At 41.0% G+C, this 288,358-nt stretch overlaps 6 protein-coding genes across 6 annotated transcripts; 1 reads left to right on the forward strand and 5 right to left on the reverse strand.

Moving 5' to 3' along the window:
* Positions 1 to 36,229: 36,229 nt before the first annotated feature.
* HIPK3 (homeodomain interacting protein kinase 3) lies at positions 36,230 to 99,005 on the reverse strand. Its single transcript, XM_062494263.1, has 16 exons — positions 98,883 to 99,005; positions 82,643 to 83,738; positions 53,413 to 53,536; positions 50,207 to 50,326; positions 48,425 to 48,511; positions 47,370 to 47,554; positions 46,423 to 46,582; positions 45,910 to 46,033; positions 43,499 to 43,620; positions 43,226 to 43,350; positions 42,956 to 43,117; positions 41,746 to 42,042; positions 40,356 to 40,496; positions 38,675 to 38,910; positions 38,308 to 38,435; positions 36,230 to 36,697 (listed from the first exon to the last, which is right to left on the reverse strand). Exons 2-16 carry the CDS (start codon positions 83,734 to 83,736, stop codon positions 36,230 to 36,232), a joined length of 3,573 nt encoding a protein of 1,190 aa, XP_062350247.1. The 5' UTR covers positions 83,737 to 83,738; positions 98,883 to 99,005.
* Positions 99,006 to 130,859: 31,854 nt separating this feature from the next.
* Positions 130,860 to 178,484, forward strand: CSTF3 (cleavage stimulation factor subunit 3). Its single transcript, XM_062494371.1, has 21 exons — positions 130,860 to 131,021; positions 140,051 to 140,152; positions 140,282 to 140,377; positions 162,458 to 162,490; positions 162,870 to 162,967; positions 164,327 to 164,393; positions 164,490 to 164,524; positions 164,633 to 164,759; positions 167,259 to 167,336; positions 167,540 to 167,702; positions 168,205 to 168,314; positions 168,705 to 168,821; positions 169,928 to 170,002; positions 171,173 to 171,316; positions 171,415 to 171,517; positions 172,987 to 173,056; positions 174,243 to 174,438; positions 175,838 to 175,991; positions 176,382 to 176,476; positions 176,597 to 176,657; positions 177,604 to 178,484. Exons 1-21 carry the CDS (start codon positions 130,992 to 130,994, stop codon positions 177,804 to 177,806), a joined length of 2,157 nt encoding a protein of 718 aa, XP_062350355.1. The 5' UTR covers positions 130,860 to 130,991; the 3' UTR covers positions 177,807 to 178,484.
* A 3,039-nt stretch (positions 178,485 to 181,523) lies between these two features.
* Positions 181,524 to 189,793, reverse strand: TCP11L1 (t-complex 11 like 1). The gene is made up of 9 exons (XM_062494788.1): positions 189,628 to 189,793; positions 187,329 to 187,461; positions 185,979 to 186,099; positions 185,084 to 185,304; positions 183,900 to 184,036; positions 183,274 to 183,467; positions 182,772 to 182,953; positions 181,967 to 182,139; positions 181,524 to 181,759 (listed from the first exon to the last, which is right to left on the reverse strand). Exons 1-9 carry the CDS (start codon positions 189,779 to 189,781, stop codon positions 181,524 to 181,526), a joined length of 1,551 nt encoding a protein of 516 aa, XP_062350772.1. The 5' UTR covers positions 189,782 to 189,793.
* Positions 189,794 to 194,986: 5,193 nt separating this feature from the next.
* On the reverse strand, positions 194,987 to 203,628 carry DEPDC7 (DEP domain containing 7). Its single transcript, XM_062495237.1, has 9 exons — positions 203,556 to 203,628; positions 200,789 to 201,176; positions 199,094 to 199,224; positions 198,034 to 198,223; positions 197,059 to 197,273; positions 195,876 to 196,018; positions 195,556 to 195,681; positions 195,378 to 195,456; positions 194,987 to 195,201 (listed from the first exon to the last, which is right to left on the reverse strand). Exons 1-9 carry the CDS (start codon positions 203,626 to 203,628, stop codon positions 194,987 to 194,989), a joined length of 1,560 nt encoding a protein of 519 aa, XP_062351221.1.
* A 12,382-nt stretch (positions 203,629 to 216,010) lies between these two features.
* QSER1 (glutamine and serine rich 1) lies at positions 216,011 to 239,970 on the reverse strand. The gene is made up of 12 exons (XM_062494798.1): positions 239,888 to 239,970; positions 238,506 to 238,670; positions 231,521 to 235,216; positions 228,359 to 228,654; positions 227,192 to 227,308; positions 226,442 to 226,575; positions 224,945 to 225,156; positions 223,269 to 223,406; positions 221,837 to 221,934; positions 217,951 to 218,103; positions 216,785 to 216,880; positions 216,011 to 216,203 (listed from the first exon to the last, which is right to left on the reverse strand). The coding sequence occupies exons 2-12, from the start codon at positions 238,642 to 238,644 to the stop codon at positions 216,063 to 216,065; spliced, it is 5,220 nt and encodes a 1,739-aa protein (XP_062350782.1). The 5' UTR covers positions 238,645 to 238,670; positions 239,888 to 239,970; the 3' UTR covers positions 216,011 to 216,062.
* Positions 239,971 to 269,378: 29,408 nt separating this feature from the next.
* Positions 269,379 to 275,370, reverse strand: PRRG4 (proline rich and Gla domain 4). Its single transcript, XM_062495307.1, has 5 exons — positions 275,244 to 275,370; positions 272,486 to 272,649; positions 271,180 to 271,228; positions 270,345 to 270,480; positions 269,379 to 269,607 (listed from the first exon to the last, which is right to left on the reverse strand). The coding sequence occupies exons 1-5, from the start codon at positions 275,347 to 275,349 to the stop codon at positions 269,379 to 269,381; spliced, it is 684 nt and encodes a 227-aa protein (XP_062351291.1). The 5' UTR covers positions 275,350 to 275,370.
* Positions 275,371 to 288,358: the final 12,988 nt, after the last annotated feature.

Here is a 288,358-nt window from a genome sequence, read left to right on the forward strand (position 1 = left end):
CCTGTTGAATGCAACAAATATCTCATTTAGCAGAAATATTCATGGTTAAGAGATTATTTCTTTGCAGAAGAAAGTGAGACAAATGGCATATTTTTAGGAAACATTCTTGATTTCCAGAGTGGGTTTTGATATGCCTCTGAATAGCCATATTTCTGGCTTGCCCAAAGTTACAGAAAACAGTGCTTTCCTAGAGGAGTCTGACTTGAAGTGTGTGCTTCATTTTTTATACCACTCAGCCTTAAACCAGGAGGCTGATATCCCTCTCCTCAAAAGATGTGTGCAAGTAATTCTTTCATTTCACTATCACCACAAAAGCTTGTGGTGATACTGTTTGTGCAGCAAACAAGTATAATAATAAGTATAATGCAAGCCAACAGCATATTATTAAATAACTGTTAAATTAAAGGTAGAGCCACCTCTGCTCCACACACTGAAATCAGGAGAGGTAGGATCAAAGCAGGGTCAAGGCTGCTGTATTACTCACTCCCACGGGGTAAAACTAGCCAGATTTGATCTGCCATAAGTCAGTAAATCCACTGATGGTCAAAGTATGCCAAGGAAACACCTATCCACTCCACCACTGTTTCATACTCACTTTAAGAAGTACATATTCTTCATGGAAGCAAGGGCATCTTGTTCTGTTGCAATTATTTAGCCTTTAATGATGCTGTTACTTGGGATTGCCTTACTTGGAAAGCGTTAATTTTAAGAGAAGAATTAATGATTTCTCTTTGGGATTTATTTCAATGCTTAGAAAAGAGCAAAGAGGGATTCCTTTGGAACCAATCCTGACTGTAGCACTGGAGCAGCACTGATGGCATGGCCAGTGAGGTTGTGGTCCCTCTTCTATTCCCAGGGAAGGAGGTTCCCAGGCAGAGGGAGCCTCCCTGAGCCAGGGCAGGCCAGAAGGAGATGGGGAGCATGTGGCTGGTGTGTGCAGGCAGGGAAGGTGTGAGAAAAGAACTGGTGCAGTGGGATCAGAAACTATGCAACCACACATTTTATCCAAATCGTTTCGGAGCACAAGCTGAAGTAACACTTCCTGCATGCTCTGTGACAGGAAAGCCCTAAAACCAATCTCACTGTGTGGACAACAATGAAATAAGAAGAAAGATTTGGACTTAAAATGGCAAGCTGAAAAAGAATTAAGAGTGCTCCCTGACAGTGGATGATAGATTTATTATTAAATGAAAGGATTCAATTGAATGCACCTTTAAGAAGCAGGTGACAGAGCACGTGAGAAAGTCTTAAAAAAAAACTCCTGGTCTTTCTCAGAGGGAAGTAGACATTTCCACAAAATGCACAGACATAATACAATTTAAAAAATAAAACTATTAAAATATTCATTAGAGAAATACAAGCTAAATCAGAACATGAAGAGACTCAAATTTTCCCCTCAGATGAGGGGAAATGAGGAGAGATGAAGATTTTCAGGGCAGCAGCTTGGCTTGCATTTTGATAGTCAGAGCAAGCAGATATTCACCTGGATATTACCAGCTAAAAGTGCACATGCTGCAATTATATTCCACTTCAAAAGGTGTTTTTTATATGTCTTAGAAATTCACTTTCCTGCATCAAAGTCACGGAAGGCTTCAGTACTGCAACAGCCTCTGCAAATATAAAACCTTGCCCTGTTATAGCAGCTCCTTCAAATCTGAGAGTCACAAATCAAAACTCTGATACCTTTTCTCTGAAATACAAACAGGCTTTAATTAAGCATGTGTAGTAGTTAAATCAAGAGATCAAACGTACTTTCATTTTGTGTATCCTGCATACTCAGCACCCAAGGGAATTGCATGAGAGATTCCTGCAAATCTGAAATGGGTTTTGGACTCCAGGGCTCAGCTTTGGACAATAATTCCTTGTGTGAGCCTCTGGACAGAATTTAATCTCTTCATGCTTTTGTGCCCCTACTTGCAGTAGGTGTAAAGAGTGACCATGTGAGAGGCAGTGGTCTCATCTGAATTATTTTAATATTTACAGAAGTTCAATGAAATTCTTGAATACAGGGATGAATATAGAGGTTGCCATACATCCTCATGGCAAACCTGCACCTAAGGTAGAAAGGTGAGGTATTTCAGACCTGAGAGGAGTGGGGTTTTATTAGGAGAGGGATCTGCCAACTAGGCTAAGTGGCTGGTGGATTAGAGACCTCTCCAACCAGGGCTGTGACAGGGAGACAGACACACCAAATGAGAAAGAGGCAAAAAAAGGAAAATCCTAACTCTGTAAAATAATTAGTTTTCAAAGTTACTGTAGAAACACTGATGCATAAAAATGCAGCAGCAGAAAACTCAGGTTGTGAGCTGTGTATTCCAGAAGGTTTCTGTTTACCAGAGTGACCCAGATGATCAGTTATAGAAAACACTTCCATGCAGTTCCCTGGAAAACAGCTCATGGTAATGAATAAGGCACAAAGTAAACACATCTTATAGGAAATTCACTCTCATCACACACAGCTTTAGAGGTGCTGTTGTAAATCCACTGCAAACAGTCAAAGCTTCCAAATCAGCCAAAAAAGAATCTGCCCAAAGCATCTAAAATTTGCAGGAGGTTATAGGAGGTCTGTCCTGATGGGATTAACAGCCTAGGTCTGTGCTCAGAACATTTCTATTGTCAAAAAATGTAAATTTGGTCTTTGAAGTGGTCTTCCTATAATGAACCTTACTGCTTTTTAACCAAAGGGTACAGAAACTGCAACACACAGAAATTGTAAAAATCAGTTTTTAGTTGAACCCTTGATGCTGTGACTGAGGCAACAATACTCCATGCTCTGAATGAAAGAGAGTAATAATTTAGTATTGGAACACACAAAAGGATTCATTTTGCAGCATGCAAGATCCAACCAGCATTGCAATTATTTATTTTATGGTCTTAAACAAATAAATACTGAGTAAGCAAAGGAATAAACCCTTTTATAGATTTCATTTTCAAAGCAACTCTGAAATGGATATTTTGGGGGGGTTGTTGCAATGGAATTTTTACTGGAACTTTTACTGGAACGAGAGTTGCTATTACCAAGAGATGGAGTCAACATCCCTGTCAAGAAGATGCAGATCTTCATGTCTTCTTCCCATGGCTAAAGAAATATTTTTACAGAGTAAGCCATTCCGGGGGAAGAGCTTTGAATTTTCGGCCCTTTCAGCACAAGCCAGCCTTGCAGATGGCAATGAAAAGAAATGAGTCTGGACCCCACCACCCCTAAGATCAGTTGTGCATCAGGATTCTCCTGTTCAGACAGAGAAGGAACCATAATTCACCTGTACTTTCAGCCCTTCTGCCACAACACTTGCAAGGCATTATTTCAAAGTGGTAAGTAAGGAAGCAAAGCCAGTGAATCCTGGTCCATGAATTAATGGAAGTTTTACGACACCGCTGAGCTGGTTTTGGCTGCCTTTCTACTCACAAGGCCTCCCTATTGGGAAATATTGTCTGAAAATTACCAACTGCATGTACATGGTGAAACAATACCACGGCAATAGATAGATCAAATCTGTATTTATCTGTTCTGTGCAGGGAAAAAAAAAAATCTAAAGCAATAGAAGGCATTAAAGGCAAAAAGTTGTGCTAACAGAGACTTTAGTGCTTCCCATGGGCACAGATCAACACCTAGGGTAGCTGGTGAGTGGGAAGTTGCCTAATAGTCAACAGCAAGTGAGTTGGTAGAAGTGTCACTAGAGCTCCATCAGCAGCTGTGCAATGCAAAGATTAGATATTGGTTACATTTTGTCAGTCTCCCCCAAAGGACTTACAGCTCCATTTCTGTCCCCAGGCTAGAACATAATCACCACCCAGCCAGAAATCTGCATTCTGTGGTGCACTGGCATGTTTCCACAGTGGGATGGAGAAGCCTGTTAGTCACAGCATGGAAAATGCATCTGTAAGATGGAAGTAAGCTGTGAAAGGGCTCGGGAGTTAGGAGCAATAAATAAGATGCTTCTTCTGTTACCAAACACTGATTCATTCTTCTAACCTCTCTACATTATCAAAATTACTAATATGGGCAACAGGTGCAGAAGCAGCATTAGGTAATACCCTCTCAAACATAATAATAATAATAATAATAATAATAATAATAATAATAATAATAATAATAATAAAATCTTTCTCATCATATATTGGCAGCAGGAGAAGCTCTGGGGTTTTCGTCCAGAGAACCCAGTGAATTTCTCATGCTGTCCAAACAGAAATGTATCTGCAGCTCTGTGTTTTCCTTTACAGCCCAGATCTTACAGCAGTTCTGTTGGCTCCCTCTCTATTACATACAATTTTATTTTTTTTCTCCACACGCACTATCTGTAATTTTTTCGTGCTGTGCAGTGTCTGCAGGGCTGATTTAACAGGCTCAGACTGTCCCAGTCAGATGCTGCTTCCCAATAACTTCTGAGTTAGCCTCCAGAAGATGCACTGCTCCTGTCAGCTCATGAGGTACGAGAACAGCAAGTGTAGGAGATGGTTCTCCCAATGGCAAAGGATTCTTACTAAAGATAATCCCCCCCAAAAAAAAGGCAGTAGACAGGACACGACAATATTTTTTTCCTAGGTAGACAAGAAGCTTAGGACTCAAAGTGCTTTGAATGGATGCACTGAGTGGCTCCATTGACTGGGACACACTCAGCAGGACCACATGAAAACAAATACGTACCTGTATAAAATAAAACACAAAATAAGGCCAGGAAACTTAACAGCTAAGATATTCCATGGTACAACAAGTATTTAAATTGAACCTACTGAACCTAAAATACTATTATAACACACTGTTCTTATAGTCTGGTTTTGTGGGATTACTAAACACAGCTCAGCTTCATTTTGCAAGCCCAAGTTTCATCCATTTTTCCTGTTCCATTTCCAGCACTGGATTTTTCCAAGTTTCATACACAGCATTTGCAGCACAGAATTTCTTAGGAATTCCTTGCTCTTCCTTCCACAATGACCCTATAATTTATGTGCCATATTTTTCCATTTCTCATTTAAATGCATCAGATTCCCTATTTTACTTTCAATAAAATCTAAAAATAGTTAGCATAAATATATATAAATGTAACTACTAATGGGAAAGGATGTTATGAGTAATATCAAATTACGAGATCAGGATTTCCTTTGTCAGTCAGGAATAACTGCTACATCCTCCAGAAAGCTCTCAGAGTAATTGAGACTGAATCAGACTACAGTGTCTATGGGACATTTCAGAAAAACACAGTAAGAACACTTTTACATACTCTGGAGAAGGAGATTTGAGGTTCTGTACTGATTTACTCCCAGAAGATAACAACCCAAACGCAACTGTGGTGAAAAAAAGCTTTTTCCACCGTAGGCAGAGACAGACAAGTACAGTCAAGGATTTCTCAAGCTCTACAGAACCTACCAAGTGATTGCCCCTCATCCCCTCACTCACACTCAAGTCAGCAAATACTGTGAAATATCATGTGAATCACCTGGGGAAAATATAATTTTGGGCTGCACGAAACAGTCAACAAGTTAGACCAGTCCTTTCAGAGAGCATTTTGTTGAGTGCACCGAAAGTTCCTGTGCTTTTCCACAGCCCTGCCAGCCGAGCTCTCCTGCTGCTCACGGCTCACGTGAGAACACTCGGGTTTGGAACCAGTAAACAGCAAGTGACAGCAGTGGCACGGCCAGCTCTGACTGATACTGGAGCAGCACAGGAGCTAGTGACAGATTGAGGGGGGAAATGGGAGAAAGCAGAGCTACGGTGATGGTCTGAGCTTAGGAGTCCAAGGGACACTGCCAGAGCCAGCAGACTGACTGGTACAGCCAGGTCTGACTCTGTGGCAGCAGAGGAATGTGTTTGGAAGAGACAGAGGATATGGCATGGCATGCACACTGTGCCTGGCTGCAGGGTAACCAGTCCTGGCAGCAATAATGCCATCCCCTCTCACCGGCAAATAGCTGAACTTCATTTCTAACGTGAATTTGCGACCTTTGAGGCGTATACAACGAGAATCCCTGATGAATCAAGGGTATTATGCTGCCTTAGCCACTGCAGAATTATGAGGCCTTTTCAAAGTAAGCCTAGCTGGAGAAGTTCTTGGTGCAGCTTGTAAAGGACATCCTGATTAGGTTGCAGGATTGCACGTGATGGTCAGCATTATCTCATGTATTCTCTGTCATCTGCTGGAGTTCTTCTGCCCATTCGTGTAATTCTGCTCCTGAATACCAACTGATTTGATGTTTCGGTTGATTTAAGAATTACAGATGACATATTTCATCTTGTCAAAAAGCATTTGCCTCATGAAGAAAGTCAAACCAGAAAGCAAGATACCAGAGGGAGGTTCCTTCACTGTCCCTGGAGCTGGGAGACCTGCAGGGTGCAAAACCCTTGACACCACTTGACGTCCAAAGGTCAACAGCAGGACAGAAAGAGATGTGGAATCCAAAAAAAAAAAGGACAATGGAAATGCAGAGCTTCAGTCAGGCCAAGTGTGCTGTATCAGTAAAGATAAGATTTTGATTAAGCAGACCACTGCTTTGTGGAGGAGAGCACCCAGAGCAGGACAGTCTGTGGCACTGACAAACCCTGTGAGCAGGAAACCACGACACAATAAAAAATCCTAAACACGGGCGCTTTACTTGTCAATAAAATCCATCCTATTTCTGTACCTTAAACTGAACCTCTGGAGCCCTTTCAGAGCAGGCTGGAAGGAGCTGTGGGCAGAACCCTGTGAGCAGCATCACTTGTGCCTGTGTTGAGCAGAGCCATTTGCTGCAAGGCAGCAGTAACATCTACTTCCCTCCCTGCTCAGTTTTGCTGATGCTAGTTTTTAATGTGCCACTGGATCATTCTACGTAATGACCCCTGCTGAAATCGTTAGGAAACGGTTCATTAGTGATTGATACAATAAACTGTCTCTTATTTAACTGTTCCATTGTCAGAGCTTATTAATATAACGTATCAGAGTTAAGCAGGTCAGCTCATTTCAGACTTAATTTTTCGCTACCCTTCTTTCTAATGGTCTCAGCCAAATCACACAGGGATACTTCCAGTGTAAATTAGAAACCCTGTGGAATAATTCCTGTATGTGTATGGATGGTGAAAACAAAGCTGCAAGCTGCAATTTTACCTCCATGGAACTGCATAGGAAGCAAGGTGAGTTGAATTAAACCATTAGGAGGTGTGTTGAAGGGATGAATTTGAATGCAAGCACTGATTATGTTTGGAGCTGTACTATAAAACTCAACCTTTCTTTGGTCTAATCACAGATAAAAGCTGGGCCCATAATAATACAATCAGACATGCCCAGTTTCAGGTCTCTGTTTCACTCTAGCAGTTCTAAAAACACACCTCCAACCTGCTCCACATTCAAAATACCTACCATGCTACCCTGGTTTTCAAGCTGAGCTCCTGCACTGATTCTGTGATTTTGAAGTGTTACACCCCCTGTCATTTTGTTTTGTGGGTGACCTCCAATTCTGCAAAGGTTTTCAGGTGTGGTGCTATAAATTTATGTCTGCAATGAGCTGACCCGCTTAATTTAGGATGCCCATAGAGTTTAATGGAATAATTTAGTGCTTCAGGGTTTGTTTTTTTTTTTGTGCCAAAGGCTCCCGATTTCTCACAGCTACAACAGAGACATCTAAACTCAAATGGTAATTTATAATGCTGTTTGTAAAAAATTCTGAACAATCTGGTCACGTCTTCAAAGCCCATTGCCCACAGGCATATCCATTTAGTGGAAACCTTGCTTCTTGTATTTGACTTATATCCTCCTGGAAAATCTTTAGCTCCTCTCCCCCTGCTTTGGGGGGGAAAAAAATGTATTTGGCAATCTCAGATCTTCACAAAAATGTGGACTTGGTTGTGCTGCAGAGCAGCACTGTGGTGGCCAGTGCATCAGCTGGAGAAGGCACAATGCTCACCTGTGCTACACAGGGGCAAGCTCCTGGCAGGGCAGGGGAAAATGAGCAGGTGGTCCATGTTTCTGAACAATCAGTTCAATTCCTCCTTGCTGGCAGATGCAATGTTCTGTAGAGGACAACATCTCAGACAAAAACTTGAGTTATCAACGTGCTAACTACTTCTCCTGCCCCTCCCTTCTGCTACCTGCTGTTCTCCTGAGCCATTTTGAAGCTGTTTCTTCATTATTGCCTTCTTCCAAGCAAGGCAGCAGAAGCCCTGCTGCTGCTGAGATCCTGGCACCATGCAGGGTGTTCGTGGCTGAGACCACCCCTGTTTTACACCATAAAATTTCTCCTTCCTGAAGGGGTTTTGTAAATCATCACCTCGGCCTCTGTGCAACGTTGCAGCACAGAGTTATAGATTGTTGTATATACTTGACCACCCTCACAGCAAAAGAGGTTTTCCTGCCAATGAGAACGGCAGGGTGAGGAAACTGAGGTTATAAACTATTTTTAATGGCGAAATACTACAAAATTCAACAAATTCCTGTGGAACTCTTGAATGACCCTGTAGGAATTCACGGAGTGCTCTCTGCTGAGCTGCAGAGATTTTAAAAGGAAGTCCCATTTCTCTAAAACCCACCAATTACACCCATCTAAAATTCTATGGGCCTATTCTCCTGGGGTTTGTTACCCCAGAAATCCAGGTCAAGAGCCGTGTTCAGCTATCACTCACTCCAAAACTCAGACTAACAGGGCTGGGACTGCACAGCAGGTTCTGCAGCCGGGCAGATGCCTTGATCAGCACCACTGCTACCCCTGCAAGTGGTGCAGGTAACGTTCACATTTTCCTTTCGATAATGAACCAGAACTACCTAATCTGAGCACAGCAAACCACCACTGGAGAGCTCTTCACTATGAGCTAGACATTTTCAAAATAAAATGTCATAAAAGCAATTGCTACTTAACTCTGGCTGCAAGTTAATGGTCATTCAAAAAGGGGCTTTTGATGCAATGGGATGTCCACAAGTGAGGGACAGCCCAAATGGTGCCAACTCCAGTCACTCCTGCCACAAACCCACAAGAGGAGCAAGCAGGGACCCTTCCAAGCAGGAAAGGAAAATGTCTCTGCTCCTCTGTTTATTGCACCAGTGGCCGAGTCACCACAGCCTCAACAGACATTCCTTAATTAGACTTGTTCATTTTATCAATACTGAGGAGCTCTGGAGAAATAGCTGTAAATATTTATTACCACTTCAAGAGCGAAGCAGTTTTGCCACGTTGCATCCAGCCAGGTACCTGCCTTGGCAGCTCCTTTAGGGGGGAATGAGCATTTCCCTCTGAAACCAGAGCTGATGCTGTGAAACCCTCTTCATAAAGCACCACGAATCACAACCCACTGAGGACTTAAAAAGAAGGGAAGGCAAGAAACCCGCCAGTGCTGATGTACTGGACTGGTACATGTGAGCTCAGTTCCCAGACCTCATCTGCAGCTTTGATCGTGGCACTCTGGATGTGACAGGAGGGGCTGTGTCAGAGGCATCCCTGGCAGGGACTCCTGCAGCTGAATTCTTTCCATAATGCCCTATTTTCACTTCTTTCTGCTTTCTAAACTGGAATATTCAAGAGGAGGTTTTATGCAGAGATGATCCTTAAATCAGACCTGGAGATAAAGGGATGTGGGTTTTCAATAAAACAGATTATGGGGGTTTGTTGTTTTTTTTGGTTTGGTTGGCTTTTTTTTTTCTAGAAAAGAAAATTCAGGATGAAATTTGCTATTCTGTCCTCACAGAAATTCCTGCAGCTCTTTCTTTGAGAAATACACACACAGATTCTTCTGAGCAGGAGTGTGAAATACAGAAATGTGTCATTTACTGTCCCTATGATTATCCAGCCAAATCTACTCATTACAAGCCTCTGAAAAATGACAATTCACTCATTCTAAAGACCTGTTAGAATTTGGCAGCATTGTCAAAACTCCCTCTTCTCAACACATATTCTAAATCAGGCCCCAGATTTCTCAAACTAGACACTCAGAAAAAGGGTAAACTCAAATTTGATTTGAGACACTTTGCATTAGCATCATGAACAAACCCTCTTGTGCTCGCTCTGCATTCAAAAGCACCAAGCCCATGGCAGCTGCCTTGTCCCAAGAGCCCTTTCCCTTTCTGCATTTGTTCTCCACAGCAAAAATCATCTTCCAAATCCTACAGCTGAGACAGTGCTCTCACTGATAACAGCCCTTGCTTCACAGCCCTGGTTCGTTCCTAGGTTTTGATCCATTATTTACAGAAATAGATAAAAACTTTCAAGGGCTTGAAAATTAAGTAAGAAAAAAAGACTATGAAAATAAAAACTGTTCTGTAAGTATTCAAAAGCAACATTTCCCTGTTTCCAGACTTCTGTGTTCTCCTTGCAGCATCATTGCTGTGTCAGTGCATTTACTCTGGTTATACACTAATAAATACCAACAGCAACAACAGCTTCCCCTCACCACCAAATGGCTCCCAGGTCTGAGTGTTGCTCATTAAGATTTCCTCCAAGTATATGACCATGAAGGGGCAGGTCATTAACTGATTTTACTCCACAATCTGAAATGCTGTCTGGTAATACTGCCCAAGCAAGAAAAAAGATGATTTATCCAAGCAACTATTAAAAACTCCTTACCTTGGCTATAACTAGTGAGGCTTAGTGTGAACTGTAAATTGTACTGGTTACACTCGCAACTTGAAATCCAGTCACCTCATCACTTAGTTATCAACATATATGGCACAGTAATAGTTCACTTATTTAATTGCTGTAACAGGGAATTCTGCTAATCATGTAAAGGTAAGAGTTCGTAAATCATGATGCACCACTGTAGTGCTAGGACCAAACTGGAGTGCTGTCAACAGCAATTCAACAAAAACAGACAGATGGAGGCTTGCCCCACCCTGATCAGCAATATTCAGCCATTTTCAATAAATTAACAGCAAATGAATTCTGCTTGCAATGCAGAAACTATCCCATAATGAGCACATTTAGCTGGAGAGAAATTGCATGGAAGATGCTTCAGGTGCCTCATTCCACATTCTCCCTCTACTCACTGAGCCCCTTTAGAGGAGAAATGAGCTGAGAGGTTCAAAGAAGACAGTACAAAAACAGGTATCCTGTGTTATGACAAAAAATTACCAGGTGTGAATCAACAGCAGAGTTCTTGATGCAATAAACCATTAGGAATAGGAGCACTGCCAATGTACACCTTGAGGTATTAGTGTAACACTGCTCATAAATGACATTAATAACACAGTAAGTGCACTGCAGGTGAGGAAAATCGACACTGCCACAAAATCACAATATTCATTTAGAAATGAGCCCATTTAAAATGCAGAAAAATTAATGATTAGCCCTACACTACATATGATTTTCCATTTTGACGTGAATGTGAGTTTATTACACTGCACTTTCAGTCCAAATATCTGCCATAGCAATTTGATATAATTGGCTTTTTCTGTTAATTTCATTGAATTACTTTCAGTGCTCTAAGTAATAAAGTGCTGTCTCCTTTTCACTGCAGACTGACAGATTCTGCTGAGTGTACCTTGTTCACTATCAAGATTTAAACTGTGTTCATACGGTTTGAAAACCCTGCAAGCCCTAATCCAGCAGATTTGAGGATAAGAAGCAGCCTGCCTTAACTTCATGTTTTACAATAACCATGTACAATTCAGTGGTTCCACAAGAATTAGAAATGCCAAAAAAAATAGAAGGTAATGGGAGAAGGTTTATGGAAGAGGTTTGATTGGAAAATATTACCTTGGCATAACAGAAGGGATTTTTGGAGGACCTCACTGTACTTCCTCTCCTTTATGTTTGCAAAATGATAATTGGAAAACAACCCTGAGCCACTGAGTTTAGTACCCATTATCCCAATCATGTAATGCAATGTCAACATTTATGGAAAGGATTAATTAGAAAATGCCCCATGTAGCTCCCTGAAGTAAATTGGCTGTACTTTCAGTTAGGAAAGGTGGAAGACAGACATTTTCTCACTTGCAAATGCTTTCATCAGCAAAGAATGCACGTCTAGGGAAAGGGAGCAAAATTTTGGGGTGCCAGAAGATGTTCACATTTCATTCCCAAACACCTGATTGAGGAACTGTGCTGCTTGTATGGGACCAAAGACCCACAGATCATTCGGGAAGTTGAACGGAAGAGGAAACCTACTCCAGATTAATCTCAATGCAGCACAGAAGGCTTTGCCCATCAGCAGAGGGCTGAACAGGACACAGAAGCATTTTATGAGCTGTTGGGGTAAGGTGACCTTAGAGCCTGGTGTTTGTGCAGCAGTTGGTGGTTTAAAGAGAGATGTAGCAAATAAATGCAAATAAATAAAAAGAGCGAGTAGTGAGTCTCTGTTCACTACCTTGATCACTTCCATGAAAGCAAAAAACTCCATTATCTTCTTCAGGCTGAAGAATTTTGATATGCTCCTTCCTCACGAAGCAAAGGCCAAGGATGGCAGTGATGGAGACAGGCAGAGAGCTGGGCAGGCAGGATGAACAGGAGTGTCCATCCACCTCCTGTAACAAACATGTCACAGTCCCCTTTTCCCTGTCACATCAATCCCGCTGCTGGGCACCAGGGAGAGCAGTGACACAGGGAACCACCCTGAAAATGTGCACATCCCTTCTGTGGCCGTGCACAGGTCACAGCACACATGCAGAGCACCTTTGGTGCTGCAGTGCTGCAGCTTATTCCACCAGCTCTGGGTGTGTTTGTGTGTGCAACGTGGGCTGCAGGGAGCAGAGCCCGGAAGGCTTTCCCAGCTCTCCCCAGTTTTCATGACAATTTTGTGGAAGGGCTCCCTGGTGTGATTATTTCCAGCTTTCTGCCCAGTTCTCACTGGGGAGGTGCCTGACGCAGTTGTGCGTGGAGCTAAAGGGGAGTCTGGAGGGAAGACAGGGTCTGCAAAGGCAAAGAAGCAGTGTGAGGTTAAATACCCCAAAAACATGAAGAGATCCTACAGCCTGTCCAGTTTAATGTCCCAGCTCAGTGTCTGGCAGAGGTGTCCCCCTTGTGCTCCTCACTGCAGGGGAAGGCAGAGGTGCACCCACACCCAGGGTGAGGAGGAGACTGCTCTGCTGCAGAGCCCTCCCTGGCTGCACCAACCTGTGTGGAGAGTGTGGCTGGCTCTCCAGTCAAATGCAAATCAGGAGTGAATAGAAATTTGAGGAAATAAATATAGGGAGAGAGCTAGTTTCCATTTCTTTCATATATTCTGAAATTGCAGCGGTTGTTAATTCATTAACATAAATCACAGAGCTGGGCACCCTATATTGGATCAAATATTCATGAAAATAGCAACTCTAAAGATATCACCTTCAGATAAACAGATGCTGGCCTTACAGAAACATGGGGGGGGAAAGCAGGGATTCAGAAAAGCACGTACATACATTTGCATACAAGCCATACATTCACATACAAATACATTTCTTAATATTCCAGTCTAGCACAGCTACCAAAACATTCCTTGCCATAAAAAAAAGAGCATGAAACACATATGGAACACATGTACAGGGCAAAGATTCTTTCACCTTTGAGAAGGCATTTGTGCCTCTTGAGAGCCAGAAGTAACCAGCAGTCTTTGCTCACTGAATAGCCCAAGCACCTTGCATCAGTTCTGCTTAACTGCTGCAAAATTAACGCTGGTGTGTGTGCCAGCTATTTTTAATTCTTTAAGTATTAGCAACACGAAGGGCTGGTGTTCAATATTTAACACCAAAAAGCAAGTAAAGAGACTTTGAGCAGAGTGAAAGCTACTGAAAGAATGACCTGCAGTACATAACCTTGCAAACAAACCAGAGCGGGCAGTGCCTGCACGGATGACAAACAAACACGAAACTAATACAGAGCTTGGAACAATTCATCACAAGAGCCTCAGGGGCAGATTTACAAACGAGGCATGTAAGTGCCTCCTAAGCCTTGCAGGAGCTGCCAGCTAACACCTACTCACTTGAGGAGCCACCAGCCCCTTGGAGAGGTAGTGCAATTAAAAAAAAAAAAAATTAAAAAGTGCCTGAATTCCCCCAGTGATCTTGCAGGCTCCCATCTGCAACTGCAGGCACCTAAACGCCTCTGTAGCTCTCAGCAGCCAGCTCTGCTACCATTGACTCACTGAAAATTACTGAGCTCTGCTGCCTATGGACTACTTATGGCACTTAAAACTGAGCCTTTCAAAACCCCTGGGGGCTTATAATGGCTTGGGGTTTTGTTTTTTTTTTTTTTCCTTTGACAAAAGGGGGGAAGTGACGAGAAATAGGATGCTGTAAAACCTCAGCTCGTGGCTTAGGAAAGCCTCGATGTAAATCTTAGTTGAAATATCACACCCACCAATGAGGAGCAATAGCTCAAACACCGAGTACCAGGACACAGGGAGGAACCAGACAGGTTGCTGCATTAGGTTGTCACATCCAGAGAATCACAGGCAGAGTTCAGCAGACTCCAAATAGGGATGGCTTCCTCCTGGGATCCTCCCTTTTCATTCCTGTAACCATGGGAGCACCTTCACAAGCCCTGACCCAGCTACCAAGGAGTGATGAGCAGGTTTTAGTTTCATTCCAGGAGGCAGCAACAGGGATGAGCAGGGAGAGAGAAGCTTCCAAGAGCCCGACTTGCTATTTACTTCTAAGCATTTTCTGCAAGCTCCAACTGGAACATATTGCTATTTTTGAACCAAAGTTTATGTTAATTTCATCTTGTTTTACCATAAAAGCTTAAATCACACTTTGTGATAATGTAATCACTGATCTGAAAACTCCCCACTGCAGCATGTACCCTTTTTATTCTCTCTGTCTCCAAAGAAATGGCTGAGCACCAGTGATTTGCATCACCTCTTTGTGGAATTACCCAAAAACTTGATACCAGTTAGTTAACAATTTTTGAACAATCTCTCGAAGGAAGAAAAAAAAAATAAAAGGTAAAAGCTTTTATTTTGAGAAATTTGAGTGTTTGACACTTGATGAGTTAAATGCAAGATATCTTGAAAGGCAAAATATAATTCTGTATTTCTGAAATGCGCACTGAGAGAGTTTAGGGTGGTTGGTTGGTTTTGGCTGGGGGCGGGGGGGAATGGTTTGACAATCACACTGTGGGAAACTGCTGAAAAGTTTAAATTACTGCCACAGTGACAAATACAGGACCCAGAGCTGCAAGGGAGCACTCAGCAGGATAATTCTCATGGAGTTAAAGAGGACTATTGCATGTGTACATGTGTTTGTGTAAACAAGACCAAGTGTTGACAGGAGTTTGGTTTCAAATGAGAAAAGCCTGGAGAAATAGGTCAGACCTTTTAAGAAACAATTTGTATTTCTTGGTACCGTGTGCTGGAGGAATGAAACAACAGCTGTGCCAGCAGTGTCTTCTTTCCAGCTGCACCTGTGCTGGTTGGCTCCTGGGAAGTGGAGACAGGGGTGACAAGTCTGTCACCCCTCTCTGCTCCTGCACTCAGAAGTGGCTCCAGGTTCCCCACCCAGCATCATGGCCAAATTCAAATCTGTTTGCCAGTGTCAGAGCACAGGCCAGGGCCCCTCTGCCACCACAAAACAGGAATTGATGGGGAAATTCTTCCCAAGCAGAGGAATCCAGCTGACCCTCAGAAGCCCCCTCCCCTCTTCCTGCCTGTCCCTCTCCATGCCAGCACCCCTACAATGTACCCCAGAGCTCCCAGCCCTCCCCCATGTCCAGGCTCCCTGTCTAACACCTGAGACAGCTGCTCCATCACACACTTGTGCTGGTTGGGAGCATCAGGAAATGGCAGATAACAGCCCAGCACTTGTTATCAGCTCTCCTCCACCTCTGCAGGCAAGGAATGTTATGAAAGCAGGAAGAACCTGAGACAGCAGACAACTCTATCTTTGACAAACTTGATGGAAACTGGCCAAAGGATTAAAAAGTTACTGAGAAAGGTTCTATTTTGCCAATCTTTCAAACAGACCGGGAAGAGAAAGGCAAAATCCGTGGCTTTATTAGCTTTGTTCCCCTAGGAAAGCAACCACAATATTTAAAATGTTACCTCACGTTTCTTGCACTATCAAATGGTATCAAAAATCAATGCATTTGCAAAATCCCAGAGAAGTCAATCGTTTTTGTAAACGATTTCTGCCAGCACCATCAGGCAGGCAGGGAGCTGCCTGAGGAAAGGGAACCGTGTACTCCAGGGCTCCAGGAGGGTTCTGCACTGCATCCCTGATGCTTTGGCTACTCCAAGCTTCAGGGTCAGTGCTCCCACCCTTTCCGTGGGTTCTGTGCCCACCAAAAAGCAGCAGAATCCAAATGTAACTCGAGAACAAAACGCTACATTTGTTTTGATCACATTTAAGTCAGAAGGAGCTATTAAAAGAAGTTGTAGCAGATGACTGGGTCCCAAAGAACCACAGGCAATAAATTCACATGGCAGTTTTGTTTCATAACTTCAGTCCTACTTATTCTTTCTTTGTCTATTCTAATTACTCCTTGATACGGAATTAATGTAGAAACCAAATTAAACGCTCGGGAAAGTGTATGAATCAGCTGGCCTGAAAGAAACAACTATTAAAAATAATTAGATAAAAACATCCATTTCGAAATGCACAGCGCGTTTCTGCCCGAGTCAAAGAACAAACACAAAGACAAAATGGAGAGCTGTGATGCCAGGAAAGGAGCAGCCTCTCGGGGTGTTATGGAGGTGTTTGACATCACCATGCTGGTGGCAGGTTGGTGGCCTGCTGCCTTCAGAGAGCATCAGGGCTGGCAGGTGGCACCGAGGAGAAATGCATTCAGATCTGCATTGCCTCTTTGCTGCAAATCCTCCCAAAACAGTGCTGTCACGCTGGGATGGCAAACACCATAAACTTGGAGCAGGGACGTAGCACTGGGACCACGCAGATTGTCTGATCTGAGTCAACCCAAGCTAACATAAAAAAGTGAAGATGAACGTTTGACGCTCTACGCTGAGATTAACTCAGCAAAAGCAACCACAGATAAGGAAATACGCACAGTAAAATGGATTGGGGCCCTCTCTCTCCTCTGCATTTAGAGAGAGAAACTACCCCACAACGGCTGTTTCCCAAGAAATAAATATTACATTTTATCTTCGGACTCGATTGTTTATGAATTCTTATCTACAGTACAGTGAGTGCTACAGCACTTCTAGCTAACAAGTTAAAAGCAAAAAAATGGACCTGTATCTCGCTCGTTACAAGGTCTTTTAAAGTCCAGTTAAAAGCTAACATCCATATTATTTTTACTTTTGACCCAATGACCAAACACCTGTGACCCGCAGTGTGGCATCCTCTCTCCAATTAAAAAATGCTACCTAAACCCAAGAAGAAGGAGATGGAAAAAAAGCAACGCCCCAAATCCTCCATCTTGTCCCATACTTATTACTATATTCTAAAACCCCAGACTCCAAACCCTTCACCATGTGAAATCACACATTTCTATTCAAACTACACACCCATGACTTTTAACTCCATCACTCAAATTTGGAAGCTTTCTCCAAGGCCTCAAGTCAAAAGCAGTGTTCTCCATGGGGTCAGTGCCAGAAAGCACAGAGAGCTCCAAACTCCCAGGCTTCAGGGTTCCAACACATAAAGAAATGGGGTTTAATACAGCAAGCTCTACGAGTGTGTCACTGACTCTGCACTGGTGATGCTCCTGCAATTCATGACATTTTGGAAGCAAAATGCGCAACAGCGCGGATTGCCGGAGCCTGGGCTCACAGAACGTAAATACCGCTGTCGGCGTGGCGAGCACAGACGCTCATCAGATTATTAATTCTCATTAATTCTCTAGAGCTGATAGCAGGAGTAAGGGTACATAATGTCATCTCTGAGCAGCTCTGCCGGCAGGAGCCGTGCAGAGGAGCCCAGGCAGAGTTTAACCAAAGCCTTTCAGACACTCGCACACCCCAGGGAGGAGCAGAAGTGCTGGACGCACGCCCACGCTGTACTTGAGGAACGCTGAGCTTGGAGTCCACGCAGGAAGCACCTGCTACCCAGAAACCCCACAAAACTAAGAGCACGGCACACGCGGCACAATTTCCCATGTGGAAACCTCACAGAAGAGCTGAAAAACTCCAGGTGAGCCCAAAGATCCCTGTGCCGCAGGCACAGCCTGGTGGGGACTGCAGGATGTGAACCCTCTGTTTCCCCAAGGAGATGGAGAACTTCCCCTGGTTTGCCAGCTGAGAGAATACAAAACAGGAACACAAACTCCTTGCTGGAGCACGCACAGGAGACATTTCCTTAAGTAACTTCACAGTCTCTCCCCTCTTGAACACTACATGTTTTCTCCAGCAAAGACGGCTTATCAAGTGAGCCTAAAAATACTCCTAAGAACAATTTTTAGCACACAATGGGATATGTACAAGTTGGCAAGTATTTAAAAATAATCACAGCAAAAACCTCATCTAAATGCTGCTCTATCAACACTGTCAGCAGACATTTTAGGAATAAAAAATGGATTATTGCATAAAACTCCATTTATTGTAAGTTTCCCAAATCATATTGCCATCTCAGTCATAAGAATCCACTTGTATTAAATAGAAAGCCTTTCTGTGATCCAAACTGAGATTATATTCCCCTTTTAGACATTAAAATTATCAAAGGTGCAATGCTAATAGTCACAAAAAGACATTTCCCTAAGGAGATTGTAGCATCAGCTAAAATAGCAATCCTTCAGTTATTTACAAGAACAAATGCCAATATTATCACTGGGAAAAGTACTGATATAACAAAAGAATTCTAAAGGTTGCTCAGATGGGGCTAAGTCTTACTTCATACAGAAATAAAGAAAAGACATAGCTTTCATTATGTAACTGCTATAATTTTGTATAACTTCTCACACGTTTAAATAGTACTGAAAAGAAGCAGTGACTTACTCTGATATTAAAGTCTAAAATTTATTAGTCTGATATTAAGGTCTTAAAGCACCTTAAAAGACGAAGGTGCTCTGTAACTTTGTTTGCAAAGAGGCACAAAAAAAAAAAAAACAATAACAAAAAACCACAGAAAAAAACACAACAGAAAAAAAGAGGAGTGAGAAGACATGTAAACAGATCATTGTATTTCTTCCTTCTTTCTGGAAAGAGAAATCAACAGTATCAAAATAACATCTGTGCTCCACTCTGAACTGGAATCAAGTTCACAGCATTCCTGGAAATGTCACACTCACACAGAGCAGAGGCAGAGATGTCTCAGCACTAAACCAGTTTAACTAATGCAGGTAACTTCACACTCTGCTGTCTGGTTAACAATTTTATCTCCTGGAAAGACCTGCCCTTTACTGAAGGGGGAAAACCAATTTTAAGAAGGCACAGATAACTCAAATACCACACTGCAGCTATTTATCTTCCAGATAAATCTTTATTTATTGACATTGTCCCAGTCATTGAAGGGCTCAAGAGATGAGCAGTACAGCTTGCTGGGCAACTTAAAATGGCAACTTCAGTTTGTTTAAGCATGCACTTTAGGGGAGCATCAGTGTCATCTTCTACACTTGATGCTCTTCCTACTAGTTCCACCTTTCCCCTGCATCATTATTGTAGAACAAACAAGCAAAACACTGAAAACCCCTGAAAACCTTCTGAAAAACCTCTCCCAGCTGAATCCCTACAAACTTAGTGGAGAAACAGCCCATACTTCAGACCCAGCTTGCTGCTCAGGGACTCAGTCCCCAGCCACTGACGTCCCCAGGAGTCCTCCTGTCCCTTCCCTGACCAGCCCAGACCTCACAGTCAAGATACTCCTGGTTGGACCTGATTAGTAGTGGAAATACCCGAGTACTTTAAGCAGTTCAACATCAATTCAGTGAATTTAGGCTGGCTACAATGTTAAGAATTTTGCTCTGCGTGCACGAGTAGATGGCATTGATTTCAGCAATAATTATCTGGAAAGACAATTTTAGAATCAAATTAGCAGTTAAATAATTGCAGAAATTATACAGAGAGATTTCTTTGATTGGACAGTTGTAATAATAGCTGCAGAAATCTGTCCCACACAGACTCTGCATAATATGCTACATTATTGTAGCCCAAAGTTAATAGTGATGAAAACACACTGCATTCCCAGAACACGCTCCTGTAAGATTATTTCTTTGGGGTGATTTCAATTATCTGCATTAATTATCTGAAAAATATTGGCTATACTGAAATACCTGATAATACTGCGTGGAATATTCAAGGTTTATCTCAGTCCTGCACCCGTTATCTACTACTTTTAATTCACCACTGATTTTTTCCAGACGAGCTGCTGGTTTTCCAGCAGACTCCACAGTGCCCAGGCAGCCCATCCAGCAGGGGTGAGTGCTCTCCAGCATGTCAGAGGGCTGGAGTGCAGTTTCAGATAAGCATTAGACCTGCTTCCCTCCCAGCATTCCGGGGGGGTTTCATTAACATTAACGTTTCATTCATTTGCAGAGGCTGACCTGGGGCCTTTCAGAGGACAAAAAGGAGATTAATATCGAGATGCCATTCCTTCTCCCACCTAGGGCACCGAGGCCCAGGCTGCAAAGCAGGGGAATCCAAAGCTATCACAAAAGGAAGAGTCCTACAGGCAGAGTGAAGCATCACTGACTGGTCTGGAATAGGGGTTTGTTGGTTTGTGGCTTTTTTCCTCAGTTGTTGATTGTCTCATTATTGCTAGTGCTAGGAGACAAATCAAACAAAGAACAGTATTTACTTTTTTTCTACAGTATTGTGACAGTTAAACAGGGTAAATGAGAACTGTCAAATAGAGATTTTTATAGTGATTATGATGATAGACTGAATTAGCAGAGAAAGGATTTGACTGATGACGGAACAAAAAGAGGATGGAATAATTAATGCCCAGGACTGAATTTTTATGGACAATGAGCCACTTTAAATTCATTTTATATTTCTGTCAGACTAAATTTTTGATCTAGTATTCTTACATTTCAGCGAGGCATTTGACTTTGTAGCTCACATTTTGATTAATAAAACATAAAATTGATATGGTGCCTATGCATTAGACTTCTAAATGATTAAACTGGGCAGCAGTGCTTTTAATGGACTCACAAGGGGACTGATTCACAACCTTGCAGCCAACATTTTTGTCAGGAGGAAGTCAAAACTATCTGATAAAAGTTCTCAGATGACAAGTGGGGAGGTGAGGAACAGTGAAGCCCAGCGGATGCAATCAAGCCCCAGACCACACATCTTGAAATAAGGACTGGAGACCAATTTTACAGGGTCAGAGTGTCCATGAGGGCAGCTGAGATGGAGGGTTGTGACTATTGAGCAGCTTCCACAAGTAGGAGAAGCACTTGAGCTGCAGGGTCATTAATCTTGCCTCTCAATTACACCAAAGCCTGCAGAGTAGCCTTGCTCTAAAAAAAAAAAAAAAATAAATAAAGTAAGTCTTGGAAGCAGATATGAATAATCAGATAAATGGACACCACTAGGTAAGTAACCTGAATTCAACTTTTATATTATTGTATAACAGCACCACAACAAAAACTTGCATTACATCTGACCCTGCTGCTGAAGAACACCAGACCAGCTTGGAGGCTGCAGCTCAGAGGGACACCAGACTAAAAACACCTCAAAGAGGAGTCACAAGGATGATGAAAGGTGGGGGAAATACACCTTTGAAGGAACCCTCAGAGAACTCAAAAGCTGCAAAAGCAGCTGTGTCACACGTGCATCAGTCACTAAAACAAAGAGGAAACTTATGGCTCACGTTATTCAGAAGGCAAATTTGACACCAGTGGCTCCTTTGTGACCTAAATATCTGGAAATGTTTTACCAGAAAAAGTGTTCTGTACTCCTTCTTATGGCCAACCAGTACCCTTCTGCAGCTTGCACTTAAGTTATTCTTTTGGATATGGGACTGCTGGAGGAAAAGCTCCATGAGCTCAGGAGTAACCCCAGCTGGTCAACAGCATTTTTGTGCATGGACTCTCAGCAAGACATGAAGGCTTTACTTCACTCAGTACAACCCAAAGAGGTCTTGGTAGGTGATAATCTGGTGAAATTCCTTTTGAAAATAACTCAGTAACTTCATGTTAATTATGTGACAGGAGTTCATACTCTTTTCATAGGTGTTTCAATAGCCTAAAGAAACGCAGAGATAGAAAATAATGGTTCTTCTAACAGCAGGAGAGCCCCAAAGAACACCTCGTAAAATACCTAACCAACACTCCTACTTATTCATTTAGCCAGAGGTCACTGCCAGTTAGACAATTTAGAGGTCAAGTTCTAATAAAGTCAAACATTTGTTTTTAAACAGCAGCACATTTTAGATACCAAACATTGCATAAATTGATAAACATTGATAAATTCAGGAGGCTGCAGCTTTGAAAACATCCCTGTAGTATCCACTATGTGAGTTCTTGTCTGTTTATGGACTGACAGCCATGAGTGGACAGGTTTTTTTGTTTTTCTCCAAGTCTACCTTTATGTGTATCTAATTCAGCAGCTACTCTCAGCGAAAAAAAACAAAATTTTAAAAACACCAACCAAATAAACAAACAAAGAAAACCACACATCAGGGTTTGAGACTTTCAGAACTAGTGAACACCAGGAAACTCAGAGAAACCTGTCAGAGAATACTGGTCAGCTACAACAGCCAAGCCTGTAGCAGTGTTAAAAACATTCAGCCAAGACCACAAGGTCACAGAAGTCCTTTTGAAGTTACAGCATCATGGAGGGCCAGACCAGAATACGCTAAATAAAACCAAAAACATCCATTTTTAAGAAATTTTGAAAACCATCCCTAAAAATTTCAACCTCAAGACCTCTCACTGAATACAATGATAGAAAACTATCCTGATTAGCCATGACCCCTATAAAAATCCTATTTTTCACTACTGACACATTCATCTGCCAAAGCTACTCATCAGATTAAAGGAAAACTACACAAATGAAGAATTTGTCAAGTCTGTAATGGTCCCTTTTAAATCAGTTTTTCAGAGCTTGAGTGACAAATAACATCCCATAAGCGAAATCATTTTCATTATTTTCAAGACGAAGAACAGCTATGTGGTAAGAAACTGCTTCCTCAGATAAACTTCCATATTTCAACTATCTTCTTACCATTTTTACATTGCTTGCCAAAATATTTTGCTGGTGTCAGTTATTGCACTATTTAAGAAATACAACAGAAAACCAATACATCTTTGTTTCCCATTCCTTTGGAATCTGGTTTTTTTTTTTTGGGGGGGGGGGGGGGGGGTGGTGCCTGACATTCTAATACCCATGCATCTGAATTCTTAGCCTTTTTCTTGTCTTAGTACCACTTAAAAAGCAGTCTCTTAGCCTTGTGAATGACACACATTTACGTATCAATCTTGGGTTAGCCCAGCTAGGAACGATACCAGGTTTAATTTACAAAATCCATACCTCTCAAAGGCAGGGCACCAATTTGTTTAAAGACTTTTCCCATCTTTTCAGCCAAAGACACTGCAGTGAGATCATCACATCACTAAGCAGCAGAGTGGTGCAGAATAGTTCTGCTGCTTTTTTTATTACCTGGGATTACAGATGGATTGCAGTTAGCTCCCTCCAGGAAGGTTTTATTCACCCCCCGTCTGCAGGAGCACTGAGGAAAGCACACCCCAGTGGGTATCTCATGCACTAAGGCTTTCCTAGAGAGCAGCCAAAATCCCTGCAGTCCACATAGAGGCTTTCCAGCCATAAGGAAGGAAATGCAGGCATGTGAGGGCAATTCAGGAGAAATTTCAAAAGAAGAGCTACAGCTGCTCCTCTGCTGATACAACAAACCTGGTGATAATACCTGAAAATTGGAGGCCCAGACGTACACTGTGTGTTTACAGTCTTACACAGACTTTGCCCTAATTTCTCCCACTTATTTCTCCCATTCAGAGTCAGTAGGAATCAGCTGGAGCACCTCCCTAAAAAGGCTGCTAACACGTGTTAAAATGACAGGCAAGGTGTTGTAGACAGTTTCATATCTGCAGCAATGCACAGCAGAGAAAATATGGAAATGGGCACTGTCCTGTGAATCTAGATTTGTATTGTTTTCATCCCTGAATGTTCTTTCATTTTTCTTCCTGCTCCCAGAATGCAGAAAAGTAGATCCTGATTTAACCCCCAGTTCAAGTAGAAATGTGTGTTACATTCTGCTATACATTATGTACAGCATGCATATACCTCTTAAAAGTAATCATTACTTAAATATATTATTAATTGTACATTATAAAATATAACATAATAATATATAACAATATATAGTGTCCAACTAATTCTGTGTTCTAGATTAATATCTAGTTAATATCTCTTAACTTCTAATTAAATGCCCTCACTGGGAGCTTTTCTGTGTGCTGTTTGAGCAGAGAAATGCCCTGCCCAAAGCCCCTCAGTGCTATCCCACCTGGCTGGTTTAGCAGTAAAAGGCAGATCAGCTCAGGAAGCGCAGTGGTTCCTCCACTGGACTCAGCAGAAGGGAACGAGAACAGTAAATAACCACCAAAATGCTCATTTATTTTTTAATGAAATGTTGACATGTTTGGACATTGAAGCTTGAATTCAAGTGCAAACGTTATCAGTATTTACTGCAGCAGGAACAACCTTTCCCACATGACTAAGAAAGTAAAACATAAACTGGAAATTACTCACAGCCCCCTTCCTCTTGTTCATTGGCCTGACCTCAAGCAAGTGTGAAAGATTTAAAAAAACAGCCCAGTGAAGACTAGAAGGATGCAATACACTACTGGGTGAGTGAACACATCAGAAAACAAGATTTAAAAGTTCTTTTACCATAGGCCTTAAACAGCCAGTCAGCATTCCCTACAGGAAAAACATGGATACCCCTCAACCTACTGTGAGCTGCTTGCTTGTCTTCATCTACAGAGAACAGCTTCATCAGAATGGTTTCAGTACATATGAATGTAGAGCATTCTCTATCTATATAGATGTTAAAACCAGGTTATTTACTGTCAGCTGATTATTAATTATCAGCTCAGATCCACGAATGCAGTGGAGGGAGGTAACTCATGGCTGGAGGATCTATGCCAAGCATTGCCCATCAAAACCTCAAATCCTGCCAAAGAGGCTCCTTCTTTGTGCTCCTGGTAGCCCATTCTTCGAGCCCTTGCTGCAGATCCCTGTTCTGATTTGACTAAGATGAGGCAGAGGTGGAACTTCCCACTGCTCTTTCACAGGGTGCCTGAGATGCCTGCACACATTCTGCTCAGCTGGGGTGATCAGAACATTGAAAGAGCAACACTGAAACTACCGATCTTCCAGAATGCTGGAATGCAGTTGTGGAGAGCAGCCACAGGAGATACGGAGGGTGCCTCTCCATACGTACATCCTCGTCCCTTTCCGCAGTGCGGAGCTGGGTCTAGAGAGGGACTCTCTCTCACTTTGGCAGTGAGAACACCAACCCGTACACTTCCAGGTGCGCCAGTTCCGGAGCCTTCTGGGGACTTCCAGGAGCTGAGAGGCACCGAGGCAGCGCTCAGGTAGCCGCCATCCACCGGGAGCCGCGGCCTCTGGGAGGCGGCGCTGGCAATTCAGCAGCTGGCACGGAGCACTCTCTGAGTTGTTCAATCAAAGCTCCAGCTGCGAGAAGCAGCCACGGCGCTGGAGGTGTCCTCGCTGTTTGTGAAATCGCTGTTAATTAAGGTGAGAACTCACTGTGCTGGTGTTCAGCCAGCACAGGGAGAAATGGACCTTTCCCTGGCAAGTTTATCATTCAAACAGGCTACGCAAGCAAGCACAAAGGATGATTCAAAACGTGAAAGGCATATTTTATTGTCTCTGGAAACTTTATTTCCGCAGGCCCCCCACTGCGGTCCCTCTGATTTAGCTGATTAATCTCATCAGCAATGTGCCTTTCCCTCCGTTTTACGCAAAAGACAGCGACACAGATATTGTCTGGCTGAGAGATGCTCCACCAACACCACATCAGCTTTCAACAGCTGCCTTTGAAAACTGTGTCTCTCTTCTTCTCCCAGGGGAAATGGCTGCACACAGTCCACACCTCTGGGTCACGAGCGAGTTCCACCTGGTTGGAGCATGGTAGGAGTCAACCCAAACCCTCACATTCCCTCCTTTGATTTCTGATGCTTTACTTTTTTTCTTTCATGACAGATATGCTCAGTTTGGCTTAATCTGTGCACTGACCATTCTATAAACTTGCTTATGGCGGGCAATGTAACTTTGTTTTCAACCTGAACTCCAGCAGTGGTCCTGGGGGTGACGTACTGTGGAAATTAATTATTAACTCTGCATGTCACTGGGCAGCATGGCATGTACCCAGCTAAAGGGGCATAAAATGCTTGTGAAACTTCAAATAAAACATCTTATCTGATATCTGAAACCCGACTGCTCTGTAGTCCATGGTGAGAGTGTCCCAGGGCACTGACCAGCACTGAGGTCCGGCTCTGAGCCCCTAACACAGAGAACCAATCTCTCTGCTCCCAACAGCTGGGAACCCAATGCTCATCCTGCCAGGATCTCTCTCCAAGGAGACTGTTGCCCTCTGTGTTGAATTTTTGTTGAAGTCTAAGGAAATACGGTTGATCTCAGAGATCAGGAAAATTTTGAGCTGTCTTCTGAAGCAGCAGCACCAGAGTAAAACAGGTTCTTCCCTCCATGCTCCTGGTTCCCTGCTTTGTCTTCACACACTGCGATGCCACGTGCTGCCCACAAACCCAAAAGAAGACTGGAGCATTTATCCATGAGTGTGTGCATCTGTACGGATGTAATTTACCCAGAGAGGCAAATATTGCCCAGTGGAGGAAGCTGCAGTAAAAATGGTGCATGACAAGTGCTGTTCCCAGTGTTTGCTCATCCTGCATCACCATTTGGACTCCGTGGCAGTAGATCAGCTCCATTAATCACACACATTCCCGTAGTAATCACCAAAATGAGCAAAAGCACGTTTGCTTAAAAGAAATCCAGACCCAGACTGCTCTTTATAAACACTCTTAGACACAAATTACGTTCATGACTGAAAATCTGGCTCCACCACATCCTGCTGCCGACTCCAACGGGAGGCAGCACTGCATGTGCTCTACGCCTCCGGAAGGCAGAGTTTTAAGGTTAATTGACATCCAATGTATGCACCTCAGCAATCATTTCCAGTGATCAACACGGCGCAGGAGTAGTAAAGTTTTATTTGCAATTTCAGCTGTAAAGCTCAAAGCTATCAAGTACAACAAATTATGTTTACTATCTCCACATAACTACCTAATAATCTAAAATTCCCAGGCAAAGCCTATCAGTGACTGTATTTTCCACTGTGTGGGCTGTGTACACTGCGATTATGTCCTTTGGCTTGGCACTGTTGTTGCTTCTCACCTCTTTCTCTCTTCTCCAAGCTGTTGGCTATGAGATACCCACAAATACGTTTTTTAACTCTATCGGATTTCTTCACTTACAAATGAGATGATAGCTGTGCCATAAATACATGCAGACCACAAAGGAAGAAACAGAATACTAACATTTTTTATCCTACTCTTGAATCTCACCATGGAGCGTGAAAGAGGTGCCTTGTTGCATTGTCAGAAATACCTCAGCTTTGGCAACTGAGCTCCGAGAGCCTGGCTATCTCCAGGTGAAGGAAGACATCTCACAACTCAGGTGTGGTGCGAGAGTTCCTGTGAAATCCAGACTGACTTGACAAGCAAAGGTAAAAAATTAGCCATTCCTCTGATCATGGGTCCATTTGTCTAACAGAGGTAAATCAGACTGTGGTATTTACATGGCCAGCACAAGTAACGCAGTAAGAGGCACTGTTCCACCAACCTACACCCTGCAGACGACAAACCTTATTGTGTTACGGCTGTAAAACTGGGATCAGCTGTATACAATTACTGAATACACATGTTAACAGTTTCAAAAGGTGGACTCACGTCCCATCATCCTTTTTTAAGTCCACAGGAGTAATCTAGCCCTGTATCAATTTTAGCCTCTTTTAGCATAGCTTCAGAATGACATTTGGCATCCCTATCTGGCACCTACAATAACTGCCAGCAACAGTAATAACCATTTCTGCATTGAGGTCACCGAGTATAGCCACTGCTGTGAGAAGTCTGGAGAGCACAGGGCACTGCCCGACTCAAAAAGTCCAGGGAGATAGGAAAAATATTGCCCAGAAATTGCCGGAGCTTTCAGCTGCATTTGAGACGTAGCGCTCAGATCTCAGCAGAGCCTGCCCTCTCCTCACCCCTCCTTATCTTCCCCTCCTCCCCACCGCACACACACACACGGAATCGCTAGAATCGGTCTTCTGGTTTAACAAAAGCCTCTGCCCGTGCCTTTCTCCGCGAGGAGCAGGACCTAACCCAAGTACCCCGTCCCATCGGAAATGCGCCAGCCGGGCAGCCCGCGGGCGACGGCAGCGCCGGCTCTGTCGGGGAAAGGCACAAAACCCGAGCATCCCCGGTCCACAGAGCAGCCTCTGTTCCGCCAGCACTGAAAAGGGACGCGGCAGACAAAGAGAAGCGCCCGGCCGTTCCCCGCTCCCGGCGGTGCCGGGCACCGGGCGGACTCCACGTTCCCGCTGCTCCCCCCCGCCCCCCCCCCCAGGAGAGCGGCTCGGACCCGGCACCGCCGCAGCCTCCGGAGCCCGCGGCCAGGGCGGGGACGGCCCCGCGCCCCCGCGCTGCTGCTTACCCGGCTCGGCGCGGGCACGGCTCGGCAGGACGGCGGCGACGACGAGGGCGAGCAGCAGGACGGCCACGGCCGCGGCCGGGCCCGCTCCGCCGCCCGCGGGCCGAGCGCTGCGCGGGGCCGCGGGGCCGGGCGCTGCCTCGGGGGGCCCCGCGGGGCGCGCCCCGCTCCAGAGCCCGCCCGCCCGCCGCATCCCCGCGCCTCGCACGGCCCCGCCGCGCTCAGCGGGCGGCGCTGCCCATCGCCGGCCGGGCTCTGGAGCGGCGGCTCCGCAGGCGGGCGGCGGCGGAGGGGGCGGAGCGGGGGCCCCGCATGCCGCCCGCGGCTCTGCCCGCACGCCGCGGGAGGACGCGGGGCCGGGGATGCTCGGCGGCCCCTCGGGCTCCGGCCGCGGAACGGAGCTTCGCCCGCCAAGGGCTCTCGGCGCCGCCAGCGCCGGCGCCGGCCCCGCTCCCCGCCCTCCGAGCGCGGATAGGCGGGAGCGGGGGCGGCGCTGCCGGGGCCGCGGGGACCCCCCCGCCGGGGCAGGAGCGGGGAGCGGCCGCGGGGGCTGCGGGCTCCGGGCCCGCCCGCCGGGGCACGTGCGGCGCGGCAGCGGCTCCCGGGGATCTGTCACCTCCCTGGTGCTCCGGAGCCGCTGCGCTCGGCGCTGCCTCTGGGGGTCAAGGGAGGTGCGCCCGCTCTCGGCGGGGCTGCGACCGGGCGAGGCTGAAAGTCGCTCTCTGCTCGCTGTGGGAACCCTTCGTTGCCGGCTGATGTCCCGACCTGGGAGTCGCCGGGCCGGGACATCTCCAAAGGTGTCCCTCGTTATCTCAGGCACCAGCCAGCACCTCCTCTCGGCAAAGCGGCCCGAGCCCTGCCACAGCGCCGATCAGCACTGGCAGCGTTTCTGCAAGTGCAGAAGCGGCTCCGAGAATAAAGAAGCTCGAGTGTACCGCAGGAGGTGACCAAACTGCGTCCGCAGCCACCACAGCAGAGGTCTTCTCTGATCGCCCCTCTCCTGTGCTCGCCCCATCACTCCCTCCCTAGCTGGGATGGGGCTCAGGCACCCGGACTCAAAGCGAAGCTCCGAGACAGAGGTTCCTCTCTGTTTTGCTCCGAGGTACACCGGGAGATGAACGTGAAGCGCATGAATCGTGTTAGGGACAGCGGAGGGGCGAGCCCCGGCCGCTGCCTGGGGCACGGTCACACCCAGCACTGCCCGGTTCGTGTTTCCTCCGAGTCCTGCTCGCAGCAGAGGCAGCGTGCATTCTTTATTCTACTATCGCCTCTTTCCTGAACTGCATCCGTGGATTCTTTCCGTTCCAGACCATGCCTGCGGGCAGCAGGCAGCGATGGTGGGAGGAGGAGCAGCGCAGAGCTGGGTTTGGGGCACACCGCGCTCCAGGACCCCGAGAGCTGATGCTCAAAGGCCGCGCCTCTGCTCCCCTGCAGGAGAGCTCTCCCAGCCTCCCAGCAATTCGGCTCTGCTGGAAGTTGTCGTGCTGAGAAATTCTTAGGTTTGAGAGGGAGCAAGCCTCAGTTTGACACCCTGGTACCCAGCGTCTGGCAGCACCCAAAGCCCTGACAAGCCATAGTTACACATTTATCTGGGTGCTTCAGCACGCTCCCGGCGTCACCGACACAATGACGCCGTCCCATTTCCGCCGTTTTGCTTTTCCCCCAAATCACTAATTCATTCCGTGCAAAGTTAGCTTCCCCTTGATGACTGCTAGCGATGATCCAGAGCAAAGATGGCAGTTTATGATTATTATAGTGAAATGGAGCTGGCTCATCACTGCTTAATCCAGGGCCAGCACGTTTAGCGCAGGGCCCTCTGCTGGCACCGCCAGGGAGCCCTGCAACAATCCTCTTTTCACCATTTTCCTATTTTTCTAGGTTGTGTCATAACTCGGCTTTGTGACAGAGCCATCAATGAGTTAATTTTGTAGCACTTTATTCAGTCTAGCTCTTAAAGATTATGGTTTTCTCTCAACTTTCCATTGCAGTGTGTGTGTGTGTGCACGTACTACGTATAAAATACAAGTAGCAGACAAAGTTGCTGCTTCAAAGGATTTTAAAAATGTGTATTTTCCAGAATGAGGAATGGATCTTTCACAGCTAGTGAAAAAATCACTGGGGATTTAGCAAGCAACTGTAGTTAGCTACTTCCTAAACTTAACTTTCCTAATCCAGTTTGGGTTGGGTTTTTGTGGGTTTTTTGTTTGTGGTTTTTTTGGGTTTTTTGTCCAGATCCAAAATTGCCTTACTTGCAGTAGACTTACAGCAAGCATTCAGAGTCCCGCTTCTTTTTATGAGGGAACCCCTAAGACAAGGACCTCATCCACGAATGAGAAGTGACTGTGGCCAGGCAGTGACTTCTCTGTGAAGGTGGTGGCAGGCCATGGTATCTCTTTGCAACAGAACAGCTGGCATTTTTCATTTTGTTGAACATCAAAATACAAACCCAAATAAAACCACAGGATGGAGTCCAGCCTCCAGGCACCTCTGCCAACCGGGTGTAGATGCTCCTAACTTGCCATTTCAGGGTCTAAGGGGAAGAATCCATTCTGTAATGTGCATTTCAGCATAAAGCTTTGTCGTTCTAACAAAGAATACTCAGCGTTGTTCCCCAAGACAAGGCCAGGTAGAATTATCTGAACCCGCTTAGAGCACAAATCCACCCCTCCCTGAGAGAAAAAATGCAACTTCCTTCCTACAGGTGAAAGGCAGGAAGACATAATTAACATTAATCACTGTCAAACCTTACCCATGACTTAATTAGCCTTCCTGCACAGCAGGACAGTCACAGAGCGGGCAGAGGCAGGAGGGGCTGCAGCCTTTCCCTGACTGATGCTCCCAGAGCTCTGCTCTGCTCCACACACCACGGACCTACAGGGACGTTACTGCCAGATCTGTGGCATGTCACAGCCCCACTGACTCTGGAAGTTTCCCTTGAATGAAGCTGCAGTCTTAACTGCAGTACAAACCTGTCCTTTGCATTTAGTGACAGGGAAAATACCAACTGTTAAACCAGTGTTTGTCATCCTGAAGACAGTTAAAGAGGAAGATGACTTACACATAACTGCCCGTGCTCCTCCACTCCTTCCACAGGATGGGAAAGAACCTAGGGAACAGTTGGACATCATGAGTAATGGAAAGCAAGAACAGAAAGGACTTCACAGGCAGAGTATTCACTTTGAAAAACTCAGGCTGCCTTTCCTTGTTTGTCAGATGTTGCCAGAAGTGAGAGTGTGAAATGCACCAAGCCAGTGGCCCTATTTGCTATGGGAAAAGTGGGATCTGGACACCAATATGCATTTCAAAGTCACCAATACACCAGGCTAGCTGCAAAGAAGGAAGAGGAAGGAGCTTTCAAAGCAACAGGTGTCTGCAGAATTTGGGCAGAGGCGTTTACACGTCACCTGAGGCACAGGGCTGCAGGAAAAGCTTTGCAGACACTGTGACCAATTGCACCGAAGAGAGGGAGCTGTGACAGACCTGCATCAGCAGCACCTTGTATTTAGCAATTTAAAGCTTTCTGTCAACTCTGAAATATTTTGGTATCAAAAATATACTGCACTGTCATTTCAGTCTTTCACATTTCATTTCTGACTGTCCCTTAAACGCAGTGCTAGGCACAGAAACCATCCTCCCCAAAAGCACATGCGTGCACCCACCCACCAGGCTTGCAAGCACTGCAACCCCACGGCAGAGCGAGCACATTTGGCTGACAACAGCACCACCAAATGTGCCTTCCACGGATGCCTGGTCCATACCAGGTGGCCATCTGGAGCCAGTGACCATCACTGGGGCCATCTGTGGCAGCAGGAGCACCTTCCTGCTGGCCGGGCAGCAGTCGCTTGGCACAAACCTCAGCCGGGTTTGGTATCTGCTATCTGGGCCACATCACCTTCCTCTAAGGTTGTACAAGTGGGACATCCAGAACAAAGGGCCTTCAAGGTGTGGCCGCACTAAGGATGGCTTCTCAAGACCCTCTGAAGCAAGCCTTGAAAGCTAATAAAATTTAAAATTTCAGGAAGAAGCTTAGTTGAATGATTACATCAGAATTTTAGAGCCCTCTCGATGAATTTGCATCATCTTTGCCTTCATGTAACACAGCAAAAAATAAAAGCCACCAAAAGTCATCTGCTGCAATATATATTTTAATTCAAAGTGAATCTTGACAGTAATACACCATAAATTCTTATTTTGACACTCACCAAAATAGTCACCTGGAAAACCCGCTTTTTGTGACAAAGTACAGAAGGCTTGGTCACATTTAAATCACTGAGAACTAGAAAGGAATACTATCGCAAACTGTAAGAGACATTACATCCATAAAAAATTTTCCCAGTCCTCATATTGTAATATTGCACAGTGCAATTGCTACATGGTGAACTAGTGTAGCAGAGAAATCCGAAGGAAAAAAAAAAAAAGAAAAAAAAAGCCACAAGTCTACAAATTGTTAAACAGTAACAGTTCAACCTCATTAATCAAGTCTCTATCACTGGGTGTTTCTAGAACAAGTCTTCCTACAGCTTGCAGTGTGATTTAACTTTTACTTAACACAAACCACGTTAATTAGCAGGAAAAACAGAAAAATTAAAAATTAAAACAAACAAAAAAGAAGTTAATACAGTAGCATATTTGACCAATAAAACACCCTGAAGTTAAAAACCGAACACAAGAAATTCATATAAAACCTTGCAAATTAAAGTAAAATGCAGATATGCAATTCCGTAGTCATGCAGTGTTTTATTTAAAAAAGGCATTAAAATGGTATGGTGTGGAAATGCTTCTCAGAGGATGACTTTTTTCACAGAAAAGGCCCTCACCCTGAAAGCTTTTTTTTTTTCTGCAGATGGGCCCCAGACACTTGCAGTGTCAAGAGTCTGTTCTCTCAAGAGTACATTGCGGGAGGAGGGGGAAAAGTCACCTGGTGTGCTGATTTTAAGGAGTGGCAGGATCCCAAATATTTCATTCTTTGAAATGCAGACATTTCTAAGTTTACAATACACAGAAAGAGCAGCAGATCTAATTTGGGGTGCATTTACAACAACCCTTTCCTGCATAGGGTGGGATACTGTGGTGATGCACAGAGAACTGTGTCAATTTAACAAGCACATCAGCTCCAAACCTCAAGCACAGTAAAAAGAAAGTACAGAAAATACATCAGACCCATGATGATCCCTGTGGCCCCACGGAAAAAAAACAAAAGAAAAAAAAAAAAACAAAAGAAAAAAAAAACAGTATTGTTGTTGTTGTTGTTATTACCACAATACAAAAATCTATGTGCTCTGCTTGCATTGGTGGTTCTTGGTGTGTCCATTGCCTGCAATGGAGTGAGCACCAAAAAAAGGGAGTGAACAGAAAACTGCCTGCTGGACCACACAGCACGAGTTTGAAGTGGTAAAGGTGGACATCCAATTTGACTCCCTATGTTTAGGCTTTACATATGTGTTGGTAAGATTTCAAATTCATCAGGATACTCCTAGTTGCTAATGTATACTTTATATATACACACACTTGTACAAAATGCATAGAGTTGATTACTAAAAACATCAAAACTCTTGGGAAAAGTTAGGTTTCTTAATTTTTACTGTGATTAAAAAGGTACTGCTGGTATTTTCTTTTTTTCTTATGATCTAATACTGTTGTTTTTTAGTTACTACTTAAAAAATAAATCAAATGTAGGCACATTTATTTCATTCAGACATTCATTAAATAAAACACTGCTTGTGTTAGTGGAGTAAAGAAAAAGATTACCAGTTATTAGCTTATTGACAGAGTTAAACTCAAATGCTTTGCACTCTTATTCCAGTCAACATTGCAAGGATTGTATTCCAGATTTTGTTTTACAAAAAGTTAAGTCAAGCCTGCAAGATGCAGCTTCTTAAGTGTCTACACAATGCCAATATGAAAACATTAAAAAATTAAGTTACATTAATACATCCACTTATATGCAGTGATGAGCTCAGAGTTAATGGTGATAAAATACTGATGCAAATAACACACCCCAAAAAAACATATGCAATCATCTTCCATCATTTACAGCATAGTAGTTACGACACTTCAAACATGAGAACAAAATAGAAATTAAAAAATAAAATAAAATAAACCAAACCCAAAACCCAGCTTCTATTTCATGTAATTAGACTTGTACAGAAATTAGAAGGCTAAGAAAGAACTAGTTAATCACCTAATTTCACAGCTATCTGAAGTGGCAATCATTATATAGCAGCTTATCTATGATACATTCAAGATAAATGATACAATTTATTACTTGCCCATAAGCTAAAACACAGCCTCAGCTTAATACCTTCCATAAATCCCATCTCTACACTACAGTATACGTGAGGTCTATGAAAAAGTAGCTACCTTTTATAGGAAATGGATGATTAAGTCTTTGGTGCTGCAAAAGCAACTTCATTTGAACAAAACAAACAAACAAACGAAAAAAAAAACAAAACTGAAAGACACACTTCCTAAGGAGAAGAAAAAAATATTATGCAAAAAGCATGTAATTTACGTCCCTGACGGAATGTATTAAATAAGCAAACACCCACAACTGGCTAAAACAAATACTATTCATGTAAAAAGACTAAAATCTCTCCCATGCATAAATGAAAGATTGCACACAAAGAACTCACATCTTTTTCAAGCTTCAACAGTAAATATTCTGCTACTAGTTATTAAATACTGCATGGTTTGCTCAAGCTAAGATGAAACCACATCAAGGATCAATGAGCACTTGGCTTCTCCTTTCATTAGCTAGTCAGTCATGCCTACCTCACCTCTAAACATTTTATTATAACCAATTGGACAAACACTTTAAAAATAAACTACTTAGGTATTGCAGTTCCATTTACCAGTATGAAATACTGTCTTGTGTGTCACTACTCAATAGCTACTGAACCAACTTTCCTTAAGCACTACTAAAGTCCTGTCTTGAAGCTAGATCATTCTGGTGGGGGAGGGGGGGCGGGGGGGGAAAGACAGCAAAATTCAGCTACAGCAAAACATGCTGCCTTCTCAATCAGGAAAATACACCCAATACTAAAATAATACCACACAAAACCCAAAATGAGCATTACGCTACCAAAAAATCAGCAGATCTGAATTTTTAAGTGCTGCAGTCCTCAACATTTATATATAAGTAATAACATTAACAACCTCAAATATTTAAGGCACTATGTGTGGGAACAGTTTACAATGCAGCTGAGATTATTAGGACAACAACATTTAAGAGCAACGTTTAGGCCTTTTCATTGCCCATGCAAAAGACACATGCAATGTGAAGAGCAACAGCTCAACTTTTAGATAAGTGACTCAACATTTAAACACCAAGGTACGCAACACAAACAAGTTACTTCTACACTGTACTGCTGACACATGTGCATCTGTTGCTCTAGTTCTGTACATTGAATGGCTTCCCAAATGTAGACGTGTCTTGCACTAGTTAGAAGGCAATTTTATAAAAAATAGCAGGAGCAAAACCAGATTTCTGCTCCCATAAGTCACCTGTCTAAAGTTACTATATAAGAAGATAACATGACCAAAGACAAGTTATACCAAATGTGCAAAACACATTAAAAGTGAGTTTGTTTTGTTTTTGTTTTTTTTTTTAAAGCTCAGAGTTGTTTAAATTGCACCCAAGTCTACACAATTCAAAAAAATAATTTTCCTGTTGTGCCATGGCTAATACGTAATAAACACCATGTTTCCTCCGGAACCGAAGCGCCGCGTGGCCGAGCTGCCCCGAACAGCGAGCTCTCACATGAAGGGGTACTGGCTGAGCTTCGTGGGGCTCAGCGGAAAGCCGGCGTAGGCGGCGGGCGACGCCGCGACGTACGAGTGGGGCGGGAAGAGGGGTTTGTACTGAGTCTGGTGCACGGTGGGGGAAGGCAGCAGGCGGGGGTTGATGCCCACGGGCACCTGGTGCACCATCCCTCCGGGGCGAGCCAGGCTGTAGCAGTGTGCAGGGTGCTGGAGCAGAGGTCTGGAGGCGCAGGGCGAGGCCAGCAGGTGCGCGACGGGCGCGGGCGACGCGTACGGGAGGACGGCGGGCTGGGCGCCCAGGTGGGAGCTCCCGCCTGGCAGGTGGCTGGGGCTGCCCTGGGGCAGGGAAAACGCGTGGCTGGCCACCGTGGCCGCGAGGAAAGGCTGCTGCTGCTGCTGCTGCTTCCTCCGCGGCGCCAAGTTCCCGTTCCGCTCCTGCGGCCCCGAGCCGGAGTGCTGGACCTGGACACGCAACACAGAAACAGGGCTTGGCGATCCCCGGGGCAAAGAGAGAGGGGAAAAATGGAGGAAAATGCACTAAAACTAGTCAACTTAAAATCGGGAGGAGTATAGAGACAGGGACTATTAAATGCTTCGACGGAACAAAAAAGATGTGTTAGCTATGGAGATAGCGGCACAGACAATAAGAGATGGAAAATGGAACACAAATTATTTTAATGCTCTTGCAAAGGGAAAAAAAAAAATAGGATAAAATGCCATGCTGGGCTGTTTTAACAGAAATACCATGTATCACATGAGCAAGGTGCTTATTCCACTTTACTCAGCACTGGCTTGGCATCAATTGGAAGTGCTGCATTCAGTTTGGGCACCATAATGAGGCACAAAGAGGACAAATAGGAGAGAAATTTTAGAGGAGAGCAGAAAAAATAATAAACGGATTGAAAATATCTGAGACAACTAGGCAAACAGAAGTCTAGGTCTATGATCACAGGAAGATGTGGAAATCATTAACAGTTATAAAGAGAAAAGACTAAAAATCAATTACTCCCATTAAATGATGCAGACTTCAAACTACATAGGGCATCAACCAAAGAAGAAAGGATCAGCATAAATTTTTGCAATGAAAATAACGTTCTACACTTTCTGCCAAGAGGCTGAGGAGCTGTAGACATTGAAGAGATTAAAAATTAATACCATGCTGATCATATTAAGGTTTGCTTAGGATTAATTAAACGAATCCTTTTGCATAATCATGCAGAAGGGGAGACTGTGTCACCCACCCAAATGTTTCTTTCAATCTAAACTATTCAAGTCATTATTGCTAAATCCTCTTATCTACACACAGCACGCTTTCATTTAGCATTTAACTTACAATACTCACAGTTTCTCTGCAAGACTTACACAAACTGCTCTCACAGGTACTGCTCTCACATTAATGTACCTCCAGCTATCTAACCAAAAGCTCAATGCAGCTACAGCTGCAAGATAATTAATTAAAGGGGCTTAAGCTTGATGTCATGTGTCAACTTGAGATCTCAGCCAAGCAGACACATTTACTGCATTGCTGGGCAATGAGAAAAGTAACTCTTAAATTAGCTTTAGCTATCTTCTAACATTGGATGGAACAACAAGCACAGTCTCATCTCCCCTCCATTACTTGGCAGCAAAGGTAAGAAATAGTTGGGCTTGCTGAGCTCTATCTCACCTCTGGATACTCAAACTAAAACATTTTCATGCATGCTACTGACAGAACAACACTGAGATACAGCTGCAGATTTTAACTGCAAACCATGATTATTTTAGCATTTGGACGCAGGAAAAATAAACCCTAACATATTTTTCTTTTGTCTTGTGCTTTGATATTGTCCAGCCATTGACAATTTTCCCAGTGTGGCTTTTTTGTTATTTTTTAAAATAGAGTCAGCTGTTTTAAGACACTTATGACTTGCCCAGCACATTGAAATCTGTTCTTCAATATTTGGACACTTGTTTAATCAAGCTACTGAAAACCTGCAGCTGTCACAAGCAGCAACTGAAACTGTGAGCATTCAGTTTGGAACTCAGCTTCTCCAGCTCCACGTCTGGAGCTTGTCAGATGTGAGTGCATATACCTGACTGAAGTTTCCATGTTGCTGATGGAATGCTGATGCCAGTTTCTGCTGACGGTTTCCTACCACAGAAGACTGGTTTATTCTTCCCAGGACAGACCGACCCTTTCTCAGTGGCTGGCACGTAGCATCTTCCAAGACAGAAATAAATAATGTAATGCTTTTGTTGTCACTATTCTCTTCTGCCAAAAAGTTGGACAAGGTTTCATTTGGTTAAGCATGACAAACCCTAGCACTGTTCACAAGTGGTTGCTACAGATTAGCAGTTGTATGAGTAGGTCAAAATCTTCATAATGTATATATATATAGAGTAAATACTGAAACTTCTATTCTTATCTACTGGCATAGAAAAACACCTGAACTAACTCACCTGTATTCACCATCTGTTCCTCAAGATGTAACCTGTTTTCCAGTCTCATGGGTGGTACCACTACTGTGCAAACAGTTGATTTGGTTTCAGGGTTAACTGAGGCTCTTGCTTCCTTATTTTTATTGTTATTGTCTACAAAGCCATTTTCCACAAAGGGGCTGTCATGTCCTGAGGAGTCTGAGCTTGGGGAACCATCCACTGTATCACATCCACTTTCCTGTTCGTCATCAGACATACTGCCAAAAAAAACCAAAGGAATTGAAATGAAGCAAAGAGATTTTCATGATGGAGGAACTTTTTCTTAAATTAACACATTAAATGTATAGAAGTGAAATTACTCAAAGGTGGATAAAAAAGATGCATTGTAATCAGACAAGCACATCCATTCAAACTCACCCTGCCCACAAATTGCAAGACTCAGAGAAAAGAGGTAACTTCTTTATATTAAAAATTGATGGAATACATGCTTAGCTTACAGCACATCAAGAAACAGCAGTGAATTCACTAATGCCTAAACAGATGATCAAGTCCTTTAGTGATTTTACAGCTCATGTAACGTCCTTATTGTGTGTTGCTTAAAATAGGACAATACAAATAAAAACACTTATGAAAATTAACTTCCTGTGAAAAGCACTCTGGCACTGGGCCAGCACAAAAGTCTGAAGATCTAACCAACAGAATCAGGTAATTCAGAGCAGTTCTTTCAAGTAACAAATAGTGATAATAGTGACAACCACTGAGCAATTAATTGTAGTTCTGAATTAACAACTTTTGATTCGAGTTGCTAATTATATGACTTAATATAAGTAGAATGCTACTGAAACCAGAATCCAACACACTCCTCTGCTATTGACATACAGTAGAATTACAAAAGGCAATTAAATTACAGGTCAGTTCCTTACAATTCAAAGAAAACACCACAAAATCAAGCAGATCTTTCTTTACAAAAACTTATCTGAATTTTGAAATGTTATTAAAAAATATCAAAGGACTGACAATGTTAACTACCAACCAGTAAGACTACCTGATGCAGACTTGGAGTTTCACCTCCTTGTCAATACATGCTCTGATAGAATCTTTAATTATTTTAAACAAACAAACAAAAAAAACTTTAAACTTTTTTGGTTAGGACCTTAGTTAGAATTCACTTAGCACAATGAAACTGCTGAAGGCTCAAGCCAGACATGAGGCAGTGAGGACAAAAACATTTAAAAGCTGTTCCAATGAACAGCGTTCACCTAAGTGAGCCTTACTTTTGGTAGAAGAAAAAAGCATCGATGTCATTAAAGATTACAGGACTCACAATGGGAAAACCAGAGGCTGCAAAATATTAAAAATATGTGGGGACTAAATCTGTCACATACTACTTTGGCTTATTTTAATCTTGCAACTCTACAAGATTTTTATTCCAAAGGGGAGCTGCATACAACGTGTTTATATTTTCCATGTGAACACCCTTTATTCAGTATTCTCAAAGCTTCCAATGCAGCAAGACAGATCTGTTAGGAATGAGAACAGAGCAGTCTGTGCTGTGCAACTGTAGGACAGTAAATCAATTTTTAAACAGATGATTTACCCTCACCAGCAGGCGACATAACAAAACTTTTGCATTTTTTAGTATAAGCTGGGCCTGCTGTATACTAAGATGTTTCTTTTTGCTGAAAGGAGCCCGAGTTGTCACCTGTTGGATCTTTTGCAGGGAGAGGGGCTGGACTGCTCTGAGGAGCTGGTGCTGAGTGTGCTGTCAGGGCTGCTCAGGGAGCACACGCGCTCGATGTTCAGGGTGTTCTGGCAGGCTTCACACTCCAGGCTCCCTTTACACCTGCACACAAAAACACAAACTCAGCAAACACACATTCACCACTCATTTAGGGGCAACTGTGGAATAAAAAAGGGTCCATTATTAGACCAAGCCCCTAAAGTATAAATTATCACCCCATTTCTTGCTTCTTTTACATCCAAACCAGGTTTTAGGCCAGTGTTCTTATAAAATTCTAGACTAGAAAAGCATTTTTTGAAACCCACTAAATGGATAAGTATTTTACTGAATCAGTACTAAAACAAGTAGATTAAAATGTTTTAATACAGCAGTTCAGAGCCTTGAAATCTTTGACAAAGCTTAGATTTAAAATACAAGCTCTTCCAGCTCGGAATTATTACAAGTAAGGATGAAGTCAAACAAACATTAAATTTTTAAGCCTTCCATGCTTCTGTGATGGCTCTGTGAAAGAAAACTCTACTGGAGGACAGTAGCTCCTGCTTTTGCACCCGAAGGTTCACCTTTTCACACTGTTAGAGAGGTATTTTCTACCCATAGATATGTAATAATATCTTCTGGATGCTACTGCTAAAATGGTAACACTGAGTATACACAGCAAGAATATTGTTCTTCAACAAATAAATGGGGCATGGCATTAAGACAAAAAGCCTAAAAAACTCTGTGGTTTGAAAAGGTGTAACACGCACCATTAATGAGGTAGATTTTTGGTGGTGTTGTTCCCTTTCAATAACCGAGTTAACTTCCTGCTGAAATTTGATTAGGAGCACACCATTTGTCTTTCTTTAACTCAGATTCATTAGCTGTGTTAAAATGATGCCTCAAGTTTTAGCTTTCATATTTTTCAGATTCTGTACTGCATTGGGGTGTGACTCTGAACTTCATATAACGTGTTAGCAACTTCTGTTCACAGTGCAGTTAGACAAAATCCTATTCCAGCCCCAGAACCAAGGACAGCGCTGCAGTTTAAGCCCCAAAAAGTGCAAAGGGCAGAGAATTGAGGGGAGAATCTGGGAGCGTGGGACTGCAGAACCTGGAGCTGGAATTGGACAATGAACCCCAATATGGGAATGGACCAAAACTTATAAAAGTGTGAGAACTCCTGACTCAGGCTCCATCTTGGGTGGAGCCGTGGCCAAGCTCTTGCACTACCCAAGGTGAATCCTTTGAAGGGCTTTTAATAAATCCCTACTTTATTCCTTTATCTCTGTCCAGCCCCTGCTCCAGGCAGCCTCTCCAGGCACCAGAGACAGCTCTATTTAAGCAAAGCTGAAGAAGGCAGGCAGGTGCTCACTCCCTCAGCGAGCGCGTCCGTGCCACGTCGTCCTCGTCGGTGTCGCTGCTGATGGTGATGACGCTGACGGTGGGGCTGGGGGAGCTGGCCAGGAACAGAGCCTGGCGTGGGGCACTGGCCACAGAGGGGGCAGGGGCCAGCCCGAGCCTGGCCTCGCAGCACCCGCCCTCGTGGCTCTCCGAGTTCAGATTGTCCTGTGCTTCCACACAACTCAGCCTCTTGACAGCCTTCAGGTTGAGGATCTTTGGAGAGATGAAGGCTGAGTTTTGGATGTTGGTGTTTTGTAGCACGTTGCTCCTGCGAAGGAAGCGCGTCGTTCGGTGTTTAGAGACCTGGAAATTCTGATGTTTTCAACAAAACCCAAGCAGGCAATTGGTAGGCTAAGCCTAAAATGGTAGGCTAAGCCACCAATTTAGAAAAACACGGAACAGTACACACAAGCAAAAATACTTGGCATGGATGGTTTCAGACATTAACAAGAAAGATACCAAGTATGTAATATCAAAGACATCAACATTAAATACAGTATACCGAAAATCCCACTTTCTTAACAAGGTAAAAACAAATGAAAATCCCATTTGGGTGAAAAAAAAAGCAAAAAAAATGCAGCCAGATTTCCTGCAAAGACTCTCCTTGAAAATAAAAGCTGGTAAGCTCCAGATGAACCCCTTGCTTAGTACAGGACTGCTGACACTGCCCACATAACCCATACCTTCCCCTTGTGGAGCACCCCACACCTTTGCCACTACTTTGCGTGACTCTGGGGCGTATTTTCTTCAGCTGACGTATTTTTGGCTGTCAGTGAAAGATGACGGCAAGGCACACAGCAACCCTGTTATACAGCCTCTCTTTAATTTTCAGTTGACTAAACCTGATATATCCACCCTCATGTAAACTTAGGAATATCTCATTAGAGCTACCTCAGTATATTCTTATACCTTCCCAAAGACTGTAAAGACAACATTCCACCACGATAGCCACAGAGCAACCAAAAAGAATTAAAACTAATTAGTATCGCAAGTATTGCTCCATCTAGTCTACCACCAAAATAACATTGAAAACTTAAGGGGAAAGGACACATTTTTCCAAAAGACTGAGAGGAATTCTGTCCAACAAAGACGTCACTTTTTTACAGTTGTTCCCTTGCCCACAAACAGCAATGACAGGTACACTGTCTTTGAATGTTCTGCCTTAGAAATATCCTACCCACCTGTTCCGGCACAATTTGTTCCTCTTGGCAGCTGCAGGCTGAGGCCAGACAACGTGTGCAATGCCCACACTAATTGGCTGAGGGGCAGACAAGGTTATCTGATGTGTTAAAAGAGGCTGTGTTATCATTGAGCTGTAGTGGGTACCCTGGGTAATCATCTTCCTGAGGAAAAGGAGAGGCAGGTTTATATTGCAGGTCATTTGCACCAGCACCCCTGGTCCTTGTTAAATCACAGCCACTGAGGTGTGGCACAAAAGCAGGTGGACTCACCCCCAGTCTCCAAGCCTCTGTGGGCCAGCCACAGGATCAGAGGTCAGAGATGTGGCTGGAGCTGCCACTGGTGCTACCTGCTGCCATGCAGGAACCAGGATCTGCTGTGTCTGGCTCGACCACGCCTGCTGGGAAGCACAGGAGGTTTCATGGCACAGGCAATTCACTGAAGTTACACTCAGCACAGACCAGCAGAGGGACTGCAACAGAACTCTGCATCTAAAAACATTTACTAACTAAATAAGTAAGAGTTATGCTTTAAGGTAGGCCAACCTGAGAAAGGATTCCTGCTCGAATCTGTAGTGGCTGAATTGCGTGGGCTTGGGTCACCAGTGGAACTGCATTATCCACCCTCAGGGAGAAACTGGTGGGTTTGCTGTGGTTTGTAGGAATTCCTGTCGGGGAAAAAACACATACCCAAGCTCTAGGCAAACAGCATATACTTCCTGAGCAAACACAGAGGACAATTTCTAAACATTTCACTGTCTTTCGAAATGCCTTTATGATCTAATTCCATAATTTAGACTTTCAAGCCAAACAAATTAACACCTAGAAGATTTTTGTGCCACAACTTATCTGCACAAATATTTGAGCTGTGTTTCCAGAAAGAATTGCCAATAGCTACAAGTTGGAAACAGACTACTAGAAAGAGGAATGACTTTGGCAGAAAAGTCCTGCAGAGCTAAGCATTTACTCTTTATCACAACCTACATTAAAAGAACTTGAAAGGAAGCAGGCAGAAGTAAGCAGAACTGAATTTCAAAGCTTCTCAGAACGGACTCCTGCACACCTCATGCTCTGTATTTCCAGCAGGCTGAAACACATTCCTCATGCTCTGTATTTCCAGCAGGCTGAAACACATTCCTCTCAGCTTTCACAGCTGACAATGCCACATGTATAATGTCCCTCTTCACTACCATCTCTTTGGTGGGAAACTATGTAAAGTCTTCTGTGTACCTCATCAAGTATTTGCAGTAGAATCCATAATCCTATTCCTCTCTTTATCAAAACAACGCAAACTATAGCACTGCTCACAAGAGCATAATACAAAAAAGATGCATCTCATACCCTAAATTTCATTATTGTCACAGGAAATACACATATAGCAATGCTGCAATACTGCAATAACATTTTTTTACATAATAATGTCTAACTATAATGAAAGAGGTAGTTTTCTTAACAGACATTGCAGCAAAACAGCCATGCTTGAAGAAAATACCAGCTAGGAAAAGATATCCCTGATCTCATCATCTAACTGCACTTCATGCCTCATGCTTTACTCAAAGGTTAAGCAATCCATGTTCACAGGTAACTACTAAAGAATTACTACTCTTAAGTTTATAAGTGTTTTGGTAGGTTTTTTTTTAATCTTTACAGTACAGGATGAAAGAAGGTTTTCATCTGATGTAATTCTCTCATGTCATAACACAATACTAAGTTATAACCATGCACTTCAAAGCTTTTCAATTTGAAATGCACTTGACTGATTATTTTTCCCCACAGCCATCTAGAAGAGCAACATCTTAGCTCTGACAGAAGCAGAGAGTTTTAGCACTCAGATATTGCACAGAGCAGCCAAGTTGGGAAACTCTGAAGCAGTGCCAGATGCCATTAGTAACCCCTTTTCATCTGTGCCAGCAACTTGTCACCTATGTGATGAAAACAATATATCGCTCCACTTCAGCCGTAGCAGAATTTAAATTTGGAAAGTTATCATCATATTAAGAATAAAGCATACAAATCACAGATAAAGTGTCTGCCTGTACTGCTTCCTTTTCTACAAATCACTTTATTCATCTGGGAATAATGAAAACAGTAGGGCTTGCTTTATTATTATTATTATGTCATTGTGTAAAGAACATATACAATTTAAATAACTAAGGACTCAGAAGGAAATCTGTGTGAAGCAGCTTTACATGACAACCCTGGTGAATACTCAGACTTTTCCTGAGTTTCTGGAACCCAAGGAAGATCCAGCTGCCACAAATAACATCACTGATAAAGTCTGCTATATCTGTCTTTCTAGAGATTAAGACTACCTGGGGTTTAAGTTTAGTGTTGAATATTTTTGGTTTGTTTCATTTCAGAGTGCATCTAGTGTCATTTCTGAACCTTTAAAATGCAGAGGGAAAATTAAGGTCAATCTTTAAAAAAACTACTCCCTGTAAATTCCATAACTTCAAGACTTGATCTTAACATGAATTTGAACATCACCAAGACAAATAAATGTCATCTTTGGAACAAAGACTATAATCAAGCTAAGTTAATAAGCAACAGTATAAACTAGCTTCACATTTCCATAAATGACTACTACTAGGATAAAACACTGATACTCCCTTCATTTTCCCTCTCAAATTTTATTTCAGAACACCCTCCTTTTATTGCTTCTCCTTTCACACATCTTTCTCCTATTTTATCCAAGATATATATTTATATGTGTATGTGTATAGGACATGAACATGGGCTCTGGATTGCTTAAATAATTTTCTGCAGGTGCCGATTTGCTGCTTCTTTCAGAAAGGTGCAATGGATCTGCATCTGACTCTCACGCTGATTTTTAATGACATAATTAAGCTGGTTTAAATATAAACCTTAAGTGGATATAACAGAAAACTCAAATATTGCTAACAGACAGGCACTAACACTCATATTTTAGGAACTGTGACAACTACCAATAAATATACCTTGAATAGCTGGAGGACATATAATCAATGCTTGCTGGAAAACATCACTGCAACCAAACGGAGCAGTTCCTGCCTGCAGTGGGATCCCTTGGTGCAGAACTGAGTGGGCAGATGCAGTTAATGCCTATGGGAACAGATTCAACACAGGCCACGTTATTGGAAGGGTGAATCTACATCTCTCACACACTTGTCCCAGCACTTCATACAGTAAATAACTAAATCAACTCGTAAAAAACATTTCAAATCCTTTTCACAGGCAGCCATCACACTGGGCCACTGGAGGGCACCAGAATACAGCACTGGCAATCCCAGCTTGTAACTTAATTTGAAGCATACTCTAAGGGATTTGTGTAAGAAAACATTAGGTAAAAATGAGAGCAAGACAGAAGATTTTGCCACTCAACAGATGCAATTTTTTCAATTATTAAATTAATTAGAAAAACTACATTAAGTGAACTTGCAGTTAAAACAAAATAAAATCAAACCAAGAACAACAGGAGCTGTTGTTTTTACCTGACTTCTTACTGGACCAATTTTGGTAAAGCTTGCAGTCAAGTTGGCTGCACTGCCTGAGGCAACTGATCTCATAAGTGATGTTTTATTGCAATTGCTTAAGTCATACAGGTTTGATCGGCATTTGCAAATATCCATGATGTGAAAGCAGGACTTCACTCTATCAGAACCAGAAAATAAATTGCTTTAATCACCATTTCATGTCGTTAAAGGTTTAAAAAAGAAAAAAAAAAAAAAAAACCAAAACACAATAAGGGGAAAAATAGTTCAAACCCCACATTTCCCAGTTTCACAGAACGGGATCATGCACACAGGTAGAAAAACAAAACCACTGCTGCTACTATCGGTCACAACAGGTCTCTGAGGTGCTACTTTAAATTCAACAAAAATACTGCTGTTTCCTTCTCCTTCCATCTAACACCATTTTCTAACAGCTGGGTACAAACAGGAAAGATAGGAAATTCAATAGATGGGAAAAGCTTGCTCTTTCAGCAAAATACTTGCAAGTTTAGGAAATGTACGGTGAATAGATAACTCCAGAACTGCAAGAAAACTTTCAATATAGTCCACATTAATCAATACATGAAAGGAAGCATCTGAGATGTTAACCTCAAGAGGAAATGCCTACCCTAGCCCCCAATGACTGACAGGAACTAGGGCCCCTCATGCTTCCAAAACTCACACCCAAGTTTCTGCAGTGCTGGAATTTTAACAATCATGCATAAAAACAACTTGGAAATCTACTGCTCCAACTGTTACTTTCAGAGAAAAACATAGTTATTCAAGCAGTTCCCTTGACCCAGTAGATGTATCTAGTACTGCAAGCACTTGAAAGAATTTTCTAAGACACTGCAAAAATTATGAAAGATTTTTTTTTCTCTCTGACAGCAGAAGAAACAACACTTTCAGATAAATGAATTGCAACAACAGAGATTTCTGTTACATACTGGTTGCTATGAGGAAAATCGAGGAGGTGCTTCATGGTAACAAAAGAATGGTTCAGGGTCTCAGCTGGAGTGATTCTTAAATCAGCATCGATAAGCAACATTTTCTTCAACAGACTGACAAATTCCCTCCTGTCTGCCTTCTCTGCCAACAGGTCACTTCCTTCCAAATCCATCACCATGTTCACCTGGCATCGACCAAAACAGTCAGATAGAAGATAAGCATATTAGTTTAACTCTTTCTGGTATTGTTTTCTGCTATAAAATATTAATATTCAGCATTTTTATCACATGGGGGAATGGTGAATTTGACTTATCCCAAAACAGCTGGCTTGGAATTGGTGACTTTTTTAAGGCATGCACACTGCTCCCCCTTGCAACCTCCCCAGTCAAAAACTGCTGAAGGCTTTATTCCAGGCTGGGACTTGGAATTTAAGAAGATTTGGAATAAAGATCTTTCTATGGTCTAACTTAGACAACAGAGTTGATCTTCAAAAAACAATTTCAAGCATGTATTAATGCCAACCTTGCAACAAGATTTGATCCTTTTTTCAGGATATGAAAGACAACAAAAAATTGCCTTTTCTTATTGACTAGAGAGGTATAAAGCTAAATAAAAGTAAGGAGACAGTTATGCTTTTAAAAACGAAATTTAAAAAACTACTCTTAGAATTATATTGTCAAGATAACAGAATTATACTGGAAATCATACAATAAACAGAGCAGGTTCCACAAGCATTCTTTGTTTATTCTTTGCCACAGTGGCAGATAAAGTAGAAGAGAAAGTCTACATTTTAGACAAAATTCAAGGGTTCCCCCACCACAAGGACAAGTTCCACTGTTTAATACAAGCAATGGAAAAAGAAGATTTTTACTAAAAGCTCAAAGGGCTGACACAGCCAGACATTTTCCCCAGACCATCAGAGAAGAATGAATATGACTGAGACACAATAAATAATATTCTAAAAGTTATTTCTTTCAAAACCAGTAAAATGTTTTTAAATCACCAGTCATCCCCACACATTCCTTTTGCAGAGGAAGGAGGCTTTAATACTCACGTGCACTATATCATCCAAACTGTTGAAAATATACTTTCTGGCCTCTTTAGACTTCATACCTGTTTCTGCCTCATGTTCTTCCAATGTCTGGGCAAAAAAAAAAAAAAAAAAGGAAAGCTGAGTTTAGAATCTGTCAATAAAGGTCACCTATAACTACAAAGTAACTTCATGTATTTATTGACCTAAAACACACTGTTTTTTTTCCCAAATAATTAGTATATCAGTTATATATTTGTATGCTGCTTTACTGGCGACCTTCATTCTCTAAATCAAAAGACAATAACTACAATGTTTTACATCTGACAAACCACACTACTGGATTACAACAGATAGTTTATGAATCACAGAGGAAGTGCTGAAAGCCCAGCATAGAACAGTTTAATGAAACTCTTACAGTTTTATATATCACAGCTTTTCTATTATTGTATTTTTCCAATTTTCTCAAACTCAGACCTTAAACCCCAAGCAGCACCAACATCACATCACTGTAAAAGAAAGAAACCAAAAACCAGGCAGTCTCCACTCAACTTCCTTGTTTTCTATTTTTTTATTTTCATACTTTTATTCCTTCACATACACAACAACTGCTGTAAATATTTTAAATACTTGAGTATGAAACAAAATCACCCTAGAGAATGAGTGGTTTATGAGTCGGTAGAGTACCTTCTGTCATAATTTCCCTTCTTCAACACAGACAGCAGCAGTAGGCTGGTGCTGTAAGAGGCAAGGTGGGACTTCACAGAAAGAGCTTTTAACATGCAGATTACAGGAAAGTTTCCAAAATGAAATTACTTTGACAAACCCTGCCAAGTAATGAGCAATGGTCCATATCAGAACTCCTAATGAACCTCTGCAAGGTAACAAAGAGCACCAGGAGCTGGGGAGGGCTGTTTGCACCAAGAACTCTTTCTGACATGGAGAAGCCAGATGTCAAGTGTCACCTAAAGACCAAGTGCTTGAGAAAGCAGAGTGTGGGATTAGCCAGGCTGGTGTGATGGCAGAAATCTTACATAACCCCAGTGGAGCCCCAGCCCAGCACTGCCGGGGATTTTCCAACTTGCCTGGGGCACTTACACAACTGGGGCTGGGAACTGGGCAGGTCTTTGGTACTGCAGACATCTCCTGCCAGCTCTGACTGCTTCCTTGGTACACCCATGGAAGTTGGGCCATGAAGCAATCCTATTTTTTTAAAAGTAAATTATTTGCATAGGAAGGAAAAGCTCTGAGTGGCCCGAGTGCAGTAATGTCGCTTAGAAAGAAGCAAGGTGTGCAGAACATAAAAGTACATTCTGTTTTAACTTTGTCTGCACTCACTGTATGGCAGCTTTCAGCCAACAAAGGCTGTTTTAGCAGGAGATCTAAAAGAAATGAGCTGTACACAGCCATGTTATTTCTTAATCTCCTTTTTCTCCTAGGAATTTCTGATCCCAAAGCCAATTCTGGACAAATGTTGACAGAGCAGTGTGGGCCTCAGAGACAAATTCCTTCCATGAAGTGAAAAGCAGTAACCAAGCAAGAAAGAGAGCAAAACAAACCAAACCTACTCATTTAGTACCTCTGCAGATACGAGGTTTAATTTGAATTCCCCACCTGGCAGGCACGCACTGGCCACAGCACAGCCTGGCAGCTGCACCTTGGGGAACAGCAAAAATGGAAGGGATAAAGAGCAGGAGCTGGTGAAAACCACAGGAGATGCACCAGGGAGATAATGGCCTTGTAGTGCATCTTGGCTTCTCTGCTCACAAAATATTGTGCTGGTTTCTACTACATTCTACTGTTTACCTTTAATCTCCAACTAGAATATGGTGCATCCGTTTCTCTACAGAAGAATCTTGCAGTTTTCGTTCCCATGCTTAACAATTGCTCTCCTGGCAAACCTTGAGTCTGTGAAATGTAACGAATCTGAGGAAAAAATACAGAAGGGCAAACAATTGACCTCTTGTTTTCAAAACCTGATCCCAACACAGTTAAAGACTTGTAATTTCATTTTAAAAATGACAAAATGAACCACGCTCAGAGCATCACAGTTCAACAGCGACATCTTACAGGGGGAGAAACCAAAACCTGAGCACTTGGCACTGCTCTCTCCATCTCTAGAGAAAAGCACACACAAACAAACCTCTCAAATGACCTATATAAGCAAGCTTTTTAGGTTGGATCGCAGGAATGAGGAGCTGGGGAGAGCTGCTGTCATTACCTCCTCAACCCACTCAAACCCTAAATGTGTTGCTTTAATTCTAAACAGGAGAATCAGTAGGAGTGCTTTGTTTGCTTACACAACTTCAATGTTCTTGGGGTTTTTTGCATGTTCTCATTATGTAACTTGATAAAAATCCTTCCCATTTGCTGTTTCCAGTGTATCAGTCTTTCACACATCTGACACACCTGCATTTCAAGGAAACATTCCATGTGAAAAGGGAGTGCCTGTACAAGCTCCAGGCAGCAAAAGATAGTGCTGTTGTCCAAGAAAATCTGCTACTGAGTGTGATGGGAATGGACTGGCTTTGTGCCTGAAAGAAACTCTGCTCTGAAATTATCAAGATGCATTTCTTTTAGAATATGATTTACTATGCATTTTGCATTACCTATCATAGCTGGTGATCAATGGATTACCTAGAAAAATTGAGTTTTGAGGCTTCAACAGAAATCTGTTGAAACATGATGTGTTTTAACTACTGTGCATGTAATGTTAACTCACTCTACAAGGGGAGAGTTATCCTAGAGGCAGTATTGCTTTCAAAATTAAAAACCACCTTGGAATTGGAACAACAATTGGCAATAATTGAAAACCAAGCTCGTTGCAGGTCAGGATGGAGAGGGTAGAGATTCCAGCAACCAGGGCTGAACTTCTGAAGGGCAAGATCCCACACCACAGAAGGCCTGCTGGGCTGAGCCAGCCCCTGGAATAGGAGGAGTAGCCAGGGAATAAGAGAGAAGAAAGGGAAGAATCAAAAGGAGAGAGTGGCCAAATATACCAAATCGGAAATTGAGAGATGAGAAGATAAAGTCAATGAAAGAGAGAGGACTTGAGAGCTGGGAGCACCTGAGAGGAGAAGAACTGATGGGCAGTAGAGAGTAGAAGGAACATGTAAGGCTTCTGCTGAGAAATAAGTGACAGACCAAATGGGGAGGAACTAAATACAATGCTGCCAACTTCTGGTGTTTAGTATCCTCCACAGTTCCCTACCTTGGGGAGTAAGGAGAATCCTGCTCTGACCAGAAATGTTTCTAGATCATTTATAGTGTCCCCAGAAAACAAACAGTCTCAAAAAGCAGAGGGGAAAAGCCAGTGCATTAATTCAGAAATTCAGCAGTTAAGCACCTGTGTCTGTTTCTAATGAGTATTAAAGCTCAGAAGACAGGGCTGTTTTCCACTGAGAAATACAGCTGTTCCTGCCTCTAACCACAAATGAATTTAGGAACTAAGAGCTCCCTTTCAAGGGCCAGTGTGTTGGTTGCCACACACCACGGGGACAGGGGGAAATGCAGCACAAAGCCCATTTGTTTGCTCAGTGACACACACCATATAGCAGGAGGACAGCAACTCCCTGGGAAGCCATCTCCTATTCCTGCTGTACTCATGGAAACTGAGAAAAATCCCAAATCCAATTTCTCCAAAGCAAGTTTTGCAGACCTGCTGGAGCACAGTTACAAGGCTGGTTAAAGTAAGGCAATTCCTGCTGGTGCAAAGGAGGTTGCAGCCCCTCTTCCACCACGACCTCCCCAACATGAGCATCAGGCAAGTTGCTAGATGAGTGAGTAACTGAGGCTGCCAGAAAACTTGAATGATATGTAAGCGGTAAATAAATTTGCCAAGTTCTAGGAAATTTTTGAGAGAGCATTAGAGATTCTCTCCAAAAAACAAATGCCTTCACTTTATCCTTAAACAGAACAGCAGGTTGTTAGAGGTTTCCTCTTTAATTTTCCATTTTAACAGCAACAGTGTGCAAAAAAGGTCTTATAAATGCATGAAAGCATCAACCCATACTCCATTCCTGGCTCACTTTCCACAAGTGATATGCTGCATTTTGTGGAAATGATGGAAACTGAAATATGAAACATGACCAACATCAACACAAAATTAATATATCCCCTGAAAAATGGTTCTAACAAGCAAATTTTCAAAAAAGTACGTCTGATCTGTAAGTGCAGGGAGCCAAAAGCCCACTCCATGAGTAGGACTTGAATAACCAAAACAACCTCCTCTGAACTAAATGCTGAATCAAAGATCAGAATTTAGCAAGAAGCCAGTGCTGCTCCTTCTGGGATTTTCAAGAGATTGCTTCACTTGCAAAGTTCAAAACCAGGTGGGCATAGTCAGGATGCTAATTACATTACTTCCAAATTCCACATTATTTTCTAAGTGTTCAAAATAAAAATGTTCTGCATCTTTTATTAGAAACAATGGGGGGTTTTATTAAGTTTGCTCACTAATGCTGATGGTGTCAGTAGCTGAGAACTCCAACAAAGCAAAGGCAGAGCTTTAAGAGCTCCAAGCTTTACCCTTGCCTATCTACAGTAGGATTGTGAGAGTTCATTCTCGTTCCTCGTGAAGACCAGGCTCTCAAATCCTTGAGCTTTGTTGGGTTTCCAGAAAGTATCAGACAGTATTCAGAACACATTTAATCCTGACATCTGAATAGACATTCCAGAGTCTACCCTGTTCATGACAAATGAAAGAGAGATTGTAATGCACTGATGGTAGCTGCAAACTTTGGTTTCCATCAGAAAAAGGAGCTTCAATAACAAAAACTATTTTGTAAGATGGAGGGAGGAGGACAAATGGAAATTTAATTCAAAAAAAGCAGCACAATCTACAGTCTCGTTCAGAATCAAGACAATCAATAAGGCTAAATTAAAAGCATTGAACAGACTTGAAGAAATGCTACATAATAGGGAATATTATTAGCTTAAAACTCTGGATATAATGATCTGAAATGTTCAAGTTGCAGAAAGTGTGCATATGCTTGTGAAATTTATTCTACTACCTGGTCATATTCCAGTGCTCCTGGGTAGAGTGGCCATCCAAGAAACAGCTCTGCAATCACACACCCTAAGGACCACATGTCTATGGCTTCACAAAACGGCAATCCCAGTATGATCTCTGGTGCTCTGCAAATTAAACAAGGTTACTGAAATTTTGTCCTTGGGGAAGAAAGGTCAGTCAACAGTCCAACATGACAAACAAAAAAATAAAAAAAAAACCAAAACAAAATCCGTTTCTTGATAATTATTTCAATAAAATCATACCATTAGAAATTGCATTTTTATTTATCTAGGTAACCTGTGGTAGTATTTTGCAGCTCCAAGATGGTTTTATTTCCCTACAAGTACCAGTTTGCTATGTACGTGAAAATAACTGATATGCCTGGAAAACAGCATGTCCTCGATTCAGAATTTTTGCCTTTCTTCCAATGTGTCTCAAATGAGTTGTCCACTCAATGCCATACGTCTGTAAGTATATTGCAAACACAATAATCTTTTATCTCAAAAAACCAAAAAAGCACCTAGAAGTTTTATCTGAAAATCCACTTGAACACTTCTCAGCTGTACAGTACAGTTAAAGCTATTTAAAATATCAATTTAATTACGTAACTGCAAATCCCTTAATGTACTCAAATCAGTTGAATGTGATCAATTTTTAAATCACTTAAATGAAAGCACTGCACTTGCTAAACAGAGCAGGTGTTATTTTTCACCCAAAACAAATGTGAATTGTTTAACCAACACCATCTGAATTTATGCCTGCACTCAAGAACCAGAAAAATTGGTATTGACACAGCTGCTAAAGGGGTTTTTAACATCTCTGTTCACATGGAATGGAACTCAAGTGTTTCACAAATATCCATTTTCATTGTATTTGTCCTTTTAAAACCTTCCCTCCCAGCTCATTCAAGCTATTAACAAAAGGAAAGAGAATTAATTTATATCTGCATTCTAACACAGAGAAACACCTAGAGATGTAAAGTATTATTTAAAGCATCACACTCTAAAGGGATCTACTTTTAAAGCAGACAATCTGTTGTTTGCTTAGCATGTCACAGAAAGTAGGAAGGTGGTTAAAACCAAGAGCATAGTTCCCATTGCAGCTGGGCAGAACAGGAGCATCCAACTGATCAGGAAACGTGGGATTTCTCACCTGGGTAAAAGCTCACAAATCTTACCCTTCAGCACATCCTGGCGTAGTCTATTGACATTTCGCACACAAAACAGACTCCTCTCATAGTAAATACCAACATATCGTTTTCTCCTTGGACATTTACCTTTATCCAAATATTCTTTTAAATTACTGGCATGTACTGGATTGGCAACGAATTCCTGTTTTATGCTATGTTGGGACAGAGAAGCTATCTTGTAGCTGTAGAGCAGGCCAAGAGCTGAAACATCTCCATCCCTTTTCACAAGGGGTAGTTGGTAGAAGTTCTACATAGACATATTTCAAGCTCCAAGGATGCACATTCACCACCAGGGAAAGGACTCCCAGTGCTCTGCCCCATCTCTGAGCAGTAAAACCACTCAGGCTTCTGCCACAGGGAAAATCCAACACTTTACGTGGATAAGAAAATCTACAGGACAGGATATTCTGTTAAATAATTATATACCTTCCATTCATGCTAGCACTTCGGTTCTCCCCATCCTTGCCACAAACCATTTTGGATGTGATTCTATGAAGGCTAAATCTCGTCACGCTGGCAGTGAAACTGGAGAGGCTCACTTTTCCACTGCCTCCAATGATTTGACTACAATAAACTTCTGGGGATCAAACATATGTATTTTTGCAACGCAGGATCGTGACACTGCAGTAAGTCTTAGCTAGTTTCGTTATCCAAGAAATCAATTCAGTCTCTCTGGATGCCACAAGACAGAAATAGCAGTGAGAAATGTCTGCCTTTCCCCTGGCTGGGTGCCAGTCTGCCTATGGTTGTTACAGATCTCTGTTAGAATACACTTCCTTTTGTTGTATTATGTTACAGCCCTGAATAGTTAATGAATATACACACAGCCTATGGATACAGGGGCTTTAACAAATGCTTCTGCTAAAATAAGCCCTGTAAAACCTCTTAGGTTTACTCAATGGTTAATACAAAAATAGCTGCAGTCCGTCAGTCTGTCCCTTCGGGGAGACGAGGTGGCAAAGAAAAGAAGGATGAGGGTAGACACGACGCCAGAAAAAAACCAAAACTGTGTTTCAAAATACAGTAATCTGTAGGGTTTTCACAATGAAAAGCACTAATAAATAAGTTTAAGGAAAAGGGAGGTATTTCAGGAGAGGAGAAGTCCTCACTTGCCAACACTGGACACACCACCCAGAAAAAGAAGAAATAAATGTGCTCCTGAGCACAGCTACCTGCACCATTCTGCAGCACAGGGAACAGAAAACATGTTCAGGCCAGCTTGAAGAGAGGATGATGAAGAGCTGCTGTTCTTTTGGGGCCAATGTCTCTTGCCACAACTCATGTTAGTCTTTCAAATGGAGCAATTTTCTCACAGCAATTAAGTTGCAGGAGAACTGTAACTAAGTTTGATTACATTTGGAGCGGTCTTAACCAGCTCAAATACTTTTGTTAAATTAAAGTTTGTTAACGTCATGCTCAAAAACACCTGCTTGTGTCTCTCCTTCTTTTAAAGTTCCTGTTAAAAATCTGTCTGGAGAGCTGGAGAGAAAAGTGTTAAAGTGGAGAGAATAATTCTTCAATTTTTAAGATGATCCACAGCTGTTTTCTCCTGTAAGGCATATTTCACCATGCACCTCAAAAGGAAGATACTCCCTTCTCTAATTAGAAGCATAGACATGAGAGTGGTAGGAATTGCAGAAGTCCCAGAAGTCACTTTAACATCAGATTACTCAAAAACCAGTGTAACCTAATATTTCCCTCTCTAAAAACAGCACTTCACACACAGAATCCTGCTTGGTTTTTACTGCAGATCACAAGATGTTCAAAAGAAGATACCACAATCTCCACCTCAGCAAGCAGCACCTGTTACCCCATACCAAGACATCAGCAAGGAGAACACCAGAATTTTCCAAACAAGTTTAGAATCTTACTTAAATGTACTTAAATTAAAAGCAAGATTTTAGAGAGAAATCACCTATTTTCTTCTTATCAGGGCAAATTAAAAATTAATTAAAGACATTGTCATAAACCAGCACAACTTAGATTTTACAATTAGGAAGATCTAAAAAGACGAAAGACACAAATGAATACTTGATTCAGCTGCTTGTTTGGATAGTCACATTTCTATTTATTACATCACAGGTCATAAATACATATACTATCCTATGTCTTTTTGTAAGCTTATGAGAAAAGAAATCAGACCATTTGTTCCATCAACTTGTTCAAAGACCAGAATATTTCATAAAATAATTTAGCTTCAGCATGTTAGCCAGCTTGGAATAAAGCAACAAAATAAACAAATTTGAAGAAAAATGAGATAGTTCCTTGATGGAGGATAAAAAAAAAAAAAAAAAAAAACAAAAAAAAAAAAACAGCAAAAGCTTGCTAAAAAAATCAAAACTGCAGAGTAGTAACATAAAACTGAATATTTCTTCCAACCCTTACACTGGGGGAACAAAGAATGAAGAGCAAGAATTACCCATACTAAGAAAATAAGTAATAAAAAAATCTATAAAAAGTCAAACCATTTCAGATGATCATTACCTAGAAATGGTTGGTTAGAAATCCAATTTAGAGCAGAAGTTACATGAAAAAGCTAAAACCCAACAGTCATTGCACAAAGTAACAACTGAAGAACAGCACAAAACAGTAACAGCAGCTTCCCGGAACCGTACTTTCATGAAAAATTAGGCTGAATGCAGGAATAATTTCTCAAATACGTTCCCACTGCAGGTCCTATAACACAGTCACACTCCACATCAGAACAAGGAAATGAGACTCAAGGTTGATCGATTTTTATTTCTATTTCCCTGGCAGTGTGGGAGGGTCAGTGCATGGACTGCTGATCACAGCACGGGTTTATTTACTGACCACCTGCTGATGTCCAGGGTGGGGAGTATAGAAATAGCCTTCCTGCCCTCAAACTTTACTACCAAACCTCACTACCTCTATTTACCACTGTCTGTGCTAACAGTGCTCAATAATTTCCTACCCTGGATACAACACAACACCACCATGATAATACTAATGCAAGGAAGCCGTCAAAAGGGTGGGATGTCTCTATTTTTATTATTATTATTATTATTATTATTATTATTATTATTAATGACCTGGTGGAAGTCCTGGTATGGAGAATTCATGCAAATGAATCCAATTTGCAAGGGTTGAAGTCAAACCAGATTACCAGCCTGAGAACATCTCTCCCCCTGCTACCATCATGAGCATTAATGCAAGCACATCCCTTCTGGAAGGAATAACCACACACAGGTTGTGAGATGTGCAATTCTTCTCCCAAAGAAAGGAGGCCTAAGAGAAGGATCAGATGCAGTGGATAAGTTAGTGAGATGTGGCAGTGGGCATTCTGATGAGTTTTCTCATGTACAGTTCATTCTCTTCAACTACCAGTCTTTACCATGTACCTGAAGGAATGCAAACCTTTCTTCAAGATCTCAAGAACATAGGAAAGACTCCCGGCTGGAGGGATCAAAATCAAGGTGGCAATACCCAGAAAAAACTCCCAGGAAAGTACACTTCAGTGATCTGAAGGATGAAATGGGAAGGAACCATGTAATGACAAAACCTGGAAATAATGAAGGATATAAAGATCAGTTGGCTCTACAGTGGATTCATGGTGCTCTTCAGAAGGAATTTCAAATATGCAGTTAAATCAACACAACAACAGGAAGTGGAGCATACATGGCGTAGAGTAAACCATAGTGAAAATTAATGAACCATAGACATTAATTAATTAACCGGAAGAAATTATGATTATAAATTAACCATCTTTTCAATGAAAAATCTAGTCAACTTTACAGATTACTCAAGAAAAATATTTTACAACTGGGAGCAAAAATAATCAGGACACCAGTATTTATTTTTAAAGGACAAAGATATATAAAATTATTATGCCTTATATAAAACTAGTGATATTCCCTCACCTTGAATAGTGTGTGTTCACTTTTGAATTCTGCGTTCAGTTTTGGTCACCCCCATCTGAAAAAGGATACATCAAATAGAAAAGACGCAGAAAAGAACAATATAAATTAAAGACTTGAAGAGATCTGGGTACAAGAAGAAACCCTGGTTAGAACTATAAAGCCTCAGGGAAGAATGAATGATAGTAACATTACTCAAATTATATCATGAATAAGGGAAGAGAAGGAGACAGGTGTTTCTAATGCCCTGCCTCACTCCAGAAGACCAAGGAATCCCCCACCCACTTTGAGATAAAGACTGGTGTAAATATAAAAGTGGATTTTTAAAGCCAGAATTACAATTACTCTCAGAATCACTGTTGAGATAAAAAATATTAGGAGTATTTAAGAATGGATAGACAGGAAAATATCTACAAGAGTTCTAGATTATACAGTAAGGGCTGAATCCATGTAGAACAAAAACATCAATTGTGTAGAGCTGTAAGAAAATTGCATCAGAAGACAGTAAAGTTCAACCTTGTGCTACAGTAAATTTTCTCCAGCAACAAAAAAACCAGGACACACAGACTGCTGATATGAGAACGTACATATATCTCACTTCCTACATATTAAAACCACTATTCTTGCACAAATATACAAGTTACCCAAGCAAATCCCTTGACCCAAACTACAATGTTCTGTACAATCTTTTAGTCTCTACAATCTTCCTCATGGTCTGAATAACTGTTACTTGTAGTGTCATTTTGTCAAAATAAGAATTATATCAATAAAATTTATAGGAGTCTTTAAAATAGTTGTGTTACACATTAAAAAAAAAGGAATCACTCAACTGCACTTCCAAAGAACATTTTTATAGTTGACTTCATTGCCTCTTGCTTTTAAGCCCACTGAGATGTCAGAATGCAGACTGGCAGTGTCATGTGCTAACATATATTTGATCTTAGAAGTGAAAGTATGGTACACAATACCTGGCAAAGAGCCTTCCTCCCTGTCCTTTGGAAGGAACACTGCTGCAAATCAGTGAAGAAAAAGTGAATGCTAGATTCACATTCACACTCCTGACCTTTGCAGTTTTCTAGGGTTCTTTTAACTCTTTTATGAGTAGGCATTAGGAAGTACATAAGTAGCAAACTCTGATGGGGGGTATCTTTTTAAACCCTAAGAATGTAACAGGACTTGGAAACAAAAAATACAAGTGCTCAGACACAGACTCGGGAAATGTTAGCTAAACTGGACAGGGACATCATTGAGGTAGGAGGAAAGACTCAATCCCACCATGCCCTGCAATTCAAGGCTATGTCATCATGTACCTTAAAATACAGTGAGAATAATGTTCAAGCTAATATGGGAAGTTACCCTCTCATTCCTAGTTTCATTCCTCCTTTGAAGGAGTTTAATGCATGGGAAGTGGTAGTGAAGACAGGGAAATCAGTCACTGAATCTCCTGTAAAATCCTATGGCCACAGTATGAGTTTTTCTGCCCTGAAAGATAAAACCTCATTTTTGCCTAATAAAACATTTCCATAGGACTATGCATGCTCAACAGCTAGAAAAGACCTACTTCCCCTCAGAGCCTCCCAGTGAAGATATATATACATATATATATATATATAGTACAAGACTGCCATGCAGCTGCCAGTTTAACTTTGAACCCTAGAGAAGGATTTAAAAATCTTATACAGAAAGTGTCCCACATACGTGACTACTTAAAAAAAGAAGCAAGTACTGCAAAAAAAATCTTCAGAATTTATGGCTCATAACTGAATGGGGAAAAGGAAATTCAACAAGAAATTAAATGAGACAAAAAAATTAAATCCTAGGTCATTTCCTCAAATAAAAAAATCACAAACAAACGACGCTAGATCTTTTTCCTGATACTGAAAAACAGTTTTGGAAGAGCAAGTACAAATTTTAAGCTAATACACTTTCTCTAACAAATTACCAAAAATACTAAAGATAATCATTTTGTTATTCCTGTTTGATTTATTCAGATGAGAATAATGAAACAAGCGATTTCAGCAAACTCTTTTTCAATTATCCACTATCTCCCATGAAAGGAGTTGATTTTATTAAAACCAGATGTTTATGCTTCTGCCTTTTCATGATTTTGATTTTCCTTGAAAAGATTTACCAAGTGATTTATTTATACACTTGATAAGTTAAGCAGTTTTTGAATTACATGAAAATTAAGCAAAGTAGATACTGATGTAGCAACAGAATGAACAAAATGGTGTAGCTATCAACTCTTCAGATGCTTTACTGATAAATAAAGCCTGCTATTTAATACATTTACATTCTGGATAGCAAAGTGCCAATATTTTAAGTGTCAGATGAGGTTACTTACCAATAACTGAATTTGGACAACAGCCTTTGTGTGCTTGTAGGATTTACGCCTAACTGTGGGGCCACCCTGCAGTGCTTTACCCTTGCACTGGTCCAAGGTTGCAAGAGATGGTCACACAGACATTGCCTCTGCCCAGAAAAAGGAAAACATCCTTGTACCGAGGTTTTGTACAAAACAAACCCCCGAGATGAGCTGTGGAATTGTCCAGGTTATTTTTGAAGAAAACCAGACCTGAAATGATCTCTTGTCTGGAGCAGTGATTGCAGCCCAGGCAAGCACAGGCAGCTGTGGAAGGCCAAGCAGTGGGGCTGTTGGCAGCCACAAGCTGACCTCCACCCAAGGAGAACATCAAGCACAGATTTCCAGCTCTGGAGGAGGACAAGAGAAGAGCACAGCGTGGGATGTTTCAAGGCCTGACACTCAGACATGTTGGAACTTAATTCCTTCCCCGCTTTGCTTCGTTATTGCTGGTTCTTTGGGAATAGCAACTTCTAACTCTGTATGGGTCTATGTGGACTTGCAGTGCCCTGACACATCAACTGGAGGTGCAGAGTTCTACAAAAGAGTAAAAAGCACAGCAGTATTTGCTTGTAGCATCCTTGTGGAGAATGCCAAGGCCTCGTAAGTCAGTTTTCTGCAAAGGCTTTTTGTGTTTTAACCCTTGATGACAACAGTCCTACAGCTGGACTGAGGGTACAAAGTTATGGTGGTGCTAAAGATGCCAACAGACACAACCTGCTGTGACAAAGCCCAGCAGACACAAGGCAGTGGAAAGAGGAATTATTTTCTATGACTGATTAGCATGAGGGTCTCTGTTACTGGCATAGTTCAGGTAAAAAAACAAAAAAAACCCTGAGAACACAAGGATGTTGCTGTTATGTCAAGAATCAAGTGAATCACAACTTTATTTTAACCAGCTATTAAGAAAAACAGAAAGACCCAAAACCAAATTTTAAAAATTGCACACACACACAAAAAAACAACAAACCAAAAACAAGAAAAAGAACAAAAACCCAAAACAATACCAAGTAAAAGCCAAACCTGAGACACAAAGGAGAATTTCTTCCATTATTCAGCAACACTTGTAACAGATTTTGCCCTCCCAAACAGGGCAACCAGACACCTGCCTGCTGCAGGTCTGCAGCTCAGCCCAAGAGTTCAACAAACCACGGAACTACTGAACTATTTGACACCATTTTCCAGCACGAAGCTGTTGCACAGCAGTTCTCCAGGCAGACACATTGCACTGGAGATGAACACACCACACAGGTACTGCAGAGAGTAAGAAAATCTGCTCACACCCTCGTCCATTGTGAACAGGATTTTTGAAGCTTCTCATATGTGCCCATCTGAGTGATGCAAAGTGATGTTCTTGGGAAATTTTGCAACTCAGACTGACAAATTTTGACTTCAAATTACATTGTTTAAATTACTGAAAGCTCTCCAAAAATTAAAAGAAAAAAGTAAAAACATTGTAATCTTTGAGAAAATCCCTATTTTCATTAGAGATAATTTATGTGGTGATACTGGATTATAAAAACATTGTCAAATCAAGATTCAACACTGACAACATAACATCAGGATAAACAGAAACAGTAGACTTGCTAAAGCTGATTAATTTTGAAAGACAAACAAGCAACAGACTTGTAGGAGAATCTAGTATTAAAAAAAAAATATCTGTTAACAGCAACATGATCACTTAGAATTCAAATATTCAAAGCACATACAATTGAACAGTACTATCCTGCAAAATGTCACGTATTGATGCCACAGCTTTACATTGGAGATTCATGTCCTGTTCACTAAATAAATGGAACACCAGAATCCATTTCACTTTGGATGCTCCCCTATATAAATTGACATCTAGATACTTAGTACGTATGCCAGCTGCTAAATTAAACACAAAAAAACCAGAAAGAATAGTAACATGAAAGTTATGACAGAAAACCTATAGATCAGCAACTGGAGCAGATGAAATTAAATCTGCTTTCTCAAGGTTACACTAGTAGAGACCTTTTGGTGAATAAAAGTATTTTTAAATGTTTCCAGGTACTGAATGTTCTGTTGGATTCATACCCAAGAGTTACATGTCTGGCCCAATGTCCTGGGGGAACCTGTAACTTCCAGTGAACCCTGCAGAAAAACACACCCAACACACAGTACACATGAACATTTAACCTTCCTTTTCATCCGAGTGCTGCTGCAGTAATTTATGCTGCTCTGGCAAGTGAACCCACTGGCTGACTTGGCAAGTTTTTCCCATACAGATTTCTATGATTAGACCCATGGTGTAAATATGACACCACCAGAGCAAGTCTCATCCTTACCCATGGCTTAGCAATCCCACTAGCACATCCACAGGGAAACACAGCAGCACCTCAGCTCTGGGGCACAATGGAAAACCACCTCTTAATGCTCTGACAAAGCGAAGAAATTACTTTAGAAGATTTAAAGGTTATTTTTTTTCCCCTCCCTGATGAATTCAACCTATGGACTGCTAATGAGGAAAACTACACAAGTCTATTTTGGTAGGCTAGCCTGTTAAGACCTCAGCCTTCCAGCACATCCCATCACCTGCTTCCCATTATACCAGTCTACTGAAAGACTCCAGATGCAATGGTCCCTCCAAATGTTTCACCCCAGCCTTGAAACCCACCAGCATTGGGCTGCTGGTTTTTCCTTTTATTGTTCTCCTCAGATGCTTTATTCTCTCTGTTTTTTTCCTATTTTTCCTTCCCTATTATTCTATTTTAGTTTATTTGTCCTTTCCCGTTGAAAGGAGAGCCTGTCTATTCTTAGAAGAGTTTTGGATCCTAAAATAAACTGCTTAACTATGTATCTATTACATTCAGAATTGATGTCACATCAGACCCTGACAACATGCTATGACAGGAATGCAACTGCAGCAAAGAGCCCCAGCATTTCTGCAAGCCCTGCTTTGCAAAGATTTTTGAAGTAAATTTACATTCAAAAATGCATCTACCCAAACGTTAAAGCATTGGGTAGGGATTTTTTCCATTTCTTCTTCTCACTACATAAATGGTGATATATTTTGAGCAGTTCTTGCCTGATATCTAACACTAAAACCCAGGCCCTCTACCACCGCACCAGAGGAACAAATCAGGGTAACCAGATAGTACTGGGAATTCTTTTTAATCATGCTGAATGTTAAAACGTTGCTGTGAGCAAATGGAAGTTAAAAACAGGTAGTGCAGTTTAAAAGAAAAAAAAAAGAAAGATTAAAATGAGATCTAGATAATAACTGGCTAATAATGGGAGCCTTTCACCTGAGTGAACCCTTTGAGTCTGATCCAGGACACAAATAATTGCAAGCAAATCATTAGTTATGGCTAAAAACTTCATTCTGTTCCCAATATAGCCAAACACTCATGTTAGGAAAAAGCACACTTGTTGACAATAATAACAGAAGCAGCAAGGATCAAATAGACAGGGAACTTTCCCCTCATTTACAAAAGAGAGCTACTGCTCAAACTGGGCTGAAGCACATGGACTGCTCAGTGCCCTGAGCTGGGGCTGAAGAACTTTTTGTCTCCAAGAGGAAAAGGAAAGGGAAGTTATCTTCACTGCCTGCTCTTCTCAGAGTGCAGAGAAAGAATTATACAGAATTTCACAAGGCCCCACAAGGCTTTGCTGGGAAAGTGTGAATGGCAATAAACACTTCCTGGACTTCAAAAAATAGCAGCAGTAGTTATTTCAAGAACACAACTGTCATTTCATTTGAGCTATTACATATGCATTAATATAATATCAGTAAAGATTATGAAGCACTCTCAAATACATCCTGAACAGAGAATAGAAATATACACTACATAAAGTCCATCAAAGTACCATACTAGGCCAGGAAGATATCCTGGGTTCAGCTTTCAAATGACTTGTACCAAAATACAAAACCAGGACAATGCCAACTACAATTTAATTCAAAGCATCAATAGCTAACAAAAATTGCAAAAATAAAATCATTGTCAAGTTGGACTACTTTGCATGTGATGGCCAAATCCTGAACACTACCCTAAAGGCTATGGTATTATGAGAGTCTGCACAGCGGGAGTGTTTACCAGGAACCCCTGCTCCTTCAAAAGATGAAAACTAAAGTCCAGTTGACAAATCTCTACTAAAAAGATATCTGTAATTTCCTTGGATATGTGTAGAATTCCACATTGGCTTGTTGCCAGCATATACAGATTCTCCATGGGAAAAAAAAAATCCTCAAATCAGAGTGCTGCTTTTTCTTAGTCCCAGGAACTATTTTTAGGTGGTGCTGTCACACCACAAATTGATATGACAAACTTTCAAAGGCCAGCCCTGCATTACGTCACTGCTTTTTAGTAAGGCTCCCAGCACTGGCCTTGCTGTGTCTTTGCTATCGGAGTTAGTATTTCCTTTTGGGTCATGTTCATTAAGTTTTCTGGCAGTTTTACATTGTGCTTTTCACTTTTAGGAAGAAGTCAACCTACAAAAATAAGTGTAACCTGCATATGCTAAGATTGGGAGGGGGAAAAAAAATTCGTATTGAAAGAAAAAAAAAACCACCTCCCAAAAGCAGCCACCAACAGCTCCATTTCAGCCATGTCCTACTTGGCTGCCTGCAGTCTGAGCAGTCCCTACACACACACTTCAATTGCTGGGGGAAATCTTCATGCTTTTCTTCTACATTCATCAAGTTGCTATAGTTCTTTAGGGTCCCTGACACTGACCAAAATTAATAGGTGAAATCAGACAGGATCACTATCACCAGCTCAGTGGCACTTTTGTGTAACATGGTTTTCCCCATAATCAGTTTTCCTGAATGCCTTCCTCACAAAATGGCAACTTTAAGATTGAAGCAGTAAGGAGTAGTGACGATACAGGAATAAGAAATTGTATTACCCACGAATAGGGTAGCACAAACCACCACAAGCAGGCCAATATACTAAATGAATCCTTGGCAGTAATCCCACTGCCAAGACAGGCTTACAAATTTGTTTACAATTACCCAGGAAGAGGTGCTGTCAACCAGCCTTGTCATGGTTCTGTAAACAACATATACATTAATGATGATGCTGGGAAAGGAGCAGCAAAATTATCCATTATCAAACAATTGCCGAGATGCTGGAACACTTGAAGCCTTATACAGAAACAGCCTCTTGAGAATAAATAGCTGGAAACAAGAACAGTATCAGATCAACACCAAAATCAAAACAAAAGAGATTTAGAGGCTGGTAACATAACCTTATGAGGAAGAGTCCATTAGAGCATAATGATAAATACAGGTATTTGTAATAGCCATTTCAGAACTAGACAAACTCTTTTTTATTATTATTATTTTCTGTCTCTGACATTGCAAATGGCCTTAGGGCAAATCAGCTTGTACTTTGACATAAGATTACAGATTTTTACAAACATAAATAAAAATAACCAACCGAGAAAGACAAAATCCAGCAGACATCAAAAAAAAATAACCCCAAAGATGCATTTTTAAAATAAATTTTCATCTGAAGAAGAACATCACTAAAGTCTACAAAAAGTATGTCACTGACTTATGAAGCCTTGTAGGGTACTGTAAGTACCTAAAGACAAAAAGCTGCTTTGGTGAGGTACCAAGGAAACCTTAGTGACCTCAAACAAGTGTCCCTGGAAATAAAAAGCAAGATGGCCTTGTTACAAAACAGAGAACATTGCATTCTGCTACCTTTTCAGGTCCTCTAAGCATGGCCAACATAATATTACAGCGTTCACTTTAAGGCTTATTAACTACCATGCAGCAATAAAGTGCATTATGATTACTAAGTGCTTTCCCCAAGGTGGTTACAGCTCCAAAGAATAAGAAGTGATCATTTTGGCAATTTAAAACCGTAAGTACACGACAAATTTATGGAGCTGCAGCAGTTACACCTGATGTAAACAGGTCTACTGACTTATAAAACTGTAGGTGTGAGGGTTTCTCAAAGATGCCAGACCTGTTTCTAAATCAATTTTATTGCTTTAAACATGATGAAAACAGACTCAAATGCATAGCCCTGATTTAATTTTAACTTTATATGAACTGTAGCAGATGACAGGTTGTCACTCACTAGATTCCATCACCTTTCCAACCTCAAAGCAGCATGGTAAACTGGAACCAGGAACACCAACCAACCAACCTAACAAGCATCATCAGACTTGACCTGCCAAGGTCAGGGGGAGAGGGTGTTCAAATTTCAGTGATTATACTTTCATCAGCAGAAAAAAACCAAAAACAAGCCTACCAAATTTAAGAGGACTACCAAAAATAGGCTTCATTCTACAGAATAAGCACATACCTCTCACTGTGTTGTGTATTTCTTATGCCCCACTGGTGCCAGTATACCCACTGAAATGAGAGACAAGTGAAATCATAGTGGTTTTTGTTTCACTGTTCAGCATGGAAAAGAAAAATATGCTTAAAATCTATTAATTGAGAGATTAAAGTTCCACCAGGAGTTAACTGAAGGAAGTCATCATGCATTCATTTAACTGTCTCTTCTTCCTTCTAGGTGATTTCATCACCCAGCCTCTGAAGGGGGAAGAGGATGGGAGCTGATCTGTGTCCAGGGCATCTCTAGGGTGAAAACTGACCCCTGGGAACACCTACTAACCAGGTAAAACAGAGGACTGGCTTCATAAACTTCTCCAAATCATCAGTGTGTCTCAAGGCAAGCTTGCTGTGATTTAGAACTGGTGTATAAACATGAGCTTAATTACAACTGTCATACGTTTGGAATTTTCTAAACAGTAAACAGGAACAGGCAAAAAACTAGCTGATGAAGTCAGTGCTTACATGTATCAACACAGCTTTAGATAAGAATGTTCTGAAATAAATACCATCCAAAGCCACTGCATGTGCCACTGCTTCAATAAGAAGTTATTGCTGTGTCATAACTGTGTCAAAAAAAGAAATCACAAAAATATCGAGGCAATGTTTACAAGTTGTATGATTACTTTAAAGGTAATTATTTAGCTAGAACACATGACTCTTATTTCCCTATGAAAGGCTCTCTACTTAACTGGATTAACACACTATTGATAGCTAAATTCCACTGCCAGAGGCTACTGTCAAGTCATCATTTCCAGAACAAACCTATAAGCTATTTTCTTTATCCTGTGTGCAACTATTACACCAAGCTCATCATGAATTTGTTCCCAAAGTGCTCTAAAAAAAAACTGCTGCAAAGAACATTCAAGAGATGCATGACACAGGATTACCTGTTCTAATGAAATTAGACCATACATCAGTCACAGGTTGGAAGGCTAAATACATTTAGCAGCCAACCAAGAATCTATCATCTGATCTTCAACACTGGTGATTTTTTTTCTTCATTTAAAGACAATTCAATTTTGATGCTGTGAAAATTTACTATCCAAATCTACTATTTACTAAAAGTTACAATTGCCTGGAACTCAACTCTCAGACGTTTTCTAGGGAAAGCAAATCCAGCTCTGCATTCTCAGCAAATACCTCTCACAAAAACGTTTACATTTTTCTTATCAAAAGCAACCCTCAGATGTACGCTCACTTTCTTCACACACACAATATGAAGGTTTTACACAGAGATGTTAGATAGGAAAAGAACAGAAATAACTTCCTTCAAGATAACCTTTCCTGCACAAAGCTGCATTCGGGGACAGAAAATGTGCCCCACCCCGCACCACTCACCTTTGCAGAGCCCTCACCCTCACATTTCTGTGGGATGGTAACACAGAGGTGAACAAGGAAGAGGAACTTCTGACCTCTCTGCTTTCATGGAATCATCAAGAACAAGCAGAACCCTCATGTTTTTAATCTCATTTCCATTTGCAGCATCTAACTAAAATGAGAAAGAAACTGGAAAAAAAATAAAAAAACAAACCTCTGAAAGTGGTGTCATCATTTGTTACTACTGTACTTCACATAAAGGGAATTCATTTTAAAGTTCGGCTTAGTAACAGGAACAAAAACAATAAGAAAAACCCCTAATTGGTTCCAAACTGGGGAATTTTGAAGCCTAACTTCCTTCCTCGTCTCCCAACAACACTCTCTGTTTCCTGATGTTGATAATGCTGGCTGGGAGACAGAGCACAGGTCTTCCTAATGAAGGGCCCCAAAACACCCCCAGGAAGGGCCAAAGGGGAAGAACCAAAAAGGTTAAAGTACACAAGGAACACAATCCAAAGAAAACACGTTTGTTAGGGACAGGCCAGGCCAACGTGCTGGCTGCACGAAGGACTAAGAAGGCAACTTACAGTTTCCTCATTCTGTACTGGCAAAAAGTGCTACCCTACTGTACTGGCACAGGGCTGCTTGGAAATTTCATCAGCCCATCCTTCCAAAACAATTTACTCTATTTCCCAGCTCTTGTCTGCCTCAGCAACATCAGCAGCCAGTGATCACATTTCAAAGCGCTGGCCGCTCATGCAATAAAATTGCTTGTTGCACCACACAGCAGCTCCTCATCAGGACCTCTTCACACAACAAATACAGAATCTGTTTCATAAAACACAACCAGACTGGGGAGCTTCACTGCGCAATTTCGCCAGGCAAGAAGTGCGGTATGTCGTTAATTCAAATTAAAATAAAACAACTTTAATGTGCTACAGAGACTGGAGACTGACTGCATCTTTGAGTTTACATTCTTCACAAAGTTATTAGCAACAGTCCTCTGCCTCATCCCATCTTCTACTGAAAGGGTTATGTTTGATACAGGAAAAATAATGAGACTGAGCATAGGAAGATTCCCCCTTTACAGAGGAAATTATATTGTAATGACATCTAGGTCTACTTGAGATACATTTGTTGATCGCAGAAATGTGTGTCGAGTACTTATTTTTGTTATTTTAAAATGTATCAAAAACATTACCCCTAACCATGCAGTTGTCAATTATGCGAATTATACAAATCAGGTTTCAAAGCATGACATATTTTTTGCCTTTTTATTAGACAAGTCACACCTGAGTCCAATAAACCGAAAAAGACCATAGCTAATGAAAAAGGAAAAAAACAAATTGGAAACTTAGTCTGAGTATAAATGAAAAGTACAAAAATTAATTTTTTTTTCCTTAAAACACAGTTTAAATTAAAAGCTAACTTTGACAAAAAAAATTTTAAAAGATTGTGTTAAACCACAGCATAAATTACCACCTAGGCTATTAATCCCTTTCAGCTACCAGTTCTCTAGTAATGTGTCACAGTTCATTCAACATAAAAAAAAAACAAAAAAAAACAAAAAACAGGCAAATAGATATTTTGACTTGCAAATGAAACTACTGTTAATTGCACATAGTCCCTTTCTGCACTCCCACCTCTTCTGCACACTGAAATTCCAGCGTGCCACGTCGCCTTGAGCCGGCCAGGAGCGTGGGAAGGGTCCCATTGCATAAGATGTTATTAAGGCAGCAAAGCCTGGCTGCTTAACTGCAGATACTTAAATGCTCAAAATAATTACACGGATTAGCCAGCGACTGTGGCCACAGTGCTGCTGACCCAGAGCAGGGGGGAGCTGCTCCAACACTCCCTCTCCAGGTGCATTCCACACCCCAAGGGCTGGGCTGGGAGATGCTGACCCTTGGGTGTTTACCAGGAGGAGGCAGAACAGGACTGACCTCCACTCCTGCTAGACCCACACGCTTCCAAGTGATGGAAGAACTCCCCAGCCACACAACTAATCATGCTACATCATCAAAGTAAATATGACTCCTGCTGAAGTTAATTTACAGGCATAAAGAACTTTTCCTTCCTGCTCAAGCCACTGCAGTCAAAGGACAATGCTTAGTAGAAATATGTGAAGAACCCCACATTACAGTATTTCAGTCAAGCATTGAAGCATATTTTAGAACAATCTAGGCTAATTTTAATTTTTCAGATATTTACTCAGACCTACAGAAGTTTGGCACAAGATACTACATACTAGTTAAAGCAAGCAAAACATCATAAAGAATTTGTTTCTTCACAGGATGGTTAAAAACCATCCAACCAAAGGACCTAACAGAAGAAAAATTAAATACAGCAGTACACTGCTGTGAGAAGGAATCCTTTAAGTACAGGTGTATACAGCTACAGTTATCTCTGAGCATGCACTCCCTTCCATTCCCCAATACATTTTTTGGGTGGGGATGTCTTTTGCATTTGGGGGTTTGCGGCTTTTTGTTTGGTTGGTTTGGTGCTGGGTGGAGGTTTTTTGGTTTGCATTTGCGGGGGTACAGCTGTTTCATCTTGTTTTTTTTTTTTTTTAAATAAAGTTCCCTGCCCTGTCTGCAGAATTTTTTGTTCCTCTTGCAGTGGCAGTGCCATGAGAAGCAAGCGTTGAGCAATGAGCTGGAGAGAGAACTAAGAACACAGGCTCTTAGTCAACATCAGGAAACTATTTCCACTTCAGAGGTCAGGACGCTTCTCACACTTGTGCCACATTCTGCTGAAGAAGAGAATCTGCTGTCATGCCACACAAATGTAAACAAACCTATCAACAACCACTGGACTTAATTACACTTTGCTGTTTCTTCAAATTTGCACTACTACTCTTTCCAGGCAACAATGAACAACCCTCAATCTCTGTTTTGTCTTCTATAGCATACAAAGGCAGCACATGTGTCACTGAGTTAGTCCAGAGCTATGCACACTTGCCAAACAGCTACTGCAAAACAGCAAGGACAACTACCAGCTTCTTCCTTTTCACCCTGCAGGAGTCACTGGCTTGAATCTTCCCTCTACTCTGCAGCTGCTGTTCATACCTCTGGCACTGGCACCTTGGGGATTTGCATCTCCTGTCAGATTTGAAGGTTCAGTGTGGGACAAAGGCACATTTTATGCACACTAATCAGTCAAACAAAAAAAAAAAAAAGCTCAGAGGTCAGCTCTGCAGTTTTTCCAAAAATCCCCACTAGATTTCACCCACCCAGAAAACACCAGATTTCTTATTGCAGGAGTTTCTTGCAGTACCCATTTCAGAAGTAGAAGTGCAGGCCACCAAATGCCCCCTCCAAAAAGCTGATCACAGTCCATTTTCAAAGATGGTGCTTTTGCTTGTCCTCACAGCTCAACCACTGGAAAGTTAGAGGTGCAACACACACAGAGACATTTCAGAAATTTATCTGTAACTATTCTCTCATTAAAATCTCAAAACATCTGAAGAATCTTTAAGAGGAACTAAATGGACACTGACTCATGCAGAAGAAGCTACATCACTGCAACTTAAAAACTGCAGAATGAGTCCACTCCAACGACTGCTGTTAAACCACTTGTACTTTTTGATTTACTAAAACGCACTAACCTGTGTACTGCCTTTTACCTCAAAGCATGTAAATCACATGCTTTATAAAATGTTAAGTTTGTGTCACGAAGGAAAGAGCTATCTCTTAAGGCATAGCCAAAACGGAGAAAAAAGAGAGAAATCTTTGAAAATACCTTTCCAACCTTAAAAAGCAAAGCTGAAATTCAAGCCTGGCACCCACCATCAGAAACATATGGAAACCCAAAACAAGGACCATGCTAATACTAGGAAATTGCAGGTCTCTTGTGTTATAAAGTAATTAACTCTATTAGAATTGTCATTGTGTCAGTAAAGGAGAAGGAAGGGCTGAGGTTGTTGTTATGCATTTGGCATTCCATATTCAGGTACCACCACCTTTGAAATGGTTACATGGATCCAGATTGGTTATCCTGGAGGAATGCGACCTATATGCATTGGGTAAAAAAAGTGGTTGAAGGGGTATTTCACTAGCATTATTTCACACAAGCCTGCAAGAGAGAGTCAGTGCTCTCACATAGGCTCACTCTTCTGGATATACCAAATGAAAATGGTGAAGTGTTTAAAAACACCTGCAGAACAGGAAACCATGTATGGGCATTACCTCAATCCAATTTAGTAAACTAAAAATTAGACTAAATTTGGGGGTTTCTCTTTTAATTTTATATCAGACACTTCTATGCTAGAACAGAGTCAGTGGGGAGTCATTTGATGATATTTGTCTAATAATGATGCTACAGACAGACACATGAAGAAGAAAAGGTGCTTTATATATGTAGATGCTTAATAATCATAATCTCAGAAGAAGCAGTGCATAGAGAGATTAAGTGGAACAAAATTAGTGCTAATTTGTCTTAGGCAACCCTGAGGTTGTTCTTTCAGGAAGGCAACAACATGGCTACAAATTGAATATCCCAAATAGCACATGGCACCACTCCACCAGCAACCACCCCTGTGGGACAGTCTTTCCGCAGGCAGGGTGGAGTATTGGGGCACTAATGACACAAGCTAATTCCTAATTATCCTACTATGTAATACCCTGCAGGGTTGTTCCCTTGTTAAATATCACTTGGTTTCTCTTTTCTTTTTGTAGGCTTTTAGCAGCTAAACAACTGCTGCCTATATTAAACACTACATCAAAAAGGAAAATTACATGAAGCGACACAACAGTAGGGATGGAAGCAGTGTTGGTCAGAAAAAAAAACAGATCACTGCCAACTTGGGGAGAGAAGACTCACAGTTCATGGCAGGGCCAAGAGACCAGTTAAAAAGCAGCAGAAATAAACTGAGAATCAGTTCAGCACTCCACTTTTTCTAGTGCTTCTCTCTGCAGAAGTTAGCACAGTCACAGACATCAACTACAGAGCTGTCCCAGCTACTCTGGGCACAGGAAAGCTCTCAATTTACCTTCTTACTGGAAATCATTGAAATAATTCAAGGCTATATGAAAACCAAAGCAGTCAGCAGCCACACCATATAATCTACAAATTATATCCTCCTGTTCTACTTTCCAGCTCTTGTTACCAAAAATGCTGAGGCCCTCTGCTCTACTTCTAGCTACTTTTGCAGAGAGGTGAAGTGTCCAAAACCAGCTGCATCTCCACACAGTGCTGAGCCAGCATGACAAAGGAGTGTGTCCAGAGAAAGGCAACAAAGCTGGTGAAGGGTCTGGAACATAAATCCTGCATGTGTTTAACCTGGAGAAGAGGTTCAGGGGAGGCATTGTACTCTTTGTATCCTTGAAGAATACTTCAAGATATTAAAAACACTCAACAAAACGTGTAGACATGCAACATAATTTATATTCAAACAAAAAAACAAACAAACAAACAAACTAGGTCTTGCCTGGATGAAAGAGTGAGAAAATCAGGAGCTCAAAAATTTAAACATTAACAGGGAGTCAAAAAAGGCACTGAGAACAACACCCAAACACTATTAGTGGGAACATGGCTTTTGCCAACATAACTTTTTGGCAAGTATCAAGTGCTATTACTGATCTATGACCCACAGCACACCCTAGCAGTTTTTCAGTTGATAAAACAATAATAATATGTAGTAAAAAAGCTTTGAATAGTGCTATATTTATACAAAAGCTTTGTACATACATGAGGTGATGCCAGCAGTTTTTCAAAGAAGCCATGAACTGCACATGTTTGAAAGTTATCTTTATTGTTTCAAGTTTATTGAAAGAAAGTAACAAAAATAATGCTAAAATCAGTTTTGATTCCATACCTAGAATCAGTTTTGGGCAATTAAAATAGATTTAAAATTCACATTAATTTTGAATCTTCAACATTAAAAAATGTTATGTGCACTACACTTGAAACAATAAAGTGTACTCTTGCAAAAGATTGCATCATGAAGTATTGGGCAGTTTAAACATTTCGAATACTTAAAAGATTTGCTACCAGGGTAAGACCCTGTAATTCTCAAAAGCATTCAAGAAGGCATTCAAAATACTAATGAAAATTCAACGGTGCAATTCTGAAAAAAGGTAACCACATAAAGAGATGATATTTTGCAAGAGACTGCTGCACTGTCCTGGGACAACCAAAATATCCTTGGTATTTACAAAGGGGGAAATGTTCTTAAGGTAACATCATGGTCTCAAAATGCAACTGCTTGAAAATCTTATCTGTGAAATGCTTTTGGTTTGTTTCTCCCAGCCCTCTAACTCCCTTTCACTTGTTAGAAGCTGTTTTATTAACAGTCCAAAAAAAAAAAAAAAAAAAACCACCCAACCATTAGCTAGCACTGTAGAACCAAGGACCTTCAAATAAATATACAGTATAAAATCTAAAAATCTAACAGTCTAGACATTTCAGGCAATTTATTTTCATACGAACTTTAATTTTACCTAATTACACCCCAAACAGTTTTTATCCCAGACACCAGATCAGTTTCCACACAATCAGTGCCTGAATTCACAAGAGGCTTCTTCTCTTGTCATTGTTTTGCTCTTTAATTCCCTAGTATTTTATTGCTGGCTTTGGTGTGACTCCACGTGAGTGTTAAGTGTCCTAAACACATTCACATATTGGTCTACTCTTGATTTTCTAGTCTTCCCACATGTCTGCTCCATCCTCTTCAGTCCTGGTGGATGCCATGGATGCAGAAGGAGCCTTCACCCACAGAACACCTCTCCCTTGAAGCCAAGGCTTGGCTTTCCATCACACTGATTCAGACCTAGTACTACCTGCTCTTACAGCAGGAATGCACTGTTATATTTGCAAGAGAGGCCCAGTGGGAGTAATTTGTCACAATACTTACAAATACAGCACTGCAGCTACCACTGACATTTTCTGCAGCTGAGATATCTGATACAGCCACGCTCACAAACACACAGATGTATGATGAACAGATCTTTGTGACTTAAATATCAGCGCAGTGAAAAAATAAAGGATCGCATTTCAGTAGACCTATTTTAATGTGTGAAAAATAAAAGCTGCTTCCCAAAACTTTAGCTGTGGCAAACAGGTCTATCATTCAATCTCAGCAAAAATTAAATATAGCAAGAAGCAAGAGCTCTTTTGCCTTGACAATCATGAAAGAATTTCCCTTCTGTTCAACTGAAGCAACCTAAAGACTAGGAGAAACCTCATCTGAACTCTGATTTACATTGTTGCTTCAGTGATCATGATTAACTTGAAATCTGGGCTGACATGACTAGAATCTCTAGCAGGTACATGGTACCTTCAAATGCTTCATGTATTATCCCAGATTATGTTACTCAGAAAATCTCTAGCTCAGGGAAAAAAAACCAAAGTGAAGGCTGGATGCTATCTCATCTACTCCCATCCCCATGATTCTCCTCTGGATCTTCAGAGAGGATTTAAAAAAAAAAAAAAAAAATAAACAAACAAACAAAAAAACCCCTTTCAAAATTACAGTAACCCTGACACTCGTTTCTACAGAATTTAAGAAGAAAATCCCAAACATGAAACCAAAAGCCCACATCATTATCAAACAATCTACTCTTGTTTTCTGCTTCTATGAACAGAGAATAATAAGGTACTAGAGACCACATTATGTTTCTGTTATGTTGACTACAAAGTAATGAGAGAATTGAAAATACATTTGCTATCAAATAGCTACATAAACACGAGTGATGAGCTAAGATTGCCACTCCTGGATGATACTCGGAATGGTTTTCGTAAGGTCCTATTCATCATGAAGTAGAAGTTTAAAACAGGAATTCAATAAAACAATTAACGAACAGAATGCAAAAAGTACAAACAAAGTCTTGCCAAATCAATAAAACAATTTGTTCACAGACACAAGCCACAAAAGCTTATCTTGACATTAAGTTCCGTTTACTCAGATAAGGAAATAAACCAGCAGCCGCAGCTCTGCGACTTGAAAGAGGGGGAAAAAAATTGTGAAGTGTCCCAATTCACTTGTAATAGCAATTCCTTACATTATCAGGACTCTCTCACATATAGCACTGACAGTAACCATGCTCACAGCAGAGCAGCTGACTTTGAACAGGCTGACCTTGAGCAAGCGAACGACCTCAGCAGCATGTACTTCTGGCTTATTTCACTGCAGCAGCAAAACAGCCTCACCATCTATAGAAGTCTACCGTTTCTGGCCACCACCCCTGACTATTTTAAGATATCCCAATACACTTCAGTGATGCACAGTTCAAAGTGATAGAATAACATCTGCAAGCATGTTGAAGTGTAAGCTGTTTACAGAGGCATTTTTAGCTTGATCTCGCACCACGCTCCCCAAACCGACAGAAAAATCAATTGATTAACAGAGCTTTGCCTCTCATTTAAACATATCAACCCCAAAATTTAATAAATACTGAGCAAGAATGTTAGGCATTGTGAAAGGAAAGAAAAGTCTGAGACACCCCAGTCTAGACAAAGCTCATTTAGAAGCTTCAACTATGCAACAGCAATGAGTGAACTTGAAAGGCAGTTACTTCCCGAGATGCCAGTTTTGCACAACTTCTCCCCTTGCTCACTGCTTTAAAGAAAAGCTGTATTAAGAGAGATATTTATTTGAATACAGGTTTTTTACTGCTATTTTAAACATACAGAAGTTGTATGCTGATCTGATATTAGGGGAAGATAATCCTCGAGTTACTTGGATGCAAGGGCTGTGTTACTGAGTCACAACAACCCATCCTGCTGGCAGCCCCAACCTACAGAGAGAAAACATTCAATTCCCAAAACCCACTCCAGGGAGAGTCACTGTCACCCCGGGTTCTCAGGAGCCCCTGAAGTGACAAGGACCACGTCTAACCAAGTTACAAAGGCCACGGAGAAAACAAGCCTCTCCGGGAATTTACGGCCATGAGAATTTTTTTTCTAATTTTGAAGGAATGCATGTAAGAAAGGAGAACAAGAAGCCAAGTAAATTGCATAAATTTGAGGGGGGAAAAAACCAGCATAAGCTGATGGTGGTTTATTCTGAAACTTAGCATGAAGCTGCAAAAGTCATAAATAAAAAGCTGTCCTGCTGCAACAGCCTCAGAGCACGCACAGAGCCCTCGCTGAGCCCAACCCACGGGTAGTAATTAAACCACACAGCTCAACTACTTTATTCTTCTTCCAAAACCCTTTAAAACAGAAGAGCCCATATCAGACCAAATCACTCTTTGAGCTGCAGCAGAACTGACTGGGCAAGTGAAAACAGTGTCGTGACCACAGAGCACAATTATTATCACTTTTCCTCTGTCCTCTCTGATCTTCATGGGAGAGGAGGGTAAGAGAAGGAGAAGGGGAAAAGCCTGCTGTCATCCACCAGGAACACATCCAACAGCAATTTTCCATCTCTCTGAGCCCCATTGCAACACTATTGACATTTGGCATTTCGTCTGGAACGAGTCTGTTGATCAGCAACTACCCTTAGTTGGAAGGCTGGAGGGAGAATATCACTCTCCAGTTCTGGAATGGGGTGACTGCACTGAGTGCATCTACTCACATCACTTGCTTTGCCTTATGAGTGCAGTGCTTGAATACCCAGGATCATTTCTTACTGCTGTCACCAGTGGAACAGAAAAGCATTTCTGAGCTACAAGCATCTCACTAACCAGACACCTTCCCTTCTGCCACATCACTGCAGTTGCCCACCTGCCTACAGGGTCCAGCTGGTGCCCAGTTGAATCTGGAGATCAGTTACACTGCTTCCCACTCGCTTTGTTTTCCCAATGAATTTGGCTGTGCTAAACAACAGTTTGCCTGCAGACTCCTGGATGCCAAAAGGAACATCCTTTGGACGGGAAACCAAGGACTTATCCTCAAACCACATTTTCAGTCAACCCTCCAGCTGCACTCTACCAGCAATATAATCTGACACAGCACAAAGATGACGATGTTCTCTTTGGAGACAGGAGGTGAAATAACCATGGAGGTAGCTACATGGGCTGATGATGAGCCACTGTTCATCTCCCTTTGGGGGCTGTGCTGCAGGAGCCTGCAATGAAGTAGCACACTCACTCCTACGCCTGCAATGACTACTGGCAGATCCACAATATTAGAAGGTTTTATGAATGATGAGTTTGGTCAGGTTTACTGGAGACTCATTTTCAAAATCCCCTTAGGAAGACAACCCAAATGAAATCAAACCAAAGGTGATTCCCCTTGAAAAAAGATTAGGCAGTAATTCCCTGAAGAGCTGCCTCTGAATGCAGTACACTGAGAAGGCCACTGCTTCCCATGGCAACAGAAGGGAAGGCAGCCTGGCTCTCTGAAGCAGATGGGCAGCACCACCCTGACCATTTCACTCCATTCCTCTTGGAGGCTACTGCCCACTGCAGACAGCCTTTTTGAAGCCTCTCTTCTCATACGTGCTTTCCCAAATGTACCTCACCTCAGGAAAGAGGCAAAACAAGGGAAAAATCACTTCCACAGAGAAACACCATGCCCTGGGAAAACTTTCTGCCTCGCCAGATGAGCACAAGAGACCTGACTTAGAAACAGATGTTTTGATTCTCCTCCTCCACATCCTGCACTGCTTTCCATTTGGGATGCAACACTCCCCTTTTCGTGATTTGGGGAGCAGCTGACCAAAAGGACAGCCACTTCTCATACCATTTCCTTAAATGATAAAAGCCTGGTCACCTATGCTGTACGTAAGGGTATTTTCCTTTGAAAATGTACACACTGCTTAGTTATTTACCTCCTTAGATCACTCATAAAAGGTCAGCAGTCTTAGAGTGTGAGGCCAGAAGCAGAAAAGGGCTTCAAATACCAGATCTCTCTAGTCCACAGCTATTAAAATCCAGACCAGCATAAAAAGAGCATGTAAGCACAGACACTTCCTTTCAGGGAAAAGAGCATTGAGAATAACAACTGATCTTTAAAACAAATTAAAAAATCATCTGTGACTTCAGACAGTGTATCATAGCTAGTATTTATTCACACCCATACTCAACAATTTCTAGCAATACAACAAACAGGAGCTTCCAAAAGGTAACAAAATGTCAAAATCTATTTTTCATACTTCTTTTAACCATTTTCTTATTTTCTCTTTGCTTGACAAAGCTGAAACAGAAACAGGAAAACATCAAGTCATTATTGCTCCATAAAGTCTCCAATTTTCTGCTAGCTTCTACCCTTTTAAAATTCAGTTAAAATTCACTTGTTCAGGACCTCTCCTCATACAAAAGTACCCTAACATCTCCAACAGTCATCACCAGGTCACCTGTCCTTCTGTTACAGGCTAGGGTAAGTCAGTCCACTATCCATTCACCTGGCTACATTATGTTCCCCTCCTTAAGTCCTAATCCTCTTATTACTCATTTTTCCAAATCATTACTCACTTCCTCTTACAAGTGCAAAATAGTGATAGTAGAATTCAAAATAAACACCCTAACACTGGACTTTGGGGCATTCTTCATTCTCACAATCATTAGCTCCCTATGGTCACAGGAACAAAAAAACCCAGAAGCAATAGTCAGACTGGGAGGAAAAAACAAAAAAACAACAACCAAAAAAAAAAAAAAAACAGCAACAAAAAACCCCAACAAACTACCTTTTCTCTTTATTCAGTTTTGTAAAACTTGTTTCAACAGGTCATAGTCAAACAGGTCATACCTGCACTATCACTCCCAGGCTCTTCTAGTACATATAGCATTTAAGTACAGTTATATTTTATATGTAACTTCTCCTTATTTGATTGATAAAAAAATCTCTCTTAAAATAAGATTCTTCAAATTCTCTGGAGGTCCTTCTCATTCTTCTCTAAGACTTTTTGCTTCAAATTTCCCCAGCATTATCTATATTAAAACCTTTTGAATCAAATCCCTATTTTCTGCTATTATTTACACTAGTCTGGTGCTTCCAATGGAACAAAAAGAAATTTTGAGGAAATGCCAGGCTACACAAAGTTAGTCTGAATCACACAGCTGGTAGAGAGCTACGCATCCATGATGAAATCGAGCACACTGAAACAAAAACTTTTGTTGAAAATAATTTTGAAGTATAGTTGTTTGGGGGTTTTTTCCCAAAATTATCTCAACCAATATTTATATATTAAAAAAAAAAAATCAAGTAGATGGACCCTAACCATTTTTCTTCTCTTTATTTCCTTTTGATTTTCAAACATTACTGACTTGAATGCTACTTTATAGAAAGATTATAAAACTATAAAGAACAAAGAATATGATCTACTGAAGCCTGAGTACTTACAAAGCACTTAAGTATAACTTAATAACTAGGAAATTTTAGGTGCCATGCCATATAAGTCCATTTCATTCAACATCATTTAGGCAAGACAAGTATATGCACCCACAAACCTTATCTTATTCTTGGAGGATGATATTTTTGAATAAACATCCACAGGGAACCCCACTTACTCACATCTGAGTGCAACAAAAGCATCCAAAACGCCAAGGAGCTGCAGGGTGATCCTGCCAGCAATGGACCTGCTCAACCCCATAAGCATGCCAGAATTCTATCAAGAGCTGCAAAGCAGCATCAAGCCAAGTAAAACAGAACTACAGGTACTACATTTTTAGGTAGGCAACTAAAAAAGAACAGTATTTTGTCTACTGAGCCATCTGAAACAGGAAAAAAAAAAGGCAAAAAAAAAAAAAAAGCTGAGTAGTTATTTGAGGCTGGAGTACTACAATAGGACCACCCAGCCTGGCTGTGCACAGCCTCCCCTCTGTCAGTTCTTGGGGAGAGAGAAGGGAAAAATGGCAATAGCTCACAATAATCTGTAATTGCTTCAATAAATAAAAAAAAAAAGTCAAAATAGGTAGGGAAACATTCTCAGACCATAAATCTTGAGTATCTGCTGGATTATGATTCTGTACAGACCAGCTGAAGGTAAGACTTTTGCACTTGTCTAGAGCCTCTCAGAATTCCTGCCATCTTTGCAAGCCTGGCCTGATTTGTGCTGAACCACAGTATGCTAAGTAGTGTATACAGCTTTTACACCAAAATTAACTCCCAAGTTACTTAATTTTTTATTCCCTCTCATATATTTTCTTGTATAATGTGGACATGCATCAATCCATAACATTTCCCAATTTAGTTTTCTGTTGATGAACTTCGTGTAGTTTTTAAATCCTCTGCTGCAGTTTGCAATTAAGTAATAGAGAGTGCAGGTGATGAATTAGAATATTCTATGTGAGCACTGTACATGAAGCATTCTTGTTTACAAGCTACAGTCACAAAATAGATTCCTCTGGCATGAACTCCAATCACTAATTTCATCAAGCCTAGAATTGCACTGCAGAAGTCTTCATTTCCAGCTTGAATATCTGTAAAATATTTCAAATTTTCTTCAAAGTACTCATTGTCCTAGTTTACTAGCTTCTTTCTGAATTGGCAGACAGGCAATCCACAGCACATACTACTGCCAATGATGCAAAGCAGAACTGAGAAATATCTTCAATCAAAACAAGCTTAGCTTTTAAGAAAAGCAAAAGGACTAAATATTGATAATCTGTACATGTCAGGCAGATTGGGTAACTATTCAAAGAAAGCTTTAAAAAAATAACCAAACAAAACTACTGAAAGCATGAATCCATTTTCAGGCAAAAGTAGAATGCAACCATATACCAAAAATCACTTTAAATGGCCTTCCGGTATCACCCTAAACATTTAAGCATCCCAACACTCCCTAATTCCAGAAGTTTACTGAACTCCACAGCTGCTGAAGGCACTCCGTCAGAATAGAGGTTCTAAAAACTAGGGAAAATATTTACAAGTGCTGGAGAAAAACAGAGGCATTTACATAATCTTTGGCAACAGGATATAGAAACATGGCACTTCTAGTACACTGTCCAGCTGCTTACAGAAAAAAAATCCATCATGTTAGGAAGGCTGGAAAGACATCCTAAACAAGCAAGTGAAAGACAATTCTTTTTCTTTTCCTTTTCAACAGTCGCAGAGGTCTCAAAATAACAGTATGTGATGACTTCAGAGAGCAACACAAAACATACTTCCAGGAAAAAGACAACACTATAAAAACATTCAAAACAAGTATTCACATTCAAAATGGCAACATCTTTTCCAAATTATTTTTACTAGTCATCTGGAGGAGTAATTACTTAAGCCATTAACTTTAAGAAATGTTAAAACCTTGTTCCACCACAGGTGAAAAAAACCAAAATAAAAGACACCTACCTGTAATACCGAGACTGTAAATAAGTTGAACAAATAGTCTTTGATACATGGCTGGCAGACCCAAAGTCTATGACTTTGACCCGGTAAGGCTGCCGAACGGGATCCACCAACATAATGTTCTCTGGTTTGAGGTCAGCATGGATTAAACCCAGACTTTTCAGTTTTTTCAGTGCAGTGGCCACCTGTTGCAGAATAGGCCTTATTACTTTCAGTTGCAGAGGGCTGAATTTGTTTTGTTTCAGGAAGTCGTACAAATTCTGTTCCAACATCTCAAAAACCAGACAAGTATGGTTACGGTGCTGAAAGCATTCATAGGCCCTCACAAAGTTAAATTCATCAGCGTTTTCAGTGCTCAGCCTCGCTAAGATGCTCACTTCTATTTGCCCTTGGCGCACGTACGAAGGATGATTCTTCAAGATTTTGATTGCCACAATCTCGTTTGTCCCCCTTTTCCAGCACTTGACTACTTGTCCAAAGGTCCCTCTTCCCAGGAAATCTAGGACCTCATAGGTGTTTTTCACCGAGCACAACACCTCGTGCTGCACTAGCTGGTAATCTCCATCCCCGCTGGTTCCGCTCTGCTTGGAAGCCGCGGCCGTGGCCACCACCGTCACCGGGTTGCCCACGCCGGTCTGCAGCATTGCAGGCAGGATGGACAGCTCATCGACGATCTGCATTGTGCTGCTCTGGTTATCCAGCTCCTCGCTCTTACGCTTCAATCCACATCGCTGGGCTCCTTCCAGGATATCTGACCGGCTTCCTCGCGTCCCAGCCCGAGGCGCCTCCAGCTGAGGCTGCTGCGCCCACGCTGCCAACGCTTCTGTAGCACCTGCAGTGGTTTTTAAAGCAACAGCATTTGACTGCAACCAAAAGCTCTGTCCTCGAGGTCTATCAAACGGGTTTTTAGTCTGAAAGAAAGTACTAACCCTGTGGGGAGAAATTCCAAAGTTTTTACCGTTCACATAGATTGGCGGGTAGGTTCTTTCGTGGTACACACAACTGCTTGGTTCTAGTTTGAGTTTCTTCACACTACAAAAGGCACTTGACTGAGTTTGATAAACATATGGTGGATAGACCAAGACTTGTGAGGCCATACCTACAGGGGGAGAGAAAAAGAAAAAACAAGTGAAAATTATGCACATTTCCAAGCTTTTCCAGAAGCTGCTACTTCAAAAAGAAAAATCGGGACATAGTTATGCTCTCCAGATGAGCTCGTCTAAAGTTGTTTTCTACTTGGTTTCTTGTGGCCAGAACAAGGCCCTCGCACTTTACCAGTGCCCACAGGAGGATTTCAGCAGCAGCAGGTTACTGCAGTTGAGTGCTTTAGCTGGTTGCACAGGACTGAGGCAGGCTGCAGCAGAGCACTACATCTCATTTTTCAAGCACGGGGTCCTACCTTTGTGCTATTAAACTCAACTTTCATTTAAAACCTCCCACCATTTCTACATGCAAAAGTAGCACAGTGTTCAGTAAGACAACTGAAAAAACAATTCAGATGTTTAACAAAGTGTGCTGGTTATGTATTGAAGCATCTGGGGGGAGGGAATGGTTTTAATAATAACATTTAATTATATTACTTAATAATAATAATATAAAAGTTAATATTTAATATTTATAATCATGTTTAGCAGTAATAAACATATATTATGTTTATATCATATAACTCACAAGTTCTTAATTGTGAGTCAGTGCTACCTGCTACACGAGGTATCCAACCTATTCCTTGTAAACACCATCAGGCTTCCGAGAACAGACAAATGTCACAACTGCCACAGATAAAAGAATTTCACTGGGATGAAAATGAAAGTGATCAAGCCATGTGATGGGGCCCAAAATAACTTAGGGGGCATGAGTATGTACACATAAACAACAACAAGGTTCCAGTAACTTACGATGTACAGTAACCTAATCCATTCACCAAAGGCAGGTGCTTTCCCTGAGCCCTGCTCCACCCCGTTGCAGAAATTCATGTATCAGTGACAGAGTCATTGGGGTAAAGGCACTGACTTTACCTTCCAGGTGTCCTCTATGCACTGGCCAAGAGTCCCCTGCCAGACCTGTCAAACACCAGCCTTAAACTTGTCTGTCATGCAGTTAAGCTAAATACTAAGAAAAAGGCTCTGGATGGACCCCAGTGTAACTACAAGGTTTCAGGGAAGCTATGGTTTATACCAGCCTGATCAGCTCCCAGAGACAAACTCAAAACCAATAATACCTTAATTAGATCACTTAATCATACCAAGCACATGAAAATTCTGGTAATCGGTGTTTAAATTGCAGATGAGTCACATAAAACTTGAGCTAGACATTGCAGTGATTCTGATCAAATGAAATCTAACCAAAAGCACAGCATAATTATTCTGAAGCTGTGATTTGATTTATGCAAATGAACATTTAGGTATCTTAACAGCAATTAAAATAATCATACCAACACCTCAGTTTAGAATCCTCTAATGGGTTTTGACCCAGCTGCAGAAGAAAACTTCAAAGCCCTCTCCTTCCCAAAGCTGTTTTCCCAGAGCCAGACAATGTAGAAAGCTGGAGACAGCCAGGAAACAGCCAGCAGCTGGGCTCTCCCACCATCAAACATGATGGGACTGCCACTAGCCTCCTGCTGCACACCAAGGATTTAACACTAACTATTAACTTCAAAACACAGGAAAAAACTCCCCAAGCTCTAGACTTCTCTCCTAAACAACATGCCCCATTACAATGTGTGCAAGAATTATTATTGACTACTGCCTTTTCTATCATAATTATATTTAAATAAATCACTTAGCCTGATCACATAATTCAGATACCCAAAAGTCAGCCCTCACTGACTGCCCCAAAAAATATGTACATACAAGCCTCTCTGGAGCTTCCAGTGGCACCTGCACAGTTCAGGCCAAGCCAAACCTTCTATCAGCACCTTACCATTCCTCTAGTTCTGGGATGACTCAAATACCACATCTGCCACAGACACTAAAATTATACTTGGGGGTTTTCTTCTTAGAACCTTCTCCAGGTTCCCACTAAATACTACTTTGCTTGCTTTTACAACACAATCCCCTTACTTTTTGACACACACGTACATGAAACAAGTAGAATATTCAACCTCAAACAACATTTACACTTCAAAAGCAAAGAAACTTCTCAAGGACACACTAGTGTGTTATCCCAGTTTGCTGACAGGGGGGATCAGATGACCAGAATCACTTTCCTGACTCCCAGACAAATCTAAATTCTGGGCAGTCCCAGAGGCACAGCCACACCACGAAGCCCCTGGGCAGGAACAGGTCCCCTGCACTTCCAGGAGGGAGTGTGGACACAGTGTGAGACTTTGGCCAAGCTGCAGAAGCCCCAGCAGGTCCATCTGCCCTGGACAAATGGACAGCAAAAGTCCTGCTCCATTTAACTTCTGGAGAAGGCATTTGCCTGTGTAAGCATGTCACCAAAGTTGAGGGTGCTAGATGATGATGATGACGATGATGATAACTACTTTGAAAAAGCTAAACTGAAATTAAAGATGTTTTTAGAAGACAGGACAACAGTCCAGGATGAGGGAGAACCAGAGGTACCAGAAGCCCACTCAAATCCTCACCTGAGCCTGTGAGTACCACTGGCATTTAAAAACATGTCAATTTTCTATAGTTCATGCTGCTCAAACCAGTCCAGAAGGTCTGGAGGAACACAGCCCCAGCTTTCTCTTCAACATTAATTTCAGCTGGATAAGAAAAACTAGACTATTATCTTTTGGGGTTAGTGTTTTCCTCACAGGCCGAACTCCATGACCCTGAACTCCAACCACAGTAACAGCTCTGTTCACAGATAAGAAGTGTTTACTGAGTTATTACAAGAACATTTTTAGCAACTAAAAAAAAAAAAAAAAAAAAAAAAAAACAACAAAAAAAAAAACCAAACTTAAATAAAAGACAATTGAGCACTAAATAGAAGAGATAACACACTCTGGAAGAATAACCTTTGATACAATCATGACAGACTGAACTAATGACATAAAATTTTACTCTACACAAATAAAAATAGTTGTACAATCATCTCATTTCTTACCTTCTCCTAAACACTTCTTCATTACTCTTATCATTTTGCTTGTCTTTTTCTAAACATACACTTCTACATGGCAGTATCATTTGGGGAATCTACAGTATCTTTACATAACCAGTGAACAAGGTCTTCCTGTCAAACAGGCACATAAAACCCTGCAGCATCCTACACCTGAGACTGCTTGAAGACCTCTGCCACACACTCAGTGCTCAGAAGGCATTTCAGACAGAAGCACCCTCTACCCAACATATATGCAATGAAACCCATCAGAACAGCATGGAACCACCCAATACGACCAGCTGTAGGAGGCCTTTGCTTTGAGAAGCTAACTTGATCAACAGAACTGATCTCCCCCCACCAAGATGAAAACAAACCCCCACAGACAGCAGAGCTGCACAACAAACCTTGAAGAGAAAGGGAAAATACCACAACACCCTCTACTATAACAGCACTGCTGTGTTGTAAGGGGTTTTTTGTTGGTTTGGGGTCATGGGGTTTTTTGTGGTTGGGGATGGTTTGGTATTTTGGTTCTACTTTTCTTACTGGGTTGATTTGTTTGTGGGGTTCAGAAGCTTTTTTTTAACTATTTTGACCTATTTGCATTAAGATACAATCCTATGGATAGCTACACCTGAAAGAATAAAGTGTTACTGTGTTGCAGGCTTTTTGTTGCCATTTCCCCCCCCCCTTTTTTTTTTTAAAGCAGGACTCCCAGCAAAAGAAAATAATACGCAGCAGATTTTCACCTAGTACAGAGTGGATCTTTCTTTTCCCCTGACACAAAACATTTCACTGAGTTCATGCATCTTTCTGCATACTTCTTAATGTCCTGCTTCCTCACACAAACTGAAGCTGGTCAGACTACATCTACATTAACAAGCCCAGCAGCAGAACAAGAGGGATGTGTAGAACCAAACAACCAAGTGCTAAAGGAAAGAAAAATCATCTGTGCTCATTTCAGGGAGGTTACTTGAGCCTGAACACACATAAGCAACTGATGCACATCTCCCACTTAAATTTAATTTAAAATAAAAACCAAACGTGTGCACTACAAGACCCCTCCAGGATGCAAAGCAGAGTAAGCAAAAGCATCAGGAGGACTGAAAAGAGCAATTTTCAGGTGACAGTACCACAGGCAGCCCCTGGCTACTCAAGTAACTTCCCACTTGACTTTCAGTCTTAGACTCAGAGAAGCTGTCCATTCCCCCACATATATTTTTAAAGCCCTCTTCTCCTTCCCCATGTGGAAAGAAAGTGCAACAACTTCACTCCAGCACAGTGACTGCTCCTGGGCAGTACACACAAGCTGAATCTGGCTCTGGAGCTCTCCAGCTTGTATCCTCCAACTGGAGGTTGCTGAATCCCACCTCACTGCTAGTGAATACTGCAGGGAATGTGCAAAAGAAAGGCTGTCCCAAAACAACTACCAGATGTTACCATCTCTAGAAAGGCTTTCTCGAAAAGAACGAATCTTCCTGGTTTGAAGCAGAGAATAACTGGAAAACTTGGCTTATTAAACATGAAACTATACAAAACACGTGACTTCTGACCAGAGTTAAGACTGTGAATTCTGTGCTTCTGAGAAAAGTATGAACAAAATAATGAAGCAAACATATTTCAACTAAGTAAATTCATTGTTTATTCCTGTAAATAAATTAGCAAACACATTTTCACAGAGTAATGTCAGTGAACAGGAGGCACTTCAGTTTGACCTCTCCCCAGCCAAACTTCTCTCCAGGGAAACTGAGCAGCAAACCACACAGATGTGTCTCAGCAAAATGAGGCACCTCCGGTTAACATCTTGCTATTGTTCACCTAAGTGTAACAATTCTCTTTACTTCTCAAAATTACACCTCCAGCCTTCTGGGGCAATCTCAGGAACATGACCGATTTGGCAGACTGTGACAACCCAGGGCAGCACAGGCTGTTCCAGGCCTGACCACCATCAATAATTAACTATCCAGTGACATTTCCACATGACTGAGTGAGGGAGGTGTGTGCAGAAGTACCTGGTTAATAAGGCCACTGCAGGGGAGCTCAGGAGAAATTGCCACACTGCTCCCTTAATTCACCTGCAAAACACAGAGCTCCTTCCACCTGCCTCCGGCAGTGCACTCACCCTGCTGGTCCTGGGGCAGTAAATTCCACATTCATCTAATAACACACTTACATTGTAACACAAGAAAACTTGTTTTCCAGCTTCTTTCTGGCCTCCACGGGCAAAAACCAGTTCCAAAACTCTCACATCTCCTCGCAGTGCAGCTTTCTAAGCGCTCAGTAACTCGCAGCAAATGCACAGTTTGAGCAGTGGCACTTAGGAAATGTTTTGTTTACATTATGCATCGCTTTGGAAACACTGTACGGGTACTTACTGTCATTTTTTCCAGGTAGAACAATTGTTCTCTTTATATTCGGTGCCACCCAACTCCTCAAGTTATTTAGCAAATACGAAGCTGAATTAGTTGCCCTCTCTTTCCACACAGATGAAAGTTTATTACCAGTAGTAGCAGCACCTCTTTGTTACTGTTTATTTTGGATTTGTAGCTGAACAAGCTGTACTGATGCAAGTACTTTCATACCCCATGACCTGTTCACCCTGAGGAATTCCCTCACTCCAGCTGTACAATTAATAACAAAGCACTGGCAGTTGAGGTTTCATGCAATTTATTAAGGAAAACACATCCACAGAGAGTGCAAAGCGTCCAGAAATACAAACCCGGGGAGTCCCACCCTCTGGCCACCTCCAAACCAGCTCTGTGAGCAGATCTGTGATCCACAGAAGGGAGAGAACAGAGCAAAGGAGGAAGCACAGAGGTGTTTCAGGTAACTTATGCCATATAAATGGTTTCCTCACACAACCACAGAGGCAATTCTGGACACAAAATTCCGTGCACAGGCACACACTCACTCCCCCCAGAGAACTGGGTGATGCTGATGATACCTCACCAAAGAAACCAACACCCAGTTCTGGGGTAGCAAACAGAGATGCAGTTATAAATGACAAAAGAAATCACCATTCCTGATTCAAACATGCATTTCAGAGCTCAGGGATTTTGGCCCACCATACACCAAGAGCATTCAGCTGAGCCAAGGTAGCCTTTGCCCCATGTGAAACCTCAGTCCTGCACAGGTCCAGGCTGAAAGGCCAAAGGTTGGCTTCCAGCTTGGGAGAGTTTCAGTGGGAAGCAAAGGATACAATGATCCAATTCTGTCTCCTTGTAGAACTTAGTTATTAACAGCCAAAAAAATGTTAGGGGGCTCGCTGAGGTCTGTGCAACACTGGAGATACTTTCAATGAGACACCAGCAATGTTGCACCGACAGCAGATACTGAAAATATCAGTTGGTTTAAGTGCGATACACACCAGTCTCAATTGCACCATTGTCTGGACACTTGGAAACAGAACCGACGCCATACACTGAGCACAAACATGTTTTACATAAAATATCAGAGCGAGCTGCTATGACTCAACACTGCCATAGCGCCAGTAGCAGTACCCGAGAATACAATTGCTTTATTCATATTTTCCACGAATATCAAAAGCTAAATCTTGTGATACCAATATGTCTGCAATCATAGCTAAAAAGATAAATGAAACAATACTTGAAGCATTTCTTTTTCTTCAGGGCAAGCTGCTGCCATGCAACTGGAAAGCAAGCACACAAGCAGTGCAGTATTGGCCACCAGCCCCCAGTGGGAACATGCCCTCCACATCAGAACGTGCCACCATCAACATAAACAGCACAGTTAAACGAGCCAGGACTTCACCAGCCTAATCCCTTCTAAAAGAAGACCAATACTTTTTGAACCTGGAAACAGTAGGTGCACTCAAACCAAAGTCCCTATCAGTGGGGTTTTTAGGAGAGCCCACACCTCCTGCACCACAGTAGTGCTGAAGGATCTATTCAAACTACTGCTCCTGCCTGTCACCCTCAGCGCAGCACGAGGGACCAAGGCAAGCAGAGAGGCAGGACACATTTTCCATTGCCCTAAGTATTTCCAAAAAATGTTGCCACCTTCCCAAAAACAGAAATAAAATTTGATAGAGAGGATTAGCTCGAACTGCCTGTTGGTATATCACCTGTTCAAATGCCACTGTATTTAAAAAATATATATATATTATTTCCTATTTCCAGTTTTATGCAATTGCTTAATTTTGTGTTTTTTAGAATGCTGGGCTTTTGTTAGAACTAGAAATGGACAAACCCTGCTAAGCAATTTAGTTAGAAGTTTCATTTTAGAATAGCTTTAAACAATATCAAACACAGCTCCTGTAAGAATATACATCTGGATGGTTGTTGCCACTCCACCTTCACAGAATGTCTGGCAGCACATCTGTGTGCACATGAAAGGGGTCCTACTTACACAGAATTCATCAAGTCCTCTCACCGACTCAATGAGGAAGAAATTCACCCAAAATTACCTTTCCCCCTCTCCCTAAAAAAATATTTTCACCAGACAAACACAAACAAACCTCAAACAAAAACAAACAAGCAACAAAAAAAACAAAACAAAAAAACCCAACAACTCAAAATTCCTGTTCTCCCCACAGGACCTGCACATTAAGTCTGCAGCAGCACACGCACAAAAAACCTGTCGAGCTCACTGAGTATGACATGCAATGCAAAAATTTGCAAATCAGGCTCTCCTGTACCAAGGAGGTGACTAAAATTGTTTCCTGCACATTGAGAACTACCTGGTAGTAAATAATATTTGAGTTAAATCTTTGCCCAAATACATGGAAAAATCAATTCCTCTTCCAAGAAGACCAACAAGAATGTCATTATTAAGTGGTTACTGAGTTGTCATGACAGCACACCTAGAGCATATTCAACTTCCTCTGCCATAAAAATGCCAAGAGTAAATAAGAACTTCAGCTTGCCTTTGTTTTAAAACTGACTTAACTGTAAAATAATTAAGGCATCTAATCCAACACACTTATCTTGATAGATCTTTTTCTGCTGCAGTTTTCAGATCAGTTGCCCCAGCTACACGCAGTAACAACTTTCAAACATATACAGACTGAGGTAAACACACACACACACAGAGTAAGCACACGTTTGGAAGGTATTTTTATACACAGACAGAAAAAAACTCCAATGAAGTCCCAGTATTTTTCCCATAATAAAAATGCATTATTTAAAAGTGGCTAGAACATTCTGCTTTTATATAACAGGGGTTTTTCTTTCCTTGTAAGAAACATCATCATGGAAAGAGCATGGGTTGCCAACCGAAACCAGCTGTATAAATTGGACATGGCATATGTAGAACAGCAAAGAAAAAAAATCAGAGGAAAAAGGCATTTACCACTTCTTTTAGCTTTCTAGGGATGGGCAGGAAGTAGTATTTCCTACAGGTAAATATCAGTGCATTAGAAATCCATTCTCTCTCACAGAAGGATCAGCCTTCTGCCTCCTAATGAATCAATAACTGTAATAACCCACATTATAATGTTTCCCAAAGCCACCAGGACAAGAAATTTCCCCCCCTCCCCTATGCAAAGAAACGTATTGATTTAATTTCCCAGAAAGCACGTGGAAAGAAAGGCAAGGTTATATGTAGCATATGACCCCCTACCTGGAGGCCATAATAATACTGATAAACATGCATACATTTTTTTCTCTGTTGTATTCCCTTCCATGGAATTCCCTTCCTTTCCACTTGTAGGATAAATAAACTTTTAACAGCCACTCTTGTTTTAATCTTCAGAAGAATGTTTAGCCACCTCTGCGACAGAGTTTTAAAAACACATTTAGTCTCACACAGCATTTGTCACAAAGAGCTCCCGAAGTATTTCTTGGGAAAACTTTGCACCATGTCCTCTTGCTGGGCTCAGAGCTGACACAGTCCAAAGGAAGAAGCCAGCCCACAGCATCATTACAAAAGCCATGAAGAAAAGTTATTAAAATCACTTTTTAGTTACTCATGAAAGCAATCCATTCTTATTAGGCTGAATACCAACTAATTTAATGAATCACAAAATAAGTTCGTATTAAAAGAAAGAAGAGATAGAGCTTTTTTTCTCCTCTTAGGAACAAACATGGTTCCTTGTGAAGGGCTTCACAAGATCTCAAACACCAAAATTCCTGCTTTTAACAGATTCAAATGCTGAAAAATAAAGATTATCTGAGTACCTTTTCCACCCACATACAATCCCTATATATCTTCAAAAAGAAACTGAGGGAAAAAAACTTCTCAATCAACACAGACTGTAGACAAGCAATGAAGTTCAATAGTTAAAAACAGAAAAAAGGGGAAGAATTGAAAGGAAGGGGGTAAGAAGTAGCAGATAACTAAAGTTTCTAGGAAAAACACAAGAAGGAAGATGTTGTAAAGACAATGATGCACATCAATAGCTTCAGCCAAAAAGGCAGAAAGGCATCTTACAAGAAACAACTAAAAATCCTCCTGGAAATTGTGTAAGTTGTGCCAATGCAGAAAAAAACTGCACCATAGGAAAGAGGGAATAAAATTAACATATTTTACTTAAACCAGTGGAATTTGGAAAAAGTTAACATTTTTTTTTTTTTTTTTTAATGCTGACAAAGGACCAAAACAAAGCAGTAAACATGCTGAGACTGGAAACACAAGAAGAAATGTTTATTCTATCTTCATATAAAAAGTAAATTACTCTTGCGAAAGCAAATTAGTAAAGCTTTAGAAAAAAATGTGTAAACAACTGTAATTGTGTACATAATTGTGTAAAAATGGTGTAAATATTTTCATGGATACCTGATACTAGTGGTTTTTTGTGTCTTCCAGAGGGAGCTTAGATCACCAGTAAGAAAAACTTATTTTCCTCCCTTATAAACTTTCTAATGATTATGAGTATTGGAATAGTTTTCTCTGTGCATTTTTGCCTTTATAGATGAGCATCCCCATGCAGCCCTAGGTCCTCTCTGCAGGCAGGTCCTCCTTGTTTCAGTCTATTCCAACAGGAGAGGTCCAGATGTCAGCTGCCACCCAGGGACCCCAGGGAGCAGGCCTGGAGGGATCTGGTCACGCTAATAAAAGCACCAAACATCTCAGCAATGAGGACACTCCAGCCCCACACAAAGCACAGCTGCACCAGTTATTGCAATCCCAGCTGAAGCTGCTCTCCTGGCACTTTTTCCTGCCCAGGGACCAGTTTTGCCATCTCACTTCACCACTGCAAGATGAGGTCAGCACAAGGCGAGGGGATCCGCTTCCACCTCACAGCTCACAACCTAGAGTCAAGAAAAACTCCTAAAATAAGTCAAAGCAGGTTTTCTCAGGTACTGGTGGCTGCTTGTCCCAAGCCAAGCTTCATGATAAAAATCTAGCCTCACCCAGCAATTTAAGTTCCTTGGAAGTTTAGTGTCCTGGTCACACAAAGAACAGCAGAGTGGAGCGTGGTGACCCAGAGCAGCTCAGCCTACAGAACAGAGGAGAGCACAAGACACTCAGATCATTGGGTTATGAAATCCAACAGGTCTGGAAAAAGGGCCATGGGCATCTCTGATCATCTCCAAACCCTCCTCTTGTAAGGGCGTTCATGGGACTCAGCACAGGTATCAGGACCTGAGCTTTCTTGCCCAGAGGTTTTCCAGCCCTTATTCTAAATGGGTGGTTACTACAGCACCATATGCATCCAGCAAGTGATGCTCACACAAATAAAAGCAGACTTTCACTTGGCAATAACCGACTTTTTACATTAAAAATGTTATTTGTACTTAGTTTGTAACATGCTTCAAAAAGCACTAAGAAGTGTTCCAGAGCTGTTACATTATTGCAGCAAGAATGAAAAGCCTAAGTTTAAGATTACTGATTTTAAAGATAGCTTTTTTGGTGGGAGTGCCCCTCCTAACATGCAAAAAGAGTTCTCTGCACATAAGAATCCAATTACTTTTTTAATATTGGGAGTTGCTGTAGCTTTGATCATCCAAAAAGATAGGAAAATATTTCTTATGTCTGTTTTGTCTTTGGATGTTTGACTGCATCTTATTTTATTGCTCTGTTTTGGAACTCAAACTTAGTATTTTCCTGTTATACCCAAATGCTGTAGACCATAAGAGAGCTGGAGAAAAGTGGGGAAAAGGATTCTATTTCTTACTTACAAAAAGGAATAATTTTATAATATTTTTCTGAAGATATAATGTAAAAAAAGACTGTACAAAAAGCTTACATAACACTGGAACAAATAAATACAAAAAGTTCATAATACTGGGAGAGGCATTTTGAAATTACACTGGCTCAAAGTCTCATCTTAAGAAAAAAAGCCTCAGAACTAAACCACTTGAAGTGACTTGCTTAAAAAACAGTTCAGTTATTTGGCTCGTCTTCCTTTTCCAAGCCCAACTGCTACACCAGAGATTAACTCCCTTTTGTCAGAAAGTCACCCACTCTCAAAAGTGAAATGGACCATTAGGATACTATATGGAAAAAAAAAAAGTGATATACCATGAAAAAAAATACTACAAAACTTGACAACTATGATCCTCAAACTGCATCTAAAACCGAGACCCACACCAGCTCCTGCCATCTTTTTCAACGTTTGCTACAGCAAAATAAAAACTGAAGAACTGGGGAGAAAAACCTAGCCTGTAGGAAATACTACATTATCAAATAAAGTCACCAACTAAAATCCACTTTCACAACTACATGTTGTTCCCCTGCTCACCTGTCACTCAAAGCTCAGCGACTCTGAAGAAAAAGCTACACTTTCTCTAAAATTCTGTAAAAGAGGTAGAGGCTCTAAATTAAAACAGTCTCTAACAGGGGAGGGGGGGGCAGGGGAAGCCAAGACCAGGTAACAGGATTTTCCAGGCTTTATCCCTCATTATAGGTTACTTCAGGTTAAACAGAGGGTGTTCACTGCCTGTAGAAGTCAGAAAAGGTAACCCATTACTAACCCATATCATAGCATCAGTTATTTTAGGGGTTTTTTTTTACGTGGTCATTTCAGGTGCACTGCACACACAGCAGTCATCTCAAACATGCTCAGGGCTCATCCTTGCTCCTTTCCCCATGTTTGGTGCTGTGCTTAGCCCAGCCAGGGTTCTGAAATACAGTTTCAGATACCTAAAGTCCCATCCTATACTCACCCAATAGATCCCAAGACCTATTAAAAGTAATACATTATTTTCCACTCCACCTGTGACTGTCAGTGAAGGGATCTCAAGAAACAGATATTTCAGTAACTTAGGAACTTGGAAAACACAAAATGGTACCAACAAGCTCTTTTGAAGTCTGAAAGATGGATGCTATTTCACAAAATTCAACAGCAAACTCATGACAGAGGAATGTTGGCAGCACCACCATGCTGCTTCCACTTTTCTTCTTCCCTTGACCAAGGACCACCAGGTGATTATCAGGCCTGCTCTACCCAACTCCTACTTCTGTCAGTCAGAGCAATTCAAATCAGCTGCAATGCTTCTGCAGATCAGATGAAATCATTTTATATATTCAGAAAAGCCAAGACTGATCTAATAAAAAAACATAAGAAGGCTTTATTCCCCCAAAGTTGTGTGGAGAACGCGACCCTGCCTGCAGCAACTGTTCGGTATGTGCACAGCACTCCTATGCCACGACACCCCACACTGCAACAGCAAAATTTAGCTCCACTAAAAGCAGTTTCTCCATCTGTATTTAACATTCCTCCAAAACACACGTTCAGCCTCAAATGACAGTGCTGCTCCCGTTACCGACACTGCTCTTCTCCCCCCTCGCACACAAGAAAGCCAGCCACAAAATTCCCGTTTCAAAACGCACCGCTGTGTCAAAAGGGCCTTTGTTGCCACGATCAGCACAGTGGCAAAAGAGAAAATACAAGAAAGAGAACCTATAGAGGTAAAAAGAAAACTATTCTAAAAGCAGGGAGTGTGCAATCCCTTGAAATAGTATATACAAAGAGGGGTATACACACCTAAACACGCGAGCTTGGAAAAACACAGTTTGACATTCCTGCACCTTCGGATGGGGGTTTTCCACAAGAATTAAGCACAGTTAATTCTGTTCCACCCAGGGGCTGGTGAGCTAACCAGCCCTCTGCCTCTGAAAGTGCTGCTCAGCCTCCCAACCCTTTTAATAGATGCGATCCATCCAACAGAGATGCTTTTGGAAAGATCACCTCCAAAACAACATTTGTTTTGAAGCAGCTGCTACAAACTGGAGGACACAACGAGAAAAGCACTCCATGCAAATTCTAGTATTTCTATCAGTTAGTTCTGAAAGATGAGTTGCAAGCTCAGTCTTCCTCCCCACACCCAGTCTTTGTCTCTGCTATCTTGTTATGCAGGAGCCGGTCTCATTTCCCTGCTTCTGTAGGTAGTTGTTTGAAAGAGAGGAGGCAGGAAACATGCAAACACAAAAAAAAAAAAAAAAAAAAAAAAAAAAAAACCTGAAACAAAGAAAAAATCCCAAGTACCGCGGAGACCCCAGGGCAGGGGCAGCTTCCCGAGCAATATTTCAATGAAACTTTATTCCAGCTCATGGAATCCGTCCAGTTACAAACCGTCCCCGAGCCCGGAGAGCCACACGCCACCACCGCAATCGGAATTAGAACACCCAGCCCAATCTATCTATGGGGGGGGGGGGAAATAAAATAAAAAAAAAAAAAATTCATTTACAAGCACAAGCCCTGCCACACCCTGAGCCAGCAGCCACAAGAGAAGCCCCCGGGAGCAAGCGGAGGGAGTGAAAAGTCCAAGCCCCGTCTCGCAGGGTGCGAGCATCCCCTCGGTGCGCGCTACCATAAAAGGTCCGCGGCAGCGCAGATAAAGCGTCACCGCCGCTCCACCGCGATCAGTTTTCCCCCGGTAAGTCCGCCTGAACACTTGGCTCTATTTATTTGCCATCTCACCGTGCCGCTCCGTAATACAGTACTGACCTATTTTCCAGGTGCTTAATCAACCTATCTCTCTCCTGGCCGCCACGCTTGTTAGACAGTTGCTGCGTGTGATTTAAACTTAGTTTATAGAAAGCTCTGGCAAATTGAGTCTGTTGTGGAATTATTATGTCAGAAAGTAAGTCCTCATAGTCCATCCGAGGTTTCCTACTTGGCGTGGCATCAATCAAAGCCTGAACTTTTTGGAAACGATGCCATGGGAGGTAATACTGGGTAGAAAATAAATAATCACCGAAACGTGCACTGTTATCAACAACTGCAGCTCTACCTAATGCAATCGTCTCTCCTGGTAACCTATTTCCCCACAATTTAAAGACACTAAAATAACCGAAGTAAACAAGGCGATACACAAGCAGGAAGATGCAAGAACATCAGAGCGCCACGTAATTTCTACCAAGTCAAGCCCTGGAGTCCTAAAAACTAAGTTAACAAAAAAGGAAACAGTCGCAGTTTCTGACATTTTTAAGTCAGATGCAACAGTTAGTAACAAAAGTATAGCTCCAGAAGAAAGCTCTTTATTATATACGTGCAAGCACATAGCACCGACGACTGAGGGCTTGATTTAAATAAAAACAATTTTTACGAACTCATCGCTATTTCTTACCGCGTTAAGCACATGTAAACGCACCTGCCAGCTTTCCTATTGATACCACGACGAATCCAGAACAAACCCCGCACAATCCCTGCCGCAACCATTACGGTAAAGCCTCCGGCAAACCAACCCCTCTGTTTCCACACAGCTCGCTCTTGGGAACTGACCAAATTTTAAAGCGTCCACTTCCCTTCCAGCTGCTGTTAGTGATCCCGGGCACCATTTGCCGCCCCAGCTTCCCCACCCCCAGCGCGGGTCTTCCCTCGGGGCTCAGCGGGCGAGGGTCGCGTCCCGCCGGCACTGCCAGGAGCCACCGCGGCGGCGGCGGCCGAGCAGGACCCGGAGCGGGAGGAGCCGCGCCCGGGCACCACCCCGGGACCCCCCGCGGCCCGGGCGGCCCCGCCGCTCCATACAAGGCGCGGGAGGAGGCGGCGCGCCCGGAGGGGATCGGGGCAGCGCTGCCGGCGACGGGCGGGGAGCGGCCACGCCTCGCCCGGCACCCGGGGCGGGCTGGCGGCGGGCGCCCGGCCGCAACCGGGGAACGGGAAACTTCGGGGACGCGGCGGAGCAGGCGCCGTCGAGGGCAGAGGGAAGGGAAAGCGGCGCTGCCCGCTCCCCGCTCGACCAGGCCGGGCAGGGGGGGGTCGGGGCTGCCCCGGAGCCCCCCGCGGGCAGGGCGCGAACGCCGCCGGCGGAGGCAGCGCCGCTCTGCGCCCGCAGGAGCCGGCCCCGCTCACCTTCACGGGTCGGGCCGCGCTGGCGTCCGCGCTGGAGCCGCCGCAGCCGCCGCCCTGGGCATGTCCGGGAGCGCTCCGGGAAGCGCCGCTCCGGCCGGGCTCAGCCGCTCAGCCCCGCCGCCTCTGCTGCTGCCGCCGCCGCCGCCTCGGCCGCTGCCATCTTGTCCTGGCGGCCGCGAGGGAAGAGCCCCGGCTCAGCCCGCTCGACAGACCGGGCCTCCGCCTCATCTTCCCGGGGAGGGACCCAGCCCGCCCCCGGCCGCCGCCTCCTCCGCCTCCTCCCGCCTCCGCCCTGCCCGCTCCGGCCTAGCGTTGCTCGCCGCCGCCCGTCGCCCCGGAGCGGCGGCCCTCGGCCCCGCCGAGCGCAGCGGAGGGGGCGCCGGCCGAGCCCCGCTCCGGCCCCGGCCCGGCCCGGCCCGGCCCGCGGGGCTCGGCCTGCGGGGCGCTCCCGCCGCCCGCCCCGCCCGGCACCGGCAGCGCCCCCGCCCGGCCCCGCCGAGCGCCGCAGCCCCGCAGAGCCCCGCGCCCGCCGGCAGCGCTCCCCGCCCGGCCCCGCTCCGGCCCTTCCCCTGCCCTCCGCACCGACCGGCCGCGGGGGCAGCTGTGTGGCCCTCACCGCCCCTGGCAGCAGCCCAGCGGCGGAGCCTCCCCAGCGCATGCTGACCGTCCCCCCGGCGAGTCCTGGGAGGAGAGCTTGAGATGCTCCTGCCGCGAACTCCGCTCCCTGCGCACCCCGCTCTGTCACTGTCTGGAGGAAGGCAAGCTCGTGTTTTGTGGGGGCTCTCCGAGGCGCGCCTGTAAAATCCCCAGTAATCCTCCGGTGCTGGCCGTCCCAATCACCACTCCCCAAAAGGTGAGCCCTTCCTCCCGCCTCCTTAAGCTGCCAGCTCCGGTAAAGCCATTCTCAGATAGATAAGGTGCACAAGGATGAGCAAACTGGTGCCAGGAGAAAGGCCTGAGTCAGAACCTGGAGCTCAGAAGATGACAAGGTGAGAATGAACGTGTGAACCCCCAATTCAATTGAATGGGTGCTCTGGCCATGTAAGACAAGAGACTTCCCCAGCCAGCCCTGAAAATAACTGTGAAGCACCAACCTTCCAGATCTGGTCTGACATCCTTGCCTGGCGAGCAGTCCTTGCCACGCTAGCCCCAGCCCATCAGACACACCACTGGCTATAGAGGTAACAGGACGGAACAAATGTAGTGACCAGTTTGCACCCTGCATTACAGCTCAGCATTTTGCCTTGCTCAACTCTTCATGAAATAACAGGATACGCCCCCAGTAACAACGTGTCCCTAATACTATACATCACTTAAATATTAGTGGTTGGTTGTAGGACTGGTCAACTTCTGCAAACAGCATTCTTGACCCGAAATAGTGTTCAGCTGATGTGGGGCGAAAAAGGAATTACACTGTTTGCCTATAAAGTATTTAGCCCCAAGATAAATCCTTGGCTACGGCTGCAACTGGACATCACATGCTTCTCCACCTCTTGCCAAAAATAACAAAGAATTTCTTTATTTACTTGCACAACTACACGTACTCTGCTATTTTTTCTCACTACTTGTTCCAGTATTTTCAACACGTGTCCGCTTGATTTTAACTTTTATTTAGGACTAATCCTTGTAATAAAGATTGTTAGGAGGTGAAGTCAGAATTTGAATTAATTAATTGGAGAAGCCAGACTTATTGTACAGAAGTGCTAAAACCTAACATTGGATTTACTACAACAGCACCACCAATTCTCAGTCTTGTAAGTAATGAGCCATATAATTTAGGGTTTGGGAAGAAATAGGTGGGTGTCAATGGTAGCAAATTATAGCACTCAAGAGCTGCTCATCACATCTATTGCTTACTAATTTTAGAAATATTAATCAAGCTCCTAAAAAATGATATCCTACAGAGTTATTTCTACACATTTTATTAACATATAAATAGACAGTAAATGTTGATAAACATTCTTGTTGATTACTTAACCATACAAACTCTAAAATGGCTTAACAAAAAAAAAAGCACATTAAATATATGTTGATTCAATCCATAATTCAATCTGCAAACTTGCATTGGTGTATATCACCCCAAACTGTGATCCACTGACAAGTCTCAACATAATTTTTCCAGCTGTTTTTTAGGATCTGTTTCTAGCAAATTTCCCATGTTTCACCATGCACCTTCTTACGGTTTGATAACCAAAACAATCCAAATACAGTTGTACATTTGACTGGTACCGGTCCTCTGCTAACAGGCAGAATTGTGAATCCAGTGCTCCAGGGATACATATGCACAATTTTAACCAAGTTTCGGAAGCAGATTTTAATTTTAGAAAAGACGGGGTGACTTTGGGCTCATTAACCTCTCTTGTCATACGGTTCTCTCACTGGAGTTTTGAGTCGGTCATGTTTGCTAAATGACAGCACCTCCTGAAACATCCCAGCCTTGTCAGTTCTTGTCCTCGTGTTCCAGTTTTTGCTAATTAGATCAAGCTAGACTTCCACTCACCTTGCAACAGGAATATCACCAGCGTGTAATCAAACTCTGAAATCTCTTTGAAACTCCTTCAGTTCCTTTGTGGAGCACAGCACCCCTCTGCAGATCCATTATTTGTCCTTATTTCCTTCCAGGCTCCCTCAGTAAGCTCTCTTCTTTGGGACCTGTTTCAATTAAAGGTTTCCTCATCCACTGCACATTTCCTCAGCATTGGGACTGAGGGCTGGCCAGAGCCAGTGTGAGCTGAAGTGATGAACCTCCTCTGTCAGCGACTCCGAAGGATTACTGCGGCCACAAAATAGTTTCTAAGTGCCCACAAAGCACAGTAAAACAACATTAGATGCATCAGCGAGCTTTAAACACCCTGATGACCGTTTCTATCAGAGGTTAAATGTGACTGTGTCTGAGGAGCCCTCGCATTGCTTTTTTCTTTGTCACCTGGAAAACAGCAAACGCTTCCCCGTCCTAATTTTCTCATGGCACGTACATCTGTGCTGGTAGGCAGCTGAGGGGTTAATGTGGAAACTCCTGTTACACCTCTCAGCTCTATGGGCTCCTGATACCGTTTGGAGGGGAGTGTTTTGTTTCAAAGTGCTTAAGTAACACAGTGGAAGGAGGCCCCGTGTCATTTAGATTCATTTATTAAGTTCAGCATTGAAACACACACCTCCGTGGGCTCCTGTTCCTCCTCGTCTCTCTAAGCCTTTGCAGAGGATAAGAGAGTTAGTGTGAGTGCCCTGAGTGGAAAAAATCCCCAGAAGTTAGAAGAAGAAGATATTTCCAACAGATGTAATCTATTATGCAGTAAAAATAAATGATCTGGGGACAAACACGGGCTAGAAGCTGTTGGCAGAACACCTACCAATGACATTTTCTGCTATTTTTGTTATCAAAATCCCAAGTGTAGCTGCAGACTGAAAATGCTTTGGCTAGAACAATTTGTTTTACTCATCAAACTGCTATAAGCTGTATCATCAAGACACTTTTTACAGCCAGTATGAGTTGTTCATGTCATGTTATGAGTTGCTTGTATCAGCTAGACTCTTAATTTTTGAACAGACTTGAGTCCTGAATGAGGCTCTGCCATTAGAGCAAAGCCACAAAGGTAAGGACAGGAGAGGCAGGACCACAGGGCTGTAATTCCATCCAGCAGTCCCTAATAACATAGGTGCAATTGCATGAAACAGCAAGGCACGCTCCCAGTGAAAAGGGACAGAACTGGCCTCTCACAATTTTCCTGACCAGTTAAATTTTCCCAGTGATAGCTCTCCTCTGCTGGCACTGAACATCCCATTTAGCAGACTCAACCCACCCAGCAGAAAAGGCTTATCTTGGGTCAGGAAAACACTCAGTGACTGTCAGAGCTGACACAAAGAGGAAGGCAGAGTTTTTCCTTGGATGGGAGAGCTGTGCAGGCTTGAGCTGAGTTTCCTGGGTAGAAATTATTAAATAAAACAACCCAGAAGCTGGTTGGCAACGTGTTGTTGCGACCACTGCAGCTTTCCAGGCCTTCACAGGTAGAACAAGCAAAGGTTCCACTTAAATTTTTTATTTTTTAAAAACTTGCAGGCCACAGTCTTTAGTCTTTCCCACAGTATTTAGTAATTTGTTAAGCAGGGAATTAATTCATGGATTCAAATTATAGGATTTGAAATGACAGTATTTTCTGGTTTTCACATTGATTAAAATATTTCATGCTTACAGTATTTATCCTTCCCAAAGAGACATAAGACTTGACAAAATTAAGCGTTTTTCTTCACAATTCCTTATCTAAAGCATTTTTTAACTGATGTTACTGTCACTTAAGTATGACTTGTATTATAAGAAACAAGCATTCAGTATTCTGCATTTGAATCAAAATTTTTCAAGATCCAAATTCCTGTGGAAACCCATAAAGGGATCAGAGTTAAACTGATAAAAAGTGCTCTTTTAAAATATAAAAATGTAAATCTACACTTCCCACCGATTGCCATCATATTCAGATAAGCACAGTTCAAAGTTTCCCCTCTCCCCTCCCCATAGTTATGTTTGCTAGATATATCCAAAATCCAGCCTTCTGTTGCTGGGTATAAATGGAAAACGACTTTCAAATTTAAAGCAAACATACACTTTGCTCCTTTTTGCAACAACTGGAAGGTCAGCTGAGAAGCACTGTGTTTCCTCAATTAAAAAACACACAGGTTTCCCTATGCACTTTACACTGAGTCATTTGCAAAAATAAGCACAAATTTCACCTTTTATTTCCTCTTTATTTTTTGCAGATTTAATGCAGAACTAAAAAAAAAAATTAAAAAAATAATAAAAAAAAGGTTGGAGCAGAGGTGGGGGAAAGTATTTGTTTCTTGTTTGTTGTTTAACCTACAAATTCAACAGCCTGGCTGCTCTGGAAAGATTTTTAAAAAGACAGCACAGGTCCCTGTGCATCTCCCAAGGGACACATGAGGAGCGATCAACAGTGGCTCTTCCAAAGAAGAAAATCAGATTAAAACATTCTTCAGATTGCCTGTGTTTCTACTTGTTCCTTCCTCAGCCTTTAAAACCCAGTTCCAAGAGACCTCCTGCACCATCCTGACATTGTTATTTCAAATTCTGCCAGGTAATGGTAACTCTTAGGAAATGAACTTGTCTGGCATCTAAAGGTAATGACAGAGTGACTAAAATGGTAATTCTTAGAAAATACAGAAGGCAGGATGACTAAAATGATAATTCTTAGAAGATGTGAGAAGGAATCTAAAATCTCTTTTTGATTACCATGTGGATAAAAGCTGGCTGACATGAAATGCACTCCTCATCCAAATTAAAACACTAATCCCCTAATTTTTTACATCACAGAAAGGCAGAATAACTACACTATAGAATAAGACCTCCAAGATCATCAAGTCCAACCTTTAATAGAAGAGTGATGTTTATGTACAAGACAAAAGGGAAAAATATGTAAGTAGAAAAAATGTAATGAATTTATCTTGAAATTGCATAAATACTTATTAGTTCAGTTTAGGGTTTACAGAATTTTTCGCTCTCTCTCTTTTTTTTTTAATAGTTTATTTTCAACCTTACTGTCCTTTTCAGTGCCATAGTTGTTGAAACAGCTAACTGGGACAACTATAATTTTAAAATATGGCTCCCTGCTAATTGTCACAGATGATTTGCTCAGGGACACTGTGAGATACTTATTTCTCTGCTTGTGTTCATACTACATCAATAGGTATGGATTTGACAGATGTTTCATTGCTGTGTTTTAAACTATGCTAAGACCTTGTCCATATTAACATATTTTCTTTAACAAAGAGTTAATGAAATGCAAGATTTTGTGGGGTGGTTGAAATATCTTTACTGGATCACATAAATGCTAAGGTATCGTGGTATTGTATTTTTCAGACTGTATTTTCATTTTCAGTCTGGTTTTACTCTTTGTTAGAGCCATAGAAGTAGATCATTCCTCACTTGTGTACCTTAGGAGATCCACGAGGAAAGGGTCTGTCTTCAGGACAGACAATTCCCTGTCTTCAGGAAATACTTCACAATAATGTACATTTCTAGTTTGACACTGTAAATTTTCTTGCAAGAGTCTTTCTAATTGGCTATTTTCATGTAATCAGTAGCCTTTGTGGTGTTTGAGTGTCTTTCACCTAAGTGTATTTAATAATTACATTTTTATGCTCCCTCTTGCAAGCAGGAAAATAATTGGAAGTTAGGGTTAATGAATGTTAAATGTGTACAAAAATACAGTACATTTCTATTTTTGAGGTGTTTGGCAAGGACAAATATATTTTACAATATCTGACTATTATGACATAAAATGCAGAGAATCTGACATAAACTGAGAATGTTAATATTCAAGGCAATCAACAAAAAATAAGATAATCCACTCCCAATTTAATGATATCCCAACCTTGGAAAAATACTTAACTTTACATAAAAAGTTTAAAAGCCATTGAAACATTTTTTTCTGTGGAGGAGAAAAATAACTTTTTAAAATAGAAAGCATATTTAAAACTAAAATTCCAGTGATATTGTGCTAATTTTAAAAATCTTTAACAGCAAATATTACCTGTTTTTTTTTTTTTAAATAAGCATCAATAAGCACCCTACATTTAAGAATATCCATAGTGTACTCTCCACTTATACTACAATGATTTCATTTTTACGGGTGAGTAATGACTTCTCTCCTTAGTGACTGATACATGGGAAGATCAAGGGCTGCAGACAGACAAAGAGCACAACAAATGTTCCGGCTGACCTCACTTTCCAAAACTCATCATTCCTACAAATAAACGTCATTAAACACAAACGGGCAGTCAAATAACAGAATTAAAACATAATCCTGCATTACTCCAATGAGTTGGTGCTCATTAGCAGGTCTACTGACTCCAAGGAAACTATTGACACCAATAAAGTTTCTGGGACTGTGCTTTTGCATATTCCAAAGCCTTTCAGAGTAAACAGTCTGATTAACTGACTGCTGCTTCAGGCCGATGTTTTCCCATGGCAAAGAGAAGTTTTATCTTAATGCAGGATGTACCAGTCTCCCCCACAAGCTGCAGCACACAGGAGTGGAGGCTGCTTTAACTCTGGCAGGCACTGAATCACATCCAAGCCTATTTTAGAATTAAATGGAAGATGACCTCGTTACCTGGGTCTCTCCAACCTCACTGTGAAAGCACTTGAGGACCGAGCCAGGGCTTTTCTATCAGCAGCTAAAAATGAAACCCAAACTGCACAAAACCCCCTTTTGTTGCGCTGGTGTAAAGCCCTGTCACTAATCTGTCTGTGGCACAAATCCCTCCTGAGAAGCAGTTTTACCCCAGTCAATGTGCACGTGGCTTGCAAATGTCCACCTACACCCTCCCTTAAAAGTTTAATACATCAGCGACTTATCCGTGTGTTTTTCTGCCTTTTAAAAGCAGATATCCTTATTTCTCCCCTCCCCCATGAGACATCCTTAATGAAAAAACAGTTAAAAACATCTTCTAAGGATTTAAATTTCCACATTAGAGACTCCCCTCCTAGAACGAACAACAGAAAAGGCACATTAATTACCTGAGTTATGAAAACAGATCAAACCATTATAAGGGAAAAAAATCCTTTTTTAGGAAAAAAAAAATCCTTTTTTAGTAAAGAATGTATTTTCCTATAAATGTGTTTATTCGGAGGTGCAAATGTTCTAACAGAATCCTTACAAAGGTCACAAAACTTGTGCTTGTTTATTATTTTTCTGCTCCTAACCAGTAACAGCCCAAATCCGTTCCAAATGAAAAGGTGGTGTTGGGCAGTAGTTTAATGAATTGTTTTGACCCAGTGGAACACACCGTGTCCCCTCCTAGTAATGAGACACTGGGCAGAAAGTATCACATGGCAGGAACAAAGGCAGCAGGCTGTCACAAAGCCCCATCACCTCTGAGCAATCTCTCCCCAGACAATGCAGGGGAAGATCAGGTAACACTTCTGCTGAGCTAACTGCATGTGCACTTGGGGCTGCTGCTGCTGCTGCTCTGACCTGTAGCATTTTCAGTTTAGGAGCGTTTCGATGATAGTAAAACCTTTATAAATATTTTTATTTATTTTTTTGAACAGCTCTTTGCTCGTTAGATGTGAAGCTCACGTTGTTTTCTGACTTACAGACACTTCTGATTAAAAAAAATTGATTTTAAAAGGCTTTAGTGTAAAATACACAAAAATATCATGTCTACCCATGTGACATTTTAATTGGATTTTGTGTAAAGGTAGACAGGAAATCAGTTGGGTCTTATGGCTTTATCATATTTTGATAAAATTACCACTCTCTGCTTCTGAAACAGAGAGTACAGCCTTAGACATTTAAGATCAGATGCTGAAAAGAACATGAGAGAGAAGTGGAAAGGAAAATGGCAGACAGGTATCTCTAAATAAAAACATGGTCTAAACATCATGTCATGCTCAACACCACAATGAACAGCAGCGAGACACAACAGGTGAGAAAATGAAAGAACAGAAACTGCAGAGCACTGAGCACTACCAATAGCCCAGGAAGACTGAGCCTGGTGAGATCACAGTGAGATTTAACATAATGTGTACGTGCAGAAATTCTCATGGCATCCTCAGAGTTTGGCAACAGCTCTGCAGTGATTTTGCTGGATTTTTTTTTCTTGAAGGGGATCACAAGGAATGGATGAATTGCCATCAGGACACAGAGGCATAAGAAAAGGCCCACACAGCTCCAGTCTCAGATGCTACTGCAACTGAAGGTCTCAAGAAAATGAGATCCTTCTAGAAATAAGTTATATTTGTCAAAGCTATACTTGTGACTTAAAAAACACAGTTTCCACAGTTCTAATATATGCGCTGTACCTCCAGATCATTTTCAGATTTATTTTTCTTTTTAAAATACAAACTGCATTATCTCAGAATAAGATAATGAACTGGTACATGTTACTTAAGTAGTACATTAATCAGGGATTGAGGTACTTCCATTCATACCTCTTGTGCCACATCTTACAAAGGAAATTATGTACAGCTATTCCTGACAAAAACAATTTAATATGTGCAAATTAGTTTATCCTGTTTCTACCTCAATGACAAAAAGCATCTCTATATGAGATTAATTAGACTTCATTATTTTTTTATATGCATGTAATAAAATAATTTAAAAATAAAAAAATACAAATCTGAGAGTAGACATTTTCATTAAAAATATGCTTTATTAATAAATTTAATATTTAATTACAGAAATGTGGACACTGTAATCAATAGTTCTTATTCTGGATAATCCTCAAAATGTAATAAAATGCATCACCTGTCACTCATGTTTCACAAAAATACCAAGAAGCAGCAGAAGGTAATAACTAAAAGGGCAAGTGTTAGGGCAGAGACTGAAACATCTCAAAATCAAGGCATGGAAAAGAGCAGGCAAAAGCATTACTTAATCAACAGGTATGGGCTTTTCAAGCAGCCTGTGTGCAGAGCAGAAGCCACACCATTTATTTCAAAGCACTGATTGTGTTTTAAGGTATTTATATTTGAGCACTACTTTGTGTACACATGTGTAGCCAGTTTTATATCTCTTTCTAATCACTTGTTTATGACTTATGCTTAAACAGAGATTACAGAACAAGGAAAGGATGTGCACAGGTCTTGGGAAGCAACATCCCAGACTGTGGAAGTGATGTCATTACTTGGAAAAACCCAAGAAGAAATTAATGAATACTCAACAAGAAAATTGGCACACTGAATATGTTATTTATTTTCTCATGTGTACAGCTTTTAAGATCAATGCTGGAATAATAGTAGAAGTTCCATTTTTATTCAAATATCTCCTGATGTTTCGTGTGAAATCAATCAAAAATCTCACAATGCTTATATTAAACTTCCAATGAACAGTTAGGGGAAATACCCAGAATATAGGTATTCATTTGAATAGACACAGAGACAGCAATATTAACAAAGCAGCCCAAATTATGGAGAGAATTTCATGATCAGGAGTCCATAATATAATAAATGTAAAGCACAAAGATGGCTTCCAAATGAAATCCTCCAGAGATTGCTATCCAAGTATCAGACAAGAGACAACAGATGGATCCAGAGAGAAAAAGAGGAGTGTACAAGGAAAGAGCAGACAACCTTGGCCAGCACTGTAGGCAGCATCATATCAGTGCTCCAGCTGCTGCCCACCTGCCTCAGGAGTCCTTATTTCCTGAAGGAAGAAATTTTCCCAGTGCCAGTTTTATTCACTATTGTAGGACAGCCAACATTTTTTTTTCCTCTTGAAAGACAAAAATGTGTGTGTCATGTAAAGCCCAAAATATATAATGCAAGACCCACTGAAATCTTCAAAAAGTACTTCAGTAGCATGGGTGGAATCAAGATTTTACTTGGACAATTTCCATTTCTTCAAGTACTGTTTAAATGTGTATTCATTCCCCCTCAAAAGCGAGCCCTTGGAGATGTCAATTTAATGAAAATAGTATTTTAAAAAATCCCAAACTAACCTGGATTGTTAGTGTGGTTCCATTCATCATTACATACCATCATAAAGACATGGAAATCAGCTTTTTATAGCCTGGCATGATGACAGCCATTCTTCTCCTGAACTTAAAAGCAGTATAAATATTTTTGGTTTAATACATGAAATGTAACAATCAGACATCAACCGTTCTTTATCATTCAAATGCATTTCTTCAGGAGAATCAAATTCATGTCTTATAGTAGAAACTAATAACTATTTCACAGCAGGGTATGAGTAACTTCTCATTCATTTTTTATTAAATAGTTGTATCTCTTACATGTGTGAAAGATTGCTTTAGCTGCTTATGTGAGGCTTTTAAGGCAGAATAACTTTCCACTCAGCAGATGATCCTGAAAAGCTCTAGTTTAATTCAATAATTATCTTCCTTGTGTTGCATTTCCAAGCACAAAATATTATCTTTAATTAAAAACACAGAAGGAAATTGCCTAGTTATCTAGTTCTTTAACAATGTCCTTCTTAGTGTAAGGCACTTAAAACTAATTTAATCACTGTCTGTAGCTTTTGCACTAAGTCATACTTAAAAATGAGCTGGTTAGCTCATGTCCTTTAAGTTAAGCTTTATACCTAAGAAAAAAGTGCATCTCCTGGCTTTACTTCTGATCAGTGGTTGAGTATCTTGATGGCAGCAGCCTGGGCATTTATCCTTTCCCCCTTTCATTTCAGTGATTGTATCTCATATTTTCCACAGTAGCCTCAGAAATGCCTTCTGGTCCAGCAGACTCAACTCTGTATTTCTAATTTCTAATATCATTTGCATTTACATTATTTACAACAATTTTACATTGCCTTTTGTACCTTATTACACTCCCTAAGTGACTGTGGAATCAAACTTGCTCATCAAAACATCTTTGGCAAAGCTCCTTTCTGAATCATAATTTTCATTTAGTTTCTATCCAGGGTATAATTTTTAAAGCTTGATGTTTATTAGACAAACAATAATGAAGTTGTGAGGCCTCCAAAGTGATTTATATTTGAGACCTCTTTCTAACCTTTTAATTTAAATCTTAATTTGGAATTAGTTAAACATGAGAAAGTGAGATCTATTTTTCACTCTAATCCTAAATCAATATTTGCTCAGAAAATTACTCTGTCTGAACCAGAGAGCATGTATTATACCATTAAAAGTAACCTTTCACAGGGAATATCACTAATGCTGCCTAAAAAGAATTCATTTCCTCAAATCAGAATAAGAAATCCATGTTGGTTTTTTTTTCCCAAATAAATAATTGAAATAATTTCATCTCTCTGTATACTATTCTTGCTTAATTGGTGCTAATGAGTATGTCAAATAAGGTGGATAACACACCCCTAAAATGTTTGCCTTGACACGTGTAGAAAAATTCTTTTACCTAAGACACACCAAGACAGCCCTCAGAAGTAATTGAGCTGAAGTAGATTGGAAGAAAATCATGACTTAAAGGCAACAGCTTGATTACATTGCAACATGTTGACATTATTTATTACAGATTCCTACAAAACCTTTACACTTTCATGAATTCTTCCAATTGAGTTGGATCAGTCTTTCTTAGTAGAGAGCGGGTTTAATCAGTATTTTCCAGAAAAGAATGGTTAATACTGCGAAATTGCTGAACTTAATCTAGATATTAATCAAAATAAAACACAATGAGTATTTTATTCTTTAAGAAAACCTTACAAATATAATCCCATCCTGGCACTGGGAATATGCAATTATTGCAAATTGTGTGGTTTGGTTTAAAAAAAGTAAAAATAATTAAAAAAAAAAAAGTTGCTAAGCCGTTTCCTCTTCCACTGATCATCACCGTCTTATTTTTAAAGCTCTTGAGATGAGTTTGTCTCCTGAGGCCCACTGGGACATCCCTGCAGAATCTCCTCTCCCTGCTGGTGTTTGAGTGCAGAGCTAAACCACGCATGGATGTGCCCACAGAAGCTGTGGTGTCACTTCATGCCCCTGATGGCCCCAGCAACACGGCAGGACTGAAAACCAGCCAAGGAATCAAAGACAAATGGTGCTAAAATCAGATTATTCTTCTTGCCAACACAAAGCTTTCCAGGAAATTCGCTTTCCAGCTAAGGGAAATCGTAGTGCTCTGTAGTGGTCTGTGAGGAAGTAAAAAAATCAGCAGTAATATCAGCAAGGTTTTCGTTTTCTTTAAATGAGATGGTATTAAACTTTATAAACGTGATATAAATTTAACATTATTAAATTTCACTGCTTTCAGTAATTTTTATCCTATATTAAGAACATGCTTTCTCCTAGGTTGTATGATTATTTTTCACTTCCAGGGACCTCCCTCCTGCCCACGCAAAGGTTCAGACCCTTCGCTCTCTCCTCACATGCCGTAATTCCAGCTGGGAACAGAGGCTTTGTGCCTGTGCCACCAGAGCCTCCAGCACAGAGGTGTGCCAGGGCACACACTGTATTCCAGTCCCTGCTGGAATGCCCTCCAGGGCCTTCTCAGACAGGAGCAAACTGGAATGGTTCTCATCTTTCACAGACACCAACCCAAAGGTACCACTCAGTCATGTGCATACTCCCCACTTTTCTCGTTCAGCCAGTGTTCTCTGGTTTGTGTTTTCCTGCAGGTTGTACGAGCAGCTGTGATATTCAATTGATTTTTGTATTGAAGGGCATCGTATTCTCACAGCTGAACTTCTACTGTAATTCAGATTCATTTTGGCTTGGTCTGGGGACATGACAGAGGTTAACCCAATTCATAGATCGCATCGGATGAATCAGACATGAAAAGTTTCCCAGGCCATTCAAGGTGAAACAGAATTTCAGATGTAATACCCTCTTACAGAAGAAACAATATTCAGATGACTGCTGAACAAAGACTTGCAATAAATTCTGACTAACAAGGAGTACTGGAAACAGCGTTCTCCCACATTTTGTGCCCCGTGCACGCAGCAGCCACGAGCCCTGACACGTACAAAGCATTGTCTAACAATGTGAAATCCCAGTGCTGATGAAACTCTGATTACCACCCACTGAAATGCCCAATTCTTCCCATGCCTATTGGCATATTTCCCCCCCACCCAGCTGGCTGAGCCATCCTGCTGTAGTCCTGAGGTGTCTGCTTGTCAGTCTCTGTCTCCTGGGCAGGAGGTGAAGACTTTTTATTTCCAGAGGTGAAGACATTTTATTTCCAGAAAGGATTTTTATTTCTCCTCTGTTTTCTCTTATTTCTGAAAAATGGCACATTCTCTGGTTTAAAAAAAAAGTTTGAGATGGAGTGTGAACACTAATTAGTAAAACAACTTCAACATATGTACTTTTTATTTTTCAAGTATATTCTACACATTATCAAAAAAGAACCCAGCCTAGAAGAGATCAAGCAGCAAAATTATTCTGCACTGATGGTACTAGAAAAACCCCTTTTCTAGAAATAAAATTATGGTTTTGCAATGTCATAAAGAAGTAAAAAATTAAAGGTTGCCCAGAAATATCAAAAACATATGCTTTTTATGAAGAGCATACTGCAGAAACCATCTCATCTCCATGAATTAGCATTTGCTCATCCTTATTAGCAGACACATATGCCTGCTTGTCCTGTAACTTAACACTGTAGGCCAAATTAAAAAGATGTCATACACCAGTTGCTGAACAGAAATTATCTATATAAAAAGTTCATTATTTAAAAGACTCTTAAGGGGATGCCAGCATTGATTTGAATTGACTCCAGGCATTTCCCTGCTTATCATTAGCAAGGTTGTAAGTTGCACTTACAAGGATGTAAGTGGCACTTCACTTTGACACAAAAAGGTATGATGCAAAACTGAAATCAGAGTAATAAACTCTGACGGACAGAAGACATTAATAGGAGCAACCAATGACAAAATAAACTGTAGGTCTAAGCAATGGCTTATCAAACCTAAGAGGATTTGCCTAACTAATCCTGTGTGGCACAGCTATCCAAATAGCTTTTCTGTCCAATCCATATTGTTGCTATTCATTACTTACTCTTGGCTTTCTAGAAACAAGAGATACATCACGTAACAAGCTAAACAGTATCACCTATTTTTGAACTGCTTTACTCTGCTATCCTGTAAGCAGTTAACTAACACACTGCAAAAATAGTTCCAGAGCTCCAAAGTGTTTGTTTCTTTTTTTAAATGATAATCCAAAAGGCAACAGTAAACATTAATTATTTGGAGAGCAGCATTTGCCTTTAGAAGGGAACATCTTTTTTAGAATAAATTGTGGGAAAATGACTTTATGTCTGCATACTTCATGTTTGGGTTTGAGCTCACTGAAGAAAATGTGCAGGCTAACAAGAAGTGTATTGTCAGTGAAACCCAAGTGGCTACAGTTTAAAGGCTGCTCTAATTGATAAATGTAAAATATCTGACAAGGACGCTTCAGAATGTGGCAGGTGTGTGTCATGTATAGTTTTACTGTCTAAGTAAAGCAAACATATGAAGAGATTAAAAAAATAGATTAAGTGTTTTATAAGCTACTGCTAGCCTACACTAGCCAGCTGAAGGCTTTAAATAATTTAATCCCTTCAGCAACTGCCAGTCCCAACTGCAATACTGAAACAAGGTCTGAATTCAGTTTGAAACCCAACAGGTGCAGTCTAATACTGCTTCCTTAATTCAGCTACTGATCTATGTTTATGCTTGTAGAGGACAGCATATTCTTAAATCCACCATGGCATTAATTAAATTAGTCTAAGTGCCTCTTGTTTTATCCCATCTTCTACCATCAAATTTACCTCAGACAGTACTCTGTTTCTTTCCCCTCCCCTCCAGAAATGCTGTTCATGTCAGATGGAAGACAAAGACTTCTCAAAAAGCTTTTAAAATAGATTTTTCTTTATATATACCTTCCAGAAAAACACAAAATTAACCAGGGCAGCTAAACGGAAGAAAATATTTAATCTAGTTTTCTTAGCCTGAATTTTAATATTTGAAAGTGGAAGGAGATACATAAAGTTATTGGCAAGAAAAGTCTCCGATGCCATATCATCCCTTGTACTCACTCTTTTCTTTGGATAATCCAGGTAATTTATATTGTACCTCATGGGCATAAGCTATTTATCATTCTTATATGCTAATTATTTTTACCAACGTTTGCTAGTAGCACAAAACAACGTATATTGACCAAAGTAATAATTCACTAGGAAAAAAAAAGAAAAAGTCTGAGTGAAAAAAGCAACATCACTACAAAGTTCCCAGCAATGGTAACAGGGAGGGTCCCCACCACCCTCCTTCTCTTTCAAACCATGGACTCTGTAATCAACCACAGGGATATACTGCTTAGTATCCTGCTTCCCAGAGAAACTGAAAGGTTAATCTACATTTTTCTCCAATCACAGGACAAGAGAAGAAGAAAATTCCCACCACCTTACTTCTTTCACTTTGCCAGAGGAGCTGAAGATGGGACAATCCGAGGCACAACTTCCTTTCCCTTCCCTGCAGACTGGGTCATGCTCACTCTTGGGATGCACATAGAGAGTTTTGTCTCCCAGGCAATTAAGCAGCATGTTTGGGGTATGCAAATGAGAGGACAGCATTACCTTTAAATGCAACCTTCACTCAAAATTTCTGCACGCTTTATTTCATTCAATCAATCAAGATTATAATAAGCCATGCAAGGGGACAAGCAGCCTTCTGAAAATGAAAACAGATTCAATGTACATTAAAAAAAAATGTTTTCTTAAATCCCAAGCTGCTCAAAACAGTAATGCTTAGCTAAAAAAAAAAAAAAAAAAAAAAAGATTGTCATCCATAAAAAATGTCTTGTGACTACAACAAAAAGTGAACTCTGGTACACCAGCATAGACTTGAATTCCCAATAATTCTACCAGCACATGAACAAACAGTACTCCTAAGTACATCAAAAGCATCTTGGTAATCTTTGAGATTTCCACTGCTTTGTGTGTATGGAATGGAAATTCTAATTACTAATCAACAACTGTTCTTTAGATTATGTGAAGTAATACAGGCACCATCCCACCTCTATTACAAAACTGGATGGATAATGTTGAGGTAACACAATTTTATTAACATTGACAATGTGCTCTCTGATCACAATTGTACTCCAAAGCACTAAATGAATAAAACTTTAGAGCACAGAACAAGCCAAAGTGAATTCAAAGCTTCTGAAGTGGCTCTACCACTTAGTTTATATGAGCCTGAAATTTAAAATTCAGTTTCAAAACCATCTATTCCAGGATTATGGTTTTTGAAAGAAACAAAAGACAGAAGGGGGGAAAATTTACAAAAGACATTGTAGGAAGGCTCAGCAGTGATAATAACTGTATTATATTAACAAAGCCCAGTTTTCATTCAGAACTCCCTATATGTCAAATAACTTACAATATTTAGGCTATATGATTTTATTGCTGTAGAAATGTTTTCACATGAACAATTTTTAGTTATGTGAAAAATCACTGCCTAATAATTCCCCATATAATCTTCTGGGATTAAGTTTGCAGTATCAGATCTTTCTTAAGTATTTAATGAATATTATGCTCAAAAAAACCCCAACCCAAACCCCCTTGGCATTGCAGTGGTAAAATACCATACTACCCCATGGAGTTTTGAGGCAAACGTGGTGCTTTTACAAGCTTTTATCCCAGAGATAGTTGGTACAATAACGTGTGAAAGCATGATATGGACCTATAAACCAGGGTCAAACATCCGAAGGGCCTCAAAATAATAAATAATAAATACTGGGTTCGTTTAAATTCCAGTCTTTGCGTTTTTAAAGCTTACTACTTTGTTTTCTTTTCTAAAACAGTTGCCCAAGGAAAAAAAAAATCTCAATTAACTGAACTTATTTTTCAAGAGCAGCAGGATTTGAAAGAAAAACCAAAACCAAAGCCAAACCAGCTACACTGAAATGAGGAGAGACTGCTTAGACCCGCCACTTGAAAGGAAGGCATTGCAGCTCCTCCTTTCTGAGTCTTGTAGAGATTTAATGGGGAACTAAATCCTCTTGGTCCTCTTGGCTATTCCCTTCCTGGTAACATTCGTCCCCAGGTGGACATACCTAGCTGGAGAAATTAATACATTTTTTCTTGCTTACTTGCTGTGTGAAGGGTACATGATGCTCTTGGTAGCTCTTATACCACCTGAAGCACAAAACCCAGGCAGAGTCTGCCTCTTCATCGAAAGCAGCGCTCCAAACCTTTATTTTGGTGTTCATTTGTCTGCAGCAGAGTCCTGGTACACAACAGAAAACAATGTTACTTGCTAGAGGCAAGCACAATTCCAGAGACACAGCCTAATTTTTCCTCCGAGTTCTCTCAATGCACAGCATTACTGACTCACAGAGAGGCTGCCAAGATATCCTGATACAGGGATGTATGTAGGTTTATGACCAAGACAGCTCCCATGCAGGCACAATAATGTAAATATCCTTCTATTTTATCAGGGTTACTCCATGAAATCCATTGTCTTATCTAATCTGGAACTGGTTAGTGGCAGGAGGATACTTCAGTCCTAGAGCAACAATTGTCTGTGTTGAGCCTTCACTAGGAAGGCATCACAGCCTGGGAAGGTTCAGAGCAATTTAAGGTTACACTACAATGCCCTGCCCACTGTTGTGTTCTTTCTCTCTTCCATCCATGTGTCAGGATTTTAGGCTGTAAAAATTTCTGTGGGAGCAGGCCAGGCCTCTCTAGAGATTCTCGATTTCATGACAGATGTTTGCCACAAACTAAAGGGAGTCTCCAAATTAGCAAATAATGTTTGCTTTTGAACAGCATCTCTTTTTCAAAGCTGGAAAATGATGTTTCAAACACACACTCATGTATTTTAATAGACAGAATTTGGCAGAGAAGCACACTGGAGAGAAATCCAGCCCCTGTCCTGCTTGTGCCAATACGAACTTGATCACTTGTTGTTTAAAGTGAATAGTGAAGTCTCAAGTATCCAGTGTACCTCTGTAAAAACAGTACTTATTAAACAGGTTAATTAATAGCTTTGTTTTAGGGACACTGGAAACAAGATTAGTAACTCCTTTATTCCATTTGGGTTCCATCCCATGCCCAGTCACCTCAGCATGACTGTCTCCACCTAGACAAGTACATGGCAGATTTTTGACTGCAGGGCTTTTTCCACCTCTTCCAGAGGAGGAAAACATAATGTCAAAATAATACCTCTTGCACGTGCAAGAGAAAAAGTCTATTTTGTGTCAATTCTTCATTCCTGTGAGAATTAACTCCAAGAGCAGGCAGCAGCCCCTTTGCTGTCAAGTGACTGTAAGGGATATGTGGTAAGCGATACGTGGAACAGGAGCAGTGGGCTACACCCACAGTGGTGTTAGTGCAAGGAAAAGTGTCACACCAAAGCTTAACCCAAACCCTGCAACTCTGCATGTTCACTCTGTGCCCCTGGGGCTCTGACTCCTACCCCCACCCACAGAGGCACGACACAGCACAGCCAGGGCAGGCACTTCCTCGCTGGACTTCCTTTGGGAAGGATGCATCAGTGATTCTATGAGCTAAGCCTCCCCACAAAACCCTTGCAGCGTCCTCTCCCCGTGGCCAGCTCACCAGAGATTACTGCACACGCAATTTTCAGCAGCTGACTCGTGCAACACCCACTCCTGTGAACATGTGTGACCAAAGCCCTCACTGAGCCCCACTGCCCACAGCGTTGGTGAGAGCCAAGCGTGGCAGAGCAAGGAAAACTCCAAGTACTAAACGAGTCATTTCATAAGTATCCTGACTATTCTCAGGACTCTTATCCCTACCGCCACCATCCTTTTCCCTCAAGCTCATTTTCTAATTTCTCTTCGCCATTTGTACTCATTTCTATTTCAAGTTGTATGTGTAGGGTTTTAATTATCTTCTATTTTGGGGCATTAAAAGATTCTGAATCATCCCACCTTCTGGGAGATTAGTAAATCCAGTGATTATCAACAAAAACGCTGCTGAATGCCTATTATCCACGCTAATTATTCAATTACAAAATATGCTGGAGCCATCAGCAGGACACTTCCATTTTATGGTTGAATAAAAGAAAAAACATCTTTCAAAACTGCTCTAAAGCAATTATTCTAAAACTTGCTTTTCAGAGCTAATCTTTCCCCAGTACTTCCATGCTGGTACAATAAAACCTGTGCATAGAGATCAATGGATGTGGCAACCCACGCAGAAAAAATTCAGGAGATGCAGAGACTTGTCTTGGACACCCCACTAAGACAAGGCCCTAATTTGTATTCTTTTCCTCTGAGTACATTTTGTTCCTGCCTAACCTTTTCAAACACCTGGATGCTGCCAACATGTGTCAGTATCCTGACACTCTTCTGGTCTCAGTATTTTAAGCATACATTTAGCATTATGAAATTAATTTTCAGCCTAATCAGTCCTAAGACCATCAGTAGCTCAGAGTCTTTACAGTGATTTCTCCACTTTCTAGCACTTCACTCCCTTTTTAAAAAAAATATTTTAATAATGATTTAGCAATCACAGCACCTATATGACATCATCCGGCTACAGTCTGAGACGAATTGCCTGACTAAACTGGCAAGGAAACCCAGCAGCAGGTGGAAAAGTAGCCTGGGACAGATGTTTCCCAACAGGTATTTACAGCAGTCAAAGCACTCACTAAAATACACCTCCTCCCAGGTCTGTCAAGCCAGTCTTAAATTCAGAGATGCCCTTATCCTTCGTCACCACAGCAAACTGAGCTACTCCAAAACTCCTCTAAATCCTCCTAACAAACCTTGGGTGCATCTCAAAGGAATCTTTCGTTTCTGGGATCTGTTTGTGGCACCTGTGGAACAAGAGTTAGGCAACACAGAGCAGCTTGCCAAAACAAGCAATTTTGAAATTAGCTAACCCACCAAGCACCACTACATGAAGATCTCACATTAGCTGTCTGAAATTCCCCTTATCAGGACATTTAGCTAGTACAAATAAAGATGCTCTAGCATACAGGATTTGAGCAGAAAACACATCTGGAAGCACACCTGTACTAGGCAACAATTTGCAAGGCTTACCTGGCTTTTATACTTTGACAAAGATTTTCAAGAGGATTTTCAAAGGGCCACCATAGAATAGTATCTACACATGTTCTGCTTCAGGGGAGGATGGGAATAAATAGGGGTTTTATTCCAAGAGATGGCATATGCAGGAAGCCTATCAGTGCCTTGTAATTCCAGTAACAGTCTGTGCTCACCCTAGCAGCAAAAGCAGCATGGATGTTACCATGCAGAATGGGCTCTGGAGAACAGAGCAGATATGTGGGAGTCAGCTCTGCATGGTGCAAATGAGCAGGTCAGGGATTACCAGGAAACACTCCTGTCAGATGTACTTGTAGGCATGTTTTTATACATACACATGTAAATATACACATGAGCTTTAAAATATGAAACAAGGATGAATAAATACATCTCAGACTTGCTATTTTCAGGTGCATTAGCATCTGCTCTATAGATACAAAAGGTCAAAAAGGTTAGACAAATGACTATATGCAACTTGTGACTTAATATGAGAGAACTGTGTCTGCTGCCTGGCTCTAGGGTCTGTTCTTCCATTTGGGGCTAAGTGGACAGGTTCCTGTTTCTCTTCTATTTCCAGCCAAATGGAAAAGCTCAGCACAGCACTCCAGCCACCATGACTATGTTTGTTTAGAACCACATGGTCATACCCTTCACTGGGTCGTTCCTCATCTTTGTGTGGCTACAATGGACACTGGTGGCTCCATGGAGAAAGTTCTCCATATCAAATGGAGAAATTACTCTTCCCAGTCCAACCTGGAATGATTCTGCTCAACCTTCAGTATCAGAGTCGACAGAGAAGATGACTGCCATTTGGTAAAGCCACCCACCCACCTCTCTCATGAAGACTGAGGTCAACTAACGAGCAGCATTTCTGTTCTCTCCTACCTAAAGCCGAATACAAAAAAGTAACATAAAGTCAAAATATTGAAAAATTCTTCAAGTATTCTGTTTAAATTACTATTTCCATCCCCATCTGATTTTTGCAGTTGCTTAACTTCAAAAACAAAGAAGACAAATGTTAATGCAGAGCCCTGTGCATGTACAAGTAGATGCCTGACACACCCCAGTGACTTGTTTTTATGGGAGTTGCACAGTAGTCCCTGTGTTGCCTCAGTAACAACTCCTACACTGGGACACTTGAGGAAACCAGGGCACAACTTAATGAGTACCATGGCACGTACTCTGCAGTCCTAAAGCTACTTCAGCAGTGTCTGGGAGGAGCCTGTTTACTCCCTGCCTTCACATTTTCAAAGAGAGTATGAAGAAGACTGTGTCACCCACGACATATGTACAAACCCCAGGGCTGGGCAGAGCGATGTGACACAGTTACTGGCACAAATTATTCCAGAGAAATGACCAAAATACTGAGTTTGAAGTATTTTCTTAAATGTCTTCGACCTGTTTTTTTTTTTTAAAAAAAAAACCCTGTCTGAATGCAATTTATTAAATCAAATATTCTGTAAGAAAGAAGAGACATAAAAGCAAATGAAAGGGAACAAAACAGTGCTAGCCTTGAGATGGAATAGGGAAGATCCCAGATCCTGTGAGGAAAACATTCCAGCTCAGTACCCACTAGATTAGTGATGTTTTACAATACCCAAACCCTGTTCTGGATTTCACATGCTGCCTTTGTAGGGGAGCTAGCCTACAGTAAAGGAGAACTGATGAGCTGCGAGCACACCATTGGTAGCAGAAACAGCAATGGGAAAAGCAGGACAGATGCTTTATGGACAGCAGAGCTGGATGTGACAGGATTCTCAAAAGCTGGTAGGGAAAGTTTAAGAGGTGAGCAAATAAACAAGCTAAAATGTCTTCTTCTGGGCTTACCTTTTTACTCTTTGCAATTGTAAACATTCTTATAAAAGCTGTTTACTCTTCCTCTTCTCTAACAGCCTAGAGCTGCCAGACCAGGCTGGACTGAACTCCCCTCTTTTTAATGCCTTTTTTTTATAGCTTTTTGCTTTTCTGGTCAGGGAACAGGAAGAGAGGAAATATGGAGGCCAGGGCCAGAGAGCAAATTCAATAAGGATTTTGTGATTTCTTTTCAAAGATAGCCAGCTCCTAAAAGGATTTGAAGAGTCAACAGGTGTCAAGGAAACTATTTTCTCTGGAACTACAGCACCTCCTCACATTTTTACAGTAATTGCTAGGGACAAGACATTATTCTTGCAATTAGGGGACAAATGCAACAGTCTACAAAATCTTGACACAGCTGATGTGCAGAAAACAGCTCTGCACTTTGAAATGAGATGGCCACCTCCAATATACTGTAACCCCATTTTGAGCTGAAGCTTTGCAAATTCCAGCAAGTGATGATTCTTTAGTGTAAGACAGTAAGATCTTTGGGAGCTTTACAACTAACTTGTCTAGGATCAGAATTTAATCCAGAGGCAAGGACAATCTAAAGAGAAGAAATAAAGACTCAAGATAGCCACATGAAAGTACTCTTCATATGGCATGTTTGGACTTATTCTTCCTTTCGTAATGGTGAAGCCAGGTTTGTTTTTTGTTTATTTTTATAGTATTTTTTCAGAATGCACTTCAATATTAAGCATTCATTACTCCTTGGACATGAACTTGACAGTAGATTTCAGTGATGATTCAAGGGTGCCTAGGATTTGAAGAAGACAAATTATACAGCCTTTGGCACACTGAAGATTTTAGCTTTGTACCTTACTTTTTTTTTTATTTACAAAGCTGGCTAAGGAGAAAGCAAAGGGCTACTGCACTTCTCTTACTCTATCCCCCTCAAGCTCTGATTATCTGTTTTAGTCTATGACAGGTTTAATTCTTATTGTTTCAAACATCACCACAAAACAGTAACACAAGTATTTCTCTCAATTTTGTCATTTACATTTCACTTACCCTTTTATTCTCAGCTTACAATGGGAAACTGTATTTATACAAAATCTTTCTAAAATATGAAACAAATTAATTTAATTGAATCCTACATATTCAGATAAACATTAGGAATAATATTTTTTTCTAAATTCACAAAAATAAAAGATAAAATAGTTTCTCTCAAGATAGTTGCTTGTTTTTCATTCCTATTTCTTACATTGCTGGAATTTCTTAGTATTGTTGTTCTGTGTCACTGGGATGTTTTACTGAAATAGATGGCCGTACTACCAGAAAGCTTTGTCAGATGGCTCTCAGACAACACAGTTTATCACCCTAAATGTAGCTTTTGGCCCACATTTGGTAACAATTCAGTTCATGTTCTAGAACCCTATGTCAAGCACACAAGGTATGAGAGAAATCTATAAGCAATCCCCTGAGTATACAGAAGCAAGAGAACCAAAATAATAGCTCCTAAGGTCAGTCTTGGCTAGAATGTATTTTAATAATATGAAATATTTTAAATTTATTTAGAAGAAAAAGAATCAGAACTTCCAGATGTAGGACTAAAATTGCCTTTTCACCCAGACCCCTTATGTCTGGGGTGCCTTTGTCTACGTTGTAACCATCATGTGCTGGGTGTCATCATTTTTAAGAGGAGATAAAGGCAAAACTCAGAACAAATGAAATTCAGCTGGGAAAGAGAAACTGTTTACTCAATTTAATACATGCACGTAGACATAGGCGCTTTAAAAAGCTGTAGAGACACTTTAAATGTATTTAATCTAAGCATTTAATTCTTTCAGATAGCAGTGGTTCTGTGTGAGTGCTCGTGACAGCTGCCCCTGCTTTTAAGTAAAAAGAGAAGTACAAAGCAATCAATAACAGTTTTAATCCACAGTATTCTTCGGAGGCCTTTGAAAATGTGAGGAGATACGGGTTTGAAATATATCATAGTTGTGAGGGTCATTTACCACTGTAATTAAAACAGTGGCGTTTTTCTTCATTATTGCTTGGCATTAACATTTCTCACCGTGTTCTCCTTTTTCTGGTGCTTATCAGCAGTGCTTTTCCCTACAGACTTTAATTTGTTCAGAAAATAAAAGATATGCCATGATTTAGCACATAGTTTAGGCGTGGTTCTTTAACGCTGGTAACCAGTACCTTCTGTGACAAAAACAAACAAACAAACAAAAAAAAAAAAATCCTAACCAAACAAAAAAAAAACCCCACACCTCGTGAATTCTCAGAACAAGCCTGAAAAGAGCGGCAAAAGGAAGGAGTGGGGTTTATTAAGAAACCCAGCAGATAATTGTAGCAAATGCGTATTATAAAGATGAGTCACACAGCAAAGGCTGAAACAAAAGGCAGCGTGAGGACAGAGAAAAGCACATCGAGCTAGGTAACACACACAACGCGCTCCGTCCTTCAAGTACTGCACACAACCAGCCAAACCTGCTGTCTTGCAGTTTCTAAACACAATTACATCCCCTGATGAGCACATACCTCACAAGACACTACCACAGGGCCATCTTTCAGTCTGCCACTCACACACAGTCATCGGTTCTTATCGTACCGTCTTAACATTGTCTGCGTTATCTGGACCAAGGAGTAAATAAATTGCCGCTTGCTTTTCGCCACCAGCCGGACCTCCCTCGGTAACACCTCACCACTGGTGCCGGTTTCCACGCTGCTGCCAAGACCCCGATCTCACCAGCACACCCACGAACAGCATCCCGGCTCTGTATTCCAAGAATTCCTGCTCACACAGGAACGCAGCACACGGTTTATTCCTTGACCGCACACTCAAGAAATTAAGGAATAACTTCTTTATATTCATTTCGGGGATCACGAAATAAAGGAGGCTCCCGAGAACAATTTCTTTATAGTAGCAAAGGCACTGCTCTCCCTAATTAGGGACCTGTTGCGCTTCGGACACGCAGCACTGCTGCGAGGAGACAGCAACGGGAGCTGCAGAAGCTGCACAAAAGCACCAGCAGCAACTTTGTCAGACTGCACTGACACGGCCCATGGAGCGCCCTGGTTCTGTCCTGTCAGAGCAGCGATTGTTCCCGGAGCTCCCTCTCGCTCCCAGCAATGGGAGCAGAAAGCCCATTTGGGAGCCGGAGCCACGGCGGGTCCAGAGCTTTCCATACTGCACAGGGCTTCGTGGGAAAGTGCCCTGGTCCTTTCAGCATCCCAGCTACAGCCCAGAGGCTTGTTTCTCCCATTCTGGGAGAACAATTACTGCTTAATTGTTCCAAATCTCCTGGCAATACGTTTGTCACTGGGAAAGCTGCAGTTCTTGCAATGGGCGCCTGGATTTACAAGGTAATTAGTGTTGACAGTGTTCCCAAACCTACTGTCATTCTGAGCGGATGGCACTTCCAAACCGTGCTGGGATATACACATCCTTCTGTGCTCATGATTTCTAACGAATTACGGGGGGGGGGGGGTGGAAGAGGGAAAATTGCGAGATTCATTCATTTTCGACCAAATTTGCATTGAAAATCTGTTTTTCATATAATGGATGCATACTTCTGATACACAGCAGCTCCAGTTCCTTGCTCCAAGGAACAAAACCAAGACAAATGACTGCCACGAGAGTGACAACAGAAAGCCTGAATGATGAGAAATAAAGTCACATCATTCCTGGTGAAGGAGCAAACAAATATAATAAAAATCCAAGGCACCTAGTTTGGTTTTGTTTGTTTGTTTTTCTTGGTATTAAATCACTGCAGGATCATTACACTACAGTAATTTCCCCAGGAATTGTCCCCAGTCTTTGGAAAGATGCTACTTGGAGCAAGTACTAACTAATATATAAGCATGACATTTCCTTTTCTGCATCATTGCCCTCTGTATGCTAATAAAATGAAATGGCCAGAGTAAACACTCACCCATGTATTATTATTTAAAAACTGTCAAAACAACACAAGGAGAAAAATAACAATGGAACGAATGTCACATGAAATGAACTGTAATGCAAGATTTAAGTACAATCAATACATAATTAGAGTTCCCTGGAAGAAGCAATACTTTTCATACGGTTTACCTGAAGGGTGCTTTTTCTTATGTTTAGGCTGAGACATTTATTTTAAATGAGACTTCGAAATGTAGTGTTTTATTATTTCATAAAAACAACAACAAAGCAAATTCTACTATAGCATGTGGTGATTTGGCTAAGGTATCATTTCAGGTTCAAATGCAGTATAAGTTTAGCTAATAAAGAGAACATAAAAGCACCTCCTTAGCTTTGTGTCCTTATTAATTTACTTTAAAATGGCACACAAGAAAACTTGGAACCACTGGTTTAACTACAGAAGACAGCTCTGTTAACATGAATCCCAGCTTTTTACAGAAAAGGACCCCAGCACTGCAGTTACCATTAAGCACAAGAGTATCTGTCTGCTTGTCTGGTACGATCACCATGGCACCCAGATGCTTTAGAGATAAATATGAAAACACAGTCCTTAATTCAAAGCGCATGCAATCTGTCAAGGTAAATTTACACAGGGGTAAACTCGTAGGGGGCTGGGAATTCACGTGCAGGTCTGGACAAGATGACATCAGCAGTACAGGAGATGCACACAGAGGTCAGGAACATCAGTCATTTCTGCAAAATTAGCTTTGATAACAATAATGGCCTCATTAGAGACAGAAATGTAGCTTAAGGTGGGACACACAGCACAGTCACCATGGGTTTGGAAGGTGAACTGAAGCAAGGGGTATTTTGTGGATCAAGCTGCACACTGTGAATGCAGGAGGAGAGGATGGTGACTATTCCATTATACTGGCATTTCCAGGATTTGTAAATCAAGTTTGCCTAAAATAAGGAGATTGAAACAATCCCAAACTTTGGGTTCTATCATATGGCTCCTAGGTTTCTGGGATCTCACGATGTACTTGCATCACACAAACAAGCTTTGTTTCACAATAGAGGGAAACAAACTCAGAAGAAAGAAAGATTGATTGATTCTTATGTAAACCCTTGTTTCCTGGAGATGAGCTTTCAAGCAAAACATCAAATACTAAAGTTGCATAGCAACCTCCCCACCCCCAATACAGGTGGACTGGGTGACCAGTTCCACCTTTCCTGTTTCTCCAGGCTGCACAAACACAGCACTTGCATAGGTAGGATTTATGAGCTTCCTAGCTGTGGACACCCTGTGTTTAAGAAAAGAAGAGTTCTGCCCAAAACACCCTGAGGTGGAAACCTGTGGTGTTCTGTGTTCACATTCTCCAGTACATTATGAAAATGAACAGCACGTATTGTCTTATAAACCCACTCTTACACGTCATCTTATGATGATTGGATTATTCAGCTAAGTAGAAGGCATTTGAGCACAAACAACATTATGCTTAGACAGTCATTTATTGCTAATCACTAGTATTTTTTGGAAGCACTACAGTATTATATCCACTAATCACAATGAACACTGAATTTTCTATCACTGGCTTTAAGTGAGAAATAACTGCAACCACCACTATGTTTTGTCTGTGTATTTGCAACCAGAGTAAGCAAGCATACACTAAAAAACACCTGAGGCTAAATACCGGCATGCAAAAGCATAAAACCAATTACAAGTATGTTCTGCCCCACCTCATTTTGTTCTCCTTTTTATTCGTTGGATGATTTCTATGCTGCCTAGTGGCAAGTTCCCTCTTTGATTTCCAGTCATCCTTTGACGACTCTATTTTCCTTCCATATGCTCCTACTTTCTACTTATTACTAACTGTCAAAACCCTTACGCCCAAAATGCGCGTGACTTTTTCCTAAGATAAAGTTAAAATACTTCAAAAATTATTAATCTTTGCAAGACGCGACTCGACGGCAGGACTCACAGAATGACACTTGCGATGTCCAACGCGGCAGGAAAAAGTCCTGGAACGCAGACGTAAAGTCCCCCCCGAGTTGGTGCCGCGCCAGTTTCCCTGCCGGGAGGCTGCCAGGTACGTGCAGCTCGCCCCCTCTCCCGCTTCCAGCCGAGCCGCAGCGGTGTTTGTCTGCCACCTCCCGGGGCAGTCCCAGCGCCGGGGACACCGAGCGGGCACACGCCGACACGGACACGCCAGCGGTCACTAGGCACGTTTGAACGACCCCAAAAACACTTCGGTAAAGCACGCTCAAAAAACTGAGAACACTGCAACCAGTGAACTGTGCTGCTATTTGTACACGTTACCTCGTCTTTCTCCCTTCAGCTGCAAGGCCTCATTTGGACGCCACTTTAATCCAGAATAGCGTTTTTCCGATGGTTCTTTGTTGTCGTTGGTTTGGTGGTTTTTATGTTTTGGTTCGCGTTTTTTTGCGTGTTGTTTTTTTTAACTCAGTTGTGTAATTTGAGGTTTTCTACATTTCTTCTCTTTTTCTGCCCAGAAGTTTTGCCCAGGCAGAGCTAGTGGTGATCTTCAGAGCCTTGTTGCAGCCTGGCAGTGAACAAGGGGGAATGCCAGAAGAATGGCTGCTGGACAGGTGGGCCTGACTGTGCCCATCCTGGGGCACTGATCTGCACACAGACTGTACACCCAAAGCACTCAGGACATGTTAGATCCACTGTACACTACAAATGGCACATCCATAAATACCTGACCACAAATCTCAAGGGAAAAAAACAATGTAATCCTGCCTCTGAGGATACTCAGTTGTTGGCTTAAACAATTTGCTGCACTATGTTCACTGCTTAGTGTTTCATCCTTAAAATACAACTTTGACCACAGAGATCCAGCTTCAGATTTCCTTTCATTATGGTAAATTTTCCAAAGAATCCGCAAGGCAATATAAATAAACATTGATGAGTACTAATAATGATCCACAACAGCAAGAAGTGTTATAGAAAGGCACCAACTACTTGCACTGGGAAGGAATTCTGCACTGAACACAGAACAAGATTTAGAACAAGCTTGTTTAGTCAACATGAGGATTATTTATACTTTTCTGAGAAAACTGAAGAGCTGCTTACAAAAAAATAAATTATGTAATACTGTAAAAACAGCATTAAATGTCAGGCAATTCAAGCAAATTAATTGATATCGAGGAGGCTAGAATTCAATCCCAAATTTTAACATCTTATTACACTAATAAACTACATTACTGAAATTATGTAGACTGCTGTAAGTATTTTCTACTCATCATCCTAGCTATTCACTGGTCTATTCAGCTTTGTTTTCTGCTTGTACACTAAATTTCTAAACTCCTTTCAATCCCACTGCTTCCTTCTCCTCCTCACCACCCAACCCCCACCAGATGCTTCCTTCCCTCTTGACTACAAACCCCAGCAGTACCAGTGCAGAGCCCAAGAAAACAAACTCAGCAAAGCCTGTTTGGGTTTTGCTTTCTCCTGTTTGACATTGCTGCACTTGATTTGTGAGACACAGCTCACTGGATGTCAAGTGGGGAGCAATACCAGTTTGACAGAAGCACGAGTTTCACTCTTAATTATGACCTATGGGAATATAAATTTAGACTGTCTTCTCTTTTTTAGTTCACAGAATCCCCAGGGTGTTGTCAATTTAGAAACACAAAAGGGGTGATTATGGATTCTGTAGGGGACCCATGCACTGCAGAAGTCTCAGCTGAGGAAACACCAGGGCCCACCATGCCCCTGGCCAAGAGCAAGATGGGGTCTCTCAGTTTTCAGGTCCTTACCTTCACCCTGTGTTTGAAATCCATCTCAGAGGAGGGGTGACAGCCCACAGCCTCCAGCAGCGTGGTGACACTGGTGACACAGTGGGAAGGACAATCTTCAGCATCCTCTGCACTCTGGTAGCTTGAGATTCAGCACTGACACATAGAAATTAACAGAGCAGTTCAAATCTAAGGGCCTTAAACTTTCTCTCTAGCACTGAGCTGACAGAATTCTATGTGTGATTGAATCCCTTTAAAAATAAGGTTTCAAACAATGTTTTTAGTGGTTATAATTGCACAAAATCTGTGATTTCATAACTAGTGTTTAAAATAAGCTGCTAAAATGCCTCGGGAAACAGGTATGTTGGGTCTGTTTGATAACCACTGCCCTGACTCTGTGAAAGCAGCTTCCTTTCAAATTTGCTTTGCTTACAGTTTGCCAAGATCTTGGCCTGACAGCCTTTAAGGTTCAACATCTATTTAGGCTCTCATTTTCTTCCAGTTACAAGTACCACTGACCTGTAGGTACAGTAGTCTTCAGTTCCTGAGCAGCTTCAGATTTTTGATTTCTACCACATTCCCTCCCAGAGCAGGATAATCCACAGTTAATTCATTCATTCTTTATTAATTCATGGCTTGCCATTAAGTTCCACATCAATGACTGAACTAAGCATGAATCACCACAGCACAGCAGGTATTATAACAATGTCCTCTTGCTTTGATATCACAAACCATCCGAAAATTGAAGTGCAGCCCTTCCAAGCAGCCAGGCTTGTAATCATGTCCTCGCTGCCCCAGTTACCTCAGGCTGGGAGCCCTGATATTCACAACAAAATGTAAACCTAAAGAACTAGAAAAAAAGAAATAATTCAGCCAGGTCAGGGAGGCAGCTGACACTGCAGCCCTGGAATAACAAAAGTATTGTCTAATTAGAGGCTTCACCAGCATTGTGTCAAGCAATTACTTTGAAGGAATTAGCTCCTGTATAAGAAATGGAAAAACATTACAAGAACAAATTGGAAAATTGCAGGGTTTTTGAAAAGAAATCGCATTTATTTCTCAAATAATTTCAAACAAATTAGGCTCATATCACAAAGTCCCTGCTCTCCAAGTTCAGGACAGCTTACTTGCCAAGACATGTTTGTATTTCACTTTTGAATAATCACATCTCTGAGAAATGTTACCGCACAATTAGCCAAGTAACTCCCCCTCTCTGCTCCCTTTATTTTCCCAGGTGAAGGTTCAGGTCGCATATTATGCTTTCCTTATGTCCTCTTTCCACACACTTCTGTGGTTAAAGATAGTGACTTCTGGAAGATGAGGCAGAAGGAAAACCCAGCGCTAACACCGGGTTACTTAATGTATTTCTGTATTACACAATTTTAAGGACACTTACACTGCTCTTGTGAAGGCAGCTAAATCACCTTGGTATCTGCCAAGCCTTCTACAGATCTTTATTTTTTTTCCAAATAGCCCAGTTTCCCTGCGGTGGCTGATTCAAGACCCCATTCTCACGAACAGACTAGTGGATATTTTGTAAACAAAACTAATTAACTTTAGGGGAAGCTGTTTCCTGCGCCCTTCAGGTCTTTTGTGACCGCGATCTTAGCCTCTGTTTCGAACTTGCCTCCACTAGCAAGAGCTCTTGTGAGGTGGAAGGGACGCGTCTGCTGCTAGCAGCCACCGCTGGCGCTCCCTCTGCGAAAGCAAAGCGCCGGCGAGGAGCCGCTGGAAGTCAACAAACTCCCCCGATTTCCTCCGTCCCTCTCGGGAGAGCCATGAGCGCGGCTACAGCGGCTCCCGGGGCCACGCTCAGCGCCGGGCCGGGCCGGGCAGGGCAAGTATCGCGGCTTCATCCTGCCCGCGTGGGGCTGGAGCGGCTCCCGGGAGCCAGCTGTGCCCCCACAGTGCGGAAAGGGAAAGGGAAAGAACGCACAGGGAGAGGGAAGCAATAGAGAGAGGAAGAGGAGCGGGATGAGGAAACACCGCCCCAGGGCCGCCTCCCGCGCTTCGCCCCGCCCCTTCCGGCCGCCCCCGCGCGCCGCGATGACGCACTTCCTCCCGCCAGCCCCGCTCCCCCGCCCCCGGGCCGGAGCTGCCGCCGCCATTTTGCCGCTCTCTCGCCGCCGCTCTCCGGGCGCGGCGGCTGCGGCCGGAGGAGCGTTTTTAAGGGGCTTTAACCTGCTTGGGGCCCCCCAGCCCGGTCTGAACGCGCCATGTCCGGAGAGGGAACCGCCGGCGACCAGGTGAGCAGGGGCCGGGTGAGCGCAGGCCGCGCCCCGGGGCAGCGGTGCGGTGTGGGCTCGGCGAGGGCGGGCGGGCGGGCGGGCGTGCGGCGGGGCCGAGGGGAGCGCGGCCCTGCCCCGGGCCCTGAGCCCGGCCGGGGCTTTCCTACCCTACCGTCCGTCGGAAGGAAGGAGCTCCCTGTGCCCCATCGGCGAGCGAGGGAAGCGGGGAGTGGAGCCGGCCTGGGCCAGGCGGTGACGCGCCGGGAGCTCCGGCTCGCTCAGCCCTCGCCTTCCCGGCTCAGGGTGAGGTGGACAATGGACGTCCCGGCGAGCTCTGCGGCCGTGGTCTCGCTCGGTCGTGGTCGGTGAACACGACACCCTCGGGAAGAAAATTGCAACCCGAATAAGCTGTTCACAGTGGCAGTTTGCGATGTTATGTAAAGTGAGCGTTGAACTCGGGCGTTTAATGTTGAAGGCCTCTTTAACGACATCACCTGCTTCCAGAATAAATCACTGTTAATCTACGATTAATCCTTTAACTCGAGACAATAAATACGCGTTTATTTGGTAAAGGGTCTTCTTTGTGGTACAGCGTTCATTCCGTTTAGTAGGGAACTAAACTAATACCCAGGAAGTGCCACCTCAGCATGAGGAAGAACTTCTTTAGGTTTAGGGCGGCTGAGCATTGGGACGGCTGCCCGGGGAGGACGTGGAGTCTCCCTCTTTGAACGCATTCAGAAATCACCTGAACGTATTCCTGTGTAGTATGCTCCAGCAGGTGACCTTGCCTGGGTAGGAGGGTTGGACTAGGGCATCTCCAGAGGTCCCTTCCAAACCTAATAGTTCTGGGGTTCTGTGAAATAACTAGAGTTTCAGCGGAGTTTGGCTTGGGAGTTTCTTGCTTCTTTTTTTAATAGACTGAAGTATGTGTTTACCCTAACCTCTTAAGTTATATGGAGGTACCATCAGAGTGTTGTATGTCCCTTTCTAAATTTGATATTACTGTGAACGATTTCCGACCCACTGGCAGAGTCGTAAGAGTCAAAATGTTTTGGTTTTTTTAGTAGTTAGGATTATATTTAAAATCAGTATTAATTGGAGGGATGGGGATCAAAGTTCCTGGTTGAGGGAAGTTATTGGTAAGTCACGTGTCCTAGTAACCAGTGTAGCCATCAGAAATACTTAAAATCAAGCTGTTGCCTTAGTGCTTCTTTTAGTGGCTTTTTGTTTGTAGAATGCTAGTTTCTTAACAGAACTGAATGAGTTTCTGTATGTCTGGGCCTGTAAAGTATGGTGTGTACATTTTATAAGACCACTATTTTTGCGGATGGGGTGGGTATAGGGAATGTCACGCTGGGAGTGTAAAATAGTCAGTTTCTGCCTCATTAGGATAATTTCCCAAAATTCCCCCTGTGCTCCAAGTTTATCAGGCTGGTGAGTGTACTTGGAGTATGTTTGAGCAAGAGGCTCTTCAGAATGGTTCCCTTCATCATGAGATAGATGGCTGCAAAGAAGTAAGAATATGCCACAGCAAAAGTTTGTTAATGCTCGTGTGTAGCATGTTCCAGGTTTAATCTCCCCACTTCAGTATGTTTTCGAGGGTACTTTGATGTTGCATAGCTTAATTAAACTGTTTGTTAAAGTAGCATGTGTGTTTCTGTAGCTATTAAGGTGTTACTGTTTAACTTCAACCGTGCTGACTTTAGGTTTCGTTTTCATTTGCAAGGGAGAATTTGATAAGCAGAAGGTTGAGTTACTGTCTGTCTACAGAATAAAAGTGGCAGGTGTAATACTGTTATGCCATATCTCAGAGGGGTTTAGCATTCCCAAACCTGTAAACTGTAATTTGCAACCTCTGTAAAGCACAAAGGGCCATACAAAGGTTCCTTTTTTTGCCCGTTATTGTTACTGTGTTCATGTTGGATGTGCTTCAGATTTAAAAAAACAGCTGTTATGGGTTCTTATAGGTTGGGTTAATTTTTTTTTTATTTATACTGCTCCATCCTCTTGTTGAAGGCCTCTGGATTCTGATTTCCTACAAGTCTCTGATTTTGTTTTGTTCAGTTACTCCCTTCCATCAGTTTTCTTCACTTTCAGTGACAGCTTTTTTCTCGCCTGGCAGACTTGTGTTTGTGACTCCGGCTGTTGCCGTAGGCCCTATCCAGATCCCAGGGTCTTTAGCGACACTGCCATGGAGTTTTCAGCACAGAGGCTCCCATGCAGTCCCTTCAGTGAGCCTGGCTGTGGTCTGGCATGGCTTGAGGGATCTAAATCCAGTGTCCCTGGAGGGAGGAGCAGCAGAGCCTGGTGACTGGGGCACCCACGCTGCAGCTGCTCTAGACCAGCCTGGCGCTGCCTCAAAGGCCTTGAGCTGAGCATGCACAGTGTTCTGAGGGTTCTAAATGTGCCTTGCTGTAGGAAACTGAAGCTGGGCAGAGGTGGGATTGCAGCTGCCTTTCCTGCTTCGGGTTTCTTCTGCTACTTCCAGCTCTGAGGTTTTGGGTGCTCTTTTCATTGGCGGTCACAGAGATCAGTGTGAAATGGGGACTGCACAGTTAATTTGCATCTGTGTCATGCATTAGATGTAAGTGTGAGAGCGTGATGCAGGTGAGAAATCTTTGACAAAGCAGAGCTTTTAGCTTTGACCCACTCTCAGGCAGGGGGTTCTGCATCTTGCTTCCCAGATCCCAGCTTTTGGAAGGCACTGCCAAAAAGCAGCCAGGTGAATAATAAATTGCCACGTCTGCAGCAAATACAGAGCTGTGGTAGTGTAGAAAGGAAGAACAGAGCTAGAATGCTGATTGTAGGAAGAGAGGGAGGGTAAAGGGAATGTAAGGTTTAAGACATAGGTGTGCTTTAGGAGGCTTTATTATATCAGGTGCAGTACAGTTGAAATGTGGCTTTACTGCCTTTAGGCCAAGCTTAGCTCCAGGAATTTTTGGGCTGCTTTACTGTGTGGATCAGGAGCCTAATCTGTGTTATGTAGATTGTCCCCCCCCCTTATGTTATTGTGAAACAGACTGGAGCAGGACAGAGAATACAATGCAGCCACAATACTTGGAATGTATTTCAAATTCTTCTTCCATGTTAATTGTGCTGGGCCCAAATTAGTCCTGAAGAACCAGTTCAATCGTGTGAGGACTTAAAATCTGTCAGGCCTCTGCCAGACTTCTGGCAAGGCCTCCAGGTTGTTTAACAAACCAGAATTTCCAGGGTCAGTTTCTGGAATACCAAACACTCAGCCCTGTCTGTATCATAGAAATGCTCTTTTTTGGACTGAAAGGCTGCATCTGCCACTGTTTGCCAGAAAATTCCCTGCCAGGCTCTTCTCAGCTTAACATGCCAGGGTTACAGGGAGCCCACGCTTGCACCTATGGATGTCTTGACATTTTTGTGGTCTTTAATGTACACATCTAATTTTGTTTCAGCTGTGGTGGTTGTTTCATGTGCTTGCTAACAAAACCTAAATTCCCCACTCCCCCCCCCCCGCCCCCCGCTTTATAAATACTTTCCAGGCATCAACTGAATCTGAAAGTCACATAACATTTGCTTTGCCCCTGCATTAGGTGTCTTCTAATCTTTTAAGGTTAGAACATGCATTTCATACTTCCAGTTAGTGTTTCTAAGATACATTCACCTGTCTGTGATGCATTTTTTTATGTTACCTGAATATGGGTCTGGTCTAAGACCAAGCTGTGGGGAAAAAAGATGTCTGTATTCTCTGTGACTATAGAAAATACCTCAAAAACGGTTTGTTCTGGTTTTTTGATGGTACTTCTGATCCCTTTTGATTCCTTCCTCTCTTTGTCTTGTGTCTGATGTAGTGCATCATGAAAGTTTCTAGGTGCTAAAGACAACAGTAAATGTTGTACTTTACTTTAGTGTTTTAAAAATAGATGTCACTGAATGCAGCGCTGAAAGATTTTTCTTGCAGGATTGTGTGGGTTTAACATGACAGACAGAGCCATTTTAGAGAAACCTTTTTTTTTAAAGGAGGCAAAATGACAAGGGTTGGTGAAAGAAAGCTTCTGAATTTGTAATGCAGTGGTTTAATGACAATTTTTACACAGTTGTAAATAAATAATAATTTAGATGTATTTCCAGAGTCAGTGAGTTCCGGGTATACCAGTAAGATGTTCAAGTGAAAAATGTGTCAGTCCAGTATTTGGGAAATAGTCCTATGAGGAAAGAATGGTAATCATTATTAATCTAAAACTTTTAGTTTTTCTAGAGTTTTGAGCTCAGATTATGTTAGGATTGGGCAGTACTTACAAAAGTATCCTTTTTTGGTCAAGGTGAATGTGCTGAGCTATGTCTGCTCATAGTGATTCAGACTTAAAGGACATGATTTTTTTTCAAGGCTGTTCACAGTTGAAGTGGTTTAGTGTAGAGTAGAAGAAGTCAAGGCATTAAAAACATTTAAGAAAGTGCAAGGATAGGTAAAATGACACTACAGTTCACCCAGTGAAGGGATGTGTTACTGAGGAAAGGATTTTAAAACTTGTTCTCTGCACATGCAGCTATAAATAAACTTTAAGGGAAAAAAAGCCTTAGACTAAACCAATCTGTAAATTTAGCAAACTGGACAACTAAGAAAGCTTGTTAACTTACATGTTAATGTATTAGAGATTTTATTCACTGGGTCTGTTACAGGCCAGGCTGTGCTGAAGTGTGCAACACCCAGCCAAAACCACCAAACAGTGCCTGTGGCTTAATGTCCAGAAACCTCCTTTTGAATATTGAAGCAATTTGCCTAAACTAGCCATTAAAATTCTTGCCCTTTTGTATACAACAGCCTACATGTGTGGTTTATAGAAGTTCTTATTTCATAATTAGTGGTAGTTTTTAAAGCGTCTTGAACTAGCCACTTCATGGATAAAACAGCTGTTTTAAACGTATTTTTCTCACTGCAGAGGATCCTTTTGTTGAAACAGGAGGGTGCCTTAAACAACTGGGTGCATTTAGTCTTGCAAATAGTTTAAATATGTTGAGGTATTTTCTTAGATGGTTTGGAGTCATGAAGATTCATTCAGGAGCCCTGAGGAAACTGTTGATTTTAGGAATATGGTATAAACCAAGAATATTCCCTTGGTGGTGATTGATTAATAAGCAAAAACCAAAAGTGAACTTATTTCCTCTGGTTTTGTTCTCTCAGACATGCTTTATGAATTCAGAATTGGATTTTGTGCAGTTGATATATTTTGCAGGAAGGAGCTCCTAGATTTCTTCCTAGAAAATTTGGATTTAAGTCTCTTCAGATTCTGGAAAAATCTTTTTGTACTTCTAGTATCTGTGACACTTCAAATCTATTGCTATTTGTCAGTGTATAAATAGCAAAAGGGTAGTTGTGAACTGGACTAGATGGTAATAATTTGTAGAAACCTTAAGTGCTAAAATAATTCCATGACCTTCAAAGAGTTTGTTATGGGGTAGGATCCTGATGATGTAGAGATCTACTGAACACAGTTAACAAAAGCAGAGGAAAAAAGTGTTTTTATGGTCTGTGTGCAGTATTTTTTTCCAGGTAGTAAAGAAAAGTTGAAAGCCAGTATCTGATTAGGTACATTTTGATGGTATTTGAGCTGCTGTAAGTTGGGGCTGCTAGAGTCCTGAATGGTTTTCCATCCTTTTTTTCTGCATCTGATCCTGAAACCAGGGGGCTGAACCATTAGAAAGTTAATCACTTTTCAAACAGGATTATTTTTCTGCTGGTTTAACTCCCTGAGCTGGCTTGTTACAGGATGAGCTTTTCTGGAAATCCTTGTCTAGGGGCAGGATAATGGCAGTGAACACCCAAGAATTATGTGTTCACTGTTTTGGAATAGGCTGTTGTGCAAGCAGTACAATGAGGAATACATAATCAAAAGCTATATGCCCTTGCACTGTGGTAACAGCAGCCGTAAGCACGAAGTGCAGTTAACATAAAGTTCTCAAAACTAGGATCACATGTCTTCCTGCCTGTAGAGTTAGGTTACAGGTCCAGCTCTTGCTTCCATTTTGTTGTGTGCTTGCAGTAGGTGTTAGTGCTGTCAGGGTGTTTGCTCACACACCCAGCGCTGGCAAAATGCTCCAAAACTCCTGAGTGTTGATTCCCCCAGGATATTGGGAATGGTTATTTGTGAAGATGCAGTGAGGCCTTGTTTTTGCTGAGGCAGAGCCAGGACACTGATTTGCCTGGAGTACAGTGTGTCCCTGGGATGTGCGTGGCCTTTATCATGCTGGAGGTGGAGAGGGACAGGAGAGGGAGTTCTCACTGGCTCAGAGGAGCTGAGTGTTTTATTTTGTGTGACCTAAGGTACAAGCAAGTCCAGGCAGTCCAGTTTAAAACTGTGATCATCATATTTTCAGTTCCGTAGGGTGCCTAGAATTTGGCTTGTATAACTGAACGGAGAACTTTATCTACTTCTGCTAAATAATTATTTGCCAACTTAAAAAATCGCTCCTTTTTATTTTGCATTAAAATAATTGTTCTTGCACAGTTTGATTCATGTAGCAAACATACAAAATTAATTTAGGTTTGCAGTGGTTGTGCATCTTACCTCCATCTGTTTTTTCCTGAACATTTCCTGCCTTTCTGAGTTTGACCCTGTATCTGCCTAGGTGAGATCAAATTCCTGGAAGTCTTAACTCAGCTGCCACTGCAGTGAAGTGCTTTTTCTTTTTTTTTTTTTCTTTTTTTTTTTTTTTTTTTTTTTTTGTCATGTGGAAAGATTTGAGGAAATAGAACTAAACTACTGCTGTAATAGCTGAAAGGTGCTTCAGTGGCCCAGTCTACTTTATCTTGTTTAAAGGTCAGAACTTACATTGCAGGACCTTGTGTTTTTGTAGGGTGGGTTCCTTTTTATTGTAGCAGACATTAATGGTACATCTGCCAGGCATTTCTTTCTAAATGTATCCAGAATAATTTATTTGAGACAAGTAGATTTCACTGGGGGGGGGGGTTACAGTGAAGCAGTGCTTCCCACTGATGTTGATGTATTTGAGTTAGTGCTTTGTTGAATAAGCAGCATTTCAGCTTTGGGTCACCTGTAGGGGTAGCTTACAGAAATAGTTTTAAACTTGATTTCAGCTTCAGTGCCGTTTCTGGAAGCTGAATTATGTTCAAGCATCTAATTTGGGAAGAAATAAAACCACTAGTTAATTTTATACTGTTTTACATCTTAAGCCTGTATCAGTTAACTACAGCCTAGTACTACAGAATCCAAATTTTGATGGACTTAGGGATGTGATACTATTCCTATGGCAGTTTATAAATTTACTACTTCAGAGCTGACAACTTTGAGCTACTTTGACTTTGTAATAAAATTAATTTTATAATAGTTTACTGTGGGACTTGATATTTGCCTTCCAAGCTACATTGCTTTGCATTAAATAGTGTTAAGGATTGCTTGAAAAATGAATCAGAAGGAATCATGGTCTTTAAACTCCTCTAAAGCCCAGCCTACTGATTTTTTTTTCTTCTCCATTTACTGCATATCTGCCACTACATGTCAGTTTAACAGTTTTGCAACATTTTTGATGCTTTTCCCATTTTATAAGTAGTTTTGTTAAAAATATCTTTAAAGGGATATGTTCTGAATTACATCCTGCTAATAGGACTGACACAAAAATTGGTAATGCTGAAAAATATTCAGAACTAGTGTGGTTACCTTCTGCTTCAAATTCTCAAGACTGATGGCACCTTTGAGAGAGAGGAGTGTTGGTTCCCTCTGTGCTGTTTTGTCTTTTTCAGCTTTAGAAGGAGGTGTTGACCTGTGCTATGTGCTCTGGGATGGTCCTGCTGGAGCAGGGAGGTTGGACCAGGTGACCCTTCCAGCCTGCCTCATCCCGGGATTCTGGGATGTAGACCAAATATTAAGGTTTAAAATCAATTCCTTGAAATAATCTTTTAGCAAATGACAGGGGTTTTGTTGTTTGCTTCCTTTTTTTTTTTTTTTTAATTTTCTGTGCAGTGAATGAGTCACACTGCACTATACGTTAGAGATGAGTATTCTAACAGTAATTATGCAGTGAAGTTGTAAAATTTCTCCAGCAAGGTCTTAGAGTAATGATTTAAGGGTTACTATTGTCACATCTCACAAAGGCAAGAATTTAGTTGGTGAGGTTTTTGTATTGCTGTTACCTGTCAAAAAATGAGCCGTGAGCCTCTTGAATAAGAGGTTTGGTATACAGCTCAGAACTATAAACAGGCTTAATAATAAACTTAGGCTCATTTAGGGTTGTAACAAGCATGTATTTCAAGGGTGTCTGTATGTGACCTTCACACTAATTTTCATTCTACTTTGTGTTAACAATGTTAAATCTAGGGGGGGGGGGAAAGCACCTGAAAATCATAAAGCTAGTTATTTCCAGAAGTGTTTTAAAGAACACTTAAACTTATACTATACTAGTAACTATGTTAACAAGTTTACATTCAATTTGGTAAAGCTTTTAGCCTCAAAAAAAGCTTTTAAATAAATTTCAATAGGAGTGTCTGAGTGTTAAGGAAAAAATGGAAGGCATGCGTAGGATTGAGAGATGAGAAAGTGCACAAAGAAGTTGTGCTTGGGTAGTGTGTATCTGTTTCTGCTAAACCATCATCTCCTAGTTTTCTTGTTAAATGTGTCCTACCAAATAGCTGCTGTTCCCCATGTGCACAAGGACTCCTGCAGTAACCTGGGTTTGTTTGCCTGAGCTCTGTAATAGAAATACGGGGCTGAATTTATTTTTTTCATCTGAAAGTTCCAGGTTGGTAAAAATGCTGAAAATTCATGGTGCAGTAAATATTCCAGCAAACTCAAATTTGTTTTCATGTTTTAGAGACATTGAATTGGTTTAGTCTAACATCTTGGTTGATGTCTATAACATGTAGAACTTGTGCTAAGTGTGCATTATCTTCCCGGGGCAACTTGTTTTCCTTTGAATTCCAGTTTAGAAACTCCATCTGAAAAGCTGAGCTGTGGAATGCTGCACTGTCGGAATGTTATCTTTTGCTTGACTGTGTAGGTGGGATAGAGCTTTTCAAACACTGCTTGTGATCTCTTATGTCTCCTTTTTAATTTTTCTAGACTGCTGAATATGTCCCAGAAAAAGTGAAGAAAGCTGAAAAGAAACTAGAAGAAAATCCATATGACCTTGACGCTTGGAGCATTCTCATTCGAGAGGCACAGGTTTAGTGATATAGGATTACATTTCCTTATCTATGGTCCACTCACACTATTTGGTTCTGGAGTAAAATCAGCATATTCATTTACATAAATCATAATACTGTAAATGCTGTTTTGATTTTCAATTTTTAGAATCAGCCTATAGACAAAGCACGGAAGACCTATGAACGCCTTGTTGCCCAGTTCCCCAGTTCTGGCAGATTCTGGAAACTGTACATTGAAGCAGAGGTTAATATTTTTATATTTTTTTTCTTATATAACATTTCATAGGATTTTAAGTTTATATTTTTATAAGCATGAATAAGATAGGTACATAATATCTAGGGGAAAGGGGATTTTAAATATGCCTTGCCTTTATTTTGTAAAATAGGTACAAAGGAATTATTAAAATGAATTCTAAAGTATTGGGTCTTTTATGAGTTGATGATTGTTGCATTATGGAATTGCAACAACATTAAAACTGTTTCAATGGTATTGGAGTGCTTTAGCCTTTTATTTGCTTGTCGTGTCAATTTATTGCCTCCCGTGTCATTTACTTAGAGGATTTTTTTTTTATTTACACATACAAACTTATTTGAATGACTTTTCTCTGAATATTTGGTTCTTTTATTTTTTTTTTGCTTTCTTAGGAAATTGAATGTTTCTGTGAACAGTGTTTGCAGGGAGGGTGTGGGGATGGAAGCTAATTTCTGGAATGAAAATGCATTAGCCCAACTCATTAGCTTTTAAAAATCCCAAAAATTGTGATTGTTTCCATAACTGGATGAGACTTGCCACTAAGTGCATTGATCAGTTGAACTGTCTCTAATGACATGCCATGAAAATCCCTGTATAATCATGGGGGGGGTGGTTGTGGTGTTCATTTTGGATTGATTCCTTTCTGTACCTGTTATTTAATACTAATACACATGGTTTCTGTGGGCCTCTTCCAGCTGCACCTTTTCCTTGAGATAGATTTTCAATATGCTAAACTTCAGGGGTGGGGACCTGTATTATGTAGATGAGAAATGAGCTCTTTTTCTTCCATTTGATGTGAAATTTCATTGCATAGTTTTCATATCTTATTTTACATTAAATTCCGTATCCAGAAATGTTCTGGCAGTAAATTTTGCAGATAAGGGAAATTGGGATCATGGAAATGTAGGAGAAATTTTTATATTTCAGTTTATTGTAAGATGCTACAGTGCAAAATAGTGCCATCTAAATTGAATGCTACCAAATTAAGTATACAGAGTTTTCACTGTCTTGTTTGCAGCAGTTTGTAGCAGTAGTTAGAATGTTGGTGGTTATTCCTGTTTGGGAGATTGCAAATGGACTAACATATAAATGCATACTTTTCCTTTTTGGACCCTGCAGCCAAATCCATTAGCCTCTTGTACCATGAAATGTTTGCTACAGGTTCTAGTTTTCAGAATCTAACCTAATTTCATTATTGCATTAAATTACCTGATTTCTGTGCTTTTAAAAAGCCTTTATCTTTCCCATGCCTCAAATTGAAGGATTGAGTAAGGCCATCTCAGAAAGCCAGTACTGTACTGTACGTCCTTCAGCAGAAAGTCCTGTTATCAGTGTAGAGCTTCCTGTCTTAAACCACATTCAGAGATGAACTGACAAACATCTCCTCCCCTAATTTATAATGCAAGAGTATTTAGAAACCTTAGCAGTGGCAAAGCTTGTGACGGCCTAGGGTAGAATTTTTTACCTGTTCCTTCAAGGAGGGCAGATCAGCACCTCAGCATGTAATGGTTACCAGGGAACACAAGGTAAATATGAGGGGGAAAGAGCTGTCATAACTGTCACTAGTTCTGGTGTGTGTACTTAATAATACACTTCAAATATTAGAGAAGGGGAATACATAGTTCTGTTACTCAAAACAATGGAAAAATAGGAACTGTAGATTTCTGGTAGAGGTTACACCTGAAGAAGATTATATATGAAAGAAATGTAAGAGGGTAATTTACAGAAATTAAATTCTATCTTAACAGCCAAATTTTTAAAATCTCAGTTCTGACTTAATTTTCAACTTTCCTGGTTACAGTAACATTACAACTGATAAAGTGGCCAATTTACAAATGAAATAATGTGTTTTTCTCTGTTTCTTAAGCATATGTGAGCATATGTAAGTTGAAATAACTTATTTCCAAACTCCTCTCTAAAAAAATACTCTCACAAAATTGGGCACCATTGTCGGTGTTGTTTTCAGTTGTATATCATTTGTACAGTTCATCTGGGTGAATTCAAATCAAATGCTTTATCAGATGTTCTTTTAACACTGTGGTTAAATTAAGACTTCAGTTCATTTTTAAAGGCTCTCTGAGTAGAGGAATTCTATTCATGCTTCTTTTACTGCAGCCTTGAGATGTACAAGGAGTATAAGGAAAGTATTTTCCAAAAGCTTTTTCCTTAGTAGTCTCCTCCTGCTAGAGAGCTTTTCTTGGGTCGTTCAGAAGTATAGAACTTTATAGCCATAATTTAGTAAAATAAACCTGTGGTTGATCTCCAGCACTGCTTTCAATTTACTTTTGCTGCCTCATTATTGAAATCTGAAAAAATCTTCAAAAATCTTCAGTGATCTGTAACCTGTATTTCCTCTGATGTCAAAACAAGCATTTTACTATTTAACATGGAAATGCTTCCTCTTTGCATCCCAGAAACTCAGAAAGGGGGAGGGAAGGGGGGGTTCTTTTCGGGCAGGATGTCTTTCACCGGAGGATTTTGCCCTCTGAAAGACATAAATCAGAGCTGAATAACATGACCTAGTTGTGGTGTATTAGATGAACCAGGGTGAGGCTTATGAAAATGGCCTTGCAAAGAAGAAATTAGCCCTTCAACAGCTGTACTCTCCAAGTTGTTTGGAGTCTTTAAATTCCCCTTAGTCAGACTTAACAAACGTGTTCTTTTAGTCACTTCTGTTCTTCAGTAGGACTTGTTGATAAACTATCTGAACAAAAACTGCATGTGCCAGTTCCTTTTGTAATGTATAAATTCTAAGTGCAGGCCTTACTGTTATGATTACCTCTTGGTTTTACAACTGTCTCTGTTGAGTTCACTGACTGTTCTGCTTTTTGTGTATGACTGTGTTCCCTGGTGGAATACAGTGGAGAGCAGTGCTCCTCACTTGTGTATCATCCAGCTCACCAAAATTGATACACAGAGTGTGCTGAAGTAACCAAATACTTCACATTTAGTATTTTGTGTGGCAAGTACTGATTTATGTCCTCTGCTCTCTGTACTGTGACTGGTTAGGTAGTCAGTAGAACATGGAGATTAATTGGGAAGAGCATGCTTTGACAGTTTGTTAACGGGAATTATGCTATTAAAATTGAAATTGATGAAAAAGTTTGGATTCTTGCGCTGGTTCTTATTTCTTCTGACCTTCAAAGAAGAATAATTGCAGGACTTAGAAATAATATAAGTGGATGAAACAACTCCCAGTTCACAACTGGTTTTGGGTCATACTGTATGAACATCTAACTAGAGTTTTAGGCTTGATAAGTATGTAAGCAAGTAAAATAGTTAACTTGCTATTCTGCATCTCCTAAAATTTTGGAAGTGAAACAGTAGTGCTACTCTTCCCAGACTCTTGTTTTCTCTAGTTGCTTAAAGTACATTTTTCTCTTGATACCTTTCTTGTAAAAACCTCCTCTCAGAAAACTTGACTCAATTCACATGGCAGTGCCTCTTTCACAGTTGTGTAAAGGAGTGTCTTAAGTCTCAGCCCCACATGTGCCATAATGTTAAATTCATAGATCACACGATCTGGACTCTAGCCTGCTCTGCTGATATGCTGTGTCTCCTTGGGTAAGTTATTTAACCTGTTTGCCATTATGAAACAGATACCTACCTACCTCACAGGGTTGTTGTGAGGCTGCTTTAGTGATTATTTGGCACCTGGCTAAAAGGTGCTACAGAAATGTGAAAATAAATCCAATTTAATGCCCTATGATCCCATAGGCCCAACTGTCTGTTACTATTTCCTTTGTCACTTTGACTGTTGGAACCATCTTTTAGATACAGAAAGATCTGATAATGCTTTTCATGCTCATGAAAGAACACTTACTTTACCAGTGTCATAAAAACTTCAGTAGGTCTGAGGCAAGCATTTGAAGTTGACTTTTTCTCTGCTAGTTTCCTTTGAGAAATCACCAGGTTGAAAATCCTCTTAGGCACATTTATTAAATGGTATTCACTTATTGCAACATTTTTTTAATGATCTAAGGAATTTTTTGTTCCGGTTACTCTGCATGGAATCTTTCCTCTGTAATTGTCCTGAATGCTTCAGGCCAGTTCACACCACACCTTTTAACTTTTTTATTGAGTGTACAGCACTATATCCTGGTCACTTTGAACTGTTGTTAGTAGGGGTTAAAAGGTTGCCATAATTAAGGACATAAAAATCATATCCAGAAGACAGTTGTGACAAGTAGCCCAAGTGTAGAGACAATAAATACAAAGCTGGTAACATGCATGTACAAGGTTTGGCTGTTAATATGTATTTTTTGTCTTGCGAATTTTGCAAGTAAGATTCCTGTGTTACTGCTTGTCCTAAAGAAATGCAACCAGATACGTTTGTTTAGATAACTTCTATTTCATATGGACACTTTGAATTTTAAATGTCTTGGTAACAAACCAGATACTGTATGAGTATTCAGGGGGTGGAACCACAGCTTAGGGTTGTTTTGCATTTCATCATATGCAATACATCAGTATCTTTAATCCATGTAATTCACACTGGTGTGGATACTAGTCAGAATGTATCGTTTAACATACTTGTATATGAAAAATGTAAATAAAACCATTTAGAAAAATTATTGTTTTTGTTCAAAATGTCTGTGTTTCTTCAAAGCATTTTCTTCCCCTGTTTTACTTTAGTCTGGTTATGAATTCAGAAAAGTGAATGTTGTACATACCAACAAAATTATTCTGCTTGGGGGAAAATGGGTACTGACTTCTGTCAGGATGAAGTTGGAGTGATCAGAAGTCCAAGTAGAATAGACTTGGCTGAGATTCTGTTTAGTGGTACTTTCAGTGGTACTTCCACTTGTGCTGACAATATTGTGTGTATGACATGCTGATCTTAGTGAATTTCTTAATGGAAGGCATCCCCATGATAATCCGTGCCCACCCTACTAGCCAGCCACATTTCTCATGGTAAGCTTCTGCTCTGAGAAACTGCTGTACAGGTGCTCTGTACAAATACCCACATTGCACAGTCTTGACTACCTCAGTCTGAGATTTTCAATCTTTTTTTGCAACTGTATTATTTATGATCTTTTCTTACTCATGTGTGGACTTGTTCCATTCCTGTTAATAAATGTTGTTCTGTCTGTGTGATTATTGTAGACTTGCACTAGAAAGTGAATGCACCTTCTTTCCTGTCTATTCTGCTCAAAATGTCACTACAGGTGTGTACATCTTGCATAGTACCCCTGGTCCTACAAGCTGTGTAATATCAGGAAGTTGCCCACATACTGACATCTGTATTTGGAGAAGATGCGTGCAGTACAACACTAGTGGGTTTCCTCATAATTCTGTTTTCTGTATTTGATCATTAAAAATACTATGGGGAAAATTTTTGGGAAATTTTTGCAGTGGAAATGATGCCTAATGAAGAGATTACTCTGAACCCTCTTCTCTAGTGTGTTGCTATTTACACATGAATAAACACAAACTACTTCCCATTCTGTCTTATTCTTTCCATGTGGGGTGACAGAAATATATCCCTATTAGACATGCTTGCTATATACTCTTGTTCATGACACTTCTGAAATCTGACTTTTAAATGTAACAAGGACAGTGGAAACTTACTGTGTGCTTTCTTTTGTTGAAGTGATTTGTGGACTCTTCGTTGATATTTTGAGGGGGTAATCTGTGTGTCAGGTCAGGCACAAACTTGGGCTTTGTATGTCTGAACCTGAAAGGACAGTTAAAGTAAGGTTAGAAGTAAAAACAGATTTCCTGTGTACCCTGTATTTGCTATGGATTGGTTCTCCATCTGCTTGGGAGAGGGAAACTAAATTTTTAATTTCCGATTCTTTTCAACATCCCTTTGAGCTGCCAGCTGGTAGAATTTCCTGATGTTCTTTATTCAGATTTTGAGGAGTGTTATGGTTATGGTTGAGAGAACACTTTCCATTAAACCTCTGCTAGTGGTTCTACATAAACCAGTATGTGACTCTTTGCTGCAGAATGCCTTTACAGACTGGGAAGGCTTTGAGTCGTGGCTGGAATAAAATGCAGTGACTTTTCTTAGCTGGAAGGTCTGTGGACCCAAGCCCTTCCCCATGGCATTCTTGTGTTCTGTTAGTGCCAGTGGTCTTCATTTACAAGTGTGCATTGGGTTTCCCCCTTGATTTTTCTCACCAGTGGTTTCAGTGTGATGGGTGCTCCATATCCAGTGACAGTTTTGGACTTCTGCAATGATGCACTGTATACCTAATACTTCATGGCATTTTTTTCTGTTTCTTACATAAAACAGTTCAAAAGTGAGAAGAAGGAATATGCAGTAGTCCGTAACTGTATAGCATTGCACAGGTAGCATTTGCTTTGTGCACATTGCATACATGTAGTTAACTACACATGAGGAAATCTTGCAGTAATTTGAATCTGATCTGTATTGGGGTTTAGCTGGTTTGGTAATGACAAACATTCATATGACAAAAGCATGGGAGCATTTCCAGGATTCACAGGAGCATTGTAAATGTTAACATTTCAAGGATAGGCAGTAAGTAGAAAGGTGTTCTTTCTAAATTGAATTTGTGCAGTTTTCAGTAATAGCTTCTCTGGAGTGGAGTCCTGTTGCATCTTGAGACAAGACTTTGCTAGACCTTACTGTTAACCTGAAAGTGTAAATAGCAGGGCTGGCTCTGTTCCCTTAAAAGCAGGTTAGACAAGCCCTGACAGGGGCTGTGCATTAATCTTAGTTTGCACCAGTTCCAGTGAGCACACACTGCTGATCTGTTGGCAGGTGCTGTAAGCAGCGCTCTTGCAGATCACAGGGCTCCAGGTTTTCAGAGCTTTAACATCTCTGACATACTCCAGAAACAGAAGAGTTGCTGTGCTGAGGGTGTGGGGTAATTCTACTTGTCCTTTCACCTTGGCTCCGAGTTTCAGCAAAGCAGCTTGTGCACATGTTTAAATTGCATAGTTCTTATGTTTAATTCAAACTATTCCTCTAAATCAGCTAATTTGGAAAGTTTTAACATTGTAAAAGAGGATCAAGTCTTGCTCCTATGATTCCTGTAATATGTCTGGATGAAACTTAAAGATTCTAATGAGGACAAGACTGTCCAGTTCTTCATGGTTTGCTTTAGTGCTTGACATAGAGAGTCAGAAATAACCAGTGTGTGAAACTAGAACAAGAAATGACTATACGTTCTTCCTATAAACAATCTGATACTTCTGTGATGGTTTTTGTGAGAATAAATACATTGCTTAAAATATATTTCAGGTCTTGCATTTAGACTGAAATGCCTAGATGTTAAATTTATACTATTTTCTACATCCAGACTCTGAAAAAGTCAACTTCCTTCAGCTGTTTTTTACCCTCAAAGTATAGGTTTTCAAACACAGTTTTTATTGTTTAAGCAAAATAAAAATGAGCTCTCAATTGAAAATTTAGATTTGCTGAAATGGGGTGGCAGGTGTGTAGTTGTGTATGTGCTGTCCTGCAGATAAAACATACGAAATTAGCATGTGAACTAACTTCATTTAAACATCAAACTGTTTAAAATGTTCTCTTAATTTAGGGTTTTGATTATTTTAATTTTTATGGTTAAATGAAGACTTACTATAGGTTCTATGCCTGTGGATTCCTCAGGAATCTCTCAGACTATGTATGTGTATCTGTGTTCATTTGTCTATATATGTATTAAGATAATAAGGTCACACAGCATAAATAATGTTCTTTTTAAATCATAGAGTAGAAATAGGAGTGGGTGAGCTTATCAGTGAAAATTGTCTACAGGTAATTTACTCAGGCTACCTAAAAGTTTATAGGTACTTAGAAGAATAATGAATGTAGCATATATTTAGAATTTCAGTTAAAATTATTATCTGCAGCTTCAGTCTGAGTGCAAAAGCATGACTTGGTGCTGTATGTAAAGGAGTGGGAAGATACATCTGGATTTCCTCTTTATTCAGTTGTCTTGAGCCCAGTACTGGCCTGCCTTTTCTCCATTCCTACCTACAAATCCCTGTACTGTTTCTGTATGTTTTTATGGGCAGATGCAGGAGTATATTCAGTGTAAGAATTGTGAACGCTCAGGTATTGCTGGGGGCCGTATCTTTGAACATGTGCTTGCAGTTGGTCTTTCAGATGACAAGGAGGTACCAGCAGGCCTTGGCAAGAAGCTGTTGTTGCACAGCTCAGACATGTTCTGTCAGTGCCATGGTTGCACTGACCATTTTAGATGGGACAGCCAAGGGACTGGGGGGGGAGATTCCCTAGTAATGAACTGTAACTGCTGATTTGATCTAAAAATAAATCTCAAATTAATCCCATGACAAACTTCTTGACATTGTAATTACTGCAGAAGAAATCTGGCACTCTTGCTCTCACTAAATTATGCTTAGGTAGTTGAATAGCTGCTGGTTAGTAATGGTATTGCATTTATAAAGTGTGCAAGCACATTTAACAGCCTGTGATGGGTGCTGTATTATAGAAACGGTTTTGAATTAATTTCTGTTCAACTTGCCCTGAAACATGGTTTAGTTACTCTCTGTAGGTTGCTCTTTCATCACAGGTACTTAGGCAGCATGCAGGAGCTTGAGGTGCAAGCAGCCTTACCATCAATGTTAGTGCAGCAGGGGCTGGAATGATGGTACTTTAATATAAATAGGTTTGCAGCTCCTTAAAGGTATTAAGCATTTTTAATACAAGCTGAAGATGAGTGACAGTGAATAAGTTTGTAAAAAATTGCTTTTCTAACACGTTTGCTTTTGGAAGCTTAACTTGCAGTTTTCCTTCTGCCAGCTATGTCAGTTGACCCCTTCTCAAGATTTTCCATGGCGTTGCAGTAATTAATAGTTTTAGTTACAAGCAATGTGCTTTGGAAGTGTCCCTACACAACCTGACAGTGCTGACAGGTTCATACGTGAAGAAACATTTCCTTCATGCCAGATAAGAACAGCAGGCCCTACATTGAGAGCCTTAGTTCTAGCAGGTTTCATTTCACTGGGGGTATTTTGTCATTCTGGTCCTGACTGACTGGCTTTGGGAATTTTAAATTCTGCCTAATTGCAGGATTGTGCTAGATGTTCCAGGTGATGATGGCCGATAGTTGGATAAAAAGTGACTAGGAGAAAGTATAGTTCATGTACAATAAAGAAGGTGGAGTTCAAATGGACTGGTTGTAAATAGACAGGGATAAATAAACATTTCAAAGCAGACACAGGTGCCCTGGAAAACACTACAAGCTATTTAAGGTTTTCTTTGTAAAAATGCACTCTTACATAGTGCCAAATGAATGACTTGTTGGTCCAAGTCACCTAAAGAAGCACAGTGGGTGCAAGCTAAATACAGAGCAGGATCCTCATCCCTACTCCACCCCCAAAGAAAAAAATTCCTGCCCTGGTACCTTCCTTGCCCATGATTGTTGTCCACCAGTTACCATTCCCCAGAGAGAAACTAACAATAAATGTAGCTCAACTGAAATTCTGCACAGAAGTACTTGAGCAGGATGGGCAGGCACTTCAGAATATTCCACAGTATTTGCTCTTGATAAAATATCAGTGCTTGTAAGTGTGAGCAGGAAACAGGCTATGATTTATTGTTAAAACTTTTAAGCTCTCTCACATAAGATGTGACAAAACTTAATTTAGGCCTCACTTTTTTTTTTTGGGGGGGGGGGGGATTAAATTTCAGATTGATACACAAAAGCACATGCTTTTTGTATGTGTACAGGATGGGTACTAAAAGGGAAGTACTGTGGAACTTTAAAATTAGCTGACAGACTTGAATTCAGGAATGGTTTTGTAAGCAAATGGAGGTAAGTTTCATGCTAGTAGTCTTACCTATTAAAAAAATTACTGTTGCATTATCAGCTATTTTCAAAAGAAAAAATGTACTAAGTTAGATATAACATACTTATTTGTTATTTTACTGATGTTCCCGAAATTTGAACAGTTGTGAATAAGGTCAGCTGTGAGTTTTTTAATTTGCCAGTGAGAAAAGTACTGGTGTTTGTAAATAATTAAGTTTGATAATTCTGGTTGATCTTTTTTCTGAGTCAGATGAGGACCCTCTGCTGAGTAGGTGTCATTAGACTTCTAGCAGTCTGTCATTTCTGCACAAGCTTCACAGTCAAAACATTTTTCACTGCTCTTGGAGTGTACCTTTGTGCCTCTGATGCATAGAAATATTGAGCAACTGCTGAGTTGCTGCAGCTGCTTGAACCCTGTGGTAGTACCTGTGTTTGCCTCCCAGGCTGGCAGAGTTGCTATAACTGTCTAGAAAATGCTGGTTTTCACCTGTGAGCAGAGATACCTGCTGCAGTCAGTACCAGAAATCAGTTCTGTTCTCAAGTGCTGGCTGGCTCAGTCAGTCACAGAGGTTTTTGTGGTGGTGCTTCACCGTGGTGCTGAGCCTTCAGAGTGGAATTTTTAAGCCTGCTGCGTCTCCAGGATGACATGCGCCCAAACCGAGCCAGGCACTGTTCTCTTCCAAAGCTGGGCTAAAGTTTGAACATGGGGAGATCCACATCTTTTCTTGGGAACCTTGGCTGCCTTGCTGGGAGCTGCACCTTCTCTGTTTAGAGGGCTTACATTATGTTTTGGTAGCAAGTCTCTGTTTTGTGTTTTCTACTTAGCAAAATATTTTCTGCCAGTGCTGGAGGTTATCAGTTAAGCTGCTGCGTTAGTTACGTGTAACTTTTATGACAACACGTGTCGCTTTGGTGGTGTTGTGTGCTTGGTGTTTTCACATCAAACCTACACTTGACATCCTAGCTTAAAGCAGCAAAATAGAAGAAAAAAAGAGCTGTCTTGGGATTTCTGAGATCTCATGTGCTTCTGTGTAAAATAAATTAGCTGGGAGCCTACATACCATTTTTAACACTATGCTTTCATTTTCTTCTAGGCATTTGCAGCACTCTGTAATGCAAGTGCTGTCTGAATATATTCTGTATTTACATAAAAATGTACCTAGCCTAGAAGTCATAGTCAAGTTCTGACGGTCTGAATCAAATAATTGCCTGCTGTCCATCTACTGAAGTGTCTCTTTTCTGCAGAAAATTTTAGAACACTACCGTGGGCTTCTGAATGATCAATATAGCAGAAAAGCCCCAAAATACTTGGTTAGAGGGGTAGGGGAGGGAAGTATCAAATTGAACAAATGTCTGCTGTCTCAAAGCAGAAATTCCCTCTGATGGCTCTCATTTTGCATGGCCAGCACTTGGTGGTGGTGGGGTGCAGAAGTAAACACACTTTTCCCAGTGAAAAGTAACAAAAATTGACATTATTAGTACCAAACAGGGCTTTACTGCAAAGGAGCTGTAATTGTTCAGTGTTCTCTAGCAAAGGGGGCAGAACTGCCAGCAGTATTTATTTGTCGTGTACAGGTGTCTGTAGAAGTAGCACATCTCTGGTCAGTAAGGTGTTCTTTCTAGCATATGGATCAAGGCTGACCTTTCTTTGGCAAGGCTTGGGGTTTACCTGTGCCAGTTTCTTTTCACTACTCCAAAATCATAATCTTTAGTTTAAATATATGACCTAACTCCTGGTATTCTCAATGTACTGGGAGGGGGATAGGTGGGAGGAAACTGGGAGGTCAGTTGAGTTCCGTCTCTCTCTCGTTTAGGCTGCAAGGGCTGTGAGTGTCTGTACTGCTTTTATGATGGGCTTCAGCATTTCACCTTCTTCCTGAGAGCTGAGATAAGCTGCAAAATATACCTGCCTAGGCTGCATGGGAAATGAACATTAATATTGCAGTCTGACATCAGAGCAGCTCTTCTCTGTGCTAACCCAACAGTGAACTTCAAATAGGAACAACATAATGAATTGTCTTTACAATTCTTGAGAAGTGCAGCTGACTTCAGTGGGTTTTAATCTTATGTTAGCACAGAGTGCATAGAAAAAAAGCCCACAAACAGGAACCGACCTCACACAAAGTGTCAGTCATTTTGAGTTGACCTGTAAAATTAAAAGACTTCAGTGTAGGGCTAATACCTCTCACCTTTCATTGGCAGTGTCACCTACATTTCCTTTCTAAAGCATGGGAATGCGATGTGTGGTTTTATTTTCAGCTTCAGTGCATCTCTACGTAGCCAATAATTCAAGTGTGAAGTCATTTATTAAGTTATCTAAGCACTAGCATCAACTCATAGATTTAAAAGTAGCTATACAAATATTTTTGTCTTAATCCTGTTTTTTTGAATAAAGGGACATGGATGAAAGTTGAGCAGGCTTAGTTTTAACCTTTGAGGGCATGAAGCTTAAATTTAGGGAAGGAAAAGAGGAATCCACTTGAAAACCTATTTGTACAGTGTTTGAGAGGAAAAGCAGTATAGCATTTATATATTCTAGAAACTTGAGGGGTTTGTAATACAAGCAGTCTCATTAATTAGGACAGTAGTTACACTCAAATTCAACTATTCGGAAGGAGGATCCAGAGTAGTTATGCAGAGCCTATCTATGAAAGGCTCTTTGAATCAAGTTTTTACCAAAAAGATTTGCCTTTTTCATGTGATTTCATATTAGGTTGTTGATGATCAGTCCAGATGTGGTAACTAAATATTTAGGAGACCCTGCAGTAAAACTGCTGTCTTGAAGGAAACTATTTTGCCACTGAATGCTATTTTTATAATGAATTCTGTCTTCTCTTCATGGCCAAAAGACAGAAATCTGGGTGTTTAATTCTGTGATGCATTCTTCAGATACAGTCTTCTCTAAAATTAATATTATAGATGAGATTTCTCAGTAACTATGATTAAGAATACGCATTCTCAAAAAAGACACGGGGGAATTCCCTTGATTTCTGACAGACATGTGAAAGATTTTTGATGAGGGCAGCTGGCTATATTAGCAAAATAATTTCCCTGAACTTCAGCAGGAGTACTTCAGTAATGTAAACCAAAAGCATCTCAGTCATCATCTGAGGCAGATTATTTTCCTAGTTTAGTAAATGATTGACATAATCATGTTTCTTAATGATTTCATAGGAAATCCATGGAAAAGCCAGGAACCACATCCCTTCCTTTAAAGATTGCTTTCGTAGCACTGCAGTTGAAGTGTGCTTGGTTTGGGTTTAGTGGGTTACCTTGAGTAGGTTTTATTTTGTAATGCAGTGTACCATATACAACATCTTGTCAGCTGCAAATCAATGCTGGGATGCAGTAGCATAGAATTACTTGTGCCTCAGCATTATTCTGCACTATTAACTTTGAGATTTCTGATTTATGGTTTCCTGTGATGAGACAGCTGGCTTGTGTGGTCAGACATGAGAGCCCTTAGGCCCTTTTGGAGGCTGAGGATCAGTCTAATGGTTTGAGAACCATTCTCTGTGCCATTTCTGCTACAAATTATTGGAAAATTGCTCTTTATGTTCTAAGAACAGAGGCAAAATACTAAAACAAATTTATTCTCTCCTAACAGGCCAAGCTGGTCTGGTGCTAATATTACAACACTAAGAAGATTATGCTGCATGATATTATTGCATCTTCTAGTACCATTTTTTACTCTTTGAATAACCTGTATTCCTTTTCCTTAGGAGAATTGCTTGTTTAGCTAGCTTTACTGGGGAGAGCCTTTATGAGACCAGTTCCATGCTAGAAAATGTGAGCCAATAATGCATGGCCACTGAATGAATTTGACCACTCAAAAGGACAGCAGTTCTTTCTGGTCTTAAGATGTCCTCATTTGGGCTACCAGCCCTTTTTGCTAAGTCACTGTGGAGGCTGCCTTGCAAATGTGTAGCTTTTTAAAATTTTGATTTTTGTGGATCTCTTTAAGAAGATCTCTCTGAAATTGCTCAGGTGTACTGTTAACATACGCTTGGTGAATGAGCAGAGATTTCTTCCATTAAAATGATTATTTGATAGCTGTATTTTACTAAAACAAATCCTCTGAAATACTATAATTGACAGTTTGGAAAAAATATGCTTATCAAACTTATTCTTTTCTGCCTATTTATGCAAACCCTTCTGAAAAGAATGTGTCTGAACTGTAGGCATGTGATGAGTATAGTGAGAAATTATAAAACTATAAACCTAATGGGAAACTCATTGCTCCCTTAAACACCCCATTTTCCCCAGCTATAACCTCAAATGACACAGTAAATAGCCACTTTCTTAAAAAATTTGAGGATAGCAAAATGAAAGCAAGAATGTTTTTTTTTAAATACCTGTACATTATTGTAATGGGCACTGACTGATGTGAAAAAAAAACATGATTATTTCAAATTAAGAGTCTTAATAAATTAAATCTTCGGTCAGAGCCTTGTAAGGTGTGAGATCTGTGTAGTGGAACAATTGTCTTTTTCCTCCCCCCCCCAGGTGGTGATGCCTCATATACCCTTTATTCCATGTAATCTGTTGCAGTGGTTTGATCCCTGCCTTGTATTTTTAGGTCTGAGCGTCGCAAGGAATTTCCAGCTTGGATTGTGGGGTAGAACCTGTCTGGTGGCACTGGCAGACTGCAGTGGATCTGTGCTTCTCAGATAATAGGCACTGGTGCCTATTACCTTATTATATCAGCTGAAAAAAGCATTAGAGAAGTGCCTGTGTCCAATTCCATTGGCCCTGCTGAGGGACTGTTCTGTTTTGAAAAGCAGTTGAAGGAGACAAATGGTGTAATTGGTCTGATTTTACAAATTAGAGGTCTCTGGCCCAGTGAGATGGGCCAAATACCTTGGCTTTAGGCTTCTCTCTTGATGTAACTTTTTAACTTCAGTGATCTGGCCAACAGATAAAACTGAGATCTTTAATTTCTCTCATTGTATTTTGTCATGTTAGAGATTATCTTGCAAGCCATGGGCACTATATGTGCTTTTGAGTCCTATAATTTGAGAGTTAAATGATAAAAAATTAATTCTAGGAGGAAAATCACTGCTGCTTTGCATGCTACCTAAGAAATACAAAGGATCCCAGTAGATCTGTGAATGTTAGCTATCCAAAAACACATCCTACAACATCCCACTGCTTCTGTAAAGTATAAAAGACATTGAGAAAGGAATGAGAAGCGTAAGTGAAATGAAGCACATAGGAAAGACCAAAATGCCTAAGTTGGGAAGGAGGAAGCAAGTTTTCAGGGTTGTGAATGCGGGTTTCTGCTGTGGCTTAAAGGGAGTGTGAAATTGAAGAGGAAATTACAAGCCACGGGGCATGTTGAAAATTGACTTCTCATTAAAATGAGATTGAGAATCTGGTTATGAAATAGAATCTGGCTAGAATGTAGTGGGTGCTTAGCTTTTGTAAATTACTTCATACAGCTAATATTACATTCCATTTCATAATGGGCAAATTGCCTAAATAAAAAAGGTAATGTTTTTTTCTGAGTTGGTGAACATAGTAAAGAGTTGATAGAAACAGAAGAAAAGGAAAAAAAAAAGGAAAAAAGCTGGCAGTGCTTATGAGCTCTGCATCTGGGAGCTTCATCAAAAAACAGCCAGTTCAGTAGACTCACAGGAAAAGAAGTCTTGGACATGGAGCAGTTCTCTTCTTCACCCCCAATTTCTGGGCAATTTTTAAATTTCAGAGCTGTGGGGTGGTAAAGTAAGAGAAGTGGCACTGTGTTTTTGTTTTGTAGAGCATAGAGTGTGCTATTTATTCATCGTGACTTAAAGGGGCTGTTTTTGCAGCTTCGCTTCGCTACAAATCCGTGAGAGATGTTTGCAGTAAAGGGGCTCCTTTAGTCAGGAAGAATAGCTGTGCAAGTAATAACAGGTGGGTTTGGTGTTTAAACAACTGCAGATTGGGATGGGGGATATGTTTGGGGTTTTTAATGAAAGTGTGTTCTGGAAAGAAAGCAAAACTCCAAAGCAAAATGGAAGAGATAACAGTAGGATGCTGTAGATATGAAGAAAGAGAAAAGACACACGATTATAATCAGATTATAAACAGAAGAGATGTATTTGATGTCTGAAATAAATGAAGTAGGGAGTGAATCAGAATCAGTGTTTGCAATTCAGAATCATTCTCCAATCAGAAAAATCACTGAAGAGTTTTGTCACCACAGGTTTGGGGTTTTTTGAAGGCTTCCTATAAATAAATATTTCTCTGTACATCCTCTGTCTAGTCTCTTGAGAGTGGAGCCTGAAAATTATGCATTCTTTTCAAAATATTAACATGAAGGAAGGCCCTCCCTGCAGGACCAGGAGGCCAGCATTTTTTGTAAGGGCATAGAGGCAGATGCTACTCCTGCAGATTTGTCTGTTTGTGAAAATTAATCAAATTGTGCTAAGGTGTAAACAAAAGCACAGCTACTGTTTTTAGTAGCTCTGTCTCTGAGCTCTTATTTGTTAGTGAAGCATTTGTTCTTTACACTAGAGTAGGTATTTAGGGATTAGATGGGGTAGGTAGTGCTTTTGTATTCCAGACTATAATATTAGTAGCAAAGTTTATTTACTGCCCTGCATTAATCCTTCACTCCTAGATCAATGTTTACTTTGAGTAACAGAGAGGTTGTCCATATTCTCAGGCCTTGTATTACTGCACTTCTGGAATGCAGTTTGCTCATACCGAAGCATTTTCTATTCATGTATTTGTATGGATTAATTCCTTTCCTGATGCATCTGAAAATTAAAAGTACTTGGTCTTTAATAGATTAAAATAAATGTCATCTTCCACTTGCAGATTTTTTAAATTGGTAATTACTTCCTTATGTAGCTTTTCTAATTAAGAATGACTCTTAGCACTGCTTAACTGGGGAATGTTACTCTGTCTGCAGAGGGGCATTTCACGAGTTCTTCTTTTGCACCCTTTTCCAAAGCTGCTTGCTCTGAGCTGCTCCCTTACCATCCTCAGGCTGGTGCAGCTGGGTTCCTTTCTTTCCCAGACTTCCAGATAAATCTAGTTTTATATTTGCAGTTTCAGAAATAGCCTTTTCAAGACTTCATTCTAATTTTTGCAGTTAGTCAGTGAGGGAGATGTTCGGGTTGAGATTCTCCAGGCTGCTGCCTCTGAGAGGAGAGATGTTGGTAGAGTATGTTAACTCAATATACTTAATAGAATAAAGCATATTCATATGCTTTGGTTAATTGTTTCTGAAGGCTATTGCAGGTTTTATTAGAGGCTTGGGCTGATGAGGCTGTAATGGCAATTTTCAAGAACTTAAGAGAGTGAGGAGCAGTTCTTCATATTACTGCCCATTCATGCAGTGGCTCTCTGTCTCTGCTACTGCCCTGTCCTCATTTCCTGCTGCCATTTAACTCCTTAAGAGAATTGCTGCCCTTCATTTCCTAATTATCATTTTTCCTGTAGACATGACCACAGTTTTCTGTTGAAAATGGTAATGTGGTTCAGAATTTTGCTATTGAAAGTCAGCCCTCTCACTATCTGTTCAATAAGTGCCTGTTCAACTATTTTTGAGTGTAGGATATTAATTGGTGATTGGCTTTACAGAACTGCAGCTTTGCTTCATTACGGGAGCCAATATTCTCAGTTACTGTAAAGTTTTTTTATTCTTAAATACTGTGAGCAAATTGAAAGTGTATCTAACTATTAATGTAATATATATGTGACACCTCAGAGATGATGGGGATCAGGCAGCTGGTGGAATGCTGGGACAGGCTTCCCAGAGAGGTGGTCAATGGCCAGAGCCTGGTGAGGTTTAAGTCAATGGACAGTGCCCTTAAGAACATCCTGGAGCCTTTTGTCAGCCCTGAAGTGGGACTGGGTGATTCAGGGTAGGTTCCTTCCAACTGAAATACTCTATTCTTAGGTTTCCTCAGAAGCAGACTGCAAAATAGTGAGGGTTTTTTGCTAATTTTTTTTGGAAGCTCTGAGTAAATCCTGTTTTTCATGTGATCTATCTAGTGGAAACACCATCACTTTCAAATTTTGATGCCATGGTTCTGGAAGCTCTATAAATAGTCCTTGTAAATAGGAGTTGGAGGTATTTAATTTAGAATAATTTTAATGAACTTTTCAAATCCAAATTTATGACAGACTTTGATATTGAAACATATAACCAGGTGAATGTGAAAAATTACAGGTCTGAATGAAAATATGTAGTCTCATCTTGCTGCCTTTTGAGAAAATTAGCTTTCCCATGGTCAGTGTACTCTATCTCTTCCTCGCAGGCTTTACTAATAGCGAGATAAAAGCTGTATTTTCACAGGGAATATTAAAACTCTGAATGAACACAGCAAAAATACCTAATAATTCAAGCTTTATCTGGTACAAATTGTAGAAAAACAATGTATTACAGAAATTCCATCTGCAATCACATGCCAGTGTTTTTAAATAAAGGATTTGGAGTATCTGACACAAGTGAAATACATGCTTTGCTGAAGATGGAACAAAGAATTAGCATCTCTGTCCTTTCAGAGATGCCATTCCTTTGAGGTAGTCTGAACAGTTTGAACTGCTGTGGTCCCTAGCCTGTACTTTGGAAACAGAGAAATGTGAGTGTATTTTGTTACACCCACAGTTCTATACTGCTAGAAACACAAATTGATGGTAAATTTTCTGTAGTCTGATTTTTTTTTTAAATGTTAATTTTATTTATCTAATACCCAGTCATGTATATCATTGAATATAAGTCTTTCACAATGTGTTCCCTTCAGTTAACAAAAAAGCAGTATTTATAAATACATCTATTAATACTCTGGTTGTAATTTTGTTCTATGAAACAGATGTTGTGGATCCGTTTTTTTAATAAAACCCAAACATTAAGGATGGTGCGTGCCTTGTAGTGTTTATAACAAAACCAGATTTTAGGAAAATCCTCAAAAACGTAACGCCCGTGTAGCTGTGGTGTTTCTTTCTCTCCCAGTTTGTCCCTCATCAGCTTCTGTGGTCTCAGGGGTGCAGAGTGTTTCTCTTCAGGTCCAAAAAAACTCTAAAAACCGTGGAGAGTAGTGCAGGGGCAGTGTGGGCAGTAAAAAGAGCAAGAGGAGCTGTCTCACCGGGGGGAGAGCTAGAAGCAGTGAATAAGGGAACATCAGATTTTGTGCTGGAGAAAATATTTTTTCCCCTGGAAAACAACAATTGATAGAAAGAAAATAAAGTTGGGGTATAGAAATAAATCAAACCACGCTAGTCCTTAATTACCAATATTAACTGTGCTTCCTTAGGAGCTTGATGGAAAGCTGAAAAGGTTAAAATAAAACAAGGATGCTTTTTATGCTTGTGTTGCATATTGCCAGACAACTAGAACTAGTATTAAGTCTCTAGGCTAGATTAGTAAAATCACTTGCTTTGCATAATCATAAATGATTAATATGTCTTGTAAAAATCTGTTTAAAAGGCTGAAGTGCTGTGTAATTTATGGATTAAGTTTTACCCTTCAATGTTTGTGAAGCTCATTATAGGGAATTACATTGTGTATTCTGGGAGGAAATTTGACTCATACTACACATTCATCTTGTACAAAGATGATACAGTAGTGACTTAAAATTTCTGATTGGAGCATCAAATCTAAAGTTACTCTTCCAGCAAAACAGGTGGAATTTCTCCTTGTCATGGGCACAGGAAGGCAGGTTCAAGTGTGCTTTGCTACAGGAATGTCCAAGCATAGCTGGTCAGACTGGGTGGTCTTTGTGTAGTCTTCAGTGATGGAGGGGAGACTCCATCTTTGGATTGGACATTGGACTCATTACATGGATTTTACCTTGAGTGGGAGGTGGATTTGTGGTGGAGCCACTCCTGTGTGTCTGTCTGTGAGGGTTAGACCTGCCCCTTCAATTAAAGCAGTCAGAATAGGAATCCTGGCAGCCTTAGAAATTGGAGGATAAGCTGCTGTAAATATCTTTTTAGTTGACTTTGTGTTTGTCTTTTAAGGACAAAATTACTGTATTAATGTCAGATTTTTAATGCTTTCACACATCTCATCACTGCCTGTGGCAGTGTGTGTCAGGAAAACCAAGCAATGTGTGATGGTAGATCCTGGAGGCAGCACCTGCCCTCTCTGGGGGTGGACTTCCCGTGAGCCAGGGCTGCCAGGGTGTTTGCTTGGGAGTGGAGAGCCAAGAAATGCAAACAGATTCCTGCAGGAGAGATGCTTTTCCATTGAGAGACCTAGTAAGCACTGGCCAATATTGCTTTGCTTTTCAAACAAATTCTTCTGCTTGCCAGCCTCCTAACTTCACTGGTACCAAGACTTCTGAATTTTTAGATACCAAACCACTTGTGTGGATTTAAGAAATATGAAACGCTGACTAGAAGTCCAGATGTAGTCAGCAGCTTTTCATATATATGATAATCACAGAAAATATTTTGCTTTGAGTCACAGCACATGCAAATAAAGAATATACCTTCTTTTCTTAGCAAAGTAGTTTTCTTTTCAAGGTCTTTAGTTCTGGGAAGTGCATGCAGTCTAATTGATACATACTCCTTGTGCTCCATCCTTTGATGTTGCCTGGTGACAGTGCTGCCAGGAGCTACTAAACTTGCTGACACTGTTTACCTGGCTGCACCTGGGAGGCAAACTCATTTTTTGCCCTGTCTGCTTACAGCTTTTCGTTCTGAGCTCTTAAAAATTATTTTTTGTCTTGTTACTGAGTAACTGGAAGATTATGCCTTTTGTCAGTGGCAAAGCCACTGAATTAATTATTTAATTTTCACAAGAGTTCGTACAATCTCCTATCTCTGTTCAAAAAAGAAAATTAATCCTGCTTATCTTGTTGAAGTTAAGTACAAGAGAAAGAAGGTGCAGGCAGCTATCCTGTGTGCTAAGACATAGAAACCAAGATTCATTTGTTCATTTTTACTCTGCCAAGGATAGCAGGAGGTTTCAGGGAGTGGGAGACACAGACTGAGAGCTCTGTCTCTTTAATGAATCCTTTTCATATTATAAGAGGTGCTGAGGGACATGAAAAATTGCTGTCAAAATAGGATGAAGTAAAAATGCCTTTTTTTTTTTTTTGGACTGTTTGCAAGACAATTAGGTTTACCTTCCTGCTATCCTGGATTGTATGGAATTCTTTCAGCCTGGGTAGATGGTACTCCAGTTCAAGTATGGTAGAGACACAAGGATCCAGTCTGCCTTGTGTGCCAATAAAGTTTTTATTCAGTATTATTTAAATTCTCTCATTTTTAACTGATCGTCTCCGGGAGTGAGAGAAATGGGAATGGCTCTTTCAAGCCTCTCAGGCCCAGGGTGTTGCAGAAGTGCTCAGGAAATGGAAGGTGGGGTGTGCTTCTTTTAGATCTTCTGCATCCATTAAAAATTCTGCTGTGCTTTAGGATGATAATGATACTAAATGAAACAATGGTGCTTGCATTTCACACCACAGTAAAGGCTGGGAATCCTCTTAAGTAAGCAAAGAGCAATGGGATTTAAAAGAGCAGTTTGATGCTTTACAGAAATGCAACACAGCATAACAAATCCTTGTTTCATTAAAGGCGCTTTATTTCATTGGGTCTTTTAAGGGTGTTGTTGATTTTCCTTGTGTCATCAGGGTGTGTCGGTAGAGATTGGAGCTAAGAAATACATGCAGGATGCCACTCTGCCCTCCTCATCACTCTTGTGCTTCCCTCTGTCCTGTCTGAAAGGCAGCCTGTTAGCTGGGGTCTGAATTTCACCCCCTGCCCTTGTGGTGTGTGTCTGAATGAATGAATAAATGAGTGAATGAATGAATGAAACTGCTGCTGAGTGTGAGTGTGCTTTGGTCCCTCCTCCAAGGGAGCACCAGGCCTGGGGCAGCTGTGGAGAAACAGGTTCTCCGTGGTTGTTATTCTCTTATTCAGCATCAGCAGATTGGAGCAAAGTGCACTTTGAGAAATGAATAGTCAAGCATAATACATTTATTAGCCTAGTAGTTTTGTAAGTATAGTATTTTACCCTTCATTTACTAAATCTTGGTCCAGAAGTTCTGGTACCTAAATCTATATCTGTACTGAAGGCAACAGGTTCTTTGAAAGAAAAGGCTAAGTCTGAGTGTTCAAAACAGAGAGTAAATTTTCCTACTGGTACCTACATTTTGGGATTGAAAAAATAAAAATAAAAATTAAAAAAATTGCTAATTTTGCAACAAACTACATTACTTTTGTATGTTTAATTATATTTTCGCAACATGTGGTGTTTTGGTGTAATTAGTTTAGGCAGACAAAGTACTAACTGGAATGCTATAGTACTGTATGAAGAATATATTCCTACTATTCTCAAATAGTTCCTTAAGTGATTTGTTTTTTTTTTTCTGCTTCTCTGTAGATTAAAGCAAAAAATTATGACAAAGTGGAAAAGGTGAGTCGTATTAATATATGTAATCTATCTCTATAGCAAGAACAAGTACCTTGTGATTGGGTTAAATCAGATTGAAAAAATGCTGTAGCTGTCATTGAATGTGAAACAGATAAAAAATATCACTAAAGTTGACTTCTCATTGCTACCAAGCTCTAATCAGTGAAGTGTGCAGGGAAATTTCTTTGCTTAATTCTCTCCAGTTCCCTTGCATAGCATGGAGATGCTTTAAACAAAAGAAGGAGTAGTTTAACTTATTCTTTCTTAAAAATCACAATCATAATTACAACAGTTATTTTAAATCATTTTGCATAGCTTTAAAAGTAGAAACCTAATTTCTGTATCTGGAATCCTGATCACATCTTCTTGCTGTATTAAACAGTTATTTCAGCGCTGCCTTATGAAGGTTTTACACATTGATTTATGGAAATGTTACCTTTCCTATGTACGAGAAACCAAGGGGAAGCTACCTAGTTACAAGTAAGTTCCCAGAGTTGCTCTGAATTATTCTGGTTTTATGGTGAATCTCTTCTTGATTTTTGACCAGGGGATGGGGAAGAACCAAATCTGTCTGGGGATTTTCTATCAGAGTGCTGGGGGGGGGTTAATACATAATCTGCATTTAGAAAACATTAAAGTCTCTTTGGTTGAGCTTGCTGGTAAAATTGGTTCCTTAGTCCTGATTCCTCTAACAGGATGGGATAAGAGCAGTAGAGGAGCTGGGGTGTCAATGCCAGTTCCCTGCAGGTGGGACTGGTGCTTCAGCCAGCCTGAAACACATTTCTTCCTCTTTGTCCTTGTCCTTGGTGTCCTGTTTAGAGTCTCCACAAAATTTAGCACTGGTTCCAGCTGAGACCAATCAGTAGCAGTAAAGAGTTCAGGAATTGGGGGAAGTTCTTGAATGCATAAAAAGTCATAAAATGTGGGGTGTCAGAATTCTGGGATACATTAATCTTCATCCCTTTTCAGTTACTACATTTTGCTTATTTATATTCCCATGAGTAGAGTTTCAAAAAATACCAGTGACTTCCAGCATCTATAACCTGTTTCTTCCCCAGCCCACCAGAATTACTTTGCACTATAATTGGCAAAATAAGTAATGCATCAGCAGAGAAAATAAGCAAGGGGCTTTAATTTGTTTTTACAAGACTGTTTAGAAACAATTTTAGAAGTGTCAGTTTATTTAATTTGCCTTTCCTCTGTTTGTCCTGTTAATGTGGCTAAGGAGGTAATAAGGTACTGAAGTGTGAGTAAAGGAAACTAGGAGAAAAGTTAGAGAGAGGAAAAGCAGCTTTCACTGAAACTTAACCCAGGAAATTCTGTAAACATTTTAAATTTGAGGGAAAATACTTTGAATCTGGGGAAAATAAATCATAAGAAGTATTCTGGGCAGTTTCTGCACAAGGGAGCTACTCCCAATTGTCCCAGCCTTTTGGGGTTCCTGGAGAATTACATAAAGGTTTGTGGAGTTCTGAGGGGGAAAAAATAAGAAACCATGGGTGCATCTGTCAGCTCAGAAGATGTGGAGAGCAGTTGGTTTCTTCTCAATTTCATGTAGTATTTGTGGATTTCCACTGACTTGGGGTGTGCCAGGAACTGTTAAAATGCTGGATTGCCAACAGATTTAAATAATTCTTGAATAAAACAAACAGCCAAAACAGAATCTAAATATGGAATTTAAAGCTATCTTAATACCAATTTTTTGCTCTCAGCTATTGAATGATATTTCTCATTTCTTGATGTTTGGTTAGAATTTGCTGTGCAGAAGAAGATTCTTAAATAAAGAATTTTGAAAATACTAAGTGCTTGTTTTATGGTCTTTGTGGTTCTTTTCCTCAGAGAAAAAATGGCTCAGGCATATGATTTTGCTCTGGATAAGATTGGTATGGAAATCATGTCATACCAGGTATGTTTTCTTAATCAAAACACATTTTATCTCTAACTTTATGACAAGTGCAGCTAACCATTGGTTTCACTATATGTAATATTTTTTCTCACCTAGATCTGGGTGGATTACATCAATTTTTTGAAAGGCGTGTAAGTACCTCAAAATTAACTCTTTTTAAGCTCAGTTAACGCAGTGCTGATGTTGCTGCCAGTTGTGACCTGTCATAGCTGACGTTGCTCTCTCTCCCCACTGTTTAGAGAAGCAGTAGGATCTTATGCAGAAAACCAGAGGATCACAGCTGTCCGCAGGGTTTACCAGCGTGGTTGTGTGAACCCCATGATAAACATAGAGCAGCTCTGGAGAGATTATAACAAATACGAAGAGGTAACCAACAACGGGATTCTTTGTGACGTTTAGAAAGAAATAATTATCATGTGATCAAATGTGGTACCCAAGCTGTATCCACTAAACAAGTATGCATGAAAGAGGTCACCAGCAGTATAAACACACGTTTTGTGTGCAGTATGTACCAGCTCCTGTGGCAAAACTTTACGGGTACCTGAGTGATTGTTTAAAATTTATTTCAAAGACTCTCCGTGAGATACATTTGACTGTCCCATTTCCCATCTGGCCCAGTGGAATTGCTGGTGAGAGAGAGTGAGTGAGAGAGAGTGAGAGTGAGTGAGAGTGAGAGATCCCTGTCCTCAGTGATGGAGCTGGAGCAGCCCAGCTGGCAGTGAGGGCTCCTGTCCCCAAGGAGGCACTCCCCTCCTTTCACTTACAGTCAAACGGGGTCAAATGCATTCAGCTGGGATCGTTTGGGCTTCCACCACAGCATTAAGTTACATGGTCTCAGTGCTTAAAAATGCTCACCATCCTGCACCTGAAGCCATTCCAGCACCCCTTCAGGTGAGTCTGCTCCCACACTCTTGAGCCAGCGTAAGCTCAGCTCACTGCCCTTTCAGACCAGTGTATTTTTAAACACATCTGGTGACAGCTGGTGACCAGCCAGCCCCAGTCAGCACTGATGTGAATGCAAAGCTGGTGTAGATGCCCTTGTGCTCAGCACTGCTAAGCAGGGATGCTGATACAGTCCTGGTCCTGCTGGTTGTGCAAGGCATGGTCACTGGGGTCACCGTGCCCTGAGCAGGAAAGAAGGGCCAATTTCTCTTTCCTTGTTGCTAATTGTGCGAGTTGTGAGTTTGGTGTGCTCCCATGTTAATAAGGCTATGGTGCTTAGCTGCTGGGAGAGCTCTGGGTGGGAAAATCTCAGGGTGGAAGAATTCCAGGCATCCCCAGCCATGAGCATGTGCCGTGACAGCTCCTTGCCCTATAGGTGTTTGGGGACACCACAGATAGCCTGCTGTCGCCAGGGTGGGTACCCAGAACACACCTTCTCCAGTGTAGGAAAATCCCCAACGCGACTTCCCCATAAACCACCCCTTCCCCTCCCACACAGCAAGCAAAGGCTTTCACTGCTGGTTCTTCCTGCTTTCATTTTACATGGGGAGGCTGCCAAAACAATGGCTCAGACCTGTCCAGTTTCCAGCTGAGGCAGCTCTGGCTGACACCTGGAAGTCCAGACAGTCCCTCAGGCTGTTCTGAGCTGCTGGAAGCTGAGGGCCAGCTCAGACACTGGGATCTACCTGTGCTGATCTGGCTACACTCACCTCGAGGGAAAGGACTGCTGCTCACAGGTGTCCTGGCACAGGGAAATGCTCCTTGCCAGAAGGGCTCTTGGAGGGGGGGGTGGTTCAGCAGCCCAACAACACAGGGACCTCATGCAGGTCTCACTATGGAAGGTTAATGGCCATTTGCTGTAATTCAAGCTTTCCTTTAGCTCAGCTGTGGCCACCAGCCTGTCTTTAATTAAGTGGTCAAAAGTGGTGGAGCTCTTAGGGAGATGTATGTCAGTGACAAAGTGACAATCCAGCTCATAAATCTGCTTGGCTGCTGAGCTGGGAGTGCATCCCAGAAGAGTCCTGCTGCATCCTCAGCCTGGTCCTGGGTTCACTGGGGCATTGCTGGGTTGGTGTGCCACGTGGCCCAGCCTTCTATCCCAGACGGTGCCTTTGCTTCTGTAGTGAAGGCAAAATTTCCTTTGCTTCCCAGCTCAGGTGCCTCTTTGGACTGGGACAGAAAGCTGTGCACATCTTCTGCAAAGTCTTGTCAGCCATGCCATTGAAATCCACTCGGACGCAGGCATCAGCCAAAGAGTGGCTGCTTTTCCTCCCTAAGAGCAGCTCTTTGAGGTTTTGTTCTTCCCAGGACCCCGTGCCCAGGGCCTGGCTGCCCCCAGCCCCTGCTGATCTTGCTCAGCAGCACAGTGGACATGTGCAGTCCTGGAGGGGTGTCATGCAGTGCTGGCACATCTCAGGTCCCAGCTGACAAAGGCACACCTGAGGCAGAGTGTGTTGCATAGAACCTCTTCTAAGAGCTGTCAGTTACTTCAGGAACAGAGGAGAGGGCAGAGCTTTGAGGTTGGAGATCAATCTCTGGTACTCCTTATACAATAAAATCAAATTGCTCATGTGCTCTAAGTCAGGGAGCTGTCACTGACCATCATTTAAGAGCAAAATTGTAAATCACAAATACACTCTTCCCACTTTCCCCCACAGCAGTTCATGCAAAGCTCATTGTATTTTTGAAAGTGATTAAAAATAAGCTGAGGTGCTTCAGGTCACTTGAATTTTAGTAGTGAGCTTATCCTCTGATATAAGTTCTTGCCCATATATTTATTAGGTGAAATAAATATTTTGTGATTGGTATTTTAAAATAATTTTGTCCTTGCTACTTTGGCATCCTCTTTCCTGTATAAAACAAGATTCACTATGTCCAAAGTGAAATTGCACATTCCCAATTCCTTTTTTCCCCCTTCTCCAGGGCATTAATATTCACTTAGCCAAGAAGATGATCGAGGACAGGAGTAGAGATTATATGAATGCACGACGTGTGGCAAAGGTACAACCTTCTATTGACTTTTCTTTGTTCTATTTAATTCTACAAACCAGCATTAAATTTAGTTCTCACTTCAAATAAAAGTGCATCAGTCTAACATTAAAGGTTGGTATGCTAAAATATTTCTGTTTGCTTTAGAAAGCATAACCTAAAGTAGGTGTTCAACGTGTTTAAATCTGTTCTTCAAAGCATTGCTCCCATTTCAGGAATACGAGACGGTGATGAAGGGCCTGGACCGCAACGCTCCCTCCGTGCCCCCACAAAACACCCCCCAGGAGGCTCAGCAGGTGGACATGTGGAAGAAGTACATCCAGTGGGAAAAGAGCAACCCTCTACGAACAGAAGATCAAACTCTCATAACAAAAAGAGGTAATTAAATCATGCTAGGGCATAGAGAATTGTATTTCTCAAGTCCAGCATAAGTCGTGACATGATTTGGTGTTCGGGGATCATGCTGGAGGAGAAGTTGATCGAGTTTCTTGAATTGTGTGGGTGGTTTTTTTATTTAGAAAAAATCTAGATTTTGTTAAAGCCAAGATGAAAGCAATAAATGGGTTTTGGGAGACAGTGCTATAGTTGTGTTCCACTGAACCTCCGGTGCAGGTCAGAAAACAGTAGATTGCAGCCTGATTTTATGGCTGATTTTTAGTGAGCTGTGCTTGTTCCTCTGTTGACAAGGCAGGTTTTTGCTGCTGGTTATGGTTCATAAAGTTCCTGGCAATATAAAAGAACTGCAGTAGTGATCATTGCATTCAAATCCAATTAGTGCTGGTGTTGTCTGATTTATTTGATGAATTTTGCATTCCGTACTTGGGTTGTTACAATGGTGGTGCCATTTCCAAGGAGTGATTCTCGAATGTTTTGCCCACAGTGATGTTTGCCTACGAACAGTGTCTGCTGGTGCTGGGCCATCACCCAGACATCTGGTATGAAGCAGCTCAGTACCTCGAGCAGTCCAGCAAGCTGCTGGCTGAGAAAGGGGTAAGCAGCTTGACACTGGCTTTCTCTTATTTCCCTGCTTTGACATGGTGTACTGTCAGTTTTATCTCAGAATCGAGGAGGGGGGTGTGGAAAGTAGGTGGGACATGTTCAGAATTTTCAAGCAGGGAAATTAAAAATTTTAAGAAATAAAAATGTCTATGTTTTAGATAAGAATTGTGAAAAATTGTTTCAATCTTGGTCAGTTTTAGGCGTGGGAGATTTTTTGGGCCTGATTTTGTGATTCCTTAAGTACTGGGGAGATAATTATCTCTTTGTTGGAGCACTGAATGGAAGTTCACTGGGGCTTGTGTGCACAGAAGATACTTCATAAATTGGCCTTCGTTGTCACAGATGCTGAACAATTGTATTATTATACTTATTTTATAACAGGACATGAACAATGCTAAACTTTTCAGTGATGAGGCTGCTAATATTTATGAAAGAGCGATCAGCACTTTATTAAAGAAGAATATGCTTCTTTACTTTGCATATGCAGATTATGAAGAGGTGAGCAAAAATAGTGACGTACTGACATTAAAATCCAAGTGCATCTCCCATTAATAATGTCATTTATTTGAAACATACTGAATACACAGAATTCTGTAGAATTAATTTACTGATTCTTCTAGTCTTATTCTCATTCAGTGTTTCTGAGATGGAGCTGACAAAATGGAGAGGAAAAGCCCATAGCATGAGCCACAAAAGTCTTGAAAACCACTGTCTTTCCCTTTCAATGTTGACTATATTTCTGAAGTTATCATAAGGATGAAATGCTTGCAGATTTCCATTTCCCAGAGCATCAGCTTCTTCACTTTTAAAATGGGCTTAAAGAGCACCTTTCCTGTCTGTTTCTTGGGGAGTTGATGTTTGTGTTGGCATGGCTGTGGCAGAAGGTGGGAGCCACCTTTGCTGCAGCTCTCTGGAGAAGTCTCTTTCCCCAGGCCACCACCTCACTGTACTTCTCCACAAGGAGAAGTGCCTCAGTAGTGGTTATTCCACCAGGAAAAAAAGGTTGTTTCCCACTGCTCAGATGAGGGCTGTGGAGTCCTCTGTGGGGTATAGTTTGCCCACTTATTTTATCATGAAAGAATCTTTGCAGTAAGAACTTCAGGATGACGGGGGGGAGAAAGCCTTCACCTTTTCACCTTTGGTTTTCAGTGCAGCCTCCTGTATGCTGTGTCCTGGTTTTTCAAGGCTGCACAATACAGCTGGCAGGGATCAGAATGGACTATTGGAAATGTGTAGGTTGGAGAGTTTAGAAGGTGGTTTTCCTACCTATCTGCACATTACTTTAGACAGAGGTAAAGGATACAGTCTTTTTATGCCAAACATCTCAAATGGCAGTTCTGCTGCAGTATTGCTACATTAGAAAAATGCTTCAGAGACTCCTGAAAAGCATGTGGGTAACCATTAGCGGGAAATTAATGTGGGAAGTAAAAAATGTCTGCACAAGACAGAATATGTATCTGAGTCAAGGGACTGACATACACAAGTGTTCAGCCAGGGAAAAACAGAAACAGGAAAATTCTAGTTTTGTCTTCAGCTTGAGTTTTGCATTCTGGGAGAGGATCTGGAAGGGAGTTACTGAGCACCCTGTGTTTGCTTTCACTCAGAGCCGCATGAAGTATGAGAAAGTGCACAGCATCTACAACCGGCTCCTGGCTATCGAGGACATTGATCCCACGCTGGTAAGATCATCCTTAGTGCCTCCCCATTCCTATGGGTTCTCACCCAGTGCATGCACTGAGTGGGAGGTACTTACAGGAGTTCCTTGGGTCGCAGGGATGATGGATCAGGCGGAGTACTGAGATGGCAGAATTGTAGTCTTTAATCCACTGAAATACACTAAGTCACGTGCACTTTCCTCCTCTGTCTCTTTTACACAGCCTTTTACAACAAGGAATGAAGATAAAAGATACAAAATATTTATAACAACCATCCTGTGGCCACGTAGTTTGCAAATAAGTCTGTAGTGCACGGTGTACATATCAGAGTGTTGCTGTACCTGTGCTGAAGTGGCACAGTAAACACTGTCCATGTGCCAGCTGTGGCAGTGCTGAACAAGTGGTGTCAGAAGTAACCTGCCCTCAAAAAGTTATCTAGTTCATTATAAGTAGACACAACAAAGCATGAGGAGGCAAAAGAAGGTGTGAAGTGTAGCACTAAACAACAGGTCGGTGTCCATTTACTGACACTTGCCAGTCTTTAGAGACACATCCTAATGCTTCCCAAAGGCACATTTTGTGGGAAACCATGTACCAGGTTCCTCCTGCTTGAGGAATGCTGCTATTTGTGATCTAATTCAGAGTGAAGGGAAGCTGAATCCCAAAGAAATGCAAATCACAAATTGGCTGCTGAATTAAGTAGTGCATTCATTATTTCCTTGATCAGGTATAAATGCTTGCAGGCAGGATGATTTGTATCTTGGATTGTGTAGTGTACAGTGAAATGCTTCATCAGGCCTTTTGGTTGTTCCTTGACTTTAGGGGCACCTTAACTTTATTGGGAAGTTACCATTTTTACAACAAGCCTTGAGTTCTCTGAAGGCACCAGCTTAGGTGAAGGATGTTCATCTCCTTACCTCCCCTTCCTTGAAAAATCTGTGGGTTAACTGCTGTCTTTGCGTGGGATCAGTCTTGGGTGTATTCCATTTTTTAATAAAAAAATATATCTACAAAAAGGTTTGCCTCAGTATTTAAAGCAAAACAACACAGAGGCACAGGACAGCCTTGTTTCTATCATGATTCATTTGCTATATTTTGTGAGTCAAGATCATTTCAGACATAGTAAAAAACTTAATGATATCCTGGTGTTCTTTATTAGCACTGATGCTATTTAAATATTAATGTGCACCTTAGGTTTATATCCAGTACATGAAATTTGCAAGGCGAGCAGAAGGCATTAAATCCGGAAGGACGATATTTAAGAAAGCCAGAGAGGATGCCCGGACCCGCCACCATGTCTATGTTACTGCAGCTTTAATGGAGTATTATTGTAGTAAGGTAATCACAGGTGCTCACCCTGATCCTGACAAGTGGCAGGAGGGTACACAGCTCACTGAAGCTAATAACTTTTTTTTTTTTTTCCCCAATGTTCGCAGGATAAGTCTGTGGCCTTTAAGATTTTTGAGCTAGGGCTGAAAAAATATGGGGACATTCCAGAATATGTACTGGCATATATCGACTACCTTTCCCACCTTAATGGTAAGCTTTAAGCTTTGAGAGGTCTAATGAAGCATTAATCTGTGAGTTTAAGTCCAGGCCAAGTTCTTGGTATTTCAATTCTTCTTGACGAGCAATGAAACCTTTTCATGAAGCTCAGCAGTTAATCTGAACACAAAACCTGCTGGTTTGTCCATACCGATGCTTCAGAAGTACGGTGACATTAAATCTGGATTCTGCTGAAGAGAGGAGAGTGAACTTCCCAAACTGGAACTCCCTGGCAGTGCAGGAGTTTACAGCATCTGCTGTGAACAGTGGGAAGTACACTGAGGAATCTGAATCCTGAGGAAAAAGATCTAAAGGAGTTTACAGTCAGCATGAGAGGAGTGAGGGATTAGCTGGTCCTGACTGGAATGAATTTAAACTCGTTCTCCCCAAGTAGATGAGATGAGCACAATATAATATTAGCACTGGGCATATCAGTCATGCTTGGAAGGTACTTGGGGAGCTGGAATGGAAAGAGCAGGGCACAGGGGCTGGGGAGACCTGGGCAGGAGGTGGAGGTGGTGGTGGAAGGGCTCTGGGTGGGATTCCAGAGGAGGGGTTGAATGGCCTTCTTAAAAAAAGAAACCCAAGCTGCTGTGTGGATTCTGCAGCAGCAGGCACCATTCATCTCCTGTCAGACTACAGTACCACGGATTTTAAGGCACTGGGAGTTTAAAGATTTTTGATGGTTTTTTTTCTCCTGTGAGCTGTAAACTGAGAGATTTTTATCCAAGTTAATGTATATTTAATTTTGTATAAGTTATTGTGGGTCTGCATGAATATTAACAGTACCTTTCTGTAGGTTGCCATGAGAAAAAATTATCTTAAAACACAAGTTTATTGCTGTATTTTAAGAACCAGGCAGAACTCCTGAAACCCAGGAGAACTAATTTCTGAACTGTAAGTGTAAGAGGTGCTGCAATGCACAGGGCAGGAGTTGGCAGTTTTAGGTACAAACCCACCAACCTCTCCATGCCCCAAGCTGGCAACGTGCAAAGAATGACTGCTTGCTGAGAACCAGGTCTAATAATTTTGGGAGGACTTCTGAGGACTATACAAGCATATTAATGTTGCCCTGATTTAAAAGGGAAATAATGAATCGAAAGGCCAAATTTAAATTTGCCAACATATGCTATTGAGATAATTAAAGAAAATGGATAAAACCCCCAGAAATCCTGAAGAGATGCCAAGCAACACTGTGCTGTTGTAAAAGAACCTGTATTAGGATCAGTTTGTTGCTATCAACAAAAACAGACTTCCAAAGAACAAATTCACATTGGACTTTAACATCAGTGAAGTTTTATGTGGGCACTCAGATCTCTTTTTATACTTACTGAAATTCAAATCCATGAAAGTCAGCCTTATAATTAATTCAATGTACACATCTCTTTGAATGGACATCTTTTTAAACTTGGCTTTAATATATTTTACTCAGTGTGATTTTTTTTTTCTTTTTATTTTTAAAGAGGACAACAATACAAGAGTTTTGTTTGAGCGTGTTTTAACTTCAGGGAGCCTTCCACCTGAGAAATCTGGGTACGTCTGCAAAAGCAGTTTCACTGCACTGGAAAACACACATAACCACTTTCAACCATAAATATCCCAAAGAAATTAGAAACATGAACAGCAGGACAAAATTAGGTACAGATGTTCCTTCCCCTCTTCATGCTGTCCAAAATAGCTACAGCTGTGACAGATTTGGGAAAGTCCCTATCCCACTTCTAGTGAAATTAATTTATTTATTGACTCTAAAGCCTCACTGATGCAGGATTGTTTGGGATAGAATGCAAAATCCTCCTTCACAGTAAGGATCCAGTGGTTCTGAGTTGAGAAGGTGAGTCAGGAATTTGTTGAGGAGAGTGCTGATCATCTCCCAGCCATGAAAATAAAATAGGGAAAGAACCAGAAAGGACTTGCATTAACTGCTCACTGCTATATGCTACTTTTTAAGTTTCTTTCTCAAAAAAAAACATGCTTACCAAAGCCTTGCAGTCTGAGGGTTCACGTCACCATTATTATTCTGGTAGACAAATGCATCAAAACTAAGCAATCAAATATGGCACTGCTGTGCACATTCATTCTGCACTTCAGTTCTGATCTTTTGTGAGAAATACTTTCATGCCCAATTTGAAAGTGAGAAAACAAAAGAATTTAAAAGCTTAAGTTCTTGAAAGGTGAACTCCAAAGCTAAATTGAAAGTTGAATCAAGTCCAGAAATATCGTCAGATGTTGCTTAAGTTATATATGAGATTTTCCATGGAGAAATCAGCAGTAACTATATATATTTTGGGCTGTGTAAAATTCTGAAGTTCTGCCTGTTGTGTTCTTGCCAGCTAGAATGTGCTAGTCTGTGCAGAGGAACTAGATCATAATGCATGGTAAATAGTCCTTTCCATACCAGCTTCAGAGTGAAGCTCTGTGTACTGGGTGAGCAGAGTGTTTGATAAAAGCTCACCTCCAATGCTGAAGTCCTTGACACCAGCAATCCTTTCCTTTCTGTAACAAATTCCGTTGCAGTCCACCAGACTGAAAGCTCTTACAGAAATGGAGAAGGCACTGGGAGGGTAATGCCTATTTTAGATGCATCTAAAGTAAATAACAGAAATGACCATGCACTCCCAGGTGGCCTCCTTTGGGTCTGTCCTCTTGCATGGTTTTAATTGGGTTGTGCTCAGCAATCCTTCCTCCCTCAGTAACTCTCAGTGTCCCTGTTCTGTTCCAGGGAAATCTGGGCTCGGTTTTTAGCCTTTGAAAGTAACATTGGGGATCTGGCCAGCATCCTGAAAGTGGAAAAACGGAGGTTTACAGCATTCAAGGAAGAATATGAGGGCAAAGAAACAGCCCTGCTGGTGGACAGGTACAAGTTCATGGATCTGTACCCTTGCTCTGCCAGTGAGCTGAAGGCCCTTGGTTATAAGGTGAGTAAGAACAGTTCACTGTTGTTCTTTTCAGTCCTAGGAATCTTGAGCAATTCCTTGTTTAGGACTTGCCTTGCAGTCCTTCCCCTTGCTAGAAAAGTAGGTAAAACAGCACCACCAGTAACAGCTGCAGCTTTGGGTATTCCTGGTTATCTCTCATCTTCCCATGGAAAGGTCGATGTGTTAATGCCATCACCTTGCAGCTACAGGCCTCCACTTCACACCAGAGCTCCTTCAAAAACCACAATTCTTTGGGAAATTTGTAGGATCAGATCATCTGTACGAAATATGGCTGGCTGTCCTTCTGCTCTGAGGTGGCAAAGCTCCCCTAACTTCACTGGGAACCACATCAAACCCCACATGCTGTGCAGTCCCAGTGTTTGCTGTGAATGGCTGAGGAAAGCTCCTGGCAGGGATCAGTGGCTGCCTTTTTTTCCATTTGTTTCTTAGGGCTAAAGTGCTTTGGTGCTGCCATGTGGAGTTCAAAGTCTAGGCCAGATCCCTTTATCTGATGGTCTCCTGTTTTGTTTCTAACCACATGCATTTTTACTATTTCTGTCATTTAACACTTTGGGGAATCATTAGAACAGAACAGGATGTTGGGTTACATTTTTTTAAGGCTGCCAGAGAAGCAGAAACAGCTGATGACTATTTGCATGGGCAGGAAGAGAGCCCTCAATCCATGCCTCTAAAACAGTGCCTCAGCTTCTGCTTACTTTTTAGACAGAAAAATTATTTATGAAAAACACAGATGCCAAAGTTAACAAAGCAGCTGATTTGTTGGCCATCACAGCTGAAAAAGAATGTGATAGGTGGAAATCAGATTCATGTTGAGCCACTGAATACTTGTCTTTGAATGCAGTGGGGGCAAAGGTATTTTGAAGTTAGATGTGAGCTTACAAGCAAGTACATTTTGATAAGTGCATGCAGAGCAGTGAGTACCTAAGATGGTGCAGCCCTGGGGCTGGTTCCTGCTGCTTGGAACACACCAAAGCATAATCCTGTTTGAACTGATGCTTTGCATGCCTGCTGACTGCCTTATGCTTTACTTCTTTTCCAGATAAAGCAATCTAGGGAATGAAATGAGAGAGAAATGATAGTTGTGAAGGCCTAGTGGTCTGCACCTGTTCACCTAAATCCTCTTAACCTAAAAAAGGAGCCAGTAAAAAGTGACAAACACAGTCCCATTCAGTAACAGAAACACGTGTTTCCATTCCCAGCTGGGATGCTGTAGGATTAAAGTGTGCAAGTTTTGCCCAGATGGTCTTGTAAGAGAACGTCTGAAATGATAATGAAGACAAAGTGAGAATAAGCAACTGGTGCAGTGGGGTTTTGTTCTGTAGTTGAAGTGAGCAATGTGATCCTGCCAAGTTCAGCACTCTCTAATTGGCTTTCACAGGATGTCTCCCGTGCCAAGCTAGCAGCAATAATTCCAGACCCTGTGGTTGCACCTTCCATCGTGCCTGTCCTCAAGGATGAAGTCGACAGGAAACCTGAATATCCCAAACCAGACACTCAGCAGATGATTCCATTTCAGCCAAGGCACTTAGCACGTAAGTCAGGCTTTGGGAAGTGGTTGTGTTTCACCTGTGGCGAGTTAGGAACCTGGGTGTTCAGCCAGCCTAATCAGAGGCTTTCCTACTCCTGTCATCTAAACCTCTACTTAACTCCTAGGCTGTTATTTCACTGGGCTGCTAAAGGCATGTGTGTTTTAATTAATGCCAAGGTCACATAGAAATAAGTACAAGGAGTTTGGAGTCTGGTAAATGGTAATAAGCTGTTACACACACTGCTCACAGAGCAGATAGCTGAGTGAACAATATGGAATTAGTAGAGGCAAAGGGGACAGGGTACTAATTACTTGTATCAAATAACAGTGCAGTGCAAAAGCAGCTCTGGTCCAGCTGTCTTGCACTGGCTTCACCCAGCTTTTCTCCCCACAGCTCCAGGTTTACATCCTGTCCCAGGCGGGGTATTTCCTGTTCCACCAGCAGCTGTAGTTCTCATGAAGCTCCTGCCACCTCCTATTTGTTTTCAGGTTTGTTTTAAAGAACCCTGAACATTTCAGAAAGCTGTGGAAGACATTCTGTCATGACAGAACCACAGTGTTATTGAAAATAACCTTCTGAACTTTTTTTTTCCTTTGGTAACAAATCAGGGTCCCTTTGTTCAAGTGGATGAGCTCATGGAGATATTCAGAAGATGCAAACTGCCAGACAGTAAGTTATTTGTTCTCTCTGGAGGCTGTGCCAGTGCTGCATAAGACTTGGGTTTACATATGGATATTGCAGTCTAAAACCCAGACCTCATTTACAGACTGTAATTAGTGTTTAAGAGCAGAGGAGATTGGGCTGGAATCTGCAGAGATGTTTGCACAGTTACCTGGAGGGAGGTAAAAGGCAAAAAACTGCAGATCACCACCTGCTCTTTTCATATGTTGGTGGTATCAGTTGAAAGAAAGAAATGAAGATTTTGAGAATACCCTTTGAAGGCAGCATTTCCAGCAGCATTGCAACTGTAACATGAAATTGCAAATTTGCAGCATGGCAAGGTGATTGGTGGGGACAACTCTGAGTGCACGTTGTTGCAGTGCCTGGGCACAAGCTGCAGGCAGTGTTTTCTGAGCTCCTGCAAAGAAGGGGAGTTCTGGACGAGAGAAACAGCACAGATCCTGCAGCAGATGATAATATTCTGCTCTTCACCCCTCTTTTAAGGAAAAAAAATTATCACAGAGAAAGAAATGTAGGATTTAATTTCTTTGAGTGAAACTAAAATATCTATTTAAATTCTACAGGGTATTTTTGAGGCTTCCTCTGTTGAGAAGCAGAAACTGACTTGTTCTGCAGCCTTTCTGGTGAATCATGAACTAGTTACCCTGATTCCCAAAAGGCCTTCCTGTTTTATTGAAGCTCTCAAATGACCTCAATTCCTGTGTAAAGGGAGGGCTTGGGCTGGAGCAGCAGCATTTCCTTTATAATTGGTGTTCACCACAGCTCAGAGTTTCAGACAGCTGGGACTTAGTACTTATAGAACAGGGCAGGAAAAGTGTCTCATGTTGCAGAAGTGTCCCCAGGGTGTCTCTGGGTGGTGTCTGTGCTGGGGTGCTGATTGCTGGTCAGGGGTCTGAGTGTCACACACTGAGTGGTTCTGTGTCTCTTCCTGAAGCTGTTGATGAAGCTGTACGGATAATCACAGGCGGCCTGCCTGAAATAGCTGTGGAAGGCAATGGACCTGTGGAAAACAACACCATTCTCAACAAGGCTGTGAAAAGATCACATGAGGATTCTGATGACGATGAGGAGAAAGGATCTGTAGTTCCCCCTGTACATGACATTTACAGAGCACGACAGCAAAAGAGAATCCGGTGAAACAAGTTTGGAGTTCTGCTGTGACAGACAAAGACTTGCATTGAATCAGTCTTTTAAAAGTCAAGCATTTAAAAGGGACAGTTGCAAACAAAAAAAATCCTTGAAAATGGTTTTGTTACTGTGGTGCCTCTTCTCCCATATGGTTCTTGATCTGAAAACAGCCCGAACAACCTTAGAATGTGCTCTGAACAAAACTCGGTTTTCAAAACCAAAAGTGCAAAATGTCAAAACTGTATTTTGTTCTTCGAGGGTGTACACATCTACCACTTGAACTCTTGTGGGTTTTCAACAGTTTTATTTTAAAAACTGGATGGCTTATACTTGTGAAGCATTTTTAATTCACATTCTCTGGAAAACAGTTGTTCTCAGTTTGTTCATGTAGTGTCCTGCCTTATTGTTCGTTTTTATTTATGGCAGAATGTAAGGAGTCTGTTTTGTAGTTGAAAATTAAAAAAAAAAAAAAAGCCAACAAAAAACCATTCCTTTAAAATAAAAGGATATCCATAACATCATGCCTCATTCTAATTTTATTCAAATACAAGGTATTTCTTAAATATTACTCAGCCACTTCAAAAGCAATGCTAATTATACTGTCACAGGAAATTGATCAGAGCATACATATTAGAATGAGCCTTGGTTTCCATTTTCTAGAGGACACAGCACATATTTTCTTGTAATTCCAGGAGTGTTTGAAGACGACAACATCGTGAGACTAACCCAGTTCAAGGGAGGTAGTCCAGGAGCACTGGTTCACAGAGCCTGGTCCTGGATACCTGCACTGGTCTTCCATGTAATGTGCCAAGCTAAATGTTAATCATCAGCTACAGCGTTGCACTTGTTATCTTCGAACAAGCTAAAATAACATTATGTGAGCTTTCCAAGCAGTTTCTGTGTGTACTCCAGCTTTTCACTTGGAAGTGGCTGTTTGGCATTGCACTCTGATAAGATCCTAAGAACCCCTTGGACTACAGGACAGTCAGAGCCTGGGGCAAATGAAAGTCATTGCAGCCCCAGCACAGCTGTCTCAGCCAGGGCTCCTGTCTGCCAGGGCAAGGGGTGAAGCAGCACCCCTGCATGGACATGGGGCTGGCCCCAGCCCTCCTGGAATGTGCTCCTTGCTCTGCCACTCAATTGCACCTCCCTGTTTCTTTTAGAGAGGATGTAGAGAAACTGTTCTTCCAACAGTCTCATTAAGAAGAACAACCTGGGAGAATCATTACCATGCTTTGTGGGCATTTATTGCAGTTCCTTTATATCTTTCCTGGTGAAAGGCCCCCAGCACCTGTGCCAGGAGAATTTGTTCCTTCTGGGTGGGCCCTGGAGGTGAGAGTGGAGCCACAGATGAGTAGTGTTCCCTTATTGTAGGGTTTTTCTGCTACATGAAAATGAGGATCAAGCCCCTCCTGTGAGGAGAGATGGGATTCCCTGCATGGACCCTGCAAGCAATACCAGCACTGATGGCAGCACAGTCCCTGCTGCCATGTCTGGAGCAGGGGCTCCTGGGCCCTGAATGCTGAACCCCAGCCCTGAGAGTAGCCATCTCCTCAGTTAGGATTTTGTCCACTGCTAAAGCAGTGCCCTGCACTCTGCCATCAATCACACACCTTTCAAGGGCTTTTCTAGGTACCTGTCTCACCACGCTGTTCCTCCCCACACCCTCAAGACTGTCCTGCACCTTATCAAACTCTTGTCAGTGAAACTGCCTCTAAAGGCAGCTCCTAGGTGGTTCTGAAAAGTAAAATAACAGCCCGATTTCTAACTGTGCAGCTATCACTTAACAAAACTGAAAGCAGCTCGGCCTCGGTTACCATGTTGCTGTCTCCAGCACAGATGGTTCTGGTGGCTCATTCAGCACAGGCCGAGTTGCTGCAGCTGCCGAGATTTGGGCTGTGCTGTGAGGCAGAGCCTGCTCTCATAGCAAAGCCCAGCAAGCTGAGAATCCTCAACTGAACCAAACAATGAAACGGACCCTACTCAGAACCCTCTTTTCTGGCTAACCAACCTCAGTTTTGAGTTCTCATAGAAGGATTCAAAGACATTCATTTTACTGACCGAGTACATTTGGCCAAGAGAAAAACCACTTGTCTGAGCTGATGAACTCTCCCAGGGTTTTGCTGGTTTTTTTCCTTGGGGAAGGGGGGTTTGTAATGAATGAGAAAAGATTTGATTTAGAGTTGCATAGGCTAATATATAAAAAAGGTCTTATTTCTTCCATCCCCTCCAAACACAAAGTTGATGCAGCTTTATCCACGCTGATATTCAAAGGAAACTAGACAGGGAGGCATAAACAGTGCATCATAATCCAGTGCTTGTCTACAAGTGCTTCTGTTACTTTGGATGATTCCTAAATTAATCTGCCTGTTGGTAATACAAGGATCCCTTTATTTATTTACTTCACATACCTTGTTGGTTGTTTTTTTAAAGATAGCACGTTCTGGTTTGGACAACTTCATACTTGGGCCACTTACTGTGTTTAGCTACAAACTTTGCTTTCATAAAACCATCAAATATTGATTACTGTAATACACTGTTGTGCTCAACCAGAGGAAAATTTCACTTACCTCCCAGCTGAGCCTGAGATTGCAATGTAAGATCAGTGGCTCTTCTCCTCTATACAACACATAGCTCAATAAATTCAAGACCTACAAATATTCTAAGTTTCAAAAACACCTCTACAAAGTGAAAAAATCTACTAAAATATTCTCTGCATATTCAAACTAACATCAAACCATTCACCTCTCACAGTACATTAAAATCACTTATACTGCCCACAGTGCTCTACATTTCCCAGATACTTTTGAAAACATGATTGAATATGCAACCATCTCCTATTGCAGTTTTTTAAAAAAAAAACCAAAATTTTCAGCCAAAAGTTTCACACACTTTGAATCCACCTTCTGCAAATGACAATTTACTTTAAAATTAGTATTTCACCTAAAAAGGAGTAAATCACTAGGAAAAAAAGGTAAGAAATGCCACTTTTATCAAAACATTTTAGCTCTGCCCTTTCCGAAATCTTTACAAGATATAAATACAGCTGCAATCTATAAGATTGCCACCTTTGGGAGTACTGTACATAGCAGAGGACAGTTACCCAATAACCAGAAAATTTGCTACAAAAATATATTATGTTTTGCAACATTTGCAGGTAAACAGCAAAAAAAATGCTATTAAAAATGCAGTACAATACAGAAAAAACTAGTAAGCCTACCATACTCACCATAATGTTACAGTAAAGTGCTGCTTGGCTTGGTGTTTTGTCTGGTAAAGTTCTTCTTTAGAATTTTAGCTTTATTAATTCTTTAGATTTTTTTAAAACCTGAATCACCTCTTCTGGGAAGAACCATTGCTGATCAGCTCTGGATAAATTAAACTGAGTTCACTGTAAATTAAGAGTTAAATGCCCTAAAATGAGACACTTAAATACAAAGTTTGGTTCTTAAACATGCCCCACCTATCATCAGCTCAAAAATCTAAAAAATTGCAGCCAGAAAACTCCTATGATATCCCCCCTCAGGTTGCATAATTATATTAGAAATGCATCTCTCATCTTTTACCTCAGAAACCTTTTTGCATGTCCTGTCCTTCCCTCATCAGTCACCACACATGGGTTAAAAGGAACCAGTATTTACATGGAAAGCTGTTTCCCTAGACAAATATTGGTACAAGTTTTATTTAATAGCTGACAATACTGTATTGGTAGCACACAGACTGATTTTATGATTCTTCTGACTTCCCTACAATTTGGGATTCTTCCTTAGTCAGTATTTTGCCAAGGACTGCATCATAGTAAGGGCTGAAGACCATTCTGTTGTAGTTGACAAGACGAATGTACTTGGCAGCAATCTCCTCCAGCTCCCTCTGAATAGGGCCTAATCCTCCAGGAATGGCAGGCAATGATTTCTGGTGACTGGATGCAAGATAATTCTCCAGAAACTTGTGAATTCGAGAATCTGGAAAAAAAATGGGTTTGGTTTGTTTTCAAATGAGACTGTGAATTAGAAACAGTAACCTCATGGTTAGTCTGGTAAAGTGCAACAAGCCTGAAAACAGTGAGCAGGTTGGAAAGACAATGTGGAAGCAAGGTGGAGAAAGGAGCCCTGCACACCTCCCAGCCCCAGTTCCACAGACAGGGAGAGCAGAGCACCCTCCAGACCTACCTATGAGCTTGCAGATGGAGTTATCTGGGCTGGCCACTGCCTGGATCTGTCCCTTCAGCACAGCCTCTCTCTCAGCGGAGAACGGGGTAAAGCCATGCTGGGAAAGGCAGCTGTTCACTTCAGCACATACCTTCTCCCCCACAGTGGCCAGGGATTCCTTCAGGTTAAAGGAGCTAGAAAACATGAGGTACAGCATAACTGTATTAGTTACTCACTGTTTTTCCACTTTTTAAAAACAAACCATTCAAGTAGAGCCGCCTTATTTATCAAATGTAGTGGAAAAGCATAATGCCAATTTAAAGATTAATACAATTATATATATACATGAAAAACGAAGCTGAGATCTAAAGCAAGGAAGTAGAAGAACATTCAAGACTTCAAGCCTGAACAATTCATATACATAAGAGCTGACTTTCTGCCTGAGGACAACTCTGACTAAAGCAAAACCCGTAGGTGTAAACACTAAATCTGCAGGCAGCTCACTGTGCCACACTCAGGTTTTTGGGGGAGCCTGGCCCAAACTCTGAGCAGGGGCAGCTGCTGGCACTCTCCCGTGCCAGCCTGGCACCATGAAAAACAGAGTCTGAAAAAAGCAGCTTGTACAAATCATGAAAGAGCACAGCAAGAAAAGACAGCTTTGTGTGAGTAAGCTGAAGAAAAACCGTCAGCCTGGGCTCATAGGAAGCCCTCACCACTTCCTCTGCACTTCCTGCAGTCCCCAGCCAGAAAGATGCTCAAGCTGATCATCCCCCAGGGTGACAGAGAGCTGCAGCTGCCCCTGAGAGCAGGGCTGTGCCATACTCACGGAAGATGCATTCCCGTCAGCAGCACCTTGACGATGGTTTTGATTTTCTCAGCAAATCCAGGCACATCGATGAGTGCTGGGCCTGCTGCACTGAACGTGACCAGCAGCACTGTCCCCACCACGAGCAGCTGCTCCAGCTCCAGCTGGATCTCCAGGAAGCGTGTCTGGTCCATGAGCACGGTCTGCAAGGAGGGAGGGAGCCAGCACAGCATGGAGTCAGTCTGCAGGGCTGGGAAGGGACACTGGGATGCAGCAGCAACGACACAGGGAACAGCAGGCCAGCACCAGGAGCAAAAAGAAAAGCATTGACTCCTCTTTTCCAGCTAAGCAGGTTTCAGCACTGAAACACAGGCACCTATTAGAGCTGCCAGATCTCCCAGTCAGAGACCAATGGTTTAGTGCTGTAGGTGTATCATTCCTACAAATCCAAACAGCTTCTGCTGTGTCCTGGGAACAGAGGAATGGAACAAACACAGAACCATTTTTTCTGTTAAATACCTACTTCTGGAAAAGGCCTGCTCATGTGATCCCACTTCAGGAGCTTCAGATAGGCTTGATTTTGTACAGCAGTGAAGCACAAAGCAGAAGCTCCACCAGTGGCACCATCACTACAGTGGGGAGGCAACATTTCATGTCCAAGCTTTGTAAGATCATCTGCTGCTTCTTGCAACCACTTTGTGACAAGGTCTAAAGAATCTGAAAGAGCAGGGGGGAAAAAAATCTTGTTAGGAAAATTCCTTTTCATAGTTAGGTTTTTCCACCAATAATTTCCAAACAATCCCATTAGTTACTATGACTAATGCCCATGATATCAGGTGTGACATGCATTTCATTTACTGCATCCAGCAGAACGTCTAAAACAAAACCACACAGCTACAGGAAATCAGAGGTGAGATGATGCTGGGTAATCATGCCCTACACTGTATTGAAATTAAACTGAATGTACCAAGGGCAGCACTATTGCTCCGGCAGATTTTTTTCTAGCCATAGTTTTGGGGCACAAGCTGTCATTCACCATATGAATTCTAGGACTTATAAAAATATCTGAGTTCTTTCCATGATCTACAAGCAAAGACACACAGTTTACTGGGAGGTCAGAGGGGAAGAAAGAAAGGAACAAAGTCATACTTGGCTGTTTCTCAAGAAACTCCTGAAACTTCCTTCTTTCATATTCAGCAGACTGCTGCATTAATTTTGGCCTAATACTACTGACAGCGAAGTTTGCCATATCCATTTTCATTAGGTCTAATACAGAGAAAATTGCTCTAAACAAACAAACAGAAAAAGTTATTCAAGACTGCAGATGTTTCAGAGGTGCTGTTTACAAGATTTATTACAGATTGTCTAAGGAAAGAACAAAAACATGCATGGGAAACAGTAACAGCTTAACAACTTCAGAGCATGAGACAGAGAAAGCTGGAGCAAGTATGTACATGCATGCATGCATGTGCCTCTTCCAAGTGGGAAACAAATCTTGCTCTCCTGTAAAGAGCTCTCCATGGAATTAACTTCACTAGCTACATCGATTTTATCTCCCAGGATGTGGAATATTGTACATGAAAACACATCTGGGCTTCCAAGATTGTATGCCATGGCTGTTGGCAGCCTGGGAAGCCAACCTCAGTGGGAAGTGAATAATCAGACCCAAGGGGCAAAAAAGAAAAACCAAACAAACAAACACCAAAGAAAAACACCTTAATTTCAAAGCAACCTAATTCCTACTGGCAATATTTCTGCCAAGTCAGTCCTGAACTCCTGGAAGCTTTTCAAATGAGAAAACAACAAGGTTAATGAAGCTTCTCCCAACTATTGAGACCTTGAGCTGTTCCACTGAGAACCTGGTGGTGAAGCAGAAGCCTGGGTGCTCCCAGATGTGGAACACACACCCCATTTAGAACTGGCAGGGAATTGCACAGGGAGTGGGGTAAAGAGAGCTAAAACTGGGAGGAAAGGACAAACTGGATGGAAACCAGTAATGCTTTTCCTCTAAGCTCCTGTGTGCTTTTTTCACCTTCCACTGACATTCAGTTCTGATACAAGCTGACTATTCATCTGCTACCTGAAAGCTCATTTGCATTTGACATTTAAGCAAATGTCCTTCAGTGACATGCAGGAGCCTGACAAATATTCCAACTCACCAGATCAGAGATAGTCCTTGTTAATGACTCCTAGAGCATCTCTCCCCTTCACACCCACAGCTGTATCCTTTTCCTATCACTCTTTGCTTTCTAGGAGTTGCAAGTTGCACCCCCCCCAAACCTCTAAAATTATTTAAGAGACTCTGAACATGACTAATAAACACATTTCATTACCTGAAAAGAGGAACTATTTCATTAATATCTTTCAGTTTCTTAATGTCTTCATCTCGAGCTGGAGCACAGAGAGTCCCCATCATCCCAATAACAAATTTGACCAACTTAGAAATGTCAAGGGCCCCATTCTCTGCCTCCTGTTTTATCAAATCCAGGTCAAGAACTTCTGTAATCTGGTTTCTCAGTCTAGTATGACCAGGCAACAAGAAAGACAGAAGACTCTGAAACAGAAAGTTTTTAACAGTGCATTAGCTCTACGTATCAAAGACCAAAAGGACCAAAACAATTACTGAACCACCTGAATTACAGAATCATAGAATGGTTTGGGTCAGGAGAGACCTTAAAGATCACCTAGTTCCAAACCCCTGCCACAGGCAGAGTCACCTCCAACTAAACCAGTTTGTGTAATGCCCCATCCAACCTGGCCTTGAACACTACCAGTGATCTAAACAACTAAGTCGCTGAATTTATCTTTTTGGTTTTTTTTCTTTAACTAACCACTCACCAAATGTTTCACCTCACACTGTGTGATACTGAAGTTACTAAGAGGTAAATCCTCTGTGCCATAGATCATACTTCGGACTGTTGTGCGTGGCTTTATCAGCCCAGTGTTGGAACATCTCACTGATTCCATAGCTAATGCCAGTGCCATAACATGAAGGAAGCTTGGAATTATGGAACTGGAATTACTTACCTGTTAACCACCTTACGTGGTTTTGCATTTGGTTTTATATTCAGATTTCTCCTCTAGGATTGTAAAGCTTGTATGTGTTCACAGTAATGAAAAAGAACATGAGGATTTTTTACGAAAAGCCAAACTCCAACCACTTTTGCTCATTCCTATCAGTGTAGCTACCCAAATTGCACCATTTCCCTTCATATCACATTATCTTACCTCTTTAATTTCTCCCAGTAGCTTAATTGCATGATCATATGTCGGGGGGTCATCCTTTAGCTGAGCTTCCAGACAATCCCAGAAAGCTTTATGCACAATATCTCTGACTTTCTTCTCTAAGCTGTGAATAAACATGCTAAAAAGAATGATGCTGGTCTCTGATAGGATACCTCACAAAGATAACCTGCAGCTCCTGAAGCACAGCATGTAATAATATTAATATAATGTATTTATAACTATATGTGATTAACAGAGACCTGTCATTTAAAGTTACTCACAAAAGCAAGATAAACTGGACACAGGGTTTGGAATGGTTTATGTCCTAATACAGGGTTGCACATGAGCAAAGGTGGCTACAAACTAAAATCCTTCAAAGTATTTATCACATGCTACATCTAGATAAGTGGAAGAAAACAAAAAAATATGGTTTTTTTCTTCAAAAGACCAGTGATCACGCTCCTTTTAAAGGCCCCACTGAGTAAAATAAATTCCACTACATAAAATTCATTAGCAAACCTAACAGAAATTAAGTAACTTTCCTGACACAAAATCTTCTGTTTCACTGCCTAAGTATTGCACCCACTCTGAGATAAAGGCCCAGATCAGTTTGTATAAAAGAATAAATGAATTCCATTGCTTCAGTGCCAATTCCCAATTCAAAACACCGACAGTTCCTGTTACACCAGGTGTAACTTCAACACTGGCCCCAATGGGGACCAAGTTCCTTCTGTGACATCCCAAATCAAGCCAAGAGGCTGTCAGCCACACCTCGCTGTGTGTGAGAGAGGGAGGAACAGAAGATGAAGCTTGCTCTGCTCTCCCTCTCCCCTCTCAGCAAGGCACACAATTATTGTAGACTCACACAGAGGAGGAAAGGCTTCAAACCTGAAAGGAGCAAGGACTAACCTAATAAAACACAGGATTCTCTTCCCAAAATATCCCTAAGGAAGCAGACAGGAAAAGCTAAACCAATCAGTTTCACCTTACTCCCATAGTGTGAGTGAAAGCTTAAAAACTGCTAAAAGCACTCCCTACATCTGCAGCCAGACTGGGGTACTGGGAAGGCTGCAGCCTCAGTCCTGGGGCAAGGGGACACAACAGAAACTACAGCACTCTGGGATTTGCACCACACATGTCCAATTAATCCAAGAGGTTCACCTTTCACACACACACACACACACACCTGGGGAAGCAGCACTACACAGTTACCACCATCTGATATTCTTTCCCACCTCCTCCCAGACACTGGCAGACAAGACACCAGCCAGAGCCTTTGCCTGATCCCCTAGAGCTGCTCTGCAGTTCTACAAACACGATTTTAATTAGGTACCTGTTTGGTACCAGCCTTACCTGTGTTCTGGCAATTCAGCTGGTTTTATCTGGAAGTCTCCATTCACCACAATTTCATGTGCCAGTGCCATGTTGGTGACTCCCTTGGCTGTCTCCATGAGCTCTTCTATTGACACAGGACGAGAGGAACTGGCTGCAACATCAATTACACTGTCAGACAGGTCTCAACAAAAGCCCTTGGAAAGAGTCTTTTGGACCCTTTCCACCTTACTGACAGTACACAGGGTGAAATGACAGCATCAGCTGAAGATTTCTCCTCCTTTCCTTCCCTTCCTTTCCCATCTGATGGATGACATAGGTTTGCAGTATTTCAAAAAACCAAGGAGTGGATCCCACTTGATATTCTGGACTCAGTACGTCAATTGCTTCTATCAAACTCTTTTAAAAACCATCTCCAAACTAAACCTCCCACACAAACCAATACTTCTTTAGGATGGCTTAATAGCACCTTGGCATCCTTCTCCATCCTGTAAGAAGAAATAATTACAAACAGCAGTATTTTCATCATATTACTTCCACAAGTATTGTGCAGATATTGCCATTTCAGTTTTACAAGGAAGTGATTTCATCATTAAAGCAGTCGACAAACAATCAACATCACTGTTAAACAGCAGCACACCAGTAGCTACTTATTCTCACTGCTTCCAATGCAAATGTCATTCCTCCAAACTTTTTTTCTCCCCCCAGAGGCCATCACCCAAACAACAGAGGACATCAGCAGCAGCAGTAGCAATGCTTAAGAGCTCTTCCCCTGGCAGGTATTTGGGACTGACCAGGATAGGCCAGCAGCCTCAAACTGGGCCCTGGGTTAGTGAAAGAGTGGGTGCCCTGATGGATCCATTCCATTTGTTCACTTCAGCTACAGTCCAGGCATAGGAGCAGCATACTAATCCCAAAGTGAAAGAAACCAAGCAGGGATTTTCACAGGCTGGGCTCCCAGAGAAATGTTTCAGGCAAACAATTATGACCACCTCATTTGATAATCCATGTTGATTGGACTTAAGTAATCACATAGAAAAGGGCTTTCAAAAGTAAGTGTTCATCACTTTTCTGCTATGCAGAGCTCTTCTGAGTTCATACAGCTGGGTTCCAATGTGCTCATTTTTCATTAATACCTTGCTCTTCTCATGCAGCCCTCCTAAATCCATGTTTCCTTTTGCTTGGAGCTTAACCATGCATAGTGACTCTGGGAACACAGCAAGGATTGATATTCTGAGAAGAACCAGCAGACAGCAAAGCCCACAGTGCTCTTGTCCGAGTGCCAAATGACTTCACTTCAGCAGTGGGGAGAGCTAAGACTCTTTCATTGGCCAAATACTGCTCCTAAATCACATCACTTCATTCTCATACCTGCTCCCTTACACGAGGGAAGGGCTTGAGACCAAACCACTTCTTTGTGCTACAGTGCAGTGCTAGACTGTGCCATGCTTTTTACTTCCACGTGTTCAGAGCCTCTCTCCATACAACCATCCCATTTTCTACCAGGCACCCAGCAAGGCACAGGAACAGAAACTCCCTCAGAACATCTCCAAGTAGCACGAAACTAAACACCACCCTAAACCTCAAGTCATAACAAACACAATTAAAAAATAAAAAGAATGCAACAAACAACATCCTACTGCTGAGCCACTCCCTGTAGAAATTTAAAACCCTGAGCACTTCTGCTTCTTTGAATTGAATCCCTGGAGCCAGACAACTTCTCCTTGGTTTTATCTACAGATTTGTCAGAAATATTGACTCCCATATTTGCATTTGCACCTTCATGTTAAAAGGAGAATGGCATAGAAAAATACGCCTTAGGAAAAATATGCAGTCCTGCTTACATGGAAGTAATATTAGGATTAAATATACAACTTTCCATCTATCTTGTAAGTGGGCTGACAGGACATCCCTTTGTTGATAACAGCCTTTTCTGCCCTGCAGTAGTAACAAGGGCTGCAGCAAAGCAGAAGGTTCAGCTGATAAGGCAAACAGCAGAATCAGTTTAGCTGGAACACACTGGGGTGGTGTTTATCCATTCCAAGAGCACAAACACACCAGGATATTTAGGATATATGTGGCTCAAAGCAACGTGGTCATTGTGTACAATTAAGAAAATGTACACACTGTGTGTACAATTAGGAAAACAAAAAAGGGAGAAAAGTGTTACAGTTTAAAGGCCTGTCATCAAGAGTCACTCTGTATTTAACTGCAAGACAGTCAAACTTGCACAGAATGCAACAAAACACTAGGATTGCCTCCAACAACAATTATAGAATTGACCATTTTTTACCGTATTTCATAAAGCAGTTTTGCTTACACTTTGGTGTCTCATCTCTGTGTGACCCTGGAGCACACTGCCGTATTCTTTTTCGGACAGACTGATCTGAATTGTCCAAGTTTTCCTCCTGATCATCCTCCAAACCACTCAGCTTTTCTTCACTTGAATTTAGCTTGTCAGGATTCTGAGACATTTTCAGCTGGTTCTTTACAAAAAGAAAAAATATGAAAAAGGGAATGAATAAACGTTTTCTGACACGGCTGAGTGGGTAAATATCACCAGGAGTCCTCTTGATTAAGGAAAAAAAATTAAGAATGAAAGAATTCTTATGAGGAGTTATATGATGTCATCCCCGTAATGGCAGGGGACCTGGACTCAGTGACTCACTTCCCATCTTCCACAAAACGGGATGCTTTCAACAAAGCTACCATTTATTTAATCTGCAGTCCCAGTCAGTTCTCAAAAATCTCAAACTGTTCCCTTGCCATAATGACACAGATGAGAGAAAAAGACATTGTTTACTTTCCTAGCACTGCATTCCTGCTTTAAGAGAACCATGAAAAACACCTTCAGAACAATATTACAAACATGTTTTACAAAAGATTAAAACGTTCCCTTACCACACAGCAATAAATCTTCCTGAGCATAACATATTCCTGAACTATGCTCTGCCCCAACTGCTCACAAATCAAAAACTTCCCTCTGAGCCATCCAAAAGCATTAATAAGCAGCAAAAGAGCTAGAGAGAAATTAATGTAAAATTCCATTCCCATATTCTCATTACATTCAAGAGTCCTGATTTATGCATAAAATATCACAGTTGTTCAGGCTTTTCAATTAAGACAGTAAAGAACAGTTATAGCAATTAAAATCCTGGTTTATTGGGCATTACATATTAAAGGATATTTACATCACATTGCAGATACCTGCAGTATTCTTAAAGTTACATTGAAAAAACTACCAGTAGAGAACCAAGTCTCACTGTTCTTTATCTTCACTTGTTTCATTCTCAGATTTCCCCATAAAGAATCTAATTTCTACATCCACCACTGAAAACCATCATGCAGGAAGCTGCTGCTCAGGCTTTAGTTTTACAGAAATCTCTTCAAGAGCATATGATGTCTCTAAATTAAATAACTTAGATGTTCTGTGATGTGGGAGTCAGGAAGAGTCTGCTTTCAAAATGAATGAAAGCTCTCAGAAAAACAACTTCCTCTTTCCCCAAGTATCCTACCATCCCCACTTTCACATTTTGAAATAAACCAAGGTTTCAGCAAGAGAGACACTCTCCAGAGGCACCCCACAGCTACTGAAAGAAAATACAGCATCAAAAATTACACTGAAGAGGAGGCAGCAGAAACAAGCAACAGTGTAGAAATATAAAATGCAGCACTCAGATTTATTTTCATGCAACAGCTGTAATAACTAAGCCTGCTCCACCAGTGCTTAAATTGATTGCACAATGTGATTCCTCAGGACAGATGGAAAGCTCAGGGCATGTAAGGCACAGTTTTGCTCTACAGCAATGACTCAGGATCATCATCTTGCTTGATGCATGAGAGATTAACAGCATGCAACACTTGCCCACAGCACTATGTAATTTCTATTTTAGAAGAGAAAGCAGCATGAAAAGCTTGGGGTAAATGGCACACAGGCACCAGTACAGGTACTGTTAGACTCACTCCACTGCTAGATGGAGGATGAGGAGCTCTGTTAATAAAAGGACTGCTCCCAGAGAAGAGCATAGCAACCGTTGCAATATAAAATAGGACTGGTTAAAGAGAGAGAGAAATCTGCTGCTGAATTTGGCTAGGATAAAAGCATTAACATAAAGGCTTCCACATTCATTCCAGACTAGATGGCTGTTTTTCCCATCCATTCTCTTCCACAAAGCATCCTCCTGAAGTCATATCTGAACCACAAAGATGACTCAACCAAGCCCCACTTAAGTCTTTGATGTACACAAGGCTTCCTACTGCCCTGCAATCTCCCACTGTACTTTATCCTCACTACCCCGAGAAAAGCAGAGAAATATAATAAACCTCACTAACAGAGGGGAAACTGAGGTTGCAGTTCAGCCGCTTGAGGACTCACAGAAGATAAATGACAGGGACAAGATCATCAGTCCGATGATTCCTACCCCTACATTTGCCCAGCAGGACATCATTCCAACCAGCAGACTACACCCTGAAGTGCTGCCTTCCATAAAATGGCAGCTCAAGAGCTACAGTCTCAAACACAGCTCAAGTTTCATTTAATTACCATTTGTTTTAGAAAAATCTTACTTCAGCTATGGCAGGCAGGTATTAAAACCCCTGGGCCATTCTACCAAATGACTGCTCAGCAGATGAGGTAAACAGGCACACTTGTCGGTTTAGTTGTTTAGTTTGCAATAGTCTGCTCTTTTCTGATGGATTACTGCTGTTATTGCCAGAACACATCCAGAACATATCCCCTTTCGACTGGGTAAACAAGCTTGACAATACCTCTTCCAGAAGCACGACCATCATCCCTCCTTTCACAGAAACAATTCTGACTCTTAATAGAGCAAAGTCTGCTTCTTGGCACTTTCCTTGCATTGATTTTTAATGAAACAGAAATGCAACTAATTAAAATTTAAACAAAACATTTTCCACAGCTTCTTTTTCATTACAGGTCCTCAAATCACGCGAAGCGCACCGGCACTAAATCAACTTCGCCGTGCTTCCCTGGAGCACAGACATACACACACAGATACACACACATACACACACAGATACACACACATACACACACAGATACATACACATACACACATACACACACACACATACACAGACACAAGGCTGGAGCAGCTGCTCCTCGCTCCCGGCGCTGTCCCATGGATGAGGCAGCGCCTGGAGGCTGCCCTGACCTACGGCCCCAACAAACACCCCGGGCTGCCTTTCCCCAGGCCGCTCCAGCGCTCAGCTCCGCTCTTCCCCCCGTTCACCTGCCACATCACAACCTGCTTTCCCTTCTAACCCACCAGCAGCCGCAGCCTGTCCCCCCGTCCCTTTTCCAAACTAAAAGGGATGCTGTGAAATTCCGCTGTTTCCCCTCCGCCGCCCGTTGTGTGCGAGGCCCTCCCAGGCTCCTCGCTACCGGGAGCACACATGGCATCGTCCCCATCTATCCCCACCGGCCCGGCAGCAGCGCCGCCGCTCCGGCCACACCTTCCCTTGGCAAGGCCCGGGAGCTCCGGGGTTCATCAGTGGCCTACGGGGGGCTGCTGGGCCGAGCGGGGGGTACGCGGTGCTGTGCCTGCCCGGCCCGGCCCTGCCCGCCACCCCCGGCCCCGCCGCCGGCACCACCACCTCCCTCCGCCCTGGGCCTCCCCCGGCCGGGCCGCCCCGCCTTACCGCCCCCGGAGCAGCCGCCGCGGCCGCCGGCTCGGACGGGCCCGGCCCCTCCTGCGGCCGCGGAGCGGGGCTGGGCCGGCGCCGCAAACCCAGCGGAGGGCGGGCCCCGGGGCGGGGCGAGGGCCCGGCCGCTCCCCGCCGGCTGCGGGCTCGGACCGGGCAGGGCGGCTGAGGGACCGCGGTCCCGGCACCGAGCGAGGGGCAGGTCCCAGCCCCTACCGGAGCCCCCCGCAGCCCGGACATCGACGGGGAGATCGGGGTCTGCCCCAGCTCACAGTCAGATTAACCCCCCAGCAACCAGCGAGCGCCGTCCTAGACTGCCCGTGCTGTCCTTAGGCACCTTATACAGATCACCGTGCGACATCCTCCAAAGAGGAATTGAGGTCCTCGGAGGAGCTGGATCAGCCTAAGAAGAGGAAGGAGCGTGCTGACCCTGTTGCTGACCCTTGCCCACCTTCGCTTCTCTGCAGCCCGAGCGCAGTCCCGGCCCCGGAGCAGAGCTGTGTCCTTCGGCACTCGCCCTGCAGCAGGCCGTGCCCACAGGCAGCAGCAGCTCTGCTCCGGGATAGGAATCTCATCCTCTTAACCGAGGTGTTGCAGCAGGCAGGAGGTAGAAAGGGAAAATGCTTCTGCTGAAGAGCAAACCCATCCAACTCCACCACGACTTGAGGATTTCCACCCCCAGTGTGTGAGCTAAGCCAGTTTTCCTGAGGAAGCGCATTTATAATAAAAGCTTTGCAGTTCAAATTAAACACTATAGCTGCGGTAAAGGCTTATACTTCCCTGCTAGTTTTCAGGAACTGACTAGTTTTAGAAGTCCTTTCTAATTAACTAGAAGAAGGTTTTGACATTTTTTTCTTCCATCCCCTATCAGGCCACAGTAAAACGTTGTCCTGCTGCACACCAAGTCCTTCAGCTCCATTTCAGAGAAACACTCTGTCCCCTGGCAGCAGACATCATTAAGAGTCTGACACAGGATTGTGTTTTTTAAGAACAGCTTACCACACGTGGCTGTAACACTTATTACTACTTTGTTGTTATAATTAAACTACCTTTTGTTCCTAAATAAAAGAACAGAGCTCAACACTATAAACGGAACAAAATTTGGGGGTTTTTTGCTTTTTTTTTTTTTTTAAACAGCAGCTGTAATGAAGTTTTGGTGATATTATTCCAAAGATAACTCCACAAGAGTCAAAATTAGATGTCTGATCATTTTAAATATACAATTGCAGTTGCCTGTGTTGCAAATCTTGCTGTTTCCACTGTAGACCAGATATGGATAAGAAATGCCACAAGACAAGCCAAAGGCCCTTCACTCACTCCAGCACTTCTCTAATTACAGCTGGTGCCATCAGTAAGAGCTACAGCCAGAGCAGAACACTGCAGGGATGAAGATAACCAGCCACAAACAGAACATCCTGTGGCAATCAAAACCAGACTGACTTAAAAATCCAGACTGACTTTACCACCACAGGAGAGCAAATTCCTCAATATGGTGCCATGTGACCTTAAAACAGGACAGCAATTTGTCACACACATAAGTTAAGTTAGCTGGCAAGCCTGAAGCTGTGCAAGATCAAACAGAACATGTTTTTCAGCTCTCTCCAGCATACATCAAGATCAATGTTATGTGATAGTCACATAATCCAAGGGAAATTAGGAAAAAAAAAAAAGTTTTCAGCATAAAACTCAGTGCTGGGGCAAAAGCTGACAGAGAGATTTCATTCATGGTGTCTTCCACCTCAGTGATTTTGATACTTGAATAGAGGGAGTCAGCAGACTTGGCTTTTCGGGAGGAAAATGAAGTATTATTTTTGGTCCTATAGCAATTAAGAATGAGAAAATCTAAACTATACATACAGGTTAAACTCAGGCACTGTTGGCTTTGGTAATAATTGCATAAATTCCATCCCTTTCCACAAAATAATTTTATTAGGCAGATACATGAATATAAAAGATTTACAAATATATTAGTGTTTTCATGGCTGGGGTATACAAAGTAATCAATATTTGAAGTCTCACACACACATATTAGCAACTCTGTCTCCAAAATACTGCATAAAAATACTTGGATTACTACTATGAAACTGATCTAGCAGCCTCTTTCTCTCTTTGTCAGAGAGCTTTGAATCTTCATCAATAGCTTTCAATAGAGACAATAGCTCATCTTTTGTGGTCTTCTCTGTGTTGGAGCGATACTCTCTTTCATCAAGTTTTTGGCAAAAGGTATAACCTGAAAGGAAACGTGAGACATTCAGAGGATTATCACCACACTCCACCCACCCTCGAGATTCTACAGACCCACCCTCCTTTAGATCAAATCAGTCATTGTTACAGCAAGGCTTTTTGCATCACCCATTTCTCATTTGGGGGCATGACAAGATTACAAAGTTCAGTGAGAAGTGTCACCTGTTATGTTGCTGGGATCCTGGCCTTTCTGCAGAGCCAACAGTTTGTTGCTGACCATCTTGTGCAGTGCCCCTGGGATCTGGAACAGAAAAAGAGGACAATGCAACAGCAGCTTAGAGAAGGCAGTTCTCCATGAGCATACCAGATGAACAAAACCTGGCCATCTTCTAGCTCTTACCTTTAACACATCTCTCTGGTTGTCAACAAGGAACAAGATGAGGAGGTCAGTTTTCCCTCTGGATAAGTTTTTATTGTTGATAATAGCTTTAGAGAATGTCCTTTTCACAACCATCCTGTTGTCACTCTAAAGAGCAAAGTGAAATAATGACCAAAAGAGGAGAGTTAGTCTCCCCCATTAAGAAGGGAATCACCTTTGTTCTTCTGAGATATTGCTTTTCCTCTAGTCACAAATTTAAACTTCAAAGCTGTTTTCTGACCAGCACCTGGGACCTCTGAATTTCAGAAAGAGTAAAACAACTGTTAAGAATGAAGATTTACCTCCTTCTGTAGCTTCAGCTCAGAATGATGTGCTGCAACAGCCATGAAGTACAGCAGTCTCCTGAATTCCTCCCTGACTTGACTGTCTAGGAGCTTCAAATAGAGCTGAACAGCTTCTAAAGATTGCTCCATCTTCCCGTTCACTGGGGACAGACAAAGGTATCTATTGCCAGATTCATTTAAATCAATGTTACCATAAAACACCAAAATTAGCCACTGAAGAGATGCCCATCTCTCTAAACAGAACTGGCCAAACACAGCAATTCATTCTCACAAAAACTTCTCCCAGGCTGAGGAGAGCTGCTTGCAGACTCTTGACAACACCCCACACGCAGGCATTCAGCCTGGCATTAAAGCTCCCTTGTAATTAAGTTCAATTACAGCTCAGCCATCTTAAAGGGGATGTGAAACACTGAAAAAGGAAAATGGTTCCATTAAAAAAAAAAAAGAATCACCTCTGCTTGTGGCAATAAAGATCTCACAAAAACTGAGGGATATGTCCTAGATACATGGGCTAGTTTGATGAATTAACTAGAAATTAGTCTGTAGAACTTTGCTGAGTTTTAATTTGCCTTACTATGCAGAATAGCCATTTTAGATTTGTGTACTGTTTAAATGAAGTAGGTTGTACTAATACTCTATCATGTAGAGAGGAAGAATGGGATATAAATGCAGAGTACTCCAGTTATCACAGAACAAGAAGAATAATCAAGGCAGAGAACTTATGAAAAATAAGGAGATCTGGGATAAAATGTTCAGAACTAAAACATCAAAAGCTTTCCAGATGCTGTCCAAACAAAATTTAAGAAAAATATTTGTGTAAAAAAGTAAAGGTTGTCAATGGGATACCAAAAATCCACACAGCTTTCAGTTTAGCTCTTACAGCCTAAATATTTACTATTAGGCTATATTTATATTTAATTTCCCATGGATACCAGCTAGTACCAAATTATAGCACTCTAGTTTCACAGCCATTCTGCATAGACCTGAACAACAATTACAGAACTGCATGCAGTAGGAACCAAAATATCAAAGAAGTCTTTATTACCAGAAATTTTTAAAAACCCAACCATAAATAAAACCCTTGCCTAAGTCAGCTTTTAATCTTGGCTCCTGAGGTAAATACTCAATTTCTTAGTACATATCTCACATAAGCATTGGAACACAGCTCTGTTTTACTTACCTAGCAGTTCTGCAATTCCTAAATGAATTTCAGATGCATGGCCTAAGAGTGGCTCCTTTTTTTGGCTGTAGTATCTACCAATGTTTTCAAACAGCAGCAGTTTCCAGCTATCTGCTTTGTCTGGCTGATCAGGCAGGTTCCTGCTAATATCCACCACCATATGATCAGGAAGATATTCCAAGCAATCAATTGCTGCTGAGAGCCACTCATCTGTCCTGGAACACAGAGGGGTTTGGGTTTGTAGCTTTAATTACAGATGCCCTTCAGAACTGGCTGCAATGCCTTCCACAGAGAGCAGATAGACTGGTTCCTTCATCACAGTGAAAACTGCGTGTGCAGGCACTTAAACCCATTAGAAATTCACACACACGAGACACTTCACCTGACACACTCGGGTAGATCATAGTCATAAGCCTCTTTGTTATGTATTTAATCAAGATGAAAAATTAGTAACCCACAAGTAAACAGTCACAAGCAGTAAAACCCAAAGTCAATCATGTCCTCTACTGTTAGATAAGGACACAATTATCGCTAGATAAACAGAAACATGAACCTTGATCTAATTCAGACTGGTACAAGCTCTTCAGAAAATGTTTTTAACTCTGTGCACAGTTTCAAGCTCAGCATTCCTAGCAATTTTAATACAGTAGGAGGAGCTAAGCTAGTTCCTCACAAGTGATGTCTCTAGGAAAATCTTTCATGATGATTATAAAACTTCTGTTCTTCCCTCAATGCAGCACAGAATTTCCCCTCTGAATACCATCAACTACTGCCATTGCATTCAAAAACTTTCTCACTAAGCAGTTGTTATTTACCAGTTATTCCAGTCAAGTCCAACAGGGAAAAAAGTGCCTGCTCACTTCCTTTCTGCCAGACTGAGACTACAACATTTCTACCCAAAGATCAGCTGTGCTTTACATTCCCCTGAAAGCAGGAAGTTTTTCAGAGCTGCAGAGGACAGCAGCGATTACTCACTGTGAGTCACTGAAAGCCTTGAGGATCTCTCTGTCCAGGTAGTTACTTGTGATGACATATCCAGCTGCCTTCCTGGGCTGTGGGAGCTGAGGTCTGATCTCCTGGTGCTCAAGCAGAGACTCCAGGAGAGGGAGGTCCACCAGCTGCAGCAGGCGAGCAATTGTTTGTTCTTGCCACACTTCATTAATAACTGGGAAGGGTGGATACACAAAGCACAAGGAGACTCAGCACGGGCAAAAACAGATCACAAGGAAGATAACCCCCCTTCCTCCCAACAGGCCTAACCTAACAGATAGATTTTACCAAAGTAGAGACTTGTAGCAGCAAAGCATGTGGCTCTTATCAGCTTCAAGTGCCTTTTATCACCACAAAAGGCAAGAACTACCCATTTGTTCAGTTAACAACAAATGTGGGAGAACTGCTTTTGGGATAAGTCTGAAGTGCCTTACACTCATTGTGCTCTAATTCACAAACAATCTTTGTTCTAGATAAGGGATGAAAAAAAAAAATATCGCAACAGTGACACTCCTATCACAGCTTCCTTGAATATTTCCTTGTGATGAAACCACAGTTTCTAGGACGCATTATCACTTTTAACCAAAGGGAAAACACATTAGGTCACAGTTTGGTCTGAAAGACAAGCCATGAATAGTTTCACACAATACTGAAGGAATGCTGGTTGTGCAGATACAAAATTCACTTCTACCTAACAGCAGACTATTTGTCCTGACTAAAACAAGCACATAAGTACTGCAGGTAACTGAATATTATTAATATTTTTAACTCAAATCAAGCTCTATACATTGGGTATTCTTCTCCACGAAAGTCAACACTTATTTATTTCAATCAAGAGATAATAACTTTTTGTCGAATTAAATAAAAAGGCAAAAGGCCAGCCTGCGAAAAATATAATTTGCCTTTCATGACCAGGTGTTCAAACCAAAACACTGTGAGTGTCAGTTTGCCTCCCTCTCCAACCTCAGGAGCACAAGTCTTCCCAGTCCTACAGAGATACCTTCCTTCTCCCACAGACAAATGACTGTGACATTCTTTGGCTTACCTCGACGGGACAAGCTATCCGAGATGTTTACTTGAGGGCTGCTTGCAGGCTTTAGACTTAGCTTTTCCCAAAGATCCTCCAAGCTTTCTGGTTTGAATGGAGTAGAGTGGAACAACATGCTCTTCTCATATCTGAGATTAAAAACATTTTTTATATATATATATATACACACATATATATGTATCGATAACCATATATATGGATAACCAAACATAGCATGCAACATGCAGATATGGGTAACTGTCCCAAGACCAAAATTTTTCTCCTGTATAGATATGTACACAGTCTGTGCCCTCAGCTCCCCTGCCTGACACTTCCTCTGTCCAAGTCACCCAGGAGCATGTATGATACTTTCAAAATTCATTTGCATGTAACAGAACCACCCCAGCCACAAAATTACTGTTCCTCCAAGCATAGCTGTATGATTTCAATTTCCACAGCTTCTTTGTTTTAGGGCACTGCAAAATCTTTTTGATGTCCACTAGCTTTGACATGGATGTGACAACCTGCACGTATCGACAGATTCCTGTTCCCATCACTAAATGAAGAAATGTAACCCGATGGATCTGTGCCCTACCCAGAAGAAAAACACCTTCATTCTACACTAATAAAACAGGAATAATCCTGTTTAACGACTGCTTTTTCAATATATTCTAAGTGTTACTTTAGCAGCTCTTGTGATGAAAATATTTTTAAATACCACGTATAATTAAAGTGTTTTTAATTTCTCATTAATTCTTTTAAAATAAAGACTTGGGAGAGTTTGCTTTAGGACAGAACAGGAGCTAGTGAGAGAGGGAAGAAACAGGACATAGGAAATATTTTCAATCTCTGCTTTGCTACTTTTTTCATCAGGATGCACTTAAGTTCACATTTGCTACTCACATGAACATGTCAATCAAATAAGGCATGGGTCAATACTATTTACAATTTTCAAAAGCGCACATTGCTAAAACTACTGTATTAAATACACCCACATAGTTTCTTGTAAGAATACGTCAGAGTAGGTGAAGAGATAAACATCTAACAAAAACTTTTTAAGGGAAGTTATTTGGCAAAGTGGCATGTACATGTTCTGCTTTGTGCAGGTTTAGTTAGTACCAGGGTTTTCTTTGCCCACTCCTGAAGGGACAGGGAAACAAAACCTCACCATTGTACTTCCTTCTGGTTCTAGGATGGAGTGCAATAGCATACCAGCAGAACAGCCTGCTACCTTGCCTGGGAACAAGTAATACATGCATAAAGAAACAGCTAAAAAATAGCTAAATTGGAAGCGTAGCGAAGCGAAGATGATGAAAGGAGAAAACAATTTTTCCTTAGAAGTTGCATGGATGACTGGTTTATGCCAGAGCTAGGTGTGCAATAACTAAAGATTGCCCTGTTGCATTAGCCTGTTTGATGCACCTGAATTCCAGCTGGTTATATTGATTTAGATCAGTATGTAAATGCACTTAATTTCTACCCTCTCACCTCCCTCCCCCAAAGCAACGTGATAACAGACAGAGAAAACAAGTAACCACGTAGGCCGAGAGATTTACTCTCTCCAAATTGCTCTTTCTTACCTTTCTCCCACCCACAAACATCTATGCAGTGTCTATTTTTACCTTGTAAATGTACAGTTTTCTTTTCTCTCCCTCAGAATACATAGCATTTTCCTCTTGTAAAAATTTCCTCTCTTCACCTCCATGTACTGACCTCTGTGGAGTACACTGCTGGTAATCTTTCTCAAGCTCTGGCTGGTTTGAAGCATTTGTGAATCTGTAGAGGCTGCTACTGCTGTCCTCAAACACGGAGCGTTTGTCTTTCCCAAAGACCCTGGTTGAGACAGCCTCGAAGACTTTGCAATCCATCAGCGCTTGGCACACACGAACCACCTTAGCTCGGGAAATATCCACGTCCCCAAAATACTTGTTCTGCAGAAGATGGGCAAAGACAACATCCACTGCATCTGACCCGATGAAGCAGTCATGGTAACACTTCAGGTTCTGGCGGCGCTTCTTCACTTCCACTTGAGTTTGAAGAGCGCTGATAATGCTGCTCCAGACGAACGTCGCTCCAAACGGCTTCTGCGCCAAGCTAAAGCCTGAGAACACAGACAAAGCCTGAATTCATGCTGCAGCCACAGAGAATACCCCCTTCTCTGGCTTCCAGCTTTCATGAACCTCATCAGGATTTAAAAATCTTTGAGACTTCCGCTTTGGCTTGGGCTGCTCAGGCATTAACGCTTTGTTACTTCCTCAGCAAGGCTGCCTGCTCTGCACCACCATCTCCCTCTCTCTGGTGGTTCCTCTTGCTACACTAGCCTAAAGCTTTACAACCAGGAGTTCCTGTTTTTTCAGCCTGTCACTTTGACACTGTCCTTTTGTCTGTCCCTCGGTCACCTAATAGCAACCCTTGCAGAAGCACTGCTAAGCACACAGGTCCCACAACTACAAACCAGCTGTACGCACTCCCAACACCCGGGTTCTTCCACTAACACCAACAGAGCAACACAGCTGGGCAGGGAAGAGGGAAGCAGGGACCACGAGACACATCAGAATCCTGTTTGCTACAGGACTGTGCATACACAAGTCACCTATGTTAGGTGATGTTCAGTGCTTAGCACACCACTAACAAGTCCATGGATTCTCTTGAGATGCCACTCACTCCACACTTTTCCCAGCAGACAGCTCTTTGCCACCTCGGCTCCAGCAGAAACCTCAGCTCTGCGCACCCAACGCCACTTCCGTGAGCCAATCCTGCCTCCTCCAGTGGAACCACTGAACTATTACTCATTCACCAGTCTGATTAGAATAAAATGCCAGCAGCCAACAGTTTGACCTGAGGCTACACTCAGCCTCCACAAGGACTTAAAAAACACACACAAAGTTTGCAGGTGGCACCTAACTGGGGAGAGCTGCAGCCACCAGAGACGCTAGAATTAGAATATATTTTTCAGTAAGTCAGATGAATAATTTACTAAGAGTAAAAGCAGAGGAATAAGAGAGAAATCAAAAGCTGAAGGACAAAATATGGAAGGAGGAGTTGGCAGCAATCCTACAGAGAGCCAGCTGGGATTGTGACAGAGCTCAAACCAAATGAATTAACAGTGCGATGCAGTGTTTGAAAAAAAACACCAACAACATGCAACTCCTTCTGGAACGTATTACTGTAAGCATTTTCCACAGAGATGCAGGAGGTGGTTTTTTTTCTGCTCTGTTTAGTCTGAAGAGGCTTTAGTGAGAAAGTTGTATTCTAATTCGGGGCACCAGTTTTCAGCTGATCCCCAGCTACAAGAAAGCCCAGCAACTGGCAAATAAGCAAGGAGAAAAGCAAAAGTAGGGGGGCAGTAAAGACTGGGAAGAGGGAGAGAAAGCAAGGAACACGAGACCATCTGAACGCACCAACACCCCAGAAAGACAGTAACAGCTATCTTTACCAAAAGATACACGTCGGGGCGCGGGGGGGGGGGGGGGGGGGGGCGAAGAAAAAAAAAAACCCAACAAAATAAAACAAGAGAAATAAAGCAGCTTTTTAATACATAGCATTGAACCAGCCAAGGTAGAAAACTCCCAGAGCCTCCTGTTTCCAAAGCTTTAAATGCGCAAGACAAGGCACACAATTGCTGATGCTTTAACCTGATGACACCTTCGGGAAAGCAGAACAAACACAACGAGCACAGAATTCGCTTCCAGCCCTACATTCCAATAGCCAGCCACGCTCTTTGGGAGGAAAGAACCCCCAAACCCGACGCCACCTAACACAACAACGCTGGTTTCTGTCGCTAGAATAAATACTAACACGTACAACCTGCAACACTTTAACTACTACTCACGGCTTTATCACCGCCTCTTTCATACACAGAGCCTTCGGATCTTTTCTCAGGGAAGCGGTATTAAGTGCGGCATTGAGACAAAAAGTTTCTACAAAGTTAAGATGCTCAAGGTAGGGAAAGAAAAAGGGGAAAACCAGTTCCCAGCGAGCGCCTTTTCACTGCGCTCCTGAGGCACCTGCTCTCAACTCGCGCTGGGGACACGGAGCTGGCCAAGCCTCCCCGGCACCCACCGGGCCCGCAGCTCCGCGGGCAGGGCAGGGCAGGACTCGGGCAGGGGTCCCGCGGATCTGGGCAGGACACGGACACAGACACGGACACGGGTCCGCAGATCCCCAGCTCGAAGCCGCCGCTCCCGCCGGCGGAGCGGGCGCGCAGCCGGGACGGGGCCCCGGCGGAAGCGGCTCCCGGAGCGCGGCCAATTTTTGAACCTCCCGGAGCCGGGAAAGGCGCCGAACGGAGCTGCCGCCAGCGGGGACCCGCATCCCGCAGCGGGCATAGCCAGCCACCCGCCCGCCCATCCATCCATCCATCCATCCATCCATCCATCCATCCATCCATCCATCCATCCATCCATCCTCAGCGGGCAGTCCGCTCCTCCCGCTCCCATTCCCGGTCCACGCTGCCCCCGGTGCCGGTGCCCGGCCATACCCGGCGGCCTGGCGGCGGGGCTGCAGACCGTGCTGAGGTTCAGAGCCGCCGCCTTCTCCCGCACCGTGGCCATGGCGAACGCCGACTCCGCGCGTCTGCCGCGCCGGGCGCGCCCGCGGCTCTCGGAGCCCGCGGGGGCGGAGCCGCCGCTCCCCCGCCCCTGGGCGGGGCCGAGCACCGAGCACCGGGCACTGAGCACCGGGCACCGCCCGACCTGCTGCCAGCGCTGCTTCCTTCCCGTGAGCGGTCACGGAGTGATCGTCAGGGATAAAAGGACCTCTAGAGGCTCTGCCAGTCTGGCCGCCCTGCCGAGGTCACCCGCAGCAGGTGATACAGCAACGCGCTCGGGTGGGTTTGGAATGTCCGTCCCAGTGCGCTGCCACCTTCAATGGAAGGAAGCTCTTCCTCATATCGAGGTGGAACTTGTGGCGTTTCAGTTTATGGCCGGCGTTCCTCGTCCTGTCGCTGGGTACCACCGAAAACAGCCTGGCACCATCCTCTCGGCACCTGTCTTTGAGGTGTTTCTATGCATTGATGAGATCCCCTCCCAGTCTTCTCTTCTCCACACTAAACAGGCCCAGCTCCTGCAGTAAGAGATGCTCCAGGCCCCTCATTATCTTTGTGACCTTCCACTGGACCCTCTCTGGTAGTCCCATATCTTTTTTTGTACTGAGGAGCCCAGAACCGGATACAGAATTCCCAATAAGACTGACAGTATCCATAGGCCGTGGCTGCTGTGGGAAGGGTGGAAATGCTGCACAGAGCTGCTGCTACTCAAATGAGCCTGGTGTGAGAGCAGATCCTGGATGGGGAACTGTGCTCTGACACACAGAGAGCATCCCTGACACTTCCTGCAGTGCTGGGAGCATCACCTGCATTCCTGGCAGCAGGACACATGTCCCTGGTGACAGAGAACAGAATGCTGGATTTCACAGAATCCCAGGTGGGTCATGCTGGAAGGGCCCACAGTGGACACCTGGTCCAGCCTCCCTGCCCAAGCAGGGCCTTCCCAGAACACAGGGCACAGGATTGGGTCTGGAATATCTCAGTGAGGGAGACTCCACAGCCTCTCTGGGCAATCTGTTCCAGTGTATGATCACTGCACAATGAAGTTCTTCCTCAGGTTTAGGTGGAACTCCCTGTGCATCACTTTCTGCCCATTCTTGTCCCACTGTTTGGCACCACTAAGCAGTGGCTGGCTTCATCCTCTTGGCTTTAGATATTTACACACATGGATGAGATCCCCTCTCTGTTCCTTCTCCAGGCTGAACAGGCCCAGCTCCCTCTGCCTTTCCTTGCAACAGAGATTCTCCAGTCCCCCAATCATCCTCATTGCCCTCAGCTGGACCCACTCCAGGAGCTTCATGTCTCTCTTACACAATTCTCTTTATTTCCTCCTTATTTACCGTGTCATTTAAAACTCCAGATGTCAGATCTAGTTCTGTGGGTTACCCTGAGCACAGGCCTTGTACATGGCCATGGCTGAACACCTGGACACTGTCCTTGGCTGTTCCTGTGGGACACACAGCTTGAACAGCACGTGTGACTGAAGTTTTCTTGTGATGTCTTCTATGAGCTGTTCATTATAGCAGCTGGCATTTTTCATTGCCATGAAATGAAATAATAAATTCATTTTCAGAGTAACAAGTGTTATTTTCTACTCCCTGCAGCAAACTGCTGAGAGATCCAACATCATTTTCTGCTGTGTATGAAGTATAATTTTCTACTAAGAATCAAATATTTTGAGATTCTTACTCAATGGAAGCATAATAGAGCAACATTAAATAATTCATGTTTTTTGGATTGATTTCCATAGGAACAGACAAAGCCAAACTGATCTCCATGGTACACAGAATCACAAGAAGGCAATGCACATTAAAGGGCAAATAATACAATGGTACAAGTGATTCAAAAATTCACTTTGAGTCATCATATTTTGGAACTTTAGCCTGCTCTACATCAAATTCTGTGCTAGCAGGTGTAAATGCAGGATGTTTGCTATCCACTGAAGCTCAGGGCAGCCTTCTTTTATCCTCATTTGTCATACTTACAGGTAGGGCACTGCAAGTTCGTTCATTGTATGCAAACAAATAGACAATTCACTTCATTTGAAGCTGTGAAAAATTTACTACAGGCAACTAGGTACCAGAGACTTGTGGTAGACAAACATTTCTTCACGTTTCATTGCCTGAGCAGTACAGTATTTGATAAATGGAGTTTTAAAAGTGGAAGTTTTTGTGAAGTTTTTCAGATAAGGATGTCTTATCTAGGCACAGAGAAAGGAAACTATTCAAGCTGTAGCAAAATGCCAGGCTACAAAAATGAAAGTTCATCTTTTACCCTGAACAATAGGAAGTGACTAACAGAGATTTGTCTGTTGGGGAAAGAAGGGAAGATGTTTTAAAAAAAAGTAGTCCTGATTCACAGGTGCCAATAAGAACCCAGTATAATAACATATAACGTATAGGTCAGTTAGTGGGGTTTTTCATGATGCACTGTTTTATTTTTCCCTGCTTTTGTAGCAGTTTGATGCTAGAACTTTTGTTGCATTGCTATAAATACAGCTGCAAATCAGTAAATATTGGAATTACTTTTAATTTAAAAAAAAATTATTTTTGCACAGTTGTTGAAATAAAGTGATGCAGTCAATCATCCTGCAGTGGTTCCCCTAACCTTGAGAGAATTTAAACCCACAAACATTTTCAAGTAGGAGGTGCACCAATCAGTTGAGAACATTACACCATACACTGGAGAACAATTTGTCAAACACTGCTTGCAGGGAACAGATCAAGCCACAGCCAATGCACTGTGGGCTGCTCATTGAGAAGTTTGTGAGGTTTCTATTCTTGTATTTCATTACCAGGGGAACAGCAGCCTACCCTGATTTCTGCCTTTGCCTTCATGTTTTCTGCAAGTGACCACAGCCCTGACACCCCAGTTTTGATAGGGGCAGATAGCAGATACTGGCTGTGGTTAGACAGCTGTGGTCAAACAGTATCTGAGAAATGCTACCTTCTGGTATTTCTTAAAATAACATAATTAAAACATGCTTTCCTAAAGCACACTTAAACTTTTATGTAAATATTAATTTTAAGATAATTAATGACAATATAATAATTTGTTTCTAGTTTTATTTAGTCGCTTTAAATAGTGCAACCTCATGCAGCCAGGATGGTCTTGTCTGGGGGAATCCCTCAGGCCATGGTGGAAAGATCTCAGGATGACAGGATCTCTGGTTTCCCCTTCCACAGCGTGTTCCCCTAATTAACCTCCATAAAGCTGAACACAGGATGCACAAGAGAATGCCAATTACAAAGACACAAGTAACATAATTTATTCATAAAATCATTTGAGACCAGTGTATTTTTAACAAAAGTCCTAGTTTCTACAGTTTTGTCAGATTCTTTGCAACTGTTATAAAGAATCTTACAGCAAGGAACAGCAAAATAAAAATCTATTTTCATTTATTTCCAGGTCATCTAGAAATACTCCTACCAGCTACAAAAGGATCAAGAGAGTGGTTATGTTTTGAAGAACTTAGCTTCAATTTTCAAGAATTAATTAGAAGCATAAAGCAGAAACAGAATATTTAAATTCAACAGCCACAATTTCAGGCACATCTGCTGATTAACTTCCTTATGTCAATTAAGTGTTTGCTCAAGGATAAAGATGATGAAGGATAAAGACCCACATTCAGGTCTTGTCTGATCATGGAGGGAGAGAAGGCAAAATGGAAACTTGCAGCTCACAAAGTGAGGAATGATGCACACCTGCATGCAAAATGCTGTCTAGCTTTTCCCATCATGAACCTGGGAATCTGGGCAGCCAGCCAGGATGTGGAAGTAGAGCACCTGTATTTTCCAGACACTCTGGGCACAAATGAAGGAGATATAATTGGATATAAGACCTTAGAAAGTAAAAACATGACTGTGTGATTAAATATTTCAAGATCACTCTCAAAAAGACAAAAGTTGAAGGCTGCGTTGCCCAAAAGAGATGGAGGCATATTAATAGAAAACAGGGGGTGTTCCTATTTTATCTACAACAGATCAATGCTTGGTTAAGTGACTGGGAAATGTTACGTGTTCTTGGAAAAAAACACAGGAAAAGGTTTTAATTTCATAAGTTAAAACAAACAAACAAACAAACTGGAAGGACACCAAAGCTGGAACATAAGCTGCTCTAAAACCCGGAATTGTTCAGTCTTCCAATTATTATTCAGATTCTTAATGCCAAAATTGATAGTGAATTGTCACTGAAAATTGACTAGGAAATAAAGAAGGATTTTTGCAGAACAATATAATCTAATTTCTTATTTTCTAAAGACTTTAGATCCCACTTTTTTGGATGGTTAGCACAGAACATTGCATTTCAAATGCCTCTCTTACATTTCAAACACGTCAGAAGGCTCACTTTTCTATACCAAACTTCGGTATTCTTTGGATTTCAAATGTCTTCCCATAACAATAAAGCTTTAAAGATTAAGTATATATCAACATAGCTTGAATGGATACGTACATAAAATTTATTGCCATTGTCATCAGGATCTGTTGAACCCAATCTTTATGTCTGTTTCTGAAAAAGCACAGCAATTAATAATTACCATAAAATTCAGAAAAATATTCCAGTTATTTAGAACAGTTACACTTCTGTTTTTTCCCCACTTAAATATCAACAATGCCTGTATTCACTACAGTGGTGAAGTTGATGAAAGGAGAACATTATAAAGAGTAACCCTTAAAATGTTGCTCCATTCCATTCACAAATGTCGAGACAAATTAAAAAGTTCAGCATGCGGTTCACTGTAGCACAGAGATCCTCATGGAAGGGAAAATCAACAGCTTCTGTTACAGAAATTGCTACAATCATCATGGCATTATCAAATCTTCTCTACTTCAATGCCCGAATGTACAAAGGCCTGTGCGAAAGGTTTTCAGTAATGAAATGGACCTATAAAAATTGGAAAACTCTCTTCTCTGGTAATCTCAAATTTAGGAACGTGCAAAGGGCTGTTTGACAAGCTGGATAGATCTGAAGGCAGATTACAGAGCTGCCACAGTGAATCTCCCTCAGTACTAACACGTTCTGCCATTTGTAGCTCAGAGCACGACGACTGCTGGGGCAGAGCTCCACGGGCTGGACAGGACAGACTCTCTCCCTTAGGATGCAGAGATGCAGAGCAGGTTATTCACAAATTCAATCTGCTTATTCCCATTTGCCATCTACATTTGAATTAAAAAGGAGGACGGTGCATGTTCTGTGGGATACAGTGATGCCATCTGGCAGTGTTGAAGCCACAGCAACCCCAGCCCCTGCTCCACCATGGAGAGGCTGCTCCAGAGGGCACCTGGCTGGGCAAGAGCACAATGGGCAGCTCTGGAATTCTACGGTGAAGTGAAATCTGTAAGGATTCCACCCTGGCATTTCTGAAGAGCCTGGAACAATAAACAGAAGCTTCTGGGCGCCGGGCTGTTGGAGGCGACAAAGGGCCCATTGTCCGGGAGCGCCATCCTTCCATTGCCGGGCTGGAATATCGATGTGTCTGCAGGAGCAGGGCAGGAGCAGGCAGCAGAGAGGCCGAGCTGCGCTGGTGCACACTGAGCCCCGCTGCAATGTGCTCCGGGAGGAGCCACAGCAGCTGCTGGACACCAGTCCTCCAGGTGGCTCACAAGTCCCCATTTCTCAGCCTTAATGAGGATAAAAGGATTTTGTCTTAAGTGGATTTCTCAGCTTTTCCTTCTAGTGGAGGTTTCCTGGGACGACGAGCACGATTACACGCTGTAACCAGAGCCCGGCTCCGCTGTCCCTAAATGAGTCCTGGCACGGGGGTCCTGGCACCACTGTCTGGATTATGACTCCTCTCGCAACAGTGGAGGCTCAGTGTCCTCTGCACGCCAGAAACCTGCTCAGCCAGAATGACTGAGTGCAATCAGACACTTTGAATAATTCAGACGGCAGGAGTCACTCTGTGCCCAGCTGGGAGGTGCCTTTTCCCTGCAAAGCTGCAGTTACTGACTGCTTTTGCAACACAAAACCAAATGCTAACCCATGTTATTACTGAAAGGTGAGTTCAGGAAGAACTGGGGGAGCAGCTCTCACCGGTTCATAGCTGTGGAGAGCCTGAACGAGCAGTGATGTCCACCTGAGGTGGTGAGACTTCAGTGTAGGACAAGTTCCATGTTCCTCCTCCCACAGTGAGCACTCACCAGTGGCACCAGCTTAATGGGACAGGAGCAGCTGATGGGTGAGGGGGGAGGAAAGTGAGAACTCTAAATGGATTTGCTGAGCAAAACTGAATTCCTGATTTTGACAATTTGATTTTCTTAGAAAATGGCTGCATACCATTTATGCTCCAGGGCAGAGAATCAGGCTTGTTTATGTATGTTAAAAGCAGGAATCTGTAATTTACCTTTTATATTACTGTACAATGTGCTGGGGCCACCTAACTCAATTATGCCGTATTTTGCCAGAACCATGGTTTAGGATAGGAAAATGTCCCCAGAAGCAGAATTTTATTACCCCACTAAACTCAAAGAGAACTTGTACAGTTAATGTCAAAAAGGAAGTGGCAGTTCCAGGCAAAGCATTTCTTGTTACCTGGTTTCTGGGGTTTATTTAAGGCAGCTGGTTCCAGAATTGCAACACTTGGATTCTCACAGGACACGTGAGCACTCTCTTCAATTCCTTCAGTGCAAAGTCCATTGACTGTGGTCAAACTCCCTCTCTGGCTGGCTCAAACTACCTCTAAACAAAGTTGCTGGATGCTGCACTGAAACAAATAGGTGTTCCCTTACTGTAGTTTGTTAGAAAAGCTGTAGAGAGGAATTTATGTGTTCTGACCAACAACAAAAATCTGGGAAGCTTCAGAAGCCACAAAAGCTGCTTTACTTAGGGAAGAGCTCTAAATCCTTATTCTCCCAGAGCTTTGAGCAAGTTGCCCATTTGACCTAACCACATAATAAAACATTGATGCTCCAGCTTTTATTCAATTATCATATCACTTACCTTCTGTTGCCACAGCAAAAATATCTGATACATAAATAATGCACAGACAAATCACACTAGCAGCCATTTCAGTTAGAAAGGAAAGGATGATGCAAACAACCAATATAATTTTACTTAAAAGGGTTTGCTATGACATGTTCTGGACGTCTGAGAAGGCTACAACATATACTCCCAATTATACAGTTTATGATTTCAAATAACACATGTAGAATAAAGAAGTACTTCATTTATTCCTAAATTGAACTAAAAACTAAAATGAAATACCTTAGCTGCTCCTTCAGTCCTTCTCATGGGCTCTGTTGTTACTGTTGCTTCCCTCTACCCTTTGGGCATCAGGTAGCTAAAAAAAAACCCCAACAAAACCAACCAAAAATAAGCACACACAAAGAAAGGAAAATGCCCAGTGGAACTTTTAAAAGCAAAATCAGGACAAATGAGAGAGTACAGTACAGCCTGAAATTTTGTTGGCTGTTTTCTCTGACTCACCATTTATTTTTCTCCTTTATAAATAGTTTGTTCTCTGTATTTAGTCCTGTATTCTTGTAAGAGATCAAATGAAAAGAATTTTAAGATGGTTTTCTCTACTTCAGTTTCTGGAAACGAAACAAAGATTTGTTAGATTGTCTATGGAAAAGGCAAATAGCTAATGTAGAGCAAGTAATTTTGATTGCCTAAGATAGTTATCCACAAAGTGCTGGTAGTAGGACCTACTTTCTTTTTTTAAAAAAAGCTGTGTGAATTCAGCTTCTTGACTCCTTTTTTTTTTTTAATAAAAACTTCAGAAATTAAAAGTTGTATCTGAAACACAGCATTGAAATCTTCAGGATTGCAACAGGACATTCTATATCTACCTGCTTCTCAAAGTGTTTTTTTGGATCAAACAACAGTCAGTTTCATGGGAAAATGACTCATTTTATATTCACCTTGGTTAGGGAAGAAGCTTATATAGAGGGCACTAAAAATATATTCCAGCCTCCAGAATCTCCTTTTTCTGCAAACAAGTTGCTCAGAGAAGGCCTGCAGTGGATCTTATGGACAATATCCACAGCATGGGGATTCAGCCCTCAGTGTAAGGAAAAGCAGTGGTAAGAATATCCATGGTAATTCATTGTAGCTGGGGGGCAAAAATACCAAAATTCTGTGGAGCACCATTTCTAAGGCACACAGAGGTGACATTCTAGTCTAGCAAGAAAGAGAACAAATGAAAATAGTAAAATTTAGGTAAACCCCACCTGACTCACAGCAGCAGACTCTCTCTTACACCAACAGTCTGGCTACTCACTTACCACAGCAGTTTAAGATCTGGCAGCTGTATTGTACATATTAATTCAGAACATGTAGAACCCAGAACTAAAAAAATCCAGATCAACCAGACATGCTCAATTCAGGCAACATAATGGGAAAAACAAAACAAAAAAAAAACAACCCCGAACCCTAGAACTGTATTTCTTCATGTCACAAGCAGAAAATACAGTCCAAATTACCAATTTGTCTCCAACAATCTGAACTTTTTGAGACTTAATACTTTAATAACAAATGACTAAGCATTATGAGGTTTTTGTTTAAAAAGTGTTTTCACTTTAATGGGTTTAGTTAATAACATCATGAATGGTACAAAACTGTCCTTTTTCACATTTCCATACATTGTATTATGGACCACCTGAAAATCTGGACTAAGAATGCATAGTGTCTCTTAATTAGCCCTAGCTTCATTTTTGCCATATGTAGAACAGATATGCAGAAAAACATGCATTTATTACCAATGACATGTTAATATTAGCTTAAATAATAAAATATGGCAGAACGTGCACTGTGAAATGCACAGGTTTGTAATAGGGTAAGAGACTAAATGTCAAGTGCTGGCAATGAAATAAGAAATGACTGATGACACACTGACGTTTTGTGACCATAGTATTAGCTTTTCTGCTTTAAAATTGTTTTAAATAGTAGTAAATATTTAAATAATATTTAAAATATATTTCCTATGGAAATCATTTACTTGGAAGACAGCCTGTAAGATCTGACTTTTTAAAAAGTAGTATTTCATTTTGACAATATAAGAATGCAGTACATGCCACAGAATATCAAAGACCCTAAAGTCCATAGCTGTTTTTAGAAACAATTTCTCAATCCAATTTTGTCTCTGATTTTTTGCTAGCAAAACTTTGGGAGTAGATCTCAAAGCAAAACCTGCCTTTAAGAGAAATGCTGTATTTGAAAACAAACAAACCCAGTGTAAATTGGGATGCCACACTAAAGGAAAGAATAATGGAATTAAAAGCCAAATAACTGATTATGCAATTTCTTTCATTCCTGCTTTGCTAATTCATAACCTAAGGAGGGCTTTGTTCCTTCCTAGTGCATCTTCTCTTGCAGTCAAATCAGTGCTCAATTTCCTGTCATATTAAGGGATGAAGACCTCACTGTTACTCCAAGGAGAAAAAATTTGAGGTGTGGATGCAGACTTCATTATCTAAAATGCAACAAAACAAAGTATTTGTGCAAAAAAAGAAAACCTGTACATTGACTTTTTCATTACGTTTGCTTCAGTATAAAAAAAAACCCTCTTCAATCCTACTAACAAAGCTTTGCTTTGATTTATGACCCTTCAACACACTCAAGAGTTCCATGTTTTTACTTATTCTGATTTGGTAAATTAACGATCCAGCCACGATTTTTGCACCCCAAGACAAAAATGGAAGCTCCATTATATTAATCTTCAATAGTCTGGGACAGTTACGTGTATTCAAGACAAGTTTTTCCTGTCTTCTACAGGCACAGTGGTTGTTTAACTGGCCTTGGGAACAAAACAGCCAAAAATAAGCCAGGTCACTTTTTATGGCAGTGCAGAGCATATTGGCCCCCCTGCCCCCTTTTTTTTTTAATGGTAGTTGCTAAAATTACTTCCTTTTTAAATAGGGACAAGCTACTCCAAAAGCCTCTCGTTTCTTATTTTTCAGCTTCTAAGGACTGAAAGCAGCTTTCTAAAGCTACTTCTAGATTGGAAAATCCAGAATAAGTACACAGTAGTGGTAATCTCCTAGAAAGCACAGAGAACTCTCTCCACTCGCTGCTTCATTAGGAAGGGGTGTGAGTGAGACAAAGTCTGAGCAGCTCTTTACTGCACCCTCAAGGAGCCGATTCCACTGCTCCCTCAGTCTGTGTCCTAATGATTTTTAAAACCACAGACTAGGAATTTCCCAACTGTAATGGGACTACAGAACTCTGCCTGGGCAAGTGACTCCCTCTCAGGAATCTACACCCCCATCCCAGTAAGGGAATGCACTGAGTAAACTGGGGAATGCCCACTAGTGACTGAAGAGTGTGCCAGGCACCTTCCTACTGTACCTCCAGTGTGCACATTTCCATTAAAATCCTTTTATCTGAGTGCTGCCAAGGCTGGTAACTGCTGGTTGGTTGCACCCTATAAACTCGAGCTCCTACCAGACCCAGCAGGACTGAAAGTATAGAAATTCCATACCCCCACAGCTACTACCCTTCTTTTCACCGGGGGAATTAATTAGCTCCGTGACTGCTCTAATAATCTGCATATTCTGCCTAACCCCAAACCCACCTGCTCTCCTAGACAACTGCAGACATAGCAGTAGCACAATGTGTCATTAACACGACGGTGACCTCCCTTTTTAAAGCAAAACCACGAGGAAGAGGCTTTAAAAAAGGCAAGGGCACACACCCATTTCTGTTCATCGTAGTCTGCACACAAATTGTAAAGGAGAATTATTGCTTTTTAAGGACGAAAAGCTTTGGAAATATGGTAAACATCCTACAAGGTTCTAAATCTAGTCAGCTAAAATTCTGTACATACTTTAATATTCAAGCCTCTATTTGCTTACTCAAGATCAAATAATTTCATTTTCACATCCATTCATTAAACTCTTTATAGTTCTACGGTCTAATGAATATTTAACAACTAAACAGGATCAAAACATGGGGGAAAGGTCACATGGCAATGAACATTATTTCATTTGGCCAATGAATAGTGAACCCTGCTCTCTTGGCTGAAATTAAGGCACTAAGTGGCAGTAAAAGGATAAAGGAATGAAGTGATTTTTTTCGACATTATCTGAAAAAAGACCAACATGACTTTTTTTTTTTTTTTTTTTTAGGACGCCAGTAGAGTACATCTCCATTCTGAATGACTCAGTAAGGCATTCTATTGGCAAATTCAAAGAAAATGTTCTCCTGATTAGAGCCCATTACATTCATTGTCTGAGTGTGACTAGTGGCACTACTAAGTGTTAACAGCCTGGAGGGGGAGAAAAGCTACAAAGATGTCTGAAGACTTGAAAGGCACCAAAAAGAGAACAGCTCTGCAACTGCCAGTTCTACAAAGAATTATGTAAGCTGTGTTTAACACTGCATATAGTCTACTTTCAATCAACAATCTTTGTTGACCAAGATAAAGTATAGTAGCTCTTCATTTAAACTCTCAGTTAATCAAGTGCTAGTTTAGTAAGAAATTTATTTTCACATACCAGAAAATAATTGCAGTGTCTAACACAACTACACTTTAAAGCAAAACTAGTCTAGTATGCATTATGCATTATTCTGGTTAACACTGAAGCAAACCTGTATAAACAAAAGGGTTACCTCGAGATACACAGTTTACAATATAAAATCAACATATAAATGAATAGGATTTACTGAAAACAATGGAAAGTGTATTACAAAGATACATGTAACAATTTTAACCACAATATTTCCTCTGTGAAAAATACAACTATTAGTGAGATAAAATGTACAATTGAATTTTTTTTCCCAAAAGAAAAAAAAACACAGTATAAAGGAAAATATTTTTTTCTTCAAAACAGGGAAAATAGTTAAGGTCATTGTCTTTCATTACAATATAATTTGACACAAAAGCAGTCATAGGATTGCACCAACTCCATGTTCAGTCTCCTGAACACGACAATAGTAAAAGGAGTCCATAAAGCATAATGAAATTTCTGGATTTTATGATGGCAATACATGTATGCAGAAACTGATGTCACTCCAGCTCTGTTCACAAAATGTACAAAACTCTAAATTTGGTGGCCAGACATGTAAAAATTAGTTTGCCCCAACGCTGACTTTTCTCTCACCCAGTCAGGGATGGAAAAATCTGTAGCATTTTTAAGTGTTGTTATCTGTTGAGCAGTAAAAAAAGAAAAAACGTATATGTAGTGCATGCTTCATCACTTGTCAAAAACATTTCTGAAAATAAAACTAAGTTATCCAATAGTTTACAAAATCAAAAATAACTCTTCAGGTTAAAAATGTGATTAGGTTTATGTTTAGTTCCATCTCCAAAGGACTGATTTCCTTGGCAGCATCACTTTTCCTTAGCACGAGCCAAGGCACAAAGTTCCACAAAGAGAAATAAAAATGGCTATGAACAAGAATGCAGTCTGGCATTGTACAAGAAATCAGAGCCTCTCTCGGAGCTTTCTGTTCCATCAGGTTAGTGCCGTAGAAAAACGTGGGATTTGGGATACATTTTTGTTATGAGCATTTCTGCTGGACACGATTCAAAAGTTCACCAAACTTTTCAAAAAGATCCTCCACCCATTTTATGTTTTTCATGCACAACTGCACAATCTCTTCCTGGCCTAGATCTGCACTCGTCTTCTGAACAGAAGAAATCTATTTAAAAAAGAGAAGGAGGGGGAGAGAGAAATGCACACACACAAACACATTAGGCTGCCAGAACTGGAGAGTTTTCATTTTTATAGAAATCTGCAGTTAAATATGAACCTTCTCTGCCAGAAAACCTTCCAGTTTTAAAAACAAGGGTAATGCCCCCCAAAACACACTTCTTAACAACTAAGCCAGAACTCAACTCTTGTATTTCTGCTACCTGAAATATTTCCACCAAGGATTTGCAGAAGAATAAAGGCACGGCGTTCTAAGACAAAAATCAATCTTTTAGATCCAAGGAGTTAAATACACTGAAAACATTTGTTTATTTTGGATAACAGTGAAAAACACTTCAGGGAATCCCACAAACCTTGCAAGCCTCACATCTGAATGTTCTGAGCAGCAGTTCCCATTAGGGGCAACCCATGTGGGCAATGTAGCCTTTGTTTGCCATAAAGAATTAATTAAAATAGGATGCCTCAATCCATCCACACTCATGTACCAAGAATGAGAGAACAATCTCGAGTTGGACTCAATTCCCTCATTAAATTTCCTCGATGAATGCAAAAAGTGAGAGCAATACTTACCTCTTCTTTGCATGTTAGATATATGTGATATTTGTAATGATGGAGTGAGTGATACAAAGAATACAACTGTATTTTTTCTGGATCTACTGTAAACTCCTGCAAAAAGAACAAATATTTTAGAAAAAAATCATGTTATTTACCAAGAGACATGACAGACATTTTCTTCTGTAAACAATTTTTTTCAACAATTCAGAAATTGAGTGCATAATTCTAATCATTATTGTGACATATCTGGCAAACTGTGATTCCCATTACATCATAATTATCTACTATCTCCACCTCCCATGTTGTTTCATCAAAGCCAGGTGTGAGAATGCTTTCAGTCATCCTGAATGCACTGCAAGCCCAAAATGGGTAAGACACCCCCTTCTCAAGAAGTACTCCAGGAACTACCAAAGTTTAACCATTATTCTACTGGACTGATGGCTATCATTGCAAAAGATACAGATGTCGTGCTTGAGAGAGGGCTGATTCATACTTACCTAAAAATCAGGTTAATTTGGCGAGAAATATGAGTGTGAGCTCTATGTACAGGCCATTTGTCAAGCCACTATTTACTGCAGGGAGATGAAACTAAGCAAGCCAAATCTAGTTAGTGCTCCCCAGGAATTCTATGGAAATAAACAACATGTGCTTCTCAAATTTTTTCTGTGTTTTTTTTTTTTTAATTGAAGATATACAGCTTCATTCTGCCATTGAAAATTAGGAATGGAACAAGACAGAACTCAATTTTTAAGAAGTGTTATCTGGTCTCAGATTTTACAGTGTTAATGTTATTTTAATTAAGTTTTTGATCTAGAAGACATTGTATCGTTTACTTTGCAGCAAGTGTAAGAAACTGTTTTTATTATTATTATATATATAATTATTATTATAGGACTTATTTTTATCATCTACATCAGCAATGAAGGCAAATTGTTGCTGCTCCAGCAACAGCCCAGGAAGCTGACAAACTGTTTCACATATGAGTTATAGTAATGATTTAATGCACTTCTTTAAAGGTTGGTTTTTAACATTCCCTTGTAAAAGAAAAAGCACCTCTCTCAGAGATTTTATATTTTGATAAACCAACCAAACCAGCTGATACATGAAGCTGTGTTTTATATAAACACAGTTATCACAGCACAAGTCAGATGGTGGCAGCAACAAACCCTGTGAACACTCACCTGTGCTGATTTAGTGGTTGATTTAGAAGTCCTCAGTGTTTTCTTGTTGTAAGCTTTACCATTCATTTTGATCTTAGACACAGACATCCCCCCACACTTTGTCTTGGAATCCCGAGTGACCACTGTCAGTTCAGGAAAGTTTTCCAAAGCATTCTTTAACAGAGCACACAAAGACAAAGGATTATGAAAAAAATCAAGAATGGCCACACTGACGATAAATTGGCCACTTTTCTTTGAAAATATTAGAGTGCAGCCTATTAAGAAAAAAAATATTCTTCCACAAAGACCTGATAAAGTGTCCTTATCAGATCATACAACAAAATCTGGTTTGGGTCAGGACCACCTGTTCCTGACTACTGTAATTTTTCAAGACCAGCAGATACTTTCACTGTACACCAGATTAATATCTGTGATTCTATCACTAGAAAGAGAGGGGGGGGTGGAAAAAAGCTCCACAGGGCAATTTTTAACTTCTAAATTGCTTTTCATTCCATTTCTACCCAAGAATCTCTAAGGCTAAGGTACTTGAACATCTCTTAAATGTTTCATGTATAGTCAGGCACGCAGGGATTGGATGTCTAAATATCTTCATAGGTGTTGTCCCAGATTTTGCAAATTACAAACTAATTGCATCTCATCAGATCTGTAAGGCAGAAAAGGTTAGCTGGTTCAAAAAAGTAAAAGTTTAAAACATTTTAACTCATGAGAGCGAGCTGCATTTCTGCCACCTTCAATTCTACATTATTTGCATGAGTAAATTTGAATACAAGTTTGTTGAACAAATACAGCATTATGTTAGCAGCTGCTTTGAAACAGTCCTGCTATGCTACATAATCTGGCCCTGAAAAATATGTTTCACATTAAATAAACATGCATCTTTGTATTACACTCCAGTATGAGGCAGAAAAATGCACATATGGAAAAATGAATCAATGCTGCAGCTTCAGGACCTTACTGGGACTACTGGGTTAAAATATGAAGTTGACTCAACTTTTATATTTTCTTTTAACAAACAGTACCTGACTACAACTACCTCCCCTGCCTATAATTTATTAGCTCTTTACATATATCACCCATTTTTTACTTTATTAAACAAAACTCTCAATAAACAGCTATTAAATCTCCTGCACATCTCACTGGTAGCAGTAACCTTGACCAGCCAATTTGTCCATATCCAGTCTTTCTTGCAATACTTTCAATATGGAACAACTTAAACAAGTTTGAATGATTTAGTTTTGCTATCTACTATATTAGCCTTCCTCAAGGCTCATTTGAGTGTCAAGGAGTTCTGGTCACTTCTGCCCTCCTCAGGAGAATTCCTAAGGACCAGAACAGTTCTATGGCCACACACTGACCTACACCAGACCAATGTGAACTGGAATGAAGAAATAAATACTAGTGATTTCTGCATCTTCGGGAGCCTGAGACACATAATTATTTTCAAATGAAGTTTAAACAATTCAGCTGACATGCTTCACCTGCTGACCTTTAACTAAAGCAACAATAATATTTTACAATTTTGCTTATAGCAACTATTACCCAAAGGATGCAATAAACTGCAAAAACTATAAAAATTGTTACAGGCAAAACTCCCAAACACTGACTGCTAACTTCAGTATCTGCTTTGGTTTGTAATACAGTGCTAACATATCCTATATTAACTGTATCCAGTGGAAAAACACTATTGAATTCATCCATGTCTACCAATGGAGAACATCAAAAACATTCAAACTGAATGATACCAGTGAATGACAAATTATACTTTTAACTTACTGCTTTCTTCAGTGCCTCATTCAGCTTTAACAGTTATTTCATCAAAGGTGGAACAGAAACCTCCTGCATCTTAAAAAGCATCAAACATTTTCCTAGCCAACACAAGCACTTACAAATAGGCAATTAATTTTTATCCAAGATATTGACCCAAGGATGGCACAAGTAGGCACTGTCACATCAGAAGAAAAACAGAAAAGGTTTTCTATCTTGCAGATGACATCACAAGCAGACCTCTTCCTTACATCCATTAACTCCATTAACATCTTGCAGATGATATGATGGAATAAAGTCTTAAGTTAACTTTAGAGATATGATACATAATCTGCTTCTAAGTGAAGACACAGCAAAGCTACTGTATTCACTATGAACTCCAACTTAATCAGCAGCTGGAATGTTACAGCTGTGTTACAGTGTTACAGAGAATTATAGTAGCTTTTTCCCCTTAAAATGGGAAAAAATCAAGCATGACTACCTCTCACTTCTTGTGTACTGTAACTGAAATTCTACAAATTTGTAACTTCCCTTAACTGGTCTATCTTCTCTGCACGGACAGGTTAAAAAGAGGTATCTGTAACTATTAACACAAACTTCTTACCAAAACAGAAAAACAGAAATATAGGGTTAAAACATGCTACCTCTCTGAGGCTCTGTGCACTTGAAATTACACAGCCCTCCCCAGGCCTTTTTACTTTAAGGAGGAAGCCACAAGAAATTCTGTTCAAGGAGGTACAAATTGTTCAGCTGTTGGGAAAACAGCATAATTAACTTTAAATAATTAATTTTAAAAGTTCAAGAATTGTGTGAATTGCAGCTGTTTCACTGGTTGATGGTGGTCTCCCTGAAACAAAGCCACCTATATCCCACAAAATCTACCAGAAATGGAATGGGGAGAAAGGTTTCGTGATGAAAAGGAGCAGAACATACAAGTCTGTTACTCCCTCCCTCCTTACCTAGTTCTCAAAAATCAGCTCACAGCAGTACAAAGAACAGCACTGGTTCTCTCAATGTCTCTGTACTGTGAGCATAAGGGGACAGGGAAAGAGAGGCAAAGAGCTAGTTTGGTCATGGTGTTTATAGTCAGGTCTGCTTTACTGTTATTGGCCTCAAGACTGTTGCAAGAACAAATAATCAGTCTGGTTATAGACACTGGCAAAAGGTTGTCTTATTCCCAAGCAGTAAGACAAGAGGACATGGCCTCGTGGCGTGCTAGGGGAGATTTAGAGTGGATATTGCAAAAGATTTATTCACCAGAAGGGTTGTGAAGTACTGGAACAGGCTGAACAGGAAAATGGTGAAGTCACCATGCCTAGAGGTGTCTGAAACATATGCAGCAAATATGGCACTTTGGGACAGGGCTTAGTGGTGGACGTGGCAGTGCTGGGTTAACACTTGGAATTGATCTCTTCTAACCTAAGTGACTCCATGAGTGAAAACAACCTTCCTGCACTTGTGAGCTCTGCATGGTTGCTTGGAGGGTGGGTGGGAACAGCAGGAAACACAGTGATTATCCTCCTGTTTACCTTCTCTCTACTGAGATGGTACGGCTTCTCTCTTCCCTGTCCACATCCAGACCTGTTTTTTTATTATCACGTCAAAGCTGCTGTAATATGGGCTTGTTATCCACACTTTTCTCAACCTTCCATGCTGAAGATACATGAAAGAGGACACAAATGAGTTGTTCTTGCATCCCTCTGTCATGGTTTTAAACTCCTCTGATCATGTTCTCTACTTCCAAGAGGTTCAGACACCTGCTCCACAGCATAGCTATTTTATGTAAAAGTTTATTTTAGGCAATACAATCACTTAACCAAAAGCTCTGGAAGGACAGGAAGCAGATTTTCTTTTGGCAAACGTAAAAAGCTTAAAGGAAAAAATGTTTGAGGATGAACCAGAAAGCACAGGGAGTAAAACTAGAACTTTACCTCTGCAGTATAAACTCCTCCATCCTGAAATGTTCTCCAAATGCCACATACAAGCACTAAATTTATGGCATCTCTTTCAAATCCATATTCACTTCTGTTACAAATTAGTTTTAAGCTGTGCCTACATGGTAGGAATTCAATGCTTTACTTAAAACACCACTTTTAAAAGCCCAGAATTTGGAAGAGAATACCTTGAAAGCATGATCCAAGCGCAATTTGGAAAGCAGCCTTTTCCTATTGTCATTCAGCATACCATCAATTTTTCTCATGTGAGGCAAGAGTAGCTCATCTAAAAGACACATTAAAAACCCACAGCAGTTGATTATTAAAGAGATGCACAATAATGAAATTCATATTCATTCTATACTTTGACCCATTAATATACAATGTGGAAAGTAAAAAATAAAGCAATTGGCACATAATCAAATTTCAAATGTGAGAGAAATAATTAAAAAAATTAAAATCTAAGCCACTAAGCTGGTGTAGATAGTATGAAGTTAAATTGCTGACTGCAATCCTGCTCCTTCTCTGAGTTTTCTTTGCTGCAAGGAAAAATTAAGATAGAGTAATACAGAGGAAAAATATTAGAGACAATTTTACACCAATTTCTAGATAATCCTCTTCTGTGCAATACACCTGGCAGTTTTATGAAGACAAATATGTGGGTTTGACATTTGTTATTCCATTTTACTAGAAATGGTCCTGCTGGCATTTATAACAAAAAAAAAAATTGAGGAAAGTGTTTACTGCTAAAAGTTATCTGATAAACCACAGTGAATTGCACAATTTACAGCAGAACATGGGCATGTGGTCAGGAATGAAAATTTACAGCTCAGTATGGAGCATTTTATTTATAAAGTCAGTTACTTGGATTTTAGTGGGACTACTGACATAATGCATGGGTCTGAAATCTTGAGGTAAGTGTGCAATGACGCACACTCAAAACAAACCAAGAGAGGCAGGAGAGGTCAGAAAATTTTTTTTTAAGCACAGGCAAACAGAAGGACAAAACAAAAGCTTGCAACTAAATAATACATGAAATTATTTCTCTTTCGAAACCTTTATCTTTGAACATGAGTGTTTTACTAAATTTTGAGAAATAGGAGTTTTGACTTGTACCCTGGAGTCTACTAGGATAAACAATTCCAAATATTTTATCTTCAAAGAAAAAGTGGCCATTAATACCATTTTATTTGATCAGGATTTCAAGATTTCAGAGTTTATAAAGCAGAATTTTTCATAGTAGGAGGAATCACATCTACGTATATGCCTATTTCTTCATAAGAAAACAAACACACTTGGAACTCTGTAATTTTAAATAAATGTTTGCTAAGGTTTGAAGTACAGTAACTGTAGGAACAAATAGCTCAATTCTGACATTCACAGTAAAATTCTAATTCAGAAAAAAAGATAAAACAGTATTTCCAAGTTACTTTAATTGTTCAAAGAGATAATACAAATATATATATATATATACACACACATAATATGCACACATTCTTCAGATGAGGTTATGTAACTCGAATTTTGTTAGGTTTGTGGGTTTTTTTAAAAGAACACTTTCTTTACTGATTAATAACCTTAAAATCTAGTAAGAACACACAAATGTTAAACATACTGTACCATTGCTCTTTTCCAAGGCTTGCATTGTGTCTGGATCCAAGGCAATGCTAACAAGCAACTCCATGTAGCTCTTGAATGTCTCTTTCATAGCTCTTGTATTCAAAAAACGAGTAACAAGTGGAGCTGGAGGTACAACTTCTGAAAAGTAAACAGGATAGAATGTTTTTTTTCCTTCAATAGCCTCAAAATACTTGTGTTCTTCAAAACTGAAGGTTGGTCTTTTAAAACACAAGTGACCCCTACTGGTACTCCGAGAGATTAAAATTCAGTGCAGTCAGTTGCAATAAACTACTTACATATCAAAAACAGGGGCAGACACCAAATGTGGTACAAATGGTTCAATTCTTTTAACTATCAGCATTTTGATTATATTTTAAGGAATTTAAACATTTTTCTATTATTGTAGATGAAAGTTCAGAGAAACAGCATAATTAACAACTTCAGGCAAGTGAAGTGGCCGAAGTGCCCCAATTTTCACTTCAAGGCAAGTACCTCCCAAAATTGCAAAATCTCAATTCATCCAACAAGAAAAAGAATTTCTGAGTACTAATGTTGCTTAGGAGCCTGCGTACCACTGAAGTCAACCATGCCTAATTTTTAAACTCACAAAAAAAACCCTGAAAAACAAACAAAAAGTTTAAAAAATTTTATCAGTGAAGCAATGTAGGCACATACTTGTGCTTACTCTGAGGAAGCTTTTATCTTTTCCTAGAGAGCAATTTTAACATGCACACAGAGTAGCCATCAGCACTAGTAAGCAATCTGCAGCTTTTTATAGGCTCCCTGTCTGACACCAGGGTTTTGCAGTGATTCAGCCAGCAAGGCTGTTAAAACCTCCTCGGGGATGACCATAATCACCAAGTTACTTGAGGTCTTAAATATGAACAGTGTTGCAGTGTGCCAGTACACTAAAGATAGTTTATCTATACTTAAAAGTCAACAGGATGCTTTAGAAATGCAGCAGTCATAAAGTATGGGCAATACATATCTTTGCTTCAAACATACAGGAGATAAACAAAAAGAACCCTGCAAAATGCACCGTAAATCTGCGAGAAGAGGTAACCCCTATAAACACTGTAAACCTCAGAAATCCCTTTATCTCCTGGAGAATTCCTTCAAACATTGAGTCCCAATGTTCTATGAATGTCTTAACAGCAAATATGCTCAGCAGCCTACAGCTGAGCAGCTGGCATTCAGACAAGCAGTGAAGCAGCCAAAAAGTCAATTAGTTTTTCTCCTTGGGTTCTGAAAAAAAAAAAACCAACAGCATCTGAATTCTGCCCACATCTGCATGCAGGCAAACATTACAGGAATGTTATTTTAGACATGACATTCAGCTGCAATGGAAAACTAATGAAGAATCTCATTCTTAAGATGTATTAAAAAAATCAAATTGGCTTCTCCTCCTACAATTGTACTCGTCAGACAGCAAGTGGTAAAATATGTATTTATGTAGATAAATTACATTTTAAATAACTTCAATTGTACACATTTGCTTACACATCAACAGCAACTGAAAAGTTTTAAGAAACCTATTCTACATGGCACTGTAGGATTTTGTATTTTCTTTCTGAGGCTTGTACAGAAAAATGTGCAAGATCAGACAATGTAATTTTACATACTCTTCCCAGTTAAATTCAATTGGGCCTAGGTGCCAGCAATGGTATCTCACTCACCATCTTCTTCACTCTGGCCCTCAGGTGAAGAATCAGACTGGGAAGATGAAAATTCTTCTTTCCACTTTTTCCTTTTCTTTGGTGGTGGTTCAGCCTTTACCTTTGGCTGTTTAGCTTTGGGTTTCACAGAAGAGACTTTTGTTGCTGTTGGTTTTGGTGTTGGTGGATCAGGGGGTTTGATGTTGCTGTTACTAGGTTTGCAGTGAATAGTCCTGCAATATTATGAAGAAAATGTTTATGAATATAATTACCACACAGGTTTTGGCAGTAATAAAATAGCTCTAATCTTACTTAACCAGAATATACTCCCCACTGATTATATACACTGTAACTGGGTATTTGGGTATTGGGTTGTACACACTTTATATACTACTGTATTTTTGAAATAATATTTGACCAGACAACACCTTTCTCTTCCCATCCCTCAAAACAGGAAAACCAACAGGAATGTTAATATCAGAAATACAAAGTTCTGTTCTTCAGGACTAATAATGGAATACAGTTTTGAGAGCATGGCAGGGAATACAATCCTGGGAAATTCTAGAGAAGAGCTTTGTCAAGATGGGAAAACAGTGATATGTGCAGCAGAAACATTGTCAGAAACATCTTCTGGAACACTGAGAATAATTCTAGACATCTGTCAGAAATGGAGATTTCAAACCAAAATGGATGGAGACAACAGACAGTAGAAGGATGAGAGGAACAGAAAGTCTGCCCCAAAGGAGGAAGCTAAAAGACCTTGCTTAATGGATCTACAGAGGTGGGATCTGACTGATCTCTCCAGAAATACAACATGCAGTAAAAACTGAAAGAAAAGCCAAAAGCAGTGTTGAGAGAATAGTGTAAGCATAACAAACTCATCACAATCCTGTTTGGTTAAAAGAGGGGTTGCTTCAGGTACTGGAACTAGAAGTCATCCTTAGCCTAAGAAAAAAGGAGCATCAAAATCCTGGCTACTTTCAGTAGAACAGGATTATTTAATAAAATTTATTATCTGATGGCACTGCTTTCTTTGAGACCAAACTAGACTTAAAACTCCAGGGTCTTCCTGAATGAAGAGCACTGTCATGAACATCTGTTTTTAAATTCACTTCCCAGGATTGTGAAGAAAGCATGGTACTTCCAATATACTGGGACAGAATGATCATTAAAGCAATCCAGAAAAAACTACCTAAGTAGCAAACTCCACAGGATACGAGAAAACAATATGAGAAAATTTCAATCATTATACTACCAGGCTTGTATGGCAAAGGATGACATAGAAATAGTATGTAGAACCCTAACACCTCCAAAATAACTGATTATGGAACAGAATAGAGTAGGGAAGAAAAGGCAGCAATTTATATTTAATGTCTTAAAGCAAACCACACAGTTCTCAGTTTCCATATTAAAGCACAATTAATATACTTTGAAGTTGTAACTCCTGTTTATTTAAACAGATGTCTTCTTAATATGAAAACAATATGGCAAAATGAAAAACAAATTGAAATAAAATACCTTGCTGACTGGACAGGCTTGATTCGTGGTTTTTTTGAGCATACTCTGACATACTCCTTTTTGTTTGCATTTTCAACAAACTTCACATACACTCGTTTGTATTTTGTCTTTGCATCCCCAAAGTACCCAAGATACTAAAAGAAAGAAACCACCAAACCACAAGTGTTTCTGTTAAGCAAAATTTGTCAGTTTTAACATGTAACAATTTCAATACCAAAGAAAAAAGTCAGTTTAAACCCCCCCCCCATGTTTACATACAGTAAGACACTCTACAGCATTTATAATTTAAGAAAAATTCTCCCTCAGATTTCCAGGTAATAATTAAAACTGCAGACTATAAGGTAAGGGGAGGTGCTCTGAGCTTCTTTTTCTGCCTTTATTTTATTCTCCACATGTGTTATCCCAAAAGCATTATCTACCTTGCAAAAGGCTGCCTGTTAAAATTGTACCCCTGCTGCATTACTCCTATTGCAGCAAGCACTTAATTCACAAGCCTCTTTCCACTGACTTGATTCTGGTGAGGAAACCCTGCTCCTTTACACAGCCAAAATGATACCCAAGACCCCACGCTGGAAAGCAAAAAATCAGCCCATGGATGTATTTAGGGAGAGTTTGAGTTGGAGGGGTTTTTCCCCCCCTCTAGGACAACTGCTAAGAATGTATACCAGAATCACATTCTATTCAGTTTCCTAGACTTGCAGTAAGGAAAGCAAGTCCCATGAGGCTTCCCAAGGAATTTTTTAGACTCACACTGTTAGTAGCAGCAAACTCTCTGTGTCCATCACGCACTTCAGGAACAAACTTTTGCAATAAAGCCTTCTGTACCTTCCAAATAGCTGGAGGCTCTTTTCCTGTCTGCAAAGCAACCTGGAAGAACATAAAATTGTTTGCTAAAAACTGCTCTTATTTTTCTTCCAAAAATGTGCTTGTGCATCACATTTTCTGAGGAAGTTAACCCAAGGACAAAATGTAAATAAGTAATTTAAAATTCCAACACCATAGTTATTAAATCCTGTTTGCATCAAGGCAAATTTGTAATTATCAGCTGTAATGAGAATCCTCTAGAGATTCTGCAAACAAACTACTAACTCAAACCCTTTTTGGAAAATGTAGTCAAACATTGATTACTTTTTCATGAATCTTCAACTAACAAACTTAAAATTCAAAATATTTCCTAAAATACCTTAATCCATTTTATAAGTGACAATGGAATATTTCAAACTGATAACACTCATCTTATGTGACAAAGCTGCATTGATTAATTTAAAACTGCAGCTTGAGAGGATGAGCACAGAGACAAGTAATATAAAATATTAGAAATTTTCCAACAGTAGGAATATTGCTGGCTATGATAGTCACAAAAGGAAAGGCTAACATGCAGAAGAATTAAAATGGTGAAGCAACAAAACCAAAACAAAAAATCAAAGACAACAAGGAAATTCAATCTCATGTGAAGAGTTGTACTGGTTGCTTATGGAAATAATTTCTTGTTGAAATAGAAAGCAGAACTTTTTACAAAAAACCAGAAGCCAATTTCATTCAAGTTCTTTTGCAAAGTTACACTTGAAAGTCTACTCCTATGTTAAAAAAAAGAGTAGTCAACTGCCTTTGAAAAATTTATGCTTTTTAATATTAAAATAGGTAATTCCAAGTTCTAACAGAGGTTACCAGCACACAGATTTACTTTATTATGTATGTAGCCTAAAATGGGTCATGTACATTCAAAACACGTTTGTAATCTGCACTAGAAAGATACCTTTAAGGCATTTTGGCAGCAATCAGGGAATATTAGAATAGAAAGAGAAAACTAATCTGCAGCCTTTCCTCTTCTGTTAGTTTCTTGAGGCTAAATTCATATGCAGGGGTTTTGTGTTGTGTTCCTCCCCCTCACCCCACCCCAGCAAGTATTCAGATTACCTTTAGTGTCTCTATATCTTCAATCTTCACTACAAATTCATCACGTTCTCTGTACATCCCCTCTCCTTCACTGTCCATATTCTCCTCATCAGTACATCCTTCTATTGCAACAGTCTCCTGTATTTTTGCCAATTGTTCTGAAGTCACAGCATCCTGTTGAGCTACTTTTAAGGGGTCAGCTGAATTCATTTTCTCCTGAACATTGCCTACAGGAGCAGTTGTCTGTGGCAATTCCTGCTTTATTACAGCACTGGTGGTGGTGGCAGCAGCAGTAACAACTGTTACTTTTTCTGTTTCTGAAGAAAAAAATTCCAAATTTTATTTAAATTACTGAGGATTAGCAATGTAATATGGAATTAGGTTTTTCTTCTTTTTTGTTACAAATTATATTAAAAGCAACTATTCTAGAAAAAACACCTGTTCTAGGAGTTAAAATAGAAGCAGAATTTGACCACAACTAAATCTTAAACAAAACCAAAATACTTTAGCTAATATACCTCTGTTTGTATTAAACTGCTGCATCTGTTAGCATCTGTAATTAACAAAACTGATTGCTTTAGAAAACAATTTGATAGTTACAGACATGACCACCAGGTAATACTGTTGTACTTTGTGACAATAAGCAAATACAACAGTAAAGGTTACAACACTGATTCTTGTTATCTGCTGATAAGTCAAGTCTTTTGAAATTGGATTGCAGAAAGAGAAATACATGTGAAACACAAAAACATTTTCTGTGTGACTTTTGGACATTTATCATTTATATCTTGTGATAATGTAACTGGAAGTTCCAGATCAAAACTTTAGCAATAGCCTAATGATTTTTAATATTAACAGAGGTGAGCAATAAAAACTGATGATACAAAACAAAGAAAGGAAAAGAGCATTCCTTTCCTCCTCTATTCCAAAGAGCCAAAGAGAAGTCCCACCTTTCAAAATTATTCTTTCCCACCTGAAAAAAATTAGAATCCTTTTTAGATATTACTTTACAGTCTTCTATGCATATTAGTTTTAACACTGACTTGCTGATCTAAAAGAAATCAAATTATATTAACTATAACACAATTACTAATATCACTCAGGAAATTAAACAACTTTACAGTTTTGTTACTATCACTGCTAATTATTGACTTTTCACTTGAAAAGTTATAAAAAAGATAATGTAACATATTTTAACAAAAGCAACTCCAAACAAAGGAGTTAAGTATCAAATTAATGTGTCAATACAAAAGCTATATACCAAGTAAGTGAAGATTCATAAAATCCATTCAGTAAAATTGTCAATTTGAAATGTGAATTGTGTTCTTCCAGATACATCACCTCACATTATTGCAACTAAGTTCTATTTCTTCAGTGAGAGAGAGCTCTGACAGCTTTAACTAGACACACCACTATTAGCTGCCCAGGTATATTTACATATTTGTTCAGAAGAGCAGATAAAAATAAACGTACTACTTAATACTATAAACAAAATACAATGTTTTAATATTTGTCTGTACTTATTTGCCAAAACAGACAGAAGATGGAATTACTAGAAAACCTGCAAAACACCGGCAAGAAAAAAAGAATGACATCATTATTAAGTATCTTGTACAAACAATCTTGTGTGTCACAAAACAGGAAAGTGAATTCAAGAAATTGGTAACATAAATATTACATCCTTATGGATAACAAAGAACATACAATAATATTGTAAAAGAAATCACTGAAAATAAAACACTAATGGAAATGCTCACCCAACAAAAAAAAATTTGAAATATTTCTTTGGACATTTTACACAGAACTGGCTTATTAAAGTTACCAAACTTCAGCAAGAGGCTCATGCCATGGCACTGTCCAGATTTCAGCTGTCTGGGAAGTAAAACAATCACTGCTCTCCTTTTTAAATATATTTAACTGAAAGACACAGAAGGAACCTCATCCTCTGTAACAGCCTTTTTGAAATGCATGTACTTAACACAATCACATAGAAATAGCCACAGAAAAAAACCAATAGTAATTGAGATGAAGTACTGTTCAACATCTCACATATTCTGCAATATTTTTCCAGTATCTTAGGTGTGATTATTACAATTCAAGTTTAATTTTGCTATGTACTTTTCAGTAAATCATGTCACACCTAGAGATAAAAAAATATCTCCCTCTCTCCTTTAATCTAAAAAGGGAAAGCATTACTTAATTCTCTCTTGTTAAGAATCAGCTTATGGGTCATGAGTTTTGAATCCTGAGAAGAGTTAAAGAAATGTTTCATTTTCTCCCTGTGATTATTTTGGAAGACAATGGTATTTCTCTGGAATCAGTACAATTATGTGATTGGCTGGATAGTTTCTAATTGCTTACCAGAGGGGGAAAAAGAAATCTTTACTGAAGAGACCTGTCTAGGCAAAAACATTCTGTATGCTGAAAATACTTCAGAACAAAGCAGCATCAGTTAAAAGCTCTGGACATGGATGCACAGCATGGATGTAACACAACTGAAACTGAAAAGTGTGTGAAAAACCAATTAGTACTGTCATCAGTGGCTGCTTCCTGCCCCTTCCTGCTCAAACCAATCCTTCCCAGATTTTCTTCTTATGTTAGCAACCTATGAACACACTGGGAGCTACAACACTCCTGATCAATATGGCTCAAATGACTCCTACCTTGGACCAGTCCAGCCAAACGAGTGCAGTTCACAAGTGCAAAAGTTGTTTCACACACGTATCCAGTGCAACTTCATCATCACAGAAAACGTGTGTTTACCTAGCAAGAACTTGCCACCTGCTGATGGTAATTATTCATATAGCCTCTTCCTCGAATTTTTTAAAAATAGGTTTAGAACCTCTGACATGTTTTGTTGATGTTCCCAGATGAAAATCATATTTAGTATTTTAAGCCAGACTCAAAGAGAACACACATATTATTCCAACTCCAGGCTAAAATAACTTTTTGGCATTAGTCCTACTTAAGGAGCATGAAAAAGTTTATTTACGTTTTTTCTAATTGTGGAAAACACTATTTTAGTACACAGTCAATACACCTTTTGAAGAAAACTCTTAATCCTGGCCAAAACCAAAGCAAATCAAGACCTTTACCTGAAGAGAGATGAAATTACTTTTTTTTTTTTGCCCCACCAGCTACAAAAATCTCCTTCAACACATGCACTTGTAGTAACCATTTTACCTGATTTGATCTTTTTATCAGATGTTTCATCCAGGGCTGACAATGCAGTAGAGATGCTCTTTTGAAGATCATGGTTACCACCCACAGAATCATCTTCATCAGAAGAAAACGATGGTAACGTTTCTAAATTTTTCTTAAGTTCCTCCTCGGCTTTTTTGGTTGGACTTTCTCCACTGACCTCAGGAGCCACAGGTGGTGCTGCTGCTGGCTGAGGCTTTGCAGAGGGCTGCAGGCAAGGGGCACGAACTGTTTGTGTGACTGGTCTCCTAGTCCTGTTTGGCATTCGTACAGCTGGAGTGGAAAACTGTTGCCTAGGCCCAGACTTTAGAAAGTCTAAAAAAGATGCAATAAATCCTGTTCTGACTTCAGGTTGTTTTTCTTCAACTTCTTTAATTTTTTGCCTCATTCTTTCCTGATGTTGGTAAGTATCATAACAACCTTCAGAAACAGGAGAAGAGTATGTGAAACATGAATCATTTCCTCTTGAATTTTGACGTTTACACTGTCCACTTCTTTTTACCTGTTTCTGAGTTGCACTGTCATCTTCTGCAGCATTTTTGTTTTGGCTTTTTCCTTTGCTTTTCTTCTTCTGAAGGTTCCCTTGTGCTAAATCTTGGCATTCTTCTTCAGTTCTATTAATGGCTCCATCTGCACTTTGGGGCACAGACAGCGGCTGCAATGGAACCTTTGACTGGTTACCTGTTACTGTACCATCATCACCACCCACATTAAAATCATTCTCTGAAGCAGCACTTTCTTCACTTAGGCTCCTACCACTTGAAACAAACTCTGTGTCCCTTGCATTCAGTGTACCATCAACAGAAGCATCATTATCTTCCTCAGATTCATGACTGATGCTAGATTGTTTCTTCACTCGAACAGCCTCTTGCTCTTCTTGACCATGACCAAGGGTGGGAGAGGTCATTCTTATTGGTACATTCTGATCAGAAGTTTCAAGGTGCTGCTGATCCAGGTTCACAGTTTTTGTCTGTATTGTTGACACTGGGGTAAGATTTAGAGTAATTTGGCCTCCATTCAGAGAAATATTATTTCTGCTTGCTGGCTTTCCAACTACAGTAGGTGAGGCACTGAAAACAGAAGACACATGTCTGGAATCCAATGATCGGAAGTGCGTTTTAGACTCCTCACTATTTTCAACAGCTTGGATTTCCTCTTCATTAGAAGCTGATTTGGCAAAGTCAGATGGTGTCACTCCACAAGCTGCTGCTGTTGCTGCTAAGATGTCATCCACATTGGATAATATATTCCTCTCATCGCTGAGAAGTATAGATTCGGGGAAGCATATTGAACTAAGAGAAACAAATTGATTTTTTGCATCATGTTGATTTGTCTGAGTAAAATGATCTTTTGCTGTCAAATGCTGCTGTAGTGGTTTTGAAGACTCAGAAATGTCCATTTTCATTACTTCTGAATTCTGACTATGAAGCTGTTGCTGAGGACCCCCATTACTTTGAACAATGTGACCATCCATCTGAAGGAATGGATGTGTCACCTGCTGAGGACTCTGTATTCTTTGCACTTGCGGTGATGCTTTTGCTTGTCCTAAACCCGACTGCAGGATTGACTGGTGAAGAACCTGCAAGTCACAGGTTGACTCCAGCAGTACCTGTGCGCTGGGCAAACACAGCTGATGACCATGTCTTAAAGCATGAGGTTGAACCTGTGGTGGCGTGTTAATGACTTGGCCCTGCTGCTCTTGAGCTTTACTTTCATGTACCTTATGCATAAGAGAATGCTGTTGGTTTAGCTCCTTAGCACTCACAGCTCCCTGTGTTGTTCGCATTAAATTAGCTGTCTTTTTGATATCATGGCTTAGGCTGCTGATATGGCCAATGTGTTGGGAAAGCTGCTCCACTGAACTGACCATTCTTTCATCTTTTTTTGCTCCTTGAAGAGTAAGTCCAACAACTTGATCTTCAAGACGAGAGTTGCTTCTGATTACGCTTTGAGAGTATCTGTCATTTGCTTTTGAGACCCTGTAGGATGCATCCTGAGCGCTGATCTCCTCCTCCGTTAGGCTTTGAGTGGAAGATTCAAGAGTAGCTTGCTGCTGCAATGCCTGCATGTCCTGCACTGATAATTCCTCCTCCTGTTTTGACGAGGCATACAAGTTGGAGTCAGACTTCCTTTTAACATAGGACTTCGTTTCTGAGGAAGGTCTGTTGTTCTGCAGCGCCTGGGAGTGAGCTGGGGATGCAAAAGGTGACTGGACAGATGGCAAAAACTTTTGAGACTGTGGAGAGGAGGATTCTTGTGACTGTGAGTTCTGAGAAGAATGTAAAGAAATATAGCTTTGATTAGGACTCGAGGCTGGAAGAGTTTGTACCCGAGGAGATGCGTTAAAGGAAAGAGAAGGCGACGTTAATGTCAAAGACTGCCCTGAAGAATAGCTTTCTGAAGGACTAACAGCCGCTAAAACTTGTGATTGAGATGAAAAATTAACTTGGGACTGGGTAACTGGAGATAAACCCTGAGAGTGGCTAGAAGAGTAGCTCTGAGCTTGGCTGACTGAAGAAAGTTCCCTCATTTGCCCAGAGTAGTTCTCATTTGGAACTGAGGTCAAAACCTGTTCCTCTGAGGAGTAATTTAGAGTCTGACTGTCAGAAGTAATAGCTTGCGTTTGCCCAGAAAAAGTCAACGTTTTATACAGTGAGGGCAGCTTCTCAACCTTGCTGGATGAGAAATCCTGTGAGTGGCTGACAGGTGGCACATTCTGAGCCTGGCATGAAACATAATTTTGGGACTGACTGACCGACAAGAGGCTGGGGAGCTGTGCTGTAGAATAGATCTGTGCTTGGCCTGTAATGACAGAGCTCTGGTTTTGTGCAGTTTTGGCATAGCTTGGTGTCTGCACAGTGGGAGCTACACTCTGAGGCTTAGGGGTCTTTGTTGACCTCGGAGGCTGCTTCATGGAACAGTTTTTCACTTTTGCTGTGGAAGCAGATGGAAAACCGGGTGATGGAATTGCAGATGTGTACGACTGAGCAAGTTCCACTGTGACTTGAGAAGTCTTCTGCTGTGGTCCTCCATTGCTCACCTGAGTAACATCTCCAACTGGACTGCAGGATAATGCCGAGTGCCTAGATGTATCCTGAAAGTTAACTCCACTTGTACTCGTTAAATAGCTGTGTAAGGAATGCTGTGAAACAGTCAGTTGAGGCTGGACAGACTGAGTACTTGAAGGCCGCTGGTGGTGTTTAATAACACTACATTCTCGCTGAAGGGCTCTATCCATGGAAGCAGTGGAACCAGTGAAGATGGATGTGCTGTAGGCCTGAGACACCTGCTGAGCTCCTCCAAGGGTCGAAGGCAACAAACTGAACTGAGGCTGCAAAAGATGGGGCGCAGATTCTTGAGCAGAACGATATGTTGATGACTGGGGGGGTACACTGGTGCTCAGAACAGAGCTGCCCAGGCGCTCGAACGTCAAAGCAGTTGGAACGGTGCCTTGCGATGTTTTAATCTGCAATAAAGGATCGTGGGTACTTAAGAGACCGTTGGATGTAGCACTGAAAGTAGCATCTTGAAGAGTAAGAGAAGGGGTAGTAGCAAAGTTTCTGCTGCTGAAGGTGTTGGGGTGCTGATACGCTGATAAAGCAGAGGTTGGTGGAAATGTTCCAGAGGTTGGCAGAGCTCCAGTAACAAATAGTTCTGTGGCTGTCGAGGAATGCATACCTGGAAAAAACAAAAACAAAACAAGGAGGAAAAAGGAGCATAAGGGAGCTATACAAGTTACAACACTGCATTTCTGCAAGTCATTTAACTGCAAGCTTTTACAGCATTTACGAATATAATGTTCTTTAGAATCACCACCCTTTAAAAAAACTCAAACACACATAGGGAGGCACTTACTGTAGGTAATTTTCAAAATGGAAGTGCACGGTTTTTTTAGAATGCCAAACTCTACACCTGCAGTGAATTGCCAAGGGAAAACCTCATATCCTTAAGATGCAAATTCTTGATTAAAAATTGTGCAAGATTAATTCTGCTTTGAAATTGAAGGCCCTTTACTAGTTTTTATTTCAGTTTAAAAAGACCATCATAATAAATTGATCAAAAGCCCTGGTCAACTTTAATAAACAGTAAAAAGGCAAAATTACACCTCAGCAGTTGTAATACACATACATCTTAGGAAGCAATCCCATCTCCTGGATTTACCCTCACCAATAATTTTATAATTCACTTTATGGGAAACATTTCAGAGCATACAGTGAAATAGCTAATGGTCTATACACTCTGCAATTCATTTTCTTAAAGGAGTAGTTTGACTTTCAGTACAAGCAATAAATATGATTTGTATGCTTTCTGAAGTGAGAGTCCCAAATAACCACAGACAGAAATTATCTGCATGGTGCAATAGCAACTATCCAACTGAAAAATATATTACTTATTTGCATCCAGCCATTGATATGACATCCTGACTTAACAAGATTTTTCAACAGAATACACTACTCCAGCTGAAATAGGAGTATGAAATTCCCTTGCAAGCTTTGAGGCTTAGAGTAGTGATCCATATAATTCAGAGTTTTTCACCCTGTAACTTGCAGACACTAGTGAAGTTTGTGTACTGTTTTCAAAGTCTACCAAGAAAAGCAAGTTTATTCCCAGAGAAGCTTAACATTCTTGCAAAGGAATCAGTTTCCACTGGGAAATTTACCAGGGTATGCAGATCAGAAAAAATTAAAATCAGCAGAATGTTCTGACCTCTTTCAGTTCTTGCATACTTAAAACCTTTTTCAGCTCAGCACCATTTAAGAATAAATAAAAACTCCCAGTAAATAAGGCTTGTTTTGAAGCAAATACATCAGTTTAAAAAAATACTTCATTTTACAATATAGTGAAGTCTTCTTCAGCTGATTGCAACCTAATCATACAATTGCTTTTGAAGTTTCAGGTGAAGCTGAGAAATAAATTCTTTGTTTCTCCCTTTCAATCCAAGACAAACTGATATGAAGAGATGTGATAGTGAAGGAATGCCAAGGTATTTATCCTTAGTCAACAATAAGGTCTTTGAGTGAGAAAGTATAACCAGTGTTTTAATGCACTTCCCCCCCCTCCCCCCCATTCTAAAAAACTGCAACATCATGTACAACTGGGTTCTCTTTTACTGATCCCTACTGCTAACACAAAGGAAGGGCCATCCAGAAGCATCAAAGAAAGGGAAGAATGTAAACCTGTTTCAACTGCAGATGTTCATTTCTCATCTAACCTGCATTTTACATTTCTCTTCCATAAAGCAAAACCCTTCCAAATACACCCGTAACTTCTTAAACCACACTAGAGCCAGTCACAGGAGCACCACTAAACCAGAACCTCTGGGCTTTATATTCTAATAGTTGTTCAGGAGCAGACAAAAGGTATAGCAAAGGTACAAAGTTGCATGCACAGACACACCCTCACTACCCTAAGAAATCAGAACACTGATAACACAACCCACAGATCAAAGGAACACTTGGAAGGACAAATATAACCAAGCACAATGGTCTTCTTTTTTCCCCCAAAGTCAGCAGTTACAGGGTTTGGAGAAAACCCTGAAGTAAGAAACGCTTCCAAAAAAAAGGTCACCTTGCAGAGGGAAGAGCTCTTGCATTCCCCCATCAAAAAAGTTTGTAGAAGACAAAGCTCTCAAAAGACACTTGGGATAATTGAGGGTTACAGAAAAGCAGCAGAAGTATTAAAGGACAACAGAAAGCTCAGAGAACTGATAATATTGAAAAATGGGCTTACTCATGAGTTCTTAGTAATGAGTACTGAGAAGTCTCTCAATCACTGGTACCAACATCAAACCCGACCCACAGCATGTCTCCCCATTCTTCACAATTCACTGTTAGGCAGGCTGCAATGGAGAAAATGCCAGGACAAAGAGAAGAAAGGATTTCTTCCCAGCTGATACTCTGATGTGAGGATGGGTCATCATAACTCTAAACTCCTAACTGATTTGTATTAAGATTGCTTGTCAGATTACCAGTGTGCATCTTCATCTGTGCTTTTGTCAATGGTGAGTTAAAAGCCACAGTCTCTATTCTCAAATTTTTGAGTAGCTCTTCACAGAACACAGCTGCACGTTACCCTTAACAGAATGAGTACAAACTGCCAACAAAAGGACTGTTCCACTCTTGCTACCTTGTGCCTCTTCCCCAAATCAGAACAGCAATCACAGAGCTGCACTGAGACACAGATCAGCCTGCTGATACAGAGGAAAAACATCCCACCAAAGGAAAAAAAGCCACTCAAACATTTTATGCCAGATCAGTGAATAGATCCAATTCACTGCACAGCTGCACAATCACTTCATAAGATTAACCAGAACTTGAAGAAGCTACCCACAGATGCAGTAGCAACACTTATCTTGGTGTGACTGTCTACAGCAAGTTCAAAATCTGCAGTTTCCTGCTCTGCACAGAAGGCTTGACAGATGGGGGAGGTTTGTGGAAGGCAGTCAGTCTGCCAAAAGAGATGGCACATTTGTTTAGTTGTAAATTTGATCCCTTATTTCTATGTCACATGCACCTCAGACCTTTTATTTTTGAGAACACCTTGCTCATTACTTCTGTGTACAAAGGGGCCAAAGCTACCCATAGACTTTTAGTTCTAACATCACAGAAGAACTATCATAGGGAACAGAGTTAGAAAGTGAAAGGTTTTCTAGGAGGTAAAGGTAGTGTGCCTGAAAATGCTTATAGTGATAGTGACACCAATTCCAAACAAACCTGGGAAAATAAATTTGACTCGTCAGACAAAATAATACCCTATGCATCTAAATTCCTTCTGAACAACCAGAACTTCTGCTCACATAAATCTTATGCTCACACAATTTCATTGATTTTGGTATTTTTAAATATTGAGATGTAGAAGAGGTAGAAAATATGGAGCCTTTTCAGTCAGTCAGAATATTTTTGTTTCAAATCCTCTGAAACACTCAATACAACAATGACAAAATTTTATTTCAAGAGAAAAATGTCACCTGTCTGCCAGGAAGGAGCCCTGAATTGTGGTAAAAGGGTAGATCCTGAAGAGACTGCCTGAGCAGTACGAGACTCAATAGCAGAGAGAAAATTCATAACTGAGGAAGTTTCCTTAGTGTTACCTCCAGCACTGTGCATACTGGTATCAAATATTCCTGAAAGACCTAGATGATAGTGGAGAGAAATGAAACAAAACAGATAATTCAGATGGACTTCAAAGAAGCAAAATCAAATAACAAGGATATATGTTCAAAATTCACAAAAAAACCCACCCTATGAAACATTAGCAACATAAAGTACATTAATCTTTCTGTGTTTAACTGTTATGCAGTGTTACAGCTGTAAGCTGGAACTTCAGTGTACATTTAAAAACCTATTATTTAATGTATGTCAGTATTTAGGTACACCAGTAAAATGCTTCCCCTATCTGAAGATTCACTGCTCTATTTTCATCTGGTTAAACAATCAGAATTCCTCCTGAAATATGTTCAACTTTTCTATATGCAGTTTCTCCCTTTTGGGCAGCTTATGGAAGTTTGGACATCTATAGGACTGGCACATGAAAGCAAGTTTTGGTTGCATTCCCTGTTTCAACAAACACCTTTATGTGCTTCCCATTGTTCAGACCTTTCAATAGCAGGGGGCTCAATGGGAAGCACTGGTGAGATCCATAGTTGTGCATAACTGAGGTTATGTCAATAATAAACTGCAATAATTCTGACTCTCCATCATCCTGATCGAGCACCTGGCCAGGAGACTACAGACTCCAGTCAGCACAGGAGCTCCAACACCTTCCTTTGGAAACTGGGTTGCAAAGTGAGCATGAAGAGGTCAAGCCCCTTCTTCTGACACCGAGACAGGATACCAGGATCAAAGCCAGACTCCACTGCAGATGTAACACAGCCTAAGCCACGGCTAGGCTGCCTTTATTGTAACTCTTCCCCAGCAGCCTCTCAGCATGCACACGGCAGCACCAGCGTGCTGCAGCTCACATCAGTTCTGCTGCTTGCTTTAGTCTGGAGGAGCTGGCAGCATTTCTGCTGCTGCCTTGAAGGCACACAACGTTTGGCCCTTATGCATAGGCTAGATCCTGAAAAACTGTATTTTAAAGAATAAGTGCAGCTTTTTTAAAAGAAAAAAGATGCCAAGCATAACCTGCCTTATATTTTCCTTCCTACTCAGGACATTTTGATAAAAGCTAACAAGTGTTAACTTTCTGCTACACACTCTGCTCTTCCAACACCAGTTGCCACCACTTACGTGACAAACTCCCTTTGATTATAAAATTCATTAACTTTAATCTAAATTACATAACAGTTGGTTTGTTTTTCTTTTTCCTCTGCAGCTATTTAAGCAGTATTCTCGTGATGTGGACAGTTACCAGCAGGATGTTGCGTAGTTGAGTATCCAGGAAGCTGATGAGGAGCTGTGTATGTCTGCCTGTGAAGGTCTGTTTCTGAATGTGATGAATGTCCTCCTCCATAGCTTAAGCTAAGGAAGAAATTAAACATCATTAACAAAATGTACAACTATAGAAACAAAGAACAATTACGAAATTACAATCACGAGCCAAAAAGTTACAGAAATACAGGAAAACAAAAGCCCAAGATCAGACAGATCTAGTTCTGCTAGGGTAGCACAAAAAATGTGAAGCAGATAAAAAAAAAAAAAAGTACTATTGAAACCTAAAAAGCCAAAGGGTGGGGGGAAAAAAATCAAAGCTGATCACAGAAAATTTATAAAGGACTAGGTTATAAAGACAGAGTTCAACTGCAAGAAACACTCACTGGACACTTTTTGTAATGATTTACTGATATAAAAAGTTATCTCCAAAGCAGATTAACTGTGAATACATGCCCACTTTAACATTTACATTTTTAATTCCATTAAAACCTACAGGACCTCATTTAATTCAGAGGCCGAAATGACTAGGGAGCTATGGGAGCAAGAGTTTTTAAAAAGATTTTGGTACAATTTAATAAAATTGACAGTGAAAGCACTACCAAGTGACAAATCCATCTGCAGACCTCCTAGCATTAAGTGCAAGTTAATGATTCACAGCTTTTATTTAACATTTTTAAGTGAGTCACCTAAATTAACATGATGTTTCAATCAGGCCTAATGGAAGCAAGCTGAAAATATACATTGTCTGGGTCCGCGTAAAACCAATATTGCAGACAAGAAATAAATGCAATCTAAACATCAAGCAACCTTAGGAACTTGCCAAAAGCCCTAATGATTTCCAGTTTTAATAGCACAAAACAGAGGGGAAGCAAAAAAAATCCCCAAACTTTCAAGCTTCCCCAAACTCAGCTCAGCATAGCACCTGTCAAATGGAAAAAAAAAATGGGAAGGCCAGCATGACCAGGTAACCATTTACCTTCTTGTTTTCTTGTCTTTTGGACACTCTAAGTTTATAGGTAGCTGCTACTTAACTCCAGTGCACATGTGAAACTGCTTTAATTTCAAAATTCAAGTGTAAACAAAGGCCAAAACAACCCAAACAACGAAACCCACAGCCCTCCCTGCTGCAAGGGAGACTTCCCTTATCTTTCATCCCTAGGGATGAGGGGCAGTCACTCTGCATGAGGAAAAATCAAATTCTCGGTGCCAGGAATCATGACATCATGGGAAACTTTTACAGAAGACACCAAATAATATAAAAACTGGCAACCTCGCTGGGTTTGCTTCATTTCCATGAAGACGATGAGAGGAGCCAGACGAGCTTCTCAGAGCATTGTGACCTGCACACATCATGAACCAGCAAGAGCCTGTCTGTGCAGGACTTTCCTGCCTGAGATGCACTATCAGGGGATGTATTTTCCACTTCAGCAATGCTCTGTAGTCAGCATGCCAGGCTACAGCACAAGCCTAAAGAATGAACTGAAATCCTTTGAAAAAACAAAGAACCTCAGCTCCTGCATTTCTCAGTTGTACTCATTGTCTAGCACTTTAACACCTTTCACAGCAATAATTGCAATTTAGAGAATTGCCAAACCTAAATTCAGAGTCAGCAGATCCCTGTGCTTATGCTGTAGAGGACAGATCTTTGTGCAGTTCAACACTATGCATCAGCAACTGATTTCTATTATATGCTGACTGAAATCTAACTATTTGCACCACTGCTACGGACAACTGGCAGGCATGTTTGCATGACACTGTAGGATATTTCTTTATTTACAGCATTAAACACTTTCTATTATTTCCAGACCAAAAAAAAAAATACAACAGTGCTCTGCACATAAAACACTATGCAAGTAATAAAGCAAATTGAAATGCAAGTATTTTCACAATAAAAATTTTAAAGTTAAGGTGGTTTGGGGTTTTTGAACAAACTTGCACAGCTAGGGAAATAAAACCCAAGCATAGAACTTCAGAGACATGAAGCTTTCCTCAAGACTTTTTAATAAACAAAAAAAGCACTACATGAGAAAATCAGTTTCTAGACTGAAGCATGGCAGTGTGTGCATTCCTGGCAAGAATTATCTTCACTCAGAAAAATGCTGAGCTTGTGAAAACTTCCCTGCAACAGCAATAGGTTGTATTTAGGTTTTCTTGCAAGTTTGCTTAAAGTTTTACCGATTTAAAAGTGCTCACTTCTTTTTCTTACACATTTTAATGGCTAACTCTTAAGTCCTACAGCAGCACAACTTCCTTTTCCCATTGGGTATTTTCAGGCTGAGAGGCACTTTGGTGGTGTTCCAGGCAACTTGGGCTACACTTGGCAGCAAAAACACTTCTGGATGAAGCAAGACCCCCAAGCCTAGTACAGTATATCAAGCAATATCACCTCATTCCTCCTCTTTAATTGTAAAAGCAAAAGGTCACCAGCAAAAGTGGATGCATTTCAATGAACCTCGTGAAAATTTTGGAAATTAAAAAAATTGTTTTTTGTTTGTTTGGGTTTTTAATTATTTGTTTGCTTTATTTTCAATTTCTATTTATTCTGGTTGTTCAGTGAAGACTGTGAATAATTTCCCCCCTCTTCACTCCTCTATAATAAACACCTTTTTCTGTAAAGGGCAGGTACAGTACACACAACTACCACAAGACAGCCCAACACACAAGCCCATAGACCAGAGGCAGAAAGCTCTACAAGATAAAATTGGACAAAGACTTTGTAACAAGGAGGGAGCGAGAATTAGAACTGGGATACAAAATAACCTCTAGACTTCAGCACTCAGAAACATTGTTAATTACTAGAACCTCAAAATTCTAGTAATGATGGTGCTTTTCTTTTTTAATACATACTCCCAGCCCATAGTTAATGCAACCGCAACCTCAAAAATGAATCTTTCAATAAAAAACATTGTATTTATCTGAACAGTTAATTGTTTATTGTATAATTACTGCTTGCTGGAATGTAGATTCTTATCTCAAAAAGCCTTGCATATATGCCTTGAGTTTACATAAGCTTATCCTAAACAAGCACGGCAATCTGAGAGATTACCGCCTTAAGGTTTCTTTTATAAAATTTAACTTTTAAACAGATGAATTTACACAGCATGTAATTCGCATATCAAAAATACATCCAGCATGGCAAATATCCTTATGGCTACCAAGCTCTGTGTGCTCGTTTGGAAGTTTGTTACAATTGTGCGAGTTCTTACTTGTACTGAAATGTCAGATAAGTTACTGAAGAAGCATTCACATTACTCGGTACTTTGTTATGCACTGTTCCAAAAGCACTTGGCCCTTATCACTGATTATCACGGTGATTTCCCACTTCCAGTGTCATAGTGAACTGCACAATGGAGTGATTACTACTAGGAAATAATATTAATTTGACACACAAACTGAAAAATACTTCAGGGGGACTGTTTTCCAATTGAAAAGATACGTTTCATTTTAGAGTAATATTTAAAAGATCTCCTGTACTGTTACTGCTGTAATATTTCAATCAAAAATGCATATGACAATGGAAGTGAAATGACTCAAGTATTAATCTGATTTTTTTTTTTCAGCTACATCAACTGGGCTAATAGATTTTTACTTCTCCAGTAAAATTTCTGGAAAAAAAAAAAATGTATAGTCATTGCACTTCATCATACCTTCCTCAACCTTGATTTACAACTCCCTTTTCTTAGCCCAGATTAAGTCTGTTAGGAATCGACCATTCACACATCTGTTTGCATTGCTATTCTCACAATCGTTTATTTTCAAAGCATTCTTCAATCCAATAGTTGCATACAAATTCGGGTCTCCATCTGCAAAAGGTTATCGAGTCCCACTGCACTCACCACCCTCCTCACTTGCCAAGACAATTACCAGGTTTATGCTTCACACAAGTGAGGGATGCATTTCACAGCTTCAAACTCAGATGGAAGTATCATTTTTACACGGAAACAAAATTAAGCTGCAATAAACACCGGATATAAAAGTAAGTATTTTTATTTCCTTTATTTTCTTCAAATAACCTTGCTCTCCAAGGCATCCATACAGAATAAAACACCGAAATGGAAAACAAGCACTTTACATAAGTATCTTTGTCCCTTTTCCATGGAATGATATTCCTTTCACTAAGTATCATTTTTTTCATCTTTCTACTTTATTTTCTAGGTAAATCTTCATTACAATCTTAGCAGTTTTTAAGGTTTTTGATTGATTGATTGATTGATTGATTATTTTGCATTTGATGTTTCCTGGGGGGGGGTTGTTTGGGTTATGTTTAGTTTAGTAACAGCAATCATTCAAGTACCAACGCTTCCATGGAAAGTGGACCAGAACTCTTCAGGAGCAAAGGATACCTCTAGGTGCAACCCCTGTTCTTCGGCACTTGTAATTCCTGCCTCTCACATAAAGGAAAATTGTTACAGAAGCATTAAATGAAACCATTAAATCACCGAGCACTTTCAAAGCATTCAGATGGTGCGGGCTGTGCTCCAAATGAAACTGGACACCCACAAGACAAGTGGGTGCACAGGAAACTCCTGGCTCCAGGAGATCCCAGGGGTGCTCCCTCCACCCTGAGAGGGGAACTCAGCGCCCCAGCACTGGAGTCCTGCACAGGCTGACAAGTCTGGGACCAAAACAACCAAGCCCAAACAACAAAAGCCAACAACCCAGCATGCACACAAGGCATCACATTCGAGGCAGCCCAGGAAATTCGATCTCATTTTTTGTCTGCCCGTTCTGCCTTACTGAAAACAAGAGCTCCTGTGAGAAAATGACTCGGCACAGCCCATTTCTAATTAAATCACCATAAAGGAGATTAAAAAGAACAGTGATAGCCTCATACTGGCAAGAAAATACCTTTAAACTCACACTTTGTATTTTATCTCACTTAAGATATATGTGAAAGAGGGGAAATATCCCTCTCTACCCCAAAGCTTAGATACTTGGCAATGGAGTCTCTCTCCAAACAGCTACTCGGCTGTGCTATAGCAAATTCCACTTGGAGACAGAAAGCAAAGCCATAAAACCAACAAAAGCACTTCTAAATATTAAAAATGTCATCCTAAATATAAGATATAGAAACTGACATGCAGCTTACATCTCTTTTGGTCCACTGTATTTGATTTTAGATGTGCAAAATGCAGTTCCAGGTTGCATTACCTGCTGGCAAGTACATAGTTAGGATTGCTTTAATATTACACAGACATTTATTACTTTCCTTAAATACTTATATTTGTTATTTTGCCTTCACTCAAACATCTCGTGGAGAAGGAATGGGAGAGTATTACTTGAAAACATTACTTGAATTTAATCCAGACTAAACAGAGGGTAAAGGGCCCTTCAGCTCCCCATTGTAACAGCAAGAGCTCCCTGTTTGCCACAGTCAAACTAGAATGTAATTCTGCATCTAGGGGTTCTGTGCAGCTCAGAATAAAATTAAAATTTAAAAGTAATGTTACAGGTAGATGACTTCAATCCAGAAATGGGTTTAATCTTTTATTGTAAAAATGTCATGACCCTAAGAAGCAGGGGTGGGAGTCGTCCAGGAAGAATGTTGATACTTAAATGAGCTCAATACCATTAGTAACACCAAGTCATTCCTGTCCAACACACTTCTGGAAGTTTAAAAGCACAGAAAGTCCTTAAAACAGCAGAAAACAGAAACAAATAATGTTTCAGGAATCAATTCCAGTGGAAAACAAATGCCTTCTCAGCCCAGAAACTAATTTCAGAGCAAAATATTTTTTAAATGTATACAACATGTGATTTTTCACTTTATTTCCTGTCCACAGAAATACTGGGGGGAGGGGGAAGACAATGCAAGCACAAATTTGCGTTGAAGCCTGATGTTGGCAGGTACAAGAAAAATAGGAAACCAGCCTACTCCCTACATCTAATTCCCTTGATCCTCTCATTAGATTATACAAGACAGGACAAACCTTAACATCGTATTTGCAGGAAGAGAAAGAATGTTTAACAATCCAGAACAGTTGCAGTGTCCATGTATGTGTCCTGGGGTGACTATGATGCTGAATTGTATCCCCATTTGTCTGTTTAGCCCATAAATAAGTTTTGTGCCTTTAAACCTAGACCTGAGAGTGAAGAGGGGGAGAAAGAAAAGGGAGTTTTTTCACAGCTGTATTTAAAAACATAGACATCATCTGCACACAGATATCTTTGCCCCACACTACAAGAAACAAAAGAAAAAAAAATTGCTACTTGAAAAATAAAGTCCATTGCTGAAAAATCAAAATAAAATCATCTTTAAAACTAACACCTCAAGGTATGTAAACATTCTTTTAAGAACAAAACACATCCTTAGCATTTACCTAGCCAGTTCTTTCCTTATAGCAAGAGGAAAATAGATGTCAATACTTTCAAGTATTATTACCATTATTCCTCAAGACAGATAACTTTTGGAAAGACGAAGAATACAGAATCAGAGTGCAGTACTGAGGTAAATCAGTAAACCACAGAGGAGCAGCATTTTACTGACAAGCTCCACTGCCTGTTGGCTATGGCACATTCTCCCTTTTAATGCAATGACACACTACATATCCAGTGTAGAATATATCCCATCCTAACACACCAAAGGCAATCGCCCTCCACTCCTTCATTCAGAATGAAGCTGTACTGTTAATTTCCCCCTTCAATTCAAAGGCAGAGGCACCGGGAGCATGGCTGAGACTGCCACAATGTGGGCCAATGATTGCCTGGAGGAAACACTCATTACTTCCTCGATTTCCAGGAGCAGAGATAAGGAGCTTCTAAGAAATAGATTTTGAGGTAGAAAATTACATGTAGGGAGCTGCCTCAATAAGCAAAAGTTCATGCTGATCCTGTGATTCTTCCCCTGAATATATATCACATCTTAAGGGAAAAAAAAAAAAAAAGAGAGATTTTATGACACAAAAGTTCTATCTCCTTTTTATTCCTATGTTAATGTGTCTGAACACCTTATGCTTGATCCTTTTAAAAATGAAAAACAGGAAAGCCAAAATAGTCTTACTGGGGCTTTAATATCTGAGTGCAAGTGCTGGCTTGTCTGATTAAGTAACCTGTGGAGTTCCTAACAACAAAGACAATATAATTCTGTTTTCAAAATAATCAGTACAACTCAGTCTTGGAAATATGTACGAGAAAACTAATATTCAGATCAAGATTAGCTATTTATAAACTTCAACTTCAGTTACTACTGGGACTGAACAAACTACCTTATGTCATTTTTCAATGCATGCAACCTAAATCAGCTTTCTTTATGAGGTTATTTACAGCTGAAATGCAGTACATTAAAGAGAATAATTTTTAAAATCATTACTGGTAAATTTGGAACTGCTTCTCTTGGCTTCGACAAAAAAAAACTTTGTAACTTAGCCAAAATAACTTTCTAACAGAAATTTTGCAGCTTACAAAAAGGAAACTAAAATTAAACTACTCTACTATGTCAGTTTGCAATGTCCTGATGCACGTCCTGATGCACGTTGTAAAATTCCAAGGTCTGGAAAGGAGCTTTCAGTGCTCTCCTGCTTTTAATATTCAAGAGTAACTTTGATGTCCTTATTAACACAGTATCATTTAAACATACACTCTAACACATTCTTCCCAATTTGCATTATAATGCAGTGTCAGAAATAATTTTAAGACATTTGTTTGCCAAGCAGCATTTTGGGGATTAATACATCTTCCCTGACAGCTTCTACTCTATCAGTGCCTGCAGAAACAGAAGCACCATTATGGTCTGCGTAGTTTCCACCACTGTAAGATCTGCAATCTTATTTTCTTGCCTTTGGAGACACTGGATTGTTTTGTCACTACATTTATTTATCCTCTTCTCTTATCTTCCCTCGATTAAAGAGCTTTTGCTTTAACCAGCATAAAGGGAATAGCTGTGACTTTTTAAAATTATAAATACTTCTCTCCTGGAGTTTTACTTACAATATTTCAGAAGATTTTTGTAACAGACAGTAATGGAAACCTAACACTTTTTCTCTGATACGTGATGCTATTCTGTTGTCAAAAGTGTACTCGGGGCATATTCAAAACTCTTCTCAAGATCATTCCAGTATTAATAGTTGAACATACAGCATAATCCTCTATCACATCTCAGATATACACAAAAAGATTCCATTACTTTTAATAACAAAATTTTATTTAAAAACATAAAAATCAGCAGAGCGTTATCTCAAGATGTGGGTTAGCCACATCATAGCCTTAATAAAATTCCAATTCATTTTACCTATTGAAATGCTTTTCAACTCTTATCCTCCCACAGTTATTACAGCATCGTATTTTGTGGCAAGCTTGAGTCTTACCTTTAGGGTACTACAGGAATACTTGATATCCCATTTCTTAGTAAACCCTTTATTTTCCATTTATATGGAAAGGATGATGATGCTGAAGTTGAGATTTTCTGCACAGAACTCTTTCTAAGAGTAAGAAGTGCAAATACATGTGTACTGTTCACCAACAGAGCCATCTTATGCTGTCACTGGGCTCCTTTCATTACCAAACCTTGAAGCACTTTCCAGTTCTATAACTCTTGAAATACCCTGTGCTTCAGTCCAGGGAAACTCAGGCACAAATAATAACCCACTCCAATTTACAGCCCTCACCACTGAGTCTCCAGTGCTCAGGACTCAAATAAGGCAGTTTCTCAAGGTTTTGTGAAGTTAAAATGCACCCCTGTGAAGAGCAGTGGCCTCATGGCCCACAGCCATTGGCATAGAATAGGGGCATCTACTCAGCGACCACATCTGACATCACACATCCTGCCACCCTACAGCCAAAAATTCAGGGCCATTAAATGGGCTCTAAGCCTCCCAGCATGTCCACATGTCCAGCACAGTGTTTTCCACATCCCACAACACCCTACAAGGGCTAAGCAGCTCGTATGAGCACATTTAGAGTCAGAACAAGAGGCATCCCTATGACTAACACAACTTCCATCCCAATTTAGGAGGTGTGCCCAGGAAAGATCTAACATATTAACAACACAGTTCACTATAAAATACTGTAGCAAAGAGTCCTTTACATTAAAGGAAGCATCACAGGATGTTATTAACCAAGTTTATAAGGAAAATTCACGTAGCTCCTGAATTTAGCTCATATACCTCTTCAAAAGCACCCTCCTCATCCTAAAACAGGTTTAAATTTACATTTTTAATCTTGCAAAGGGGACCCAGGCTATCATTTAATTTGTCACAAGTCACTATTTAGCAGAAAATATCAGATTAATCCAATTGCATGTGAATGCTTCAACCAGAAAATGTGCATTGTTTAAAATTGTAGAAACACAGTTACAGCTACATGGTATTTACTTTGAGAAAGGAAAAACTACAGTGTATTAAACAAATTCCTTAAATATGTCCCAGATACTGATTTGAGCCTTCATGATGATCATGCAGATGTCTAAACAAAACCAAGTATTAATCAAGATCAGAACAGCATACACACAAACTGAAAAAATATCATTTAATTGGTGAAAAAAAAACCAAAACCTATTCATTCTAAAACAATAACAAAAGGGAGTTTTTTAAAGGGGAAAAGATGAAAATCCCATCCCTCTCCAGTGGTGCTGACTATCAGCAAACTCCAGCTCACCAGTGCCAGCATCTGAAGGTAGTTAACACATGGCTGTGTTCAGAGCACAGAGAAGTTGGCTGTCTACAATCACTCTTCACACAGCAAATGAACAAATGTTCAGATTCAAGAAAAACTTATTAGAAATCCTGCTCTTGGCAGACTCGGCAGAACATAATGAAATGGGACCAACACCGGGATTGAAGGATTATTCACTGTCTAGCACTGGAATTTTTGACACGAAGACGAGAGAAAGTAAACAGGATGTGGTGCAAAACACCAAGCTGCCATATTTTGGAGAGGGATTTCCTGGTCAGGAAAAAGGGCAGCATGGAAGGCGCAGCACAGGCTGGTACACTCAGCATGGCCCTTCGTCTGGCACCTTCTGGATGACCAAAAGCTCTCAGAACAACTTGCCAAACATCTGGAAGGCCAGACAAAGGGCTGGAACTCTCCAACCCTTCTCACACAACACTGCCAGCTGAAAAAGGAGGGATATCTCCAATGAAATCTAGGTGTATGACTGCCCCAGGTATAACTCCTAAGGAATAAATGCTCCTTACTATCCTGCTGTGTAAACACTATTACTCTAAGATAAGGATGCCTAAGGGTGCCTTCTTCCTGCTGAGCATAATTGGTTGCACTTTTCCAAGTCCTAAGCAAGCAATAGAGATAGGCATGTAGAAGGAAGATGAAAAACAAGAAAAGCAATATGGGAAAGTAAAAGCTTGTCTAAACATATGTAGGTTCTTGCTGAATTGTTTTGGATTAAGAAACTTTCAAATACACAGAAATCCAGGAATAAGAGCTCCTTGCCCCTTTTTGTAGCCCATCATCAGAGAGGCTCTGAGGAGGCTCTAAGGAGTGATAAGTGTCCACTTATCCCCAGGTGTGTCCAAGGCAATGAAATGAAAGAAGCCACATAACAATGACAGAATAGCAACCAGAAATAAAACCAAAAACTATGAAATCTGCCCAGTGAGACAAGTAAATCTAGTACTTAATAACCATACACTCTGTCCTCTCTGAAGGCATTTCTCTTTGCTTAAAAATTCAAAGAATTTTCTTTTCTCTGCCACTTGCATGGTACAGCAAGAAATGCTGTGCTGGAAAGGCAGAACTCTGCATGCTGCTCAAAGTTATTTTTGTCACAGTTACGGCTGCTAAGGAAATTCTGAAGTAAGACTATTAATGTACTGCCATTTAACTGTTGTGGGGTTTTTTTTGTTTTGATTTGTCTTTTCTTTGTTTGTTTAATGTATGGAATAGGCACTCACCATGAAAAGTAACTTCTTGACATGCAAATTTACGAAAGCTTTGACAAAATACAACAAAGATATCCATGTAAAATACACCCACTCTATAAGAGCCCTGGTATTGTTTAGAATTAAAGTAGCTCAGGCATAGGTGTTTTTTTTCCTGACAGAAAAAAAAAAAGATTTTTCTAAAAACAGCCTCCTTCTTATGACAGCATTATGCCAAAATCAGCAACAACTCCAAGAAAAAAATAAAAGGTGGGCAAAAGTACAGAAGAAACAAGGTGAAAAGGTTGCTCTCTGTTGGTATAAAGTAAACATACCTACGATTAAAGTTAACAGGATCAAAGGCGAAATACACACATGGGACTGAAACACTTTCTGCGTAGGTGGTGGAATAGAACCCCCCTTTCTTGCAGAACAATATATTCTGTAACCTGTGTTGAAGATGTCAGCTCCATGAGAAAGGGCTCACATCTGAAATACCACTGTAGGTGATCTCAAGAGAGATCTGGCACCAGCTAACACAGACACTTAGCAAGTACTCCTGGCAGGGAAGCAGGCAGCACAATTTTTGTGAGATGTTCATTGAAAACAGTGACATGGCAAGACTGAGCCCATCTAAACCCCACCCAGAACCACATGGCCCTGGCAAGGCCACACAGCTCACTCATTACAGCTCTGCTCCCTGCTTGTCCCCAGGTGCCATCTCTGGGTTCCAGAGCACAGGTACACCAGCACAACTCTCCAGCTCAAGCCATCCACTGCTTGAGCCAGGAGTTTCCTCAAATGAGACCAGCTCCCTGAGCAGTTGCACAAACTCCAGAGGCAGGTCAAGGGAAGAGGAAGGGAGCCCCTTTCAGCAGCAGTGAGCCTGAGCAGCCAGCTCAGCCTTCTCAGGTAACTTCACACTCAGACTCGGTTTCAGCTCATGCCTCCTGCACACAGTTCTTTATCGCCATTTCTCACAGCAGCAGAATGATACACACTGCTTAAAATCCTTCGTGTAAAGCTGGCATTAAATCTTACACAGGTAAGCAGTGTATAAATCCAAACAAGCCTGGATGCCTCATTTTGAAACTTTAGCAAAGATTTTGCAAGATGACCACACATCTGCACCAGGGAAAAGCTAAGGGACACAGAGCAAGAATGCATTCAGCCTCTGTTCAGTCAATCTTTGACCTTCCCACAGCTGTGATTTCAGTGTGCTTCAATGCAGGTGGAAAAAAAAGAAAAAGAAAGGAAGGCCAACAAAAGCCAGCAAGTCCTGTAAGGTATCTGTGCTATACCATGGACTATCTATGTTTATTTTGCATGTATAAATGTTTCAGATATAAACTATGGCAGAAAATCTGGTAAGATTTTAAAAGTGACCTATCTTTCCATATGTTTGTAACATTAATTTAATTTTTCTGTGCCTTTTAATGCAAAAATTCTAAATATATTCCCAGATTATGAGCCTTCCTTTCAACACTTGAAATGCTACGCCATAGGGAACTTTTTGTAGGATGTGTTTAACAACAAACATTGGTTTCACCTCTCAGAACAATTTCATCCGATGAAAGAAAATGTTCTCTGCTTTTCTAAAACACTCTGTACTTACAGAGTTCCTATAGCTATGCAAAAATCCATTCGAATTTAAAATTGAGCCTTAACTAAAATACAATTATACAGCTGTTACAATAAGCATTAGTTTGACAGCTATGCAAAAATGAGTTAAAGAACGCATCATAACCATTTATCACAGAAGTCTAAGTCTCCCATTTATGCAACTTTGCAAATGAACTATCACAGTAAATAACTCTTTATCTTAGATTAGCTGTTATAGGCCACACTAACATCATGCCAGTGCTATCTGTTGTAAAGAACCATATTGAATTAAATTATATAAAACTCCCTGTGCTTGGGTAGGGCAGAGGTGGATACAGATGGACTATCAGGCATAAAGGAACATCTCAGACCAATGAGGCAATCACCATAAAATTTAAACCAACAACAAAATAATTGTGAGTGACTTTTCATGACACACAGCAGATTTGAGTCTTAGTGCTGTGGTAAGAACAGAACAAGAACAGTGACCTCTCTCCACTAGTAAAAATCCTTCTCTAAATGAAACCCTAGGAGCACCCCTAAGTCAGAGAAACTCAACCAGAAACCTCATCCATTATCACCTGCCTCCATGTCTCCTTCCAAGCAATTAAAAGTCTCTCACACCATTACACAACACCTGTTTTCTGAATGCTCAACAATTCCTGAGCAAGCAGCAAGGAAGCATGACATACCTTATCTGCTATTCAACAGCTTTTGACAAAAAGAGGGTTTAAGCACAGAGGTAGGGCTTTCTGACAGCTACAGTAAAATGGCCAAAGTGGCAGTGCACTCCCAGAACCACTAGAAATTCCTTCAAGGTGCTGACAGACTGTGTAAAAGGTCTGGGGGTCAGGGATGTGGAGGGGAGGAGCACCCCTCAGCCCCTGCTACAGGGCTGTGGTTGCTGCACTGTCCCCTGGTGCTCCTCAGCAGGAGTGGTCCCTGCTCAGTTAACACAGGGATCCCAGTGATTTCCACCAGCTTCCATCCCCAATTCACCACCTTCTCCTATCCATGGGAACAGTTATGTCACAGCAGGTCTGGTAGCAATGTCCCTATAACACTTCACCACACATTTCCTTTCCGTTGATAAGAACAGTGCCATTGCACAGACAAAACAGTGCCTGCAAGAAATAAGGAGCAGGATAAAAACCAGATGGCTGGAGTGAAGCACAGGAAGACAGGAGCAACACTTGTAGAGAGGAGAAATCATTTTGATGAGCTGAGACTGTGAACATAGCTCTCCACACAAAGGGAACATAGCCTGCCACGACACAGCCTGCAACAGCATAACTACGAAATTTGGATGAAATATTGTTATCTATATCACCTAAAGGCAGAATTCTTTTCAAGCAAGTACCAGATGAACATGACACATAATTTTTAATTTAACATCAGGCTAATGCAGCTTCAGCTGTTAAGATGACTACCTGTTAACCACAATCAAAAACACCATTTTGAAAAATGTGACATGATCTGTAACACAAGACAAGGGCATGGACAGCATATTCCTTTACAGTACATCTGTACCTTCACCATTTCCTTCCAGGCTGGTTCAAGCCTTGGCAGTGACAGGAATGACTCTTCCATCCCAATTCCTCAGCAACTACATCCATACAAAGACAAATACTGTCACCAATAGAGGAAACCACAAGCACCCAAAGCCCAGGCTCTAGTTATCAGTCCAACATGGTACAAATCTTTAAATCTGGCCAAAGACAGCGTGCATCAATTCTTATTAAAATGACATGAACCCAAAGAAGCCAGTTCAGCAGCGTTTAAAGTACAACATTCGATTCATAGTAATTCCCCTGTTCTTGGTAGTTAAAAAAAACGTTTCAGCCAACACATTTTAAATGCACCATTTGACACCATGTATAGAACCTGAAGATGAAACTTCAAAGAACTAAAACAAGGCCTTTTGCACACTGTTTCCCAAAGCATATCACACACGGATGCAGTAATACTAATTTGACTGGTATAGGCAGCAGGCATTGACCTAATAAGCTTGTCATAGTACTTGTCTTGGGACTTTTTTCCATGCCATTTCTCCTAAAGAATTCCCCAAGAAGTACATTTAAGACTGCAGTAATATAGCTGCTATTAAAAAACTGGAAGATGTGTTGCAAAACCAGGGGATTCTTTTAAATACTAAAAAAAAAAAAAAAGAAAATAAAAATCACAAAGCAGTTGTGTTTCTTGTAAAATCCAAGAGAGATACACTCCTGGTTCTGCACTACCTATTCTTAAACGACCTGGGAGATCCAAACCTCCCTTATGGAATAGCTGGCATGATCCTCAAGTGATGATGAGCGCTGGCAAAAGCAATATAGAAAGGACAGGTCACTGACTTCCACGGAAAACAACACAGCAACATGACCAAAAGTAGCTCAGTGATTAGGCAGAAAAATTGGGAAGAATGATACAGTGACCTTACTTGGCCACGCAGGCAACTCCTCAGAGAAACTGGCTAAAGAGCTTCATGGGGCTTCATTTGGTCAAAAAATCCACCTGTCCTTGCAATTCTCTGCAAGACAGGGAATGTACAGCCTCACATCCCAGGGAAGTCCTGTCATCTTCTCACGTAACATTGGCTTAACTGCATCTCAAATGCAAAGTGCACAATTCAGGAAGACAGACAATAACTTGAAGGAAATCAAAAAGAAATCTGGGAGAATAACTAAAGTACCAAAATAAAAAAAAAATCTCTGGTAATAAACTTCAAATTATTATCTTCTTTTTTATTAAGAAATATAAGGAAAGCACAAAATTAATTAAAATTCATAAGAATTCATACTTAACCCATAATGGGATTTGCAGTGTTGATGAGGCTGTAAACAAGACTCAGTGGCCAGAAGCTAAAGGTAGCCCTCTTCAAATCAGAAATAAAATATAAAGCAGTCACTTGTATATTTTACTAAGAATTGTGCTGAATTTTGCCTCATCAGAAATTTTTAACTACACCTCCTAAAACGTAAACTCTACTTTCAAACACGGATTGGGGAAAAAAAAAAGTTCTATGGCCTGCCTGCGTTATGAAGAGGTCATACTAGATGATTGCAACAGTCCTTCTGACTTGATAATCTATTAATCTTATCAGACATGTCTGACCACTTTCAGAACCAAATGCAAAGTCATCTATTAGCGCACCTATTTGACGGGATATTTTTAGCCCGAGACTTTCTTTTACCTTTTAACGTCGTCGAGATGGGAACTGCAGATAAATCAAGCTACAGACATAAAAGACATGCGATAACGAAAATCTCATCGCTTAGAGAATACTCGCTTAAGTTGGCAGAGTTACACAATCCAAAAACAACCCGAAGCCAATAAGATATCCTGTATTTTCCCCGCACTCCCCGGAACTTTGCAGAACTCTCCGCGGGACTGAATCGCTCCAGACAAGTTTTGGCTGAGAGGAGGCTCCGCACGCCCAGGAGCAGCACTTTAGAGGAAAGAGGTTGGCCAGGCTCAGCGGAGCGCACAACAGCGGAGAAATGGAAGGGCGCGCGGGATGCTGGCGCGGCCGGCCCGGTGCCCCGGAGGGCAGCATTGTTCGGGCGGGCAGCGCCGGTGCCCGCGGCCCCGCTCCCCTCCGGGAGCCGGGCAGGGACGCGTGAACTCTTGAACCCGCGCCGCAGCCCGACGCGAGCCTCCGGGGCGGGGAGACCGCCCGCCCCGCCGCCGCCGCCGGGGAGCCCCCGCCGCCGCCCCCCGCCCGCCGGGACGCGGCCTCCGCCGCCCCGCCCGGCCCGGCCCGGCCTGCCCGGGGCCGCCGGGCCCCGCTCGCCCCCCGCCCTGCCCTGCCCTCCGCCGGGGGCCCCTCGGCCAGGCCCCGGCGCGGCCCCCGGCCTTTCCTGCCGCAGCCCCCTCGGCGGACCCTCCTCACCTGGGCTTGAGGCTGCCGGCGCCGCGCTCGTAGGCCCAGGAGGCGGCGGGCGGCGCGGTGCCCGGGGCCAGGGGCTCGGCGAAGCCGGGGGTCGTGGGGTAGTTCCTGTCCATCATCGGGGCCGCGGCCGCGGGGGCTCCGCGAACGCCCTGCGCGCAAGAGGGCGGCGGGGACCGAGCGGGGCGCGGGGGGAGCGGCGCCTCATCCGGGGCGGGCAGCGCCGCGGCCCCGTGCGGCCCCCTGCGCTCCGCTCCCGCTCAGCGGCGGGCGGCGGGCGGAGCTGCGGGCGGCGGCGGCGGCGGGGGCTGCGCGGCCGCCGGACCCATGTCGGGCTGCGCGTTCCCAGGATGCTCCTCCCCCGCCAGCGCACTGGGGCTCGCGGGCTCCGTGTCCGGGGGCAGGGAGGCCGCGGCGGAGGGGCTGCCGGGGCCGCCGCCCGCCGCGCCGGCGGGGGGAGCGGGAGCAGCGGGAGGAGGAGGAAGAGGAGGAGGTCTGTGACTCGCGGACGGGCGGCCGCGGCCCGAGGGGGAAGCGCGGCGGCGGGAGCGGAGCGTGGCGGGGGGCGGTAGCCGCCACCGGGGCGGGGTGGGGGGGCTGAAGGCGGGGACGGGCGGGGTGGCGGTGTGGGGTATGGGGGAGGCCGGTTCCTCGGTGAAGTGAAGCGCTGGCGCTTTGTTGGAGGAACCGGGGCGGGGCCATGTTGTTCCCGCGGAGGGGAAGCGCCGCCAGCCGCGGGCTCCGGGGCCGCCGCCGCCAAGATGGAGCCCGACGGCCGCCCCATTGTACCGCGCTTTGTGGGGCGGCCCCGCCGCCCGGCCCCTGTCACCGTCACCGAGCGCCGCTCCCAGGCCCGTCCGCCTGCGGCGGGGCTCGCCGCCACCCCCCGCCACCTCCTCCTGTATGTGCCTCTGTGTCAGAGCTTTCTAAAAGACTCGAGCATTCCCCATCAGTACGTCCCGGCAGGCCTGGGGCCTGAATGGTATCGTGTAAAGGGATCGCAGAATGCTTTGGATTGGAAGGGACCTTAAAGATCATCCAGTTCGATCCCCACTGTAGTGGGCAGGGACACCTTCCACCAGATCAGGTTGCTCAAGGCCCCATCCAACCTGGCCTTGAACGCTTCCAGGGATGGAGCCGCCACTATTTCTCTGGGCAGTGTATTCCAGAGCCTCACCCTGCTCACACTAAATAATCTCATCTTAATATCTAATCTAAACCTACTTCCATTTCCCCTTGTCTTATCACATGCCCTTGTAAAAGGTCTCTTTCCAGCTTTCTTGTATACGCCAAAAGTCAGCTAGCAAGAGAGCAGAGAGAATATCTATTTATTCTTGCTTTATTTTTATTTAGTCTAAATTTAAACGGTAAAACTTCAGAGAGATTCCAGAGGCCTACTTTAGCGAGGACTGTCTAAGCAGTTTATTTTTATTTAAAGCAGTCTAAGCCACCTGGTTTGTAGACAGTAAATTCCTATATCTTTTGCTGAATGCTTGTTAAAACAAAGAGTAAGGGAAAGGGGCACCATCTGGACAGAACAGGGTACGAGCAAAGGAGACATCAGTGTCGTGCGAAGGGATGATGGGTGAACTGAAGTGTCTTGCTTTCCCTGCAGATGGAAGATAGGCAGGCCGAGCAGGAGGAATGTGCCTCAGAGGTAAAGATGAGGAATACGCTCTTGAAAAGAGGGTGTCTGCACCTGAAGGCATTGCTTAGAAGAGGAAGGTGTATGCTAATGAGCAAGTAAGTCTTTTGAAGATTCAGTTTGTAGCACTCCAGGCAATACTGAACCACAGAGTGAAATGAATTCTGTAGTGAAATGCATTTAGAAACTTGGCTACAGCCAATCTGATTAAATGTTAAAAAAAAAAAAAGTTATAAAAACCTCAACCCTGGAATGAAAAGATGGAGTGATCAGTATTAAATGAGGAAGCAGAAAGATGTGAGACTTCAGGAGGAAAAGCTGAGGTTCTGCTGAGGTTATTTCAAAGATGCAGCAGGAAAAAACGCAGCCATGGATGGCAGGGGGAAAGAAAGGTAAGTGTGAAAGTCATCAACACTGAGGAGAGGAGTGAAGTAACCCAGAGGCCAGGGCAGAGGGTGGAGGGAGAAGCAGCAGCTCACCAAAGCCAGAAACCAGCAGGGTGAGTTTTCCTTGTGTTTGCATAAGTTAGCACCTGTATTGCTTGCAGCTGGAGGAGAGCATGTGGGGGGGTGGGAGGCCTTCTTTCCCTGGGAAACAGGAGGGTTGCTGTTTTACATATGAACGAGGCCTGATGACGGAAAATGACTCGGCTTGTATGCAGATAGTGAAGCGTTTTGCTGCTGCTCATGCTATTGAAAGTGCCATTTCCAGTAGGGAAGGACCCACAGTTTCTTGTTTTCCTGCAGGATCTCCACTAATCTCCATTATATCATTACACTTAGAGCACATTGTTTCCCACAAGTGGGCCTGAGAGGAGGATGATACATAGTACTGATATGAAATGCCTTTTTCATCTAGTTGCAGCGTTTGATTTTCTCGAGTGAATGTGTTGCTGTGGAGTTTCTTGTCCCAAATTTGGAATGATGTATTAATAAATTGTAAAACTGCTAGTGTTTTGTTTCTGTTTTTTCCTCAAGTAATGGCAACATGAACTGTAAATAGTACCATTATGTTGTTTATTTCCATTACAGAACTGCTCTAAAGAGGATGTGGGGGTGGGTACATGGCTGTAAAATCATGTTACACGAGAAATCGCCAACAACAATGTCCAGATTTACAGGCAGAGAAGCATGGACAATGTATTTATACCACTAAATGAACCACAGACACAGTTTCCCTGAACATTGCTGGAACAGATCTTTTTTTTCTGGCAATCAGATAGTGAAGTTGAGTGAAACAGAAATTGTGATAGCTGTTAAGTTTAATTTGTTTTTCATGGTTTTAATAGAGGTGGAGTAGACTGAAAGCTTAATCATTAATGTCCATAACCATCAGATAAAGTCAGTTTATCCAGTGATTTGCTTTTCCTGTGTATGAGAGAAATCTTGTCCTGAGATGAGCCAGTGAGACTTCCACAGTTTTCTCATTAAACTGACCACTATTGCTCATTCTAGGAATTCCACTGCTCAGAGGAATTCTACTTCCTCCTTCTAGGAAATCTTTCTCGAAGTTTGTGCATTTTATATTTTTATAACCAAACGGTATATTGTAGCACTTTTCTGTAAGACAACAAACGAGTATGTTGAAAGTGCTTTTACAGCGCTTATAAGCAGCTTTTCTGAAGGAGCTGTTCAGGGATAGGAAAAATTCCTTTGATAGATCATGTTAATTCGATTTTTTTAATGTTTAGATTAAAGTGTACATATTAAAATGTATATTTAGAAGTCATGCTAGGTGTGTTAATGATTCTGAAACTGAGATTCTTGTCTTAATAAGGAATAGTTTTGTTTCAAATGCAGCTGTTACTTGCTGTTTAGGAACTGAGCTTTGGTGGGCTAAAATGCCTTCTGAACTGTAGTTCATAATTTAGTGCCTGTAGCCAATAGTGATATTGTAGGTGCTTCTCTCTGAAGTCAAGAATTTAATATAATAAAAATATCTTGCTTAAACACAAGCTAATGCAATTTTTCTCTCTATTTAAGACCAAAATCTTAAATTGTAGCACTGTAACACAATCTGTGCAGCATACCAGCCTGGAGCAACACTGATTTTTTTTTTTTTTTAGTCTTTTTTGTTTGTTTGTTTGTTTTTGTTTTTGTTTTTCATTTCTTTCCATAAACAAAGAGTCTCCACTTGGAAAAAATAAATCCTGTATAGAGTGAAAAATGTCATTTGATAGCCAGGAGACAGATATAAGTACTTAAGGTAACACTTTAATGGGAATCATCTGCTTAAGGTCGGAGAAATGATCAAGTGCTGCAGCATGTGCTGCTGCCTCCAGATGTGGTGTGGCAGCTGGGCTGGGCTGCCTCAGCTGCTTGCTGACACCCAGAGGAAAAGGCCTGACTGTCCCTCCTTCCCTGCTTCACCCTCTGTCTAGAGATGCATTCTGGCCACTGGGTGAGTAATGAAGTCACTCCACTGGCTTACCTTTTTCATGTTTACCTTCTTCTGCCAGAGACCATTTTTCCATAGTTTTGCTGAGCTGAGTCAGCTTGCCTTTGTGTGCAATGAAAGCTGGCTGGAGGGGGGCAGTGGTGGTGTGCAGCTGGGAGGAGATGACAGGGAAGTTTTGCTTCTGATGATGAAATGTCTTGGCTCGTGGTATATTCCGTGTGGAAATCTCTAGAGTCCAGGAGTGCACTCTGTAGACAGTGATGGGCTCCTCTGCTTATGTGACACTTCAACCAGAATCAAGCCAGCTCTGTTTCAGAACTGTGTGAGCTAATATACACTGCCCCTTAGGGAAACTTCCCTGTTTCCTCTTTCTCTTCAAATCATTCACTGTTACACATTGCTGAACGGCAGTATTGCTTTTTGAGGTCTAGTTACATGTTTAGAGTGAACATATGCCAAATTAAATGCAGGATCAAGCTAATGGGTAGTTGGCAGTTTTCTGTGATTTTATCATAATTAAAGTAATATATCAATCACAATCCAGGGCCAAAAAAATGCTCCAGTTCATGATTGGCATCAATGTATTTATTTCTAACTGATTATTAACTTCTTTATTGCACAGTGTGCTAGAATTATTACATATGTTACCAGAAAAATGTCAGCTAGTATTTGAGTGTGATGGTTTTTTATATTGTATATCATAGAATCATAAAATAGCCTGGGTTGGAAGGGACCTTGAAGATCATCCAGTTCCAACTCCCTTGCCATGGGCAGGGACTCCTTCCACTAGACCAGGTTGCTCAGAGCTCCATCCAACCTGGCTTTAAACAATTCCAGGGATGGGGCAGCCACAGCTGCTCTGGGCAATGTGTTCCAGTGCCCCAGCACCCTCACAGGAAAGAATTTCTTCATAGGATCTAATGTAAACCTGCCCTCTTTCAGTTGGAGTCCATTCCCCCTTGTTCTGTCACCACATGCCCTGGTAAAAGTCTCTCCCACCACTCCTGCAGCTTCCCTTCAGATACTGGAAGGCCACAATTAGGTGACCCCAAAGTCTTCCTTTCCAGGCTGAGCAATCCCAGCTCTCTCAGCCTGTCCTTGTACGAGGTGCACCATCCCTCTAATCTTGGTGGTCTCCTCTGGACTGACTCTAACAGGTCCCTGTCCTTCCTGGGCTGGGAGCCCAGAGCTGGATGCAGAGCTCCAGGTGGGATCTGAGCAGAGCAGAGGGGCAGAGTCCCCTCCCCACCTGCTCTCACGCTGCTTTGGGTGCAGCCCAGGATGGGATTGGTTTTCTGGGCTGCAGGTGCACATTGCTGGCTCGTGTCCAGCCTCTCACCCGCCAGCACCCCAAGTCCTTCTCCCCAGGGCTGCTCTGGATCTGCTCATCCCCAGCCTGGATTGATACCAAGGGCTGCCCTGGCCCAGGTGCAGCACTAGGTGCAGCACCCGGTCTTGTTAAACCACAGGAGATATCCATGGGCCACTTGAGCTTGTCCAGGTCTCTCTGGATGGCCTCCTGTCCTTCAGGAGTGTCAGCTGCATCAAGGATGGGATGTACAAGGCTGTACAAGACTGGCCATGCAGAAGGCTACGTGTTATGTTACAGTTTTAATGGTGTCGTGGATGTCAAAATACCAGCACAGCACCACTGGGGGCCCTTGTGCAGGGGGCAGCACGTGGTGGTTCTTCGCAGGGCCAGCAGTTGCTGCCTGGGCTTTTGGCATCCTTTTACTGCAGGTACAGCAAACCTGGCTCTACACTGTATTTCCAATGTCTCTCTATCCCCAGTGCTCTCTTCTTTCACAGAAAGCATTGCTCCTGTACTTTGTTTTTCCATAACAGGCGATGCCTGGTTTTGGTCTTACTCTGTTTCTTCCTTTGCATTTAAGTGCTAAAACATTTTTCTTCCTTTAAGTGTCTTTCAGCTAAACCTGTAAACTGGCTTTGCAGCAAAATTCTTAGTATGCTTTAGGACAAGTTTTGGTGGACTGAAAAGAATCATGGAAGAATAGTCAGATGCACGTGCTGGATCAGGATCTTCACCTGTGTAGATGGAAGAAAGTAGTTAAAGGCAGAACGTGCAGTTAATGGTGCAAGCCTGAGATTACAGCTTGGTTGTTGCAAGTGGACAAAAAGGATTGTATTTCAGCAGATAACAGTGCTTTATTTTAGAACTATGAATCTTCACAATTGTTTGGAAACAATGTTTTGGAGACTTGAGGACACTTTTCAAAAACTAATGTTTCAAAGATGAAACAATCAAATAACTTGAATATGTCTAATCAGCTGAAGTTCAAAGAAGTTCAGGCCAAAGCTGAATTTGGTCTGATGTATCAACACATTGTGAAAAGTGCACAAAATAAGTTTTCTACATCACACGTTTCTGTTGAGCACTGTTGGACAGCTACAGATCCTGGATGCAGCACCTTTGTGCAGGCTGTGGCTGCTACCAGCCTGTGGTATCCTGCAGGAGCAGGAATAAGTGAGTAGATCAGATAGGCAGTAATAACATGAATCTTGGTTAGGCTTGGTATTAATCACTGGCTGCGTTGTTTGTTGTTGTAGTTGTGATTCTGACCAAAGCAGAAAATTGCAGTTGCTTTAACAGATTAGATTTTGCATTTAATTTGGCACGTGGCCTCTTTAAACATAAAGCTAGGCATTAAGGTATGTGTGAACAGGGAAGAGTGTGCTGCCTTTCAAAGAGCACACTCTATCTTGGAGCCTCAGAGCAAATACTTTCTTTTGAATTTCTTCACTTACATTGCTCTATGCATTTATTTGAAAACTTGAGTATGTGTACAAATAAATGTAGCAAAATCTTCAGAATTCATTTTACTGAGCTAAAGCTGCTCTATGAAAGCTTGACTTCTGACACAACAAAAGATGATCGAGCTGATAGAAAGCGCACTGAAGCAATGAGGTGAAAGGTCTTGTTTCCTTCATGTTCCCAATCCTCCTCCTGGTCATGTGGTTCCAGTCCTTCCAAGGTGCCACCACTGGCACTTATGTTGCCTCAACTCACCCACTCTTGAGAAAGCTGTCTATGTTTTTACTGGATGATTTATGAAGGGATCTAGTAAGGATCAGAACTGGTATAAGGTAAGTGGGAGAAATGTGCAATGAGATGTAGGAATAAAAACAAATAAAACCTTTGATCCTGAACAAACTCATATTTTTAATAGGGAATATTTGATTTTAGCTCTTACCAGAAGATATTTTTGTTTGCATATCAATGCTGGGTGTTTAACGTGATATATTGGATGTTTATGTATTTGGGTCATGCTGATCTTCAGAGAAATGAAACTGAACCTTGAACTACTGAGCAATCAGAGTTGTTCCTTGTTTCTTAAATAAAGTAGGCAGTGCTTCAGAAATTAAAACAAGGCCATTTCAAAACTTAACTTTAAGTGCACCAGTTTCTAAACTGAAATATTTTTCCAGATGCGTTGAAGTCTGTCTGCTCCCTTTAAAGTGAGAGATCCTGGAGGCTCCCAGAATGTAGACAGCAAGATGCCTGCATCTGATGGCCTCTACTGTTTCAGTGTTTCAGTAATCTAGGTGCTATGGAAAAGAGCAAGACTGAAAGAAGGAATTGTTATCCCAAGACACTTAATGAGAATGAAGCATCTATCCCATCAGCTGTATTTCAAATATCAGTTCAGCTGACTGCTTAAAAAGCTTCATTGGATGTTCAAATATAGGAAGAGATCTGGGTAGTCTGTGGGGAGCTCAGCTCCTCTTGTATAGTTGGAAGAAAAAGCACAGCTCTGACTTTTTTTCCAGAGAGTAAATCAAGAGTGGCTTAATTTAGTGAAATTCACTGTGTTCCATATTTGCTCTGTCTAGTAGCCCTCCTTCCTCTGTGGAAGTTCATTCACACTGTATCATGTGTGTCTCCACTTCAGATTGAAATCACCATTACCAAATGAGGAACTCCTGCTTCCTGCCTTGCTTTTGCATGCCTGTTCTGGAGGGATCTATCTTAATTCACTATCCCTAGGAAAATGGTATTTTTTTGGCCATATCATTTGCCATATTGCCAAAGGCCTGACAAAAGTTAAGGAAAATGGAAGGATTGACACTTGGTTAAGTTGTTGTCTTGAAGAGTTCATCTTCAGTGATTGCAGTTCATGGTTCAAAACCTCAGATGCTCAGGTAAACTGGAGCAGTGGAGCAGGAAGATTTTGCCCAGAGTAGAAATTGCCAGTGTTAAAGAAAGCAAACCATGGCCCTTTTTCTCTGCCTGTAACTGCTATGTGGCATGGGGAATCATACAATAGTAGAAAAATTTTGGTTGGAAGAGAACTTTAAAGGTCATCGAATTCCACCCTTCTGCCATGGGTGGGAACACCTTACTAGATGGAGCCCCATCCAACATGGCCTTGAATGTTTCCAGGGATGGATCCTAAACTCTGGGCAACTTGTCCCAGTGTTTCACACCTCCCCCCACCTTGTGGTAAAAGAAAAAAAAAATCTTCCTTATATCTAGTCTAAATCTGCCCTCTTTTAGTTTAAAACCATTAAACCACTTGTCCTGTCACAACAGGCCCTGCTAATAAGTTTGTCTCCATTTTTCTTGTAAGCCCCCTTGAAGTGCTTTCAGAAGAGGGCATGTTGTTACCAAGAAAGAAATCAAAAGAATAGTCAGAGGCTTTTTTCATTTTTTAATCATAGGCTAAAATAGCATTTTCTCTTTCATGGTGATTAATTTATATAAATGTTTATTTGCAAACTGTTCTACAAAATAATATAAAGACTAGCAGAGCTTAAAATATTGTTACCCATCACCCAAAAAATAAAAAAATTACAGCACTTGAAATCAGAGTTAGAATTAAATAAAGCCAGTGACAAGTGCATTCAAAATGTTCTGACTGATGACTAGAAGGAAATATGTTCATAAGATTAAGTAACTCTTTCTACAGTTCAGAAATGACTGGAAATAGTAAAAAAAATAGCTAAATAAAGAACAGATTATTTTGAGAAGATCTGCTTAAGATTTTCAAGAGGAAAACATGCAAGTTCTTTATTGTGGAAATGATAGTGATAAATCTGTAATGACAGGAATTAATTGAAAGATGTTTACAGTATAGAAAGACCATGCTTGAAGTATTTGAAAATGGCTTTGGAATCTGTAATTTCCTTCCTGTTCTCTATACCACATTGAACAAGAGAGGATAGCAGCAGTAAAGCTGTTCTTGGCAGGAGAGACTGTGGATAGAAAAGTTTGGTTTGTTGCTGGTTTTTGGCTTTTTTATTACTTTGGTGGTTTATTTAAGCTGTAAACACTGTTGCTAATAAGGTGCAGGTAATAAATTCATCTTGTTCACAGCTGGTAATCTCAGGAATGATAAGGAATTTTGCTATGCTTTTAAAATTTCAACTATAACTTTTAAGGGCAGATCAGACTGAAACATTCTAATTAATAGAAGTGGGCATCATTATAACTATAGAATAAACTGGGTTTGGCAACAGTGTTGTGGTAAATAATTTGGCAGAGCATTATACTTTTTATTACCTGAAGTGATCTTGTTTTTTGCTCCAGTCCCAGTTCAGCTGAAGCCAATAAAAACCTTGCCATAGACTTTGACAGGACCAGGATCAAATGCTTCACAACTCACATTTTCATGAGCTATGGTGAGGAAGTGCACTTCCATGTCGTACTTTGGTTTTGCTGTTCTAATTAATTCACAAAAACCTTGCCAACCCCCAACCTATAAAGGCATGACTGATAGATCACACAGCAGGCTTTCTTATTGCAGCATTAAGCAGGTTCAGTGATATATTTTTCAACTGACACAGCCAGAGATCATTTTCCTGACCCTTATTATTTGCCCTAATTAACAAACTGTCTTGTTTTATAAAAGGTTGCATGCTGTAATCTTCTGTGATGCTGAAAAGGTTGTTCTGGAAAATTGTTCAAGGCAATGGCTAACAGCACTTATAGTGACACATTTAAAACAGAATATTCGTGTTTACCAGTGTTTTGTTTAGACATTTCTGTTTTCAACTGTCATAGTGGATCTCTGTTAAATCACTTAAAATCCAGTGTCCTTCCTAAAGGTCCTGCAAAGAAATGCCAAAATCAAAACACTGATGATTTACATCTCCATACAAGTTAAGTTAACTTGCTGCTGCTTTGCTCCTCAAAAATCTTCCTCCTCTTCTTCCTACTTCACCACAAAATGCTTTGGATTGAAAAGGACCTTCAAGATCATCCACTTCCAAACCCCCTGCCATGGGCAGGAACACCTACAGGACCAGGCTGCTCAAAGCTCCATCCAGCCTGGCCTGGAATATTTCCAGGGGTCCAGGTGCAGCCACAGCTTCTCTGGGCAGCCTGTGCCAGGTCCTCATCACCCTCACAGTAAAGAATTTCTTCCCAATATCCAATCTAACCATGGCTTGTGTCATCTTAAAGCCATTCCCCCTGGTCCTACTGCATGCCCATGTAAGTACAAGTGCTTTGCTGCTTTATATGTTTTAATAGCAACTCCATTTTCAAAAGAAGTTACATGTAAAATTTGAAAGTGTGGCAACACTTCTAAATTAATAACTCCCCATAGTCTGTCTCTTGTAGATTTTCCCTCTGTTGACCCTGTTGAATCATGAGTTCCAAAAAGAGACAAGATACAAGGTAAGAGTGGGCCAGGAGTCAGTGTATGGAAGGAAGAAAACAAATTCAACCCAAACACCTGCCATTCAGAGGAATTTTCTCCCTCTACAAGGAGAGGTAGGTTTACAATGCATTCAACTAAAATTTAGACTTTGCTCCTTCCTTGTAAAAGGCAGGATGTGTCTTCCAAATAATCATGCTGGGTGCAACCAGTGTTTGAATGTCAGTCCCTGCACATTTTCAGGGTCTACGGTGCAGACTCATAACCTGAGTAAATTTGATTGTGTTTCTCTACTGAAAGGGCACTTTACTGCCCAAAGCATTACACCATTGATGTTTACACCCTCAAGTTACACCCTGAAGTTTTCTGATTGATTATGAAGGACAAGATTTTTGCTTGTATTGCATGGAATCAGTTGCAAATAATTAGTAGGAATAGTAGAAAAATCAGATTTCCAGTGATTGAATGGGATTCTGTACAATTTCTGTAGTGTATTTAAAATGTAGCTTTGCCAGATGTCTGTAGGAAAGAATCTCCAAATGCTCACAAGCTCTGTGAAATCCCTTTCCTTGGAAGTGTTCCTGTCAGTTCCATTAGTTAACAATTTTAGAATCCCAGGAAAAATCTAGGTAAAAGTGTGCTCTAGAGGCCAAAATGCACATTAAAAAAAATTAAAACTGTTAGCTAAATGAAGGGGAAATATGAGAGAATGTTTTGCAAGCTTATGATTGTACAGCTTCTCATAACCTTGTATTTTGATTGTCAACAGTGACCTTACACAATTCATTTATTTCAGTCTTACAGAACTTCAAGAGCTTCAAAATGCTTTTACAAGTAGGGCAAAAGGGAATTGAAACATTCCAACATGGGGATTCCCCCATCAACAAATAAAAGAAGCTGGAGAGAGATTTGTGACTCACCAAAAGCCAAATTTGAAGTTTTGTGAGCAGGAACACCAGTGGTACTGCTATTAACTGCATTGCATGTGTTATTCAAAGGGCAAGACTTCATTGTGTTGCACTGTCAGTGTACCCTCTTCATATTCCAAGATTTTAAGTGTTTTCATTATTACAGACATTTCCAGATTGAAAATCTCAGACCAGTTTTCTGCATCTCTCTCATCAACACTGTAGCTTCTAGTATGTTAAAACCAGTAAGATTCAGTGAAATATTACATATTCATTTCAACCCTGTAGGCACCAAATTGAAATATAATTTGCTGTTATCAGCATTGACTCAATAAGGGGGAGAAAGGGGGAGGTTGTTTCTTCTTAAAAAAAACTTAATTGTGTGTGCCTTAGCTGTACAGCCACTGTCAAACAAGAAAACAGCCTGACATGTTTCCTCTGACACCCTCTACTATGGCTTCATGTCATAGCAGGAGGAGGAGGTCAAGGGACACAAGTGGGGGGCAGCAATTTGCCCAGCAAGGTCTATAGGCTGCATAATGCTGGGGGTTGATATTTTAATAAGATTTAAAATTAATGGTGGCTACAGCCTGTAGATACAGAAACTGTCTTGACACAGTGAACCAGTAACTCCCAGTTCTTGACTCTTGATTTTTGATCTAATGTGATGTTTCATTCTACTTAAAGGAATAATTTTGTCGTTCCTGTAGTGCAAGGCACACTTATTAACGTGCTTCTCAGGGGTGGTTTGGGCTTTGGCTTGAAAGTTAGATGTCTCTCTCTACTTTTCAGCTCTTAAACTATGAAAGAAACATTAGCTGTGAAACCTGGGTGGCTTTTTAAAAAGGGACAATCTCTAGCTTTTTGCTCAACATCCACTGGCCCACAGTATTCTATTTACTCTCTTTGACCTGGTATTATCTGTTGAACATCAAAGTAATTTGATGCAAGTGTACTTTTTACTGAATTGGTAGTGTGCCATGTAAAGAATACTTCCTTTTGATGCAAAATTATGATTATACAAATATAACAAATTAAGTCATGTGACCAGCAATGTCTAAAACAAACCAGTGTAATCCAGTACAAGTACTATACATATGTATGTTTGAAAGATCAAGTCGTTAAATAATTTTTGCACTCAAATCTATTACAAGAATGAATAGAAAATTCACCCAGCAAAGAAGGGAATGTGTCAAACAACAAAGTGGACTTCTTATGGTGATTTACAGTATTAAGTCACAAAATTTGGTTAGTATCAATATGAGCAATTAAAATACTGTTCTTTCTGAAGGAAAAGAAAATGAAACTATTAATGAAACATCAATAGTTTGATGGGATGGCTCATGTGGAAGAGGGCAGCAGTACATGACTTGTTCTTTATGCATTCTCTCCCTTTAGCACAATGACTTTGTGCAAAGAAAAGTCCTGCAGCCTTTGCCACAGGTGACCTCTTTTCCCAAACGGGAACTTCACTCATTCCTAGTCGTCCAAAAGATCTTTCTGTAAATCATCTTGCAATATGCAAGGTAGCACACACTTTCCCAAAAGTATGTTGTGTTCCAGTAGTCCCCCCTCATCCCAGCAGGAGGTTTGTGCTTAGGGGCCAGGAAGAGACATGGACTTTGTAAACACCCGTGCATCCCTGGGGGGCCCTGGGTAAGGGGGTGGGGGCACACTGTGCTGTCCTTCTGAAGTGACCACTTGCTCGTAAGTGGGCAGTCCTGAATCGTCAGCTCTGAGAGGAAGGGGATTCAAAGAAAACTCCTCATGCCTCCTGAAGATGTTGGCTGAATTACGCCTTCTGCTTCTTACATAATCCAGGTACCTAAACAAACATAACAGCAGGTAAGTGGAAACTTACTTGTGCTTTAAAGGGAAGCAAGAAGATAAAGTCTTAGTCATAAAATTAACAAAACCCCAAACAACCCAAGAAAACCCCACGAGGAAAAAACATGCCTGCAGTGATCACAAAGACCAGAAGCCAAATACTCTCTCCAAACCACAGGGTAAGAATAGCTTGATGATGTGAAATTTACAGGGAAGAGAAAGCACAGAGTCCTCTTACATTCCTTTCAAGTTTAGGACAAAGGAGCACTCAGGAGTACAGACCTGGTAAAAAAGCATTTCATCCAAACTGCTTCATCATCTACTACTACAACTACTTCACATCTGTGTTAGAGCACATGCCATGGAGAGCATACACCTTATTTGAAAGCACCAGCAGAACACATTAGACTTCCCATTGCAGGCCCCCACCTACTAAAATTATTCCATCATCTTAGTAAGATTATTTTGAAACCAAGAACACACACACACACAAAATAAAAAAAAATAAGCAAACCCCAAGGTCTGGGTGTGCAATATTGTTTTTGCGTTATTAACTGCAGCCTAACTACTGCTGCTGCTCACTTATCTTTGCTTCTAGGCAAGTAAAAACTAGAACTTCCACTGGATTTTCCAAGAATACAGTTAGACCAACCCACGGTGATTTTTAAATGCCACTCTTAAGCAAGAGTTTGTTTTGGTGTGTGTTTGGGTTTTTTAAGCAGTGAAATTCCTTACCCCGGTGGTTGCCTTGATTTGCATCTGCTCTTGCAGCAGTAGAAGATAATCAGTGCAATTATAACCAGCAGTACCCCAGCAGCAACCAGGCTGATGAGCAGTCCTGTGACGTTAATCTTTTGTAGTGCCTCATCACCTGGAGACAAAGCATTGGTGATTTTCATGATGTGTTCTTTCCATCTACCCAGCCTACAGTTTATACTAAAATACTGCTTTTGCACTGCTCTAAGGCTGTTCCTTCCACTAATGTCTAACTTGCTGTAAGAAGCAAGTGAATCTGTGCAACATGAGCCAAGAGTATCATTCACAGCCAGCTTAAAGCAGAAGGGAGTTGATCTCCCCTTTTATCTACATGAAACTCTTGAGATGCCTGTCTTCTAATGCCTTCCAAATATTCCTTCAAGTTTTTGTGACCTAGATCAGGCTGTAGATCTTTCCTCAAGTCCAACTGACCATTTTTTATTAAACATATGGCATCAGACTCCTCTGAGCCTAAAGCAGGCTGTTATATATTGCTATTAAAGAAATGGGGGTAGAAAAACCAAAATCAATCACAGAGAGCAGTCACAGAATTACTGCAAAGTTTACCAATTTTGCAATAAAGAAATGGTCAAGGAAATCACAGTTTTTATCTGCAGACCTATAATGGATCCCACTTTAAGACATTTCAGTTTTATTGTATCAGATAATTAAATATATTTGTACAGTTCACAGTGATCTTCAGTAAAAAGATAATTTCTGATTTCTTTAACTAAATACATGATCTATTAAGAATGTACTATTGTAACAACCAGAAAATATTGCAATATAATAAAAAGGTAAAAAGATGACTTACCTATTTTTATTTTAGGGCCTTTAGTTGAATAGTCTTTCCAAAAATCCATCTATAAAACAAAACAAAAAAAATTGTATTTATATGAGATAGATAAATTACAGGCCTATTGACTTGTATCTAATATGGTACCTTGGGCAGAATTTAACAGTGGCATAAACAGAAATAAATCCTGCTGAGAGATTCGTATTTATTCATCCCATTATATTTTTCTTCTACAGTTTTGCATTAAAATTTCTCAGATCCCAGCTGGTAAAAGAAAAACATGTATTTAACTATGCATTGTCACTTCATATTTCTGTGTGATTACAGTAGAAGTTAGGGTATATTCTGACACCAAAAAAATGCTTACAATTATTTTTGTTTGCAAATTCCTACAAAACAGGATTTGAGGCAAAGTTAATTTCTTAAGGTTCTGACGTTTGCATGAACACTATTTGAATTCATATCAGCTAGGAAAAACAATGAGATTCACTTAAGAGAAAAACTTTCATGTTGTACGACCATCAGGCATTAAATGTGTTGAGTTATAATTTTCACTTTTGCTATGTAGCAAAAGACTCCAGCAAGATTTCAGCTTAACAATTTGACCTTTTTCTTAGGAAGGTGTTAGCAACAGCAAGGGGTGTATTCCTTGCTCTTTCTGCAGAGCACACGTAGAATCACAAAGAGATTCTTGCAGCATGTGCAGCAACCAGTCTTCAGACAATCCTCACATTCCTTTATTGAGCTGAAAGGTTTCTTATTGTTTCTTTATATATATATATATATATATATATATATACCAGGTTTCTTCTCAGCTACATCTAGGTAGGGAGTTAGAATATGGTGCTATAGGAGTACTCAGCAGTAGCTGAACTGCAGATTTTCTCCATACTGGCCTCTTAGAAAACACTTCTTTGGCATGACACAAGGATTAAATCAGCCAATTAATACAGAAAGCATGTGAAACATTTAAGTTGGACTCTGAGAAGTTATTAAAAAATCCAGAAGTCTGAAAATACAGGAATATCTGCAAGTGGGAGTTCTGAAGCTTCATTTCTATTTGTTTGCAGAATTAAAGTCCACATCTAAAGTCCTTAAGACAGTAATACATTTTCAAGTGCCTTCACTGTGTATCTAAAGCAAGAACCCCATGTAATTGAGATACCTACTTTTAGAACAAAATAAGTAGTCATCTCCCAGTGCTGTGTTAGAGGAGTTACAGTATTTGTGTACAATCATTTCTGTTGCAATAATTTGTGTACAAAAGTGAGGTTATTTAGCCAATAACCTCCCTCACTATATTAAATTAAATTTGAACTGCTACCGTTTTATCAGGGTCTTCAAAAAATTCTCTTGCTTCTTCATAATTACACAGTTCTTCATAGCATTCCCTTTCCAGGTTATCATCTGTGAATGCTTCAAAATCAAATCTGTTGTTCAGAAGATGTCGTCCAATGAATAAATTGGCCTCCCTTGCAGATGTGAACACTAATGAAAAAAAAAAATCAAGTTGATTTAAAACAAGTTAGGAAGGCTAAACTTGGTACTTTTAAAGAATAGTAAAGATCTTAAAAGAGCACATTGGATTCATTTCTTTCCCTAGCATCTCTCAGCTACATACAAGGGAAAGAAATATCGAAGTCTCCTCCACTACTATCTTTTCTAACTATGAAACACAAAATAAACATATTTGCCTTTCTCATAAGCCATCTCAGCTATTCCTTATCCTGGCCAAGAGAATCTGATTGCCATGAGAACTGTTGGTTAGCTTTTGGTGTGACCCCATCTGGGATGTGAGCATCAGTTTTTACTGGAGCTCTTAAGAACAAAGTAATTGTCACATAAAGTAGAATTCAGTCAGATCCAAAGTAAGCAACACCTTGACACAGTGGGGGAAGGAAGCAAGGGTGGGGGAAGGAAAAAACCAAATATACATTTATCAATATTCTGGTATCTGTGGGTACCAAATTTTATTGACAGAATTTAGTTTTTAAATCATATCAGCAGACTCCTATTCATTCTACAGTTGTTCTATTTTCACAGTCATGGCACCAGGCTTTCTGTAAAGGTACCATATTGCCACGTTTATTTTTTTTTAGATTTGTCCATGATATGAATTTTACTGACAGCATGCATTTCTGAAGACATTTACTTATTCTCTTCTTTTGTGTTCCATGAAGCCTCATGGAGTAAGTTGTGAGGTGAGATTCCAGAACAGTGAGTGAAATTATAGAAGGCTTTGGAATACAGGAATGTATTTCCTCACTAGGCATTTTCCATCGTCAAGTTTTAGCCTGCTCTTGCTACAGTTTCTTATTAAAAAAAAAAAAAGATAAGAAAAGAAAAAAAAGTTATAGGACAAAACTAGGACTAGTCTGTGTCCACAAAATTCAGGCTATTTGGTTAAGCAAAATGACTAGAGGTTTATTTTTGCAAGTGTAATGCAGAAACAGCATTGTTACATACCAAGCCAGATGGGTCAAAAAGGAGATGAGATTCAGGATAAAGTTATTAATCTACAAATTAGCTTTGTGTTCTTGTTAGCCTGTTTGGCAAGATTATCACATTGCTCTGGAATTTTCACCCTAACAGTTACTGTTAGATCTTGCAGTGGTATTTCATAACAATTTGCACTCTGAAAACTGAGAAAACAGCAGCATAACTTTCATATTGGTTGTCTATTTCTTTAATCTTATAGTATATTTAAGGAATATGACAGCATATATTTATATCATTTACATACTGTTACACTGTGTACTGAAGTAACTACACATGTGCACATGCATTTGTTTTTGTTATTCTAAAGCAATTGCAAAAAAATCTAAGCTTAAAATATTTATTTAAATATTTAATATTTAAAATGTACCTAAAGAGTAACCAGAGAAAAGGACTTAACAACAGGAAAAAAAAAAAGAAAAACAAAACCCAAAAGCCAAAACCAAAATCCAAAATCCCGCAAACCCACAAGTGGAAAGGGAAAAGAATTACATGGAAAAAAATATTATCGATATTCTTGGTTCAGTGTAAATTACAAAAGTGATTTCAGTCTTCTGAAGCAGAGATCTTCAGTTTTGCTCAGTAGTGTTTCACTCTTTACCATGCAAGTAATATTAGCTGTCCTTTGAATTAACTTAAGAGAATTTCTGCATTTTGTTTAAAATGGAATGCATAAGCAAGCTGCCTGGAGCCTAGAACTGAACCCTCAATTCCCAGGAATATATTTTTTTCTTTTCAAGAGTTTTTATCCATTTATTTGCACTCTTTTCACTTTGTCACCTGTCTCCCTATCTCCATCTCCAACTTACTTGCTTGCTACCTGGTGATTAAAACAGTATTTGAAGAATGAAACAGATGGATTTGAATTGTGTCCTAAAGGTGAAGGAACTGTATGCAGTTTTGCAGTCCTTGGTTTGATAAAATAATCCACACAGTTTTAGGATGCCGAGCATTTAGTTAAAAATGCAACCACATCATATGCTCAGAAAAGATTATTTGGTTTTATATGAGTTCCTCTTCACTTCTCTCCCTCCAGAGGGAAGAACTGCAGAAGCAGCACTATGCTTATTTTTCGAGGTGTTGTAAGGGGGTCTGGTATTGAGAGAAAATATGAATTTCATAAAACAACCAAATAAACCCTTTCAAATGCAAAGCTATTTCAGATATACAAATACAACTGTGATGTGCTCAAATAGTACCAAAAGAATACTGTCTTCAAACAGGTTTCAAACTGATTTGAATTTTGTTGTTACTTAAAGGATTCTGGTTGTATCAACCACAATAATTCCAGAGGCCTGGAAAAAGTTCAGTTGTCCCAATCTGCGCTTACTACTAGATCTGATAAACATTTGATATTAGCACCAAAGTCAATTACCAATCATTTCAAGATATCTGAAATTAAGCATAAAACAGCTTATTTTTTTCCATAAAGTAAAAACAAACAAAAACCTCTAAACAACAAAACCACGGAAAAAACCCCAAATAACAACAACCAAAAAACAATCAAACAACAATTAAAGAAGCCAAAAGAAAGCAAAGTTAGCAACAGTTTTGGAAAGCACAAAGTCACGTTAAAACCAAGTTACCATCTGTCCATTCAGGTTGTTTCAGGTTACTCAACCTCCCAGAGCAGCGAGGGAACGCGAGCGTCCTGCCGGGCAGCTGAGACAGCATCACCAAAACCACGAACATGGCCGGGATCTGTCAGACAGAAACCAGCGGGAGTTAACAGAGAATGGCAGAGGAAGTGTCAGCGCTGAACCCTGAGTGAATCCTGCCGGTGAGGTCACCCAGCGCAAGCACCTACACGCACTCGAGGCTAATGCGTGCCTTGAAGAGAGACACCGACCCGAACTGGTCCTGCCTGTCTCCTGCGGAGCTCTCGTTGTGCAACACCCGCACATGTCACCGGGGCCGCTCTCGCCGCCTCTTGCTCTCCTCTCCCGGCCAAGCAGAGCGGCAGCCCCGCTCGCCGGGGAATGGACGGGGAAAGAGCCCCAGCAGGGTGCCCCAGCTAGGCTCTGAAACTGCAGAGTTAAGCCTTTGCTGCCGGAGGAGGTAATAAAATCTCCCCGACGGGAGCAGGTACAAAGCCCGTTTTGTCAGAGGCGTGAAATAAGCCCGGTAACTCTGCACGGAGCCGCTCGGCGCAGGTGAAAACACCATCTCCGCCCGAGGAGGGGACGTGCGACAGCCACCGGGAGACACCGCCGGGCGCTCCCGCGGGGCTGCCCGTGGCCAGGGCACAGCGCTCCGCCACCCGGCCCGGGCAGCTCCGGGGGAGCAGGACCAGGTCCCGGGGAGCGCCTCATCCCGCTTCCCAGCGCTGCCCTACCTGTCCCGGCGGGACCCGGGCGGAACGGCTCACGGGGCAGCCTCTCCCGGGCTGTGCGGTGAGATCAGGAGCCGGGACAGCCTCTCCCGGGCTGTGCGGTGGGATCAGGAGCCGGGACAGCCTCTCCCGGGCTGTGCGGTGGGATCAGGAGCCGGGACAGCCTCTCCCGGGCTGTGCGGCAACGAAGGCCCTTCCTGGAATGGCGCAGCGCAGTCACGGGGCTGCTCCCCGGCCGCCCCCGCCCGGCTGGGGCCACCCTGGGGCGGGCGCAGAAACGCCCCTGGAGCCTGGGCAAAGAGGGGTCGTGGGGAGCGCTGGGGCGGCAGTGCCCGGGTTCTCCCTCGGGCTCTACCTGGGCTTTGTTTCCAGACACCTGCCTGACCTCTCAGCTCCCGCCCGGACCCCGGTGCGGGGTAGGCAGCAGGTCCTTCCTGCTCCTGCAAACCCCTTCTTCTGTTAAGCCGGGGTTAGTTTTGTGCCCTGGGTTAATCGCGACGCTGAGGAGCTGGTTGGGGTTTTGGTCCCCCGGAGGAAAGCGCACGGTGTGGTGATGGCAGGCTGCCGGCTGGGCAGCAGCGGAGCAGGGTGCGCCTCCGCAGCCGGGAGAGGCAGAGAGGTGCTGCTGCTCCGCAGTTAACCAAGCATTTCCCGAGCTATCGGAGAGCCTTGTCTCCACCACGTTTTCCTCGCTGAACGGACCAGCAGTAGTTTTACACGTGTGAAAACAATTTTTTGTTTTGTTTTGGGTTTTTAGTTTGTTTGTGCGTTTTCCTGTTTGGTTTTTGTTTGTCTGTTTGTTTTTTGGTCAGTGACGGTAAACATTACAGGCTAGAAAGGGGCTGAAGTTGTTCCCTGAAATGCAAGAGGCTGGTTTGCACCGGCACACACCCATTCAGGAGCTCCCATCTCTCTCCTTCCCAGAGCAGAGGCCAGGCTGAGCACATGGATCTGTGCCTCTTTTGGCTTCTCCAAAGGACAAGACAGAAGCAATAAAACCCTTTGCGTCTGCTGTAAGGATTTGTTTAGTGTACTGCGTGTTGGGAACATGAGCTATGTGAAAAATTTTGGGATAGGCTGGGTTGGGTGAAAAGCTGTACACCAAAGAAACTCTCGGGATACGTGAGTGGAATGATTTTTCTGCTAGGAAATCCAGGGACTGACAGTGATTTGTGTTTGAGCTTGCGTGTTTCCAGTAGTGACTTTGGATTGTATTCCTTATTTAAGTGCTGGAGTGACTTGTATATACAGAAGTAGGAAAGAGTAGAATGAGGGGGTATTGGAAAACGCTAATGGAAGTGATCAGAAATTCCCTGGAGAAAACCAGAAACTTCTGATATGTGAAATAAGGAAAACTGCTCCGAGGAATGACGACCTAGTTAAATATTTACTTTATGACATCAACACGCTGCCATTTAGAGGTACTTGATGAATATATAATTTACAAGCTGGGATGACTCTAATGCTTTTTAGCTGGTGGAGATCTCAGCAGAAAGTTCTGTATTCTGATTGTGTGTGTGCTTATAACACAGCTGAGAACTAAGATAAAAATATTTTAGAAGAAAACAGTATAGATTGTTTATTATCTAGATAATGCAAAGGAGACAAGAATACTTAGCTGCTACTTGTTGGAATGCAGGAGGAACTACCATTACTTCGTGAAGGGCCTTACAGCTTTGTCCCGTGCCCCTCTACTCAACCCTTGCCCTGAGCTCCTACCTGAGTGTCTCAGAGAGGGTGGTGCCAGCTGTGAAATAGCTGCTTGACAGCTCCAGTGCAAGGGCATGAATGTACAAGGACTCTGTGGTGCATTTAGGTGTAAGTAAAATACCTGCATGCCAATGTGGGAACTTCTTTTGTGTCGTAACAACAGCTTTGTGTGAGGAAACTCACTGCTGTACGAGTAGCAGGTAATCTCCTTTGTGTTAAGCCAGCATTGTATAACAGTGTTAATAGAGGGGAGAAAAGATCTTTGGAGTTGCTCAGGTATTCTTTCTGGGGAGTGGATGTGAATTCATTGCCTGGCCCTGCCCATATCCCAGGAGAAGGCTCCAGACGTGGACTGAGAGTGATGGATCAGCCCCATCCAAACTCTCTGCTGGAACTCAGCCCTCCTCTGAGGATGGGGGAGCAATGCAGTAGAACTCTGGTGGGAGAGGCCCTCAGAGCTTTAACACTCACCAATGGTTTACCCAAATGTTTCTGGCTGTGCAGCATTTAGCAAAAGATTTTAAGTGTCTTCTGTCTGTGTGTGCATGGGTGCTTGTACAGGTTCGGTGAAGGTTTTCAAAACCATGTGACACAAAACCAGTATTTATTCTTGAGAAGTAACAAAAAAAAAATGAAGTTGTTATGCATTGGGAAGACAGGACAGCAAAATCTTTGCTTTGGAGAACACTGTGACTTTCTCCTTTGTGTCCCTCTGAGCTCAGCCTGGGTTTCCAACTCTTTTTTGAGGACTGGCAGCGAAACCCCACTCAGAGCAGACACACAGGTAAATGGATGTGTAAAAACTGATGCTATAGGTAATGAGTGGAAGTGTGACTGAGTTCTGGTTTGTTATGCAGATCATAGAAAAGATAAAGGTAAGTGAAAAAGGGTGCAGCAAGTGCTTGGGATAAATAGAATATTTCCCATGTATATGCAGTTTTTAGCATGACATAGCAGTAAGTAGCTTTTGCATGTAACTTTCCTATTCGTGTAGTATTTTTGCAGCTGAAATAGCTTTGATTAGCAAGCTGTGTGATGAAGATGCTCAGAAGGATGGGACCATCAATAAAGACATTACATTAATCAGACTTTTCTGACAAGTACCAGTGTACAGTATAGTAGATATATAATTAAAATATACTGAGGTGGAAAATAGGAAATTAATTTATATCACTTGTTTCTAACATTGGGTTAATATATAATTAATGTTTCTAAAAATATCTCTAAATTATTGACCATACTAGCTAGTACACTTATTTACATGTCTTCACTTGTGGCTGTGATATTTGGTAAAACATTGTTGGAGAAATTAAAAATGGTGCTGTTGAGTTGAACCACGGCTGGGTATCTCTCACAAAAGGAAGATGGTACCAATTTAAGAGGTTTATGCACTGATAGTTTTATTTTGAATATACTGACTATTTTGCTGCAAATGAATAGTAGCGTATTCATTTTTACTATTCAGATACTAATTTCAGTACAGTAAAGAATAATATGCTTTACTGATTTTTGATTAGGAGGACTTTGGATGTAAATGTATCCCACCATAATTCAAGTAATAAATTCCTTACAGTTCAGTTTGTCATGCAGTATTTATCAGTTGATCTGATAATGAAATGACATAAATCTGTAATTGAGAATTATAAATCTCTCAACAAGGATATGTGGAACTGTGTCTATCTGGTCTTTTCTTCACAATGGTTTATTTGAAATCCTGAATCATATGGTATAGATCTGTCCTTTATACAAAACTATTTGAAGTTCTTGTGTTTGTTAACCTGATTTCTGTCCAGGTAGCCTGATATAGGAGTAATGGTCTTTGGCTAGAGGTAATTGAATGTAACAGATTTTAACTATTGTTTTTTTACAGTTAATATCAAAGGGCTTTGGCTATCATATTCAGCAATAACCATGTCAGCAAGCAAGTGAACCATATCAGTGTCTTGGAGAAATCAGGTATCCCATTCCACACAGTACATGCAGGAGGGATGGGTTTTCCTAGACCAGGCCATATTTGAAAAAGACAGCTTCTTTTTTGGGTACTCCCTGGTCTTCTTTACAACTTCCTGTAGAAATACCTGTTTTTTTAGTTAAATTGGTTGGTCTATTCAAATACATAATGAATTATATTGTGTTGTTTGATGTTGCAATAGAGATGATGTAGCAACAGAGAAACTTCATTCACATACCACGTATTTATTTGATTCTCAGATGGCACCATGTTTAACTGGCCAGAAATTCATTGAAACTCAGCTCGTTGGTTGGTAATGGCTGGTGTACATGTCCATCCAACTTTCTCCTTCTAGATATGTTCATATTCTCAATCTCCTGGGAAGAGGATGTTTCACACGGGTGGAATCTCTCTTTTTTCAGGTGCGAACTGTCTTCTTACAAGGATAGATTGCTATCTGATTCTCTCTGTTACAATTCTTTTCTCACAGGAGCTAATACAGGCTAGCTTAGCCAAAGGAGCAAGGCCTTAACCATGTTTTACACGGCCTTTCTTTTGTAAGGTTTTACCTATATGTAACAGTTTGACACAATCTATCACCAAGTAAATATTTGCTTGAAATCAACATCGCTATTTGAATGATGTTATAGTAGTATTTAAAATGTGCCTCTAATTCAGATTCACAAATCACTTCATTTTTAGCTAAGGTGATTGCTTCATCCCCACATGACATGATGGAGTCTTTTAAGTGTTCATCCTGACATTCTTTACAATTAAAAATTGAATTTAGCTGTTTAGCTTCTGTGGAAGTTGTTGATTTTCTCCTTCACAAGACTGTTAGTGATTTTTTCCAACTGAAAAAAATAAAATTATGGCACAAATATCCTATGGCATTGTAGGGGAGAAAGCAAGAAACATGAAAAAAATAGGGGTTTAGTAGCAAAATAACTAGGATTTTAGGGACAGGTTGATAGATCAATGGAAGTTGTTAAGTTTCAGAATGAAACTTAAGTTTCAGGCATGATTTTTCAAAAATATTTTAAGAAAGTAACTATTACTACACAATTTAAATATTTGATTATTGATCACTAGGCTGTGAGATAATTCTTATTGGTCAGACATGATCACAGACACTTGTTACTACACATTTATTTACAGATAAATATTATGTTATTTACACATAAATAACAAAAGTACTTATACATGCAATTAATAAAGTTGGCTACTGTCATAATATTCTAACGTTTATGGGAAAGTTATTTAACTAAAAATGCTTACAGTGGGTCAGTAAAAACCTTTCAGGGCTTAGCTTCACATGCAGTTGCCTTTGTATTTATTTGGAAGGGAATAGAAATGTCACCAGTGCTGTAGAGGACACAAACACCCAGTCTGATTTCAGTAATGGGCCCACTGCAGGCACTGAGACTGCTGCTCATCTAACAGGATGACAATTCTGCACTGTCAGTTGCTCAAAATTTTTTTAGATCCAGCAGGTTTAATAAGACCAAACTTCTTTTTTTTTTTTTTTTTTTTTTTTTTTTTTTTTTTTTTTTTTTTTTTTTTTGCCAGGAGAAAGACTATTAGGTTGTGAGATTTCTACTGATGTCCTGATGTGAACATTCCACAAAATATTTTCTTGACAAATATCACCATAAGTTGGTTCATTTGAAACTATGTGCTACCAAATACACACAGGGTAAAAAAAAAAAAAAAATCACATCAAAACATTCTAGCAGAGTGATGAAAATCTGCTTCTGGCTTTTCTTGGTCCAGTTTTATGTTTTGGTGAGCTACTTCTTGATCAGTGGAAGGAGCCCGTTTGGGTTTGGTATTTCGAGTCACTGGGCAAGGACAAAAGCTCTTGGCCTCAAGGGCTGGGGCAGCCTCCTCGACGAGGGGAGGATGTAAAGGAGCTGGAGCCAGGCTCTGCCCAGTGACAGGACCAGAGGCAACTGGTACAAACTGAAACACAGCAGCTTCCTTCTGGACATAAGGAAACTCTTTTTTGGGCTGAGGAGGTGACTGGGCACTGGCACAGGGTGCCCAGAGAGGTTGTGGAATCCGTGTTCCTGGAGATACACAAAGCTGGCAGTAGCATCCCTGCTGGGGGTGGGATGGACTCAGTGACTGACCTCCTCCAGCGCCAGCCATCTCCGATTCTGTGCTACTGTCTTCTAGCAGAGCCCAAGCCCTGATGTTTCCACTTCATCTCAACTTTCTGAGGTCTGGGGTTTGTACTTAGCTCCTTAGCCATTTCTGCTGCATTCCCTTGTCTACTCCAGTAACCCATTTTTCTCTGTGGAGTTGAGATCTTGGACTTAACCAGTTTCCTTTCCTGGCTCACAGTAGAGGGAGCTGTGTGGTGACCTCTCTGCTTTCTCCTGCAACACTTTCATTTAAAACTTGGAATGTTTCTGCTGAGGATCTCTTATCAAAGCAGAGAAGACAAAGCCGTGTCCTGGAAAGGCTTCATTCTCTAACAAAACTGAGCTTGTGAGTTGTTTCTGGGTGAAGTGATGTAGCAGCAGACTCCAGCTTTGGCTGTGGTTTAATCCTGCTCAGATGCAGCAGCGATGCAGCTTCTGACATGCACTAATGCAAAAGATATTGGTGTTTCTATTGTGCTTGGCATTTATTGTGGTAGCTGTGGAGATATATTTGTAAACTTTGTATTTGTTGCTGTGATACAGACAGTTTCTATTTGCTAGGATTCGGTTGAACCACAAGGAACTTGCCTGTGATTGTGGGAGAGTTGCTTGAAGACTTACGGTGAGAAAGGGATTTTTAAGTTTTTGCTAGACATGTAATCTTAAAAACTCCACTTCTTTGCAGTGATAAGTAGAAGACAACTTTAGCTGAGAGAGGTGCTTTTATCTAAGCAGATGGAATTGTCATTAGGGTTGATAATAGATCACGTTTTTACTGTTTTTCATGTGTTTTTTCCCTTCATATTGTGCTGCTCTTTTTATATTGATCTACATTGATTACAGTTTCTGGAAAATGACCAAGGACATTTCACCCCTATAAAGAGTAAAGTGAGTATTACTGATTTTGAAGAAGTAATCAAATGGAAGTTTTGGGGGTTTTAGTCCAAATGAGAGAATTCCACACGTGTGAGGCAAAGGCAACACTGCTCTGTTGAGGATGCAGTCATTCTTTGCTGTGTTGTAAAAGCTGGTTCTAAAAACACTTGTAGACTAGACAGAAGTTTTTCTTTAAAAATGTTATTAAGATCAGTGATGACAAGCTGTCTAAATAGTCATAGAAAATATGCAGAAAATTTAGTTCAGCAGTCTCCCTACAGAGAGTGCTCCAGCAAGGAGTAGTGGTACAAATTCTGTCTCTTTTTGCTTTATGGATCCCTTCTTGTTTCCAGCAGAATAGTTTTAGTGACAGCATCTCAGGTGTATATACATCTGTTGACATTGCTATCAAAGGCAAAATATTTCACAGTGGATTCTAAACTCCAATGCTTAGTGAGACTCCCTTCCTGGGAACATAATCTCTATTACTCTGGGCAGGTGAGCAAGTAATTAATTGACTTGTGCTTTAGGAGAACCTCATGTTGTCACATTCATACAAAGCTTTTGGTGTGTGTTGGAGAAGGTTACTGAGCACTGATGGCTCAAGATTGTTTGAGGATGCTTTCTATAAAATTATAAATATATATGTATATATATATATATATATATATATATATATATTTTAATCTGGAGATTGCAGAGTTGAATATGAAGGAGTTTCATTGCTTCTGGATCTTGGGGAGTAAATTTTTTTATTATTTAAAAAGATGTCTTGGGAGAAGGGACTTAATGTGGTGGGTTTTGCTGTGCCTGTGGTAAAAGGAATTTGTGTGACATGGAGGATGGCAGGGTCATAAATGCATGAGGAAATTAGAACAGCAATAAACAGTTGGAAGAGGCTCCAATCTTTCACATTGCAAGGGGCTTCCACAACAGAAGGGGCCATTTTAACTGTGGTGTGGATCATACTTTTTCTTCTCTAAGGAAAGGATGCTTTCTTTGATTATTTCACCATCAGCTCATTTCCTCAGGGTAGTTGCAATCTTGTCTGCTACTTAATTTTCATCCAGACTTCCTTTTGTTCTGCTTCTTCATGGTCCCCTAAAGAGGAGCCAGAGTTGAAACATTCTTTGTCTCTATACATTAATATTAAATTGTTTCTCTCGACAAAAAGGCATTTTATTTTATTTTAACTTTGTGAATTATGATTAAAGTATTAATAAAGATGTTCTGTGGACTCACTCAAATTTTTTTCTTAATAAGCTAGTGATCAAGCAGTAAGTTACAGAAACACATGAATAACTTGTTCTGCCTCTTTTCCCCAGGTACATTTTGCAAGTTTATGATTGGCAATTGTGAAAGAGAAAAGCTATTCCAGTGGAATGGATTAAACAAATGGGTTGAATCATGGTGTGTGAATGTTTTTGAGACAGTCTTGCTTTTGTTCAACATAAATCTTGCATATTTAATCCCCATACTCTTTGTGTCCATAATTAAGATCATGTTTGTTTTACTATACAAACAAGAGCTTCCTATTAACTTCTAGTTAAGGACATCAGCTGAATATCCCTCATTGTTTAATTATTTACTGTATCCTATTCTTTCTTTTCATACCACAAGTTTGGGTTTATAGTAACTGCAGTTCAATTCAGAAATGAAAGTCTTCTGATTTATTTCTTAGGATTTTCTCCAAGAAAAGAACATTACAGTAAATCACGTGAAAGACGATAGGAGTTGGAAAGTTGACCACTTGGGTTTAAAAACAAAAAATGAAATTTAAATAACCTGTGTGTTGATTGAGTTTTGGGCATGCTTACTTATTTGTGTAGGGAGACAGAGACCCCATGGAATAGGATGGACTTTTAATTGTCATTGAACAAGGGATGAGAAGTTGTGTTCTCTGATAAATGCATTTAAGGCACACAGGGAAAATTAAGTTTTAGGATCCTGTTATTAATCTGTTATGAATTTTCTTACTCTTTTGGGCCTCTAGGCTACAAGTACATGAAGGATGTGATGGTTTAAAGGCCTGGCAAATCTGCTTTCCTTAATAAGCTCTTAGATTCTGCTGTGGTGGAAACTACTGCCATCAGTAGTTTGGTTTTTTTTTTTTTTCCCAAAGCTGAATTGTCCAAGTTCTCCAGAAAAATGGTTGTGGTTTACTTTTTTTTGTATGAGAAAGATGTTACAAAAATGATTATACCAATTATGCAAGGGAAGGCTATACACAAATATTACTGGCATAAGGTCACTTTGAGCTGGTTGACTTTGCACAAAAGACTATTGTAGAATTTAAATAAAAGAAAATCATGATGCTATGGTGTGAGTGAGTACACCACAGAAAATACATTTACAATACAAACATAAAAAAATTGCAGGCATAGGAAGTAAAGTGAGCAACTTCTGGATGCTCTGTAAATTCCTCCAAAACCAATACACACAAGAAGACACCTCAAGGCACTTTGCCTCAACTTCAAGCTAGGTGGTTGATGCTTTTAAAAACTGTGGTTTCTTGTAAAAAAAAAATCAATAACATTTTTCTGTGCCTATATCTTTATGTTGGAAAGCACAGACACTGAAGTGCACAACAAAACCTTCAAGAACATAGGAACAAAAACACTGCAGAGTAGGAAGCAAGGAAGATTAAGCAATATGCAATTTAATGCTACTAAAATTACTCTTTATAATAAGGACTCTTTTCAGATTATATTTTTCTATAAACATCATTATTGCATTGGGTGGTCTGTTTTTCCAGGGTTTTTAATAAAATAACGAAGTGAAACAAAAACAAAACAAAACAAATCACCAAAAAAAACCACCCCAAAAAGCAAAAAAAAAAAAACCCAAAAAACCCAAAAAAACCCCAACCCACATGCTACCCAACTGCTACAAAAATGTCTGTTTAGGATTAATTTAGAGAATTCTTTCAACCAAAAACGATGTGTATATATTTATCACTTTAATAAAGATATATTCAATTAATTTTGAAAACCAGAGTAGAAAATTAATTTCCCTCCCACAGTCTTAATGAAGAAATAAAGAAACTAATTTCCTATTGCTGTTAGAGGGGTAATCCACTCCTTCACACATTAAGAAATTAATGTAATGCATCCAGTCAGCCAAAGAGTCTCTGGTTCTTCCCCTCCCCCTAATCTCTTACACCAGCTTATTTTGTGCAACACAATTATGAAAAACAAAACTGGAAGAGACTTAAGTCCTTTCAACTCTTTCAGATTTCATTACTTTCTAGTTTCAGATCTGTTACTATTACCAGTAATACCATCCATTGATTTTGCTAGTTTTGGTTTTCTTTTAAGAGAAATAGAAGAAATTTTATGTTTACAATAACAATATATATTTTTTAATTCCACACCCATTTTTAAGAAATGCCAGAAAAATATTAAGAAAATATTGTGACAGGCTTTAGATGCCTTTGTAGCATTTGTGGGATTTTATGTGATAAAAAAAAATCATCCTTTTTATTTGAGCTAAATACAGAAGAAATGTGTTTTCTTATGTTTATTTAATTTTTAAAAAATCTGATGCCATTTTGTAATTCTAGGAATGTGTGTGAACAGAGTGTTATAATTGAAAAACAGGTCAAGGTGTTATTTTAAGGTATTGGACATGGGTAGTTGAGAGATAGATTTTTGGAATTATGTTCTTAAGACAGACTTTTAGACCCACATAAGCAGCTTTATTTCTTTATTTATTAAATGACACTTCCTGCTCAAGTCAGAATGTGAGTGCAGTTTATGCCCTTAATGTAAGAAAACCATGATGTGATGTAAATTTTCTTTTAAGGAGGGAGTTCTCATAAAAACAAATTTGTTTTGAAACTTGTCACTTGTAGAAGACATTTTGGGGGGGGGGGGGTTTAATCTTTTTTTGATGGTGAGTAGTGCTCAGTGAAGCAGCTCATTGTGTACACAGCTTGTGAATAGATTCATTGATAGCAAAAAGCTACAGGGCAAGTATACATTTAATTGATTTCTTGATCAGGAATGCTTCTTCAACAGGCAGAACAATGGAGCTTTATTCCCCATTGCTGCTTGGTTGGTTGATGTGAACATGGAATAATTCAGAAAATGGGGAGATGCCCAAAGGAAGAAGCATTGAAAATACAGCTGCTCTAAAGCGATCTAACACATGAAGCTTTTTGGGAAAAACTGAGACCCTAGAAACTGAAATTTGATTTGTAAATCACAGATAGGAGTCCATAAACATGTTTTTGGTGTGTAGGGATGATGGAATGAAATAAAATTTCCTCTTGTGCATTCCTTTCCCCACCTCTTGGTTCGAGCAAAAGTAACAAAAACAGTGCAGACCCATTTCAGGTGGGAGAAAGGGATAAGTATTTATTCTCTCCATGAAGGGAATATTTTATTTAATTTCTCTTCCATATTGTGCATCACAACATCTCCGTAGTTCTCTTTTATAATCTATAAGAGCCATTGATTCCAAGAGGAGAGGAGCAGTGTGTCTTTCAGGGCTGTATTCCTGGTTTTTCTCTGTTATCATTTTGATATTTGTACTCAGCTGTGTTAATTATTTTCAAAAATTAATTTCAAATATTAGTTCTTTTAATATTTGTGGTAGATCTCATTTACAGTATTTAAATTTGAAAGTGTTTCAATGTTTTCTTCTATAGATATATTTCTCATAAGCTCATTTTACTTAGTCAAAAACCATGACAAAAAGACTGATGCTGAATTAAGAAGCAACAGTCTAAATGCAGCAGTTAATAATTTGGAAGAATATAGCAAAAATTTTTGGGGACGAATGTTCTGTTGTGTTTCTGAGAGCCTGACATGAAAAAGGTGAATGGCTGAAGAACACTCCATTTCCTGTAGTCCTTCTGTAATGGAATTTTCCTTCCAGATACCTGATCTGAACATATTAAAGAGATACAGAAAAATTATTATGAATGGAACAATAAAATGGAGTTTTGTGAATGCAAGCTAAATAGGAGGACTGTTCCTATTTTTTCACTTGGACATTTTCACCATCTCTAAATTGCTTGTATAACACATTAAGGCAAGCTGAGCATTAAATACCATCTCAGTATGGGTTTTTTTAGTTATATGGTAAACTATCAGAGCATAACTTCAAGAATGTGGAAATATTAATTGGAAGTTATTATCTGGTTGTTACTAAACTAAACTAAAAAAATACCAGTTGTATTATCTATAAGAATTTGTGCTTCCATTCCCTAATTTTAAAATAACATAAAGTGAAAATACATAATTAATGTTTCCTTTGGTGGACTATGTTCAAATTACCCCAGAGATATGTTTGTATATAAGGAACTTTAAAACAAACAAGCAAACTCAACCAATGCAACATAAACTGACATAACTGCAAATATTGCTTCCTAAAAATAGGATTTGATAGAGTCAAAAATTGCTAAATAAATGTTACATTATTATTGTCCACAGTATCTCAACAATTATACTGTTGGATTGAAGTATAAATTAATCGAATTTGGGTTAAATTTAGCAATAGCATTTTACTGAGAAAAAAAAATGTATTGAAACATAGCATTTGGTTGGCATGTTTCACTAACAAATGTACATTGTGGATAAAAGATGGGCACGTGATCTAAAGCAGGTATTTACAATAAAGATGGATGCAGATTTGAGATGACATCTGAAGATTTTAGAACTAGTTTTTTCCTCCAAAAAT

This window comes from Cinclus cinclus, chromosome 6 (genome assembly GCF_963662255.1).
Source record: "Cinclus cinclus chromosome 6, bCinCin1.1, whole genome shotgun sequence".
Classification (NCBI taxonomy): Eukaryota; Metazoa; Chordata; class Aves; order Passeriformes; family Cinclidae; genus Cinclus; species Cinclus cinclus.

Bases quoted from the DNA above. Each gene is read 5' to 3' on its own strand.
- HIPK3 (XM_062494263.1), bottom strand. From the start codon at position 83,736: ATGGCCTCACAAGTCTTGGTCTATCCACCATATGTTTATCAAACTCAG. The intron at 43,351-43,498 runs GTTGGCCTACCT...GCTTCCCAGCAG, and splicing joins GAGCAGGAATCCTTTCTCAG to GCGTGGTCGAGCCAGACACA. The intron at 36,698-38,307 runs GTATATGCACTC...TTGCGTGTCCAG, and splicing joins AACATGGAAACTTCAGTCAG to GTCCAGCACTCCGGCTCGGG.
- CSTF3 (XM_062494371.1), top strand. From the start codon at position 130,992: ATGTCCGGAGAGGGAACCGCCGGCGACCAG. The intron at 131,022-140,050 runs GTGAGCAGGGGC...TAATTTTTCTAG, and splicing joins AGGGAACCGCCGGCGACCAG to ACTGCTGAATATGTCCCAGA. The intron at 164,760-167,258 runs GTAACCAACAAC...CCCCTTCTCCAG, and splicing joins ATTATAACAAATACGAAGAG to GGCATTAATATTCACTTAGC.
- TCP11L1 (XM_062494788.1), bottom strand. From the start codon at position 189,781: ATGTCTCAGAATCCTGACAAGCTAAATTCAAGTGAAGAAAAGCTGAGT. The intron at 182,140-182,771 runs GTGAGTATGGCA...CATGTTTTCTAG, and splicing joins CTGACGGGAATGCATCTTCC to CTCCTTTAACCTGAAGGAAT. The intron at 181,760-181,966 runs GTAGGTCTGGAG...TTTTTTTTCCAG, and splicing joins CTCCATCTGCAAGCTCATAG to ATTCTCGAATTCACAAGTTT.
- DEPDC7 (XM_062495237.1), bottom strand. From the start codon at position 203,628: ATGGCCACGGTGCGGGAGAAGGCGGCGGCTCTGAACCTCAGCACGGTC. The intron at 198,224-199,093 runs GTAAGCCAAAGA...CACCCTTCCCAG, and splicing joins GGATAGCTTGTCCCGTCGAG to TTATTAATGAAGTGTGGCAA. The intron at 195,457-195,555 runs GTAAGAGCTAGA...TTTCTGTTCCAG, and splicing joins ACCAGAGAGATGTGTTAAAG to ATCCCAGGGGCACTGCACAA.
- QSER1 (XM_062494798.1), bottom strand. From the start codon at position 238,644: ATGCACAGTGCTGGAGGTAACACTAAGGAAACTTCCTCAGTTATGAAT. The intron at 228,655-231,520 runs GTAAAATGGTTA...TTTTTTCTTCAG, and splicing joins TGATAAAAAGATCAAATCAG to AAACAGAAAAAGTAACAGTT. The intron at 227,309-228,358 runs GTAATCTGAATA...ATGTTCTTCCAG, and splicing joins AAGATATAGAGACACTAAAG to GTTGCTTTGCAGACAGGAAA.
- PRRG4 (XM_062495307.1), bottom strand. From the start codon at position 275,349: ATGTTCGTGGTTTTGGTGATGCTGTCTCAGCTGCCCGGCAGGACGCTC. The intron at 272,650-275,243 runs GTAACTTGGTTT...TTTTTTCATTAG, and splicing joins ACAACCTGAATGGACAGATG to TGTTCACATCTGCAAGGGAG. The intron at 270,481-271,179 runs GTAAGTCATCTT...CTTTGTCTCCAG, and splicing joins AGGCCCTAAAATAAAAATAG to GTGATGAGGCACTACAAAAG.